General features: G+C 41.5%; 1 protein-coding gene and 1 long non-coding RNA gene across 3 annotated transcripts; one reads left to right on the forward strand and one right to left on the reverse strand.

Moving 5' to 3' along the window:
* The first annotated feature begins 13,181 nt into the window (after positions 1–13,181).
* asic1b (acid-sensing (proton-gated) ion channel 1b) lies at positions 13,182–233,119 on the forward strand. Of its 2 annotated transcripts, XM_086149811.1 has the most exons (11): positions 13,182–14,240; positions 30,849–31,044; positions 198,341–198,491; positions 210,755–210,882; positions 221,760–221,910; positions 222,976–223,032; positions 223,510–223,663; positions 227,782–227,873; positions 228,195–228,274; positions 228,797–228,898; positions 230,425–233,119. In XM_086149811.1, exons 1-11 carry the CDS (start codon positions 13,879–13,881, stop codon positions 230,518–230,520), a joined length of 1,569 nt encoding a protein of 522 aa, XP_086005937.1. In that variant the 5' UTR covers positions 13,182–13,878; the 3' UTR covers positions 230,521–233,119. The 2 variants fall into 2 exon arrangements, with proteins under 2 accessions (XP_086005937.1, XP_086005936.1); XM_086149810.1 differs by lacking the exons at positions 13,182–14,240; positions 30,849–31,044 and adding an exon at positions 184,718–185,510.
* On the reverse strand, positions 112,567–114,459 carry LOC147232760 (uncharacterized). The gene is made up of 3 exons (XR_015106324.1): positions 114,445–114,459; positions 113,863–113,949; positions 112,567–112,623 (listed from the first exon to the last, which is right to left on the reverse strand). It is a non-coding gene; the product is annotated as an uncharacterized LOC147232760 (long non-coding RNA).
* Positions 233,120–234,725: the final 1,606 nt, after the last annotated feature.

Below are 234,725 nucleotides of genomic sequence, written 5' to 3' on the forward strand. Positions count from 1 at the left end.
CATGCACGTGTGTGGGGTGTTGCCCTGGGCATTTTGTATTTTTTAACACTTCTGGGCTACCATAGCTCAGCTTATATCCTGTCACCCACGTCCCAGTCATGTCTTTTTCATAACCTACTATGAAGAAAAAGGTTAGCGATGAGCTCAGACAGTAGAGGCGGGAGACAGAATATTTTTTGTCGCATCCAAGGGCATTTAAAAGTGTCTGATATGCATGGATAAAGTTGTATTGCATAAAGAGTATCAGAACATGAGACGTCATTACTCAACTAAACTTGCTGCGGCGTATTCAAAATTCCAGGGAGATGAACAAGAGGACCAGGTTGCCGATCTTAAAACATGCCTACTGATGTAACAAGATATTTTCAAGAAAGCATGCAAAGAGTGATGAGAGGCGAAATCATCAAACAGTGCTTTTTATAGGCTGCAATATAGTCTGGAAAATAAAGGTCTATTTAGCAGCATCAGCCTTTTAGCTAACACAGTAGCCAACATTTACGATCAACTGCGTGAGAAACATTTTCGTTCATGCTCATTCTTGATGAGAGCGCAGACATAATATATGAATTACTTAAAGCCCTTTTTTGTGGAAGACTTGATGTGGCCCGGCCTCAGCCAGACTGTACCTCGATTTAAGCAATTTCCCCCTCGGGGATCAGTAAAGTATTCTGATCCTGATTCTGATTCATTGCCCCGAATGACTTTGCGAAGCCTGCTCTAGAGGAATGCATGTACGCACAGGAGAAACTGAAATGGGGTGATTTTTTTGTCGAAATCGAAACGGACTGAAGTCCATGTTATCCAATAGGTTTCACTTCTTTGTCTGGCTTTACATTTTCACATTCCAATCCAGGTAATCCCCAAAAGTCACTCCTTTTTCCCAGATGAATAACACCGCCATTAGCATAAAAAACCCCTTCAATCTAGTTTCTGCCGATTGACTCTTCCATTTACACAACAAGCCACCATAACCTAGACCCACCCACAACCCTGGCAGTTATATTTAGAAACTCCCCACTGGTCATTGAAACTGAAGAAGCCTCTCAGATGAGGGGTGAAACGTCTTCAAGTGAAGAAATTCGAGTCCAGTTGCCACGACAAGATTTCAAGAAGACTCACTATGACCTGGATGACTGAGAACCTCAACAAATGTGAGATTAGGCAGCATTTCTCCGTCCATCGCCTTCTGCTATCCTTCAGCTATCAACTGGTTCAAGGTGATGTCACGATAGGCTGAATCCTGATGCTACAAGAGGAGTGCACATTGAGAATGATAAGCATTTCCCGTGTATCTATTACATTAATCATGGGATCTAAAAGGACATAAAGAAATACAGAAAAAACCCTCTGCTACTACTCTTTCATACTGTCAAATATCAGTTCAGTGACGTGCAGTCAGTAGAGGCAGGGGAGGCCGGGCCTCACCTGCTTTACGGAAAGAAAAAAATGCAAAATGAAAAAAAAAATTAAATGGTTATATTTATTCAGTGATTGGTACTATGAAGTTATTTTCCACGTAGCTTCACCATTTGTAGTTATTTTTTTTTCAAAATAGTAGTTATAGTAGTTAAAATAGTAGTTAAAATAGTAGTTAATAGTATACGATCTCTCGTTAATAGTAGTTAAAAGAACACTTTTAATATATGAACTAAATTTCTATAGTTTAGCTGATGTGTCTAATGTTTTTCGTCAATAACTAACGTTTTTCTCCTAATCATAAAACGACTGCGAAGAGACATCAAATGAGGCACGCAGTGACGGTGCCTCATGGTCGGGGGCACCGCTGATCCCAGGGATCCTTCTTACTACTCGGCTACAGAATACTAGAATTAGCAATAGCAAGCTACAGTAAACAGTTAGTAAGTCAAGAACAGCCATCCAGCTATTTTTTGCAAATCTCATGGGGCTGTATAGCTCACAAACGGTGAGGGATGAATGTAAACTTCCTTGGCAGCTTCTCAACCTTTTGGCCCAGAAGGAGCGCATTCAAACTGCAAGTTGCTCCGGCCGGTGGTCACCGTTCCGGCTACGACAGCATCGGTGGAGAGATCATTCTCGGCACTGAAAAGACTCGAAACATACAGTCGGAACAGGACCGATCAAGGACGACTATTTTCACTGTAAGGGATTTCCACTGAGACAGAGAGACTTTTAAAACTTAAGAAAGAAACAGAAGACTTCTACAAGCAAGTTATTGATGCTTCAGAAGGAGCAGCGCATGGACTTCATTTATAAGTAAAGGTAAGATAAAATAATGATTTTTTTACATGTGCTTTTTCTATGCTACGGTTTGTATCTGTAAAGAATGCTGATATGATATTTTAAATAAAAACGTCCATTAATGCCAATAAAATGGTGAATAAGCTACTCTGTAGCACAGCTCGTACCTCATAGTTTAATGTTTACCGTTTAATGGAACAGTGCACTTTACTGCAAATTTGCACTCTGTTATTATTATTTTGTTAATTTCTTGTCATTGTGGGATTGTGAGAAAGGTCCTCTCGATACCTCTGTATGTCCAGTACATGCGGAAAAATTGACAATAAAGCTGACAGTGATTTTGAGGGGAGAACATGTGTAGATGCGGCCTGTGAAGCTCTCCCATCTCACAAACCCCAATGTGATTCACTGGAGGGAGAATAAGGCTTTGAGAGGCGCTGCTCAAAGATCTGTAGGGACTTTCCATTGATGGATCCCCCCCCCCCCCACTACCACACACACACGCACTGTCAATAGCTGGATTCTTGAGCGATAATGATCATTTTTCCCGCGTGGCTCGTCTGCACTTTTTTCTGAGCTCGATTAAGCAGATACTGGCCATTAGATCTGTTAGACCATCTGTCTTGCCGAGGCCTTTTCTGTCACTTTCTGATGACAGATGATGTCATTCGATGGATATCGGCCAAAGCCTCGAGTTGCAATCTGCCTGTGGGCGCCGGTATAGTGACGCACATCATCAGGGTCAAGGGGTCTTCCGCACTTCCTGTTTCCTCGATTGCCCTGTGATTACTAAAAAGAGTTGCTGAAAGGACCCCTGTGTATGTCCGTGGTTGCTGCCAGCTCCCTCCGAGCTGGCTTGCATGCCCTGAGGGATCGGACGAAAAAATGGCCAATCGGGCGGAGATGGAACCGGGAAGAAAGGGCGATAAAGGAAAGGATAAGGGAGGAGGGGAGAGGAGACTCTTATGTGCCTTCGCTAGTGTTACCCAAATGAGCAATTAAGGGAAACATTACCATAGAAAGTGATTGGTGGCAGACCTCTCTGTTTTCCATCAATGCCGCTGCACTAACCTGAACTAAAACCCCGAAAGCGATGTGAAACAATTGGGTAAAAAAAAAAATGAAACAAACCTATTCAACTGCAGGAACGAGCTGCATCCCTTTAACGTATGGTGTAATTTCCGCCACTACTTTTTTCCTACAGTTTGAACATTGAGGGTTAAACAACAATGCCGCTAATTTATGGATTTTTTTGAGCTAACAAGCTTCATGCCGCAAAAACATTTAGCCTCGTCACATCAGACTAATGAAATTATTGTGAAATTCTGAGGCCGCTCAATTCTGACACTGTAAAAGACGACTTTAATGGTTTTAGTGCGCAGGAGGAAGCTGAAGCTTGCGATCTGCTGGAGTCGGACAAAGCGGGGATAGAAAATGGATAGACTTTTCGTTGTGTTATTTATTATTAATCCTTTTCATCAGCCTTGTTACAGGCACTTTTTGAAGTGCAAAGCATTTCCAGTTTATATTGATGGATGTTACCGGTATATATTAAATCACAAGGTAAAAATTTTCTGTGTAAATATCTCATGCTACAACGTGGACACCTGTGGCTTATAGACAAGTGCGCCTCATATATGTAGACATATATTTTCTTATTTATTTTCAGTAAGTGCAATCAATAGTCCAGAAATGATGGTAATATTTATTATTTTCTACTTACTCTGAGGTTCCCCAAATGTTATAGGCAAAGTAATCAGCCCGAAGAATGATGGTTATGAAGTGCTAAGCTTCTGCTGTGAATGAGTTCATGTTGATTTAGAATGGAGTTGTGTGTTCAAAAAGCTTTGCAGCTTCATATCCATTTATCTGAATAATAGGCCATGTGTCCGATACACAACGTATACAAGCTTTTAAATCCCATTTCTTCTATTGTCTCGGACAGTTTCCGATCACTGTTGATCGATTAATGAACTTTTGTAACTTGCCTGTTGCTCGTTTGAAATGATTCCTATAGGACTTTTATTTTAAGGGGATGTACTGTTGTGTCATAAAGGATGCTAAATCCAAATTATTCAGATTTTTTAAAAATATTTGGACACCAACTGGCATGAAACCAAATGGCTTTTTGTGAAAATAAAGAATAATTTCCCACCTGAGTGATGATTTATTTTGAAAAATAGAGATGACAATAATGTACTGTTTTATAAAATAAAAAGTTGACATCTAGACATCATGATAATGATAATATGGTGTTTGACTTGCATTAGGTGCAAAGTTTCTATGATAATTTAGATTTTTTTTTTCTTGTGTTTGTCTCTTTGTCTCACTTATAGTTGAATTATATTTTGATGAAACTGACACATTTTTAGAGGATGTGGATGCTTCCATCCGAATGGGTTATTATGGATTATTATGGCATCAGAATGAAATGAGCGCCTTGGCTGTGGCTTCCTATTCACCACATCTCCACCATAGTGAACACCTGTGGGTAAACTTTGAAACCGCCTTCCAAACACCCGCTGAGGGATTTTCTGTTGAGATGGCTGGGCTGCTCGAATCCCCAGAAAAGAACCACCGTGTCTCTGCCAAGGCACAGAACGGTAAGTTTTCTGGGTACGGTGGTGCTGTTAATGTGAAACACTGGGCTCGGGGACTGTTTTTGCAATTTCTCTCCATTCAGCTTTGACCTGCAGAACAAGACCACTGCATTCCAATGATGATACTCTGTTTTTGTGCTTGTAACTGAAAGTTGTAGTCATATATTTGAGAGGAAAATGCTGCTGATGACTGAGAATAGTTGATTATGCAGTCTGTGGCTGCATTTGCAAAACATTAAAAAAATGGCTCACCTCCTACGGCAACAGGTTGTAATGTGTTGATTTCAATTATGTTATTTCAATTATTGTATTATATGTGTTATGTAATTAATTTGACTGCATGTAAAGTGTTTTCATTTACAGCAATTTACAGATGTGCAAGCCAGATTTATTTCAGAATAATCAAAGTGCGCTGTTAGTGTTACTGCATAAATAAAATGTATAATTACTGTTATTATAAATATTATCCTTATTATTATTATTATGAACCAATGTTATTCCAGTTGCTTGATCTTTTATGTCATGCATTATCAAATACATTTTCACGCAGTACAAGTGCTGCCATAGATTACATTTATTTTCAACTTCTTTTTTTTTTTCAATGTTATTTGTACAATAAGGGGAAGGGGGTGCCATCTGGAGGGAAATCATGTATACAAATAAGCCAAACTGAGGGGTTCTGTTCAGACTAGCGCTGAACAGCAGGCTGTAAAAACAGAGAGCCGTGCTGAAAAACAACTTTGTTGGAAGAGACCTATTCATCTGGGTTGCTCCGAGGAGCAACGTGCTACATCATTTTCTCTCGAATAATACAAAGGCATTAAGCTATCCTCCGTAAGCTACTCCAGCAGAACTGTGACATTAACAAACAAACGTGTAATATGTGTAAATGTGGCGTGTATCCCTGCGTGTGCTTTCAAATGTAATTTAATATCTACTGTAACATCAAACCTGTGTGTGCGTGTGTCTCGGCCCCACTGTGTCTACCTCGAGTCCGCGTCACCGTGCCGGAATAGAGCGTTGCTCATTTTCCTGGCACGGGTGATCAATATAAGATACAGGCCTTATAGATGACTGCCACATTGTCACCGTCAATTCTATGGCAAATGGCAATTATGGACGCATTATGAACAATTTCATGGGTGAACTCCCGTCGCCTCTTGGCAATACGGGCTCCATGACAGATTTGGCAGCGGCGTTCTTGCGACACATCTGCCTTATTGCCTGCGTTTGGCTTGCGTCCTCTCACTGGTGTATCTGGGGTTTGTTTTCCATTCAGCCGGCGACGGAGAACCGGTTGGGGTTGCGAAAAAGAGATCGCTCCCAGGATTTAGTGTAGGCTTGTTTGTGCATTCATGTGCGCTACTAAGGCAACAATGTCAATTCAGGTTACATTTATTATAGCTTGCAATGCATTTTTGCTGAGCTGTGCAGTTATTGCCCAAAAATGAATTCAAAGAAAGTACAAATCTGGACAAATCTGTAAGTGTATTATTTTCATGGTGACTAAAAACTCAAAGCTGGAAGGAAATTTTAGGAGTTTTACTGGAGTCATGGAGCACAATCATCTCAAGTGGTAAGGATAAGGTGGTGATCTTTGTTGTTTTAGATCTGTCTTTTTCTACTCTTGGGTTTACTCCAATATCACAAAAAACTAGGTTCAAATAAGAGGTAGGCTTCACAAGACCAGAACGAGTTGAATAAAGTACAAAATAAGAGAAGAACTTGTGAAAGGAAAAAAAAAATAATAAAGAGTTTTAAAATAAATTGTAAAACTCTTGGAAAATAATTCAGTCCTATGCCAATGTATACTTGCACAGGTTTCGGGATGCGATCAGTACTTCCGAATGCTCCGCTCGGGTCCGCATCCTCTGATTACTGTACTGGCCAGAGAACTACTTGACTAACCGATGGGAAGTGTTTGGGTCTGATGTCCCCTCATGAAAGAGTTTTTCTCACCATCTTGCACGTGGACTCACAAGGTCTGTTCTCTTTTGTGGTCAAAGGAGAAAAAACAATCAGGGTTTACGATATTAAACAACTTCAGTTGACACTGGTTGCCTAGTTGGAAAACTATCTAATTAGTACAATTAAATGCAAATTATGACAATGTTTTCCAAAGCTTATGTTGCTTTATACCGAATCCTGGGGCTTTCCTTCGATGTGCGTTTTCGGGGTCGTGGAGGGAAAATGAAGGGTATTCTGTTTGTTTTTTGGGGGGGGTTAATAGTCCCAAATTCATGAGGGCTACACAAACAATCACCAGAGCGGTACTGGCAGCAGAGACGTATTCGTTGGCGGCACAGATTAACAGCCACCGCGGAGGACATCGATCAATACGGACTGCCCAGAAAGAGGAGCGGCTGGTGGAGCTGTGAGCAAAGCGGCCCGTCTTGTACGATGTCAATTCTCAAACGTATCACCTCCGAATGGAGAAGGAAAAGCCATGGACTGAAATAGCAGAGACTCTGAAAATACCCGGTGAAAACATTGAAAAACTGCTGAAAAGAAGGAGACCCTGTAAGATTCAGTCTTTGAAAAATCTCAGTTTGAGACAAGGCTGACACTAAAAACTTGTCTTTAAATGTGAGATGATAGTTTTCCTCAAGTCTTTTCCAAATCTTTGTACAGGTAGCTTAAATCAGCACTGGACTGAGTTTATTCATTAGGGCTGTCTTCAGCCTGTTCAGCGCGTCACGCCCCCTGTTGTCACCGCACCTTTTTACAATGTCATGGAATTATTGTCAGCAGCGGCAGTCCGGCTTCCCTGCCACACAGCATAATTGTGTCAGTAATTGCACGCCACTTTGTAACACAGTAATCCGATGGGATGTGACTTGTTGATATGATGGCTTCGGCCAGCCGGCAAGCTAATGGAATTTTCCTTTTTTAATTTTTAGGATGATTATCTAAACAACAGGCTTTCATTATGCAAGCAGCTTTATTTTAGTGGACGTATCAAAAGCCACCAAAAAGAAAGTAGCTCTTTTGCAGCAGCCGCAAGATATACTTGGAGAGCACGTCAGTTGTTGTTATTTACTTTTATAATAACAATTTATCCTTTATTAATCCCCATGGGGAACTCGTTCTCTGCAATAACCCATCTTGGATGAACCGTGATCAGTAGGCTGCTATCCAGCAGTTAAAAATGTTCGGTTCCAAAGATGACTACTCTATCTCCTATATCATACCATAATAAAAAAAGAAAAATAAAATCTCACGATAGACCCAAATATTGTGATGTCAAATTGAATTGAAGACATTTTTTAAATGAGGAGTTACGTAAAATTACAATAAAGAAAAACAGAACAAATCTTGTTGGAGTTCTTTTTGATTAAAAAGGCAATGGGAAGCATTTGATTTGGAGGAGCCCACCAAGGAAAATGCAACTTTACTAAATTTCAATAGCAAGGGTTTAAAGTGATGTTACATAAAATTAGACAAAAAAAAAAAGAGAATGCACATTGTGGAAGTTCTTCTTAATTAGAAAAAACGTGGGGTTTGCTAATAGAAAGTAAAAATTTTATTTGGAGGTGACCACTGGGACACAGATGTAAACCAAGGTAAACACAGCTTTACCAAAGGTTAGGAGTAAAATTTCAGGATTTGGAGTGACAATCCATGAGACACCGTCGTTCCTTTTCACTTGTGTCATATAATGATCACAATGTCTTTATTTTTAGGACTTTACTTATTTCTTCTGTCATTTTCCAAGTGTTGACCAGATAAGGATGAGGCATGCCTTCTAGCTGTTCAGTATTTGTAGACGACGTGAACTTTTGATTAAATTAAAATTAAAATTAATTAACTAATTAATTTAATTTAACAAAATTGTGTGTAAATGTCATCAAATTCCAATTCTTCTCACATCTTGGTGGTTTAGATAAATGCTGGTAATTCCCTAGGAGCTGCTGTTTTATCCTTTTTTACCCTGCATCTACAGACCTGGATGGGGTTTTAATTTTAGGGTGGGACTTAAACTCTCTGGCTCCTCTTCGGTCCTGTAGAGGCAGTGAATGTGTAAATTATTATTTTTACATGCACCTAAATATCCACCTGCATGAGCTACGGTGTTGTATTGAGGCAAATATAGTGGCAGTTCTTCACACCTTGGTTTTTCTCAAGCTCACAGATTCCTGTCAATGCCTGGGTTTTTAGCAAAGACATTATTAGTCCAAATACCATGTATCCTGTCAGGCTCTGGATCATGTTGCCGGGTCACAACAGCAGCCTAAATTTGACCTGACCCATTCTGTTTATACATGATGGGTCAACGCCAGTGTAATACTGCTCCGACGTGTCTATCCGTTTTCCAACAGACTTAATGGAAACGGCGAGCCGCTGCGGTGTACCAACCTCCAACAGGCCACTTAATGGGAGCTCAAAGTTTAACCTGATTTGTGTGGATTTTCAGACAATTCATTGTTGTGGCTGCCCTCTGGAGGGTAAACTGAGCCAGCATGCTCGCTTTAATGGTTGTCTTTTTTTGAGTATTTTCCTCCAGGACATTAAATTGTGCTCCTCATGCATGTTTCAATAGCATGCTAACACCCATATATTGAACCATGTCAGGAGTTATTGTATGAAATTGTATTAAATGTATGAAAATTGAGACCGGTCAGATCAGTTGTTAGCTATTAACCTATATAGGTGAGGCACGGTGGTTAGCAATAGGAATATTCTGTTCTATTCTGTTCTAAAATCTATCTATTTTTATCCTTGCTTTTGTCATTCTGTTTTCTGTTCCTATCCTTGTTATTGTCTTTGTCCTTTTAATTGTCTCTTCTATTTATATTTATACTCATATTTATTGATATTGTTATTGTTGCACTGCTGTGATAAATGTATTTCCCCTATGGGGATTAATAAAGTATTATCTTATCTTAGCTTATCTTAGCTTAGCTTATCTTAGCTTAGTTTAGCTTAGCTTAGCTTAAGAAGGCCCCTGGTTTGATTCCGACAATGGGGGAGGCTCTGTGTGTGCAAAAACACAAAACATGCAGTAGATAAATTGGAAAACCCTTGCCCAGGCCCATGAATGAGAGAGTGAATCTTCTGTCTATATGATTTGATATGAATAAATGGCAAAAAGTGAAGCAATAAACGTCATCCAATTATTCTTAATCACATACTTTAGACGCTGAGCAAGTTAATTGTGTCAAGTGTTTAAGAAAATGTGTTTAAAGTGTTTGCTCAAGTGTAAAACATGTGACACTTCGGTTTCCTGTACTTAATTCCTGCCTGTGCTGATTATTTGCCATATTTTGTCTTCTAATCTGTTTGCGAAACTTAATGCCGTCCTGCGGTGACCGGCGCTTCCAGGTAGAGGGGGCGTTACCACCCGCTGGAGTTGTCAACAAAATTTAATTGCTCAAATATCAAGATTAGTGTCAAAATTTTTATAGAAACAACCTTTCAGCAAATTTGTGAAACTAACTAGAACATTAATTTATTCATTTTTTTTAGGAGGAAATAATGACAGAGGTGTGATATTCTGTTCTGTGCCCGATAATTGTGATTCAAAATTGACTAATGATTTTTGCGTTTTAGGGACATTTCCTACTTTTCTAATGTATTTGACTTTCACTATATGGATGTTTTGACTTTATAATTAATACAAATATAACATTCTCTGAATTACATTCCCTACATTCAAGATTGCAAATTACATGCAACGACACCTGGGATCATCCCACAATCATGGCTTTATGCTATTTTGCCCCTTGTGTGTGTTTACATAGACATTTTTAAAGATTTCAGAATTTCTGTATTGCATGTTCTCCATGTCAGCGAGGGTTTCCTCCGGGTCCTCTGGTTTAGTCCCACAGATTTAAAGCATGCAGAATTTCATAAGGGGTTCAATTGAAAACCTAAATTGCCCGGATGCGGGACCCCTGCCTCTTGCCCAAAGACACCCCACTTTCACATTCAGAAGGCTGGAATTGCTCTAAGACCCACGGCGCAGTGGGAAATCCCACTTAAAACCGGAATCCCCTTTATTGGCCAAGTGTGTGCACACACACACACGCACTCACATGGAATTTGGCTCAGGTTTGTAGTCGCACAGTTGATAGGCTCCACTCATACGGCGCGCCACATTCATCCATTCACACACCTGCCATTGAAGTCGCTAACCAGGCCATCAGTAGCAACAGGGGGTGTGGATGAGGTGGCTTTCCTGGGGCAATTTAAACACCGACCCTATAGTACTGATGTGAAGGTAAACATGGTCCACAATCCAGTGTGCAGCGTATAATGAGGTTAAGTGATCAACTAATATTCCACATGAGCAAAGTTGTCAGTGGGGTAGCGCAGCGACATAAATGAATATGGATAAAAATATGTGTGTAATAATTGTAATGATAATAATGCTTCTACTACTACTACTAATGATAATGATAATAATCATAATAATGAAAGTAAAAATAACTATGACAACAAAGCAAAAACAACAACACTAATGATAATAATGATAACACTAATGATAATAGTATAACAATAATTGTAATGATACTACAACTACTACTACTACTAATAATGATAATAATGATAAGTCTGCAGTAGCAGTAGCGGAGAAGTGTGTAAGACTGGTTCAGGACATGTATGCTCGCTGTGAGACAGTGGTGAGGTGTGCTGTAGGCGTAACAGAGAAGTTCAAGGTGGAGGTGGGACTTCAGTGGGGATCAGTTCTGAGCCCTTTCTTGTTTGCAGTGGTGATGGACAGGCTGACGGATGAGGTTAGACAGGAATCTCTATAGACCATGGTGTTTGCAGATGAAATTGTGATCTGTTGTGAGAGCACAGAACAGGTTGACGAAAAGGGATGGAGGTATGCTCTGGAAAGGAGAGGAATGAAGATTAGTCGCAGCAAGACAGAGTATATGTGTGTGAATGAAAGGAACCCGAGTGGAATGGTGGGGCTACAGGGAGCGGAGGTCAAGAAGTTGGAGGATTTCAGGTACTTGTGGTCAACAGTCCAGAGTAGCGGAGAGTGTGGAAAAGAGGTGAAGCGACAGGTTCAAGCACACTGGAATGGTTGGAAAAAAGTGTCAGGGGTACTATGAGATAGAAGACTATCAGCCAAAATGAAAGGAAAGGTTTACAAGACAGTGGTGAGACCAGCGATGCTGTTTGGTCTAGAAACGGTTACAATGACGAAAAGACAGGAGGCAGAGCTAGAGGTCGCAGAGATGAAGATGTTGAGGTTCTCTTTGGGAGTGACCAGGATGGATCGGATCAGGAATGGGTCTATCAGAGGAAGAGCTCATGTTAGATTGTTAGGCCAGACTGAGATGGTTGGGTTGTGTACAGAGGAGGGATAATGAATATATTGGTAAATAGATACTGGAATTGGAACTGCCGGGCAGGAGGTCTCCAGGAAGACTAAGGAGAAGATTTATGGATGTAGTGAGAGAGGATATGAAGGTAGTTGGTGTGAAATTAAAGGATACAGCGAACAGGGTTAGATGGAGAAGGTTGATTCGCTGTGGCGAACCCTCAAGGGAAAAGCCGAAAGGAGAAGTAGAAGATGACAATGATGATAGTTTGATAATAATGAAAAAAACAACGACAATAATAACTACAACAACAACAACAACAACAACAATAATAATACAACAACAATTAGTACTACTACTACTAATAATGTAGTGCATCACAAATGTTAATGTTTACGTTAATGCTTATTTTCTGTGTCATTTTGGGGTTGCTGGGGGATAATGCGGGTATGGTTTGTGGTGCAATGAATTCTGGTTGTTTTACCTTGAATTGAGCTTGGAAAAATAGTTGTATTGTAGATTCGTGTGGCGTGACTGCGGTCAACAACAGCTATTGTGCATTAAACACTAGTGTTTTCCCTGACTACCAACGCTACAATAGTCATAATGTTAATAATAATTATAAAACTCGAGGACACTTTACAAAATAGAACAGTGGATTAAAACTAAAATAACGGATAAATTAAATTAAATAGCAACGTGTATCATTGCAGGAGCACCCGGTGGTGAACAGGCAAGTTTGCATAAGTGTAAAAAAAATTAACACTAGTGGTTTGTCTGTCGGTGTGCGATTCGTCTCGCCTTGAAATAAATTGATGAAGACGAACCATGACAGCATATTCAGGGGCACTTGGTTTTCTTCATTTATTTATTTTTTATGTTTTATTTTTTTTTCAATTTAAACCACATTCCAGAGCCTCTCATCCTCGGATGCAATTCCGAGTCAGGGCGGAGTAATTGGCTCCATTGTTGTGGAGGCAGCAGCTCGGAGGAGAAGAAGGAGGAGGAAGAGGAGGAGACGCACCGAGGCGGTGGGTCTGACGGAGCGGCTCCTCCGTGATGCAGCTGTTTACCCGGGCGGCGGGGAACGCAGGACGCTCGTAGGAGGGAAAAGGAGGAGGAAGAAGAGGAGGGTCGTTTGTGGTTCCTCATCAGAATCCATCAGCTCCTGGGAGTCCAGCAGGAGGAGCATGCAGGAGTCAATCCCTAATCCGAGGAGAATGTACGCCTAATTTCTAAAAGGGAGCGTTCGTTTTCGACACCGTGACCCCCCTTTTATTTTTTTCTTTCCCCCCCCGAGCGGAGCTCATTTTCTCTTATCTATTTTTGTTATTTTTTTTCGGGTTCGGGTGCCGCGCAGCAACTTGCAGAGTACGAGGAAGGCAGCGCGGATCCCGCGTCCGTCCGTGCGCGCTCCACGCCGGGCTGCCGATGGACCTGTGACCCCCCCACCCCCCCCTCCACCATCCCCCTCCAGCTGAGGTACAGCACCCACCCACCCCTTTCCTCTACACCGCGTGGGGATCTATTTTGTTGTAAAAAATGCTGTGACCGTGGGAGTATTCATTTTATTATATATTTAATTTTTTTTTTATATATATATTTTAAAACACCTGCTCTCTGACGCAACACTGCGTGAGAAATCCATGCGTGGAAGGGCGTGAACTTGCAGACACCCTTTGCGTTCGGGTGTGTGGAGACACCGGGGGTGGGTGGGGGGGATTAAAAAATATATATATAAAGCAAGCGCTGGTTTTTGAACCCTCAACTCCGTGGGAAAGATGGATCTGAAAGCGGACTCGGAGGACATGGACTACAAGCAGCCGGCTCCCATCGAAGTTTTCGCCAGCAGATCCACGCTGCACGGCATCTCGCACATGTTCACCTACGAACGCATGTGCGTCAAGCGCAGCCTGTGGATCCTGTTCTTTCTGGGCTCCGTGGGCGTGCTGGTGCTGGTGTGCGTGGATCGGGTGCAGTTCTACTTCCAGTACCCGCACGTCACCAAGCTGGACGAGGTGGCGGCGCCGCAGATGATCTTCCCCGCCGTCACCTTCTGCAACCTCAACTCCTTCCGCTTCAGCCGGGTGACGCGCAACGACTTGTACCACGCCGGGGAGCTGCTCGCCCTGCTCAACGGAAGGTGCGCACAGCCGTCGACCTGCTTCTTGGGTTGATCACTTGCTAACAGACCTTTCACCCCTTCAGAAACTCATCTGTAGGGGGATTTGCGTGATTTTTTTTAATTTCTTCTGTAAACCGCGCAAGATGAGACACCGACTCAACACGTGCTTGGAATATAGGCGGTTTCTTAGGTAACTGTTGATGATGTAAAACTAGGTTGGACTAAAAACACGTTTGATTGTTTAACAAGCAGGATAGATATTTAAAAAAAAAACATTTGTTTGTCCCGGGGTGAGTTTATCTTGATGCTGAGTTGTAGGTAAATACACTGAAACCGGATGTTCTGTTAAGGCCACAGTGGTTCCAACTTGTCAACTCGACCCATCCATTCAGGTTGCAAGTTTGATTTTTATTTTGTGATTCAGAGCACAAAAGTTCGGGGGAACAGCGTCTAGAGAGGATGTCTAAGCCCGAGGCTTTAACCAGGATGATTGTTTCTTTTGTAAACTAACAGTGAAGCAGTGAAGCCGTTTGTTAACATGTCGCATCCAGGATTTCCTGTTTGCATTATCATTTAAGATAAGATAAGATTGGACTTTATTGATCCCACGTTGGGGAAATTCAATAGTCACAGCAGCATTACAGGGTAGAAAAGAGTCCAAATTGGAATAATAGAAAGAATATGCACACCAAAGGTAATAGATACAAATAAACAACGCTATGTTCAGTATATACAATAACATACAAAATATGTAAAGAAACAAAAGAAATGCCTTGTGCAGAGAATGGTTACAGAAATTTCAGGTGTACAGTGGGAGATGAGTAGTAGAAATGAAAAAATACTGACGAAGGTGTCCTGGAGAATGTAAATATCTGATCTAAATATTAAAAATGCACAGATAGGAGTGGTCAATGCTCACTGATTGGCCGGCTGCTTCTATTGGAGGCTGGGCCTCCTGCTTGTGACCTCACAGAGGATCGAAAAACCTGCGTCACAGTTAATTTTACACCCCAGAAGGCTGACTTTTTTTAAAATTACTATAATAAAATATATTTATAGAGCTCCTTGTACTAAAGTGCGAGAAGGGCGACAAGTACATGAATGAACTTACGTTCACTTTATTTATCCCGGCTGTCCTGCAGCGAGGTACTGGTTCAATGCTTCCAATTAACCTTTTGCAGGTTCTTTGACTCTTTAAAAAATGTTTTTTTTTTAATTACCGCCTTTTTAAAAAGAAAGCTTCGGTTTGAGAGGTTTTCAAATATCAAGCTGGAGCTGATGTGAGAAACAAGCTTAGTATAAAAAAAAAAAAAGACCTACGTTTCAAAGTACAAGTCACACTGAAGTGCAGAGCGACATTTTAACACCTATCTCACGAGTCGTTGCTTTCGGGCCACTTAGAGAAGTGCAAAAGAACATAGCATGCAAAAGTCTCTTAAGTCTCTCAGCAAAACAAACTTGGTCTGACCTCAGCTGGGGTAAATTAGGGAAAAGGGCTTATATCTATATATATTAAAATGTATCATTTGAAGGGAAGGAATGAATTTTCACAGGGAATTTCCAGGGAAGGCTCATTTAATCTGGTTAAAGTCGCGGATCCTGTCGGCTCAGATTTACACCATGGCCCTTGAGGGACGCGGCGCGAGGGAAAGCCCGGCGCAACAACGTGAAACGCTACCTTAGCGTCAATTTGTTGGCGGTGTCTGATAAGAGCCGCGCTAAATCACCGCTCATGTGAATCTCCCCAGGTGACATCTCGGATGGGACACTTCTGCACGGGATAAGCAAAGTGATTAAGGAGAAAATGCGGCAGGTGTGACCCCCCCCCCCCCCCCCCCTTTCGTCCCCCTCATCCTGTTTTGTTAAGGATCTCATAATTGGAGAAGTGGGTTTTTAAATCTCCTGCTGATGAAATGCAGTAACAAAAGTGTGTACGACTCACATCGGCATCTAGTTTGATCCCCACTTGGACTTATGGACTTATCCAGTCATTTTGGCCAAGGCCTCCTCTAACTGTTTCAAACTTCTCATATACAGTATACGTATATATATTCTCAGTCAGTCACGGTTTGCCCCCACGTCAGAATATACGTCTGCATCGTCAGAAACAAACATCTAAATGCCATCATGAAAACATTACTTGGTGTATTTATAGCGTATTGATTGACGCAGCAGTGCAGCCTGAGGTGCAGTCGGCTGGTACCTCTGTGGTCCACACTCCCGCATGACATGAATCCAATTTTCTATTTCCATACTGAATATTGTTGTGCTGCGATCCTGACGCGCAGTGCTCGCGGCGCCGGGCCGTAACCTTACAGGGGAGGCGCCGCTTAACATCCCTCCCGGGTGGAATTCTTGCTCTCCACCTAGATTTTCACCTTTGTTCCGTCATCCTGTGGGGAATTTATCTCTGTGTGTTTGTCGCAACGGCCGTAATGGCGAGCCATTAAGATATCAATGCCGGCCGAGAATTTATTAAGGCAGGTGTCCTTGAAGCATTTGAAAGTGAGATGCACCCAGCAGGGCAAATAACGCTGAATAAACAGAGGAGGAAGAGGAGAGCAACGGTTTGCTGCTCCGAAAGTCCTCAATTCTGGAATATATAGTGGAGGGCGGGATCTAAGCGGAGGCAATTAACTGGTGTCTCATAAGCTGTGTGATGAGCAAGTCTTTATCCCCATGTAATTAGAGATGTTTGTCGAGTTACAGAGTTGCATCACTCATTAACATTTTCATCCCTCCCTGTGTTTCTTGCCCTGCCTTCCATTTTGGCCTGGGGGGAGAATGGCTTTCTCGCTGAACAGTACTGTTCAGCGAACCGTAAAAGCCTAAATTTTGATTCGTGCAACACCACTCCAGCACATTTTCTGCAGGTGTTAACTTGTCTGGGTACGGGTGGGAAAATTCCCTGTTACAGGACAAGGCTGTTTATAGCACATTAGCTTAATGCAGGTGTGTAACACCCAGGACCCAGACTTCATGCTGTGGCTGTGAGTGCATGTAATCTGCCTGACTGCAGTCAGGCACATGGTATTTACTGAAACATTGTGCTGGACCTTCATCAAGTTATGGTTTTAGAAGTTCTACTAAACCCGAAGGAATGAAAACTCACATTCAGGGAGATGTTCATGCGTTAATTATCAGCATCGATACTGCTTATCCTGCACCCAAGGTTGTAGGGCTGCTGTCCTAGTTGTCATTGGGCGAGAGGCATGGTTAACCCCAGACACGCACACACATATATATATATATATATATCAAGTAATTTTAAATGCAATTTGTTTTAAGGAATTAAAAAAGCACGTTCACATTCGTTCTTTTTTTGTGTGTCCACAGTAGACGGGCGGCTCTGCAGCGTATGTGTACAGGAACGCAGTCCCAAGCATCGTTCCATCCATCATTCCCACAATTAATGTACTCATTATCCTAATATAGACCAGAAAAATCGATGGATCTTCATCAGCTGCAAAGCCAAGTCTTGTAATGCTGTTATTTGCGTTTGCAAATGGTAGAACCCCACCGTGTGCTCTTTTTTTTTTACTACACAAATGGAGGCCACTGGTAAATGCTGACCCTAACAGGTTGTTCAGAATAAGAAACCCTGATGAGGATTAAGGTACATCATAGCTGAGGTCAGTGTTTGTGCTCCTTGTACTGTTGTTGCTTTTTTTTGCCATGGTTACGGTGAGAATAATCTCCCCCTCCTTTGCAAAATTTCAAATTGGAGATCACAAATGTGACTCTTATAACCAGTGTCCTCGCATTACCTCCACTGGCTCAACGGCACCCTTGTCGGACCTTCTCGCTGTCCCCCTTTTGCACAGGTCACAGATGGAGGCTGCATAACAACTGAAAGTGCATTGTAAATGCTACTAGTATAGGTATAGTTCAGTCTTCTCCTCCTTTTGGCTTTTCCCTTTAGGGGTCGCCACAGCAAATCAACCTTCTCCATCGAACCCTATTCACTGTATCCTCCTCTCTCACACCAACTACCTTCATATCCTCTCTCACTACATCCATAAATCTTCTCTTTGGTCTTCCTCTAGACCTCCTTTCTGGCAGCTCCAATTCCAGCATCCGTCTACCAATATATTCACTATCCCTCCACTGTACATGACCCAGCCATCTCAGTGTGACTTCTTTGACTTTCTCTCCAAAACATCCACCATGTGCTGTTCCTCTGATGGACTCATTCCTGATCCTATCTTTCCCAGTCACTCCTAAAGAGAACTTAGCATCTTCATCCCTGCAACCTCTAACCCTGCCTCCTGTCTTTTCGTCATTGTTACTGTTTCTAGGCCATACAGCATCACTGGTCTCACCACTGTCTTGTACACCTTACCTTTCATTCTGGCTGATCGTCTTCTGTCACATACTATCTCTCACACTTTTCTTCAACCATTCCAACGTGCTTGAGCCCGTCTCTTCACCTCTTTTCCAACCTCTCCGCAACTCTGGACTGTTAATCCCAAGTGCCTGAAATCCTCCAACTTCTTGATGTCCACTCCCTGTAGCCACACCATTCCACCCGGGTTTCTGTCATTCACACACATATACTTTGTTTTGCTGCGACTAACTTTCATTCCTCTTCTTTCCAGAGCATACCTCCACCTCTCTAGTTTTTCCACAACCTGTTCCCTACTCTCACCACAGGTTGCAATGTCATCTGTAAACATTATGGTCCATGGACATTCCTGTCTGACCTCATCCGTCAGCCTGTCCATCACCACTGCAAACAAGAAGGAGCTCAGAGCTGATCCCTGATGAAGTCCCACCTCCACCTTGAACTTCTCTGTTACCCCTACAGCACACCTCACCAGTTTCTCACAGCTAGTGTACATGTCCTGCACCAGTCTAACATACTTCTCTGTTACTCCAGACTTCCTTATACAATACCAGAGTTTCTCTCTTGGCACCCTGTCATATGCTTTTCTCGGTCCACAAAAACACAGTGCAGCTCCTTTTTGCCTTTTCTGTCCTTCTCTATTAGCATTCACAAAGCAGATACTGCATCTGTAGTACTCTTTCGAGGCATGAAGCCACACTGCTGTTCACAAATGCAGACTTTTGCTCTCAGTCTAGTTTCCACTACTGTCAAAGTTGTCAAATGTACGGCCCACGGGCCAGTCCCGGTCTGACAAGGGGGTTCAATCCAGCTCATGGAATAAATCTAAAATTTGTGACAAATACAATAAAATCATGAGCTACTTTTTTTTAAAATAAAAATGCAGTTCCTATATTGTCTGCTAGGGGAACACTGTTTTAGTCATTGTTTGCAACATGGCACAACACTAAGTGACTCAGAACTTTCAGCAGATGGCAGCAAGGTGGCTTCTGGGTCTGCAAATAGCATTTTGTCTTATTGTTAGAAATGTACTTGCTTTTCTGTTGCCCCAACACCCTGATCAGCAAGATGTCATTGTAAAAAAAGAGAAAAGTGGGCATTGACCGTAGGGTTTTCCAAAAAAGAACAAAATAATGTTTTCCTAACAAACTCCTCCTTCAAGATAACTCCTACTCCATTTCTCTTCCTATCAGAACCATGATAGTACAACTTAAAGCCTGCTCCTAAGTTTCTAGCCTAACTACCTTTCTATCTGGTCTCCTGGACAAACAGTATATCCACCTTCCTTCTCTGCATCATGTCAACCAACTCTCTATCTTTTCCTGTCATAATCCCAATATTCAAAGTCCCTACTCTTGGTCCCAGAATCTGGCCCTTCCTCTCCTCTCTCTGCTTCCGAACTCGCCTTCCTCCTCTCCTTCTTCGACCCACAGTCACCCATTTTCTATTGGTTCCCTGTAGGTCATGGGTACCAATGGCTGCCGTTGTTGTCCCGGGCCTCGACCAATTCGGTATGAGATTATTAGGTCTGATTCGCATGTTTGGTTTAGGTGAAAGTTTTATGCCGGATGCCTTTCCCGATGCAACCTTCTGCGTTTATGCGGGCTTTGGACCAGCTCAGGGAGACACTGGCCCGTGACGCCCTAAGACTGCATTAGTACAGGTATATTTCAGTATAAATGAATAATCTTTTTAATAATAAAATAGCAATTATTTGCCACTTTTTCATTGTAGGAGCTTTTTGCAGCACCTTATAGTGTCTCCGGAATCAGGGACCTCAGTTCATTCAGCCCTTTAAGCTCCGATTTTACAGCAGGGTCTTTTTACAGTACTATAGGAACTCATACGGTGATTGATGGAACTCATAAACCACACCCTTTGTCAGATACTTCTTGTTTTTTACTTCTGTTTTCTTGTAAAATGCAAGAAAATGGACAGAACCAGTGAGAATTGGACTGACAAAGAGGTCCGAGCCCTTTTGGCCTGCTACGCCGCAAAAAGGCTTCTGGGGCCTGCAGCACAACATGAACATTTTTGGCAACACAAATATGTTAGTTTGCTAACGGCAGGGTTTTTCACAGAGCAAAGGCATGCAAGGAAAAAATGAAAATTTTGAGGCATCTGATAGTATAGTTATTATTCCTGTCATGTAGATCATGAATGTTGTGGCAAATTTGTCCGTACCATCTGGTTTGATTTGAGTACGGCGTTTAAGGTACATATAAACTATAAAGTAAAAGGTTCCCTTGGAGTAACAAAATTCAAGCTGAGCCGAAAGCAGCTGAAGTGTGTAGGCATTGTCCGTTAGTGATTCCGCACCAAAGGTTTTAGGAGTAATTAGTTTTATTTAACCCATTTAAATGTTCGATTGTATCTGTTCTATCCAGCTTTCTGTAAATGTAATGACATTTAAATACTCAGCTGTTATTTTTTTTCTGTCTTAGTATGTAGTGCCAGCTTGACAGCAGTGAGATCTGGGGGAATATGACTGTTTCGGTGCCTGTCTCACCCCCGTGGTGATGGGAGTCCGTTCCAAACACTTTGGAGATTATGGAAACGCTAACTTCAGCATTCGACCTGCCATTTTTTTTTTCTAGGGGGTGGAGGTAAAAAAGACAAAAATCAATCATCATCTCATTATGTAGATAGAAGTTCAGTCACACTTGGCAGTGCAGAACATTGGGGGTAAATTGCTTTGTTTTATGTGACACAAGCAATCTGGTGATTAGCAGAACAGAGGTGGAATTTGAGCAACTGTTAATATAAAAATGTGGTTGATCAGCTTGTTAAAGTCAGATAAACTAGTTTTTTTTTTTGTTTTGTTTTCTGCTTACTCACTCCTGCAGTCCGAACATGCTCCCTGAGCTTGCAAACATGCTCTAAATCGACCTGAGCTGCTGAATGCGGTGCGTGATTACCTGGAAGTGTGCCGCCTCAGCAGGAGCGCAGATTCTAATCACAACTTTGAAGGATGCTTGGAGGCGGGGGGGGACTTATTCATTTTTTTTCAATGTTTTGTGTACTTTGCTTCCCTGCCTAATACCAGCCGTGATTGGTTCCAGGACCTCTGCGACCCTCCGTGCAGGATTAGTATGGCTAATGAATGAATGTTTGCCTTTATCATTTTGATTATTTACCAGGATTTAACAGGGGGCGGTGCATCTGCCTCACAGCGAGAAGGTCCCTTGTTTCAACTGTGACTGGAGAATTTCTGTGTGGGGTTTGCATGTTTTTCTCGTGTTTGCATGGGTTTCCATCGGGTTCTCTGGTTTCCATCCACAGTCCAAAAACATGAAAAAAAAACTCTGACCGATATGAGATTTAAATACTACTCAAAGTAAAATTCACAATTTTCCTTGAACTGCATACACATTTCCTGCGTTTCCTTTGTTTTGGTATTTCCTGACAATTTAAATGTAATAATTGGGTCATTCTTAACGAAACAGTTTGGAATGGGTGGAGAAAACAGTCAGGAATAGAATGCCAGAATGGAAGAAGGGGTGGACAAGATAGTGGTAAGACCAGTGATGCTGTATGTGCTGTATGGTCAAGAAAAAGTTACTATGACGAAAAGACAGGAGGCAGAATTGGAGGTCGCCGAGATGAAGATGTTGAGGTTCTCTTTGGGAGTGACGGTCAGGAATGAGTCCATCAGAGGGACAGCACATGTTAGATGTTTTGGAGAGAAGGTCAGAGAAGCCAGACTGAGATGGTTGGGTCGTGTACAGAGGAGGGATAGTGAATATGTTGGTAGAGGGATGCTGGAATTGGAGCTGCCAGGCAGGAGGTCTTGAGGAAGACCAAGGGGAAGAGACGATGAGAGACGATGTGAAGTTAGTTGGTGTGAGAGAGGAGAATACAGAGAATAGGGTTCGATGGAGAAGGTTGATTCGATGTGGCGACCACTGAAGGGAAAAGCCCAAGAGAAAAGAAGGAAAATTGGGTCATTCTTGAAGAAAAGAGAATACCAGGGTACTTTTGGCATTTTCCACCATAATTTAGAAAGCAGTCTATTGTTGAGACGGACACTATTTTGAGAAGTTGATGGTAAATTATCACAGTTGGATAGTGCTGATTTGCAATATACTGTGCAGCTCTTGACCGCTCCGGTAACCGTTAGACTTTTCATCTGTGCGCTCGCCGCTAGTATTATCTGTTGATTGTCATTTCTTCAGTTGTCTGAGCAGTTCTAAGAATTGTCTAGCTCAAATTTCATTCTGGAACCTATGCTCCCCGACGGGAACCATCTTAGCTTTGCATTCACACAGGCAGTAAAGGATCCGGTGTGACGAAAGCATCTGCGATGTGTCCCTTCAAGGGCACACTCAAAAAAAAAGATGTGTTTTATTTGCAAAGCAAAGAAGAGGGAGGCTACAGTGACGGCGCCTTGGACTCTCAAATGTCTCAGAGTGTTTTTATTCTCTTCTTGCATTGCTTTGCTGTGTGAAAACCCTGGCTTTGGCTATCTCAATACTTGAGGTGTTATGCTGCAAGCTCTGGAAATCCCTCTGTAGCGTAGCAGGACAGACTCGCTTGGACCTCTTCGGCGGTCCATTTCTCACTGGTTCTGTCCATTTTGTTGCAAGAAATTAGCTGACCAGCGATCACAATAGTTTTTAAGGTTTTCAGTCCGCAATCTACAAGAAGTATCTGTTCATGGGCGTTGCTTATGAGTTCTACCAAGCACCTATGGTACATGAGTTGCCATGAAAGTGTACAGAGTCCCTACTTTGGAGCAGTAGCTAAAATGGTTTTGGAGCTGACGTCCATGGTCCCTGGGCCCAATTACCTCTCAGGGACAAATAAAGTTTCTTCTGATTCTGACTCTGGTCCGAATGCACCAAGAAACGGCTTTGTTCCTGAAAAGGTCCTCGGAACAGCAATAGGTTCCTACAGCAGGAAAATAGCTTTTATAAAGCACTCATCAATCATACGCTCCGCATTGCCTCGCGGCTTATTATTATTTGGCTTGGGAACTGGAGTCCTATGTCTTTTTAAACATGTATCAAAATGCGGCAGCGAGAAATCTGCATTCAGGTACTCCGTGCTATCTGATCCTTGTTTAGCGGGAGTTTAATTGGCGCTAATTACCTGAGATTATTTCCAGATCTTTGCGGACTCGTACTGCCCGTGGGGTTAACACCATCTTGCTATAGTCGGAAGAAAACTGGGAAGCAGAGTTTACTGATTCAGCTAATAAGGGCATGAAGTCATGGAGATGTGTGGCTTTGAGACCAGTCCCTGATCTCTGTTTTTAGCCCTCTTTGGTGAATAATTGTTTGTCGTATTCTTTTCTCCTTCCCCGGAGGTTTTGAAGTGACGCAGTAGCTCCCTTATCCCTCTTTGCCCCTGCAAGAAAATTTAAGTGTTTGCGCCTCATAATCCAATTGAGTCTCTCCCGCCTCGAGGAAGTCAGTTTGGTGTGATTGCTTTAGGGGAGCGGTGGAAGGGCAATATTAAGGATGTTCCAGAATTATTGTGACGCCACGTGCGAGAACTAAGGTCTTCTCTGACTCTCAGTTCCCAGTAAAGCATCTTAAGTGGCCTTCTGTTAGCTTTGTTTTGCCTATGAGGCAGGAGTTCAGGATATAATTGCATTACACTCAGAAATATCTCATTTCAGGCTGTATCTTCTTAGAATAATCCATGGCGATGCTGGGTCCAAGTCTCCGTGATGGACCATAATACTTAGCCGGTTTTCAAAAATGTGCTTTTATGAACCCTCGGTGATGAAACATTTGTGAAGCGGAATGTAACATTGGATAGCGAAAATACAAGAAATGGACACAATGTTAGTGTGAGTAAAAACGGATTTGTGTCTAAACTTGTTTCACAGTCACTGCCAGAAATGACAGGCTCTGATATCTTAAATCTCAGTGTGTCTCCTTGGAGATTTTATTGCGGTTTCGGGATAGAATATTCATTGTGATGCAGGAGATGGGAAGTGATTTTATCAATACTTTAGAGTTACTGAATGTTTCCAGCTATTCTGTGAGCTGATTGTATCCATACCGTTACTTTAGCGCAGACCATTAAGTCCCCTTAAGAGAGACCCTCTTGAAATGGTAGTTCATAATCTTTTTGTAATAATTTTTATATATTTTTGTGAATTTAGATGTGGGAAATATAAACTTAAAATCGGAAGTGTGTATTAATCAATATTTCCAGTTGCTTCAAGAGGTCACAATTCTCTGGCAAACTTATTTTGGTCGATCGAACTTTAGTTTAAGATCCCTGGATCCAAATAACTTCTTTGTTTTAAAGCTTATTTTTCTCAAGTGTTAGCTGCCAGGTTGGCTTTGCATCTTTTATATGTACCATAAGTCATGGAACAAAGAAGGGGGGAGTTAAATTTTATTAAAGTGGAAAATACCTTCGTGATGGTAGTGGATAATCTTAGTTTATCTAGAGATGGAGTGATCAAATATCCTAAATCCCCTGTAAATGTTATGCTGTTTTGATAAACCGCCAAATTTAGAGGCTGTTTTTGGAAGATGATGGGAAGAGGTGTTCGATGTGCTCAGCATCTATGCAACCGGAGCCCCTAACGAGATCGCAGGTGTCATGTCATTAAATACAAATCGCCATCAAAGCGCATCATGAATATGCAAAGTTTAGTTGCATGTAATAAATGTGCTTGGTCTCTGGCTCATCAACAGACTCCCATATCCTCTGGTAATGGAGTGCCCCATGAGTGACAGGCAAACAGCCAAATACTTAACAGGTGGGTTGTTTGATTGCACCATTGACACAACAGAAACAGCCTGGTTGGAGAAAATGAGCACAGATGGTGAGAGGATTGCCCAGGACAGGTCATCCCACCAGTGTGTCGTTGGAGCTGGGCAATGTACTGAATATCGACTAACTCATTTAGAATTTTTAAAGTGTATCGATTTTTTTTTTTTCAAATTCAGTGATTAATTTTATCCCAACATTATACTGATTGAATTTATAATTTCAGGTGACATGGTGGCGCAAGCAGTTCCTGCTTCCGCATCTTTCGTATCTGAATGGAATCTGTGGAGTTTCCATGTACTCCTCCAAGTTCTCTGGTTTCCTACCACAATCCAAAAATATGTTGTGAGTTCACTGAAAAGCCCTAAACTGCACAGTGTGAATGTTTTTACATTTCTATCTGTGGCTCTGTGATGGCCTAATGAAAGCCGGGATGGACTGGAGCATCCCTGCGACCCGAAGATAAGCGGCACAAATAATAAATGCATGAAGATTTAGTTAATCGCTTCTTCCTCTCTGATTTAACTTTTTTAAATCAATGGAAAATGCCATCACCCAAAGGGTATAATGATTCTTTATCTTTTTGGAAAATCGAAAAAAAAAATCCAGTAAAAGCTATGAGCTATTTGATTTGTAAGAAGCTGCATTTAAAAAAAAAAAAAAAAGATGAGTCAAACATCTCAAGATTGCGGTGGCAGGAATATAATTAGTGTAAATGCCAATGAGATGAGCAGACATTATCGTTGAAGCAATCAATTAATTATCATTATTAAAAGTATTAAATAACTAAATCAAAGTGCTGTGATACGACACATTGCCACGGTATTGTAGATATTAATTCTAGTATCAAAGGTGATTGCAGAGAGCCAGTGGAAACACTCTCAGGGTTGAGATTTGAAGGTTGTGCATTTCTGCTGCCTGAACAATATTCTCCCTTTTCTGTGTCTCATCATAATTTTTATTAACTATTCGAAATATAAAGCACCTCAGGCTCCCATCACTCATTGGTTTCTTCAGAATTGTTGGCAGCGAACATTTCAAATTAAAGCACTCGCTGCAGAGGAGTTTGCTTTTCTCTCTGTGTAGCATGTAAAAAAGCTTTTGTCTTGAGCTTCTCACATGTCTTGAAATTCGTTTGGGACCATGGTTGGGAACATATTACCCGTTGAATATTAAGATGGTGCTCATAGAGGAAAAGCAATAGTTCCTTTTTTCTAATCACGCGGCATCTCACATTATTCTATTCTCACTATTGCAAAGAGACAATCCTATTGCAAATCTCATTCGCAAGCTGTAACAAAGCTTGACCTTGTGGATTTGCAAAAAAAAAAAAAAAAAAAGTTGCATTTAAGATTTACGACCAATTATGGATTGAAATATTGGCCATATACATGAGAAACAACTCTGCTGTCAGCATCCACAAAGTCATTCGCAGATTTATTGTCAGAGGGAAAGGATACTGATCAGCCTCTGTGGGTCTTAAATGTAGTTTCTACCTTCAGGACACATTTGCATTTAGCGACGTAAATGGAGCTCAACAAGATGATAACAAATGTGAGCCTTGTTTTAGCACAGCACCTACTGACTCAGAACCAGTTGAGTTGAACTATAGCAGTCTTTAACTTACCCAAAGGGTTTTTGTCCTTGCAAAACATTCAAAATTTCCCCCACGCCTGCACAGTGATGTTCGTGCCTTGGATGGCCAATCACTCAGCAGGGGTCGTCGTCGGTTGTGTGTTCTCTGAAGAGGGCCACCGCACATAATTGAGGTTAATCTCCCGGTGAATAACCGGGAGCAGATGCAAAGTCGACGGTGGCTGTGGGGAAAAGGCTTTTTCATATAGGGCTGCGTTTTGATATTTCAACTGTTTGTATGCATTTAATTTGTGCTCATAATCATGGAGATTTTTTTGTTTTGTGCATGAAGGGAAAAAACAGGGTTCCTCACCTCCAGTACACTTTTTACGATTGGCTTTGACGCATAGCTTTACAGTCGTGCCCAAAAGTTTTGAGGGTGACACAACCATAGAAACATCTGGCAAACACCTAAAAACCCTGAAGGAATTGACTTTGTGAAAGTGAAATTCTCAAAACTTTTGGCCATGACTGTACTCATCTCTGTAAAAGCTGACTTCCCTTTTAATCAACTATTTCTTAATTTTCTCACAGTTGGTCAGTCAAATATTGAGAAGTGCAAATATTAGGGAGCAGTACTTTGTGGAAACCCTGCCTGTTAAGTTGTTTTTGTCCAATATCAGACCTTAACCACTGCGATATGTTTGGTTTTTAAATGGTAGCGGAATTCCTCATGTCGCTGTTTGTGTCGCCCTGCACACGGTTCATGTTTGAGACTGAGATTGTGCGGGATTTTGAGTTTGTTCATGCAAATGTATCTTGCACCCTCATGTGCTGTCAGTGTTTTTAAATATCAAACATGCTTTGGTTCAAGTGATCTAATTCAAGCATAAGTTTTGTTTCATTTCTAGGACATGTATGCTAGCTGTGAAACAGTGGTGAGGTGTGCTGTAGGGGTAACAGAGAAGTTCAAGGTGGCGGTGGGACTTCGTCAGGGACCTTGATATTTGCAGATGATATTGTGATCTGTAGTGAGAGTAGGGAACAGGTTATGGAAAATCTAGAGAGGTGGGGGGATGCTCTGGAAAGGAGAGGAATGAAGGTGTGTCGCAGCAAGACAGAGTATATGTGTGTGGATGAGAGGTACCCGGGTGGAACGGTGAGGCTACAGGGAGTGGCGATCAAGAAGTTGGAGGATTTCGGGTACTTTAGGTCAACAGTCCAGACCAGCGGAGAGTGTGGAGAAGAGATGAAGAGAGGGGTTTAAGCAGTTTTGAATGGTTGGAGAAAACTGTCAGAGGTACTATGAGATAGAAGACAATCAGCCAGAATGAAAGGAAAGGTGTATTAGACAGCGGTGAGACCAGTGATGCTGTATGGTCTAGAAATAGTGAAAATGACCAAAAGACAGTAGGCAGAGCTGGAGGTCGTAGAGATGAAGATGCTATGGTTCTCTTTGGGACCGGGATGGATAGGATCAGGAATGAGTCCATCAGAGGAACAGCACATGTTAGATTGTTAGGCCAGACTGAGATGGTTGGGTCATGTACAGAGGAGGGATAGTGAATATATTGGTAGACGGATGCTGGAATTGGAGCTGCCAGGCAGGAGGTCTTGAGGAAGACCAGAGGGAAGATTTATGGACGTAGTGAGAGAGGATATGAAGTTAGTTGGTGTGAGAGAGGAGGATACAGAGAATAGGGTTAGATGGAGAAGGTTGATTCGCTGTGGCGACACCTGACGGGAAAAGCCCAAAGGAAAAGATGAAGGAGTTTCGTATGCTTTCTATTCATGCGTTTACTATATGGTAGTGGTAGATGCTATTTTGTTTCCAGGGCTGTCTGACCCATTGGTTTGGATGCGTCACTGCATCAAGTATATCATCACCTGCACCTGCCCCCTCCCAACACACACACACACACTGTATGCAGGATAAGAGGTTGGGCTATTGAATGTATGAATGTTTTTACATGCATTTACTGGTTGTGAAGTGCCTTCATTCTATATTATAGCACTATAAATGTTGTTATCCACTCAAAGCAAAAGCAGTTTGCCACCATAGTAAATTCGAGCTATTAGGCTGAGCCATTAACATGCCTATATAAAGATAAACATGCCCCCGCTTAAGTAATGACCCCCCCACTTGTTACCACACTTGGTGGTGGGTATGTCAGCACTTAGCTGCTAGTTTTGGATGTACATGAACAGAATGTTAAAGCATTCCAATTGCACATTTGTGAAAATTGCAGGTGGATTTATGTACATACCCTGATCTCTTCAGAGGCCAATTTTAGTTGTCTCAGACTTTGTCAATCGGTTCTACAAGAAATGATGTGCAAGGCAAACATTTTCAATGCACATTTTAATTTTGAAGGTCGCACTTCACTCTTATGTGCCAATGCCTGATTTGAATCATGAAATTTTATTAAACTAAACCAGACACATAATAGAAATAAGCAGCCTTAATATTCACTATAAACGCAATCTGTCCATCTAACTATCATCTGCTGCTTATCCTGCACTCAGGGCGATTGGGTCAGAAGTGGGGTCCACCTGGACTCATCGCAATTGACAATTGAGGGCCACATATACAGACAAACAACCAGTCACTCACTCACCCACTGATTCAAGGCAATTTTCCCAATCAACTTGCATGTTTTTGGAATGCGGGAGGAAAATGGAGAACCCGGAGGAAACCCACACAGAAAGGTCCCCTTGTTAGAATCGAACCAGGGTCCTGCGCTAACCACTGTGCCACCGTGCGGTATTATTACTTCGCTAGAATGGAAATGCAATGATGAATACCCAGTTGCTGCATTATAAATGGTTTACTCATCAGTAGTTTTCTTTGGAAGAAATGTCTTTTGAAACTTGAGGAACTCAAGTTTCAATCTTGCTTAACTTTGCCGCTCAGACATTTTGTTGCAGTTTTCAGTCGGATTGCTGGTCAAGTGACATTTCACTTTAACCCCGAATTTTCTATAATCTCGATCATTATAATCCCCTGTTCCCCCTTCTCAATGTAAATCACTATCATTCATTGGGTTTTAGTCTTTTCCCAAAGGTATTTCCATTGATAAAATTCAATATAGTTACACTTGTCCAACTGTGTGCATGTGGAAAGCAAAATAAAACTATCCGTCAGGCCATTCACGTAATGTATGATATCACTGTCTTAGTCATCAGAAGTTATAATGACTGTTGACCGAAATAATTCTAGTGACCTCACTCGTGTAATGACGCAGTTTCTTTTTCTTAGACGTTCCTTTTCGTTTGTTCACTGATGGCAGAAGCAGATATTGCTTCTTTTGTTCCCATTGAAATCCCATACAGCTGTGAAATAGGTCTGACGTGAGGGTCAGATGTGTCCACATCCTGATCGCCTTGACCAGAAAATATTGACTGTAATCGAAGTACAGTCAACAATTAACAATGACAACATAATGTTAGCATGACCCACATTTAGCACAAAAATAACCTTCAAGGATTTTCAGGTCTCTTCAGAAAAGAAGTTTTAAACACTGCCTTCTGAATGGAGTTGGGTTGAAGCATGGCTTCCTCGTTCACAGTTGTCATGACAATGACCTCTTTCCTCTTCGCTTTGTTCGTCTGCATTCCCGATGCATCCTCAAATTCTGATGTGACGTTGGTTGCTGTGGTCACCGCCATGATTGGCCGGTCGGCTTCTGCGATCAAAAGAACAGTTCAAAAACGGAGACAGTAACTGGGACTCATTAAACAATAAAAAAGGTTTTGAAGAGGTGTTTTAATGGGTCTGCCGAGAGGGGTCCTCATGCACACTTAAACATGCACACTTAATCACAGTGCTGTTAAGCTAATTTTACACCATTATTTGAAAGGAGTGTAAGCTAACGATGTTATTGGGCAAATGAATAGTAAAAGGTTTGGCTCTCGCATTTCACCAATCTTACTCAATCAAAAGTGATTAATTTGCACTTTCCTTCACCCAGGTATGAGATACGGGACCCGCACCTGGTGGAGGAAAACGTCCTGCAAGTCCTGAAGGAGAGGGCCGACTTTGACAACTACAAGCCTCGTCCGTTCAACATGCGTGAATTCTACGACCGCACCGGTCACGACATTAAGGACATGCTGCTCTCCTGTTTCTACCGGGGCATGGAGTGCAGCGCCGAAGACTTCAAAGTGGTGAGTGGAGAGTTTTCGACGGTTCCTCGTTCTCCGTGTGGCCCACGGAGGTTTGCCGCAAAGACCCCGCTGAGAGCAGTCAATATCGGTATGGCTTACTGTTACGCCTCTGTTGGGCCACTGCAATGAAAGGCAGGATACATGAGGGGTCCTCTTGCTTTCAACACCTCATGAATTAAATTACCCATAATTTTCTTTCCCAGTTGTTCTGTCCACTTCCTCTTGCGCTCCCTTCAAAACCCCTGGGGGCCTAAGCATTACTAAGTCAACACCTCCGTATAGTGATACACGCCAAGTATCTAAAAACAAATCTGCCGTTGTGCCTGCAGGCTACCTTCTTTGTGATAGCATAGCATCTTTGAAAGGTTAAGCAATGCTCTTCTGAACCATGGTTCAGTGCCATAACACATTTATGAGCTGTAGGAAGTGGGGGGAAAAATTGACAAATCTTCTGGGAGGGTTTGTTTTTCTCATCTATTGGACAGCTACGGACATTCAGTTATTACTTGGAGCCTGTGTGACCTTTATATCAGCTGTACATTGTGAAGATTCATCGGATGGAGCAGCAGTAAACAAACACTAAGTTGTCTAGAACGCATGGGGTTTCTTTTGTGCTGCAAAATGTTGGAAGAAAAAAGAATAAACAAATCTTTTGATGCACAACATGAGTGACCTTCCTCTACATCCAGACACTAACTGTGTGGTGCGGGATACGCCAAATGGTGGGCAAGGTTTTTATTCAAGCTTGCTTGCTGAATAATGCTGATTACTGTAGCTGGAAATGGGTTTGAGATTGTAAGTGTGGTGTTTTGCTGTACGGGGACTTTGCGGGTCTGTAATAATGTTTTGGCAACAGAACCGATATACCCTTTTGAGTTTGTTGCAATGGGCACCCACATTTTTTTAATCAGAGAGAGCCATTTTATTCATTCTATCATTCTTTACTGCTTATCCTGCACTGGCTGGCGGGAGGCTGGAGCCAATTCCAGCTGACATTGGACTGGGGTATGCTCAGTCACAGGGCTGACACAGAGACATACAACTATTACAGCAATCTCCAATTAAGATAACTCAAATGTTTTTTTTTTTGTCTGCGGGTGGAAAATGGAGTGCGGCAAGATAACCCGTGCAGGCACGAAGACAACATCCAAGCTGCCCCTTCAAAAATTCTTGCACAGTTGACTAATTTTGTAGCCACAATATGAGTAAAAATATACAATATCCCGCGCAAGCTTAAAGGATTCAAGTAATCACGCCTACTATACTGTCAAAGACAAAAGATATTATCATTTTATGCTCCAATGAAAACATGTATATGATCAATGAATAGGATGGTATCAAACGCTTTGATAAAGCCATAACCAATTCATTAATTAAAAAAAAAGAAGAAATTTATTGTAGCTCCACAAGGTGAATGATGATAGCAAAGCAACTTTATCAACAGATTCTCATGTTAGGGTTGAAACTCGGTTAATACTCGTACAGTATTGAGGTTCTCGCAAGGATCCAGATTCCATTCAAGTGCACCTTTTTCCCATAAATTCGCAACGATATGCTTTTACTTACCATCAGTCTACCCGCCGCCCCTTTCAGTGGATAAGCCCAATAGGGGAGGTCCTGTTAGAAGATCATTGAACAGAAACTGCACATCTGGACCAGTTCGCCCCATCCCTCTTACGGTTTTATGCTCGTGTCCCTCGGTGGTCTTTGGAGGTTTCCCCACCAATATGCTGTCTAACCACCATTGGGACACCACCATAACCTATATGTGCTGTCCTGTCCTAATGTGCTGATGTGCTCACATTTCCTATAGTTATTTGTGCTTATGGCAGATGGTGTTTGCAAGACCCTGTTGTGTCAGTATAGTTGTGAAGTGGAACGGCTCAGGAGAGGGCCCTAATGGTGTGGAAATAATCTTCAGCGCAGACAAAATGAATACAAAGGAAGTTGAGCACTAGCACCCAACGCTTGCTTATAAACTGCGCGCCGTAAGACTAGAAAGAATAAAAACCGTGATTAACACAGTCGGCAGCTTGTACTTCTTTACCCCCTGCAATCAGTAGTGTGAGTTTTTATCTGCTCCTCGGCTGTGGCCTGTGCTCCGAGGGAATCCACCTGCATTGATCCCGTTAGCTGTGCTCTGATATATTAGGAAAATAAACAGATGTCATTGTGAATCCTGTTTTTCTCAGATCTATTAAAGATCCCAGCACCCCGACGCTGCAGTCAGGAACTGAAAGAGGACCGGGAATCTCTTATAGGCAGATGAACAGACTTTAGCCGTCAAAATGGTGGTTCGTCAGGCTGCACTTTTGTTTTCTCATCCCTGATGCCGTGCATCAGATGATTAAACTCTTATTCACTTCATTTATGCAGCAGAAGTTCAGGACACTTTGTTCAATTGTTGGTGTAATAGAAGTAACGTAATGTTATTTAATGTTGAGGTTCATTGACTTTGAAATTGCATTAGTTCTGTGTTCCTTTTGTTTTGTTAACCAGTGATTATCAAACAGCTTTAAGGCATATCCACGCCCCCTCCTTGGCCTGTGTCATTTTTAAATGGCAACGCATTCATTTTTCACCAAATTTCGATATGAATGTGCCTGAAGGGCCAGGGGCCGCTGCAGCTTCTGCAAAGTAACTGTAACTGCACTGCTCGGGGAGATTTCTCCAATCACATGTACTTCAAGACCATTTAGTGTGCAGAACGCCAATAGAAAATCATATAAAACCTCATGTAATTTCCACTTACAGTTAAGTGAGGGTTTTCTTTGTTGCATTGACCGCTATTCTTCCTTTCCTACCGATTCTGAAAATACACCTGATATATGTGGATGAAAATACATGATGATTTCTGATGAGTACTGTCAAAGCCGTGCTGCAGGCCGAAGATAAATCGGTGTGCCTTTTGAACTGTTTTTACCACACATTGATTTAATTTTTTCATGGTCACTCAACCATGGGCGTCTGACCATGTTCCAGATTTGCTACTCCTATGATCCACAGTGCCGCTGATGGTCTCCTCCATTTTTTTCTCCATGGAAACAAGTGCTCTACTACACATACCTCAGGCCTCTTCATCGACCATCCCTCATATCGTTTACATTTTTTTGTATTTTCTCCAAATCCTCAACTATGCGTAGCTGTGCACAGTGCCTGCACATCATTTCTGTAGGTGATGATGTGGATACACTTCATTTAAAGTAAAACTGGCAGATTGAATGTCCTTGCGTTCAATCCAAAAAGCAATATACCATCATGCGTAAAGGATTTCTCGGTGTGTGCACTGGATTTTCCCAAAACCATCCCGTACAAAAAAAACTCTTTCTGGATTTCGGAGTGATCATGTGGCGGATATGTTATTCCATTTTGAACATTTCAAGACACACACATCTGGCTCAATCATGGGGGAATACTGACAGATGTAGAACTTTGCACGTCTCAGAAGTGAAGCTCAGGGGGATTGCAGGGGGAGAAAGAAAGATGACATATGAGGGGATGGGGAGTGAGAGCGGCAGACTGCGGGCCTGGCATCAACAAACTGAGGGATGAAAGAAAAGCAGCATTTGTCTATCACAATTTCTCCATAATTGGGAAGAAAAAAACAGATATGCAGTAGCAGGCCAAATCCAACCTGTATTTGATTGCATTAATAACCATAATATTCAAACCTTTTGTCTAGCAGGTAAATTATCATCTGGGCGTGGATGGAGTGAGCTGCACTTTCAAATTCATTTTCGTACCGCCTAAGACAACGGCAATTGAATCAGTTAAATATCAGACAGTATTTCCCATTTCTGTGCCTTTTTCATTAGCCCATCAGACCATTTTGTCTCTCTGTTCAGTCTGAAACTCCCCTCTCCCCCCCAGCTTTGTGCAGCCCGGGCACTTGTGTAATTACCATGATTATTCTATTGAACTATTGGCTCCCTTTCAGCTGTTCGTTGACTCTCAGAAGTGGGAATGAGGCGTAATGAATAATGACAAAAAAAAACAACCTTTAACTTGTCAAAATCTTAAGACGGCATTTGGAGGGTTTCCTATAAACACATCAAAATTCGCTGAGCTGAAAGATGTTATTTTCTTGACACATGCGGTTTTTTCCCTTGCCAGCACACTGACGTTGGACGGTAGGTGTCCATCTGTGTGGAACCATCCTGTTTGCCTACCAGGCCAATGTGTTACAGCTGAGCTGCTGTAACACATCGACGCTGGCTTGTCATGTGTATCCTCTGAGTTGCCTTGAGTGTTTTTATTTTTATGCTTAATACTTAGTGCTGTAATATTATATTGCTTTTTTAAGGGTTTCGGTTATAGCCTGGTGTCACATAATGTACATATTGATGAATCATAATTACGCCGTTTACTGAACGACCGGGAAAAACATGCAGCCTGGCGTAGATTCTCTCCCTTTTGACGGTTCTTTTCAAATGTGTGCCTTTTCAGTGATACATCTTTAAAATAGTAGCATTTGAGACCCAATGACAGCTGGGATTTGCTTTATCACTCCCGTGAACCCAGTTCAGGATAAGCAGTATAATAAATGAATTGATGAATGAGTGAACATAATTGAATAACCATTTCAAATATGGTAGGGATATCCCTAAAAATATGATGTAACCTTATATTCTGGCATGCAGTGATATTCTATTTTAAGAAATTATTTAAAATCAACATATTGCAATACCCAATTATTAATTGGGTATTGCCTTTTTTTTAATCATTATTGCTTGATATACTTTCACCGGCCACTTATCTTCAATTATAAATCTCCTTTTTTCTTTCCTCACTTTCAATAATTTCTAATTCTGTCTCACTTGCGGGGTTTTAAAACCGATGATTGCGTTGTTCTGTTCAACTGTTCAATTCCCACCGCTTTCCGCCTCCCAAAAGACAGATCCTTCGATCTGCTGTAAATGCGGAAGTCAAAGACGTGGATCAATTACGCTGCTGCTGCTGAGTAATGGATGCATACCTAATGAAAAACAATCAGCCTCATCTCACATTTTATTTATCTAATGAGGTTAGTGGCTTCTCTTCAAATGAGGATTTGAATAAAATGTGAACGGGCAATTTGTATCTTTTGGAAATATTTCCCACTGTGTATGTGGCAGTGAATTTACCCTCTTAGATAAAGTAATCTCAATCCTGATATTGTTTAGTTTGAGGCTGAATTGCTTTTATTATGCTGTAATCTTTAATGCCCTTCCATAAAATATCACTATATTGCCATACACCTATTGTACGTACGTTCAGCGTTACGACACGACTGAGTAAATCTTCACTAAGCGGAAGAACCATAGAAAAGAAATGTATTGCTTGAAGTAACTAAAAACACAACAATATTGTTGTTGTTGTACTGCAATTTTTTTTTCTTTTCTTATCCTTGCTGTTGTCACTCTATTCTCATCCTGTATCCTTGTTGTCAATCTGTTATCTGTTCCTATCCTTATTATTGTCTTTGTCCTATTAATTGTCCTTTCCATTTATATTTATGTTTATTAATAGATATCGTTATTGTTGAAATGCCGTGACAAATGAAGCGCCCCTTTGGGGATCAATAAAGTATTGTCTTATCTTATCTTATCTTGATAAAGAAAATCAAGATTCTGTGATCAGTAGGACATCGTAAGCCTCACGTCCTTGATAATGAATGCAAGTGTGTGTGTGTTTTGTGCCTTTTTCTCAACATCTGCCTGTCCACTTGCGTGGGCAGTCGGATTGCTGAGGCCCCAAGAAATGAAATTAAAGGCTCGAAATAATTTGGATGAGTGGTTAGTGAGAAGGATGTGGCAAAGGAGGGGGGGGATTAAAAAAACAAAACAAAACAAAACACTGGAAACCGCCAAAGCAGCCTCATCTCCACCAAAAGAATGTAAGTCTAAAATATTTAAACAACAAGAAGTGGAAGTAGAATGGCAGGGGATGCAAGAACTCCCCAACTTAGGGATTATATTTCCTGTCTCAATGATTTGTTTTTGTTTTTTTTTGACCGAACATCTGGTATGATTTTTCAGTCACCCTACAGATCACTCATCCATTTCAGGAAATCTGCCTGGCTTTTGTTAAAGAGTAAAAACATTTTAGTTCTGACGAAAATCACCAAATGTTCTCCTGGGTGAAGGTTGAAAACTGCAATATTTCATAAGACCCCTGTCACTGAGCCAACCATAACAAAAGTTATTAATGGTAGTTTGCATGGGAGGGTGGGTGTTGGGGAGTTGGAAAGGAAACTGAAGATAACTTATCCCTTAAAGAATCAATTATAAACACTTTGAGATCAGAGGCAAGGGATTGCTGTGCAGGGATTTGGAGATGGAGGAAGGGGGGATGGGAGGACAAAGTGGAGGGGCAGCGGAGAAATAAGAACCTTAATGTTTGCCAGCGATGGATTCTCTGTTTGGCTGGGGGTTAGTGGTTGCCAGGCCACCATTGGGAGCAGGGGGGGTGGGAGGGTTGATGAAAGAGGTGGGGACCGGTAGACACTGGCGGGGCGGGGGGGGGGGGGGGGGGGGGGGGGGGGGATGAACGGCACGCTCAGCGAATGCGAAGCAGCATGAGGTCGTCCCCTGTGTGCAAACATTTCGGGTTTAGGACGTGCAGAGAAAGTTGTCATTCAAATGGCGCTGACAAGCACTGCACGAGGGAAATCATTAAAACCAGAGTGAAATTACCGGATCTAATTCTTTTTTTCTTTTTTTCCTCCCAGTCTTTCCGTTTTCCCATCATTTGCGTAACTGTTACTGGAAACCTTTTGCTCAGTTCATTTTAGAGCATTACGCTTTGTATCTTCTTTGCAACTGTTAATTAACACCTTATGAATTCATTAAGGGGAAAAAGAAACAAGTGTATAAATTTGATGAATGGCACTGACATTTACAGCTGGTTGTGATAATTACAGCAAGTGATTGATGGCTGCAGATGACTCCATGTTGCTATTTTGTTCTTTGTATCGTAATAAATGATAAATGTTGCACCGGGGGTAGGTAGACCGGTCAAGACGGTTTCTTTTTACCGCATATTAGGCACTGTGCTGTGATCCTCTGCACCTAAGGATGAACAGTGGAATAACAATTGAAACACCATTATGGTCTGGGTGAGCCTCAGCTATTTTTCTTTTTGTGTTTCCTTTTTTTTTTTTTTTCGGCAAGCTGCCGCTTTTAAAAATACGCCGTCATTTCCTTTTTTGACTTAAGCACGTTCGATTAATTTCAAACGGGGGCGAATTAATGAAAAACTAGTTGTGTTCTTGTTGCAGATCATGAAAACAAATCCTACAATAAAGAAGAATTTTCTGCAGAGACACGACGGCTTGTTAGCTCAGACTCGCGTGGATCAAATGGCTGCGCTGCATTAGGATGCCGCTCTTAGTGACTGTGAGGTCATCTTATAATTAGATCTTCAAGAGGTTGCTATGGCGCCTGGGATGAATTCACATATTGAAAATTAGTTTTCTGCAATAAGTGGCTTGATGAGTTTTTTAGTAGGAGAGTCTTGGCTCAAAAATCAGAAGGGCCAAGGGTAATGTCTGGAAACATTTTTAATAAACATTAGAAAGGTGGGAGGAAGGGGGGCAGTTGGATTGCAGGTACCTCAAATAACTTGTGTAAACAGAGCGTATTTGCAGCATGCTTTAATAGCTGTTTGCATTTAATTCATTAACCGTGACACAAACGGCATATCGCTCACCTGGTTACACACCGGGGAGACTCAGACAAAGTTAAACAAATAACTCCTTTGTCTAGAAAGAAAGCTTTAAAACAGAAAGTCTGCATAAAAATGGAGACAATGAGAGGGACGTCAATGTGATTATATATGAATAACATGGCAAACAAAGCGCTCCCTATGATAAATCTTTTTTTTTTTTTTTTTTTTTTTTTGCATGGGCTTCTGGCTTTTCCTCAGATGTTCATAAACCCAATGCGATCTGCCTTTTGATTTGTTTGCAGCACCTGCATTCTACGTTGCGTTGCTGCCCCAGTTACTCATAGACAGTCAGTCAGTCAACAGTTGCGGGAAGAATAAATTAAAGATGCTTTGGTGCCTTTTCTTGCAGAAAAGGAAAAAAAAGTTCTGTGTCACACCAAAGCTCAAACAACCTCTGCACGTCCTTGTTATCATCAGCTCCACCGCCAAAGCAAGAGCTCATCCATTCTTTATAGTATTTACTTGAAAATTTTGACACAGAGTTCCAGCATTACAAGCTGGTGGAAAACTGGCACCTCACTAATTTTTCTACCGAAATAAAAGCAAAGACAAGTTAAAGATGCAAAAAGGGGACCTGCCTTCCGAAATTGTCAAAAATTGAACAGAAGGACTTTTCCAGCGAGAATCACTTTATATAATGTAGCAATTGGCCTGCGTACTTAATTGACATTTAATTGAAATTGCATAACTGACCAACTACAATTTGCATCACACAAAGATGCAACATTTGTCAAAGGTGAAATTGCTTTTCAATTTCAAATAATATAATTCACTCACAACATTGACGATTTGATGTCGTATAAACTGATTCATTCTTCTCCAATTTCTAATGAAAAATAATTTATCCTTATTTATCGTGGAGATATCTGTTATGCAATAACCCAACATGGATGTACCATGAACGGTAAGGCTGTCGTCCACCAGCACCAGGGCAGCAGTTAGGGTTTCAGTGTCTTGTTAGACAACACTTTGACACACTAGGAGGAGCCGGGAATCAAACCAGGAATTTTCGGTTCACAAGACGATTGCTCTACCTGCTGCGTCACGCTGCCCCCAAAATTTCTCCAAAATGCTTAATGTTGAAATGCATTTATATGCCTTGCCGTGAATTAAAGTTTGTAATTTATCATGTTTTACCTCAAAGCACAGAGATGTTTGAATATTTTCTTTCAATTTAGTGACACTGCTTTTATGATATCAAAATTAAGATTGACAAATAATTATCAATGCCTAAATGTACAGGTGTTATTAAATATTTTTGTCCTATAAAAGTTCACCACCAAAAAAAGATTGTCTTCTGAAATTTCACAATGAGAAATTGACCAGCAGTTAAATGAATAATTGTACGTCTCTGTATGTGACCCTGTGATTGGCTGCCCCCCTCGCCCAATGACAGCTAATTTCAGCTCCAGCACCCCTCCTCCCCGACCCCCAAAAGCAGGATAAGTGGTATAGAGAATGAAAGAATGAATGTGTGAACATAATTGAATAGCTACCGTATTTTCTGGACTATAGGGCACATTGGGATATAAGCAGCACCCACTAGATTTTAAAAGAAAAACATAATTTTACATGTATTAGCCGTACCGGATTATTAGCCACAGATATCCATGTTGTGAAATGAGATATTTACACAGAAAGATTTTATAAATGTTTATTAACATACCTTAATTTTTTCCAACGTGGCTGATCAAACACTGAACCACTTCTTCTTCAGTGTCAGAGTTAAAGAGCCTCAGAAAATGTCCCTCATGCACCTTTTAAGTCTCTCTCTCGGTGTCGCTCGCAATGTCACTTTCGTCCCGAGGCAAAGTTCCCTCTGAAGTTGTGTTGGTCTCCTCAAGCAGCGGTCCATCTTTTGGAAACCCGTTGGTGAAACTAGATTCTTTCACACTGCTCCATCCTGTTAGCATCCGCTTGCAGACCTAGGAAAAGGATGCTCTTCGTACACGGCCAGTTTTTGTGAATGATTTCTCACCGCTGGTCATCCAAGCCCAAGGAGTGACGCTTTAAATACACGATTCACGCTGATTACGAGTGGCAGCAAAAACATTAGTTGTAGAAAAATATTTTGCGTGTCGTGCTGCAGTTTGTGCTGCGTTAAGTGCGCCCAAAACACGCATCTTCTTCTTCTTTGCTTCAAGCTCTTGCGTCTGTCTCATTTTTGCACTTTTGCAGCCAAAGCCATAGATTAGCCGCATCACTACATAAACCTCAGGGTTCAAAGTGTGGGAAAAAGTAGCTGCTTATAGTACGGAAAATACAGTATTTCAAATATGGTAGTGATATCCCCCAAAAAATTTACGCTACCTAATGTTCTGTTATGTACTATTCCAAGAAATTTTGGATCATATAACAGTGAGACCCTATTTGGATATTTTTTCAAATCATTATTTACTGATGTCCTTTCTTCATTTTTTTTTTTTGTAGATTACACTTTATAATTTTTCACTCCAGAATTTATTAATTCTATTTATTTTTTTTTTACTTGTCAGCTTTTCAACGTCTTGTCCTTGTATGTCTTGCCACTGCTGCTCAACAATTTCCCAAGCATGGGATCATTAAAATTCATCTCATCTCATCTCAATTATGAATCTCCCCCTTTTGGTCATTTGAAATAATGTCTCACATGTGGCTTTAAAACCAATGATTGCGTTCTATTCTCCCCACTTTCTGAATGAATGAGTGAAAAAAGAAAGAAAATGCTCTGACAAGGAACTGAGGAGGTGGCAATTCAGTGCAGAATCCCAACTGGGAGGTTTGTAGACTTACTATCCCTGAGCCGTCGGTTGGTCTTGCACCATGTGACTGTGGTTTAAGAAGGAACCATGTTTTCACAGCCAAACATTTATTACTGCAAAATCCGCTGTGGCAGAACATCCATGGAAAGAACAAACATCCATCAGAACAAACACGGGTAAAAGTCATCCAGCTGAACATCCCCAGCATTGGCGAGAGAGCAGAGCCTTTTCCACCGGTAAAAATACCCCACTTGCTCCAAAGTGACATTTTCCTAACCTGTTGGTTTTACAACCTTGAGGAAAAACAACAATAGGTGCATTTCTGGGGAGAAACAGGGGAAGACTGTGTGTTCATTGTCTAATATTCAAGCTCAAGAACAAACGGAAGGAGATCAAAAGGGGCTCTAAAAAATATAGCAATATATCTTATACATACTTTTTATTGGACTTAATCAGCGTGTGTGTGTGTTGGGGGTGGATCCAATAAATGTAACTTGGTTGGCTGAAATTAACTGTGCAGAATGCAGATGAAGCACAAAAAGAAGAAATGTGTTACATTAATATTTAGAAAGTCTCCATGGTTGCAAAAAGAGAAAAAACAAATACAAAGGTGACCGTCCATGGAGTAAAAATAACATCCCCAGTACTGAGAAAGACTGTTGCTAGCGGGGATGTGGAGCCTCCCTCCCCCATGCTGATGAAAAATAAAACCCTTGAGAACTGGGATGCACACATGCATTTTTTTCTTTTTTTTTTGGAAGAAATGTTATATTTCCTAGTTTACTGTGTCTTTAGAATGAAAGAGAAAATGTTTGTTTTGTGTGGAGCAACATCTTGCAATGAGGAAACATCCATTCACTTCCTCACTACACATCACAACTCAAAGCACATGTTTAAATATTCCATTGACGCCAATTACTCTGTCTCATCACTATATAAATGTATATATATATATATATATATATATATGTAACAATTCTGTATATGTATATGCATGTCTGTATGAACACTTTTATTGGTTTTTATTTACCTTGTTTCTTTTGAATCTGCATTTTTTTTGTCTGTCTGTATGATGTCCTTGAGTGCTGAGTGTGGCGTCTTAAATATAGTTTATTATTATCCATCCATCCATTTTCTTCCACTTATCTGGATGTTGGAGCCTATCCCAGCTGTCATAGGGGGAGAGGCGGGGTACACCCTGGAATGGTCACCAGTCAATTGCAAGGCCACATGTATAGACTAACAACAATTCATTCACTCATTCATTCAGGGCAATTTTCCCAATTTTTTTTTTTCCAGTTAATCTGCAAGTTTTTGGATTGTGGGAGGAAACCCGAGAACCTGGAGGAAACTCAGATTTGGAGAGAACATGCAAACTCCACACAGAAACATCCCCTGGTCGGAATTGAACCAGGGTCCTGCGCCACCGGGCCGCCTTAATAAATAGCCTTAACTTGTATAGTGCCGGTAGTTTCAAAGCGCTTTACCCTGCATTGCATTCAACCATTCATGCACCAAGTTGTACGTCGAAGGCGGCATAACTGCCACGTAATGACCAACTTGGGGCTTGTGTTTCGCTCAAGGAAAGCAGCAGCTGGGAAATTGGTTGGAGGGCCACCCAATCTGCCAACTGCATCAGCGCCACCCCACGGGCTCAAGTGAACTACTGTGACTATTATCACTACTGCTGGATTACGTATATGGATGATCTCAAATGTCGGGGGAAAAAAGAATAGTTGCGTGGGATGCCCATGTTTTTCTAAAATAGAACGTATACGGCACGATTTTAAGGTCTAGCAGTGCGAGGCGACTGGTCATCCGCCAATTTGGTCAGTGCTGGTAAAATCAAATTTCCGCGTAACAAACCTTATGTTTTGCTGCATGCAATCTAGGCACAGAGATAAACGAGTGAGTCCGACCTCTTCGATCTCATTTCAGGTTTAGATTTAAAACTCTTTTCACACCTTATTCCCAAAGTCGGACGCCGTTGCTCCTGAATCCTTGTTAAAAAAATTGCAGCATTCACAGAACAATGCGCTGACAATATCTGATGAAGTGTTTTACTTGCGGTTAATTAGTTGTCCCGGAAATTGCACAGGTTTCATCAACGCAGATTTGTCTGTTTGCAGCAATTATGATTTTAAAAAGCGAGGACACTTGCTTGAAGTCAGTGACCCTGGCAGCTCTCTGGTTGCTGCAGTTGGTTGCTATGGATTTATCTTCTTTGTTTTGTGGTGTTTTTTTAATCGCAGACTAATTTGAAATTCATTTTACTTTTCAATAATTCAGGTGGATAGGCTAAAGATATAGTCCCAACTTAACAGCGTTCAGTTAATTTATGTACTGCTGTACTGGACATTATCTGTTGTTGAATTTGACACAACCTCAAGCAAGCAACCTTTTTTTTGTTCTAGTCCTAAAACAACCTGTACGGATATTTTTTAAGGACCAATCGAATCAAGTTATTTGAATCACCCTTGAACAAAATGAAAAATTAATGTTCGCCCATTCCATTCTCGAGTTCGACCGGGAAATTTATTTTTCATCCATTTTATGAAACCGCTCTCCGACCATGAAATAGAAGCAGCAATTTTTAGTTTTCAGACAAAAAACAATATAAAGTGCATACTCAGTAGGATTCTAAAAAGAAATGTTAACCCGGCCTGCAAAACGATTAATAAAACTCTAAAACTGGTTGAGGGTTTGTTGGCTGCAGAGCTTAAGGTCCAGGAGGGTGTGTGGCGGCAGCTGTCCCCACTGTAACCCCAGAAGAGCAGCAGTGATTCTTCATCCCAAATGTACCTGGAAGCGGAGCAGGGGAATGGAACACAAGCAGCCAATTTGACAGCACAGGGCGCTCACAGAGGGCTACTCGCTCTCACAGGCTCGTTAAATTTACCATTCATCTTTCCCTTTTCTGAAGATCCATCACACTCAATGCATTTCAAACTATTTATGTCAAACCCACAATGCTCACTAAAAGATGCGGTTAAACTATGATAAAGAATGGTGGGGTGACGTCACATTTGATTAAATGTTTGGGGATGGCACAGACTTCTTGTTATGACCTTTGCGGCTGTGGGGGAGATGCTATTCATTCATTCATTATTTATACTGCTTATCCCAGGTAGTCAGGGTCAGTGACGTGCGTTGAGGTTCATGGCTGGTGAGGCACTGATTTCATCACAATTAAATTTACAAAAATATGAACCCTACAGAGTAGCTTATTCACCATTTGATTGGCAGCGGTTATCTGGCACAGGCGCCCCCTAACTTGAGGCAGGAGAACTGTGTGCCTCACTTAGGAGCTCTGCAGCCGTTTTATGATGGCTCAGCATAAGAAAACTAGTAACACAAATACAGTTATTGAGAAAAAAAAAAATCACTGTACATTGGAAATGTAAGTCATATAACAAGCGGTTAAAGCTTTTAATAATGACATACAGAGAGACAGCAATACGGCCTTAGTGCAGAGTCTGCCGTCATTGTGTAATCTATGTTGAGGCTCCACAGTCTCACCGCATGTCTTTTCTCAGTATTTGAATCCCAGACGCACCTTCACATTCTTTACTTTTTTGATTGACGCCTAATAATGTGGCTGTTCACTTGTACTGACACTGGTACCGTTTAGAGCTCATTAAAATTGTCACATCATCTGTAATTTACAACTGTATTAGAAGACGTGTTTGACTGTCAGTCCACAGTCAACCGGGTTTTTTTTTCATTTCCTGATTCTGACCAAAACATGGCAGGTGATTGAGCATTGATCAGCCACAGTATTTTGGCCAGTGACAGGTGATGTGAACGGAAGCTGCTTGAAAATCCGACACAGCAAGTGAAAACCTTTCCTCTAGGTTGTGCTTTTAAAATTGGAAAGGGACTCTGACTGGGGTAGAACTGTGACAGAAAGATGACTTGGTTACAGGTGCCTGGACCTGCAGAGCATTCCAGATGGTGGTCACAGTGGACTACCAGTCAGGGTGCCCAGAAGAAGACTACTTGGACTGAATATTTTCATCTACCGGGCGGTTGCTCTCAATTGGTTGCCTCCGGTCATATGGTTGGCGGTGTGATTCCCAACTCTTTCCATTTGTATGCGAAAAGTGTCCTTCATTTACCAATGGCGGTCTGGTTAGTGCCTCGCAGGGCGCCTGTAAAGCACTATATAAGTGGAGACCATAACATGCTGTTAATGCAGAGGTGAATTTGCTTTTTGTCTGAAGTAGACTCAGCACTGGGACGCAGTATTGGACACTGCTGGGACACTCTAGGTCCTGACCTTCTGCCGATGTCAAGTGTACAACACTCCCCAAAACATTGTTGCAGACAAAGACCATCTACATGCAAACAGTGTTCACTTATGGCTGACCTTTCGAGTTCCTCTTTCCACACTGGTGAAGGGGCTCCAGAATTGTTTGAGCTGAAGATATTGACTTTGCCTCCAAAGTCCCCAGATCGTAATCCAAACAAGCATCTGTGGGATATTCTGGGCAAACAAGTCTGATTTGTGGAGGCCTAGACCCGTGACTTCCAGGATTTAAAGGATCCGCTGCTAAAATCTGGGTGCTGGATACGAGACCACAGCTTCTGAGGCCCAGGGAAGTCCAAACATCAGTGCGTCTGGGCTGTTTTTTTATGGTGGAAGGGGCGTCCTGTACAATATCAAACTGGTGGGCAAAATGTTTTAGCGACTGATTTATAGTCCTGTCATGTTTAGTTGCTATCTGGTTAGGAGGGTATGTTTGACATGTCCATTGTGGCCGTTTTGGAAAAACACCAGTGTGTTACATCATAAAACATCATCTGTCCACACTAATATTTCATCAGGGACATACAACAATGATGCACCTCAGCCTTGACTATTGCTTTCAGTCAAGTTCGTCTGCAAATGAAGCACTAAGAATATGCAAATATGTGCATTTTCTTTTAAAACGTGGAGAAACAAAAAAATGTCTGAGTTATTAACCGCTGGAGCCGTTTATAGACAAATTCCAAATACTTTTGCAATAATGACTTGGATTCAATCCCTTGCTGAATGACTGCTGAACCGTAGAGAGAGGCTACAGGATCAGAAATCCACCAAAACAAACTTGACTGCCTTCCTTGCAGTGTTTTCAGCTTTTGTGCACGTTCTCTACTTCTTACCTTGCCTTGACTATTCAGTATTCTTGTCTCTTTTTTTGTTTTAAAAATCTATGTGCTCCAAAAAAAAAGCTCCAAATGAAATGTCCTTATTTGTATGTCCTTGCACAATGTGAATTTCACCTGCATCATTACTGGCGCAATATTTAATATCAAAATCATCAACTAACTTTGATATTGAAACCGATCAATATCTATATTATCTGCTATAACAGGTGGTTTTATTTGTCATTCGCAAAAGTAATAAGGGAAACAATAAACACACAAAAATAAGATTTTAATATAATTATATAATTATGCAGACGAGGTCACTGCAGCAATTCTCCTTTTAATATAGGGAAGTAACTTTTGTCCTAATGCCAGATTGGCAGTTAAAGTGGATGTGCTTGGGCGCAGGTTACAAATCAGATGGTGAGAGGTGACAGCAGGATGGAACCAGCAGAAATACAGCCACTGCATTCTCATTTTATATTGGCTATATTGGCTATATATATATTTATATATGTTAATGTGTCATGTGTACAGTCTGGAAACATGCTTCCCTGTACAGTTAAAATCTTACTTTGCCGTCTGCACTGCATCCAGATAAGTTTTGATAAATAAATGCTAATAAACATAGAGTTGCTTCCTGTAAATATTATCAGCAATGTAAGCAGTTTTCACATGGTGTATGAGTTCAAGTTGAGTGCAGCTTTCAGTATACAGGTTTGGGTTGTGTATATATATATATATATATATATATATATATATATTGTAATTTCCGGACAATTAGCTGCTAATTTATTAACATTTTGGCTTAAATAATGATTTGCCTAATTCATGGATTTTTGGGGCTAACGCGCTTCATGCGGCCAAAATATTTCACCTCGTCACTTCAGAACGATGAAATTACCTTGAATTTCTGAGATTGTTCAGTTCCGACATTGAAGAAGGCAACTTTAATGATTTTAGTGTGCATGAGGAAAATGAAGATAGTGATCAGCTGAGGTAGTACAAAGCGAGGATAGAAAATGGATGGATGGATGGATGGACTTTTCCTAGTGTTATTCATTATTAATATTTTCATCAGCATGTGTGTGTGTGTGTGTGTGTGTGTGTGTGTGTGTGTGTATTTGTGAATATATACGCCCATGCTTTTCCAAGGAGCAGCTGGGCCGGTAAATACTGAGTTTTGGTTATTGAGGAGGGGTGTCATTGCAGAGTTACGACAGTCAGGTGAATTGCCTGAACACAGAGATGTGATCCGACAAGTGGCTCCCTTCGCTCCTAACAGCCTTGAGGTCTGATTCTTCAGGCTTAGAAATAGTAGTCACTGACTGACCTTGTGTCTAGGATTTAAAAAAGAAAAGAAAACAGAAGAGAGAAAGCTGCTCTGGATATTGCCCTTTCCCCTGAGGCATTTTACGGTATTATTTCGATTTCAATGCGACCTTGTCATGCACTTAAAGTCATCTGTATTTTATTGACAAGCCATTTGGTATCAATCTTCTGCTTTGATCCCAGAGCATTTCCCACTGCAGAGATTCAAAAAAAAAAACAGAAAGAACTTCACCTTATAAAGCACATACACATAATCGTTTTTGGGGACTTAAAAAAAATAGGAAAAACTGGTTCCACTCTGCAGAATGCTTCATCTACCACAAAAGGCCCTGAGATGAACATTCAGGGGAAAAAGGATAACAGTAATGCTGAAAGGCCTGAAAACTCAAACCAGTAAGGATAAGTATTTGAGGTTACGGGGGAAATATGGTAAGGGCTACAAAAGTACAAAATTCTGCTGCTTTCAAAGCTACACCTGTTGAAAAAAGTAATGGCTCAGTCATTCCTGGCCAATCCTGTTGGTCTAATTTCATACCATAATTTCTTGAAATGAACCGTTCCTTTCCCCGTCGACAATATTTTCATATATGTCTTTTCACTGTCTGATCCACAGTGGGCAATTGCTATAAGAATAACCAATTTTAAAAGTAGCCACTTTAGTGCACAGTGCTGAGAATAACATTGGTGACTGTAGAAGTTGTGAGATGACTCAGAATCAGCTTTTATAGCAGTGATCACTGATAACAGACCCTATTTGGTATTCAGGTGCACCTGACAGGATCAGCCTTGAACAAAAGCTGTAAATGATCATAGAAACCAAATTCTGCAAAGTGAAAGATCTCATTTATAGGGCTGGATTGTGTAGGAACATGATGAGATGTGTGTTGGACAAATGCAAATCTCCTCCTATGTCAGGCTGTCAATATGTATATGGATACGTTTTGAATCTTTGTTGCATTAAACACTCCAGGCAACTAGCCAGATATGCATGTCCTGCCTACACATTTAGTCCCAACCGCAATCCTTCATATTTAAAGGAAATCTGCGGATGCACCAACTAACATATTGGGCTTCTCGGAAATCTAACAACCGCTTTGGTTTACCAGTGCACAGAATAATGCATTGATTAGATACATGCATAAAAAAAAACATATGGACATGCATGTGAGAATAAACAAATATAAGGCTTGTCTTTTAAAAAAATATCAGATGTTGTAGCAGGATCCTTAAGTCGCAGAAGTCGATCTTGGTCGGCCTGAGCGTAAAGCACAAGACGCCTGCATTCATTTGTATGATTACATGTATGCATGGCTCAGGAGCTCTCACTAAAAGACCACAGTTCCCTGTTTCTAACCTAAACGGGTGTAGAAAAAAAAAAAAAACTCGCCCTCACATGTTTATTAGCAAAGAAGACTAGTTATTATCATGTGCCATTACAGCGCGGACACGTGTAATGATTACTTGCCCTCAAAACTGCTTATTACTGTCTTGGTTGAAGTCGATCTTGGTGCCCATTAGTGTCACATATTAAAATGTGGAATACCAATTTTATTTTTTTGCAATTGAACACTTCATAATGAACCCTTTTGATAATGAGGCATTGAGGAACAATGCAGACCGGCAGATCTTTGCGAAGTCCGCTTTATCATTGACCTGCCCTTGTCTTTTGAGTGGGAATTGACTCCATTGGTATTTTTCCTCTACATATTTTGCTCCTTCAGTTCTCCCGCATCAATATTGCAAAGGGTCACCACAAGCATGATACATGTATATTATGTTTCCCTTGCTAAAATGAAAGACAGGCATAATCTTGCAAGATAGGCCCTCCAGTCAGTATTCTCAGCACTTTTGCACTATTGTAAATGAGAGTGTCTGAGCTTAAACAGATTCGTATATAAAACCTACGAGGAGCTCTATTTGCTTGTGGCGAAACTAGCTTTCGGCCAATGGGAAACACGAGAGACGGTGACTGGCTGAATCCCAGACTATAATAAGATACATGGAGACGTTAGGCTCATAGATCATTCAAGGGTAATAGTATGATTGCTAGTGCTGCCGAAGAGAAGATTTATGGATGTGGTGAAAGAGGACATGACGTTAGTTAGTGTGAGAGAAGAGGACACAAAGAATAGGGTTTAGATGAAGGAAGATGATTTGCTCTAGTGATCCCTGAAGGGAGCAGCTGAAAGGAAAAGAAAAAGAAGTTTGATTACGAGCGCTCCTGATGGGCTGATTTTGTTCATATTTAACTATGGACGTGATAAGCGAATTCTCGCATGTTAGATTTTGTTACAGCTGCATCTTGAGCTGAAGGATCAGTTAACATCAGAATGGATCCAATTAATCTGCAGAGTCCAAAATGAAAAACTAAAAATCCAAAAACAAAGATGCATTTACAAAATTTGTAGAGATTCTTTTAAGACATCATCATCTGTGGACTGCATGCTCTCACTCCTAAGCCTCACCCCCCCATTCTTGTCATTTGTTGACGCACTTGGAGAGTTGTTTTTTCAACAAACCTGGAAAAGAGTCTGTTTTCAGCTGTAAAGTCAGTGGAGGGATACGATTTCTCATTCCGATCCCAAAAAAGTGGAAAATACAACCTCTGCTTTTATTTAGGTTAGGTTTAGATATAGGTACTTATGTATACGTAGAAATGACGCTCCACGGTTTGTCGAAAAATTATGAGAAAGAGGTTTCTGATGTGTCCTTATGGGACACTTACGAATCGTGTAATGAATAAAAGTTCTCTGTTCGTTACACGATTGAGTCATTGGGGTGAGAACAATGTCCTCTCTAATTTTTCATATGTCTGGGCATACAGACAACCTCCCAGAGCACACTGATGACCACTGTGAGAAACATTAGATGTGCACGCCGTGGCCACACATCAGTATCACGTCTGGGATCATAGCTTCCATTTGGTCCATATTTTTCCATTAGAAAACTCACTTACTACTTTAGCCTCGCTGCATGTTTTTCAGAGCAGACCTTTCTTCTTCAAAAAAGAAAAAATCTCAAGTTACCGCCTGTTCTTCTATTTGCACATACTCTGACAGCCATTCCAACTTAAAAGAACTGCAATTCTTATTTTACTTTGGTCAGGTCAGTGCAAGTATCACATTCAGTGCCTGCTCGTTTCACCATGATAAGGGGTCAGCATGTTAGCATTAGCGTCACTTAATTTCGCCACACTGTTATTATTGTTATATAGCGTTTATGGGCAGAGCACGTGCGCAAATACTGTCACTGCTGTGATTGGCTGCGTAGCGTAATTGCATTGTATCGTATGATTGGCTGGACACCTGTCACTCACAGAATTACACAGCAAAATTATACGGAAAAAAATTTTACGTATCTAATTCATTTCCAGAGCGCTCACTGCACTGGATCGGTTTTCTTGCGCGCAGAGAGTGTGCGAACTGTGCGCAATTGCACAGTTGCGCAGCTTAGAGGGAACATTGAGTGAGAATATGTTCCTGTGGACATTAACATTTGGACTCGTGGAAGATGTTGCATATTGGTCGGCATGCAAAATAATGCAGAAACAAGTGTTGTGGTTGCAAATTCATGACTTGACCTGAACATCCAAGCCGTCTTTGAGCAATGTCAATGTCTAAGGTTGGTATCCAGAGCTAGTCTCTCTGCTGGGAATGTAGACCTGATATTTATCAGGTATTTTGAGAACCTCTTAATGTGTTCATCTTCATTGGCTAACCACATCTTGCATTGGAATATACCCAGCGTGCTACTTGCTTCCTGCTGGATCCCGTGTCTTCGTCGGGCACCGACTCGGAGGGAGTGGAACGAAGTTTTGGAAAGTGGGCCACTGAGGAGAAGACGGACTCTCAGGTCCAGCAAGAAAGAAAAAAACTGGGTGGATTAATTGAATGTGAAACAAGCTCCACTTCCTTAAAATCTGCCATTGGATCACCCTTGAGCAAGACACTGAATCCAAACCCGCTTTGTGTTCAACAGTGAAAAACCGGTTAGCCGGTGCGGTGACGAGAAATAGCTGGAAGACACGAGATGGTGAATCGGATGATGTAAATGTTTTATCATGTTAAAATGCCATCAGGGATTACATGATGTCATCACCCCCAGACCATTTAATCATGTTTTCTTTTTTTATTTTGATTCAAGTTTCAAATGGAAATTATAATTTATTCTATCACAGGCTTTTGAAGTGGATCAGTCACAGCTTGTGAATCAAAGGTTACGAATGCCTCTGTGAATGCGGACAGCCGCAGCTTCTGAAACACGCACTCAGGCAACTGTCCTGATTAGGGTGTTGATAATCTGCAGGAATGGCCTTAGGCCATGACACAGAGAAAGTCGGGGATGGTTTATACTGATCGGCTTCTCAAGCTTAAAGGAAGTCCCTTTTATTTGCTGACACGCCAGTGGTCTTCAATTTTTTTTTTTTTTTTTTAAAACAGTCAAATTAGATATTCTTGGCTAGTTAAAAGCTGTGTTACCAACCAAACAGAGTCACAGACACACTATGAAAATAATTGTCCAAAAAAAACCAAAAACTGATTTGCCAATTATATAAAACTCCGGGTATGTGGAGTGAGGTCGGTCATAATGCATTAATCTCACTGCACTTTACACCAGGATGATTTTGCTATAATCATCCCAGCGTTGGGAAGAAAATACTAAAGTCCCCTAAATTAATCCTTTGTGTTTGGAGCTCAAAAGAACTATATCCACGTCCAGAGTCCCTTCACACCTCACCAAGCTTTTCTGCTCTGCAGCTTCAATTACAACATTGTAATCTTGATGTCAAATATGTGTTAAGCTGGGTAGAGCAAGAGCTGGAGATTTTACATTCAAAACTGAACAGACTGTTACACTGCGCTGTGAAATAACCTCGCCAGTCATCTTATTGTTTTTTGTAGGAGCTTGAGAGTTGAGAATGATTTCAACTTTTTTTCTGAAAAAGAAAGGATAAAAAGTTTCAAAACTGAAGGGTAAGATTAAATGAAGTTTTGCTTTTTGTTGTTTTTCCAGATTTGTCAAATGTGGACTTGGTCTTTAAATTAATGTAAAAAAAAAACCACACACACAGAATTGCTTTTTAAAGATGGGTAAAATGCTTCATATGACTCCTCTGTGGCACAGTTTTTTTTTGGCCTTTTGCCCGGATCTTTGGCGTGAAAGAGTTTCCTTCAAATGCTTTGTGATATTTCAACGGCAAAAACTAGTCTTACTGAACCACTCAAAACTAAGTAGGTAAAATGAATTGATTTCTCAGCCGGCTGCAGGAAGAGTGATTGAGTAGCGCCTCTTTGGCTGCTGATTAAACGCAAGCTGTAATCATTTGCACTCCCTTGTTTGTGCTTCATCTCTTAATTACAAAAAAAAAGTAGCGCTCAAGCCTGCATTTTAGTTCCTGGAACTCATAAGACTCCATCACTCCCAAACAACACCGTCCATAGAGAGAGGCGCAGAGACGGCGGACCTCTCAGCAAAGATGGCCACCCTCGATTTGTTTCAGAAGTGTTGGATATCATCGCACGCACAGGTGTCATTGTTATCCCAGTGTATGCAGTGTTGCTATTAAGTGTCAAGTAGTGAAAATGTGATCCGGCACTCTCACACCAGATGTAGCCGTCAATAGCACTTCACTCTACACTTGGGGGGGGGAAACATGAGTCCCTCCTCTCCTGCAAAGGCACCATAATCGGCAATTAACAGCTCATCCTGCACAGAGCAAACAAGGTTGTTGAAAAGGGCTGGAGCATTTAGAGGTTGACTAATTAACAATAGATCTGGAAGGAAGCCAGTATCATGTGTCCCTTTTCTCTTCTTATTGAAACGAAATAAGCGAGAATAAATGGAAAATTGTATTATGTTACACTTTGTTGTTCTACCATCTCTCATGTTGTTGAACATGATGTGTTTGTGGTGGTTATATTTTTCCGCTAAGAGCCCGCTCCTCCATCCTAATAACTCTTCCTGTGTACTTTTGTCATGTACGGTGTGTCATCGAACCGAGGGGGATGGTTTTCCACAGTCAGCCACCACAAAACCCATTGATGGCAAAGCCTATTAATAGTTAAAGTGACACACAATTATCGCACCAATAATTCATTTGGTCTTGCATATTGAGATATTAAGCCACAGTGTTCTTTAATGCGAGCGACTGAGTGACCTGTCAAAAAGAATTTCACGTCGAGGCACTCACAGCCGACCTGCCAGTTTCACATGCAACAGCCAAACTGGCTAAATCCCGTGCCCTGTAATTCTTTATTAGAATACACTCTCCAGCTGATATATTCACTGGTGAATTTTAAGGCAATATTTGTGACATGATTCATTAAGCCATTCTATTAACCTGACATGTGTGTGTGTGTGTGTGTGTGTGTGTGTGTGTCCTGAAGGCTGGTTACAAGCACACACATTTCCATAAATGTACATAGAGCTCAACAACCCCCCAGTTGCAGACTACGACGACAGGTAGCACAATGGCCGTCTTCTGGCTACAGCAGCCCTCAATGGTTTTTGGAACACAATATAATAGTGTCAATAGTGTCATATGTTGTGATTTGTGTATTTTGGCTGCCTGGACAGCAGAGTCCTCATTATTTGAGATAAGTAATGCAGGTCAGGCTGCGTATCCTGTCAGGCAAACAGAACATCGACTTGGAAAATGTGAACCACGCAGAGCTGCAAATCATAAGATATTCACCCCTCCGCTCTTCCCTTTCACACCGGCCACAGATATAAGGTGAGCTAATCTTACCCAGATCAGATTTTGAAAGACCCAAACGTGTGTTGCGTGTTTTATTTAACATTTTTGTTCCGAGACAAAACAAGTGCCATAGATAAGTGAAATTCCTATTTATACAGATTACGAATGTCGATAAAATATGTATTTGCTGCGATATACATGTCTGCCTTATTTCCATCACTTGAAAAAAAAATATATAGGAAATCTAACAGGGGAAACATAAATCATAATCCTTTCTTTATTTGGTGGGATTATGATTTCTGCTTCAGACGAAATAATTTAAACAAATCGCTATTCTTCTGTGTTGCTCATTACAGCTAATACACTGTGTTGCAAATTAACATATAATGAACTCAAGCTGAACAATAAACCCATTGTGAGGAACTGTTAAATTGCTAGAATGTTCCAAGGCCAGATTTGTGTCTGCCCGACTCCCATGTTTTCAGAATTTGTCCACCGCCAACACTGGAGCCTATGTATTCTAACTAGGTGATTATATCAGTATGGCCACCGTGCACTGTGTGTGGATTAGAGCGCTGGAAACAGATAATTTCCGCGTGTGTTTGCATAGCACGGACCCGTTCTGTATGTACGCCGAGGGCTGACAAGGTTGGGAAAAACATGCCGAAACTGTATTGACCCCCGACCGTTGCAAAATATACATTGTTTTATGGTAATTCCTTGGCTTGCCTGTGGCCCCGGCAGGACGGGGGTGGCGACGACAATGATGATGATGATGAGGTGCAAATCTAAAAGTCATTACACCTCCCTATGAGTTCTATTATCACCATTGACTGATAATTGCATCGGACTGCAGTGCTGCAAGTAGAACAGCCTGGCACGCCGAGGGGGGGGTTTTAGCTTTCTTTATGGCGCGTCTCGATATGCTCTTCAGACGCGCTGGTGCGGACACTTTCGGACTTTTATGGTACCCCTTTTGTGCAGCACAGCCAGACAGGAAACTGAAGAAAAGGGACAAGAAGTTAATGTTAATTAGCGGCGGGGAATGAAAGAGGGGAGAGTAAAATCACATATCATTTATTAGAAAATACTGACCCTGCTGAGCTCCTTCTTTATTCAACCTTCCGAAAAAGAGAGCGATGGGGCCTGTTTCACCATTAAAGGGATGATGGGGCGTGCAAGGACGGCACCGGAAAAGGATGAACTGAAATGACATCTTTCTTACACATCACTTATTTAATGTGGCGGCTGCAGGTGTAAGTGGATTCTTGTCCCCTCATGCATTCCGACATTCGTACGCTAATATTTTTTTAAACATACTCGTCGACGCAGGTGCCGTGATTGTTTTAACCGAATTAATAAGGCAGCAGCAGTCGAAGGGAAAATACTGTAAGACCTGTGGTCGCAAATGAGATCCTCACTCGGTCTGAGCGTGGAGGCGAGGAAAGCGGACTCCATTAGGTCAACTACCGCAGCGATGCCTTAAAGCAAGTCGGCGACCTTAATTAATGCAATGCATTTTCGCACCAGGAAAGAACAGTTGTTCTGTTAGGAAACTAATGTGGTAATGGCGTGGAGGGCTTTATAGACAAAAAAAAAAAAAAGGGAAAGCATATGCTCTGTCTGTTTTTAGCGGAGGGGCCTGAAAAATGGAGCCAGAGACACATTGCGGGTTGTTGGCGTTGTACGGACGGAGCATTTAATCACTTACTGCAACAGAGCGCACCATAACTGGAGCATGCAATGCTTCAACAGGCCACTCAGTAGCTTCATCATTCACATTTACATTGCTCTGCAGAAGCAGGCAGTGGGGCAGCTCATCTCCCACTCCCTTGATCTTGTGAAAAAGGTGCATTTGCAGTTTTCTTACTCCTTTGCCTGATCATTACCCCGGAGATCTCCCCCTATATTTCATTCCTGTTTAGCCCTGATTGTCCATCAAGAGCTCCGCTTTGATATTCATGTGGCGGAGTGATTGAGATGCAAAACCGATAGTTGCGAGGTTCGGGGTCGCGTTCTCCTTCCTCTTTTTTTTTTTTGTTCTTTTTTTTTTTTTTAAAGCCTCATGCACTTTGAAGAGAATCCCGTCCGCCTGCATCACAACATAAATTTTATGCGATCCGCATGACCTCAGTGAAGGAAAGATGTCGGGGATGGTGTTCAAGAGTTTTGCTTTCACTCTAAGGACACTCTAACTACTTCCTCGGTTGTTCGTCAGCCATTTTTATTCTGAGGGCGTGAAACCTCTTGCAAGCGTGAGGCCGAAGGTCCGCTGTTTGATGAGATTTTATGGAGTTGTTCTCTTTCTTTATCACACTGAACCTTTATATGATCTGTTTCTAGAGCGACAAAGCAAAGCGTCTGTTTATCATACATCGCGCTTTGAGGGGGAGCTCTTTTTCCTCTTGTAAGCAGGTAAATAGTGAGCCATGTTACGTGAATCTTCACATCCAATAACATGTATTCTTATTTGGACAGTGGTCTGTCCCGGAGCAGATATTTTCAGCATTGTAGTTCAGCATTGGTTGTCGTCCTTCCAAATGCCATAAAGAGGAAGTATTTTTGGTAGTTATGAAATTAAAAAGTTCCGTCTGCGGTCTTGCTTGTTGACATCTGTCGCATTAATTACAAACCAATCACCATAAAGTGTCCCATGACGATAGGACAGCTGAAATTTGTGCAAAGATTTTTGGCCCGCTGTCAAAATATCAAGTTTACGGTAGAGGTCTTTAAAAGACTTTGAGTTTGGGGGAAAAACTTAATTTTCTACACCATCTCATCAAGACCCTCTCCGACTGGTCGCTTTTGCTCCAATTCCGCTTGAAATGAGATGTCAGTTCTACGCGCTAAACCTGCTCCTAATTCTTCATTTGGCGGTGGCATTGGACGACGGTTTGACCCGCTGAGAAAAGAATATTTTTCCGAAGAAACTTGGGTGAAGCTGTTTGATCCGGCTTTGCTGTGGATTTGGAATTTTCGTAAGTGAACTGTCCCGTCCTGCCAGCACTCTCTAGCTGTCTCTAGGGGAGCGCTGTAATACTCCTTGTTATATAGTTCTGCATCTCATCATGACAAAGTATAATGGGAGTTGAGCTGTCCCTCGGCCCAAACATTCACGCTGTACTTTAAGTTGTTACATACACACACACACACACACACACACACACACACCCTCATAGTGCTGGTAGACTGTGATGCAACTGGAGCCTTTCAACTGTCGTCCTTCAGAGTTGCAGGGAGACAAGTTGCGCGGATCTCTGATACATGTTAGCTCCCCGGGTCAAAGCATTTGCACCGCTGACCTTTTCAGACAGGCGCGCTCATGCCTGCGCTGGTGCTCGCACTCGGCCATAGATACGTCTGCCAAGCCAAAACCAATACCCAGTGATTTATTTCATTTGGCTGCTCGGCTGTGTCCTCTCGGCTCAACAATTCTGCTTCAGGCAAAGCTAAAACTGCAGCCTGAGACCCCGGCAGGAGATGTGGATGCTGCCGCCCCAGCACATCTCAGTCTCCGTCGCATCTCGGCACAGCGAAACAAAACTGACAGAAGTGCACAGGGCGGGGCAAGACTCGACATCGAGAGGTTACTTGTGGCTAGTGTTTTGTTTCCTGAGAGGATTTTAGGGCAACTTTAGGAGGTAAAATAAACAAAACTGCAATCGTTGCCAAGACCACGCTGTTTGACAACCAAGCTTTATCGCAGGCGCCTCGGCCTTGCTGCCTTTGTGTTACACTGAGCGGCAGTGGCAGCGGAAGGAAGCAAAAGCTGGAGACGCCTGGAAGTGGATTTAGAGTTTCCCGGCTGCAGCAAGAGCATTTTGGTATTCACGCTCCGGGGAGGGGTTGTGTCAGCAGCCACTCAGTGATTGGTGTTGTAAAATATCATCCCTCCCAAAGTCTTGCCCACTAAAAATTAGCAAGTATTTTTTTTTGCAAAGGGTTTTGTGCCCAATCTGCCAAATTCTTGTGTCATCACAAATTTGAGTCAAATTTGACTTGTTGCTTTTGACATTTTCAGACGGTTGTTTGTCTGTTCTGATTTGTGCAAAAACCTCCAGGGGTGTTTACGTGAGTCTTGGGGAATGATGAGCGAGGCTGGACTCGAGCTCACGAGATTCACACACTATTAGATAACCAGTTAAACCGAAGACCGATTGATAGAAACACCAGTTCAGTGTTCACCAGGGAAAAGAACCGGAACAGCAGATGAGTTGAAGAAAAATGGTTCAATTGCAGTTGCCATGGTGAAGTAAATTACGGTTTATTAAACTACCCTGGTGTTTTTTTTTTTTTTTTGGCATTACTCTGCAAGCTGACACACCACCTGTGTGCTTCCTAGTGTCTCTCAGCTAACCGCTCGCACAAAAACAGTTCTGTACCTAGAGAGAATGCATTTGTTGGAATTTATTTAAGTGACCTATTACTGGGGGGAGGAAAAAAAGAAACCGCTCTGTCTGTTTGAGTGCAACAGACATATCTCTCCTTGCTTTTAAAGCCCAGGGGCACCAAACAGCATGCTTGTAAATGCCAAGGAGCTGCTGCTTCCTGTGCTGCTGTTAACCCCATCACACAGGGCTCCTCCTCACCACTCCAGTGCTCTCCCACCTTGGGCACCCTTTTACACCTTTTCTCCAAACCTGCCATCACATCTCATCTTCTATATTCTCCTCATGATTCCCCCTCGTTTCCTTTCTTTCTTTTTTTTTCCCCCGGCAGAGATAATGCCAGGGCATTTGATGAAATTGCGGATGCGTCCGTGTCTTTTTTAATGCATTATTGGGGGGAGAGTGAATAGGGTGCGGAGGGGGTGACTAATGTATTGGCGTATTGTATTAGCTGGGGTTGAAGGAGTGCAAAACACTTTATATGAAGAAAGGCCTTAGTGGCAGGAACATCCTTGTGAAATGAGCACAGGATAACCTGAGGGATTTATTTAAAAAAGAACAATGTACATAGAAAAATAGAGAACTAAATAGAAGAAAATGGATTACATCTAAATAATCCTCTAAAAATATCCCTACCTTGATACAAATGGGCGAAGGCCTCTGTGGGATTCCCCAGATTGTGTGTGTGATGTGCATTCTACCCATTCAACCCCTTTTTTTTTTTTTAGCTTCACCAGACGTCCCATAGAGAGCACTAAGTGATCATTACTCATTCTGAAGGCACTCATTCTAATCGTTTTGCACACAAAGATGTCGCCGCTCCAGCGCAAATATACCTGTGTGCATTCATGCTAATGTACTCATGCTTAATTTAAAACCTATCAAGGGAAAGCCAATATTGACTGTCCTTCTTGGACAAATACCAAATATTGACACCTCCAGGTCTGTTGTTTTTATTTTTAAAGTGGACAGGAGGATGGACATGTAATCTCAAATATCGTGCAAAAGCACTCAAAGTACTAGATTGTTCATCCCATTGTAAGAATCAGGTCAGTTCGTTTTTATTATTTTGCAGAGCCCTAATTGCATGTGTGTTGCTTAAGAGAAGCTATTAGATGAAGGGCGACGTGGTTCTCTTCATGTTTATGGCATTAGTTGTCACCTTCTCTCACGATAATGACACATCACATAAATACCATAAATAGCATCTCATGGAAGTGAAAAGCTGCCAAGTGGAGTTCTTGGAGTTGATGAATCTGGATAATGGAGGAGCAATTACAAACACCCCCCCCCCTTCGCACTGCAACTTTTTGCAGTTCCAGTGACCTTTTCAGGAAGGAGGCAGATTTCTTTTTTTTAGTTCAGACAGCAATGGAAGCTGGAACTCCGACCTCAGTCTCCAGCAACATTTTAGATCAGTTGCGGTCACGAGTCAGCAGTTTTCTTTTGACTTACAACAAGACATGTTGAACCAGTGAGAAATGGACTGACAAAGAGGACCGATCTTTCCTGGCTTGCTACGCCACAGAGGGGTCACCAGCGGTTACAGTGGAATGCAAACTTTTCAACCAAAATAAGTTGTTTACACCTTGAAGCATTACCGGTGAAAATAAAAACACATTTCAACCCATGCCAAAGTCCGTGGTTCTTATTCCAGCCGTGCAGGACATGAATACTGTGAATTCTGCCTGTGCAAATGCAAAAACTAAAAAGCTCCCCAGGAGGAGGTGAGTTCATGGACCCAAATTCAAGTCGGACTGTTCTTAGAACTGTCTACCGAGAACTGTTCTGTCCAAAAGCGGCCGATGGCTGTAAAGCTCCGACCTTCTAGAGGTGGTGTGGCTCATTGGTCTACGGCAGGGGTCGGCCACCTTTACCACTCAAAGAGCCATTTGGAACAGTTTCCCCGCAGAAAAGAAAACACTGGAAGCCACACAAACCTTTTGAAATATAAAATGAATTAATTAAATTAAATTATTTTTGCCTTTGTGCTATGCATAAACAAAATATGTGTTGCATTTTTTAAATCAATGAACAGTGCAAAGCAAATTACATTACATTACTGCAAGCAACAAAACATTTTGAGTTTTTGAATAAGAGGTTGGGTTGAAGGTTACTTTTAAACAAAATACTCAATGTCTACTTGAGTCCCTCTTGTATTTATGAAAATAAGCTGAACTTAAATTATTCACCGACAGCAAACCAAATATGCCGTCCTCTCTCTCTGTGCTGTCATCCTTTTATTGCCACGTGCAGAAAGAGCGACAAAAATATTTTAACACATTTTATTTAGATGTAACAAGGTCGCCGTAATCTCCAAATGTAAAATTACATTTAAAAATGAATGAACTAAAAAAAATCCACTTAATTAATTTCGATTTTAATTAATTACTGACCCCTGGTCTTGGGCATTCATCCTTGTAACTGAATTTTCCTGATTCAATTCCCAGCTCTTCCTAGCCTCCCAAGTGTTAATGAGCAAGATACAGAGAGGAATGTCCCACAAGGGATTAATAATGTATATAAAAAAAAAAAAAAATACATTGAGGAAACATCATTGTCATTTTTATTTTATTTTATTTTTTTCTATGAATGGTAGAGAGCAGGGGATGGTTTGTTCATAAGGCCGATCTAGTTGACGCACCATCATGTGTTGAGAAGGATGAAAGTTTTAAAAAAGTCATTTCATTGGTGTTTCAGCAGTTCTGACCGTTGTAGCTGCCTTTGAATGTGATGTCCAATAATCGTGCAGTGCCGCTCCGGGGGAAACTGCCCCTTTCTTGCGCAATTTTCAAAGTCAGCTTTCTTGTCAATTTTTTGCGGATGCACTGGACATACAGAGGTATCGAGAGGACCTGTTGTGCCTCAAGTACAGACTTTAACAGAACCTTTTTTCTATTAACTCAACCTATTGCTGTCTTCAAGCACCATGTGTTGACCAAAAAGGGGTTTGTTCTAAAAATCGACCCCCACACGTCACCTTCCTGTTAACTCCGGTACACTCTCCGGAGGATAAGGATGAGAGGGGAGGTCGCCTACTACAGGGGGGTCCATCCCAGCGGCCTCAAACCATCCGACCACAACTTAGCATATGCTGTGACGTCATCAACCTGTTATAATCGAGTGTTTCAAACTGAAACCCTGCTCTAACAGCTGTGCTCTAACTGCGCTCGACTTGCTGCTCTTCTAACTCTCTCTACTTTCTTTTCTGAACACAAACGCACCTAAATGTAATATTTACCCTGGACATTATCTATTGGTGTTCCATTCATTCCTTTTTGCCCTCCGGACCCGGTAACGTATTTGCACCAGGTGACTTTTGGACTACAACCGCCGCCATTTTGGTAGTTCTGCATTCAGGCCGCCATTTTTCTAAGGCTGATGCTATTTTGTAGTCCTGTAAAACACACACACACACCGACATCGTCACACACAGGGGAGTTTCTTGGTATCATGTGTGTTAATACTGTGACAAGACTGAGTGACAGGGTCAGTGCTCAAACTTACGCCTTATTAATCTAAAATATCATTATTGTTAAATATTGACGTTTTAGATAAACACCTATTTCTTGGGACTGTGTTCCACTCATTTGTTATTATTTTCCAGCTTTGCAGGTGGTGCCCCAAACAAATGTTGGCATCATTATTGAGTTAATGGTAGATCATTCAAAGATCTTTGAATGATAAATAATCACTATTGATAATAGTTAGTTACTAATAATAACTAATTCTGGCTCCACTCACTGCACCAGAAATGGCTAGTGTAGAGCAGACATTTCTCACAATCACAGTGACATGAAATTAACAAAATAATCATAACAGTGTGCAAATCGTTACATTAAACAGTAAACATTATACTGAGGTATGGAGTATAAAGTGCACGCAGATACAAACTGATATTTGACGGCATGAGAGAGTCGCAGAAGAGTTTTTTTTTTGTGTACAGTTTAGGTCAATTAAAGTCAGCTGAAATCGCTGACTAAGTTCTATTATAGACTCTCCTGTGAGAGGCACTCATAAACAGGCCCTTCAATACATTCCCTATGGGATCTAGGAGAGGTTTCGTCATTACGTAACCTGCTCAGGCTTGCCCATACGTGCTTTTATTATATGGGCAATGGTCAAACAGGCTTCTTTTCATATTATATCTGAAGCTAAACTGACAACCCTTCTATGAACGAATGGACAATCCACTCTGGTCAATGTAGATAATTTCACTCTTGAACAAATATCCTCTTTGTACATATGGGAATAGCTAGAGGGAACATCTTTGTGTTTATCAAGCCTATTTGTTAAGTTGTATTGCAAAAAAATTTTGACAGGATAAACATACTGTATATTATGACAATTGCCTAGGCTCTGGTTAATTTACCTTTTTAATGACACCATAGTTATCATTGGAAAAGTTGCCCCTGGCCACTGATCATTTTTCTGGAGCCACCACTGCTAGAAACTCCGCCAACCAACTGGAATGCCACTGAATGTGCAGGGAGTGTAGATGTCATTGAACCATCGCAGGAGCAGCTGACCTTTTCAGGTTGCTGTTTGCGCCAGGTTATACCTCCAGTTTAAAGACAGCTCAGCTGCCGAGTGCCCGTCGGTCTGTTGCGGCGGAGTGGCAATTTCATGGGCAGGAGAATCTCAATGCTGATCGGGTATCACAGGACCGCGTGACACAAAACAGCTTGCAAGTGTTAACTATTTTTCCACACATGACTTGTTTGATTCTCCTCGCACAAATCACTTGAGCAAAGCTCTCACCTTGAATGCACTAGAATCATAAGAACATCGTGTTTGGTTTGAATATGACTACATGGTCTGAGTGGGAGTGGAGGGTCATTTTTCCCTAGCTTCTGCTCTTTTTTTTTTTTCTTTGTTCTGTTCACCTCGCATCAAATGATGGGAAACTGTCCTGTGTAATTTCTTTAAATTGCTGTAGGCTTTGACGGAAACTCAGGAATGAAAAGAGCGCAACAGAATGAGCGGCTATTGGCGGCCTCTCTCATGCTTTTGCAAGAAAAAAAAGGTACAATAGAATGTTGTAGCCGGCGTGTGTGAGGGATTTAGAGGATTCAAAGTATTCTGACTTTTAAGAAGTTGTTTGAACAGTATTATTGAAGTACAAACACTGTCAGGATCAGCAAGGCGAAGGGATTTGGAATTTGAATGTAGAGCAAAAATGTACTATTAATTACTGGAACTGAAAATGTTCCTGCAAAATAAGCACTCATTTAACCTTTAAACTCAGGGCTTGTCATTTTACTTTTAACATTTCTTATTTTTTGGTTCATGATTTATGCATTTCTGTGAAGAAATACAAACTCCAGCTGCGAGGGAATTCGAGTGTGTGTGCGTATGACAGCTGCCTCAGGGTGTTTGTGCAGCTGCATGTCCATTATCATGTTATACACTATAACGTGGCCTGACTGCAGGCTATAAACTGATAGCTTTACCTGCCTTGATCCACAGCAATTCTGAGCCCATAAAATGAAAATAGATAAATAAATCAATGCAAAGATACGCAACATAAAATAATCAAATCATGCAACTGGTTTGATATAAAATGATCATTTGCGAATAGTTGCGTCTGTGAGATTGACAGAAGAATTCCAACTTTTAATGGACAACATGAATTTTGTCTCCGCAATGATGTACATTCGTAACATTCCTTGCCGTTGACGGTTCCCTTCAGTGGCAAAAAGGTGTCAAGGAGAAGGAGAGCATTTGTTGTGTTCTGTCCTTATTCGGGGCAGTTCGACATGTTGCTGCCCCATTCAGTCTCTTTATATATCATTGAAATGTGTTAAATTTTAATATCCTTGGTGGTAGCCTGCTGTTTAAGTATTATTGAAATGTCAATTTTTATATATCATGGCTGTTTGTGTTTGTCCATTCTGTGTTCCCTCGCTCATGTGGTGATGGTGCTGACCACCTCCAATAGATACGCCCATTTTATTTGTATGTCTAGGTGTCTGCTTTCATTTGAAACTTAGAAAGTAGTTTTTGAGTCTGGCATCTGATTTTGTCCGGTGCATGTTTCCTTGCTGCCTCGTTATTCTCTGTTTATATCAGAGATTTAGCAAGTTTTGTTTGTAGGATATGGTGACAGCTTGACTTGGGATTTCTGGTAATAAAACATTTTACTGAAATCTCTCCTCTGCCTCTGCATTTTCGGCCTGATCCACCATTGCCTAGCGGTGTCCGCTTGCCCATATCGTCACCTGCAGATTATTGATTGAATTGATTTATAGTAAATTTTTGGTGATGGACTATCGAGAACGGATGTTGCAGTGGTTCGCGCTTCTGCCTCACAGCAAGAGAGTCCCTGGTTCAATTCCAACAGTGGGGCTTGCATGTTCTCCCCACGTCCTTGTGGGTTTCCACCGGGTTCTTTACGCAATCCAAAAGCATGCATGAGTTTCATCTGAGACCCTAAAATGTGAGTCAGTGGTGGTTTGTGAATGTATATGGCCCTGTGATTGATCCAGGTTGAACCCCGCCTCTCACTTAATGACAAGTGGCATTTGCTTTAGCCGCCCCAGCGACCCTGACTGCAAGGTATAGAAAATGAATAAATGAGTAATATGTTGTACATCTAGAAATGTATTCACCAATTATTCTGCTGATTGATGCCCTGGTCACGTTGGATTGAAAAAAAAAAATCATGAAAGTAGCGTTTTTTTCCCCCCCCAAAGGAATGCCTGATTGGTCTGTGATCGAAGTCTCTAAAAGCCCCTGCAAATGACTTTGTGGTGAAAATTATGCATTTCAAATTAATTCAAATGCCTTGCTCCTTGCTGCACGCTTGAATGCAGGGTGTCTCCGCTGAGTGAATAAAGAGCTGAACATAGGCATCCTTGGTTGAAGGTTCAGAACCTGATGGGTGTTTACATGATGGTGATGAATATTTAATGTCAATAGATGTGATTTGGCCTGTTCAGCAGCTTTGAGTTGGTTATAATGCAATTAATTTTTATTTGGTTTTCATTCATGACCTGGAACACTTTTTTTCAGAAAGTGACAACCCAGAACTAGTTTCATTAAAAAGGGAATGAACACAAGCGACCGAGAAGACTAAAATGAATTTATACCACCAATTTAGCAACACTTGTTAGGAAAAAATATAATTGGTTGCATTTGGGACAATCTCTCATCCGACAAACGGCATATAATATAAATTATTGAACAGGGATTGGCTTGGTTGGAGGACCAAAAACTAGTGGTGATTCTAGTTCGTTCTGACAAGCAGTTGCAAGCGGACAGGGCTCCTGTGAGAGCGCCATGCAAACAGAGTTGGAATACACCCCTGAATACTGATAAGCCAAAAAAAATCAGTTGTGCTTTGTTTCTGGCCAGCCTTCACTGCATGAGGGTGTCAGCCGGACTCCAGCGATGCCTTCAGATGTAGCTCAAGAATTTGTGCTCTCTCCAGCTGTATTTCTTTACCTTTTTTATTTTTTTTCTATTTTTTGCCGGCTAAATAGAAATCCCAAGATTATAGGGATAACATCTTCTCCTGTGTTCAACTCCTGGAGCCTTTTTTCACCTTTTAACGATGGAGGGCATTTGATCGCACAAAAGAATATTAAATAGGTCGACTCTTTCAAGTCTGCACGGGTGGAATATTTCAAAGGCGTCAAGATTTTCGCGGGTCCGTCCACCAATGGAGCCATTTGCATATCCCACGTTGCTCCGTGTCGCATGCAGGCGGTGGTCGCCTTAAGGTCTTTCTGCGACGACAGTGAGTTCACAGATTGGACTTCAATAAAGCGCAGATGACGACACCGGACAGGATCACTAATGCTGCTACACACACACACACACACTGTCATTTGACAGACTGAAAGTTAAAAAGCTGAAAGGTTCCATATTAAAACTTTGAAAGAAGAACCAAAAAAAAAAAAAGCCCAGCAGCCGTGGTATCAGCCGTTTGAGGGGATCTGAGAGGTTGAAAAGGAGTGAAACTGAGGGTTAGAATCCCATTAAAGGAACCAGAACCACCTAATCAAATATGCCTAAAAAATCTGGTCTTAACCGGCCATCCAATCAGATAACAATTCATCTCGATTGACATATAAAGTCCTTATTTTAAACTATTATTCCAGTGAACGCACAGACACAGTAACAGCTCAATTGCCTGGGGAAATGGCTTTTGTGATAAGTAATGTTTTTAACTGAACAATGTTTACATTTTTTACTTCCAAGTAACCAGTGTTTAATCTGCACACAAAAAAAAATCATGATCAATGACTAAACTTTTGCTATGAAAAAGCCCTTTTGATTCTAAATGTCTGAATCAGTCTTCTATACTTACCCTAATTTAAAAAAAAAAGAATATTTTATAGAAGGCTAAAGGACACAAAGGGCTGTTTGCAGCATGAGAAATGTGAAACACTTTTTTTTAACTTATATCACTTGGTCACTTTTATTGCTTTTATTGCTTTTATTTTTATTGCTTCTCTTCAAAACTGTATTTGTGTATATGGCTGAATGTCAAGAAAAGCACCTTAAATAAAGTGTTTTCTTATGAATGGTTATTAATAAAGTGTTATTATTAATATTCATATTATTAAAAACAGAAAAGACATAATCTGACAAACAAAATATACAAGACTGGTTTTCCACTGTCCTTTTTTCTCTTTCTTCTCTTTCTTTTTATCTATGCTTGTGTGTGTGTGTGTGTGTGTGTATGTGTGTATGTGTGTGTGTGTACTGGACTGACAGAACAGACACAAAGCCCGATATTACAGCGGAGCAATAGAACTGTCCGTCTTTGTTTTCAGCCTCTGTATTATTGCTTGCATATTGGTCGGTTGAAGCTGTGTGTGTGTGTGTGTGTGTGTGTGTGTGTGTGTGTGTGTGTGTGTGTGTGTGTATGTGTGTGAGCAACCCTGTCCAGAAGTCACAGAAAAAAACATTAATTCATTTTCCCTCCCCATCGGGTCTGTCCATCAAGGTTGGCCCAGGAATAGAATGGGCCTTGATCCCTTTCGGAGCTGTCTGGAGAATAATTAGAAAACTTGAGCACCGGCTTCAGAGTCTCACGTCAGACTTTTCTGCAGAAACGTCTCCAGCTTCTTCAGCGAATGTACTTCCGATAGGAAAAAAAAAGAAAAAAGAATTAATCTGTGATAAAGCAAACATGGGCTCAGAGATTTCCTTGATCCTATTGAAAGCCTAAGTTCAACTGTGCTTAATACTCAGGGCAGCTTCTGCTTGTCATTGTTGAAAAGATTCAGATCCCATAAGTCCAAACAAATGCTTTCATTTCAAAAGTTCATTTTTCTGTTCCTGAAAGAAAAAGCGTGTACGTGGAGTAAAATCGATTGTTGTCCTTGTGGATGTGGGTTCAGACGCTTTACTGTATAAGTTCCTTCTTTGAAATATTCTGAGTTGGCAGGCAGGTTAATTGTGTATAATAATTAATAATGTGCCATAAAATGGCTAGAAATGAGAAAAGCTTAGTAATCATTCCAGAAAATCCTTGTCTTTTGAAATCCAATTACATTATTATATACAACAAAAACATGTTTTCTCATTGGCTCAGAGCAGAAATTAAATTAACAGATTTTTGAAATGTCAGAACAAAATCCGATTATTGTATTGTCCATTTACCTTGTGGGAGCAGAATGACCATCAATTGCAGCAATCGAATATGTGACTTTTAAGACCATCTATCCTTTTTAACTGTTTGACAAAACAAAAAAAAGAGCCACATTATCCACATTGTGCTGGGTTTTGATCTTGCTGTTTCAAAATGCCTTTTGGAGTTTTACCCCAGTTGTTCCAAAATATCAACATAGAGGTAAATATACCTTCGGGTCGTGTCTAATCTATTCAGCCGAGTTAATCTGTCCACAATGTGGTGCAAAGAATGACACTGGTGCTTCTTCCACTTTATTTTTAACTTGATTTCGAATGATCTAAATATTCCTCTGGTCTAATTTTAGATAGTGGCCAGTAGAGAATCTCGTAGTATTGGCTCCACACTTTGCAGTAGCACTTGAAAATAGATTAAAGTCGTGCACCCACTCAGCGATGGTGGCAGAACTGCCATGCAAGGCAAGTCAATGTTGACCGGAGGGATCAAACCACCAATCTTCCCATTGGAAGAACAACCAACCCCAATATCATCTACCCATCGTTTATAAAGGACAGAATCCTTTATCTCTTGTCATTTTGAGGTTGGTGACCAAAAAATAATTGTCGCTACTACTGAATTTTTCCCCCATTTGATAGGCAACTGACAAAATCTCGGCTTTCTCTGTGTTCTTAGAAGAGGCAACACCTGCCGTCAGTGCGTCAAAGCGTACGCCTCATGCAGTCGTCACACTTCACAACTGTTTATATTTTGAGTTTCCAGTTGAGTCGACACACTTTGTTGTCCCTCGACTAACATCGGCTCAACGCTGTTGAAGGCATGCACGATACATGACAGCCCGTATTCTGCCCGAGTGTCTCCGCTGAAAATAACCGTGAGTTTTGCATCCTCCGACACCAGCTCGCTGTCTGAATCGGGAGCCGCGCTTGCAGCCGCAGGGCCTGCGAAATGATCTTTTCTCTTGAGATATGAATTGATTTCAAAGTCACACAAGCCAAAAGGAGGCATCTCAATGTGGGTAAATCTAATCCGCCCACTCCTTATGTTACATACTGCAATGACTTTAACAAATCAAGTCAGGTTGTTTTTATACAGGGACACATTCCATGTGAGCAGGTCTGGCTCTTCAAAATGACTTACAGAAACCCAACATTCTCCCCCCGTGAGCAAGCTGCCTTTTACTGGCGCAGAAACTTTGGACGGATCTCAGCTCAACACGGAGAGGCCCTCTGTCTCAACCGCTCAGGTTCAAAAGCAAAAGAAAAGGGTTGTGATATGTAAGGTTACTACCATGCATTGATAGCATAAACAGGGGTTAGCCTTGCGATAACTATAAGCTTTCTCAAAAAGAAAGGTTGCACAAGTTGTGTTAGTCTGATCATAAAACTGGGCGAGCGTTGAAACTTTTTTGTAGAGATTCTATTTTGAGCCGTGACTTACTTTTGCTTGTTACTTTCAACCTCCTAGTTAATGCACTTTTGAACAGCCCGGTGCTTTGCAGAGTTAGTTACTATGGTAACTGAGAAACAATTCGAGTAAATGATCTGGAAATTTTCTGGTTTAAATGAACCCATTAACTGAGGTAACCCCCTGTGCTTATGTGCTCATATGGTTCTTGTAGCTGTTGTTAATTTCCATCCGGCACGTTATTGGCCGGTAGTAATAGATGGAGAATTTAAAAAAAGAAATGAAAATGAGGCTAGGGGGGGATTTTTAAAATGAGAAATCACATCATAGGGAACAAAATCCAAACTGGCATAAAAGACCTTTGAAGAAAAAGGCATAGACGTCGTTTTACAGAATTGAATTTGCCTTAATGTGTGGCTGCTTGAGAATTATTGATAGGGCAGACCAACTGACTTTGATTGAAACGTCTTTCTCAAAAAAAAAAAAAAAAAAAGAAATTGATTTTCGGTGCCTTTTTCCAAAAGTGAACAGAGGGTCCCATATTTATGTTTGATAGTTTGAATCAGTCAGAAACCACTGTTCCAGAATGTTTTTACTACAGGGAGCTTAAATTCAATTTGTTCTTTATGTGAACATCTGCCAGCTCTGAATAAAGAGATTTTTTTCTCTTTTTTTTCCCCCTCCTTCTACTACAGCATATATAATGTATCGGTTATTTGATATCCTAAACACCCCAGTTACATTTATGTCAGTTTAACTCATGTTTAATTTCCACCTTTGCCATTTCCCTTTCGCTGTTTTTCCCCTCACTCTCATTAGTGAACCTCCATTATTGGTTTTTGTCCGTCTGTGCGCATTGAAGAGAATTCATCCTTTTTCCATCGCAGATGTCTGTTTTATCCTGTAACTGTTTTCACCAAGCTCCATTTAGGCTATCTTTAAGCTATAAATACATTTCGGCCCGCTTTGTACAATACCGGCCTGCTATTTCAGGGTTTATATGACGCCCACAGTACAGTAGGAGCTGGTATTACAGCGTGGGTTGGACTTTCCCATTTGCAGGCTTCGGCCTCCTCTAGTGCGCAAACTTAATGCTGTCAGTAAAAGATAACTTCCTGGATTTTGTGGCCTAGATCCTGCCTGAGAGGTTACTCTGGAGTTTAACTAGAGCCTGGGTGATGAGACAAAAATCATCACCACATTTAGAACGTCCTTTTTCCATCTGTGGAAAATACCACATCAGATACACAAAATAAATGAAATCAATTATAAATGTGATGTTTAGATTCACTTTGATTTCAGTGGCTCACTGAATGTGTTATTCAGCCTTCTGGAAGCATTTTTAAAAATAAAATGGATCTGACATAATCATTGATCACACCTTTTAACCCTTGTGTTTCTCGCGGGTCAGAAGTGACCAACTTCCATGTTTAGCTGTAGAAAAATCACTTTAACCTATTTTTTCCAACTTGAAATTTTATGACTTTTCCTAAAGAGACCCCATGATTAGAAAAAGTGATACTTCTTTTTTGTTTATGTTTCCATGTGGGCTGTATACCACTAGGGTACAAAGATTGTCTTATGGGTCATTTTTGACCCGTAGCACAAGGGGAGTAAACACAATTTTAAGATCGCACGAGGGTTAAGGAATACAATTTAAAGCTATATTAAGACGGTGGAGGTGTTCAAGAGGGGTGGTGATGCCATCGATGTCCAATGTAGAGACAGTGGCGTTGAGGAAAAGACAGGAAGCAGAGCTGGAGATGTTGAGATGTTGTTCTCTTTGGGAGTGATCACAAATGAGTCCGTCAGAGGGACAGCACATGTTAGATGGAATCTTCTTGCTGTGGCAACTGGACTTGATTTTGTTCTTGAGTTTGTTTTAGCCCTCATCAAAGAGGCTTCTTCAGTTCTAATGGCCGGTGTGGAGTGTCCGACTTTCACTGCCACGGTTGTGCATGGGTCTAGGTTATGGTGGCTTGTTATGTAAGCCGAAGAGTTGATAGGTAGAAACTAGGGTGAAGGGTGTTGTTATGCTAACGGGGGTGCTGTTAGGTGAAGACAAATGAGCAACTTTTCGTAAAGCCAAACTTCTCGGAATGTCAGTTTCACATTCTGAGAAGTTTGGCTTCACCTTTTCACATTTCAACCCGGGTAATCCCCAAAAGTTGCTCCTTTGACCTGGAGAAAATGACATCGATTGGCACAACAACCCCCTTTGACCTAGTTTCAACCGATTGACTCTTCCAGTTGCATTAGGAACCACCATAACCTAGACCCTCCCACTACCCTGGCACTTTTATTCGGAAACTCTGCATATTAGAACTGAAGGATCCCCCTGGATCAGGGGTGAAATGTCCTCAAGTGAAGAACTTCAAGTCCAGTTGCCACGACAAGAAGATTTCAACAAGATTTCACCATGACCTGGGTGACTGAGAACCCCCACACTCAGACTGCAATGGTTTGGACAAGTACAGAGGAGGGATGGTGACCATCTGAGTAGAAGGTGAAGCTGGAAATGCCAGGACTGGATTCTAGTCCTTCTCTTGCCTGGCAGGGGTGTCAAACTCAGGATGGGTTAAAAATCATGACATAGTAATGACTGTTATTGTCCCTATTGTTTAATTCACTCCTTAAACCTGGTATCTTTTAGTTTTGTGAGCCAGATTAAACCCGTTTTTCGGCACCCCTGGACAAGAGGAAGACCAAAGTGGAGATCTATGGATGGGGTGAAAGAGGGCATGAAGTCAGATGGTGTGAGAGAAGAGGATGTGGAGGGGAGGGTCAGATGGAGGAAAATGATTCGCCGTGGCAACTCCTGAAGGGAGCAGCCCAAAGTTGAAATATTAAAGTAATGAAGGGAAATTGAAATTACTTTAATACACTCACTTTTTAATATGAATTTAAGGGTTATTTCCACTCATTTGAAGGTCATTTCATTGTAGTTTTCATGAAATTTCTCAAGAGCTGATTATTCTTCCTCAGCCTTTTGGAAAAACACCATCCATCACCAAGTTAGACCGTGTCACCCTCCCATGTTTTTGAAAATGATCCAAGTGAAGTTGCAGTGGGGATAACTTGATGAGTCGACAGGACCCCAAATTGGCAAAATTACACAAGCGTCAATCCAAACAAAACAGACACAGATAGTCAAATCAAAATCGTGATTTTAAAATAAAAGGTTTCAACACATATCTGACTTGTCTTTGGATTTATTGCGGCGTAAGTTTACTCAGCTTTTCAGCCATGACCCCCTGGACCCCCACCCTATATTCCTTCACCTTCTCCTCCAATCTCCATCGCCTTTTACCCCCTTCTTTCATTACTTGCACTCCCGGGACACAAAGCCCGGACACAACTTTGCTGTACTCAACGGTGATTCAGCTATTTAGGGGGCGCCAACTGGGGAAATTGCAGGCACACAGCACCCCTTTTGTAGATTGATGATGGAAAAAATTCCATTACAACACGCCGCACGGAGACGTCCGGAAGGGAGGGAACGCGAAATGGCAGGGGGATGCGGGAATGTTTTCAAGAGAGCTGGCCAACAAGGGAGTGTTTTTGATCAAGAATGTCCAGCTGGGGGATGGAGAAGATAAAAAAAAAAGGTAATAGCTAGAAAGTATCACCATTTTAATGAATCACTGTCAGGACCACTGTCAGGGCGACGGCAGGACCATTTGAACCTGTTAAGCTGTACCCATCCCAAAAGCTCTGACACTGGGATTATTAGCCACATGTGGCGACAGAGCTAATCTATTTTTAGGGGAAATCGTTTCTGTAAACATTGTCACGAAAGCCTCGATTCGGGTTCCTTTCCTCGCCGGCTTGTTGTCAAGCTCAGGGCTTTCAGGCCTCCAGAGAAATCCCGTCAGATGATTTAAGTAGCATGTAGGCTAATTAGGCGGATGTTTGCGACCGCTTGATAAAAGTTTCTCAGAGCCACGCAAAAAAAAAATGCGAAAAATAAGCTCAGCCAAAACATGGCACATAAGTGCGTTCACACCTGGTGTGACGGAATCAGAAGTCGGAATCCTCCCAGCCCCCTGCAGAAAATCCATTATCAGTCATGTTCGAACGTGCGTAGAGATTTCATACTCCGACTACTTTATCAACCGGCAGACAGCATCGCGGTACAGAAATAGCAGACTGTCTCTGATAGCTTTAAAAAAAAAAAAAAAAAAAAAAAACAGAAAATGTCTTAAAGTGACTGTGTGACGGGATCAACTTCAGAGGTCCCAGAAATTGGTTTTTGAAAGCTGCCAAAAGGAAAAACTGACAATTTGTGCAGAAAAAAATAGCTCATGGGTATGAAACCCTGTACCACTACTGATGTCTGGAACAAAGATTAACACTGAGAGGAAATGTAATGTTACCCCAAAAACATATTTTTGTATGTTTAAGACAACATTTTTGAAGGTAGTTAATGAGGAAGAGGACAGGAGACACTGATTTTTTGCAAGTTAGGGATGAATGATTTGCAAAGACACTTTGTGCAATCTCAACTGAGGTTTAGTGTTGTGATTACAAACAATAGCACACAAACATGCCACAAACACTAATTAAAACCCGATCAGCCAACAATCAGTGACAAAGTGACGAACAAAAACAAGCCATTGTTGGAAAATACTAATCGGATGCTGATTTGGAAATGGCTTTTTCTGACTGTCAGCTAGGCGAGAGCTGTGTGTTGGTAAACTGTCCGTTCACTGCAGAACTTTATACATCTTTCTGATTCTTTACAAATTCGTGGTACGACAGGAAACTTTTCCGAACCTACCTGCACCCGGACATTCAAAGATGAACACTCCTGTGGGTTGGAATTGCGAGAGTGTTCTCAAGACGCTGGCAGGACGACTTCAAGTTGGCAAGAAGGCTGTCTGCAGTAGCTTGCAGGGCAGCTTGTCCGAAGGCAAAGAAAATTCGTTCTGAAAGTGAATGGCCCGCAGAGAATTTCACAATTAAAAGTTATTTAAATGTCTCGTCGACAGAGATAATGTGGATTAGCTGGCATGCATTTACATCCTGTCTCATAAGTACTTCAGTCTGATGGTTGCAGTGACAATGGCACTTTTGCAGGCCCCACATAAGTTCACTACTTGTTTTTTTAAATCATTTTCCTCCATCTAACCTTCTCATCATCCTCTAGACTTACACCAACTACCTTCATGTCCTATTTCACTCTATCCATAAATCTCACTGGTCTTTCTGTAGACCTCCTGCCTGGCTGTTCCAACTTCAACATCCTTCTAGCCAAATATTCACTATCTCTCCTCTGTACATGTCCAAATCATCTCAGTCTGACTTTATCTCCAGAACATCTATCGTCTGCTGATGGACTCGTTCCTGATCCTCTCCATCCTGATCACCTCCAAAGAGAATTTCATCATCCTCATCTCTGCTCCCACAAGCTCTGCTTCCTATAGTGGGGGGAAAAAGTATTAAGTCAGCCACCAATTGTACAAGTTCTTGCACTTAAAAAGGTGAGAGAGGCCTGTAACTTTCATCATAGGTACACTTCAACTGTGAGAGACAGAATGAGAAAAACAAAATCCTGAAAATCACATTGTTTGATTTTTATAGAATTTATTTGCAAATTATAGTGGCAAATAAATATTAGTTCACCTACAAACAAGCAAGATTTCTGGCTCTCACAGACTCCTAAGTTCTTCTTTAAGAGGCTCCTCTGTCGTCCACACGTTACCTGTATTAATGGCACCTCTTTGAACTGGTTATCAGTATAAAAGACAACCTGTCCACAATCTGAAACAGTCACATTCCAAACTCCACTATGGCCAAGACCAAAAGGCTGTCAAAGGACACCAGAAACAAAATTGTACACCTGCACCAGGTTGGGAGGGCGTTATTTTCTGGATTTTTTTTTTCTCATTCTGTCTTTCATAGTTGAAGTGTACCTATGATGAAAATTACAAGCCTCTCTCATCTTTTTAAGTGGGAGAACTTGCACAGTGGGTGGCTGACTAAATACTTTTTTCCTACTGTATCTTCTCCCCAATGCCACGATCTCTAAACCAGATGATAAAGCTGGTCTCACCGGCATCTTCTACACTTTTCCTTTCATTCTGGCTCCTGGATACTCTTAACACACCAGAATGGAAACATGTATCTATAATATCTTGATAAATTCATTTTTTTCACAAGAATCCAGAGTTGAAGGTGATCCACCCAAAAAGGATATGATGTGAGGAGTGCCTCGTTTGGGGAAAATAAAAAATAAAAACAATACCTCAATACTAGACAACATTTCTTACAGGTACTATCATTTTTGGTTGGCAGTTTTTAATAGTATTTGTAAAAATGACAAGCAGTCCCTAATGTTCCACATTTCCAGTGAAATTTCCCAAAGGCTTGTCATTTAGTTGAGATTATTAAATCGATTTAGGTTGGGGACCGGGAACAAAATAAATTTACCTAAAACAAGGGAGAAACACGCTTTGTGTCAGATTTAGCTACGAGCAAATTTCCATCTGTAGTCCCAAGGTGGGTTTGGAAAGACAACTTTGATCTACTGCAGCAGCAAGGCTGTTCTCCCCCACTAGGAAACTCAGAACCCTTCTCAGTATCCGGTCCAATTTGGTTATCCTTCAACAGAGCCGTATCGGCTGCTCTTCACTGGAAGTAAGTGGTCAAGCCCAGCTTCTGAAACACAACCCTACACCATAATCCCCCCTCCAGCAAACTTCACACTTGGCACAATGCGGTCAGACAAGTACCGTTCTCCTGGCATGCGTCAAACCCAGACTCGTCCATTAGATTGTCAGATGGAGAAGTGCAATTCGTCACTCCACCGAATGTGTCTCCATTGCTCTAGAGTCCAGTGGCGGCGTGCTTTACACCACAATATCCGATGTTTTGCATTGCACTTGATGTGTGGCTTGGATGCAGTTGCTCAGCCATGGAAACCCATTCTATGAAGCTCTCTGCGCACTCTTCTTGAGCCAATCTGAAGGCCACATGAAGTTTGAAGGTCTGTAGCGATTGACTCTGAAGAAAGTTGCCGACCTCTTCGCACTATTCACCTCAGCATCTGCTGACCCCGCTCTTTGTGGCTGAGTTGCTGGTGTTCCCAAACACTTCCATGTTCTTATAAAACAGTTGACTGTGGAATATTTAGGTGCGAGAAAATTTTATGACTGGATTTATTGCACAGGCGGCATCCTATCACAATTCCACACCAGAAAATTTGTGCTACAATGGCCCAGCACACCTACACATTGTAGAATTCACTGAGCGCCTAAGAGCGACTCATTCTTTCACAAATGTTGGTAAAAACAGCCTGCATGCCGAGGTGCTTGATTTTATACACCTTTGGCCATGGAAGTGATTGGAACACCTGATGCCGATTATTTGGATGGGTGAGCGAATACTTTTGGACATATAGTGTACGTGGTATTGTTAACACTTGCATACAATCCCCTGTGCTGCTGCCTGAACCACATAGTTATTGATTGATACTGAAAACAAAGCACTGCAAGGCCAGGTCAAAACTGGACAGTGTTCCTTTCTATTTAAATATCACATTAATTACGGAGGGTAAAAATTAAAAAACAAATGCTCACTTGATCTTTATTTTTGCTACTATCTTTTTGGCAACCTGATGTTTACAGGAAGTAGAGTGAGCCTGTTGGTAAAACGTTCCCCAAATGAAAAGAGGCTTCATCTGCGAATTCAGGCTGGTCTGTTTATTTGAAAAGAAAAACAACAAAAAAACTGCTCCTGTTTAATTTTTTCTGGGAAAAAAAATCTGTGAAATAACACAATATGAATAGCAAAGGATGCATTTTTTTTTCTTCTGACAGATGGACTTCTTGAAACCAAAAGAAATTTTACCTTCAAAATAAGTAACTAAATTGTAGGAATCAGGAAGGTGGCTTACTGTGAATGGCATTTTTTCATTCTCCTCCCTGAAGAATCTATACAGTTTTTTTTTTATTATTTTTAAATTGACAGTGATTTTCTTTTTTTTTTGGTCAGCATTACCAGCAAAGCAAACAACTGTCAAAGTAATTTTCAGAGGAAGATTGGTGATCTTAGAATTTTCTCACAGAAGCAACTGGACTCCCATTTAAACTCGTCCCAGAGCCACGCCACCCAGATGTCGGTTTCCAAAACTGCAGAAAACCGATAAGATGTGACTGGCACTGGCATCACAACGCTGACCCCCCCGGTCCCTCAACTTACCGCCGCAGAAAAAAACCCGAGGTGGGAGACGGATACCGAGAGAAGGGAGAGAAAACCGATGAGATAAGATAGACGCACGGGAGGAGGTGGCGACGAAGGACTGAAGAAAAGATCAAGACGCTGTGGGAAGTAAGAACGTGGCTAGTAAGGGAAAGGCAACATCAGGGTGAAGTTGATAGGTGGGGAGGGGGTTATCAAGATTCAAGATAGCTCCCTTTGCTTGTAACTTGAATTTAAATATGAAAACGATAACATTTTTACTTTTTCAGCTTGTAAACAAACTCAGCAAAGGTGATTTCAGGAAAAAGAAAACTTTTTAATAAGACGCCTGTAGGGACATGTAGTCAGGTCAAAGTCGTTATTAAAGTGGATTCAAGTAAGATGATCGCAGACTGCTACGGCATCAAAAAGGCATCAATAACCTCCAAGTAATACGCAATTACTCCTTTAAAACACGTAATACTAGGTAAACTCACCATACTGATGCTGTATATACGGAGTATAATTCAATTGCACTACGGTACTGTGGATTTTTTTTTTTTATTTGCCTCACACAGTTTATCCAAACGTTGTTTTTTGGACGCTCTTTGCTCTTCAAACAAAGCCATTTCTACAGAATTCGGAGTAAACAAGACTGACAAAAGGTTCACCCGACACAATAGCCGTGACAGTGATTTAAGTTCAGATGGCATGAGAACCATCCTGGACATTCACGCATGTGAATCTGATAAACGGTTTATCTCCATCAGACCTGCCTTTTGAACATTGTAATCGTATTTTCAGTATCGCCAAGCTGTATCTATTTATATTTATGTGGCGGAATTGCAGACTGGAGAGCTTGGCTAGGTGGTACCTGATGGTGTTTTTGTTCATCACATCACATCTGTCTGAGATTCATGGGTGTTGAGTATGTCTGAAACCCCAGATGATGAAGCGATAATGTCTAATGGGTGCTCTTCATATTAAATTTCAAAGCTTATATCTCCTAAAATCTACAATCTTTTTTTTTCTCCTCCCTCTCCTCCGCAGTGAAATATCTACTTTTCGAAATTACCTATTGTGGCTCTCTAAACTCAGTTTGTGCCAAGGCATGATTAAGGCGGGATAATTCACCCCTGACTGTGGAAAAGACAAATTTGTTGGCATGTCAGGAGTGCAAAGAAACAGTGTATTTATCTGATATATTGAGCGCCTGATTATTTTGCGATCGGCCATAAGAAACACTGAGCACTTTTGAAGACCGTAATCTCACTGGGAACCAGAGCCATTGTTATTGCCAGTGTTGGCCAGGAATAACGCCATACCTGCCAACTCTCTCATTTGTCTGACGCCTAGGCGTTGTATTTCCCCAATTCCTTTCCTGATTGGCTGAAACACAAGCCACGCACACACTGTACGCTTTCAGCATTTGTCTTTAAATTCCAATTTTCTCCATACTTCTTACAAGATGGAGCAAATAAATACTGAGATGGAGGCTCTAAGAGAACAATTGGATTCTGATTATTCCCGCAACTAGCATCTTATTTGTCACATCTTGCGAATTCTATGGCGACAGGAATTATGAAGACCTCGTTGACTATAAACAGGAAGTAAATGGAATTTGTAACAAAGTAGATATTGGAGACCTCTGTTTGTTTGTAATGGGCTTCGTAATTTTCCGATTTTCTGTCAATATAACGGATAATCCAGGTTAGCTAGAAAATCCCGCTTCTAAAGCATCATATATCGTTGGTTACAATTATGCCAATGTATTATCAAGTGCCCAATGTTGAGAGTGTCCTTGGTCCAGCAAGCCAGTATTCATATTCTTAAACATATGCAAGAATACTCTTTGCATTCTGCATCGATCGGCTTGGGAAAAAAAATGGAAATACTGTGAAATCCAGTGTGTCCTACTTGTAGTCCAGAAAGCCCATGATTACCCAGGTAAACTGAAATAAAGATGAACCAGCCACCAGAAATAGACGTACACATCAGCGGTTCTCTACTTGCGCTTTTGAAAGTTTCGGTATCATTTGTTTACCACACTGCAGCCTGGCGGAGCTCCAGAACACGCACACACACACACAGACACACCCACACACACACACATATACACACACACGCAGATGCTGCAAGGCCAGTGAGCAGCATGGCATCTCTCTCAAGTGCCAACGTTAGTGACAGACCCTGCAGTTAATGACATATTTGGATCAGCTTCAGCTTTAAAGAAAAAAAAAAACTGGTCTTCATGATTTTATTTTTTATTTATGTAAGTTTGCAAATAATTCTTCTCCCTCAAGGAGTAGACGCTTCTGTCTGTGCATAAATGTTGCACTTCAGGTTATTGTCTCGCTTGTTTTTTTTTTTATATTTTTATATTTGATATCAGATGAAAGCAACAACACAACATCAGCGGTATAAGCCGCGGGCATCGCTGCACCAGCATCTACAGCAAAAAACCCATATCCGCTACGCCGCTTGTCAAAGTCCGTCTTTGACCGCAGATATGTTTTGATTTTATGTTTCTTTAAATCTTTATATATATATACAAAGAAAAGTGGTTCATGTGGAAAGTCCAGATGTTTGGAGTGAGGCCTTCTGTTTGGTCTGGAGAGGCTCCACACTTGTAATTTCTGCTTGGATCAAACCGAATCTGGAAAAGAGAACAAATGAGGCAGGAGCGAGCGGAACCCGGATTCTGATGAGACAGATTACTTTGGAACAACACAACCTGTCTGATAAATAATGGCCTGTGGAACAGCTGGGGCTCATCTGTGCCCAATGCTGAGAGCACTGACAGCTAGTTGGGCAGAGGAGACCGAGAAATGAGAGCGAAGGTAATTTATCATCCTAAGGAGAGTCAATGAGAGGCAACTGGGGAAACTTTGGAGTGATAAGGGCTTAATAAATGCAAAGGACTGACCGGAGTGTTGTGTGATCCTTTCACATATTCCTGTACGTCAGCCCGCAATTTGGAAATATCCCCTGGCTTGAGGAGATATGCTATCGGCCGTCCAATAGGAACTGAAGACGGCGGGTGGGCAGCAGCACAAGCAGATTGAGATCCAGACAGAAAAGAGGGGAGGTGACTGAACGAAAAGATACAGACGGGTTAAAATTGATGAGACAGTGAGCAGTGACGGATAAAGGAAATCAGATGGGCTTCGGACCACCAGAGCACTCCTGTAGGATGGCTCTGCACAGGGGGGTGTTCTTCCACCTGCTGTGGTCCTACATGAAGGACCTCTGAAGTGTGTGTGTGTGCATGTGTGTGTGTGTATGTGCGTGCGTGTGTGTGTGTGTATGTGCGTGCGTGTGTGTGTGTATGTGTGTATCGATGTACTGTATCTTGTCTGGATGTGTCCCCTGACATGTTTGCGTTCTGATGATTGTTTATCTGTGCTGATGCGCATCTCTGTGGGCAAAGTGTGTGAGTGTGAGTAGGTGCTTGTTTAAGTGTGTGTGTGTAGCAGGTTATCTCTTTAGCACTTAATATGTGTGTGTGTATGCGCGTGGGCGCTAGATGCTAAATTCCCCTATTTCGAGATTAAATAATAAATATAAGTGTCTTGTGTTACTGTTTATCTGATAAGATTAGATTCAACTTTATTGTCATCACACATGTACAGGTATATGTCAGCGAAATGCACTTTAGCATCTCGCCAGAAGTGCAAAAAAAGCAAGTGCAGATATAATAAATAAATTAACAGTATGTACATGGTAGGTCAATAATTTACAAGATATTTCCGATTTGGGTACTATGAACATATTATATCGATGGATATGTGCATCAAATGTAGACAATTGAGATCATATAAGAGAAAATGTAAAGATGATAAGTAATGCTATTTAAAAGTACAGTTGCAATGGACATTGAATAGAGCGTCACTTATGTCATGAACCTATGACAGAAATATGCATGTTCTGCTTCATATGTTTTGTCACTGTATCTGTGTGGTGGTGGTGTTCTTCTACTTTCCAGTAGAGTTTTGTTGCATTAATGGGTCCCAGTCAGTCCTTGGCAATCGATAGGAAGCGGTCAGATCTGTGTGCATGGATTCATTGATTTGTTTCCTATCAAACATTCCCTCTCCACTCTTGCGCCAAACGATCGTCTCCTGTGTAATAAGTTAACAACTGTGAAATAATCATTGACGATAATAAGCTGAACCACAGAGTACAGGATTAACATGCAGCACAGAGTTTATCACTTGGGCAAATGTTCGATTCTTCATCTGTTGGATTTTTGCATGAGCAGTTTTAATACCAAAGTCCCTCATATTTTATATAACACACCATAGGTGTAAAAAAAAAAAACACACACACACATATATGTGCACCAAGCAAAATGTTAAACGCTATTAAAGTTGTATAAGGACTGTTTGTTGAGCCATTTTCTTCATAATTGTTGCAGTGATTCATGTACCTTCAAAGTATATGTTCTTATCAACATGGAGATGCTAGGCTGGATAGCTTAGCATCGCCACATCATCATTTCCAATATAATGGTTATCAAACAAAAGTACAGCTTGTATCTACTTCTTATTTGTCCATAATAAATATACTTCATGCAGGCGACAAAGCTTTCTGTGCTGGCCAGACAGGAAGAAAAAAAAGATGCAACGATTATTTAAATATTAAATATTGCAGAGACAAAACTTTAATGAGTTAATTTAGTTTCCAAAGTGTTTTTTCTTTACTGTGCAATTGTTGCCTGCAGGACTATTCATGAACAAATTAGCACATTTCCCTTTTTTTTTTTACACCATCTTTGGAAATAATAATTGAACACACACGTTCCCCGTTTGAACAAATTCCTGTTTATACACAGTGTTCATACAAAATTTTTCAAATTTTAAATGCAAGTCTTATGGGAGTTTTGTGGTCTAGGTACAGCCAGGTGTCCTTGGCACTGCTATTTCATTCCATCCATGTGTGATCTGAGAGCAGCGGTGAAAGAGCTTTACGTTTGCAAATCAAGGCTACAGAAATGTGTTTGCCTGTGTGTGTGTGTGTGTGTGTGTGTGTGTGGGGGGGGGGGGGGGGGGGGCGAAAACATTGTTCTGTAGATTTCACCTTGACTTTTAGACATCCACTCTCGAGACTGATTTTTTTTTCCTTTCTGTGAGGTTCAATTCCTCCTCTGGCTCCATGGCGAAACAGAAAAAATAATACAACAGCACATCGACAATCCACCGCTGGGTAACAACAGAACACCTATCTTGTCCTATAGTGAGAGGTGGAGAAATATGTCAGCATGCCAGGGGCTCTGCTTCTGCAAGCCTCCACTGAGGGTTTATATTGACTCACCACAAAGACCAGAAAATTTGTGCTATAATGGCCCAGCACACCTACACATTGTGTTTGTTTTTTTTTTTGCATAAGACTGCAAGTTGAAGATTGGCGACTATAATGCTGGTGTTTCCCCCAAGCCACCCACATACGATGGCAATGAAAGAGTTCAGTGGGTTTTCGCTTTTATAGGCTTGACATAATAAGCAGACTGGATAAAAGGGATCCTTTTGTGGTGTTTTAGTGGCTTAATGATTTAGGGCCATGATGGCCGGTTGGCAACAATCTTATTCAAGGTACCACCTCCGCCTACCTCTGGGGACTGAATTTGATCAAAGCGCCTTCCTATTTTTCCTATGCATTTTTTTTCCAAGGTTGTAAGCATTGAAATATCAATCAAACAGCAAAAAATTAAAAGTCATCTCGTGACAAATAGTACCATTTGGCCAGTGCACAGAACAGGCTATTGAAAAATATCAAATTTAGTTTCTTGCCTTTTTAAAGAAGCAGCATTTTGTATCCATTTGAAGGCAGGTTACTTTTTTTTCTTCTCTGAAATCAGAATTGATAATTTTATAATTCATTCATTCATTATCAATACCCATGATCCTGCATGGAGGGTGGCAGGGGCAATAGGTTGGGTTCACCTTAGACCAGTTAATCACATTCAGTCTCCCTTCCACATCATTTAAGGCATCCCTGGTTACCTAGACATTCATTGTCATATTTGATCAGTATTTGTACCAGCTCCATAACAACGATGTTTGTATAAGACAGTGAAAAAACTTTTCACTCCTAGGCCATTGCAGTTGTTTACGTCGCAAAGCTGTTCGGGTAGTGACGTCACGAGGTTGACCCAGGCTTGGTCCTATTTATTTTACAATTCGATGCAAAACCATGTCATCTGTGCGACCTTTCAGGTTTGAACCCGAGAGAGACGTGAGTGAGGAGGATAATGCTGAAGACAATAGTCCAAATCTGCTTCAAAATGAACATGAGGAGGCAAGAGTAAGTGATGTGTGTGCGGCAACTTTGTTGCTAAGCTAATAGAAGGAAAGTGTCCGTAAATAGCTCCACTTTTTGTCATCGGCTGTTCATTGTAGACTTACAGATCGCGGAGTTGAACTACCATGTGACTCATCAGCTTTCGGCGCCTGGTCTTTCATCATCAGATGCTACTTCCGCTGTAGCGGGTTGTTGACATCCACGCAGGAGAACATCCAGCATCTGCTGCCTGTGGCATTACTTCGATTGGGTTTCACATGTTTCCCAAGGGCCTTTGTATGCTTGTGAAAGAAAACTGTAAGCACAACATTTAGGTTTATTATCTGTTTAAAAGTAGCAGCACCCCTGAGCTCTTTCAGCAGCTTAGCTCGGCCAAATGCGTCCAGAGAGTTGCGACAAAACGCAGCCGCCTATCCATAGGAAGTTGTGTATGTCCACGAGCAATTTCCAACTCTTTTCTTCTCCTCTTGTCCTTTGGAAAGCTGTGCAGCCTAGCATCAGTCCCTTTGTTTCACTTGGACTAGAAACTGCTGCAAGAAGTGGCATAATTACTGGACATATGGCACTATACCGAGCGAAAGTTAACACAAGCAACCTTTATACGTCATCAACCCAGCATGTATTGCCCTAATAAAACAATGGCGGTGCTCCTGGGTTAAATTATGTGTCGTAATTTGCGATTTTTGAAGAAATAATTCTTTTTTAATAACACATTCTAGTATGAGACAACCAGTAACGCATAAAGTATGTGTGCCTATCAGTCTTCCCAGGCAAGGTTCCCTTTAAGAGATCTATCACCCTTCCCTCTTATTCATGCATCTGTTACTGTAGGGTCTCCAGTCAGCCTACTGTTTTACCTACAGAATAGGATCAGTCATTTCCACAATGGGTTTCCTCTAGTTTAAGGTATGTCATCATAGAGCAGATATAGTATGATATAGTAATGAGAGATAAAAATAAATAGCAACACTGCCTTGAAAATTCAAACACAAAAAAACAAAAACTGAGATAACAGCAAAAGAAAATATATGCTCATTTTTTTTTTCTATACCACAAATTCTGCACTAAAGGTATTTTAGTAATTTAGTAATTTAGGGTCTCCCATCCATCTACTGCATGTTTTTAGACTGTGGAAGGGAACTGGAGAACCCAGAAGAAACCCATGCAGACAAAGGGGAAACATGTAAACATCTCAAAGAAAGACCAGGGACCTTCTTGTTGTGAGACAGAAGCCCTAATTCCTGCACCACTATAACTATATCAGTGTGTGATTATTTACTCCAATGAATCTGGCATGGTAATTAAGTGATGGTACGCTATCGTTATCTGACATCCTTCTCTGCAAAAAGCAGAGTGTTACTTGCAGATGATACCAGATGAGTGAATGCGGGTTGTGCTGATAAACCTTTTAATTTAAAAGACTGGCTCTTTGTCTGATACCCTGTGTGAGTCAGTCAAATAGTTGCTTAAATCTATTCAAATCTATATTTGAATATAGATTCAAATATAGATTCAAATATAACGTTTCTGTGCGTGATTGTGATGTCCTTTGGAGATGGTATTTACCCTGTCAAATTCAAGACGTTCTGTTCAAGAGCTATAAATGTAAGGCGCGATTCATCGAAGACAAAACGAAGCACAGAGTGAGTGTTCCAGTCGCGCAAGTTGTTTTTTTTACCCATAACCTCATTGTAACAATGTTCTTTTCAACTTTTTTCTTTTTTTCCATGTTGAAGGTAAGCTGCCGTACACCAGAATATAATCAACAATATATATGTATATTTTATTCAGCAAAGCAGGCAAACCAATCACGATGTATGGGTGCGTGACACATTGTGCAAATATCCATCCGCGGCTTCTGGCTGACTGGATTATTTACTGTAGGGCATTCCCCTTTTCTCTTTCCATACATTTGCCATCCTAACAAACAAAAACAAGGAAATAAAATAAACAAAAAAAAAAAAAAAGGTTTTCCAAAGTACGGTCAAACTACCCCTTTCGATTAAACATGCTCTTTCCTTAAGCCTGGAGCAAGGACATTTTAGACAACGCTAAAACGCTCCCAAACGAGCATCCATAAAAAATGCTAGAAAACAGTAAAAGTTGTTATTATCTATTTTAACAGGCTTTAAATCTTGTCCCTGCTGTTGTCTGGCACATGGATTCCAATGGCTTCTTTCATGGCGATGGCTTGCCAGCCTGCCTCCAGCCGCAGTGTACTGGCTGCGCGGCGACTGATCGGTGGGTATAATCTCCATCACTGCCATATGTCAGAGAACCCGGGCCATCACCGTGCTGTTTGAGTGCCTCTTGCCTGACTCGGCAACCCCGAGAATCCCTTCCCACCTTTCCCTTCGTCTTCCCCTCTTCGTTCTGTCTCGCACTTGCAGACAATGCCAAGTGTCAACGCACTCTGTTAACTGTCGCCCCGCTGTCTGTCTGTCTGGTTCAATGGGAGGAGGGCGAAAAGATAGCAGAACACTTGGAGAAGGTACAAAAGAAGACCAGCAAGTGAGGAAGATAAATATATTTTCTAAAGTTCACAATGAGACGAGAATAAAAGCGTGCTGCAGGTATGAGAAACAACAAATTCTGAAAACAAGCCAGAATTCATTTGTGAGGGATAAACCACTTGGAACTTTTGACACGAGTTGTCAAATAAGAATGACTTACGAAGGATATGTGAACCAGAAGCTATAGATGTTTTGCAGGTCACGTGGCCACCGTTTATGCCATAACTGAAAGTGAGAAAACCAGTGTGGGACAGAGCAGCATTATGCTGGCTTTGCACTTTTCGTTGCATTTGTTGCCAATGTTTTTTTTTTTTTTCATTCAACAGTTAGGAGAAGATTTGTTCCAATATCCTGCCAGCGTTCTTGGCGACGCTGCCAAGGTAAGCTATAAAGAACGCGTGGTGTCGACACAAACATATTTACTTGCTAGTAGTGGACTTTTCCACTGTATGGTTTTGGCATCCCATAAATGTACACACTCGCTCGTAAGCTGAAAAATGAATCCCTCAACATGACTGTCAAATGTATCCCTGTGAGCCGGACAGAGTTTGCATTACCGGTGTATTTTGTTGATCCTCTTAATACCATTGTGAGCTGCGGATGACAGTTAGACAGGCAGTCTCTCACTGCCAGGGCAGGTTGACTGTGAAACGGCTGCTGTGTTCCCCTCTCATAAAACCTGTTGGGAGGCAAATTTGGCTGATATACAACGCGTCAACCGCCCTTCCTGTGCAAAGGCCTGTGTGTATGTGTGTGTGTGTGTTAGCGTATGTGCATTTTGTCAGTGTGACCATGCCACAGACAGCACTGATTGATGTGGTACCTGGCGAGTCTGATTAATTACTCTCCAGGGTCGATGTCATGAGGCGTACACCAGCAGAATACATATATTCTCTCTGATGACAACTTTCAGGCCCTGCGACTTGTAGCAAGCGAATACGGTTACGTGCACGGTATTTACACACTCACACTCTGTGCCACGGAGCTCTTCTGGACTGTCTCCTCATTTGCCGCTCCTTCATTTTTGCATCACTAAAGCACATTATTAAAAGACTTAACAATGGACATCTGGAATTTCCTGGTTTACCTTACATGATATTGTAGCACAGAAATCATCACAATGGAAAGTCATTATGGTGGTGCTTCATTAAGTGTTACCTTTCATTGGTGGTTGTTATTTCCGCCTTTCCAGCTTTTCTTTCCATATCTCGTAAGGACAACGTAGCCATCCTAAGTGATAAATAGGATTCAATTAAAGCCCCGCTTTGTCGACCGCAATGTGTCATGTGTACCTGGGTTGTCTTAGCATTTATTCAATAAGGATTCAGCGGTGAGCAATAGAGAGGGAGGAAAGACAAATGGTCATGTTTGCATGCTATCTGGGAAGAAGCCGCCGGATGATTATTGCATCGGCGTCGCCATGGTAGTTTAGCCGAGGCGTTGCATTCATCAAAACAGCCTTGAAGGGTTCCTCGATGGTATTAGGTTATTTCTTGGCCGGCTAATGACTCTTATTCTTTGTGACAGGTGATCACTTTGTGTCTTGGTTGATGGAGAAGGCGACCTCAGGCTCTTTCCTGTATGAGACTGTTGTGATTTAGAGTGAAGTCACAGCATGTTTTTTTGATGTTATTTTGATGTTTTTTTGTTACCCTATGTGTTAAGCCAAGACTAGTATTTGGCAAAGCTCACATTTGGTTTTTATGGAAACCTCCTGTCTTTTTTGGACTGATTTTTTTCACAGAAGAATGAGACTTACTTGTGTCTGCATGGCTCTAAAATGCTCATTACTCTGGTGGAAGGCAACATGGGTCACCTTGGAAACAATTGCTTTTCTGTTACGTTTGATTAGGGACTTACTATGTCTTCTGCCTTCCTTCGTGAATACTGTGGGAACTAAGTAGCCAGGCCCATACTGACATTTCACACATCGACCGTGTTTGCTTTTCCCCGAGGGGATCAATAAAGTTTATCTTTTTCTGAAAGACTTCGATTAAGGGACGGTCACAATTTGAATAACTAATATTGTCTGGTGTTTGTATCACAAGAGCTTTAGTTTATAAACCAGATCGGAAACTTTGGTTAAACATGATTTTTTTGTTGTTTTGATAGGGTAGTTATGTTATGTTTGTGCGTGGGCGCCCTGCTGTTTCCATTTGATAAACGCCCTTGGTAAACCATTTCTTCCTGATGTGACGATCGATCAGAGGAGAGAATGTCTGCACTGGATGCAGAGCAGACATCCTTGTAAACGCTTATTTTCTGTGCATGTTTGTTGACTGAAGAACCCCTTGAAATATTGTACCGCTGTAGTTACTCTCTTCCACCATTGTGCCTATGTTCCATTTGCATCGAAGCTTGGCCTGTTTTTGAAATCGCGTTCTCCTGTAGGCAGTCATTGAAAGACATGCATCTGCGCTTCTCTGGCTCACCTCTGCTGGAGCTGCTAAGGGTGGTTCAGCTCTAAGTGAATTGACCTACAAGCCCCCTCTGTGTGGGCGGATTTCCCAGAATTCTAGGCTTGGAGGCAGTGTTCACAGGGTACCTCATTATGTTGGAAGAGGGGACTCAAGGGAGGAAGACAGGTTTTTTGGGAGTTACATCCCTTTTGGCTGTGCTTCATAGAATTTTCTTGGCAGATGTTCTTCGATGTTTGTTTTTTCCCTCTCCTTTCCCTTCCTTCAATTATAATAAATGAGACCAGTGTGCCGCATACAAAGGCAGCATTTGAATCAAGGTTTTTACCTCAGAGCTAGCGCTCGGTTCCGGTCGACGAGGCGACCCGAAGGCCCGCGCTCGTTGTTAATTTTCAGACGCTTAACGAACAATTAATGCTTGCACATCTGATCTTCCACGTGAAGAGGAGGCCGGAGTAAGCGCACAGCTTTAGGGTAGGGATACCATTCAGAGCAGCATTTGTATGTAAATTCCAAAGTAGTCTTGTTTTCGGGTGTGACTCCATCAGAGCAAATCGTTGATCTTTGAATAATGAAAAAGCAATGCTGGATAGCCTCCTGGTGTTTATACATGATACTCCATATTCAAGCTAATGGAGTCAATATGCTGCTAGTTCTGGTTGCTGAGTGTGTGTGTGTGTGTGTGTGTGTGAGAGTGTGTGGGTGATTACAAAAATTGCATAAATGACTCAATTGTGACAATATTGGCTTCAGACACATTTGAATTTAAGGGAAATGAAACTTGTTGAACCGCGTAAAGCCCACATGAGCATGCTGACAACACGCATGTGTTCAGGGGCGCTGGCTACAAAGAGAAATTATATTTTATAAACTGCAATTTTCCATTTAATTAGATTAAAGCAATGCAGCCTGTTTGGCTGTGTTCCCGCTGATGCAGAACCTCCAAATTGTTTGGAGTTCTGCGGAGAGAGCCTCTGAGTAAGCATACTCTTTAATCTGATTCGTCATAGATCTTACACTCCAAGAAATTAAACATCCAGAAACCTAGCCACTTTGCATTGAGTGGCAATGTTGACTTTTGACCGTGGCCTAATTTACCGTTTTTTTTTTTCTTTTTTCTTTTTACTGCATTTAATCTTTACCAACCAGAATTGGATCCGTTATTTCCGCAGTGTGTTTCCTCTGGTTTTAAGGGATATCATCATAGAGTAGTTGTTGCAATCTTTTTTTTTTTTTACCACCAGAGATATGGTAACATGGGATTAAAATAAAAAGCAACACTGCCTTGAAAATACAAACACAAAAACTGAGATAATAGCAAAAGAAAATATATGATTACAGTGATGATTTTGGAGATTTCTGAAGGTATCTGGGTAATTTATGGTCTCCAATTAATCTACTCCATATTTTTGGACTGTGGGAGGAAACCAGAGAAATCAAATGAAACCCACGCAGACACGGGGGAGAACATGCAAACTCACAAACACAGAAAGGCCCCGAGTTGGAATCAGACCAGGAACTTGTTAGCAGAAGTGCTAACCACCGTGCCTATGCGCTGCCTTTTAATGTGTTATCATTATTATTATTTTCTTCAACAACCATCAAGTTGTGCACTTTGAGCAATGCAAAAGGCCACGGACTACCATTACAATGCAATCGGGGGCACACTCAAAACTCTTTGCTTGGAAGTTGATGATGACTCATAAGAGCAGTTTGATTTATTTAACACCGGATCACATTCAATGAAGCAAAATAAGAAAATGCCAGCCCATGATTTGTAAACAACCCAGATTCTGTCCATTACACCTCGAATTGAACTTATCTCAACCGAAGGAAAGGCTCTTACACTGCAGTGTGAGAAATAACTGCGCTGTTGACAAGACCAAGCCTGGAATTCAGTGACAGAGTCAAGGAAGGGAGGGGATATCCAAGGTGACTTGCAGACTGGTGGACCACATCCCAGCATGGGCAGGAAGGTATTTGCACTCTTTTACATGAAGCGATAGGAAGTTTTTATCAGTACGTGTGCACACACACACTTGACTATGGAGTCCCAGTCTGGCAGAGTTTATTGACTGCAGGCCAGACTGAAAGGCCACACACAGAAGCCGGCTCGCACATCATATTTGGGAAGAGATTCTCAGGGTACACCAGGCTCTGTGCACTCTTGGATTGTGCACTCTTGCGGAGAGAAGCATCCATCTGTGTCTCGGCTATGCCAGGAAATTGCTAAAGACCAACTTATGTGACTCTCTACCACCCTGTTGGGGGAAGGTCTCAGGTTGTCGGACAAGGAGTCCAAACAATGCGATCATCCCCAGAGGATGTTAAGTGTTTTTTAATAGGACTTCTTGGCTTGGGGACAGCGCTTTGTAATAATGTGTTAAAATGAGTCTATATTTCAATCCGTTATCTTTACAAATCTGTAACTATTCTCTCGGTAAACTTCCAAGCTATTATGTAAACTTGTTGACAACCCTCAGCCCATCTGTTCTCTCGTCTGTCAAGTTTTTCAGGAATGGGAGCACAATGTATGGGAACACCCACTTAAACTTCTCCAATTGTCAAAGTCAAAGGTCAAACTTGCAATGATTCAACAACACATCATCCACATATAAAAAAAGATTTGAAGAGGATGATGGATGCTTCACTCTGACTTTTTAGTGAGGATACACCTGCTTATTTTTCATTTGGTTTATTAAGATGGTTTGATCTGTAAACTCCAGGCAGAAATTTGGATTTTATTTCCAACATATCTACCTCCGGAGCCTGCAGTCCTCCGCTGAAAACCATGTGGCGTTAAATGAGAAAGTAATTAATATTTAAGCGCTGTGTTCTTTGTATTTACCTCAAATGGCTTGCATTTCTTTTTATCTGCTAAGCATCACCTAGCAGCAGTTCAACCCTTTACTTCAGACTTGAGTCATAGATGTGTGAGAGTTCGATGTTTCTCTGAGTGCGTCGTGTGCTTGTATGCTCTATTTAGAGTGGCAATATCTCTGTTACACACACACACACACACAAGCACACAAATACTCTGTGCTCTTTCTTTCCGACTGTGTTTGACCTTTTCTGCGTGCAAACATTGCTGCAGTAGTCTGTCGTGACTGAAACACCATGATAGACCTATCAGCACACCTACAGAGTTGCCGGTGGCTTTTGAGTAAACACCACCTGTCTCTACCTGCGGAATAGCCTTCAATAATGTCAATTATTCCTTGCATGTTGGACTCAAATGGTTTCCAACCATTGACCTTTTTGACATCTGGAGATGGATCCTCAGGGACCCCAGACAAATCACTGTATCCTAGTCTTATGTTTTTGTGACTGCACGAAGCAAATCACTTTTACAGATGAATAGATAAATGGTAAGCAGTATGAAAATTCCTCAAAGTAATAGTCTGGATGTGGAGTCTTTTCACATTGGCTGCATCCATACAACCATCCATTATATGTTTATGGATTTTTATTTTTTTTCAAAGACCCTAAGGCTACTATGGAGCTCCTTAGGATTTGAAAGGTAAGAAAAAAAGATTTTGAGATCTCGCAAAATTGTTCAAGTCAGGGGCAGCATTTTGCTGGGTTGTCCATGGTCAAAGTGGAAACCCAACAGACACAAAGATGGAGTGGGAGACATTTATTGAGTTTTATTTTACTGGTAATGATTAGTTGTGTTCACTGCTTGTAAAAAGGGAGTCATGGTGGAAGATTCAGAGCGGTTCCTGCATTTAAGAGATTTCCCAAATGAGGACATTATGCGGATGAAGAGGTGGGCATAACATTCATTGAAAACAGTAATGCAGCAACTCAGAATCTAAGTTAAGCTAAACTCACAAGGTTCTAACCATAAAGCCTTTTATGTTAACTTATGCTCGTCCTGCGACTCTAACGTGGCGTCATGAGGGAAAACAGTTTTGGAAGATCCCGCAAAAGTTCCTATTTTTTTTCCCACCCCATTTTCCGGGATCTTGCAAAAGCTTTGTGAGATCTTCCAAACATTAATTCGTTTTTAATTTTAATTGTTTATTTTTTACCCTTCAATTTTTTTTGTATTTGTAAACATACAAAGTCACTGAAAATCACAATTTTGCAGATCTGAAGAGGAAAAGGACTCAGCATTACAGTGCTGTTAAATGAAACACTGAAAATCTATGATTGACACATTTGTTCAGGAGTAATCATGACCAGGTTGGTCATGAATTAAGGAGTAGAATCTCCATTTAGTTCATAATGAGAAAATATTCGACAGACTCTTGACTCCTGTGAACTTGTTTTTAATGAAACTCTTCAATGTCCAAGGAAGGAAATGCTTCTTAAATGCTTTTCACGGCTCAATTTTGTCAATTGTTGGGAAAAATCTGAGCTTTTATCAAAAAAATGCTGGTGTTTGGTGTTTACAAAGTCCCACTGAGGCAAGAGACTAAATACTGAGCCGCTCCTTTAAGGAGGGAACCTCTCATTGCCTCACACACCTTCACTATCACATGTTTTTAATTGAACTGCCATCATGACGAATGGCAAAGGGCTTCTGGAGCGCTGTGTTTGGCTCACCTCCTGTATGAATGCTGGAAAAATGAGCGAGTGGCAGATGTGAAGATCAGGTGTGTTTTCTCATTGATGACATTGGCGAGTACATCACATGGGCCGGCGGGTTTTGGACGAGGTGCCGAGGTGTATTCAGAGTGGCGATGGTTGTTTATGTGATGGAAGAGGCCAGTGTTGTGGGGAGGCTACCACTTCAAATTGGCTCTTCAGCCCATTTCATTTAAGTCCGATACAGTTCGCAGAGACTCTAAGAGACCACGTCGAGGCCCAGTATACCTTCCCTTTAGCTTTGGGCCCAGCTATTGATCCAGAATTTATTTGCAGGCGCCTTTAACAGAGAGTATATGTCACGCTGCTTCATTCGAACAAGCATGCCCATTTTTATCATCCAGAAACATGTACTCTTATCACACTTTGGCACTTGGTTTCAGATCAGCCCAGTGTAGCAGGGATTTTTTTTTTTTTCTTTTTTTTTTTTGATATCATCTCCAAAGCCATGCAGTGTAGCGGAATGGTCATCCGCGAGAAAAGACAATTTCTGCAAACAAGTTGCCCCCCAGTAGCTCATGTACAAAGACTTTCAACCGGACAGGATTAACAGCTGTGATGTGACCGAATGACTGGTGTGACTGTCAGAGATGGAAGAGGCTTTCTTTTTCTGAGTGGATGTGAAAGTATCAAATACAACCTACTCAACAAATACATGCATTTTTTTAACTCTTGTTTTTTTTTTTTTCCAAAAATACAATTGTGTATTAACTTGCTGTTGTATGCAAAAAAATAAATAATGCGTACTAATCATAAACCTCCTGATTCAGAATAAGTGACTGGTGTATGCAAACCATTTTGTGAAGTTTGAGTGTGAAAAGATGTATTTGCAGGCCACTGTAGTTTCCCCTACATCCGTATGTGCAGCTCTTTTAGTTTTATATCACTCCGTCTTTTCATAGCTGAAGGCTACTGAACCTTATCTCCTTGGACTCAGGTGATTATATATTATCTGCAGCTACTGGTTAATTAAGCAGTGGTTGCTGAAGTAGCCTGACACACTGGCACACAATAATTGGAGAGTTGGACTCCAAACTTAAGCACGATATAGTGTTCAGCATAAGATTTTGCATATGTTGAATTTACCATGACATCAGAGGCACAGGGGTGATGAGGAAGCCTCTTGGAAGAGAGGGGAAAATGTCCATGAGAAATTGATCAAGTGCAGTTGCCTGTGTGAGATCAATGAGAACTTTGACCTACAGACTTTTATCTGGAGATTCTCAGTCACCAAAGTGATGTCAGTGGTGTTACATGGACAGAGGAAAGACAAAAATTTTTTTTTTATAAATGTGAACACTTTTGCATATGTTGCAGTTTGCGCTGCACTGCAATTCACACTTGGGTAAAAAAATATAGACTTATAGCCGGTTGGCCTGTGTGTCACAGATGTTAAGGGAACATCAGATTCTCTCATTACCCTGGTTGTGCTCAGTGGAAAGAACCGGATAAATGAGTAGGTTTTCTTAGAAGAAGAGGATCAGTTTGAGGTTAAATGGATGAACAAAAATGGAATGATTGCAAACAAGAAAATCAAACCTTCTGAATTGCCCTGTGATCAGATCTACATGAGCTTAAATGAAAAGTCTACATACTGTAAAACATGCACCAAAGAGGAAGTACCTCTGTTGTAGCAATAAACAGAATAGTAAATTTTGCAGTCTTCAAATCGTAGCGTTGAAGCTTTTTCAGCCATCTTCTAAAGGTTTGTTTGGCTATTTTTACTCACTGGTGTTTTACTATCTATATTAATCAACCAGAAACATTCAGGACATGATCTTACTATTTAGGACAGTCACGCTGAATAGTAAACAATTCACGGGTGATTTGATGATAAGGGCGATCTGGGGGACACTCCATCAAAACACAGAGATGGAGGGAATTTTTAAAATCACATTCTACAGCTGTTACAGCAGTTCTGACCATTGTAGCTGCTTCTGAATGCAATGTCCAATCAGCCTGCAGTGCCTATCTGGTGGGAACTGCCCCTGTTTTGGGTATTTTCACATAGAATCTCATGTGAATTTTTTTTTCTTCCAAAAAAACAGCCATTTCAATGCATTCCCCATGGGTTTCGGGAGGGCTTTCACATACACGCTTACGTCATTCTTGTCCGCCAAGGAAGGGCATCACTTCTATCTAGTCACATTCACTGTCAAGATGGCAGAAGAATTCTATTGCATCTATCACAGAAGTTCCTATCAGTTGACACAGTAGTGAGGAATTTTCACTCAGTTTTACCAATAAAAAATGTATTTTATTACAATAATGCCAATGGTCAAACTGGCTACTGTCTTCATAATCAGAGATATATGACCACTGGTCAATGTCGATAATTTCACTGGAACAATCTGAGCTGTACCTTATATGTTCTAGATGGCGGTGCTCGGGTGCAGCGGTTGTGTGTTCTCCAGTTTGCTGCTTTTTCTTTACCGTTCTTCTCCTTCTTGAATGTTTATTTTTGGAAACATGTCCGGTTAACTTTAGCTACAGCCATCAGGATCTTATCAACCTTGGCCAAGGGTCCGAAATCACCGTGTCGAGCGACTTTTATAATCCTCAGAACATCCCGAAAGGCGAGACCACCAGATTACCGTGTTTCATAGGCCTTTCTAATCTCACTGTGTCCTGCAATGACAATAAGGCTATTTTGATTCCCATTATGTAGCTAGAGGGAACATCTTTGTGTTTATTGGTTGCAAGTTGTATTGCTATGTAATTTTAATAAGACTAAATTGTGACAATTGTCTAGTAGCCTATTAATTTACCTACATAACCGGTCACCTTTTTAGTCGTCATTGCAAAAGTTGCCTTCCTTAATCATTTAAATTATTAACTGCTACCGGAAAGAATCCCTGATGGACGTCAAAGGACAATTGCATTGCAAAATTTTCATCACAAGTTTCAATACATATATGACTGTAGTATAAGTTGAGTTGAAGGGAAAAAAGCCTTCTTCCTGGTGCAGGAGGATAGAATGGGAAAATAGAGAGAAAAGCAGGACTTTTATGCAAAGGAGATGCTCAAAGACCGTCTGTTCTTGTGGTAGACTTTATCATGATTAGAGGAAACAACATAAGCAAGGGGTTATTGGCCCTGACAACAATCCCCAGAATCACAGGAACGTGAAAACCCCCGTACCACATTAAGGTCATGATTCCTAGAGAGGAGATGGGTCAGCTGAGGCCATGAAAAAGGATTTTTGGCTGGCTTGAAAAGAAACAAACTGGCGACTTGGGTAGTAGCTCGAAAGAAGAGGAGAAATGGACCTTAGGAGTCAAATGAAGTTTCCAAAGGGCTTTCCTCTGATTGTTGTTTGGAATTTGAACAAAAATAAAAATGAATAAGAAATAGATAGATGATACAGAGGCACATTCTGGTGCACATTGTTTTCCGGCTCAGCATATTTGTTGTCAGTAATGCAAAAATTCTGAAATCACTAGACAGCACCAAAGCCGGTAATTCATGTTTGAATTGCAAGCGCATCAACGCGAAGAGACGAACTCTTCAAACAGACCAAGGATGACCTTATGAAACGGGGCTGTCAAAAGGGGTAGGGGGGGGCAAATTATCTTTATTTTGTTTTTGAAAAGGCCATCAGGAGAGCAATAATGATAGCTCACTTGTTGCGGCGATAATGACATTACAACACATCGGTAAAGGTCAGCCTGGTGTGATCCTTTCTGCCTCTTCCAAGTAAAGAGGTTTCAAGCTACACAAAACCCCGGCTATTTATCCTACGGAAAAATAAATAAAGAAAGAAATTTATCAAGCGCATTCACACCTTGTGCACTGGATTGCATTTATCCATTCATCGCTGCACAGACACGTGGCGGTGGGGCCGCCACACAAGGGGCTAACCAGGCCATCGGGAGCACTTCGGGTTTCAGTGTCTAGCCCGAGGTGTAGCCGGGAATTGAACCGTCAACCTTCCCGACGGAGGGAGGCATGTTTCCACCAAATGAGCCACAGCTGCAATTGAATCTGAAGATGTTAAAAACACCTTCTGTCTAATACCTGGATCCATCTAAGTGTGTAAGTGTGCCAGTCGTCAGACTAATTCCCTTAGACATTTTAAAAATCCACACCGTGAGCGGTCCTCTACCCTGCCTGGGGAAAATCTGATCTGAAGTACAAGCTTAGTGATTTAAGAAATGAGAGGCGGCTGGAAAAAAAATAACCCAAAATATTTATCCAAGAATTTTCCACTTAAATAAGAAAATACACTTATCAGACAAAAGGCTGAAAAAAATCCAACCATTTTCTTGCAGAGTATTAACTTCAAGTGTTTGTTTTGTCTCCCTCCCCAACTTTATTACTGCGTTATCCAGCTTAATGATCGTGATCCATTTCCCGACTGCAGGGGATTTCTGTCAAGTGGTCTTTAAATATTTAAATTACCCAAGGTCTTCCTGTTTCCCACTCTGAATGACAAGTGCAGGCTGCTGCCATCTGCTCGTCTGAGCAGATATATCCTCTCATCTCGGCACAGGACGTACCTGCTAGTTGGCTATCAGCTGTCTGCGCGCTCCACTGCTCTATTTTTACGGGCGTCTTGCGGCAGCGAGTTGTTAATTAGTCTTTGCCTTGAAGCAATGCAACCTTGCACGAGCTGAGGCCTTTCCCAAAACCCTTACATCAATAAAATCTACATCAAACCTCGGTAGAGGAAAGAGAACTCTGACATGCTAAGCTATGCCACTGTCACTCTTGGAGAAAAAAAAACAGCAATGTTTTTTAACCATTGCCAAAGAGTATTGACGGTGTCCTTGCAGTATGTGTAAATCAGCAGCTGTGAAGGGAATATAGACCAGAGATGCTGTTTCTTTTATGCATTGCAATTCATTTGCAAAAGGTTATTTTCTAAATACTGAAAAAGGCATACATTTCAAACAGTTATTGACATTATGGTGGCCTGCAGGAGCTGTATTTACCCATGCATGACTTGGTGTGTGTGTGTGTGTGTGCGAGTGTGTGTGTGTGCGCGCGCAGGGCTTTGCTTCAACTCGCTCCTGATGCAGCTTTCATGAGCGAACCGTTTGCTGAGTGGACGTGACACGTCAATGAAACTTATGTAGAAAAAGAAAAAAAATACGGCATTATTTTTGCATTCTGGCCTAATGAACAGGAAGGACTCCGCAAAAAAACATGTCCGCCAGCCATGCTGACCTATTCAGATCTTTAAAATAAATGAACAGCGAATTATTTTGTGCAAAAATTCTCGACTCATGGGCGGCACAGCGTTTTTTTTCTGCTGACATCTGCATGGGTTTCCCATGGGTTCTCCGGTTTCCTCCCGCTGTCCAAAACCGTGCAGTCAGTTCACAGGTGACCCTGAATTCAATCTAAACCTAAATCTTACAAGACAATAGATCATCCTGAGCGATACTGTTAATTCCTGCATTTCTCATCCTAACCAGATGTTTTACAGCCATCTTTCAAGAACATAAAAAATTATTGAAATGAGTCGCAGCCAGAGCTGAACGAAATCATTTATGGGCTTCCTTTCAGCCAATTTGCCATAAAAGTAACCCGCATCACATGTAAGTGTTCTCCTCTTTGTACCTCAAATAGCCTACCTACATTTCAGGCAGTGGAGCCGCGGTTTGGAAGCCACCTCTCTGGCACGTTCGGTAATTCTCCTGCTTGTCACTAATCCTCCCACCAGGCGCAATCATTTTCACATCGCACAGCAAATACCAGGCCGCGATTTAAAGACAACGCTTTTGGGAAATCGACGTGGCTGGTTATTGGCTTTGAGGGCACGGGGATGTGACATTTCCCTATGACTGTAAACCGAATGTCCCCGGGCGGTCTGTTTGTACACAGTGAGAGATCTCTGCGTGTTGGGCCCAGCACTTTTGAAAGCTGATGTGTATTTTCAACATCCTGATACTGTATAAGATAAAGAAGCCTTGCAGTGGACAAGGGGAGAAGAAGCACTCTCAGGCTAATTGTCATCACCAGTAAAAATTGTCAGCTTTATTTATATTGCAGTCCGAGCTCTTGCGATCAATAACTGCTTTCACACAGAAAAGTTTGAAGAAAACAGCCTGTAGAGCTGTCCAGCTTGAATTTGTGCTAAGGAATACTCCCCTCCAGGGGAACCTCTTAATTTTTCAGTGGCACATGTACTAAATGACCTGGGTAGGGACTGGTGCGACACAAACATTTTCAATATAAACCTTAAGGGGAGAACAACCATGGACAATCAAATAGATTTTTTTTGACATTTTATTGTACCTTATTAATGTCTTGCGGGAAATTCCACTGCATTTAACTATTATGGATGAACCATGAGCAGTTGGCTCATATGTATATATATATATATATATATATATATATATATATATATATATATACACACACACATATATCTAGATATATATATATATACACTGTATACATATACTGTATATATAATATATACTGTATATATAACATTATATATATAGTGATCTTGTAAGATTTAAATAAAACTTGTTAAAATATTTTTGTTGCTCTTTCTGCATGCGGCTGTAAAAGGATGGCAGCGCAAAGAGAGAGGACAGGATTTTTGTTTTGCTGCTATTTAAGTTTTTCTTAAATACAAGAAGGACTCAAGCAATCATTGAGTATTTTGCTTAAAAGTCGCTTTCAACTCAACGTCTCTTTTTTCAGAGTCCAAAATATTTCGCTGCATGCAGAAATGTAATTTAGTTTGCTCTGCAGCTGTTCATTGATTTAAAAAAATGCAATGCATATTTTGTTTATACATGGCATAAAGGCAAAAAAAAAGCTTTATGCCATGTTTATTCATTTTAAATTTCAAAAGGTAGCCGACCCATGCCCTAGACCAATGAGCCACACCAACCCTAGACGATTTGATTGTTATAGCTGTTAGCCACTTTTGGACAGAATAAAGGGAGTTTGGCCTCCCTCCGAACTTGAATTTAGTTCCATGAACTAACCTCCTCCTGGGGAACTTTTCAGTTTTTGCATTTGCACAGGCAGTATTCACAGTATTCATGTTCTGCACGGCTGGACTAAGAACCACGGACTTTGGAATGGGTTGAAATGTGTTTTTAATGTTCGGTTCCAAGGACAATCGCCCTACCCCCTGTGCCACGCCGCCCTTGGTTTTTAGTATTTTTATTCTTTGCTGTGTAAAATCCCCGCCGTTAGCTAACTCAACCGTACTCATATTGGCCGAATTGTATATGTTGCACTGTGAGCCTTGGAAACCCATTCATGGTGTAGCAGGCTGGAAGAGGTCAGATCTCTTTGTCGGTCTGTTTCTCACTGGTTCTTTCCATTTTGTCACAGAAAGTCGTGCAAAAACATCTGACAGGTGACTGCAATCATTTTGACAATGGCGCTCCACGGTCCACAAGATGTAGTTGTACCAATGACCAAGCACCTATATGAGTTCCTACAGAACCTCAAAAAGTCCCTGCCTTGGAGTAAGAGCTAATTAAGTTCCAGGAACTGAGATCCCTGGTTCCTATGCTGTCTAAAAGCACAGAAAAACAGTGTTCCTCCAGTGTGAAAAGGTCTAATACCGCAGCTGCTAATATTTTACAGAAGGGGTAAATTGTGACGACGCTCGAAGGCAGAGTTTCAGCCGCCCCGCTGTGACAATTGTGTTCTCCTTCTGCACCATCCAATCTGGCCGTCTGAGGTTCGGTCCTCGTATATCACTGATGGTGCACTAATGCTCCTGGAGACTCTGCAGTAGATCACGACTGGTTTAGACACTGTGCTGACAGGGTCTGAGTGGATGGCTTAAAGGAATGGCCCAGTTCCATCTTTGTATACCTCGGCTGAAGGTTTATCGTAGCACATCCTCAAGCTAAGCTACAAGGTGAACCAGCTGGCTGTCATACACTTTGGCATCTACATGTTATTTTTTTTATATTTTATATATCTATATAAAATTCTTTTTCTTTTAAATTTGATTCCACCGACTAATGTCGCAATAAGTCACCGGGAATCACCTGTGATTTTACGCTTGATATGGAAATCCCCCACCAAACGTGTTTTCGCCCATGAAAGAAGCCTGCTACTGATCGTGTGATCAAAGCGAAACCGATTTGTTCACGTGATCGGGTTCCATCACAAGCCTGACAAGTGACTGCATTCGTGCCTCACATTTTTAAATTTATCTATTTGTGAGGGAGAAAAAAAAAGTCCAGCGTTCCAAGTGAACAGACTGGGGAAACAGAGTGGGGAAACCACTTAAACTATTAGGAAGACAAACAGAAATGATCTTTTGGCTTCAGGGAGATAAAATTGGAAAGAGAAGAAATTGCTCTTGTAGCCTCATATTTTATACTTAAAGGTAGAAGGAGAGAATTTCTCTGCTCTCTCTTGCTTTTAAATCAAGTATATTGCAGGTCATTCTCCCTGCTACTTGTTTCTTTTCCACATTAACCCATATCCAACCAGGTATACTATTACTCTGCAACTCACTTAGTTACAAAATAGCGGTAGTCAAAAAGCAGCTATAAACTTTGACTTCGCAATTCATCCTTTGCCCACTCCCGTCTCTTTGTTTACCCTTTCCAAATTCCTCGACCGGCATGCAAGTCTGTCACTTCTGGAAAAAAGGGCCCCCCTGCCTCACGTCAACACTATTTGACTAGAAGTGAAAATTATCAAGATTTTTCATGTGCGGGTCGAGCAAGTTACGTCAACCGAAACTGTCAAATAAGATGCGAATCAGTTAATCACAATACAGTGATTACCCATTTCACGAGAATCTGATGATGCAGTGTGCAGTATTTTACAAAACTGGAATGGGACCAGGAGGCTTCTTACTGTGAGGGGGACACCGCTGAGGGAAATCTGTTCATAACAATAGTTGTTTTGAATCATAATACCAATCTGGCATAGAAGCTCAGCAACATACGGTGACAGGAATTATCCAAAATAGTTTGTTTTTCCAGTCCGTGCTAATCATTCCAACCCCATTTCTCTTCTTCGTCTTGTAAAGTTTTTTTAAATACAAGAAAGAAAGTTGGAGGGTTTAGCAGGTAACCATGTCCCGTGGCACTGGCTTTTGCTTTTGCTTAAGGGCTATCATTTAGCACGACAGAATGAAATAAGGGTGGAAAAAAAGGGTGTTGCATTGTGTGAGGGAGCCTTATTCATATCGCTTTTAATTGAAGTTTTCAACAGCAGTTGTAACATAACACCACCCCAGTGTGCAGCCACCATAAAATTATAGATTCTCAGATCAGATCTCAGAGGGGAGGTGATGTAAAAGTTGAAACAGTTGGACAAACAATTGTGTATTTTTTTTTTTTTTATTCGGTATAAAGGGTGGTGGAAATGGCCTTGAGGAAAAAGTCTAAGCTGCTATGTTGATGTAAAACAAGTGCTTGTACCTTTTTAGTGGCTGCTATTTTGCTCTTTAAGTAAAGTTTTGCCTAAAGTTTTAGCAGCTTACATCCTGCGAGCTGTATGTTCAAACAAAAAAAAAAAACCATCAACTGTCGTGATTAACAGGAGAATGAATGCCCTCTGGAAAGAAGCCTGGAACTCCCACTCAGCATGGTAGACTGCTGTGTTTTATTATGTAATGTCTTGGAAGATCCGAAAGCTGTGTAATCCCTGTTTCTGTAAATGTCTCTTCATTTCTTATTCATGTTCGGCGTAGGTACACGCAAAAGTAGACCGCTCGGCCTCTTCGGAGATTGTGCTGCAGGTGGGAATGACAGCGCTGTCGAGACGGTGATGTACTCACAACTTTGCACCGACTCGCGATCAGTTCCAACACGGAATGGAAGAATTGAGAGGCCAGACAAACTGCCTCCCCTTCTGCCCCGACCCGACCTTTTTAGCCCAAACTATTCAAAATAATTGGAAATGTGCTTAAGTGCTGTGTAATGGGTATTTAGAGTTGTCTCTGTGCATTTTGCTTGCACTAAGTTTGTATGCAGATGCAGTGCAGGAACTGATTTTATTTTTATTTTTTAAATGTATTCATTTGACATTTCCTCTGGCCAGCAGGAATGTATAAATGTAGAGTATATATTTATATATAGTTATATTATCAATTGCAATGGATTGGAAATGTCACAGTGCTACACATCGATTTATTTGGAAATCTGCTGCAACTTGGAAGAAGTCACTCATTTATATGAGTCAGATTTGTATCATCCAAATTTTGTTGATAGAAATGTAGCAGATGTTTGAGTATATTGAATAACTGACGTTTGTGACTTCAAGGAAGTGACATCTTATGTCTGAAACTGACCAATGAGAAACCAGCTTTGATCCTCACAGAGATGCTATGTTAGGAATTGGTCTTTTTTAACCTAAGAGAAAATGCATCACAGAGAACAAATGTTTTACTTTACAGCAAAAACCTGCTTGTACCGCCATGCGCCCCCATCCTTCACTTTGAACACTGCACTCTTAACTCTTTTGGACATCTATTTTCTTTTCTTGGCATTGTCCCGCAGCTGAAGCCAAGGACAAAGAATTGATAGCTTCAGTCACATTCTGTCACTGTATGTATTTCATTTTGTTTGTCCGCTTGTAGACACCAGATCTGTCTGACTCGACTTCCCCGACCGCCTTTTTATTTTGTCGTGTATTTCAGGGCTAGATTTTGATCTAATTTAACAGAAAACATCAAATCTTTGATGTAATTGATGGACAGTCACAAGGGGAAGAGGGCTCTTAGGTGATGTGCAAAACATTTAGCGTCCCTTCTAATTTCCGAAGATGAAAATCCCAACAGAAATGAATGCCTCGGTGCTCTCAGGAATCTTTCAATAATTATTAATTATAGGGTGACACTTTGCACCCATAAATGGAATATAAGTAATTCAAATGGAAATCCCAGGTCAATGGGGGCTCATCAACTGGCGTAAATAGCAGCTGGTGTGATCGCACGCTCAATGATCTGGAATTATGAAATTCAATCATACCAGTGCAAAGCTTTTAAAGCTGATGAAATGATGAAATGTATATGTTTTTTTTTTTTTAAGCTGCAAAAACCTGGCATTATTCTACATCCAGCCCATGGTTGTCGATTCTTGTCAGCCTGCCGTCTTGCCCTCTTGCGCTGATGTACTTGCAACACGTCTGCTTCTCCTTATCAAATGTCTCAGAGCTCAGACCTAATGTGAGCAGAAGTGCGGGGTCGTATTGCAAAAGTATTACAGCTAATGCTCCAATGTGGGAAATGATAGATGTACTTTTAAAGGTAAACTGCATTTTGCGGTATGATCAGCAAAACTCAGCAAGCACTATTTATCTAGAGTAACTTGAATTGGACTTCTGTGAACCGCCGTCTGCCCAAGATATGTGTGATCACGTGTGAATACATGGAAAACCTCCTCTGTGTCATTACCGATGGTCTATTCAATTAGTCGAGTCCCTTAACGTGAATTAGGTTCCCTCTATCTGACTGGCTCTCAGCTAAAAAGCTTTTCATAAGTGATAAAGTAAATGCATAGCACAGAAATAATGGCCTGTGCAGGGCTCTATAGGATATATTTGTGTGTGTGTGTAGAGAAAGAGATAAACCATGTAGAGAAAAACACCAAATATATATATGCTGTAGCAAGTCAGGAATATTGGGGTTTATGTCGATGCTTAATTTCTGTGTGATTTTGGGGTTGCTGGGAATTTTGTTGGTGTGGTTTTGGGTGCAATGAATTCTGTTTTTTTTTTTTTTACCTGAAATTTAATGGGAACAGTTAGTTGTATTGCAGGCTTCTGTGGCGTGGCAAACAACAGCTATTGCTCATAAAATAGACATTTTACATTTTACCATGACTAAAACGCGACACAATATATATATATATATATATATATATATACACACACAGTCCTGTATATACATGCGTATATATATTTGTATATAATTGCGTATATATATAAATATATATATACGCATGTATAAACAAACGACTTCTCAGGAAATTAGAATATTGTGATAAAGTTCTTTATCTTCTGTAATGCAATTAAAAAAACAAAAAAATACTTTTTCATGATATTCTAATAGAGATTCTAATTCTAATTGAGATAGGATTTTTGAGTTTTCTTAAGATGTAAGCCATAATCAGCATAGTTGTTTTTGTAATTGCATTACAGAAGATAAAGAACTTTATCACAATAGTCTAATGTTCTGAGACAGTCCTGGATATATAGATTTATATATGTATTACTTGCAGTCTGCATCTGTCACTTAAAGCCAAGTTAATTCAACTCAACATGGAAAGTCGCCATGGAACAAAGTTTGATCGGCATATCGCGGCACCTTAAACTGCTAGCGGTTGACACGCCGCTCGGGAGACCAGCACATCGCAAGATAATTAACCGGGCTGAGCGCTGCTGCTTGTCACCGAAAGATAACCGTGGAGAAGACAAACATCGCGAGCAGACTTCGCTGAAAAAACAAGCCATCTAAGTCGTTTGTGCAACGACTCCAGCGAATCGCAGAAAAACAAGAGAGACACAGATCAAAGAGTGGATACGAAAGCTGCTGTTCGCGGGAGCTTGACGTCCATGATGTTTACTTACTGTTTCAGAAGGCCCCCCTCACAGGTTTTCCTTTCAACAATTTTTTTTAATTTTTCTTTTCTCTTTCTAGCCTCTTCGCCCCAGCGATCGAGAAATTCAGCTTTGTTTGGAACGCATTAGCGACCTTTACGCCTTGCATCATTAGACAATTTACACTCAGCATCTTCTCACTGACTTACAAGGGAGGGTTTTTTTCCCCAAGATTTCTCTTGTATATCCATCTAAAGTGGGGACGGGTCACACTTGTGCACGCTCAGCTCAAACGGTGGATTTGCAGCGCAAATCCACGAGGTTCACCCGGCATGACGGTGAAAAAAAAACCCAGAGAATATTAGAAAGTAAGTTCATTATCAAGTACCATATGATGGGAGGAAAGCTGCGAGGCAGGAAGGATGGCAAAGCAAAAATGATAAGGAGAGCGAGGACAGAAGGTGTTTACAGAGTAGTGGCGTGGAGAATCGATCAGAGAAAAGGAAAGAAAGTTCTGGATCTGAAGTCTAAAGAGAGAGACGTAAAGACAGAGCGAGGATGAAAGAGTTGAGTGAAAATAAAGTAAAGTTGTGGAGATAGCAGGTGAGGAGGAGAAGGAGGCGGCCCGGGATGAAAATGTGTCGAGAAGAAAAGGAGCGAAGAAAGCGGGAGAAGAAAGAAGAGGTGCCAGGATTAGATGTGAGAGAATAAGATATTATCCATTCAATCTTCTGTGAATCTTAGATTTATGATCTAAGGTCTTAAATCTCTCCTTTTTTTCTTATTTTTCCGTTTTTATTTGAGGATATTTTAAGAAGGGGGATCTTGGGCTCGTAAAAAGTTTCAGTAAGCGCAGAAAAGCAATAGGTGGCAGCCACGAGCCTGCATTCATCAGGCCGTGCAATATTTAATGCAATTCAAAAAAATGATCTTCTGTTGCTACAATATTATTACAACGAGTTTAGTATTTTTGTCACTTTGAAATCTCCAAAGATTTTTTTTTTTTTTTGTGATTTAATTTTTCCCTGTTGCTACAATATTATTACAATTAGTTTTGTATTTTTGTCACTTTGAAATCTCCAAAGATTTTATTTTTTTTTTTCCCTTCAGACAACCGCTCCCAACCCAAATGACAATCACACACACTGGAATTTGCACTAAATCCGCCCTTTATCCACAATATCTAACTATTATCTACTTTAATGCTGCTATCATCTATTTTTGTCTATCCTTATTTTCCCATGTACCTACTTTGTTTATTAAAAATTTTTGTGCTTGCTTCTTATGTGTGCCTCTAGCCAGGAGTCCTTAAAAAGATTTTGCGATCATGAGAATGGGAAGCACGGTCACACACACACACACACCCAAACACACACACACTTTAAATCTATTTGTTTATTGATTGATTTTTAATAATAATTAATAATAATAATAACAATGTAATTTTTTTATAACAATTCATTTATTTAATATTTGGATTGGAAAAAGTTCCAGGAAGCACCAAAGAATTATGCTCCCCTCCCGTCTCCGTCACCTGACCATATAGGCCTTTGAAAAAAATGAATTCCTGTGTTCAGGAAAGCGTGAAAGTGGGAGCGGGACAAGAGGTTTCATTAAGCCCGACTTTAGAGCCCATTGTACTTCTGAACCCCCCCCAATCTGGTTTGAACTGCGGCTGAACCCCCCCCAAGCCGATTCAAGACGGAGGACAGAGCACTCGGCTGATGTTCGGGAAGATTATCGGGTACTTGAATGACGTTTGTCATTCCCCGGCAACTTCTACGTAGCGAGTCAGCAATTTTTCATGACTTTACTTTCAAAGGTATTACTCCGCCTGAGCACCAATCCACTTGAAGTGCTCCGATCATGTCCATCCGTCATTTTTCAGATTGAAAGAAATGACTCTTGCACCGCCTTGCCTTTTCGTGATGATCATATATGCACTTATTATTACTATTTAAGTGTGTCCTATGCATTATTTGACACAAATTTGAAGTACTTGTCTCTAAGTGACCAGAAGAACTTTTGACTCACATATGGAAGAACCCACTATTTAAGCACTGAAGCACATCAGTTAATGTCTTTTATTTCCATCAGATTTATAAAGCCACATACTGTAATTTTCGGACTATAAGCTGCTACTTTCTTCACACACTTTGCACACTGCGGCTTAAACAATAATGCAGCTAATTTATGGATATTTTTTTAATTCATGCCGCCTAAACATTTCCTCGTCACATTGGACCAGTGAAATTACCGTTTAAATTCTGAGGCTATTGAATTCCAACACTGAAGAAGACAACTTTAATGGTTTTAGTGCACAGAAGGACGACAAAGGTAGCGATCAGCTGGAGCAGGACAAAGCCGAATAGAAAATTGATGGACTTTTCCTCGTGTTATTTATTATTAACCTTTTTCGTCGGCAACGGTACAGGCACTGTTCGAAAAAAAAAACATTTCCAATAGGTATTTGTGGATGTATTTAATTAAAAGTAAACAAAAAAGTGTTTCTGCGTAAGATCTTTCTGTGTAAATATCTCTTCTAGACAAGTGTGGCCTATATATGTTCACATATATGTATTTATTTATTTTTAGCTGGTGCTGCTTATATTCAGACACGCTTAATAGTCCACAAATTGAATTATATTTTTCCATTATTTTTACATAAAAACACAGATTTGACACAAGTGATGGGTCACACATGAAGATGACAGTGTGAGACCGGCTGACATCACAGTGTGCATGACTCGTATGTCTCCATACGACGTATGAATCAGAGAAATAATGATTCTATGTCTCCATATGACTAATGGATGAGAGGTTGGGGGTTGCATTCCTCTATATGACGTGTTTGTTTCTCTTCAAATGAATGGGTGAGTGAAATGGTTGTACAGTAGAACATACAAACATAATCGATTTTCTGGCTCCGTTCAGATACCAAAATTTCACAAACAAAATCAATTTTTCCCCATTACAATCATTAGAAATCCCATCTATCTGTTCTCCAGCCCCAACAAACATACTGTTAACTTTTGAGACTTTTTAATGATTTTATTTGTGGCAAAAATACAGAAAGGAATTGAAGATAATCTCAATTATTTCTGTGTTGAAAGCTTCTTTGAAGAGAGTCAATGTTTTAGACGTCAGGTGGTTGGGGGGCAGTGAGATGATTATCAATATCCAGAGGGACAAGGTAATGGATGGCCTTAAATGTATGTAGTAGCGTCAGTAAATCACAAGTTGTCAATCTAGGTCAGGAGTTGGCAGCCTTTACCACTCAAAGAGCCATTTGGACCCATTTCCCCACAGTAAAGAAAACACCGGGAGCCACACAGCTTTTTTGAGATTTAAAATGAATTAACACTGCAAATAGCGGCAAATATGCTATGTATCAACAAAATATGCGTTGTATTTTTTTTAAAATCAATGAACAACGAAATTACATTTCTGCTTGCAGCAAAAACATTTTGAAAATTTTATCATATTTTGAAGCCAAGTACTCAATGTCTTCTTGAGTCCCTCATGTATTCATGAAAAAAAAAAAAAAAAAAAGCCAAATTTTAATTATCCACTAGCAGCAAATCAACAATGCCATCCTGGCACATCCAGTCAATTATTAAGAGCGACAAAAATATTTTAACATGTTTTATTTAGATGTTAGAAGATAGCAATGATCTTTAAACCTAAAATTACATTTTAGAAATGAATGCATTTTAATTCAATACTTATTAATTATTTTCAAAAGTCACAGGGAGCTGCATCAGAGGCATCCAAGAGCCACATGAGCGGCGGGTTGCCGACCCCTGGGCCAGGATGACGTTGCCACACCTCAGGGTGCGACGTGGAGAAGAACTCAGTAATTCGTAATTTCCTCCGTTGTCATAATTCCATAACCGCAGTTGAGCCACAGAAACCATAACTATGATGGACATCTTGGAACAACTCAGACAACCATCATGCATGATGAATCACAGTGCCGTTGTTTGGTATATATTGAAAAATTTGATGCGTAATATAAGATAGAAAAGGGATTGGTATGACTGTTTGAGAACCAAAATGTTCCCAAACCATTTTTTCTCTTGCCTTGAATTATTTCTGTTCTTGCCTTAAATTTGACAACAGCAGCATTTATACTTGTTGTTTACTTCACTACATCAGCCTGCAAAAGTAAAGCCTTCTTGCTTATGAGACTCTTCTTAACGTTAACTCCAGCAAGCTGTCTTTCATCAATCAAAATTAACAATAACCTTTTTTCTCGTAGAAAAGCTTTGCTTTGTTAACGTAGACACCCATTTAGCCACCTAAGCCATCTTTGGCACATCTTGTTTTTGAGGATTGTACAAATGGTTGATTTAGCCCTGTCATAGTTCTCGGTGAGATCTGTAACACCTATTATTTCCTTCTTCGGATTGACTGTAATTCTTAACTTTTTCTTGACATCACCAGTGTTTTAAACTTTTTTTTGGAGCTAACCTCCTGAAAAAAGCGGAAAAACAGCCTGAGAGTTTTTGTATTTATGTGTTGAGGCTTTTTCGCAAGTCCATTTAAAATTTTATCAAAAATTATGTTTGTAGGCTTTTTTAAACTGAGGTTTGATTCTATATTTTTACATTTATGGTCCATAAGCTGCAATCCAAACTCCTTCTGATATCAGAAAAGAGACAAAAAAAAGGAGGGAAAACAGGGCTTGTCTTAAGGAATTAAGAAAATCGAGGACAATCATTCCTCAGGGAGTCTCACTGCAGAAAGGACAGCTGGTTCTGACGGCTCCATCAGCTGTGACCCGGTCCAGAGCTTGTCTGGTTTGGGCAGGTTGAGCTCAAGCATCACTGACATTTCACATTTTTTGCATCTTTTTTTTTTTATGTGAACCTCCATCACTCATGATCTCGTAATATCATATCATATCATATCATATTATTGGCGCAAGGACTGGTGAGGTCAATAGGCTCAACAAGCTGGTGAGGAAAGTCCGCTTGATGGTGGGACTGAACTTGGACAATCTTGAATCGGTGGCAGTAGGGGGGGGTGACCTCGACAATCCTTCCCACCCCCTGCATGACAAGCTGTGGCTGATGGGCAGCTCATTCAGGTTATCCCACCCCGGTGCAGAACTGAACGCTTCAGACGCTCCTTTGTGCCCACGGCCATCAGACTGTACAACAACATTCAGGACAGCACACAACTCTGATGGGCCGGAGGTGCATCTGGGCTACCACTATCTCAAAATCTCACTCATTCACACTTCTGTTGTTTTTTTTTTTTCCTTGTTGTTGTCACTCCATTCTCACCCTGCTTATCCTATTATTTCCTTGTTGTTGTTGTTTCTTGTTGTTTTTTTTTTTTAATCTATTTTCATCCTTGCTGCTGTTGTTGTCAATTGTTTCTTCTATTAAGATGTCTCTTCTATTTTATATTTACATTCATATTTATTGATATGGTTATTGTTGCGCTGCTGTGACAACAATTTTCCCCTATGGGGATCAACGAAGTACTATCTTATCTTATCTTATCTTATCTTATCTTATCTTATCTTATCTTATCTTATCTTATCTTGCGTCATGCATATCTGGACTCCATCCTATCCTTCAAATTAATTAGGCCTGATGCTTACCTTCGTGTAAAGACCTTCCATTATTAATACTGAGAAATTTCCCCAAGCTGCCCACTATCACATGAATGCAACATTCCCTCTGGCCCCTTCTAGGAGCAGTGCAGCTTCCTCATGTGACAGTGAGAGCAATAACACTGCTATTTCATCTTTTATATTCAAGTCCTTTGCAACACACGAGCATCATGGGAAAACCAAAGAGGCCCCTGAGATGTGTTTGTTTTGATTTATTTTGTTTCTAGACACTAATCCATTCCCATGTGTAACCGAGCAACACGGTCTCATTTTAACAATTGTGACTCAAAGGGAGCTGCAGTCAATAGAGGCGGACGACCAAAGGGCAGCGAGTCGTCTCCCCGCTCTAATCAGCATCTTAACCTTCAGCGTATCTGCAGGCCTGACAAGCTCACCTGGATGCCTGACAGGATGTTAACTCCAACTCGCCCTGCAGATATCCTCCGGTGTGACCGCCCTGCAGATAACACACAGGAGGGTGGGATGAAGATCAATATTTAAATTGTACTCCTGTCTCCATATTCCAAAATTCATTTCAAAATTCCTTTATCGTTTATTATTTTTTTCATGTCACATCTATAATCTTATCTATCTGACTTGATGGAGCCATACATGCCTGGATGTGCACTGCTACTCCCAGGGTTCTAGCCTTTTGTATGTCCACAAGGACCATAAATAGACTGTAGACTCGGTCTGCCTCCTGACTGAAGGACGTCACGTAACTGTTGCGTTTTAACGGTGTATTGCAAAGTGGTCATACATGTCTGTAAAGTGGTCATACATGTCTGTAAACCCTAGTGTGGCTTTTTGGAATTATTTTAATTTTTTTATTTTATTTTATTTCATTTTATTTTTGTTGTGCACTAATGATACAAATTGAAATAGCCCAACCTGTACAAAAAATGTATCTTTATTAAATGAAAGCAGATATTATTAGCCAAATCATATCATTTTTTGTCCCTGGGAATGTAAATGCAGCGCCCCTGAGCTAAGATGGGTGACCCCATAGTGGATATCAGAAAGCGATACAAATGGAGGAGTACCTTCGGAGTTAAACATTTCAGGGGAAAACTTGTGTCATGGGTAAAGTAATCTGATAATCTCCTTTTGAGTTCACATTTTCCAATGCACTGATAAGAATCATACCCTGTAATAGTTTTTATGACACCTCTATCTGTTGTTATATATAAACTGCTGATTTTATCATTTGCTGCTCTTAAATACACAGGCCAGCTCGCCCAGCAGGGCCTCTGATCACTCATTTCGGTTTTTAACTTATTACACGAGATGCTTTTAAACGGAAGGCGTCTTTTTCCAGGTGACAATGTTTGTATTGGCCGTGCTTGTCAAAAGCACCTCCTGTAGACTTTTCCTCATCCTTAGATTCCCACCGGTGTCTTTTCCAGCTCATTTTGTTTACTTGGCTTCCAATCCAACGGCAAATATGAGCCGTAACCGGCGGCCCCTGTCGATCTGTCTCCTCTTCTACGCATCCGAATCGCAACCCACAGCGGGAGCACGCCAATTCGCACTTCAAACGACTTTTAATATTCTCTGTTTGCATGATTATCATCTTATTCGCCCGGCCATGTTTTTCAGTATAATGAAATCCCACTTCCCTGGGTCCAGCAGTGTGTGTGCCCTTGGGGTTCTCCTTTTGTTAACCGCTGAGAACAGAACCACGACAAAGACTCACACACTCGAGGTCCCGCCGTTTTCTCCTTGAAGAAAAACGCGATATTCCTCCCTGGCTTTTAGTCGTCCTCTCTTTCTTCCCACCAACCTCCAATGGTCGACCGGAAAAAAAAAAAAAAAAAAAAAAAGGAATTAAATTCATCCCAACTCACTTCGCCTTCATGTTTCTGCTCGACTTCCCTCACAATCCCCCCCCCCTCTGCACGGAATGGACGAGTGCCATTGGATTTCTCTGGGTCATATTGTCCTCGCGTTCACGGAAGACGGTATTTAATGAGCTCCGCGTCCATGGCTTCCAGCCCGAGGCTGTCCACCACTGACCCGCTGGCATTTACTTCTCTGCCTTTCCCCGTCTCACTCCTCCATCCTCTGAAGTCTGTATCCCTCTCGCCAAAAAAAAAAAAAAAGGCAATTTTTCTGTTTTCCGTTACGAATGGCGTGAATTTTTTAAAAGTCCAGCGGGCACATAAAGGGAGAGGCATTTACTTTTCTTTTGGAAAAAGAAAGTTCTTTCCCGGAATGTACAGCAATCAAGTTATTGTTTCACCAAACAGCGGGAAGCAACTAAAAGCTAACAAAGTACCTTGCAGGTTTTGTAGCACTCAGATGATCCGCAGGGTCGGGACGGCCGGCCGGACGCCCAGACATTTGATCTTTAGACTCCACCACATCAGACCGGGAGACAGTGGTGGGTTGATGAGAACACTGACCTTTCCCAGCATTGTCTTTCACAACAAGCTTCAATCACGGCCGAGCGGGAGACACAGCTCGGTCATCGGCCGCGGTGGAGGCTGATGACCGTTTCACCCATCGCTGTGCAGCGCAATTGCAATTTTTATCTGCGCTTTGTGTTTTTTTTGTAATCCTGGTGAAACTAATATTCGCACGTCCCCAAGGTCAAGCTGTATTGTTTGGCCCAAAAAAAAAAACAGCACATCATTTATCGGGCTTTCTTTTTATCCCACTGTTGATTACTTTTACTGAAATACTACCACTCATGGTCCTTCAGGTTTCCTCCTTCCAAGTAACAATTTCACCTCTGCTTTGCTGGTAAAATTTAGCCCTATCATTTTATGTTTTTTTTTTTTTTCTAATGTGCCTATTTGTTTGGCTTTCCTATTTCTTGGTCCTGCACCGGCGAGGAAAAGTCAGAGTGGCATGCAGTATTACCTTTTTTTTTTATTACCATCATATTCTGTCAGTGTGATCAAGCGCCATATGCCGGAGATGCCTCCGTCTCAGTCTGTCACTCCCTCAGTATCTCTTGTGCAAAACGCGAGACGCCCACAGAAGAAAACCGCCAAACCCTGTTTCTCCTCCTCCTCTTCGCATATGGCAGATCTTTTTTTATTCAGCGTTGCAGTGGCTCCCACTCGCTGGCTGGTCGCTCTGCATGCTTTGAAGGTTGCGAGGCCGTCGCCCCGGTAAACAAAAAGTGCAAATGCACCAGGTGGCCGAGTTGCGCGCACGGATCGAAGGTAGACTCTCTCGTATCCGCCAGAGTTGTCAAAATGATCAAATGTGGGTCACACTGGCATCATATATTTTTTAGTATTTTGCAGATATTTCAAAAAGAAGTTTCTAGCGCCACTTTTTGAAGCGAATGTGTGGATTGAAAATCGATGAACAATAACCATAGTAGATTACATTTACCACTTATGTATCAAAATTTACTTTTACATTTTTGTTCCTAGTAAACATCTCTGTTTTTCAACTTATATTCCCTCTGATGGCTTGTTTCTGTGACATTTCCATCAGACTGTGATAGATAAGCATTACTTTTCTGCAGTGGAAGGGTGTTCTGATTGGACCAGCTCCGGCCCACCAGCCCCCAGGGTGTGTTTTGAGTTTCTCCTCTTCCTCTCGTAGAACGCACAGCATGCGAGTTGGGTTAATTAAAAAACCTGACAGGCGTCAGTTTGAGCGGGAAAAGGTCGTCTATCTCTATCTGCCAACCCCTGCGATTCACAGGGGATCCGTACAAAGACTTATCCCGCTGCAGAGCGGTCGATTTTCCTTTATAGCATGAATATGAATCAGCATATGCATATTTTATACATTACGGTACTGGGCTAGTGTCATTTGCGTAGTATTTTTAAGGTGATCATAGTTTTACTCTAGCATCTGCAATGTATATTCTAATGTTACTAGTCTTACATATATATTCTGGATATGTAAAAGTGACTTTTTTTTCTTTTATCATTATTATTATTTTTATTTCATATTGAATAGTTGAACATTTATCTATTGTTAGTCTTTAGTGGTCAATTGTTGAGATTACATAGAATTAGCAGCGTTAATCTCATTTAATCTCTGCATTTTAACTCCAATGACAACTCTAAATGCACGTTTTAGATTTGCACTGCTTTGCATTTTTAACAAACATAACCTGTTGTAGCAGAACATTGCTCCAAAACATTGCTCGAAAAAAAACAAAACCTCTGCTGCAACCCTCTATATTCAAACTACATATATATAATTTTAGATTTCAGTCTTCATGCCGTCAAATGTCTGTCATCTTTTCACTTTACCAGCAGTTTGTATCTGCTTGCACTTTATACCTTATAGTTCAATGTTTACTGTTCAATGTAATAGTGCACTTTACTATTTAATGAGTACCCTAATATTGTTATTTTGTTAATTTTATATCACCATGGGATTGTGAGATTCATTCCTCTGTATGTCCAGTGCATGCGGAGAAATTGACAATAAAGCTGATTTTGACTTTCTAACACAAAACTGGCAATCTTGACATTGTCACGTTCTCCTGGTGGACACCCAAAGAAGAACACGGTGATTTGGATGCGATTTCTGGCTAATTTTCTACATTTTTTACTTTGTCTAAAAGCTTGCATGTCAAAAAAGCTGCCTGCAAAGTAAACTGTGCAAGTGAACCCGTGAGCTGACCACCGTGGCCCGGTCAAAATACTTTTCCAGCAGTATCCTCCGCAAATATGCATGAATTATCCATGATTTCTGAGACACAAGCGTTATTAATAGTGACATGCTTTTTTTTCCTTATACACGGTTAAATTGAAAGTGCATTAGCTGGATGTTTTATGCTAATGAGCATTCCAGAGACGGTCGAATTGGTCTTGGCTATATTGAAAAGATGTTTTCTACATTAACAGCTCATACAAAACGAAGATACATGTTATTTTGTATTAGTACGTACAAGGTTATCAGAAAGTAAATTTTAAGTGGCAGTCACTCTTGCCTTTGAGCACTGCAGTGGGAAATAAAAGTGTTTATTTCCGTCAAGCTGGATTTCTTATACAAATTACAACATACCATATCTTCACCATTAATGTATGTTTTTTTTTTTTTTTTCAAGAATGAAGCTGTGACTTTGCCGCAAAAAGCCATAACATGCCGCGTTAATGGCTGCCTGTTGTTTGGAGAGATAAATCTATTACACAGCACAGGAGCGCTGACAGGACCATTGAGCCATTTTCACACATAGCATGCAGTAGCTCGAATGAAAGGAATAAAAAAAATTTTTAAAAAAGAATTCAGATTGTGCTCCAAGGGGCGAAAAAATGTATGTATGATACTCTAAATTAATTTAGTATGTTGCAAATGAGCTACATAAGCCTGCAGTCTTCTTATTATTATTCTTTTTTGCATTTAATAGTGTCAGTGGCTTGATAAGGACATGCAAGATGAAGCTCTCCATTAGAAGTGGTGTGACGAGGAAGGTGGTGTGAAAGGGGATCTCCTTTCTTTGTTTAATTGGTTTAGCTGAACAGTAAACCTTTTTTATTTTTTAATTGTGCTGTTACCGCAGACAACTGTCAACAGACGCCGTGGCTGTGACTGCAGGAAAAAAAAATCTTCAAGAGTTAAGAAAAAAAAAAAAAAAGAAGGGAGTTAATTCAGTCCGCCACCTCATGTTCTGGTCGTGAAGAATGTTGAGGCTAATTAATTTTATACGTTGTTCAATGGTTCTTATTTTCACCATAAAGGGTGCGATTTTAATGCCCACGGAACATCGGAGCAAAATACTTGCGTGATGAATTATGTTCCTCGTACTCCCCCGAGTGAGCAAGGCAGAAACAGGTAAATGCGTGATTCTCATCGGGTCATTGTGCTCCAAAAAAAATAAATAAATAAAATTGAAGTTAAAAATCATATCACAGTTTTGGGTTTTTTTTGGCCTAGCTGTAATAATAAAACAAAACCAGAGCAGACCTGCTTTATTTGGGGCTATTATCAGTCAGTTAAGTAGCACAGAGGCTCATACTCCTTCCATACTTTTTCTATAGCAGTTTTCTTTCTGTGAAAGTAACACCTCACATGACGGAAACGCGGCAACAGACACCTGACACCTTCTTGGCATTTCCCTTCATTGCGTTGCTATGGTCTATTTTCATTTCATCAACTTGATGCAAAGGTGCAATTTGCAGGTTATCAGAAAGGACTTTAAATTTCACTCTCATAGTAACACGGTGCCAGTTACCGGCTGAGCCTTAGCGTCTGTCCTCAGTTAATGAAACAAAGTTACCGCGGAGGATGTGAACGTTCTCGGTCGAGGATCCGCTGCCGGGATGAAACTCGCAACGAGATCCGTGGGAGGACCGGCAGTCACAGTTCCGCGAGAAGGCTGTGAAAATCCGGAGCTGTTCGCACCTCTGGATTACGTCGCTGACCCAGATACGGCGGCGTCTGGTCAAATCCGAGAGCAGCAATGTGATTATTTCGGCTGTATTTGATGACTGAAACAATACGGGGAAGCTATCCCTGGCTACTGCCTCCTGGAAAGCCTCAGCAAATTTTGTGTGACTAAGGCAAAGTTTGCTCTCTCGGAAATCAAACTGGAATTTTTTTCTTTTTTGTTTTTTTTTTTCAAGCCAGCTTCTCATTGCAACCAGATGGCTTATCGTATTTTAAAGAAGGGTAGCACTGGTTACACCTCAGAAAGGTGATAATATATTGCTCCCATTTTTAATTCACAAGAGAGGCGTTTAAGTATGTCGGAACGGATGGAGAAAAGAGTCCGGGGTAATGTGCGATAAAAGAATCTGCCAGAATGAAAGGAAACCTATATTTTTCTCCATTTTGGAGTGATAAAAGAGCATCCAGTAGCCAGAATGAAAAGACAGATTCTAAAGAGGTGGTGAGACCAGCTGTGTTGTCTGGTTTACAGACAGTGGAACTATGGAAAAGACAGGAAGCAGAGCCAGCGGCAGCAGAGGAAGATATTGAGGTTCTCTTTGGGAGTGACCAGAATGGACAGGATCAGGAATGGGTCCATCAGAAGGACGGCGCATGTTAGGTGTTCTGCATGTTAGCCGGCAGGCATTGTGGAAGACCAAAGAGAAGATGATAGAGAGAATGCAGAGAACAGGGTTAGATTGAGGAGGTTGATTTGCTGTGTGGAAAGAAGAAGATTGGTTAGGGTTACAGCAAGTTGTGTAAGTGTGTAAATTGTTAAAAAAAATGATTTAAGGCCCAATGAGAGCTACTTTGCATCGTGTTGTAGCAAAGCTGGTCTATCAGCTGTCACAGTCGTAATTTTCACACACTTTAATCATTAGCCACAGGACTGACTTACCACTTTGCACATTGCTTTTATATCCCGCTGTGAGGTAAATGTGTATAGACATTTTTAGATAATACGTTATACTTTTGAAACTTTCCGATTTAATTTAATTTTATTTTATTTTACTTTATTTTATTTTATCTTGTTTTATTTTATTTTATTTTATTTTATCTTATTTTATTTTATTTTACTTTATTTTATTTTATTTTATCTTGTTTTATTTTATTTTATTTTATTTTATTTTATCTTATTTTATTTTATCTTATTTTATTTTATTTTATTTTTATTTTTGTCTCGTCACTGTCTGTTCTCTTTATGTTTTTCTGCTCCTGCCAATAATTTCCAAGTCCTTGGATTAATAAAGTACATCTATTCTATTCTATTCTATTCTATTCTATTCTATTCTATCACACGTTTTTAGAGATGCTTTTATACTTTTGAAACTTTCAGATTGAATTTAATTTAATTTTTTTGTTTGTTTGCTTGTTTTATTTTTAGCTTGTCACTGTCTGTTCTCTCTATGTTATGGCGCTGCTGCCCAATCATTTTCCAATCCTGGGATCAATAAAGTACTTCTATTCTATTTATTCTGTCACACTCCAAGGGCTGTAAATATACTGGCTGATGCTGTTTCCTCCTTTGATTTAGCAAAGAGCTGTTGATGTGGAAATGCAGTGTAAAAGAAAAAAAAGTGCAAATAATTCGAAACAAACTTGAGAAATACATCCCAAAGCTAAACCGAGATGATGAAATAGACAGCAAAGTCGTGATGAAGCTGAAAAATAAAACAAGTCCGGGGCAGAGGTTCGGGGTTCTGCCAGTTGTTCGCAGGGATTCACTTTGTGAAAAAAATACGACTTTGGCGGTTTTGCAGGCGGATGTCGGAACCACTATGTGGTCCACGAATGTAGATGTGCGGCTGCACCCTTGTTCTTAGTGAGAAGACGGGGAGATGTGAGACTCGGGAGAGCTAAATGGAGATGAATCTGCGGAGGTATAGATCTGCTGCACTGCTCCCTGGGACGGCTAATGAGGAATCCTAGCCACGGGGGTCACAATGCTGAAAACAATAACCCCGAGAGGCGGCCATGGAAAATAAAAAAAAAGAAAAAATTTAAAAAAAAGAAAGATTTCTCAGTCTTGCAGACAGAAAGAAAATATATATATATTGTCGAATGGCCAGTTCTCAATCTGGTCGGACAGCTACGTCCCTGAGGTGTGTTTCAAAAAAGAAATATAAGTGTGTGGGGGGGGGTGACATAGTACATTGGTGGGTGGTGGGGAGGGAAAAGGAAATGAAAAAAGAAGCAAGTTGTAAAGTTGTGTGGCAGAGAGGAGATGGATAGAACCTGCAGAGAGAAGAAAAACAGCAGGCGAATGCAATTGTCTGAGGGGGGAAAGAGCGAGAATACGCTTAAAGCTCAATCTTGATTTGCTGTCAAGTACAATATGTCATGGCTGTCAGTGTTAAAAACAGAGTATTTAGTTTCATTATCCCGCGTAGGGTGCCGTACCCCACCTGCCCTCTTCCAGGTAGCGATTGTACGTCCTGTTTATCAACACAGCTTACCTATGACACGCGATTGAAGCCTAATGCTGTTTTTTTTTTTTTTATTTGAATTTTTTATTCTATGCGTCTGTTTCATGCGATCAACGGTTGAACTTTGTGTATAAAAAAGCAAAAGTGCTTTGCCAAAAGTTGTGAAATTTTTTGTCTTCTCAGATTTAAGATCGATAAGATGATAAAACTTTATTGATCCCCATTGGAGAAAGTCAAATGCCACAGCAGCACAGGGCAAGAGCACAGGAATCAAAAGACCTTAAAAGGACCAAGACAATCAATAAATAATAGATAAAGACATTAAAAAGGACAGAGACAACAACAAATAAAAAGATAGAATAAATAAAAACATATTCTTTCAAATAACATCCACCGATATGTTTACATATATTTTAAGTATGTTCACACCTTAAAACTAAATGCTATTAAAATGTCAGTTTTTTTTTTATTGAAAAGGGATTTTTTTTTTTTTTTTTTTGTGGGTGAGTTTTCTCATTTTGGTAATTGCCGGGCTCATTTAGAATTCAAGCGTGTGAATAATTAAGCTGGCAGCCAGCTGAAGAGCAGAGCCCGACTCTGTGAGCCTCCCTGGGATGCGTTTGGAAGGGACGGTGGCCGTATCTCGTCGCCGTTGCTCAGACGGAGGGGATCCCTGCTGCCTGCTCCGTTCGTCCCTCTGATAAAATCTCACATTTCCCATCTCCGCTTCAGATTTCTCGCATAAAAAACAGCGGATGAGTAAACCGAGGCGGGACCGCTGGAGCGTCACTCACCTCGGAGCAAGCGAACAGCTCCGGGAGACACAGCGGGACGGCGGCTCGGTCCCTCACCATCTGTGGACACTTACTATATCAGCTCTAAATCCCGCTTTAAATTATTTATCTCTTCTCGAATATCTTTAACTTCCTTAAGCTGCTCTGTCTTCTTCTATCTAGCCTTCATCTGGTTGTTTTTGGCAGCTCAAGCAGCAAAATGTTGCATGAATGAAGTTGCCAATTGATTAATTGGTTTTAAATGGATTCCCGACTGACTGAACAGGGCTGAGCCCTTTAAAGCGTTACATGGGAAGTGGTTTTATAACAAGTGCCTTGCTCAGGGACTTGATATCTGCAGACAGCAGAAGCTGGTGAATGAACCAACAACCTTCCTTACAACCAAGTTTTAAACTTTAAGAAGAGTTAACCCCCAAATTGAACTTCAGAATACTACGCACCTTTTTCCAACAGGTTTAAAGCAATGGTCCCCAACCTTTTTATCACTGCGGATTGGTCAACGCTTGACAATTTTACCACAGACTGCGGGGGGTACACGTAGATTGTTATAGATTGTTATATTGCGACTATAATAATAAACGTGAATCTACTCTGTACTCGTATGCAACTTTATTAGCAGCTTCCTCGTAACATTACGCCAACAACATAACATGAGTATAATGAAGGCTTCATTGCCTCATTGCTGCATATTATGCAGAGCGGCTTGGTCTGTGGGAATCACCTGTTACGATAAATCCACATTTCAAGTAGAACTCCTGGTATTGTCTGTTGAAATCTTTCTTTTTCTTGGAAGTTGTTCGCTCTTCTTTTGTCTCTTATCAAGACCTTTTCCCCTTTGAAAAGAAACTTTCCGTCTGACGTCTGTTTTTTTACTAATTTTGCTGGCTTGTGGGTTACATTTTTGGCACTCAAATGACCGAGATGTAACCGAGAGATTCCGGTTATTTTTCAAAATGAAAGATTTTTCAAAAATTGTTCAGACTCAGATAATAAATCCATCGGAAATCATTGATTGTATCTTGGGCGGCCCGGTACCACTTTATCCACGGACCGGGACCGGTCCGCAACCCGGGGGTTGGGGACCACTGGTTTAAAGTATAGTCCAGAACCACATCAGCTATTCATCCATTCATTCAGACATTATCTACCCCTTATCCTCACGCCACAGGTAGTTTTTTTTCCTGTTTATTATTATTATTTGTTTATTACTGGAGAAATTGGGGGTACAAAGTAAACATTCTGCTGTTATCTAATATTCTGTTGGGTTAGACTAATGAGTAGAGAGGCAAAGCAACAAATGAGCAGTGCAGAAGTAGCGAAGGGATGACGTTATTATCCGAGGTCTCAAAAGAGCAGCTCATTCTGCTGCAGGGAAAACGTGACCGTGATATTTAAAGAGCCTCTGAGCTTTTTTACCACTCCATTCATTCTTACCTGACTCGCTGGTTCTAAATAACGACAACAGCGGAGACTGTTTATTTCCTGTTCAGCAGAGGACTTGAACCTGACATTATGCAAATGAGGTCAGACCAGCTCGCGAGCCATTGCCTGGCAAAACGGCTCCAAATGGTTAAATAGCCAACTGCTTTTGAAACCTAATCAGCAATGTTTTGTCAACATTTGCCTCAAATAAGAGATGTGCTGTTAGACAACTTTTCGGTTTCAATTGCCGCTTTCGGACAGAAAAGCGTTTTAAGAACTGTCCGGCTCGAGTTTGGTTTTAGGAACTGCCTTTTTTTCCAGGGGAACCACAGGAGTGGCCGGTGCCATGCAAGCGTCTGAGACGTGCACCATAAGTTCCATGTTTACATACAAACCACTGCAAAGGAATACAGGAGGGACAACATGGAGATTGAAGCTGCTAAAGTGTTCATTTTCTGCATGGAGGGAATAATAATGGGTTGAAGTGTTTTTATGTTCTTCCTGTGCTAAATTGCTGTTAGCTAACTCTGGCCTAATTTTGGTAAAAATGTTTACGTTCCACCTCGAGCCTCGGAAAAACCCTTCACGGTGCAGCGGGCCAGAAGAGCTTGGACCTCTTCGACGGCCCATTTCTCTGGTTTCGCTGGTTCTGTCCAATTTTGTTACAAGTCACAAAGAAAACAGTGGCCGGGCAACAACAATAGTTTATGTATCTATCAAGGAGTGTCAGCGGGTAATGGACACAGCTTATGAGTTCTATCTGATTTAGTTCCTAGGGCTTCATGAAAACGTCCTGCCTCGGGGAAAAGGCTAAAATACTTTTAGGAACTGAGGTCCCAGTTCTTTGGACACCTGGGTCTGGAAAATGTTCTCGGAGATGTGAAAAGTTCTTACAGTCAAAAAGCATAACCAGCCTCCAGTCCCATCGAGAGACTGGTAATTTCCTTTTTTACTTCAAAAATAACACACACAAGGAAAACTGGCACAGAAATTACTTTTCCCCGGACCATTTCTTAATTTTTGACCATGTTTTTACTTTCACTGATTCAGCCAAAATGCAGCACGTAGTATGCAGTATGCAGTATGCCATTAAATGCAGCATCTGCACTATGCAAAAATGTTGCACTAATTTAGGAAAAAAATCCCCAGTATGATGCGATCGATGTACCCTACCTGTGTCGTGTGTTTAATTTTTAAAAAGGCACCAATGTGGCGTGCCGGCTTCTCAAATGGAAGGTTTGCAGTTTTTTGTTTTTTTTTTTTGTCCCCCCCAAATGGTAGTAGTCAAAATAATTGGGATATAGCATGCAGCCTTTTTCTTTGTTTCAGGGAAAATAGTCAAGTATGAGAAATAAAACGACCCAGGTAAAACGTTGCAGTATCAAATGTGTACGGAGAGCCTGGAAGCGCTTTGTAATATCGGCGCTCATCTCGCACGTGTCCTTGTTTTCTCATGTTGATCTTGTCAAAGTCACACTGGTCATTAACTCCATCGATCAGGCGGGTAAGCCGGGTAATCATGACCGATTTGCCGCCGGTCAGCCGATAGGCCCGGCTGGGGGAAAAAAAAAAACAAAAAAAAACGCAGGGGTCGAACTGTCCGGCAGCTTGTCCTTATTTGGATGCAGACAGACGACGGGTCACTCGAGCTGCTATGCTGTGAGCGCAAGGTTTTTAGTGTCACACTTTTTACAAGGCACTGACAAGATAAGGAGATATTACGCATTAAATATTGATTACAAAACAGAAGAAAAAACACACACACACCGCTTCAGTTTTTTTCCACCCTTGAATTGTAGCGGTGAGGTGACATAACACTAGCAGAGACTCCCTGCAGTGCGGTTTTAGACTTAATGTTTCGCCTCCTTTCCTCCTTCTGTTCCTCATGCCCTCAGCTGGCTGTGCGTTTTTCACCCCCTCCATTCCCTGTGATTTATATGTTTATGGTCATTACTGACATTGACTAATACCCCTCCCCCCCCCCGTCTGCATCGTGCTCCATCTCTCTTTTGTCCGCGAGGTCACATCGGGAATATCAATTACTTATTTCCTGTTTAATCACAACCTCGCTCTCCCGGGGGCCACTTTTAGGTTGGCAGGACAAACTTTTGCTGCTTTCTCTGCGAGGTTTTATTCGATCTCGATCAAAATCTCCATCCGAGGCGAGGGGAAATACTTGCAGATAGACGCGGGGCGGGAGATAAAATGCCGTATTTGTGCTTTTCTTTCAAATTCTGGTGTTTCTTTTCTCACTCTGCACTGAGACCCCCAAAAAACACATCGCTTCGTCTCTTCTTGCTCACCGCCAGAGGTGACTCATTCAGTCTGGCATGGCTGCCAAAATTAAACATGCACACATAACGCAGGGTCAAGGCAAAGCTTATAAACATTTTTTTTTAACATTGAGCGTGTATTCCCGACGGAGTATGCATGAAGACGAAACGGCTAAAGCTCCGTGGAGCTTAATCAGCGAGTCATCATTCACGGCATTCTGAAGGCCCGCTTAAAACGGGTGTTTAACCGTTACCGCATGTGAACGAAGTCAAAAAAGGCCGCAGTAGACTGTAAATAAATCCTTGCTTTTGGGGTGCGATAAGCAAAGTTGATTCATCATTTAAAACAACTAAACACGTCATTTCGGAAACACCGGGGGAAAAGCATGTGTAGCCAGGGGTTTTCCATACACTTAGAAAAATATCATAAATGAACAGAAGAAAATCCTTTAAACTCTAAAATCCATTGTAATGGTTTGGTAGCAAAAATTTTGCACAATGTTCAAACTGATCTCTATTTCTTTCATCGGAATGTCTGGAACACAAACACGGTGGTTTAACTCTACGAAACTTGTAGCGCGAAAATAATTTTAGGGAATACGACATAATACGACATAATACCCTGTAAAATAGTATTATGGATAGCAATTTTTAGATTTTTCAAGATCACAACATGCCATCGGAAGAATATATTGTTTTCCCTGTCCTCGCTGTGTGGAGTTCTCTTAATCTGTTGCCACATCAGCCTCCAACCCCCATAGCAGATGCCATGTTGCCACTAAGTGTATGCTATTTCAGCAAAGAGGCAAGGTCACCGTTGGCCGTTCTCCTCCTTGATCTCTCCCCACGTGTGTGGAGGCTGCTACCCTGCCGCCTCGTGTCTATGGTAACGATACATCCGCAGTTCCAATGCAACAACACGACCTTTCCGGAGAAGTGCAAAGGTGCTTCCACATCTACAAATGCCTGGATGTCGTGAAACTTCCCGGTGATTTCTATTACGACTGAAGTTGTGTCTTTTTAAATGCGGTGTAACGTATGAGTACAAGTGGAGTGTTTTTTACAGGTAATGGACCATTATGACCCATTAATTCCACTTTATTTAAGTCTCATTCTCCTTGCACATCATCTGCCAGCACTTGAAGTGGATCATGATCATGTAGCAAATAATCAACTAATTGAAGAGGGATATTGGGGAGTTTCATGCTCCAGGTACCAAAAAAATATAGTTCCGGTGTAATGATTCGGTGCAGCTGGTACGTGTCGCTTCGAAAGCTCCGCTGGCTCGATCCTGCCCGACAGAAGACAGGCTTAAATTTTCGTTTGGGTGGAATTTATATTTCAACCGCATTCGGCCTCATTCTGTAATAGCCAGCTTTTTCTCTGCACCAAACCCTAATGAAGCGCAACTCCCTCTACAGCGAAGCCTTTATTCTCTTTGAATTCAAATCATCTTGCCAGGTAGCTGCCTGCAGCCTTTATCAAAGAGCGTTGAAGCCCCATAGGCTGCATGTTTTAATTCCCCTGAGCAGAGATCTCAAAGTTATTTCGAAAGCAATAATGCAATCTCTTCATTTCCTCACATACATTGGCGTACATAGACGCCAAAGGTTAATGTGGACCTCGCCGGAGCTAATGCGAAGTTACATTTAGCTGTGATATCATACATGTGAACAACTTTAGGCCATCACATTCATTAGTCATCGGCAGGGAAAGAAGAAGAAAAAAAAAAAAAAGCTGTATAAGTAGCTTATCGGAGAAGCGAAGAAAAACTAGTGGGGAAAAAAACAACTTGTGCTGGTTGTGCGTCTTGCTATTATCAGAGAGATAACAGAAGATGCCCCTCTTCCATAAGCTGTGTTTTCACTGAGGAATTGCTTGCCTCTGATGCAAATATCATCTGGCTTGTAAATTGGCCATGGTGGTATTATACCAAACTACTTGAAGCTGTCACTGCACCTCCTCAGGACATGGTTTAATGACTGCCTCTTGTTGCTGCAGATGCCATGTGGGTTTTACTCAGCAAGCACTGCTATTTCTAATCCACAAATTTGATTCCCTCCCTCTTGTGTAAATCCCAGTCTCATCTTTTTTTATTTTTTCTTACGTGTGCACCCTAAGAAGTTACATGTTTACAGACTGCAAATAGAAAGATAGATGTTTTGTCATTTGAAACTATTTATCCATTACTAATAAAAGCCAGACATGGGCAATTTTGAACAAAAGGTACACTTACAAACATTTATAAAGAATGAGGAGATTGCTGAGATAACTACCATCATTTCTCGACTATTGAGTGCACCTGAATAGAAGCCGGAGGGGCTATAAATAAGTAAATAAATATATGTGTACATACATAGGCTGCACTTGTCTATAAGCCGCAGGTGTCCACAATGGAAGATGAGATATTTACACAGAACGATGTTACACAGAAACTTTTTTTTTAACTTTTAATTAAATGCATACTGGTAGCATTCACAAAAACATATTGGATTTTTTTTTTTTTGGAACAGTGCCTGTAACACAGCTAATTAAAAAGATTAATAATAAAAAAATACAAGAAAAGGCCCACCCATCCATCCATCCATCCATCCATTTTCTGTACTCGCTTTGTCTTATTCCAGTTGATTGCTATCTTCGTCTTCCTCCTCTGCACAAAAACCATTAAAATCCTCAACTTCAGTGTCAGAACTGAACGGCCTCAGAATTTCATGGTAATTTCATTGGTCAGATGTGATGCAGCTAAATGTGTTGGTGTCATGAAGCTTATTAGGCCAAAAAAAATCCATAAATTAAAGTTATTAAATCTATTTAATACAATACAATTAAGATAAATTAAATTACATTCATCTAATTATTTACATCTACAATTAGCCACATCATCGTTTAAGCCAGTGTTCAAAGCGTGTGAAAAAAGTAGCGGCTTATAGTCTGGAAACTACAGTGAAAGAGAAGAAACTGGGAGTGAGATACTACAACAGTTAAATAGAAGTTGACCTTCCCTCGCCGTGTTAGCCATCTTATCAGGCTGAATTAAATTTCCCCGTCATTCTCGTCTCTTTGATGCGAACGGCACGAGTACAACACCAGATCCCCCCCTCCGCACACTCATGTTTATTAATTTCCCTGAGCTGAGATGCCCTAAATCATTGACCCTCTTTTAGTGTCTTGCGCTCCATCTAAGCCTGCGAACGAGGCGGCCGTATTGATTTTGCCCCGGTTCATTAGAAGCCCGGCCCTTATTTGGGATGGGAAAATAGTAAATCTCATATAGAGAGGGCCTATCAGCGCCTGTCCTCTCTTCGTAAAACCCCACCAGTTGATGGCTCTGTAGTCTTTTGACCATCTATAACTTATTAGAGGCTCGGAAGGTTGGGATTGTTAAGCATCTTTTAAAAGCCCTGAAATGTTCAAGGTAAATTTACCAGCGGCTCGATGTGTCGTCGTAACGCAAACACCTTTTTAAAACTGCATGATTTTGCCCACAGCTCCGTCACAAGCTGCGATGAATCTCAATCCGATGACTTTGCATCGACTGTCTCTGGTGGCACGACGGGTTGAGGTCACTGAAGGGATGGGGTTTGTTTGAACCTAACTGGTTGAGGTCAAGTGAGAAGCACGGTATCCAAGGTGAGTGGGTAACATAAAGGGGGGGGGTGTTCCAGCTGAGCAGATTCCAGAGGTTTTAATCTTGGCCGAGGCAGGCTGGCCGAAAAACACGAGGCGGGAGACAGGGGTTGAAGTCGGGCTGGCTGTTTGCACAAAGAATGAAAACAAGGTTAGCAAAGGCTAATTACTGACAGAGCAGCATAAAAAAGGCTGGATTGGTGCTGGGTGTCAGACCGCGCGCACAGAATTCTAAGTGATGAGGGCTGAGCTGGTCTTCTAAAGTGGACTGGATCTTGATTTATGATAGCTGGCAGCATGACTCTTCCCCACCTGTCTCCAATCTTTCTTTCTCACTCTCATCCACACAAACACACACACACAAACAAACCAGGAAGCGAATGTAGTAGCAGCAATTAGATGGACGCAAAAGTGGAGGTGTGATATCAACCACCCTCCCTTCTGGCAGTGCCACCTGGCAGACCCTTCATCATTTAGATCACCACAGACATTAAATGATGGACTGGTCCGGTATTCTGTGACGGAGAACCCCAAAGGTGTTATCTGCCATGTCAGTGAAACATGGACGGCGGAATGTTCAGTGGCGCCCTTGCAGAAGCTGCGTGGAATGGAAGGGTTAAGCAATTCAGATCTTTCAGTGACTAATATACTCAGAGGGACGCTTATCAGAGGGCAGCAATTGTCCTGGCTTATAGTTCTTGGAGAGTCCAGTCCAGAACTTTTGGGTGGAAAACAATGGGAAAAAATGGTCCGGACCGTAAAAGTTTTTTTTTTTTTTCTATGGATCTGTCAGGTGTGTCCGATAATGATCATTTTTGTGTCGCGTTTCATCACGTGATGGTATGAAACTTGATAGACAGAAACCTGTCAGTTTATACGTCTGCACCTTCAAAGGTGCATCAACTATCTGTACTTCCTGTATAAACCATGACATTGTTTGTGGCTAATCAGCTATTAAAAATGATGATAGGCTCTTTGCTCCATAACCGTCCACCTGCAATTTTCCATTCACGTACCTGTTGCCATGGTGAATCATTGTGCCCAATCTCCGATGTTAGCATTTTTCCATTCACTGTGCACAAGCAAACGCAGTCATGATTAACAAACACAAATTAGCTGCAATCCCCCACCCCCATAAATTAAAATTTAATTTCTCGTCCGTTTGCTTAGGACACAGGCAGGATGCTAAAACACAGCCACGCAAACACACACTCACGTATAACTAGATATGGCTAAAAAGCAGGCACATCCAAACACATCAGATGATATCAGGCTGCACAGAGCTTAGATCCCGGCAAACTTTTTATGAGTTTGAAAAACGCTGATCCAGTGGCTGCTCCTCATCATTCAGCAGGTTGTTCCACTGATTTATGACTCAGAAACCTGATGGGCCAATGCGATGCAGAAAAATGGTACGACGCAAACTCATATAGATGATAATACGGAGCGTCTAATAGAATTCACTCAGCAAGTGTACACAAAATCACATCGTGGAGACAGGGGGCTAAACTGTTTAGAACTTTATGAACCAGACACAGAATTGAAAATAATGGGAAATTTTCAAAGCTTGGTAAATTGTGGGCGAGTGTGTGTCGCTTCCCAGAAACGTTAAATCCATTGGCTTTTTGTCCTGAGGTCTTAGAGGTTGTTTGTGAAAATAATCCTGAGCTTGTACAACTGTTTCTGCAGCTTGCCAAGAATTCTGTGAGTCACGCATTTGGAAAAGACACTATCCCAAAAACATTGTATCACAATGCTTGTCAAAGTATTACATTTGAATTTAACTTTTTGACTGTTTATGCAATTTTTGAGAGATGTTATATCAGATTTGAATCATTTTTCTCATCACCTATCCTGCACACAGTGTTGCAGGTTTGCTACTCTGCAGTGATGTGCAGTGAGGTTCGTGGCTGGGGAGGCACTGACTCTTTCAAAGTCAGATTTACAAATCCTGTATATGAATTCAACAGAATAGCATAAATTCACCATTCAGGTGTAACAGAGAAGTTCAAGGTGGAGGTGGGACTTCATCAGGGATCAGCTCTAAGCCCTTTCTAGTTTGCTGTGGTAATGGACAATCCAACAGATGAGGTTAGACAGGAATCTCCAAGGACCATGATGTTTGCAGATGACATTGTGATCTGTAGTGAGAGCAGAGAACAGGTTGACGAAAATCTAGAGGGGTGGAGGGATGCTCTGGAAAGGAGAGGAATGAAGGTCAGTCGCAGCAAGACATAATACATGCGTGCAAATGAGAGGAACACGCGTGGAAAGGTGAGGCTACAAGAAGTTGGAGGATTTCAGGTAGTTGGGGTCAGCAGTCCAGAGCAATAGAGAGTGTGGAAATGAGGTAAAGTAATGGGTTCAAGCAGGTTGGAAGAGGTGAGATCAGCGAGAATGAAACGTGTACAAGACAGTGGTGAGACCAGCGATATTGTATGGTCTATGGAGACAACAGACTTAACAAAAAGACAGGAAGCAGAGTTGGAGGTCACAGAGATGAAGATGTTGTGGTTCTCTTTGGTAGTGATAAGGATGGATAGGATTAGAAATGAGTCTATCAGAGGAACGGCACATGTTAGATGTTTTGGAGAGAAGGTCAGAGAAGCCAGACTAAGATGGTTGAGTCATGTACAGAGGAGGGATAGCGGATATAATGGTAGACGGATGCTGGAATTGGAACTGTCAGGCAGGAGGTCTCGATGAAGACCAAAGAGAAGATTTATGGGCGTAGTGAGAGAGAATATGAAGGTAGTTGGTGTGAGAGAGGAGGATACAGAGAATAGGGTTAGATGGAGAAGGCTGATTCGCTGTGGCGACCAGTGAAGGGAAAAGCCCAAAGGAAATGAAGAAGAAGAATCATAAATTTACCAATCACCAACTGGCAGCTTGCACATTGTCTACTGGTCATGTTTTATATCCCTTACCAGCATTCTTTACTCATACATAGGTAAGGTACATATTTGGCCAAAGAAGATCGTTTAATTTTGAATTTTTTTGTGGACTATACAGCAGTGTGTGCGTGGTCTTACCTCTATTTGTAAATGACATCCATTTGCCTATCCTTCTGGACAAACATCTCCAAGACTTTGGTGTAAAATTCCTCTTATCTTCTTTACGTTTTAAAAGTCTCTGTCTCACAGAGGTTATTACTAGGGAGGAAAGCCGCCCTGAGTCAGTCTGATTCCGGCTATATGCTGTATATGTATCACTGTTTGAAAAGAGCATGTTATTTTCTGTCCCGTCATTTTAAGCAAATCATTCAGCTCAGGCATAAGTCTTCCATTATTTATCACTTCCAGTTTTGACTGACAGTCCAGTTTTGAGAAGTTTTTTTTTTTTTTTTTTAAATAGAAGCAAACAGACTGATGTGGCACACTTGACTTTCTCTACTAGGACTGTGTTTTTCACTATCATATCACCCACAATACTGTTTTTGTGTAATATGTGAAGGAGAATAGTAGTAAAAAAAAATCTGTGTACTCACACAGAGGTACTGGCTGCCTCCCCTCTTGCTTTATCAAAGCGGCGTTTTGTGAAATGAGCAAGAATAATGTGTTACACAGGTGAAATACATGATGTAGACTATGGAATGTGAGGACATATATTAAAAGTGTATACAAACATTACATCGGGGATATACATAGAGATCTATTGCATGTGCTCAATGTGAGTAAAAAAAAAAGAACTGCTCAATTCGATTTGTGCACAATCTGCACGAGCTGAGTCAGCTGGCCGCTGCCTCACTTCGAACATACAGATTGAGGAGTATTCAAAGAGGGCGCTGATGTCGAGGAATACATATCGGCTCTCCGGTCCGATGTTAATTTCTGCACTGATGCTGTCGTACCCACAAAGACAATTACTGTCTTTCCCAGCTTAAAGCTGTGGATGGACAGCACAGCGAGGCCCCTGCTCAAAGCCTGGAATGCCGCCTATAGGACAGGCGACAGGCTGGCCTACAGCAGGGCCCGAAGGAATCTGAGAAAGGGCATACAGCTGGCCAAAAACAGGCACAGACAACCCATTGAGGACCACTTCAACAACGACGACCCACACCACATGTGGAGAAGCATCAGGGCCATCACTGATTACAGAGGAAGTGCCCAGCAGATCAACCGCGACCCACTCTGCCTGACTCCCTGAACAGCTTCTTTGCTCGCTTCAACCCATCAAGCTCCAGAGGCTCCACATCTTCCTCAGCCAGAAGTGCAGAACCAGCCTCTTGTCCTGAAGCTGCATCAAGTGAGTTCTACCCTTAGGAAGATCAACACCAACAGAACCACAGGACCAGACGAGGTGTCAGGCTGGACCCTGAGGTCATGCGCAGAGCACCTGGCAGGGGATTTTCTGGATATCTTTCATTTGTCCTTGCAACTGAGCTGCACAAGCTCAATAACTGAGCTTGTGCCGTAGAGATCAACCTGAGATCACCTGCCTCAGTGATCACCGTCCTGTTGCCCTAACGCTGGTAATCATGAAGTGCATCGAGAGGATCCTTCTTACACACAACAAGGATGCTATCCCTGCTGGGCTGTACAACCTACAGTTTGCCTACAGGGAGAACCGCTCCAGGAAAGATGCTGTTTCGCTCTGCACTTCACACGGCCCTGTCCCACCTACAACACCCCAACACCAACATCAGGATGCTGTTCGTGGACTTCGGCTCTACCTTCAACACTGCCTTCCCAGACAAGTTGGCCCTGAAGCTCCGTAACCTAGGTCTGCCTCCCTCCCTGTGTTTGTGGATCTACGACTTCCTCACCACCTGAGGCCAGTTGGTGAGGTTTGGGAGCTCCACATCTTCCTCTCGGATCCTGAGCATCCCACCGGGCTGCGTATTCGACCGGTCCTCTTCACCCTCTTCACACACGATTGTCTTGCCATTCTCCCCACAAACAACACCATCATCAAGTTTGCAGATGATACCACTGTGGTAGGTCAAATACCAGACAACAATGAAATCCTCTACAGAGACGCGATCCAGCACCTAACTCAATGGTGCTCAAACAACAATCTCAGTCTAAACACAAGCAAGACCAGAGAGATGGTTGTGGATTATCAGAGGTCCAGGAGAACGGCACACACTCCTCTCTATATAAATGGGGATACAGTGGGGCATGTTGACAGTTTCAAGTTCCTCGGCACCCACTATCTCATCCGACCTGACCTGGGCTACCAACACCTCACACCTGGTAAAGAAAGCCAAGCCAAGCCTCCTCTTTCTCAGGAAGCTAAAGCGAGCTAAGCTCTCCTCTCAACTTCTCATCAACTTCTACGGATCAACAATAGAAAGCATCCTCTGCGTCAACGCTTCAGTGTGGTATTGCGAGACAGAAAAGAGCTGGCCTTGGTGGTGAGAAAAGCACAGGGAACTGTGGTCTGTCCTCTTCTGTATTTGAGCTCTATCTACGATACCCGGATGCAGACGAAGGCTAAGAACATTGCAATGGATCCCACCCACCCGGGCAACAGCCTGTTTGTACTGCTCCCATCAGGAAAGTGGTACAGGACAATCAATACCCACACATCTCAGCTGAAAAACAGCTTCTTCCTGAGAGTTGTAAAAGCAATCTCTCTGCAAGCTACCACACCTCACCCCCCTGGTAGAGCACTCACACTCACACCTGGACCCACACACACCCAACCACACACACCCAGCCACACACACCCAGCCACACACTCATACAATGCCCCCTTGCTGACAACTACTCCATCCCCCACAGAGACAATTCCTTGCGCTAAGTTTCTGCACTTTAAACTCATTCAATAATATCACCCTTCATAGCATCTGCATCATCTATATAACTTCCCACTGTGTAAATAACTTTGCTGTCTATATATTTTTATAAAAACCTACATGCAAGAGAGCTGGGAGCTCCCATCGCAAAATTTCACTGTGCATGCACAATGACATTAAAAATCTTGATACTTGATTCTTAGCATCTTTCCACCGTATTTGAACAGGAAAATACACAAACTCAGCAATATTGGCAATGAAAATCATTGGAATGATTGGAACAATACAATAATAACACTTCTATCATAGATCAGTGGACAGCTATTTACGTTTTATGACGACCGCACATCATTGCCAATCCGAGCTCCCCTGAGCATCTCATCTGTCATCATGTCACAGGGTCAGGTATCTCATGGACAGGCTACAATTTAGAGCCTCGAATTAACCCACCTACTGTTTGACTTTGGACTGTTGAAGGAAACATGGAGAGAAAAAAAAAACCCATGCAGTCACTAGGAGAACACCAAAGAGAAAGGTGTCATGTAGAATTTAACCAGGGACTTGGTTGCATCACGGTGGGAGTGCTAACTACATCGCTACATATTTTATGAATAGTTGTCTGTGGAGGTTCTCAGTCATCCAGGTCATGGTGAATTCTTGTCAAAATTTTCTTGTTGTGGCAACTGGACTTGAATTTCTTCACTTGAGGACATTTCACCCCTCATCCAAGAGGGTCCATCCAAGAGCCTCTTGGATGAAGGCTGAAATGTCTTCAAGTGAAGAAGTTTAAGTCCAGTTGCCACAACAAGAGGATTCCGACATTATGAATAGTTTTTTGAGATTTCTGTTCTGGTTTTTGGAGGCACCAGATCTAGTCATTACATTACATTATATTACATTACAGTAATTTGGCAGACGCGACTTACAAGAAGTGCAATTCAGTCACCGAATGACCGAAGTACCAGTAGTGAAAATTCAGAAGTGCCCATTCAACTAAATAGCCATCTCAGGACCATATACATACATACGCTCTTTTGCCAGCGACCCTGCTGTTCTGACCTTTTTTGGTCACCTTTCGGTTACCATTTTTGGAACCTCCGCCACTGAGGTACCAAGACCGAGGAGAGCCAAGACCAGTTCGATTGGCAGCCAGGGGCTCTGAGTGATGGGGTGGACAATTGCCCAGAGGTGGCAGATCGAAAGGGGACGGGTTGGGACATTTGGCTCGACCATAGCCGATCAATGGCATCCCTTTTCCCGGGAACGTTGTGGGTTGACTCTGGGGCAGCACTGGATGTGTCTTAGCATTGTTTGCTAAAGGTTCCTCAGCTCATTCCTTCCCATGCGTCTGGCTTACATGGTGCTCTGCAGATACCAGAGCCCATCACCCTATGCCGAGGGGCGATATCTGCTCGGCTCTTTCACTTCCCTGGTGCAAGTGGCCACAGGTCAGGGATGGAACATAAAAATAAATCCAAAGTTTTGCTCGCCCGCTCAACACCATCTTTGCCACAACGAGCCCATGCAGTGCTTATACCACTGTTTAAACCCGTGACCCACCTATCCACCTCCACACTCCACCTTAACATTGCTCATTAACAAGACCAGTGGATTGTTGAACCGCCTCACCCCGGGCGGCAACTCTCCTAGACCTCACATGCAGCAATTCACCGTTTCCTGGCAGAGATCCTCGGCCTCTGACTTGAAGGCGATGACTCTCATTCCGACCGCTTCAGACTCTGCAGAAGTCAGCCCCAGGGGCCCCCGCGGGCCAATATATGACAAGAAAATTGTATTTCATCAGGTAGGAAATGAAAACCTGAAAAGAGAGATTGAGCAAAAACAGTCCCATTGATATACAAATACTATTATTATTGAGGAAATGTAGGGTAAGATTGAATGCATGCCTGTTTGGCATTTAAAGCTTAATCATTGCAACATCAGTTGCACTGATGCTGGCCATCCGGAAATACGACAGTATATTTTCAAATTGCTTTTGAGGCCTGAATGGAAGTGGAAACGGGGCTTGTCATCCTCTAAACTGGCATGTCCAAAAAATGACTCATATGTAAATATGAATACTGCTCATTTATTGCTAACTGTAGGTCACTCCGTCATGCAAAATCCCTAGATGCTCTATTGCAATGGCAAAAGAACATAACAGATATGCTGTATTGTTTATGTATCAGCATACATTACGTTATGCACTTGGGAATTAAAATATTTAATCAGAAAGAGTGAATTTGCATATATTTACGTAAAAGTACATTTAAGTCAATGCAGTTGAATGAGGCTTGCAGTGCAACTCATCACTGGTATATTTAACTGAGAATAATTACAAAAGTCAATTTTGTACTCCTTGCCATTTTCCCAGATTTTTGTCTTTGTTTGCAAACTCTCCCAAAACTGCAAGAATAACGGTTGCAGGAACGGTTCATCACAGTGTGTGAGTAGATGTGTGTGTTTGGGGGGATGTGAGGGGGCTCTTGACAGAAATGCAATTTATCCTTTTATATCATTTGAGTTGCTGAATTGGGAAACTGTCTCTCTGAGTTTTCAGTGCTCGCAAATATTGGAGCTGAACAGTTGAACTTTCAGAGCTCGGAGGAAATTCGGTAGTTCTTCATGAAACATCTCAGAACAGCCTTTGTTGATTGTGTGATAGGGCCTTGATTTTTTTTTGGGTGATTTTTATTCAATTTTATTTCCACACGACTTGACTGCTCAAGAACTTGAATGCCTGGACATCTTTTTTAATCACTCAAAGTTAAGATGCATTTTTCAGGTTGATGATACAAAAACGATTTATGAGAAATTGTTTCCACGGTTACAATCATTCTTAATAAATGGGAGATTATTGGTAGGTAAATGGATATAGGGATATTGTTGCAGTTGAATCAGCTGGGAGTTAGTTGATGACTTTGTGTTTACATATTAAACCAATTTAGGAATTTGTTCATTGTTAACTTTTTGGGAGACAAGAGGTTTTGCTGAGTGTACGACTTCCTCTCTCCTCCAGCTCTGCTCCGCTGTGCGGACATCAATTTGCCTCAGGCAGAAGTTTACTTGGCAGCATGTAAATGAGGGTTTTCAAACTCACGCAGGAAACATTATCTCACAGGATGGCCCATGCAATGTTTTCATTGGGTATTTTCACCGTGAATGAAAAGAGGTTTATTAGTTGGGGAAAATGAATTGCATATTTTTTTTGGTTGCGCAGTCCAACTCAAGGATTAACACAAATAACTGATTTAAAATGAACTATTTTGGGGTTGCATTAGTCCCTAGATTAATCGTAAGGGTTATCCACAAAGTAGCGGACATATTTTTATTTTAATATTTATAGCTACATTTTAAAGATTTATGGCCCTCCCTACACTTCTTCAACCTTTCTCATACTCTTGTAAAATCATCCGATATAATTCTCACAAACACAACACTGCAGAGTAGCACTACACGCAGTGATCAGACGTTAATGTGAAATTGATAAGCCAAGATGCTGAATGCAGAGGAGATGCAGAGAATGACGCAACGGTCACTAAGTGAATCAGAGCCCGGGATACAGAAAACATGCTCTGGTTGGTCCCCGCCCTAGAAAATGGTTGATTTGCCATAAAAATAATTGAAATCCTAAATATATAAAAAATACATTCATACCCCAAAAACCCATGGTATAGCAAAAATCCACAATAGAAAAATATATAAGTAAGAGTTATCAGTCAGTGGGACCAGAAAAGGTGAACCACTGTATGGCAAGAGCCTACTGTGTTTTAAAATTTAGATGTATAAATAGCCATCTTATTTATAGGACATAAACAATAAAACAAAACTCTGTGTGGAGTTTGAATGTTTCAAAAAAGTGCAGCAGGTTGACTGGAGTCTCGAAACCCTAAATTGGTATGTCTCTGTATGTGACCCTGCGATCGACTGGCGACCGGTCCGGGGTGAACTCCGCCTCTCTCCTCGCCCACTGACAGCTTGGACAGGCTCCAGCAACCCCAAAGCCCCAGTGCAAGATAAGCGGTATCAATAAAGAATTAATGAATAAAAACAACCTCTTGAAATCGGTGTCCGTGCAAAGTAATACTGCACTGAATGCGAGACAAGGGAGACATGGCAGCGAGACCACAGTGCTCCAACTTATGTCACGGCTGCTGAAATATCTTTTTTCCGTGGTATGTTCTCTTCATGAGGTATAAACTCAGCAACCTCTCTGCCTCGGCCATCAGTTTCCCAACGCTGAAAATCACCCATGAAGAACGTCTGGTTTTGTTTCCGGCCCCAGAAAGCGCAGTGAAACCCCCAGCTTTATGAAGCAACTGATCAAAAACTGTCACTTGATAACTCCTAAACATGCCGCGGCTCTGTGTTTACACTTTGCACAAACAATGTTCTGGAAAGACATATTCTTTTCCTGACATGCCTTGACATCCCCTCAGAAACCCACCTTTCAGTGAGTGGATTTTCTGGTTTGGATAATTCACCCATTCATTATGTAACTGACTCAACCTATCGCTTTGCAGTGTTCAACCTGGGCCAATGCTAAAAAAAAAAACCTCTGCAGCTGAGGCCGAGTATATTTATTTTATTTTCCCTGGAAGAAATCAATTATTCAATTTTTACAAAATATTTATTTCAGCTGGACAAGAGGCCATTTTTAAAATTTAGATTAGAAACACATTAGTATGAAAATTCTGTCCTCCAAAGCAGCCGTTTAAAAATCTTACTGATGAATGAATGGATGGACGCTGGCGTTCACAGAGAAGATCCCAGAGGAATCCCATTCCGCAAAACATTTAAAATTGTAATCCAGTTACCAAATAATCTGAACTTAATCTCGTTTTTAAGAAAGCGATGGGCACGTTAGCCATCTATGCCTTGGCTCTCTTAGCCCCACTAAATAAATTGAAGCACTCTCAATAATGTAGTTACCCCCCTCCTCCCGCAACACACAAACACACACACACACACACACACACACACACGGCCCCAGCACCTGTCATACTACTTGACATGACATATAGATCCGAGCATGGGCATCTGTCTCCCACCCTCCCCCTCCTCCTCCTCTTCCTCCTCCTCCGCAAGCTTTTCTGTTCCCTTAGGTCCCACCTTCCCTTCATCACTCCCCCTGCTACTCTTTCTCTCCCCCTGTTCTCCACAGGATTTTTTTTTCCGGAGCTTTGCTAGATGCAGGTGAGGCAGCGATTCACAAGATACTGTGTTTCTCCATTGGTATACCAACGCCCACGGCGGTGACGCGAGCATATCCAAGCCTCTGGCATTAGTCCAGCACATGTCAAGGAACAGTAATGGGTCCGGGGAAGGTGTTTGTCACTCAAAACACCCCTGGATACTTTGTGACAGTGATGGAGGAGTTGTCAAGCACTGCTGGATGAATGCTTTGCTGGGTTTTAACATGCACGCCAGTTTACTTTCTCCATAGCAAGTGTGTGTGTGATTCTTTGTTCTGAACTGTCCTGCAGCATCACTGTCCCGCCTTATTAGCCACCGCGGCCCCTGGGTGCGTTTGTGTTCCAGCTCATAACTGATTAAACTAAGTGCTGTTACGAATCAGTGCCTGGCACGCTTAGACTCATCAGGGCTCTGTCTTTTTTAACTGCTGACATAATAATCATAGTGTTTGCATTTTAATAACATGCAGAGTGGGTTGGGTTGGAACGCTCCATGATGCAGAAATGTTGTGCTACGGGGCGGCTGGTAGAGCAGGGTGTACCGATCCCTCCGATCGGAAGGTGTTTGATCCACGGCTCCTTCCGTCTGCATGCTGACATACCCTCGAGAAACACGTCGAACCCCCGAGTTGCACCCGATAGCCTGGTTAGCGCCTTGCGTGGTAGCTCCGCAGCCATAGATGTGTGGGAATCGGTGAATGTGACGTGATGGAAGCGCAATCGAGGAGTTTGTTTATATGCCAATTTGTGCTTGATAATAAAATCCCCAATCCAATAAGGAGACCTTTAGTTTTGTCAACAACTATGTTTTTTCCCTGTGTTTTGTTTTGTAGTTTAAAAAAAGCCTGAACAAAAAGAAAAAAACAACACATCAACCCTGGCAACCCTTTTCTGCTTTTTTTTCTACGCTGTATTCAATACCACCTCCTTTAAGTCAGTGGAAAAGCCAGATGCCCCGCCTCCCTCCCTCACTGTCCCCCGCTGTGTGACTAGAAAGAAAATTGACTCACAATTCACGCTGACTTTTTTTTTGAGAAACTTCAGTCCTGTTCCAGAGTCATGCAAAATTAATGCAGTTGCATAATGAAAATGATCCACCAAAACCGACATTTTCCAGCGGAATAAGCGAGATCACAAAACCGTTGCCTTCGCCTTCCGGCGGGCAACTGTAAAAGAATTTGTCGAGATATCAAGCCCCTAATGAGAATATGTAGTCTTAACGATTACGCTGGACTGCAGATTAACACTTGATATCTCTCTCCGCCACCAGGGAGCAGCTGAAGTGAACATCCTGGCTCTTGACTTCGGGCCCGGTTATACTGGGAGTTCAAGGCACCTTTTTTTAGATAGCAAGGCTCATCAAGCGGGACAGAGTTTGCACCCGGAATAAGGGAGTTGGTGGGCGCCGATTCGGCATGTTGTGTTTAAAGCTTAGAAGAATGGTTGCTTGCTTTCCCTTGTCTGTGGAGGTTTGCGGTTCTTAGTTATCCATGTCGAGGTGAAATCTTGTCAAAATCTTCTTGATGTGGAAACTGAATTTCCAGTTTCAGGCCCCATCTGAGAGGCTTCCTCAGTTCTATTGACCTGTTGGGAGTTTCCAAATATAACCGCCAGGGTTGTGGGTGGGTCTAGGTTATTGGGGCTTGTTATTGAAACGGAAGAGTTGATTAGCAGACACTAGGTTTAAGAGCTGTTATGCTAATTGGGTGTTGTTCATGGGCACAAAGGAGAAACTTTTGGGGGTTACGGGAGTTTGAAAAGATAGACCAAGACAAAGGAGTGAAGTCTGACAAGGACTGAGGCTTGTGTGGAAGTTACCAGGGGCTGGTTCTGGTAGTGAATCTTTCCATGTTGTTTGGAGGGCTCAGATGGGCCCGGTCCGTGTTTGCAAATCTGTCTGGGTATTGATCACAGTATGGTGTTGTCCGTTTATGAAAGGTTGCGTCTGAGCCCCCCCCTCCGTTCAGGGATGTCTTTTTAATGTTTTTTAGGTCTGACCAGAATACGGAAATTGCTGTCTTCAAAAGAATGGCCCTCGTCCTTTAGGTGTGGTTGGACCAAGGAGTCCTGTCCTGAAGCGGTGGCTCTCCTGTGTTGGGCCATCCTTTTGTGCGGTGGTTGATTGGTCTCTCCAATGTAAACGTCATCACATCACAATCCTCAGTGCAAGTGACAGTTTACACCACATTCTCGATCTTATGCCAGGGTGTTTTGTCCTTGGGGTGCACCAGTTTTTGTGTCAGGATCTTGTGGGGTTTGAAGTATGCTAAAGCCCCACAACACAAAGACAAAAACTCCCCCATAGGTCATTAGAACTCAAGAAGCCTCTGAAGGGTGAAACGTCTTCAAGTGTAGAAATTCAAGTCCAGTTACCATGAGAAGGAGATTTGGACAAGAGTTTTCTTTCCCTTCTTTTTTGGCGGTCGCCGCAGAAAATCAACTTCCTCGATCTAACCCTATTCTTTCCATCCTCTTCTCCATCCATAAACCTCTTTGGACTAGTTCTCCTTCCTGGCAGTTCCAGGCATCCTTCTACCCACATCCTCACTATCCCTCTTCTGCAAATCGCCAAATCATCTGACATGGATTCACTCCTGATCTGTTGTGGTCACCTAAACCTAAATATCTTCCTCTCTCCAGTTCTGCTTCCCACCCTCAGTGTCTCTAAACCATGCAACATGGCAGGCCTTGTTTACCTTTCCTCTCATTCTGGCTGATGCTCTTTTGTCTCCACCCATTCCAACCTGCTTGAATGCTGTTCCCCACCTCTTCTCCACACTCTCTGTTGCTTTGGTTGACACTAGGTACTTGAAATTCTTCACCGTCTTAATCTCCACACCCTGGAGCATAATCATTCCACTCGGGTCCCTCTCATTCACACACATGTATTCTCTCTTGCTGCCTCCATCCCTGTCCTTCCCAGGTCACACTTCCAACTCTCTGGGTTTTCCTTCCGACTTCTCCTCGCTCTCACTACACATCACAATGTCATCTGCAAACAGCATCATCCATGAACTAGTTCAGAGTCAATGATATCTGGGAGCTCATAGCACAATGTTAACTCAAAGCTCTTTGAATTTGTAATAAACCACAATCGGCTGCAGTAACTGTTGTCTTTTTAATTTTTTTCATTAAAAATTTTCCAGCTTACTTGCATTTTTAACCTGCATTTAATCTTCTGACATCTGTATTGGGTAAAATAGCACAACTAAGTCTTAGAGGAAAATTCCCCTGAGACATAGGTAAGGTGACTTTCAAAAGTTTCATTGTGCCTTTCAAGGCTTTAGAATGAGTAAGTGTGGTGGTCTTTTGTGGGGGGGTCTCGAGCATTTATTGCAAGCAGATGTAGGTCGCCGATATTAGCCTTGAGATCCCCAAAGTACATGATCAAATGTCAAAAGTGACATTTCTAAGCCACACAGCAAGATAGCAGTTATCCCCCCGTGACTTAAGTTAAAAGCATCCATTGCTGTGTGAAACAGGGGGAACGGTTCAGAGAAAAGAGGGAAAAGATTGTTACTGTCATGGGTCGGGAGGCGGACTCGAGCAGGGAACCACACCAAGGCTAGAGTATGTTCGGATGCTTTATTTTTAAAGGGTCTTTGCAGGGTCGGGGTCCAATGTTACACCGGCCGGCTGGGTCTGGTCGTAACGGGGCTCTCACAGGGTCGGAGTCCGGTGGTCCACCAGGGGGTCCCGATCTACACTCGGGGTCCGGCGGTCCACCAGGGGGTCTCACAAGGTCAGGGTCCGAAGGTCCGGGGGGGGCCTAGTCCACAAGGGGGTCTCGCAGGGTCAGAGTCCGGTGGTCCCGGTCTACACTCGGGGTCCGGTGGTCCACCAGGGGGTCTCACGAGGTCAGGGACCAATGTTACACCAGCCGGCTGGGTCCGGTCGTAACGGGGTTCTCACAGGGTCGGGGTCCGGTGGTCCACCAGGGGGTCCCGGTCTACACTCGGGGTCCGGTGGTCCACCAGGGGGCCTCACAGGGTCAGGGTTGTTGGGCAAAGGGGAAGTCCGGACACCACGGCTAGGTCCGGTTGTGACAGGGGTTGTGGGGATCCACGGGGTTGTTGGGCAACCACGATCCCCCGGCACCAGGCAGAGCGTGCCGCTGCCCTTTATAGGGATCTTGATTAGCGGCAGCCGGCCGCTGCTGCGGCTGGCACCGATTCTTAATTTGACCCAGCCGTGTCTCCTCTCGGCTGCCGAGAGGAGATCGTGACAGTTACAGTGGATCCGACAAAGAGAGAACAAGTGAATGCATATTTGGAAACGGTGTAATAGAAAAAAAGGGGGGTGGGGGGTTCGCCCAGGAGGTAATGGGTTGGACAGAGTGATAATTACATTCAGAGGTGAGCCGATGCAGCTGCATGATGCGGGAAGACAGGGTGAGCCAATCAGAGCAGCTGCCATCGCCCTTTTTAATCCCTTCTCTTGTTCATCTGACGTGTCAGTCGGAGATGGAGTAAAGCGCTCCTCCAGCTGATGTTTCAATGGGCCACATTGATTTCAAAAGCAGACATGATATCTCCATTGATCGCCGAGGCTATAGGCTCCCCCCATCAATCCCCAACTTGAATGCACCATTTATTGCACTGACCTCGGCAGATTCCCACCCACAATTTCTTTCAGTCTTGTTTATTTCACCCTAAAAGCGTCCACGCAGTTACTAGATACATTTTTCTCTATACATGTATGAGAAAATAACAACATCTATTTCAGGTGCCGCGTTGCAGCTCTGCATGCCAAGATGCAAGAGGAATGCAAAAGAAAATAATAAACTTTGCAGCTATGGGGCTAATCTTTCTTTGAAGATTTTCTTCAACACCATGTCGAATGTACGGGGCAGCGTCAAACAGGGTACGACACCAACCGACTGCTCCTGGGAGTAGTCTGTACCCTTTTGGCTTTTTTAAATTAACCAGCCACATTCTGTTTGACACCCTGCTCCCACCCAATGTTCCTCGGTCAAGTAATGAGTTGTCCTGAGTCATAATTACTCTTTGTGTTCCTTTTTTTTTTCTTTTGGCCTTTATAGATCAAGGGTTGGTGAGAAAAGAGCAACAGACTGGTCAATTGGAAAATAAAATATGCAGTTAGCTGGTGCTTATGAAAAAAAAAAACATGGATATGGTTGTTTAATGCTTCGCATTTAATCCGAGGAGCTGAAGTAAACACTGTGCCGACATAAATGTGAAGTCATCGATCACAAGAAATCCTTGACGCTGACCCAATAGAAAGCCTTTCTACTCAGGATAAATTGTGACAGATGAAAGTTAATATTATCTACTGTGAGACATTGGCAGATATTTTCCCCATGACTTATGACAGTTGTAAGTCTGTTTTTTTTTTTTCCTGAATTAATTAATTAGAACATTTCATTGGCAGACTCTGCACTTTTTGGTTGTTGTTTTTTTTTTTTTTTGTATTTACCACAAACTGTTCCACTTTTGTTTTCTCTACTAAATAAAGAAGATGCTGGTAAAATAAATCCAACTCCATGAGTCAGAACAGGATTCTGAAAACCAATGGCTGACATCCAATGCCAGGCCTGTCAGGCTTTTTTAGCCTGAAGACCTAAAAAAAAAAGGACAAAGTAAAACTGCATGAATGTTTTAAAAAGCCTGTTTCATGCAAATGAGTTATTGGCAGTTCAGGTGTTTTTTTTTTTCCCACAGATTTCACCTTTGACCTAAATTACTTTTCCTTTCTCAGCCATGACAGCATGGCAAGAGTAGAGCCTCAACAGTGGCGGTTTTATTTGCAGCTTCATCTACGCAGCAATCTGCCTGCTACCAGTGTGTGTGTGTGTGTTTTCGTGTGTGTGTGTGTGTGTGTGAGAGAGAATGACCGCCCAGTTTAAAACCTGGGCACCTTGCAAAGAGTTAGCGGGTCCGAATCCACAATTCATGTCATTTTGATCATCAGAGAATTAACTGTTATGTTCTTTTATGTTATTCATCTCCATGTGGTCTGCTCAGCCACAGCCCTGACCATATTCAACAGGGGGAGAGGGCATTATATATTTACACATTACACAATTGCAGGTCAGATGGGTTTCACTCTGCTGTATGTCTACCGCCGACCTCCTGCCCCAACCTCCGTGAGCCAAAGGACTATTGCAGATCTTGATGTATTTTTTCCCTCAACTGAACTACCTGAAGAGATCAGGGCAGCTTACAATGTATCCTCTTTCAAGGCGGTTTGATTTTACCGTTTTGTTTTAATTGACCGAGCTGAACTCTTTGCAGTCATCCATAAAGCTGCTTCCTTCCCTGTTGTGAAGAGCGTGCTGTAAAATGTATTGCTACTGCACTTTTATAAAAGTGATTTTATAGAATTACATCCATAGACTGCCATCCGATGCCACTTTTTTTTGCTCCGATTACCCGTAACGCATCCCTCCTCCCCTCGATCGCAGCCATCTTGAAGCTATTTGTTTTGCGAGGTGGAGATTGAAATGGGTAGGTAGGATCCCAAAGCAATTGTGTAGGGTAACTCGATGGTTTCAGAGCAAAACACCTGGTAGAATAATTAAGTCGACCCCAGTGGCTTCCTTCACTATGACCTGCTGGCACATTGAGTCCAATTTCATACCTTTTTTTTTCCTCTTCCTGTCTGTCAAACAAATAAAAACGCATTGAACGCAATCTCGCACCGGCGAATATGTCGCTGGGACTCAAAGCACTCGATGGCCACAAAAGGCTTTTTATGAATGGAGGTGATCGATTGTGATGCTGTGAATTTCCAACTGATTTACCACAAGACTCATCAGAATAAAACAAATCCTGCATTATTACCATTATTTTGCTGCAAGGCTTGAGATTAATGATCAATCAAGGTAAGGGACGGTTGATAATGTTCGTCACATTAATGGAGTTTGACACCGTTTACCGAAGAGGGCAGCAGTGTTGCCTCTCCGTCATAAAGTCACACACCTCGCATATTAATCATAGAACTAAGACGTTTTTCATTGTTATTTTTTATTTGTTTTTTTGCTACTTGTTGTTTGAATGTGGTGCAGCCGCTCGGTCTCCGAATATTTCTGATAACCAACATTGAAGCGCAGTCCGAAAAACATGACCCGACTGTTCCGTCGTCCATTAGCAGCTTTGCGTTATCACTCGGTTGTTCTCCCAACCGTCATGAGCCGTTCCCCAGGATGTGTGCCCTGCCGGCGCTCCTTTAAATGAGAAGTATGGTTTCACATCAACTTACTCAGACAGAAAGATCGAGAGAAATAACTCTGTAAATAGTTTAAATTGCATTGTTTCTGCTCTGCAGAGGAGCTTTACGAAAAGCTCCTTTAACACCGGGGACTATTTAAAGGTGATAACGGAATATTTTGCCTTGGTATCTGTGTCACAGGGTCTTTTTGCGGAAAATATCAACTTCCTTGCTCACGGATTCCGTTATATTACATTATCCATCCATACATTGTCTGACGCTTATCCTGCACTCAGTATCGCAGGGGATGCTAGAGCCTATCCCAAACGGCATCGGGCGAGAGGCGGGGTACAGTCAATCGCAGGGCCACAACAGACATCCATTAACTAATTCAGGGTAATTTCCCCATTTTTGTCCTCAATTAACCTGCTGCATGTGTTTGGACTGTGGGAGAGACTCACGCAGACACGGGGAGAACATGCAAACTCCGCACAGAAAGGTCCCTTCGTCGGAATCGAACTAGGGTCCGTCATGCTGTGAGTCCGAAACGCCAACCACTGCAATGTGCCACCCGATAATATAAGACATATGATATATAATATAATAATTTATTTTAACACATATTCGGTCATACTCATTGTGTCACAGAGAATAATATGACTGCCTCTCCTTTTTTTTTTTTTCCCTCACGGTACTTTAAGTCCAAACACAAAACCTGATTTAGTTTGTGCATGAGAAGTTTTTTGTGTGCGCACAATGCGTCTCTGTTTGCCGTATGAGGTATGTATCTGTTTGTGCGTGTGTGACCATATGCATGTACTGAGTAATGGGCTTTGTGCATCCTCTCTTGCTGATGGCCGGGATGTATCCATGGCAACGCCAGGTCGATCCTCGCTGTAAGCAGAGCTGGTGAGAGGGACTTGAAAGGGAGCATTAAACCTCTTCTCTCATCTGTCCTGTACTCCTCTCTCTTTGACCACAGTGAAATGCAGGGGCCTGGTTGCAATTCCCCGCCGTGGGGTTCGCGGAGCTGTGGGTGCAGCATTGCAACACTGCCACCTTTTGGCGTGGCGTGAACACACGCATCCAAATCGACATCTTCGCCCTATTTTCATCCTCGAGTACCAATCAACGATCTTCCATTAATACTGCCTTTTTTCTTGATTCAGAAGGAAATTCCAAGTGAGAAATATGATTGTCTGACCTCTTAGCTTGTAGTTCAGTCATTAGATTTTTTTTTTTTAATATTCTATCTATTTAACCATAACAAGATGCTTCAGCTGTCACACTCGCTGATGGTCATTTCAGGGTTTCTTTCACATTCTTGGCTCAGAGTAAATAAGTTGTTTCTTTCTTATTTACTGTTAGTCACTTTAATTGTTGCTAGAACTTTGCCAAGGTCAAAATGATGCAGCAAAGTGTTTGCTTCCACAGTGACAAATAGTTTTAACTGTTGCCAAGGGTGAATACATTTGCCAGCAAAGCACTACATTCAAAAATCTAAGAATATAGGTTTATTGGTGGCAGAAAAGTAGCAGGTGCAGGTGTCCACCAACCCCTAAGAGTCCATTAATCAATATACAGCCTGATCATATCAATAATCTAACGTATAAAATCAGTGCAGCATATCTGTGCATGTAGCTGCCACCAGATGTTCCCTGTCAAGCCCCTTAGTTGCTTTGTCACGGCTGTTTCGGCTCAGGAGGGGGTTGTTAACAGGATTGTACGTGCTCATGCTGCCTCCTGCTGGACGCCAAATAACGGTATTTTCGCGGGACCAAGTACTGACGGTAATCACGCGTGTGGCCGTTTAGAGATTTTTGGAAAAGATCTTGCTGTTTACACTGTGCAAAAAAGCCAAACAAGCAAGTTAGTTGCAACACCTCTCCCACAGGGCCTTTGAGGAGATATATATCCGCACAAATCAAATAATAATAATAATAACAGGTCTTTACCCGGGCAGTCGTTGTCGTTTCCTCGACAGAAGTTTCGCAACTTGCCATGTTTGTTGTGTTAAGCGTGTACAAATACTGTTTGTAGTGTCAAGTGTGTACAACACAAACTCGTCCGCCAGCGACGGGGGGACGTCACGGGGGAACTCTGTGACCTTCATGTTAGGCCGGCGTGGATGCCGGAGGCTATGTTGCAATCGCTCATGAATATTCAGGCTGCGGAGTTTTTCAGGCCCCCTGATTTTTGAGCAGGCTCTCAGTGCTGTCGGATCAAGGCTGCGCCAAACAACCAGTGTTTGCTCTCGTATCATGTCCGACAACATTAGGAACAGCAGCTTAACACTCACACACACACACACACACATAGGCAAACACACACTTTGTCACCTTCTCCCTTGATTTCCAGGATTGGTGATTCACAGATGAAGACACCTTTGGTTTGCTATGGTTTCAAATCACAAAGGGTTACTTTGGGTAATGCGTTTTTCCTCAGGTTTAATGTGTCTGTTTCCTCAGAGGAATCTTGCGGGATAATTTGCTCCAGGTTTAAGAAGCATGTAATCCCCCCCTCTCGGAAGTGTGCGTAACGTTTAATCTCCCGGCACCATCGCGTCTCTGAAAATAATCCCAGCAGTCTAATGGATGCAGATCAATACAGACGGATGGGTCTATTACATTTCCTTTTTATATCACAACCAACACCACCTCGGGGAATATGCATTTATCTCCCGATTCAATAATGGAGGGATCTGTTTGAGGTGTTCCTTTCCTTTCCGTCGCCATTCTTACATGTTTGCATTGGCCTAATCCGATTTCCGAGAACCGCCCGCGGCTACACGAGCTCGTAATTTGACTGAGGTCTGCCTGGCAAACCGAGGTGTCGGATTGTAATTAACAATTGAGTTTTCCCGCTCTCTGCTGTCCATTCCTTTTATTGCGGATAAACCCGTTGCAGGTGAACTTAATACCAGCTCCGTGGCCTTCTTTTAAAATTCCCCGATATGCCAGACAGCCGCACGTGACTTATGTTTCCGTTCTCATTTTCAGTCATCGCAGCCCGCTTCGATTTGCATTGGATTACACAGTTGATATCACTTGTGTTTCTGAGGCGCGGTGAGGTCATCTCGAATTCTCAGATTGTCAGAAATAGTGCTTTGGTTGCCGTTCCCTGACTTCTCTTGCTCTCACATCATCACCCTTCGTTTTTTTGTTGTTTTTTTTTCCTGTAAATGGTGAAATTCTGCCCCGTGGCTGTGACCTGTGGCACGGGCCCAGCGGGAGTATACCATATCCTTTCCTCATAATGGCATCGCCTCCTGATCCCCCTCCTCTTCCTTCTCCTTCTCGGTCTTTGTCTGTATTTTAAAGTTGCTGGAAGGGATGGATCTTCCCCCCGCCAGCCAGACTCACAAGGGCAAATCACACATCATCTCCTCGTGGAGGTGAGTGCCACGAGGGGCAGAGATCGCACTCCTCGATTCCGGTCATATTTTGACTTTGCTTCAGCTCTTGCTCAACACCGTCTCACCTTTAACGGTGTAATCGCGCCATCTGGAATTTCCCCTTCTTGTGCTTTTTTGTGAACGACAGGATCGATTCAGCCTCACTTGCCGTTCTTCGCCTTCGGATTGTTTTAAATCTGGATTTTGGACTCGTTCTTCAATTAGCAGTCGCTCGTCCGGCCATCCGGCCACCATGCCCGTCCGGATCATGTGCACCATCTCCTTTTCTGCTGATGATGAGCCTGGCGGTGGATACGGCAAGAGCAGTTTTGATGATCACTATAGGCGAGTGCCGAGAGGCTACGGAGACTCGCAGGAGTTCCTGGATGGGTGCAGTCATGTGGACGATTGCGAAGACGGGGAAGAAGAAGTCGACCAGGTGGACGACCTGGCCACGTTCTTCGGCGGCTGCTCGCTCCACGGCGCCAACCACGTGTTTGTGGAAGACAAAAAGTTTGGCATTCGCCAGGGCTTGTGGGCGACGGTCTTCACCGTTGCCTTGTCAGCGTTCCTTTTCCAGGTCGTGGACAGGGTGATGTACTATCTCCAGTACGACCACATCACCATGCTCGACGAAAAAGTGGCAACGAACATGACATTCCCGGCTGTCACCGTTTGTAACTACAACTTCATCCGGAAGTCTCAGATGAGCTACAACGACCTGATTTTCATGGGTGCATTGCTGGGCTTTGAAGAAGGCATGGTGCCGGGGTTCCCGCTCGCCCCAGAGCCGTACCGCCCGCTGGGCTCTCGCTTCAGCCTGGACGAGTTCTACAACCGCACCCGGCACCGCATCGAAGACATGCTGCTGGAGTGCAACTTCAGAGGCTTAGAGTGTGGTCCGGAGAACTTCAGAGAGGTAAAGCTATCTCAAGACCTCCTGCTCCCGACAGGCTCTCAGGTCGTTTGATCTTCGGTTCTTTCGGCCTTAGCTCAGGCAACAGTCGAGCAAAGTCCAAATAGTAATCATAATCTTCCACGTGAGGCTGTTAGTTCAAGTAAAAGCTATATATATATATATATATATATATATATATATTATAGTACTCCAAATAGATAAGGTGTGTGTGTTTGATTTGACGTTTCTCTGGAGGATGATCATATTTGAAGTTAAATGAGTGTTCTATTTTTCAAGTCCTGATAAAAAATAGGAATAGGACCTAATAAGACCTCATTAAAATATTGCGGGTTGCTAAGGGTTACAAATATTTTTTTTGTTTGTTTTTTAACGTATATATATAATGAAAAATAATCACTTTTGAGTATCTTCATGAATTTTATTTATTGTGATTGCAAACATCCTCAATAAGGCTTGTTGAGCCTGAAATACTTGAATTTATTGCTAATGTATTGCCTCATAATGATTGATATGCTTTATTGTTAATTAACTACATATTAAGATCAATTTATAGTACAATCAATAGTAAATATCAAGTAATCATTCATGCCATATGATGCACTCAATTGTGCTATTCTGCAAGAAAAGGCTCGGAAATGTCAGCAAAGCCAATCAAAATCATAATCAGAAAAACTTTATTTGTACCCAAGTTGGTATTGGGGGGGGCACATGGGGTAGCAGCATCAGAGTCATGAACATGTGAACATCAAGAATAACATTTGAAAAAAATGAAAATGAAAGAGAAGATAATTATAATATATATATATATAAATAAAAAATTGAAAATTGTCGGTACAAAATCGCTCTTCATTTTTATATTAATTATACATTATCAGCATTAATTACACTCGGCGGGGGGGCTGCCGTGGAGATGAGGCGTTTACAGGGTTGCTAGGAACTGAGGAGTTGGACAGCTCTGGGGACGAAGGTTGCCCTTCTCCTCTGGGTTTTACAGGCGGGGGCAAGGGGATCTGCGACCAGAGGGGAGCCACTCGAAAGGCGTATGTAAGACGTGGGACTGATCTGCGTTGATCGGCTGTTTTTAATATTTGATTGTCGTTAAAGCAGGTGAAAGGTCTGAGGGGTTGGCCAATTATTTTGGAGCAGACCAAGGCGGTGCGCTCCAGGCGATTCCTGTTGTGTTGGGTAATGGAGTGTAACCAGCAGGTGAAGGAGAAGGTCATTATGTTCTCAATGAAAGCGTAATAGAAGATAGTTCGGATTGTGCTGCTAAGCCCAAATTACCTCAGTTTCCTGAGCAGGTACTGCCATTGGTGACATTTCTTGATGATCTCCTCAGTGTTAAAGAACCTCAGAAGGTTGTCGAAGACAGTGCCCGGGTACCTGCACTCCTTCACCATCTCAACTGGCTTCCCCATATGGTGGTGGTGATTGCTTCTGCCAGTTGCCTCTGCCTACTGGAGAATGTGATGACCATGTCCTTTGTCTTGCTTACATTCAGCTTCAGGCAGGAGGCTTCGCACCAGAGCGTGAAGTCCTGAAGGGCTGAGTCGTGGTGGAGTGTGGGACCAGACAGTAGGGACAGGAGGGCAAAAAAGAGCCAATGTGTCGTGGAGCCAATTGTAGTTTATTAAAAGATAATGCGTTACCTTGCATCACTCCCAAGATAAGAAGAAACTGCCCAAACAAATTAGCAGGGCCAATGCCAATGTGCAGTAAAAGCCAGTGCGTGTACGTTGATAAAAATTTGAAAAAGAGCAAATCCAAAGGAGTTCCTGACTACGACTCCCGCTGCTGATTTAAGAGAGCAGCGTTGTCTGTTGGGACGGGCTCTTGTCTCCCCGAATGTTTTTTGAGCTGCCGAATTGTGTTCCTGCGAGCATGCATATCATACAAAACACAAGTGGAATGCTGAAACCACCGTGCAGCGTGTTGACAATATCCACCTATTGGTATATTGATTTGCTTGACCTTTTGCGAAAGTATGGACAGACTGCTAATGGATGTACAGCGGCAACATGAGCCGTAGTTACGCATTTGTACAAATAAAGGCATGACACAATGCTGCCATTTATTCTAACAAGGTAACATAATGCCTCTGTTTCTTTTTTCAATTAAATTCTGAATAGTTAGAATCTAGAACATTGTCATTTTCATGCGATTCATTGTGTTATGATTGGGAAAAATGTACTATTTCTTCAAATACTTAATTAACAATTGAAGTCCTTCACCTTTACCTTTTTGCATCAGCTAAGGTGTTTGCTTGTGTGTGTTTGTGTGTGTGTGTGTGTTTGTGTGCGAGAGAGAAGACACAGCTATTTATTATTGTACTCATATGCATAGACTCTCAGTAAATTTGCATAATCATTGACTTGTGAGTAAGCAGGCAAAAGCCGCAGGCTAATTATTGCTCGTCCTATGCAACCATATCCCCGACCGATGCTAAATAAGGTAGAAATATAAGATGTGAATAATGTAGTTTGTGTCTCAAATTGCTGCCATTAATCATTTTAAATTTTCAAGGGTTTCTTTTCAACACCCGTCAGAAGGCCACAGACTCATCTCTGCGGCCGCCCCACTGTTTGACTCCCGAAGCTGAAACAATTACAGTGTATATTTTTTAATGTTCTCACTTTCAATGTTGAAGAAAAAAATCACACATTATGATTTTTTCCCTTGATATAAAGGCAGTCTTTAAATGCACGAAAACCTGGAAAAGTTTTCAGTATTTAACAATGTCTTAAAAATTTAATATGGGGGATCTTATGAATAATGGGCACGCAGATTAATGATAGTAAGCTTTAATCATTTTTATTCCAACAGTTCAATTTTAATTTAACCCTGCACTGCAACTTTCATGAAGACACACTCCAATGCGGTTACAATCAGAGAGGCAGGATATTTAACTTATTTCCATCTATTTTGTTTTTGGTTTGGTATCCTAAACTCCAGAATGCAGTGTTTGTGTGTGTGTGTGTGTGTGTGTGTGTGTGTGTGTGTGTGTGTCTGTGTGTGTGTGTGTGTGTGTGTGTTTCTTGCATGACTGACAGTCTACAACATGGGCGGGCAAAGCATGAGTATGCTCATTGTTTTCCAAAATGCATTGATTTCAGGACGATTTCAGAATTGCATTGATTTTTCTAACACAGTAGAGAAACTTGCAGTCTAGTTGATCTTGCTTTTTTGTAACAATTCTCAGGATGGATCCCAGGTGTTGGTCAGTTAACTTGGCAGCATCTTATGTGCCATCATCTGAATGTTTGGAATCATGGCTAATCGCTAATTTGAATGCGAGCATACAACTTGGTACTTGAAACTTTTTTCTGAGTCTGTAAATTAGCCAACAACCTCTGATCTGCAGCTGCCCGTTCTTGCTTCGACTGCTCATGAGCATAGTTAGCATGCTTTGTGGCAAAGCGATTGCTGCTATTGTATTCTTTGAAAACCGCAACAGTTGCTTGGCATATCAGGCATTCAACGGTTGATCGGACTTCAGTGAAAAAATGTTTTGTTATCTACTCCCTATTAAACTCCCTAGCAAACAGCAGTATGGTTTCATGCCTGGAAACAGCATGGGAGATGCAGTATTTGCTTTAGGAATGCTGTAGAGAAGCGCAGAGGTCAGAGAGAGCTGTGTTGTGCCTAGAAAACCATACAGCAGGGTGCCAAGAGATGAATTGTAGTATTGTGTGAGGCAGTCTGACGTGGCAGAGAAGTATGTTAAACTCGTTTAGGACATGTATGCTCGCTGTGAGATAGTGGTGAGATGTGCTGCATGTGTGACAGAGAAGTTCAAGGTGGAGGTTGGACTATCAGGGATCAGCTCTGAGCCCCTTCTTGTTTGCTGTGGTGATGGACTGACTGATGGATGAGGTTAAACAGAGCTATGGACCATGTTTGCAGATGACATTGTGATCAGGGAACAGGTGAGGGAAAATCTAGAGAGGTGGAGGTATGCTCTGGAAAGGAAAAGAATGAAGAACTAAATAAATAAATTAGAACTGAATCAGAACTGAAGAAGCATCTCGGATGAGGGGTGAATAATCTTCAAGTCATGAAGTTCAAACCCAGCTGCCACAACAGGAAGATTTCAACTACAATAAATTAAGTTTAATTAAAATAAAATTTGATGTTCAGCAGGCCAGATTTAAAAGCACAATGGGCCGCATATGGCCCACGGGCCGTAGGTTGCCTGTGCCTGGTCTCAAGACGCACACAGCAAACGTACCTGGAGTGGCCTGGAGTCAGAACCCACTATGCAAGGCCTCTCCTTGCCACAATAATACACACCCATATACTCAAGGTGGGGTAGCCATGTGATTTTACGGCATAAAAAAAAGGGTACATGGGCAAAGTCATTAAGGTGAAATACGGCACGCTGACGCAGCGTGTTCATCCTCCCCTCTTAAGACAGAGAGCCACGAGTGCTGTGCAATCAGCCATTTTATTTTCGTGAGATGAAGGCAGTGACCAGGTCTAATACAATAACAGATGTTTCTGCCATGCCACCATTCAAAACTCATTCTTGCTTTCATAATGTCGTACACTGATTTAGATCCAGCACTCCAGGGCTCGCGTGTTGTCTTCCAGTGCACGTTCCAGTGCCGCATTTGGATAAGCTCTTTTCTGCGGACCCCAATTACGACCGTTACTGCCGCCGGACCGAACTTTAAATCTTTTATTATTTGACGACGTGCTATTGAACAAGCGGTTGCTGTTATTCTGACACATGAGATAATTATTTTCAGAGGGGTTGTCACAAAAGGCCCATTGTAGCATCTAAATTGAAAAAAACAGAGATGGGCATACCACCCCCTTCAAATTAATACAGCAATATAAAGCTGATGCTTTTACTTGACTACCAACGATTGCTGCGTTTCTGTCAGTTTGAACCCAGAACCTCCTGCACTGATGACTTGCCTCTACCTCCTGTCTCACCAATTTTTAAGAGCAGGGAGGTTTGATTACAAGCTATTGAAAACAGTATAATCTGTTATGCAAAAAATATATATACCTGTTGGACTTTGGTAAGACTTTGCATCACTGAATAATTAGGACTATGATACATTTTTATTTACTTTTTCGATTTTATCTCTCTCTCTCTCCACACACACACACACATATATATAACCTTTATTTAACCAGGAAAAGCACACATGTATTTTTTTGTCCAGTGTGCCCTGTCCAAGACAGGCAGCAGCAGCACAGTTAACAAAGTTACGACAACAACTGACAATCAGCGGCAACGTGGTTATGATAAAAAGACTAAAATAATCAAATAACCAGATTTCTTGATCACAACCATAAAAAAAAAAAAAAAACACCATAAATCCAGGTGAAACAGATGTGTCCACTTCCAAGTCTTCAAGCATCCTCTTAAAAAACATCCACGATAGTAGTTTTTGAAGATAATGTCAGGCCTTATATTATTTTAGGCTTAACTTGATTATTGGATTATCAAATGATGTAATGTATGATATTAGCATATTAACAAATGCAGATAATTTCAATATACCGGTATGTGCTGTATATAAAAAGAACTTAGAAGTTAGCATGTTGGTTGTTGAGTTTCAGGTTAGTCAGACAATGCTGAGAAACAATGGTTACTTATAACAGTCCTCTGATGGCTCACACAATCATTGTGTCATTTTAATTCTTAGGTAATTATGCCCAATCATATGTTATGATTGATTAATTATATTATTATTGTATTTTATTTCTCAATTATCTCTATAGCTTAATAAATAAGATTATTCATATCAATGTATTGCATCCTGATTATTAAAATACAAGTAGGATAATGTTAGATTCACTGGCAAACTCTAAAGACTTTAATATTAATAAAATACAATGAATTAAGATAAAATAAAATGATAAAATAAAATAAAAAAAGACACAACCAAATTGTAAAAGAGAAAAAGATTAAGGCGTGAAGACTCCCCACGTGCTTAATTCTCACTCCTGATGCTCCATCTTTTCTAATCACCTCTACATCTGAACAGCCAATCAATAAAATGTACCTGTAAATCTCCGGTAGGCCGCATGGGGGACCACGCCGAAGAAGAGAAGAGCGTCTATTTATTGCATCCCCCTAAAAGCCCCGAGGGCCCCATGGGCTCTATTATTTAGACGTGACGCAAAATTGAGGCGATGAGATTGACCGGGGTATTTTTTTTTCCCTCCCTGTCTGTTTTATTTGCCTCCCTCTCCTTCCTGTATGTGCGTGGTGTCTGCTGTCCAGCTGGGATTCATCTACAGTCTGTGGGATTTAAAAAGAAAAAAAAAAAAACAATAACAAAGAACAGCTCACTGCATTTTCTGCTTGTATATGGAAAATCCTATTTCGGATACACAAAGCAATTCAATTAAAAGCGTGTGCCTGAGGTATGATGAAAAATACATTGATGCTACTTTTATTAAAGCGCATCTTTAATCGTCACTTTTTTAATTGTAATTTCAGGTAAGGTAATTTGTTTTTACTGATATTTCATCGTGCGTGCTACGTGTGCGACTTTTTTTAATGAAATGTTCTGCATTTCTCAAGTGCTTACTTTCCTTTTTTCAAGCTGACTTTTATTTGATATATTTCAATTAATTTCTTGGGAATATTTTCACAATTGTCAGTTTTACACTTTTGCAGATTTGTGTGCAATTAATTGGTGTACCGTGTTCTGCGGCTGCTGTAGCGGAGACCATCCTGCAGATGCAAAATCGTCTTTCTTCATTGTGTTCCACTGGGTCTCGTTCCCAGCGAGAGTTCATAGCTTCTCCAAAATTCTTTGCAGTTCTCAAAATTCCAAGTCCGCTGTCTCCCGAGGTCGGCCCTGAGTGAACTGACTAGGTTTCTGCAACTTTGCCTTTTGTGCTCAGAAGACCCTTTAATGGAAAAGTCTTGGGGGGGAGTTTGCATCCTTAGTCAACATCCAAACACAGACCATCTGGAATCAGCCTTGACTGCGGGTTGGAATTGCTTATCTTATAGAAAGTAAGAGCTTTATTTTTGTCACATCCAGTTATACATACAGCACAACATCAGCGAAATTCAACCACTGCATTTTTAATTCATCATAGATGAACCATGAGCAGCAGGCAGCTGCTGAGCAGCACCGGGGGAGCAGTTAGGGGTTCAGCATCTCGCTCAACAACACTTCAGCGGTCGAGAAGACACTTGGGAATCACTTATATAGCATATTGTTTGATACCACGCTGCTGCAGATGTCTTGTGCACTGAGATGCAAGTTCTATTTTTTTCTACGTGAGATTTTGGTTCTACGAATCCACATGACACAGTGCCTTAATTCCTGTAGGAGTTATTAAAGATAAGATAAACTTTATTGGTCCCCATTGGGGAAATCCTTATGTGACAGCAGGGTAACAGTTATAATATCAATAAATATGACAATTAGAAGACAAGTAGAAGATAGCAAAAGACATCTACAAGTAAATAGACAGTCGAGAGAACAACATCAATGATAAGAATGAACGTCAGAATGAAAAAAAAATCAAAACAGCAATGCTGAAAATAGACAACCAAAACAACAACAACAAGGATAGGAATATAAACAGACTAACAATGGCAATGATAAAAAAAAAAAAAAAAAAAATTAATATATTTTTTTTCTGGTATTCTTGTTTGCTCGGCCAGACAAATTTTTTTATTTGTGGATGTGGTGAAAGAGAACATGAGAGAGGAGGATGGGTAGAAATTGAGTGAGATTGGGGAAGGTGATTGGCTGTGGCAAAGGGACGCTTTATCAAAGGTAAGATATTGGCAATTTTCCTCAAGTTTCTAGAGATTTAACACAAGAAAAAAAGGCAAAGAATTGCCCAAAACCAGACTGTAACTGACTGTGATTCCTCATTGTGTTAAATGTATGTTTTTGCTTAATATGAGGCAATTCCCTGATACGCCGTTGCAGTTAGACGGAAGCAGACACGTCTAGTTTGTCTGATAGGGTGTGGCTCAAACCAGCGTCGAGCGCTGGTCGATAACGTCGACTGCAGATGGGCGTCTCAGGTTGCCCCCGTTCTGTCCCGGGGCAGAATGTGAGCCCCCCTCAGAGCGCTGATCTGGATTCCCGCTTCCTGATCCTTCCTGCTCGCCTTTCTCCCGAGATCGGCATTGTCACCGGAGTTGGCTCGAGGCTCCGGTTACGCCCTTCCTTTCTCGTCCCGTCGAGATTCTTCCAAAGAAAGAGACTTAAAAAGGGCCTCACAATCTGGCTTTCAAGCTGCAGATACTTTTCAGGGTTGCAGTGTCTTTGTGCAACGACTTAGAGATGGTTGCATTAGAGAAAATGTGTAAGACTTGCACAGGCTGTGAAAACAATGGATGTTCAGACATTATCCTTGCATAAATTAGCTTTCTGCACAACAATGTTCATTTCAGCCGCTCGCATTTAAGGTCAATTTGTTTTAGTCGCTCCACCTTGCACAATTAGAATAATTAAACCGTCACTTTGTCAAATGGAAATTGATTTTCGAGTTGTTCCCCTCTGTTTTAGGGTGCGGTTAGTTGGTTGGATTTATTTCATTTACCAAGGGACAATTCCATCCCTTTTTTTTTTCCAGCTTTGTTTCCTGTTTCATTACCCGGTCTGAAGACATGATCCATCAGATAATGAAAACGCGGCGTCTCGGTTATTGGTTGTCTGCGGTGGTTATAACCTTCGCAGGGAAGACAGATTCGGATCAAAGGCTATGGGGGTGGAGAAGAAAATTGTCAAGTGTCACAAAGGGGCCAGACTATGTACTGGACACAACTTGTCAATGTGATGTCACAATGTCTGCCTCTGTAACAGTGCATCCACTGAAAATAGACAACTTAATTTGAACACCCGGTAGGAGATGTGGAAGCTCCACTTTTTATTAGAGAATTCACTGGGAATAAATGTTGTCAGGGAATAGCCCGACTTTTTGAGGTGTATTATTTACATACATTTTATTGTCAGTTCATTTAATGTACATGTCTTTATGTCTCGGGAAAGACTATTTTTTTCCCCCCTTTAGACCGGGGACTACCAAACCAGGGCTCAAACTGAGACTGTGTTCGAGAAGGAACCGATAAATGTTTTAGCATGAAGGCCGGGCATAGTTTGAGCTTAATACCTCAGAAGAAAGGATACCGTTTCCCACGCCCTCATCCACCCAAAAAAATAAAAATCATGAGTGCTACCCAGAACATTAAGGTGGGGAATATGCTGACACAGGAAACTTAAGAAGAAAAAGCTTCTCAAAAAGGAGCGGAAAAAAAAATTAAATCTGCCGACATCTGCTATTTTTTTTTCCCACATTCCTCAGATGAATCTAAATATTTAACAAACTAATGTCATGTGTTCAAAGTTTGCCGGTGAACCTAAAAGAAGCTGCATCATAAATGCGGTGTCCCAGAAGAGTGTTACATTTTAATGACTGTAATAATGGAAAGTTATATCTACAGTACACATATATACATATACATATATGTGTGTGTGTGTGTGTTCCCGAACAGAGCTGACCTTCAGTTCAAACTCTGTTGGAGATTGTGAGTATTTTGGGGTCATCGCATTTAAGAATCACTGTTAACACCAAGGACGCCATTAAACTACTGTTCTGTATCAGGAGCCAATCATATTAACACGGCACCATTAATCTTGACACTGCAGCTCTGAAGAATACTTTAAGAAATCAACACAAGGGCTGAGGGGATGAGCATGGTGGTGGAGTGGACACACACACACACACACACACACACATAGAACCACTCCATCCAGAGCGACCGACGCAAACTCCAGAAATGGATCTCAAATTGACAGCTCTGGTAATGAATTTAACGTAAGCTGTCAGAAAGTGCTCAGCATTACTGATGAGTTTGAAGAAAAAAAGCGTGTGCAAGCGAAACGCTTCATCACCTCCGAGAAGTAACGGACTTGAAATATTAATTGTGACACCGAAGATTGCCGTTTGCAACTTTCTGCTATCTTAGTTTTTATTAGCGGTTTGTTTTTTATTTTTATTAAGTGTTTAGAGTGAGTCACAGCCTTGCCTCATAGACGTGCACTGTAAAGATAGAACCTTAAATCCCACTTTTATGTGATTTTCCACACGCATACATTCAATAAAAACAATGTTAAATGCACAGCAGAGGAGAGCCTGATTGCAGTCTAATTCAGTTTGCTGGTGTTTTCAATATTAAAGTATTTAATATTCAAGTTATTTTCCCGGAGTCCAGTTCTAGTTTCCTGACGTGGACCAGTGTAAAGCTGCCATCACAGGGGGGCAGTGTTTTACAATTATTTCTCGAGCCAAGCCTATTGTTCCTGGAACTCTGGAAAGTAAAATTCTGCACCCCACCCACCCTATATTTCATTTTCCCATCTGAAAGAAGTCACTTAGATACATTGTACATGACATTGTGTCTCTTAGCTCCGTCATCAGGTAAATTCTTCATGGGGTTGCATTTCGAATGCTTCCTGAGGAACCGAACCTGTTGTCTGTGTTGCAGGAGCTTAGAAAAAAAAAAAAACACAAAAAAAAAAAACCCAACAAAAAAATGCAAATCAAACACCATCTGAGATTCTACAGGATGCCAGAAACCCGGACAACTCGACAACTCCCTCTCTCTCTCTTCGTCTCCGCATCTGTATTCCCTCTCGACCAATCCCCGCGTCTCTGAACGTACGTCCAATGTCTTTGTTTGCCGGCGCTGTCAAATAGACCACTTCTAATTAAATCTCTCATGACTCTCCTGAGTCAAAGGCTGGCATCGCGTACTGCGGCGTTGGCTCCCAAGTCCAATGGGAGGATCACGGCTGAGTAATTTATATCGGATGGATGAATTACTCTCGCTCTCCAATAACAGCCAACGCGCACAAATGCTAATTTATCATTAAAGTGGCATAAATTAAAAGGATAAGACATGCACTCCACTCCCCGATAAGATAAATGACACCTAATTACTTGAAAATGAGGGTTCCTGCTGTCCTGTTGGAGCAATTGTATATGAAAAAGAAATATGACAAGTGTCTTTTAAGGGGCCAATAGCCACTTACCAGGAGCTAATTGGGCTGAAGTGAGAGCCTTAATGGCTTCTTACAGGATTGCAATTCATACCGGAGCCGGAATAGACCGTTTCGCTGTGAAAGAGTAAATGTCACGGCCGGAAGGAGACAGGTGCCATCCTTTAAGGAGAGTCAGCCGCCACTTTCGCCCTCGCATATTCTTATCGCGTTCATAAATATTGTCACACTCCTATAAGTCCCTTTTTATTATAATAATGATGTATGGTTGAGTATCTGCGTTTGGAGGGGTCAGTCTAGTTCCAGTACGAGGAACCGTGCTGAAAAGAGATATTTTATTTTAGCCGCGGAGGAGGATGCCCGGCGTCTAAGAGGCTAGTGTCTACGGCCGAATTGGTATTTACTGCGCTTCCTCTCAGGAGTTTCATAGATGACTGCATCCATCGCGGTCAGCAAGACTCCATTAGGTACCCGGCAGCAGTTCCGAGGGGAGTGTGGAATCAGCAGGACCCCGTTGCTCACCCGAGACAGCGTGTTTGGGTAATGTTACTTCTATGCATTTAAGAGACTGTTTGAGGTTCAAAGGCAGACAAAGGCCTCATCCTTTATCTCTGTTCTGTCCTGCTGGAGGGCCTGGAAGTGGAAATATTTGGAAGCCCTCTTGGTGGTTTTAAAAGGGAAGTTTTCATCATAGCATGATGAAAACTTGTTTATAAGGTTAAATTATGCAGGTGGATTTTTATCTGTAGCTGTAACAGAATGTCGATGAAGGGACTACTCTGTGTCTTATTCTTAAAGTACTTGGAACTTGAAACACCCCAAAACCAACAAGCAGTTTTACCTCAGCCCGTGTTGTACAGTCAGCTCAGAAATTCAGATGATAAGCTGAATTTAGACAAAAAAAACTGTGCAGGCAGAATTTCATCCTAGGAACTACCCCCATCTAAAAGGAACCTTTCAGTTAGCGGGCCAGAGGAGCTCGGACCACTTTGTCGGTCCATTTCTTTCCATTTTGTTGCAAGAAAACAGCTGAACAATGGCCACAATAATTTTGGAAAATGGGTGCTCTGCAGTCAACAAAAAGTATTTGGTGAAGGTCTTTTGAGGTCCACCAAGCACCAAAGTCAAACAAGTTCCTACAGAACCATAAAAAGACCCTGCCTCAGAGAAGGCGCTAGATTGGTTCTAGGAACTGAGGTCCATGGTCCCTGGCTCCTATGCTATACTCATGCATTAGGGGACAACATAGTTCAGGGGTCAAACTCAATGCCCATGGGCCAGATCAGGCCAACAAACGGATTTAATCCAACTTACAAAGCTAAAAGATACCAGTTTTCAGGGTTGAATTGAACAATAGGTACATTAACAGTGGTAAATATGTCATGATTTACCCATCCAACCCACTTGAGAATAGATTTTCCTCCATGTGGCCCCTGCGCTAAAATGAGCTTGACACCCTTGGCCAAGTTCCTGAAAAAGTTATAAGAACTAAAAGAGTTCATACAGTGCTAAAGTGACTAAAGAAGAGTAAAGATCTTAAATGATCCACCAATGAATCTAAGTTTATTCATGTGATGGGAAGATCTGCTGAGCATACATATAGAGGATGAACTCCAACCCCCCGGTGGAATTTCAGAGAGTGATGACTGGCGGCGTGAGGGGCGGACGTTCTTCGGGCCTCTGTTGCGCCTGTTGTGACAGGAACGTGAGAAACTGCTGCCGGACAAAGACGAGGTCGAGAGAGGCTGTCGAGCAGAAGTCCGTCGCACTCGGCTGGTCGAAAGCGCTTCTGGAACTACAGAGGCACTGAACCAAAAACAAAAACTCCAGCATGAGATGGACTTTCGGGAGGACGGGGTTGACTTTCAGGCTCTTTTACCAAGGTTAAAGCAAAGATTTCTTTAACTATATTAGAGGTAATAATATTACTATCCCAGCTGTCATTGGGCAATAGGCAAGCACTCTAGGGACCGGTTGCCTGTACAACCAAAGAGACGTACAACCAAATTAGAGTCTCCAATGAACCTCCTTCATCGTTTTGGACTGTGGCTGGAAACCAGAGAACCGAAAGGAAACCCTCGCAGACACTGGGAGAACGTGCAAACTCCACAGAGAAAATCCCAAACCAGGGACTTTCTCACTGTGAGGCTGAAGCACCAACCTGTGCGCCACCATGCCACCCAGCGGACCACTTATTGTTTTTCCTTACACAGTTAAAAACACACAGGAACCGCGCCATTTTCGAAGAAACACATGCGGTCTTGGATTATTTGTGATTGTAATTGTAGAACAAAATGTATGTTGACCTTCAATTACTTTTTGAAACATTTCTGTTTGAGATTTGGAACATGAACCCCCCTCTACCCACAGGCACTCCGGATTAGATTGATGGTAAAATGTCTTCTATGTAAATAAGCGGCAAACTGTCTTTAATGGAAATTAGCTCAAACTTGTAAACACGTCTGCCCCGAGCTAATGTTAGTCAGAGGTCTAATGATGGGAGTTTGTTTCATCCTGTCATCTGCATAATCTTTCGGAGTCTGTCACCGTTCCCCTTTTTTAGCAGAAGCGGAGAGGCTGACTCTGCGGAGGACATGTAAATATTTCCGACAAATCGTCCGTCTCTAAGAGGAGAATACGGAGCAGAAATGCCAGATCCGCGACGTGTTGTGCTCTCTTGATCCCTTGATGGTTCAGAGGATTTGGAACATGATTGTTCAGGCTCTAAGAGATATTGCAGAAGCAAATAAACCTAGAAACTCGACACACAAACTTTCAAGCTCTCGCTTACACACACACACACAAACACACGCATATATACACACGGAAGACATCAGCCCTCATATTGCTCTCAGTAAGTGAATATCCAGAGGGACCACTTTACCGCAGACAAAATGAAATCAAAGTGAAAGGTCCATTTAGGCGCGACTTGCCGTGGTGCTGGCTTTTCCGGCAGGTTGATCTTCTTTGTAAATGCTTGCGTGGTTGTTCGGTGTGTGTCTGGAGCACAGGATGAACCCGAGCGAGCTAATGGCCTTGGGGTCCGTGCTCCCCTCAGAGGAAATGTTTGAAAAGCAAGCCATTAAATGGTTGCTTTTTGGTGAGTGTGTGTGTGTATGTGTGTGTGTATACATATGTGTTGGGGGGGGGGGGGGGGGTAGATTGAGAAATTGATACAAAAAACAAATGAGAATAACCTTCAACAAAATCCAAAGATGATTTTTCTGCACTCGAGCGTTATGTAGTTTTTTCTTCCGCTAATAATCACCAGATTGCAAATGGTGGAATTTGTCATCACAACATAAGTAACAGCATTTTGAATTGAATTAGTTCATTTTGTTTATTTTTTTTTCAAATCGCATCTTGTTTCCCCGCTTGAATGCTAAATATCATCCAGTCGTGGGCACACATGTTAGCGGCACCATGTTTCACATCCCCCTACACATTAAGTCCATGTTTTTTATTCATGCGGCCCCATTCAGGAGCAGGCGATGCAAACTACTTTGCAATGGGAAGCAGGTGAGTGGAAAGAAGTGATGCAGGAATGCGAAACAAAATACCTTTTTTTTTAATTTTTAAGCCAGGGATCTCGTTCATTATCCACAAATCGTAAAAGATGCACGGGATGAGAATTTACAAGTTTGGCACACACAAACTTTGCACGTTCCGCACCTGCGTCCGGGATTCAGCACAAGGCGAAGGGGGGGAAACAGCCTCTGGATACTCACAGAATTATGGCGGATTGTACGCATAAAAAAATAAAATCACAGTCCAGAATTCAGTTTGGTTTTATTGTTTCCCTTCTGTCTCGTCTGATAACCGCAGTTGTAAAAAAAAATAAAAAACTAGGACCAAGCTGGAAAGGGAGAGACATTAACAGGACGTGACAAGATATCTACTGAGGATTGCGCTTGTTGACACGCTTTTGATCTTAGCCATGCTAAGCCTAACATTAAAAGGCGAAGCAATTATAATGTTTTGAAAAGGTGAACCCAAGTGATAGAGCTTGGCTCTCAGAGGATGTGTGTGGGGGAGGGAGGTGAGCTATAATTCAATTTAGAGGATATTTATCTGCAAAAGGAGCGGAAAATGTTTACACTGTCGCCAATTCAGTTTAATGTCTTTTTGCAAGTGTGTATATCAAATATGTCACAGCACAGGCTGGATTTCTCAGTCGTGCCAGCTCACTTTGAGCTTCTCGCCGAAATAAAAAAACTCCTAATAATTTTCAAAGCTGTCAAAGTTGTGGGTTCTAAAAGCACCGAGTCTGAGAAGCGAGAGGTTTTAAGAGAAGCCGGCGGGGTTTTAACCGCAAAGTTAGCAATATGGCGCACTGGCATACGGGGTGACATTTATTAAGGTAATTTCTGCTTACACTTCGCATTCTGACACGTACAAGCCCAGATTGTCAGTATCACCATCCATCACCGAAATGGTCATACAGAGAGATATGCGTGATTCGAGTTTTATTCTCAGATTATTTTTTCTGCGTCCCCATCATGTGCCCGACGATGCAGACTCATACACAAGCTTGATTCAGTAATATTTCTGTTTTAGTCACATGGACTGTAAATAAGGCCATTCTACAGCAGAGCATCGACGCATTGTCTCGTCACGGCAGTCTCTGCTTCTAAATAATTTTTTTTTCCTCTTGGAAGGAAAAAAAGAAACGAAAAGCTTTGCTCTCTTCTGATTCTGCTACCAGTCGTCATCTCTGAGCGCGTACCCGTCCCCCCCTGAAGGGAGCCTGTAAAAGCCTCCCTAAGTGTTGCGTGTCGTTTTGTTAAAACATCATGGAAATGTGCAAATATGAATCATTGTTTTCCTTTTTTTGTTTTTTTTTCAAGTCCCACAAGCTCTTACTTTTTCCTTCTCCAGCTCACATCCGATGAGATATTCAGAACAAGGCTTGAGTCCCTATCAATCATTCTGACCTAAATTCCAGGAGAAACGGGCCTCAGGTGGAAAGAAATACCAGAATTAACCTCTAAGCGCACCGGGCTGTGTATGTTTTGGTCAGATTTCTTGGAGTTAAAAAAAAAATTCAGAGCGCTTCAGAAGGTTTCCATGTCTTATAAAATTACTATCAAGAGATGCAAACCATTTCTATCAGATATCAGTATTCCTCAGAGCCTCATTGCTAGTGTCATTGCATTTCGGATTTTCCTCTCAAGCCTCCTGGCCCGCTGCTTATTTTAAGGTGTCTGTCGAGGTGTATAGGAGCACATGCTACACGTGCACCTAAATAAAAAACTTACCACTGTATAACAAATAGATTTACTTTTGCAGAAAGGATTCTCTTATAAACCGCAAACAGAAAGGGACCATTTATTTCACAAAGGCTCATTCATTCATTTCTCCCTGGAGCGGGAAAAAAAAAAAAGGTGGCATTCGGCCCGCGGGGACCGGGAGGGGGGACTGTTTGCTCTCACTGGCGGCCGCACTCTGAAAGTCATTCATCAGAACCATTTCCCCTTTCCTAAACTCTCCCCAGCCCAGCTGTCACGATACTGCCGAGATGAATTAGCTATGTCATCCTGTGTTTCCCTGCGCTGGCGGGGATACTCTGACTGCCCCCCTGGGTTGTAAATATGAATCTCCCACATCTAATACTCATACAGTACGGTTTCTGGATTCATTTTGAGATTAGTGAATTGATGTTACAGGGGCATGGGGGGTAAAGAGGGAGCGCCATGAAGCTAAAGTAAAAGATCAGGCCTTTGACATTATCTGACTTTGTTACAGAAAGCTTATTTTTCTTCGAATTCCTCGATTTGGAATGCCGAGCGGGCGTTCAACTGTTTTCAGGTGAACTTGCAAAAAAAAAAAAACTGAGTTCAGAGGTTTTACATGTTGGCTCGAATTGTTTTAAAGCTCCTATTATGAGCAAATATTCAAATTTTAGTTTGGCCCATTGAAATCTCATTGATCTGTTCTCCAGCCCCAAAGAACATACTGTACTGTACTGAAATGTTTTTATGGGTTTATTTTAGGCCAAAATACAGAAAGGAATTAAAGATTATCTGAATTATTGCTGTGTCTCTGGTGTTTGTTCTCTTCTTGCCTTGAAGAGGAAAACTAACAATTCTCCTATGAATCCGTTGTCAATCCATTCTGGTCAATGTAGAATTTTACACTTTAACAATCTTAAACGTACCCTCTTTGTAGCTTATGTTGCCAGAAGGAGCATCTTTGCGTTTATCTCGCCACCATTTGGTTACAAGTTGTACTGCTATGTAATTTTGACAAGACAAATTGTGACAATCTACTAGTCCCCTGTTAATTTACCTACTTAATGGGTCTCCTCGGTCATCATTGCAAACGTTGCCCAACTGATAATTTAGTCAGGAGCCACTGACACAGCTAAGGAGACATGTCGTACAGAGAATTACAACCATTCACTTTCATTTACACTTCATATAGAGACATTTACTCATACTCCTATATGACACCTGTCATATAGAAACATAGAACATCTGGGCAATTTCAGGTCTCCAATGAACCTCCTGGATATTTTTTGCATCATTGGAGGAACTCAACCAGACATGATGAGATCAAGCAAACCCCCGCGCTACCCATACATTTTATATGTTGGATGTTTATACTGAAATAGAAGATGCAAAGCACAAAAAAAAATTGAAAGGATTTTACGTGATTGCTTCAGCGTCTCGTTAAATTGGTGGTAAATCATGTTACTCAATTCTTGCTATATTTTACCGTTTTGGAAAACAAAATTTTTCAAAGAAACTACTGAATTATGCTAAAAGAGCCAGTGAAAGAGTGATCTATTTCTGCATTAAACATCCATTTATACCTTACAACAAACCAAAATGCCTCACTGTGACGATCTGTTGTTTGCAGTTTTCGATAAGGCTGGAAAGTCCCGAATAAATGAACCAAGGACGTGTCCATGGCCTCTGAGAAGTTGTCAATACTGTTGAGCCACTCTTTCACCGATCATTAAAAATGAATTGTTTCTTAAATGTTATTGAATAATTTCCGCTAAGAAAATGGGTCTGTTTACAGAAGACCTGACTCAACGCTTCAAACTGGTCAAGGAAAACTCCCAGTGCCTGTCGTGAGAGACACCAAGCTCCATTGCAAAGCGTAAATTTATCACCTGAGCAACATCTTTATATTCTCAAATGTTGGCAATGCAGACGCGGAGCCACCTGCATATTGTCTCCCCTCGCCCCTATTTACGCCACCGCCTTCGTCCGCATCCAAATCTTAAAGGCCGCGCCGACTTCCAATTTGTTTTCGGTATTGATTTCAAGATGGAACCGATTACATTTTAGACCTTTAAATCCAATCTGGACCTCTACATTCCCCGAGATCCTCTGGGCAGAGGGTCTTTGTCTGTTCAAGAATGGGGATGCAGAAGTCCACCGTTATTGTTGAATACAATAGTTTTAATTTTTAAATTTTACCGTTTTTTTTTTTACCCTTGTCTAATATTGTTTGTTACTTTAACACAGTTGAGTTTTCCATTCATTGTATTACAATTTAGTCATGTTTTTAAAGGTGCTAATTTATTGAAGATGCATGTGTTCGCAGCAATGTTCATCATTCATTGATCAGTCTCAAAAATAATAAGCCGTAAATCATGAATCATGAGGAATATTGATGTCGGAATTTTTTTCAAGATCTATCGTCTTCCGCTTTCTAGGATGGAAAACATGCAGAAAATGACATCCTTAGAATAGATTTTTTTAAAAATGTAAATAAAAATTGAATGTCAAATTAACAACACCGGACTCAATGGGAGTCAAATCTCGCCAATTCAAATTCCGACATCTTCTCAAGTCGATAAGCGACTGGAGAATTTCCATTTCAAGTCTCGCATTTGCAATCTTCTGCTCATCGTACTGCAACGCGCGGCATTAATTTGTAGTTCCTCAGGCGAGTTAATGTTTAGACCCTAATTAGTGTACAGCTTTGAAGAGTAGCATTTATATTCCGATAAACATGACCAATTATTTGAGCTTCTCTGGGCAGTTTAGTTATTATAACGTTGCAATAATTTGAAAATCCTGCATTCCGGCAAATCGCATTAGATGATCATCGCATAAATATCCCAGGTCATTTATTTCAAACATTTACACCCGCGTTTTTGTTTGTTTAAACTGCAACCAACGTCGCAAGACTCTTTCCGTGCTCGCAAGTGAGGCCGATTCCTGAATTTCAGCTATAAAGGTGGCGCTCATTCCCCGTAGTATTTAATTCAACCTGTGAGCCCAGGAGATTGAGTGGCCATTTTGAAAAGTGTCTTCAATGGCACTTGTCCCTTACAGCAGATCATGTACACAATTATCCTCAAAATTGTCCCTCTAAATCACCACCTGCTCCTCTGTCGGAGCCCCGTCGCAAAAGTCTGCAGCTACAACGCGTGCCCCAGCCCAATTTCTCAACCCCTTTCTCCACTCAATCTATCACCGCCTCCCTCCTTGTCGTCAGCCCCTCCCGTCTTTGCCCGTTCACTCCCGGATGCCAACACTCCCAGTGGGAGACAGATAAGAGTCGGCAGCGGGAAAGAGGTGCAGGGAGAATATGGAGATCACGGGGGTTCAGAAGCCTGCACTCTGGCAACAACAAGAGGAGGAAGCGAGGAGGGAATGAGCTGTCAGTGCAGTCAAGTCGCGGCTCGGTTCGATCCACTCAGACATTCGTTTCTTCTTCTTACAGAAGGATTAAAAACATATCTTTAATTTTAAGTTTTTTTAAATTCTAATTTAAATATCTTTTTTCTAAAATTTTTGTATTATTTTTGGTATATACTTTGCCAATGGAAACAGATTTATTTTCTCCGATTTTATTTTTAAGTAAAATGCACACTGTTGTCGTCTTTCCTCAGGATGTTGTCGCCTCATACATTTAGACATTTGCCACATACGGACTCAGAAGACTTAAAGGTATTTTAATAAGACCCGTTGCTCTACGGCATATTTTTATTTTCAATTTTGGTTAAATTCCAATGTAGATATCTTTTTTCAAATGTTTTGTTAAATTTTTAGTATATATTTTGTCAAAGGAAACAGATTTATTTTCTCCTTTTTTTTTTTTTTTTTTACCGGTGGTCAAATAGAGCTTTGAAACAGATTCCTAGACCTGGTTAAATCTATATTGCCTCGTTCCATTTTTCAGCTCCAGAATAAACAGTGTCTTATTTCCACAGAACATTGTCACATCGTACAGTCTGACATTCCCCTAATTATAGAATCAGAAGAATTAAATGAGTATTTTAATAAAGCCCACTGTTCCATGGCCTAAATTTAATATAAAATTTTGGTTAAATTCTAACTTAGATATCCACTTTCAAATATTTGTGTTTAATTTTCATTAAATACTTCGCCGACAGGGACAGATTTATTTTCTAGTATCATTTTATTTTCTTTGGTAAAAAGCAGCTTTTATGCAGTTTCATGAGCCAGGTTTAATCTTCAGTCTGCTTCATATTGCCTCGTTTCTTTGTTCAGCTCCAGAATATTTTCCCCCATGCCACATTATATTATCAGAAGAATTAAAAGCATATATTAAATTTGAAATTCTGGTTTAATTATAATTTATTTACAGATATCGATGTTTGATTTTGATTATATAGCTCGCCAAGAGAAACTCTTATTTTCTCCTTTTTTATTTCCACCAACTTCATTAAATATTTGTTGCCTCATTACATTTTTCAGCCACTGAATACATACCATTGTCATCTTTTCACAGTGTCACAGATATTCGTCATGTTATAGAATCAGAAGAATAAAAAGAATATATTTAATTTTGAATTTTGGTTAAAATTTTGGTAATATATCTCGCTGACAGAAACAGATTTATTGTCCCCCCCTTTTTTTTTCTTAGGTCAAATGCAACTTTCACACAGGTTCCTAAACCTGGTGAAATCTTTATTGCCTCGCCTTATTGTCGTCATCTTTTCATAGTATTTCATCGCTCGGTACACTGGAACAGTAACAGCAGAAGCGAAGTTTGTCTACAGACGGGAAGCTGGGCCTGGAATGTAATTGAGCTTCGGCTCCGTCTCAGTGTGCAGCCAAAATGACAATCCCATCTACCGACGAGTGAATCAATACCCAGAGAACTCTGTCTGAGTAACTGGTGCGCGTCAAACACGAGGCTGACACCGTTTTCCTCCTCCTTTTGTTATTTTCAAATCATATTTGACAAAAGTGTGCCCTTTGTTTTGAAAGGTTTTTCTCTTTCTATTAGCCACTCCCCCAAAGGTGCAGTCCTCTCCGGCTCGTTGTGATGACTGATCACGTATGATGTGGAATTGCAGGCTTCCATGTTTTTTTTTCTTTTTTTTTTTTTTGTTTGTTTGTTTTTTTTGCACCTTCATTCATCTTCAGGTGGCTTTTTAAGACTTCGCTTCTTGAATGGTGTCAAAATGAAAGAATTTTTCTCATTTTCCCCTCGCAGGGAAAAAAAAGAAATCCTGCCGAAAACATCAGTCTCTTGATTACTTTCATTCGCATTAGCTCTTAGCCATCGATCCATTAATATCCCCCGGTAATAGCCTGCAATAGCTCGAGGTGAAGGCAGACTGAGGATGTCGAGTGAGAGCGTTTCCGTAATTCTATCCCTTTTGTTTCATCTGTAGCCTTGCAGAGAGATCTGAAGTCAAAAATGCTTCTCCAAATTGGAGCTCTCCATGCTGTCAGTCTGTTACTAAAACCCGTCAGATTACTGTCGAACGGCTCTCGGGCTTATCTCCGTCACATCCCTGATGTCTTTTAAAGGGTTGGTTTTTCTGCACTTGCGTGTCATGGAACTCCTCTCCATTATAATTTTAGTTGCTTTAAAAGTCACTTTTTTGGAATTAAAATAAGTGGATTGATTTTCATCAAAAGCATTGTAAAGTAGGGTTTTATATATGTATGCTTAAATATATGTTTAGAATTTTAAAAAGGCAAAAAGGGCACATATAAGAAATAGAACTAGATTTAATGTCAGACTGAGATGGTCAGGTGTCGGACTGAGATGGTTGGGTCGTGTGCAGAGGAGGGATAGTGAATATATTGGAAGACAGATGCTGGAATCGGAGCTGCCAGGCAGGAGGTCTAGAGGAAGACAAAAAGAAGATTTTTGGACATAATGAGAGGGGATATGAAGGTAGTTGGTGTGAGAAAGGACGATACAGAGAACAGGATTGGAGAAGGTCGATTCGCTGTGGCGACCCCTGAAGGGAAAAGCCAAAAGGAAAAGAAGAAGAAGAGCTAGATTTCATCTGTTTTTGTCAGCTGACCTTCTGCTCGAGGAATCAGAACTCCCCTAGCAGTTTTGAATACTTTGTTTGTGTTCTTGTGCACACAAATACAAACAGAGACAACAAATAGCAGCCTTCACCAGACTCTTGGACCATCTGATGTCTCACACCTTTCTATCAAAATATCCCTTGCCCTCCGAACGCGCCGCCCCTCCTAGCTGACATACAAGAAGACCCGCATCGACCCTGACGAGCATCATTCGTGTCCATGGCAACCCCAGAAGGGCCTCTCATGACCATCAAGCTGTGCAGAATGTTCTCCAAATATTCATACGGGATTCTTGCAAACAATTTAAAAACCTTGGTAACAGTTCACATTCACATTTTCCAGCTAAGGAAAAAAAAAATGAAAGGAGAAAAAGCAAATTTTAATTTATAATTTTTAAATTAATTAATTAATTTTTGCAGTTGTTACATTAAAAAGTTCCTGGAAAAGTTCTTGAAAGCCCTGGTTTGGTGAAATCGGTCTCAGTTGTGCCTTTTTACTGATTCTTTCATACATGGGCTCGGACTTATCCACGGTGCTGAAATGTCTCACCCAGGGCTCCGGTACTGTCCGTGGTGCTGAATGGCACCGGCGATTGCAACCTCAAAACTTTGAAGTACTTTCAAACTCATTCAGTTACAATGTAAATTAAGCACATTTTCATTAAATGGGACATTTCATCTGTTGCTAATCACCAAAAAGGACGTATTCAAGCCTTTTGATCGAGTTATATAACACCCATACTGAGTTCTTTCCTCCATAGAAAGTGAACATGTGTCCATTTTCTGATACTGAATCATTTCATTTTGCAATGGAGAGTTACCAAGAGCGTTTATTCTAACAGTGTATTAATCACCATTTAAGTATATAATTCACTTCCATTTATACCACGCACCACTATTTCTATTGATCTACCAAAATTATTTAAGATGGCTTGATGTTGTTAAGAAACTCACATGAAAATGCGTCTTTTTGTGATAAAAATACACAATATATTATGATAAAATGCACTCACCACAAATAATTAGTTTGATTGACTTTTACATCATATATTCAATCCATGACTTCTAAATGTTATTGAGAATTTTTACAGTGCAGAGGCATTCGCCCACGGCTGTCAGGAAGATTCCCAGTGTTTCCTGTTTTTTTACAGCCTTTTTTCCAGGGTTGTTGCAGTCAGGCTCCTACCTACTTTGAAGATAAGATAAGATAAGATAAGATAAGATAAGATAAGATAAGATAAGATAAGATAAGATAAGATAAGATAGACTTGATGATCCCAAGATGGGGAAATTCAATTATCACAGCAGCATTCCAGTGGGAAAAAGTGGGAATAATAATAATAGAATAAAATATTCAAACAAGGAAATAGATACAAATGAACAAGACCGTGTACAATATACCCAATAAAATACAAAATATAAAAATATTAAAAGAAACAAAAGAAATGCCCTGTGCAGAGAATGGTCATGGAAATAAGAGGTGTACAGTGGGAGATGTGGGTAGTAAAAATGAAATTATAATGAATACCGTGTCCTGGAGAATGTACAAAAATCATAAAGATATAAATATTGCATGGGTAAGTACAGATGGAAGTGGTAAGGTAGTGCCAAAATATTGGTGAGGTCTGCAAAGAGCATCAACACTGTGTTGGGTTTAAAGAAATGTTGGAAAAGGGTTAGCGCCTTGGTGTTACCATCCACAGCTACCTAGTAGCTAGTTATTTTGTGTGTTGAAAAGACCACAATTTTTTAACACCCTTGCAAAAGTCCATCGCGGACAGAATGGTTGACAGGGGTCGTCTAACAGGGGTCGTTGGGGAACTAACTTCATGTGCCTTTTGCACATGAACTTAGCTTTGCATGACTTCTTTTACAAGATTAAGGATTGGATTGAGGGAGTTTGACCAATCAGTAGGTTGGCTGGGGTTTTTTAGACTCACCCACTTCCAGTGTTTTCCCTCCTTTCATTCTCTATTTTCAACAAGGTACTAATAAAGGAAATTTAAAAGACATTTTATAATGGGATTCTTCTTCAGTTCCTCCCTGCCTGCCCGCCCAATTAAATTTGGGTTTTTAAAGTCCAATCAATTAGACAGGATTGCATTGAGTAAGGATATATGTGTGTGGTCCCTTTTATCCCTGTTCGAACTCATAATGGTTTCATTAGCAAAACACTAAAATCACAGTTTCAGAGCAGCAGGCATTTGTTATTCCATTGTTACACCTGAATTGGCATTGTGATCTTCTGTCAGGCAAGCGCATCATTATCCCTTCACCCTGATGGATTGGCTTGTTTTGCAGACACTCTCATGATGAGCTAACCCATGGGAAGCAGGTTTAACAATTACTTTGTGTCAAAACTGTCGGGATCAACCTCAGGTGAATTGAGGCGCAGAGCACCTTTTTCTATATATATGAATGACACATAATCTGAAGTCATAGCAAAGGTTTATTTTTAAAGTCACTGTCAAAAAACTGTTGGTTTTTTTTTCCCCCCTCCTTGAGTTGGAGTTCCACTGTGTAGCATGATATATGCGCTGAGCCTGACAGCTATTTTTCCACCTTCATTGAAGAAAGTAAAAGTTGTTAGTGCTCGCTGATTCCTTGTGTCGCAAAAGTTTGGAAGACAGTGCTGATGTTGTATTTCTTAGACACCAGTGGGATGTGGAAACGTGACGCCTCCGATGCATTAACACCGACAGTGGTCGAGGTACAATGGGAAACTTTTTTTTGTGTGTGCAACAGTTACATTTGTGTGTGCGATGAAAATAAAATATATAGTGCTTTTTCCTTTAATTCTGGAATTTTCAATGGTGGAAAAAGTATCAGGCAGTCTTTTAAGAATTTTGTTGCTTTTCTACTTTTCTGCATGAATCATGCCAGGCATACTCAATTTGTACTGTATGCGCTTAAAATCCTTACACTTCTCTCTTGTCTATCCCTTCTCGCTCCCCATTGTCCTATCTACGGGACGCAGTGTTCACCACAGGACGCATAATTCGTCAATAACGCTGCACAAGAACTCATGAATATGTGATGGCGCTATATCACGTAGAAGCCATCACGGGACCACAGCTGAGAAATCTTCCCCAAAGACACCCTCACTCAACTCGACATGAGCAGCCACCGAAGCATGGGCTCCGTCCTTAAGGCGCATTACATCACAAAATGCGGCATGATAGTATGAAGCCGGCTATCGGGTGGAAACTGGAAAAGGATCTAGGTCTTGACAAAATCTGGTGCCAAGCCCAGAGAACCGCGGAGAAGTGTAAAGGTAAATCCAGTCTCCTGGCGTGGGAGCTTTCCATGCGTGTTTTAATTTGTACTTCAAAACATGGAGAGATTTAACTGAATGCTTGATTCTGTCCATGATATCCTGCAGGGCTCTGATCTATGGGCAGGTTTTTCACATTTGAATACAACCACATAGCGAGTGATACATCCTCCAACCCAGCAGTTCTGATGATTTTGTGATTCCTTTTTTTCGCTAAACAGAGCCAATGTTGTTACTCAAGTGGATTTTTTTTTTATTTCACTGAAATATTATTTACTCTCATACATTCTTTTGCAAAGAGATTCGGGTTTAATTAACGCAGTGGTTGTTGGAGTGATGAGGTTTGGGACCTTCCAACCGGGAATTACTGGGCACAGATGGTGGGATCGCGAGATTATTTTTCCGAAAGCAAAGTTTTAAAGTAACTAAAAATAAAGAATACAGGACTGTCTCAGAAAATTTTAATATTGTGAAAGAGTTCTTTATCTTCTGTAATGCAATTAAAAAAAACACTTTTTCATGATATTCTAATATTTTGAGATAGGATTTTTGAGTTTTCTTAAGATGTAAGCCATGATCAGCAATATTAAAATGATAAAAGGCTTGCAATATTTCAGTTGATTTGTAATGAATCAGAATGTATGACGTTTTTGTTTTTGTAATTGCATTACAGAAGATAAAAAACTTTATCACAATATTCTAATTTTCTGACACAGTCCTGTAATCTAAACTTGGTGAGAATGTTACAGAGTCCCTTTGGGGATATAGAGGGAAAAAGGATGAAGGTTAAAAACAAAATATTATTTTTTTGTAAGATATTGTAAAACTGTTTACGTGAAGAACAATTTATCTTCCAGGTCATCCATGGTCAGAGCGGAAACACGACAGACAAAACAATGGAGTGGGAGAAGTTTTTTGCACTTTATTTAACCGGTGATGAATTAGTTGTGGTAGCTGTTTGTAAAAAGAGGTGGGCATAACATTAATTCAGTAACTTAATATAACAACACAGAGTTTAAGCTCAGCTAATCTCATTATGTTCTAACCAGAGCATCAAACATTAAATTACGCTAGTCCTGCAACTCTAACTTAATGGTGTTAGGGTAAACATTTTTTTACCCCTCAAACTTGTTCCCCCAATGTCCTCTATGGGGCTTTAAAGAACATGTCTAGATGAGAGAAATTGCTAACATTTTGTATAAAAAAAACAAAAAATAATAATATTCTGAATTATTATTAGATATTATTATTATAATTACGTATAATACATGTAAATACAATTAATTATAATCAAAAATTGTTCTTAATAATCAAACAAGATAATAATAATAATAATAATAATAGTCGTAATAATAATAATAATGTGTTACTTGAAAATCAGCTGATTAGTGGAGGAACAGAAATTTTTTTTCAACGATTTGTTTTTCAGGACCTTGAGTTTTAATAACTCTTCCAGTATTGAAATCCATGAGTCATGAATCAGTCCTATGTGGGTGGGTGATTTAACAAGCAACAGCCTGCTTTGGAATTAGTAGCGCAGAGAGGCTTCTGTTCTGCAGAGCCAGACCCGCAAAGGAAAGGGGTGATTAGAGCGGCGGATGCATGGCCGGACAGCAGGTTACATGTTCTGTCCAAGACATAACTCAACCGCAGCAGTTCCGTAAGATCAACCTCACGTTGACTCACTCGAGAATGCTGTGGAGCAGCTACAAGAAGCACAGATTGAATTTTGTTTTACAGGATATTTCTAGTATATGTCCTCGGTTAAATAAATCTAAAAAGACATATAGTGCAATCACAAATTCATAAAGAAGAGACGGTGATGCCTCTGATAACATGTCGGGCGGTTGCTGTACCTTAGTTGAAATACGGTTGATATTCTTTGAATGGTCTCTCCGACATGGAACGCATTAAAATTTCATAATGTTTGGATGAACACAAAAATTATGGAAGCTTTTGGGGTTGCTTTACGCAAATCTAATTTGACGCTTGTTGACGTTATGTGGCAAAAACTAACGGATGACCTCGGAATAAACCCCCCCGCTTCCCCAGACCCTTTTACATCATTTACTTTGATATACAATCCAACCCGAGCATCTTCGGCTAAAATAAAGCAAATTACACACTTTGTATTCAACTAACGCAGATGTTTGCTTTCCATGATGTCAGTATGCATGGGCAGTTTTCATTGTGCACTTAAGGACTTCTAAATTTGCTCATACAGCGCTGTCGGTGCAGATCATCGACTCGGACGCGTCTCCAGCATCTCTTGACTTTTTCGTGTTTATCGCGTCGTTTGATCGTGCTGTCAATAACGTAGCCAAAGTCTCCAGACTCCATCAGTTACACCACCACGGCACACGAAACCTGAATTATCCTTGAAGGGAGCAAAAGACCAGACGTGAAAAATTGATTCACTAAGTACACCTCGCTCCTGCTCCTCCTCTGCTCTCATTCACACCATTTCCTTCACACCTCCTCGAGTCATGCAACAGTCTGTACACACACACACACACACAAGCGACTGCATACACGCTGTGGCCAAAAATCAAGAGGTTGAGAAATCCCGGTGTTCTGCTTTTACTTGGAATTTTTTACACAGTGTGGATGTCAACCAAGCATGAACGGCCACTTAACCTGCACACACCCAACCAGAGCATGGGGGTCTCTCCGATGTGCATTCATTGGTTGCCCCCCCAACCTTCAGTTTTGTTTTTCCTCTTTCTTTTTCCCCACTAGACGATACAACCTATCACCCGAGTGCTTCTCCCGCTGTGTCGACCCCCACCCCTTCCCCCTTCCATCTTCTTGTCTTCACATGGACTGCTAATATGCCCGGTTCCCTTCCTGCTGCTGCCGCTGCAATGGACTTCCCCTCCGCTCAAAGTGTTTGTTTGGACTTTCTCTGTAAGGATTTTACGCATCTCGGCTGAGTATAATGCAGAGCGGCGGCAGATGTGAGGTTCAAAAAGAAAATGAGGGGGAAGCAAGGTGGGGGGAGGGGGAGCAGATTATTTAAAACCCATAAGCCCCTCAATCATGACATTTGGTGAATTCGGAGCAAACAATGGAAGACTTTGAATTTTTTCTGTCAGGCCACCCAAAGATTCAGTGTGTCATATTTATTGTATCATTTAAAGCTATTATTTGTTTTCACCCACAGCCTTTTAATATAATTTAAACCATCTGTTGGGCGTATGGCCTGTGTTTTGTTATTTTATTGGTTTTATCTGATTGATTTTTTTTTTTTTTTTTTTTTGGTTATTATCTCCTTTGCCTGTCTTTCATATTTTATTTTATTGTATTTTGTTTTCAGCAGCTCCCATGCAATGCAAGGACACGCTGATCACCGTCATCCACATTGGTATTTTCTGAAAGCGTTTTTCAAAGCTCCTTAATTTGTTTTCAAACTGGGGCACAGACTGGCAGGCCAAAGAGAGATATTTTGGACTTCGAACAAGAAATGTCTGGTGTAAAAAGCCCAAAAAGTGGATTTATGCAGCCGCACCTTTGTAATACAAGCAACCACCTATTTCCAATCATTACAACCGGGGGTAAATTATTTTCAACATTTATTTTGAGGAATAAGTGACATACAAGATGTTGGTATCGAGGGCAGTGATGAAGATGTGGCATTTGCAAGGGGATCGGAGAAAGAGAGTCATTTGAATGCAAAGAACATTCACTTTATCTGCTGAAGCACCGACTGCTCTCCTCGTTCGTTCCTCCGCGTGCGATTAAATATTCACCTCCAAGGGGCTGGAGGTGACCTGTTAAGTACAAACGCCGGGATGTATCAAATGCACGTTAAACGGCTCGTTCAACTTGAATATTCGATTTGCATGTTATTTACACTTATTTACACGCCCACTCGCTCGGACAGGTTTTGTTGTTTTCTTTTTTTAGCGACAAATCTCACGGAGCCGAACAGGAAAAGGATAAAATATTCTAGCATGCTTACATTTGAAGCTGACTAAATAAGAAGACTTTGAAAAACTGGTGGAAAATTATCATCTCACACCTGTTCACATCTAAAGACAAGTTTTTCATCGCAGCCTAGTCCCAGAATGAGATTTTACAATGACCATGAATCTTGCAGGGTCAATATTTACAAGACAACAACTCGATTCTTAAAGCTAATTTTTTTTCCAACCGTGCAGTATTTTCACCAGGTATTTGCAGAGCCTCCGCTATTTTGCTCCATGGCTTTTCCATCTCCAACTCTCCGTTGATACATTGGAGAGCTGACATCGTACAAGCCGAGCTGTTCTGCCCACAGCTCCGCCATCCTCTCCTCTTTCTTGACAGTCCGTATTGATCGGGACGTACTTCGACGTTCCCGATCATCCGCACCGCTGACAAATACCGCTCTGGTGACTGTTTGTCTACCACGTTTCCTGTTTTGTCCAAGCTCATCTATTGATTGTTGTGAGTTGTGTTACATCATCATAAATAAAGACTGAAAGACTTGCGATAATATCATGTTTGATATTGTTATAAACCCAAGACTAGAAAAAGACTGATCTGAAACAGCTCCGTTTACCACCTTATCAATCAAGATGACAGGAGCATGCCGCAACCCCAATACAACTCCTAAAATATACCTCAGTTTTTAGTCTGCGACCATGAAAATCTTTTGTAAGTCCAGCATTAAAATTGACTAAATGTGACAAGGACTCACGCACAGTCGATGTGGAATGTCAAGCGTTGCTCAAAAAAAAAGTAATACTGGGGAAAGAGGTCAATTGGTCAATACCAAATACAAATGACGACTGAATTCTCCCTGACCGTGACATCTTGTCAGATCCTGCAGGTGCTGAGGTGTTCACTGAGTCTGGAGACGCACAGCGAAGGGGGAATAATAAATCTGTGTATCTGGCGTTGGTTTTTTTAATCCACGTCTGTCAATTTTCATTTCTGAGAGCGCTTTAAGTGCCGCTTCGTCACCAGCCGCCCCGGCTCCGGAGGAAGCCCCGGCATGTTTTCCTTTGTTTTTGATAAATCGTTGAACTGTTGCCCGCCTGCTTTTTGCAGTTTGCTTTTGGGTCCTTTTTTTCCCCTCATCCTTCCCAGCCTCTGACAGATGGCGTTTGCCGCTTGCTTTGTTGTCGCTCGTCCCAAAAGCGTGTTTCCACATGTTGTTTTTTTTTTTTTTTTTTCATAAAGCTTAGAGGGTTTTTTTCTTTTTGTTTTTAGAATTTCAGTACACGGTTTACAGTAATCCATCCTCAGCACCTTGACCACTGTTTTCCTCTTTTGTGCAACTTTCACTAAACACATCAGAACACATTTAGATCATAAACCTACTGGTTTTACAAATCCGAGTGTCACCTAAATGTCAAGCGCTTGCATCTGCAATGTTTTTCAAATTCATCCGGTGAAAAGGGGAATAAAAGGCCCGGCATTACCTTTCATGATATTCTTTCTTTCCTCTTGGCTGCTCCCTTCAGGGGAGCCAATCATCTTCCTCCATCTGAACCTTTTCTCTCCCCCTTCTTTCACTCTATCCATGAGGGGACCAAATTTAAAAAAAAATTGTACAAGTCGAGGGTCAGACTTGATGGCAGTGTTTATTGAAAACTCATAGAAATTATCTTATTGCACATATTGCACCTGGAAATAACAAAACCTATTGCTGGTAAAACAACATGAACCATCACATAAATAAAATCAGTCAAATTTATTTCTTATGGCTCCATCTGCACCTTCCCAAGAGTAAATCCAAGCAAAAATATTTTTCCTTATAATTTCCTTAAAAAGAAAATTCAAATAAGCAGAAAAATTAGTAAAATGTAAAATTAGTAAAAAACTGAAAATGTGACAAAGCTCAATTTGCTGTTCTGTGATGCTCACTAGCCCAAACTAGCCATCATCCTTTCGTTATAGCCACACTGTCTCAGCACAGACGACACACCCCGCCCTTTACACCCACAGACAAACCCTTTTGCAGGCGAGATGTAATTGAAAGTCGCCATAGTTGAGAAGTTTCACAAGGCTGCTGATTTGCAAGTGTATTTGCAGTCCCTATGTCCTCTTGTAAGTCGCTTTGGATAAAAGCGTCTGCCAAATGCAATGTAATGTAATGTAATGCTGATGAACGATTGGTGCGCCAATGCACTTGCAATGCATTGTGGGACTTGTAGTATTACGGTGACAGGCCGGCTCTAATACTCTAAAATCTTCTTGTCTGGCAACTGGACTTGAATTTCTTCACTTTCACCCCTCATCAGAGAGGCTTATTCAACTCTGAAGAATGAAGGGTGGAACGTCTTCAAGTGAAGAAGTTCAGTTGCTTCGACGAGAAGATTTTGACAAGAATTCACCATGACCTGGATGGCTGATAAGAAATAATTTACCATGGGCTTTGAGTCTGTTTTTTTTTGCTCTCATACCTCAACGTCCTTCCGCCTGGATCTCCGCCATCCCCTCTTTTGTTCAAACCCCCTCAGTGTGACTTTATCGCCAGAACATCTAACATGTGCCGTCCCCTCTGATGGACCTGTTCCCGATCCTGTCCGTCCCCTTCAGTTCCAAAAAGAACCTCAACGTCCCGGTCTCCTCCGCCTGCAGCTCTGCTTCCTTGTCTTTTCCTCAATGGCACGGAACAAATGCAAGTTCTGAGGATAGTTTGTGGTGCACGTGCACGCGCATGTACTTATGAGTGTGCGTACGTGTGTGTGACAGACTTGAAAAGAGAGACAAATGTTCTGCACCAAATGAGGGCAATGGTTTTCATCCAGCAAATCAGAAGCGTGTGTCAAAGTGTGTGTGTGTGTGTGTGTGTGTGTGTGTGTGTGTGTGTGTGTGTGAGAGAGAGCTTGGGACAAGGGTGTTCTAAGGTTAAAAAAGTGTGTGTGTGTGTGTGTGTGTGCGTGTGTGTGTGTGTGTAGGACCAAGACTAAACATTTCTCACTCCCCATACCGACTCATTGGAGGATCGGCATGTGACGGTATGCGCCCACACAGAAAGAAATTGAAAATAAAAAATCTGCTTTTACTTTTATTTATATTTAGATACGGATGTGCACGCTCTGAGGGAAAATTCTCTATTCGTCACACGCTTCATGCACTTGGGATGACAACGTGTTCGAGAAGACTAATAATTACGACCAGTGTGATTTTTAACGAAGTCCACGCAAGCTCAATATGTTTATCACCATGTTTTTAGTCTGGAAACGTGTTTTCCCCTCATGATGATATTCTCACGTTGCCGTCCTCAGTTTATCCAGAGAAGTATTGATAATTAAATAAAAACAAACCTACTGTCCTAACCCGATGCAACCAGTGCGGGAAAATGTAAACATCCACAGAAATGTATTCGAATTGTAAACAATGCGTGCAAGATGTGCAAGTGAAAGTGCGTGTATTTTGAGCGTGCAACTCACAAAGTGCGTGTGCAGAGAGATCAAATACACATTTCAGTAGCACGGACAGTTGCGTGCAGCGGATGCGTAAAGCGCAGAATTGCAGAATGTCATGAGTTAATACGTGTTTGTTGACTGACAGTCCTGTCAGTCGTTCGAGAGTCTAATGTTGTTTTTATTTTGTTTTGGTTTTTTTTTTTTGCTTTTGCGCACAACTTCTCCCCGCGGGCACGCTCACGATGTTTCGGGTGGGTGCGCAGGGTGGTTGGGTGGGTGGGGACAACCGCTCCGCATCACCGCCACAAGCTGCTGCTCGACGCCCGGAGCTGGCGAGCACTGAGCGCTCTGTCTCTCTCTCCCTCTCTCACACACGCACACGCACGCTTCCGTCTCTCCATCCCTCAGCCGTCCGAGCGCGCACAGGCGACTCGGGCGTCGGTTCGGCGCGGAGCGGAAACAAGACGCGCTCCGCGCCGCTTCCCTCCTTCCCCACCCGGTCGAGATGTGCCAGTGCGACTCATCCGGGTCCAAACCGGGACCGGCACCGGGACCGGGCTCTCTCTCCGACGCCGGCAAGCTCTTCCTCAAGCACACCACCTTGCACGGGTTGAGGCACGTCTTCCTCAGCGGCTCGTACCCGCGGCGACTCGCCTGGCTGCTGGCGTTCCTGGCCGCCGTGGCACTGCTCTTCACCTGGTCCTCCAACCGGGTCCGGTACCTGCTGTCGTCGCCGGTTTACACCAAGGCGCACATGGTGTACGCCAAGAGGCTGGTCTTCCCCGCCGTGACTATCTGCAACCAGAACCTTCTGCTGCCGCGGCGCATGAAGAAGACGGACATCTTCAGCGCCGGGAGGTGGCTGGGGCTCCTGGGAAGGAACTGGCAGGTGTCCGCCGCGGCGCGGGAGGCGCTGGCCCCGGTGCGCGGCGGCGGCGGCGGCGGTGGTGGTGGTGAAGGCGAGCCGCCCTGGCCGCTGTTGTCGCGCATCCTGGACTTCAACCACTTCTTGCCGCCGCCGCGGGAGTCCCAGCCGTCCATGAGGCAGCTGCTGGACCGCCTGGGACACCAGTTGGAGGAGATGCTCCTCTACTGCCGATACCAGGGGGAGCTCTGCGGCCCGCGCAATTTCAGCACCGTGAGTGTGTCCGGAAAGTTTTGATTTTTCCTGAGTCAGATGTGGAATCGAATGCCACCCACACATCTTCTTCTTTTCCTCTCGGCTTTTCCCTTCAGGGGTCACCGCAGCGAATCGACCTTCTCCATCTAACCCTGTCCTCTGTATCTTCCTCTCACACCAACTAACTTCACATCCTCTCTCAATACGTCCATAAATCTTCTCTCTGGTCTTCCTCTGGACCTCACAGCTCCAATCTAAACATCCTTCTACGTCAATCCCTCCTCCGTACATGACCGAACCGTCCCAGTCTGGCCAGCCCAGACTTTCCCCCCAAAACATCTAACATGTGCTGTCCCCTCTGATAGACTCATTCCTCATCCTGTCCATCCTGGTCACTCCCAAAGAGAACCTCAACATCTTCATCTCTGCGACATCCAGCTCTGCTTCCTGTCTCTCCCTCAATGCCGCTGTCAATGCCACCCATGCATCTAAAAGACTTGGGAAAGACTCAACTGTAAAACTACCATCTCATATCTTAACACTATTTTTTAGAGTTTTAAGGCTGTAAGTTTTGCAGGGTCACTATTCACACGACTACAACTAGATTCTCTCAGCATTTTTTTTCCCACCGTGCAATGTTGTCACCCGGTCTTTGCAGTACTTCTGCTATTTCAGTCCATTGCTTCTCCTTCTCCGTTCGGTCCAAGCTGTTCTGGACAATCGATACCGAACAGAATGTTGTTCGTCATTCCCGTTCGTTCGCACCTCCCGTCAAATAACGCCTCTGCCGCCAATCCCTCTCCGGTGACTGTTTGTTTACCACGTTTCCTGTTTCTGGTTTTGTTTGCTATTGGTTGTTGATTGTGTTACGTCATGGTTGATGTTGTCTTAAGCCCAAGACTGGGGTAAAAAAACTCCTTGTACTTACCAACCGAGATGACAGGAGTGCACCGTGACTCCAGGAAAACTCAGATTTCCTTCCAGGACAGTGAAAATCATTATGGGTACGCCCGGCATAAGTCATTTCCCTTCGGTATCATTTATGCGTGGATAAAAGCTGCTTTGTACCATAATTAATTGAATTTCGAGCCTGCGTATGATCACCAAATCGTACGAGATGCTGCTCATCCACACAGCAACCCTGGTAGCGCACAGCAGTCGTTATTTATTTTTTGTTTTTTGTTCATGCACGCTTATTCAACCTCAGAGTCTCAGATTCAAGGCTGAAGCGCTTAATCCATCCCTGTCGGTCCGCATCTGGTTTTCAAAACATCCATCCATCCGTTATCGAGACAGCTTAGAGTCGTGAGGATGCTGGAGGCTATCCCAGCTGTGATTGGACGAGAGGCTGGGATTCACGGCCTGTCCCGGTTGCCAGTCGATCTCATTCGCATGTCGTAGAGACATAAATAGTCATTCACGCATCATATATAGTAGAGACAAACAATCATTTGTTCTCTCATTCACACATATGGGCGAATTTTTTATTCAATTTAAACCAGTCCATCGCCGGGCCACAATATAATAACATACAACTATTCACCCTCTCATTCATGTGTCACATTGATAGAATAGAAGAGAATAGCCTTGTTATCGTCATTTCATTTCAGAAACACAAGGCAATGGGAAATGGAAAAATGCAGCAATATGCTACACAATATAATGCTAAATAATGAATAAAAAGCGATATGATAAAGTGAGATGTGCGACTGAAGCAATCAGTAGTGCTCTCGTAAACAGAGTGCTGAGATGAGGTATGTTGCTCTTGTCGTACATTGCACATAAGTAGGTATAGATGGAGATATAAATAAATATAAATATAAATATAATTATAGCCACTGCTCCCTCTAAGCCGCGCGTTTGCGCACTGCTCCAGCATTCTCCGCGCAGAGCAAATCTATGCCTCGCACAAAATAAAATCCAAGCTGAACTGTAAATAAAATGAATGTGTTTAATTTATTTAAAGTTCGGCTTTGTTGTGCGCGGAGAACGCTGGAGCAGTGCGCGATTGCGCAAACCAGCGGCTTAGAGGGAACAGTAACTATAACTAATAATGTATCTTCTTCTCATTTCGGCTTTTCCCTTCAGCGGTTGCCACAGTGAATCAACCTTCTCCATCTAACCCTATTCTCTGTATCCTCCTCTCCCATACTCACTACCTTCATATCCTCTCTCACTACGTCCATAAATCTTCTCCTTGGTCTTCCACGAGACCTCCTGCCTGGCAGCTCCAATTCCAGCACCCATCTATCAATATATTCACTATCCCTTCCTGCACATGACTGAAGCATCTCAGTCTGGCTTCTGTAACGTGCTGTTCCTCTGATAGACTCTAATCCTAACCATCCTGGTCACTCCCAAAGAGAACCTTAGCATCTTTAAATAAAAATATATAAATGTCCATTATATAGAGACATGCAACCGTTCAGTCTTTCATTCACACATCAGTGAACCCCCTGCATGTAATTGGACTGCGGGAGGAAACCGGAGAAGCAGGAGCAAACCCGCGCAGACACGAGGAGAAAGAAAAGACCCCCCTGTGGGAATCACACCTTTGACTCCTTCGTGCTGGAAGGCCCTCACTATGTAGTCCCAGTCCCGGCGGCTCCCACTGTCCCCCTATCCGTCTCCAAAGATCTATATGCACGCACAGTATTGTTCTCACGAGGGGTCAATCTGGCCACTAATGAAGACCTTTGATTCATTATGCACTGCTCCACAACCCTCACGCCCACTGACGGAGTGCAGTTAGCCTCGACGACGCCAGCGAACGGCAACTCCATCGATCGCATCCCATCATGGGGAGGCAGCCCTTCTTTTCTCCCACTTCATTAACCAAATTTGTTTTCAGTTTTGCAGCGTCGGGAGGAGTTTGCTGTTGGAGGGAGAGGGAAGAAGAAAAAAAAAAAAATCCGCAAGTCATTTAGAGCAGACATGTCCAAAGGTTATTACATGTCCAGGGATGCAGACATATCATTTGAAGCCGCTTCTCTCAGCCTCATTGAACCTTATCGAACGCTTCATGTATTACTCCAAATTAAAAATGACAGTGAATCCGAAGCCGCGTAGCAAGTTATCACAATCAAACACATTTCTTCCCCGCTTTTAAGAATTTTTAAAAGAGCTAGCCATACAGCGGCGATCTGTTTCTAATAAAATGAATAAATACCGAGGAGAACTAACTTTTCTGGAGGGGAGGGGGGGGTATACGCACCGGCGCATAGATAATCGATGATTCCCCGCTCGGCCCCGGGGCAGGCGAGACAAGCTGTCGGCATGAGTCAGACCAATAGAGTCAGTCACACTTGAGAAGTAGGGTTTGCAGGGTGGGGGGGCAGATTGTCTGTACACAATGGGATGTATTGACTTTCTTGCACGAACCCCCCCTCCGTCTCCTCTCCCCCCAACATGCTGCCGGGTTTCCTTTTTTCCAAACTATAAATTCGCTCGGTTGCTCGGTCCATCCGTCTGCGTGGCGGCTTCAGCCATCTTTATCTGCTCTCGGGCAACGCGCATGTATAATTCCCATCTGGCCCGCCCCCCCCCCCCCCCCCCCCCCCCCCCCCCTCCGGCTCGCTTGGTTCCCAGGCGCAGATTCCATCTCCGTCCGAGAGCAGGCGTTCGGCCTCCACCCGTCCCCCGTGCACGCCGCCTCTCCCGGGTCTCTGAGATATGGCCGGATTTCAATAAGCTGTGTTTTTGCTTCGGTTTTTCTGTTTCCCATCTGACGGATGGTTTTCTTTCTGGATTAATTATGCAGCGTTAGTAGACATTTAACCTAATGCAGTCTCAGGGCGGCACGGGCCAGCGTCTCCCTGAGGCAGCCTCAGGGGGGCAAGGCCCAGTGTCTCTGCATAAAACTTTTGCAAAAAGCGAACATGCGAATCAAACCTAATAATCTCATACCGGATTGGTCGAGGCCTGGGTTAACAACAACCGCCACTGGTACAGATGACCTGCAGGGTACCAGTGGAAATTGGTCTACTGGCGGTCAAAGAAGGAGAGGAGGAGGGCGAAAAGAGAATGGAAATTGGTAAAGACTTAGATGGACATGCTGGTGCAGGCAAAAGAGGGGATGAAGAAGCGATGGACAGATTTGGTAAACAGGATGGATACACAAAGGGACAGATGGTGGTAGACTTTGCAAAAATGCTGGAAATGGCTGTCGTGAACACTTTTTCTAGAAAAGACAGGAACATCGGGTAACTTATAAGAGCAGAGGAAGGAGCACGCAGGTAGACTACATCTCGTATAGATGAGGTAACCTGAAAGAGATCAGTGACTGCAAATTAGTTGTAGGTGAGAGTGTAGCCAGATAGCATAGGATGGGGATTTGTAGGATGACTCAGGTGACAAGGAAGCTTATGAGGACAAAGACAGAGCAGAGGACAAAGTGGTGGAAGCTGAAAAGGGGGAGGGTTGTATGGTTTTCAGGGAGGAGTTGAGAAAGGATCTGGGATCTGGGTGGTCAGGGAGAGATTCCAGATGTTTGGACAACAACAGCTAGAGTTATCAGGGAGACAGGTAGGAGCGTACTTGGTGTATCATCTGGAAGGAAAGTAGATAAGGAGATTTGGTGGTGTAATGAGAAAGTGCAGGAGTATATACAGAGAAAGCGGTTAGCAAGGAAGAAGTGGGACACTGAGGGAACTGAAGAGAACAGACAGCAGTACGGGGAGATACAGCGTAAGGTAAAGAGGGTGGTATTGACGGTGGCATTGAGGGAGAGACAGGAAGCAGAGCTGGATGTCGCAGAGATGAAGATGTTGAGGTTCTCTTTGGGAGTGACAGGGATGGATAGGATCAGGGATGAGTATATCAGAGGAACAGCACATGTTAGTTGTTTTGGAGAGAAGGTCAGAGAAGCCAGACTGAGATGGTTCGGTCATGTACAGAGGAGGGATATTGAATATATTGGTGGACAGATACTGGAATTGGAGCTGCATGACAGGAAGTCTAGAGGGAGACGTAGTGAGAGAGGATATGAAGGTAGTTGGTGTGAGAGAGGAGGATAGGAAAGGAGAACAGGGTTCGATGGAGAAGGTTGATTCGCTGTGGGGACCCCTGAAGGGAAAAGCGGAAAGAAGAAGAAGAAGTAGACACTTAACTAGGCATAACTTGATTTTTTTGCCCATCGTCTGATATGCCAATATAGTTCACATGGTATTGATACTCCTACAATGCATTAGGACAAATAAAAAAGGCTGCATCTGGGCTTGTCATCTTCTTGTCTTATTTTTTATACTGAGATTTCATTAATCAGTATGAATTATTCCATTCGGCTCATATCACAACCTTCCAGCGAGCACGGAAGTGTAATTTATTTTTGGACAGACACAAAATACGCGTTGGGCAGCTCAGCGGCACAATGATAGGAAGGTCTGTGGTTCGATTCCGTGTGGAGTTTGCGTGTTCTCCTTGTTTCTGCATGGGTTTCCTCCAGATTCTTAGGTTTCCTCCCACAGTCCAAAAACATGCTCTTGGTTCATTTAGGGACCTTAAATTGCCCAGACGTGTGAATAAGTGAATTAATGAATAAATTCATGAAAACAGGGGGTCAGAGCCCAGTAACCACTCAGTTGTTACATCCTACTGGAAGTTGCGTTTTCTGCTGACGTGCAAAAAGCAGACAAACGACTCATTTTAAACGATGGGCTGATATTCAGTGAAGCTGATATCAGTTGATTAAAAGCAACGCGCTCAGCCCTGATCCCAACCTTGGCAGAAGGATGCACACATCCTTTTTACTTTTAAAAGAAAAAAATACACAGGCACCAGCACTTGCTCGATTTTGGTTTGTACAAATATACAAAGCTTTCAATTAAACCAGAAATTTGTTTATAAAATAGTAAAAGATCTACTGTCTGCCATCCATTTTGTAGAGCAGACAATGGCACTCGCTGTATACCTGATTCTTTTTATTCTTTTGTTTAATTTTTGGTCGTTTTGCATCAGAAAATATAACAATTCTGATGAAGACCTTATAACCTCTGCTTTCTGCCCCTCATTGAATTTCCCGCGACTTTTGTTGCCGTGAAATACCAGGCCGCAATTAGTTTTCCTGAATGCGTAAATGCACGCTACAAATTGCGCCGGTGCACTCCTGCCTCTTCACATCGGGTTTCTGTGAAAATCCACCCAGCTCTCCCCACTCCTCTCCCCCTGGTATCGAAACCGTAAATGTATTATTACGCACACTAGAAGTCTTAAAAATGCAACCGTGTAGGAACGAAAAGAAAGATGTATCTTTGACTGGAGGGGAGTGACGGCTGCCTCAAGACTTGCATATTTGGAACATCACTTAAACTTGTATTTGAGGGGATGTGCTCTATTTTTTTAATTCTGTTTTTCCCCCAATCTAAACCAACGGTGTGATATGTTCCCATTAAATCGGAATAATCAGGAGGGAAAACTACATTTCACTATATCCTAACCACCTGGAACATTGACAATCGAGAACTGCTTTGCTTGACCTGGTTCAGATCGCCAATATGTGTGCGCGTTTAAAGGATTGTACCTAATGTCGGTATACCCTATTGGCTTGGAGTTTATTTTTATTTTTTTTCATCTGAGGTCTATACGGCCTACTTTTAGATCTCCCTCAATCTGGAGTTTTCAATTCCCATTGACTTTCCAAGGTAGATAAAGGTTGTGAAAAAAATAATCAAGCCAGCCTGATATTTCAAATCATGAGCTAAATGAGTGTGCAGAGAGCCGAGGCTTTTCGCTGCTACTGTTGCATTTGGAAAAATTGAATCCTTGTTGTCTCCACTCTCAAGTACCGCACATAGCATGCATACACTTGTACACACACTGGGCTCCGAAGCCACGGGATTAACTCTGTAGTTTTGGGTTGAATAAATCCTTTGATTTTTTTCCATCGAACTTCCAACAGAGGTGTTATGGCTCTTTGCTGATTTTCTGTCTCGCGTTGGATGCAGAAGCAGATCTGTGTGCCGTGGCTTATCCTGACCGATCGCGCAGATTTATGAAATCGATACCAGTGAAAGTCACTGGTTACCTTATTAGTTAATAGGTGAAAGAACTGCTGGAAATTGAACCGGAAGGAACCGTGGGGTTGGATGTTACGGTGGTTTGCGGCCTAATGGCTAGATGGTCCGTGGCGGCTTTTCTCCGTGGAGTTTGCACGATCTCCCCGTGTCTGCGTGGGTTTCTTCCAAGTTCACCTGAAGTCCAAAAACATGCGGCTCTACCATGAATGAGGAAATGAATGGTTGGATGTCTCCATATAATGTTTGAATTAAAGGATAAATGGTATTATCTTCAACCTTTCTAAAATTATTGTCTATGTAATTTTGTGGACTTTTTTGCCCAAATCAACACCGTATTCAACATGTGGTTAATTTTTTTTGTGTTTTCTAAGAAACTTGAAATGACGTAGGCGATTATTATAAAAAGGCGACAATGCATCTCTATACGTGACCTGTGATTGACAGACGACCAATACTGTCTCACCCAATGACAGCTGGGATTGGCTCCAGTCAGCTGAATTGAAATTAAGACCAAATTTAGAATGCAGGAAAGCAAAAAACATTCAAACATATAAATATTTATATCCATATAAAATCCCGCTCCATAATATTACTGCTCCCTGAAACATTATTAGCATTTTATTTTACAAGTCGCTATGATGCACCTGCTGGCATTTAGAGGTGAAGAAAAACACAACCAGCAAATAAACCATCGCTCTGTATGAAATCTGTTGATAAATAATTTAGTAAATTAAGACAGCTGCCCCCTAACACCCCTATAAAGGGAGCTTTCGGGGATTACAGCGGCATCACAAGGCCCTTGGACATTGTTCAGCCGCTAACGAGGAACAAGCGGCGTGATGGAATCTTGTCAAAAGAACCCCTCGGTTAAAATTGTTTTTGGTTTACTTTTCCGTGTCAAGTCATCAATTAGCCCTTCAATCCTCGGCATGTGTGAGGAATTCCTGTTTACGAGAGGCCAGAGGATAAAATCGACTTGGATCCGGCATAACACAGATTCGTTACGCGATTTTCAGTATCCGTAAACTAAGTCTCTGTAATGTGACATTTAAGGCCATCTTTACATAAAAAACATTTACATATTTTACATTAGTTTTATTAAGTGTTCCATATATGCTCGAGCATTTTGTACACTGCTTTTGTGCGGGTATATTTACGTATTTTTTTCATATATATTTTTTTCCTTTTCAGTGTTCGAGAGATGTTTTCAGAACACGCATTTTTCCACATGTTCTAAATCGGTGAAAAGTTCATGGACATCGATTCATATCCTGGATGCACGCGTTGATATGATGCATCTGATTATCCTTCCCCCAAAAAACCACATGATAACACATCAATAAATCTCATAGCCTCAACTTAATCCCACGCTCAAGTTTCTGCGCTGAAGTATATCTGCTTTTTTTTTCTTCCTCTCCCCCTCAATCCATGTATCGTACGAGTGTTGACAGAAACCAGAAACTACATGGTGTCGCTCCATCATCTACAGAGTTAGATTGAAACCATCTCCGAAAGGTGTGGCTGCCTTAACTGTCATAACATTCAAACACCTTCCCACTCGGTGTCGACCTTGAAATCAATGGAGAGGAGAGGAAGCGGTTCTCCGGTAACGTCGGGGAACAGCGTATGCATCCTTGTCACATTGTCGTCTGAATGATAGCTGAGGGCCATCTCGACACTCTCAGGCTGTCTGTCAGTGAATAATTTATTTGAACACTGTGACATTTCTGCGCCCTGCCAGAACTAAAGTGGGTGATGAATCTTGATTTCCATTTGAATATTCCATTTCTGTGTTCTAACCAGGGGGGCAGGGGCCATCCCGTGCGCCCTGGGAAAACTTGGGAAGCGGCTCACCAATTTCTTCCAGTAATGCAAGAAACATTGGATGCATTGAAAAATATAGAATTTTCCTGGAAAGTTATTCATACGCGTCACGGTCGCGGTCGCCATTGGAGGGTAGAGCTTATCAACAGTCCTCGTTGGGGGAAAAAAAAAAGCAAAAAGGAATAAAAGTTATTTTTAAAATGAAGTTCATTCGCTGTGACGGATCCTGTTTGTCTACCGAAACATCTGTACAATTCGGAATAATGAAAAATAGGACAAAAATGGTCAGCCCGCAAGGCGCAAAGGTTCAATTGTCATAGGGGAGGCCCTTCTGTGTGGAGGTTATATTTTCTCATTTCTGTGTCTGTATGGGTTTTTATACGGGTTTTTTCAGTTTCCTCCCACATTCCAAAAACATGCAGGAGATTCATTGGAAAGCCAATGTGTGAAGGAGAGAGTGAATTGTTGTGCATCTCTATAGAAGGTGTGGAGGAGATCGAATTGTTATATGTCGTCATGTGACGTGTGAATTAGCGAGTGAATGATTATCCCTCTATATGATGAGTAAATGAATGAGTGAATTGTTGTAGGTCTCCATTTGACATGTGAATGAGCGAGTGAATGGTTATTTCTCTGTGATGCATGAATGAGTGAATGAATTATCATGTCTCTATATGATGTGGAAATGACAGAGTGAATTGTTTAAATCTTTATGATGTGGGAATGAGAGTCAATCATATTGACGCATGAGTGAGAGGTTGAACATCTTTATGTTTCTCTATGATGCATGAATGAGTGAGTAAATGTTGTACATCTCTGTATAATCTGCGGATGAGATGATGAATGGTTAGATATCTATATTACATTACATTACATTTGGCAGACGCTTTTATCCAAAGCGACTTACAATAGAGGACATAAGCACTGCAAATAACACTTGCAAATACAAGATGCACAGGAAATATACAGAACAATAAGCTGGGGTTAGTTGTTTTTTTTGTTTTTTTTTAAGACAAAAACGTACACATACGTACACACACACACACACACACACACACACACTGCATAGCCTAACTGGTGCCTAACCTGAACTGAGGCAGCTCAAGCATCAGCGCAGTAAATAGTCCTGCAAGTGCAGTAAATAGTCCTGCAAGCACAGTAAATAGTCCTGAATAGTCTATATCTTACCGGGTCAATGGTTATATGTCTGTATGGGGCCCTGAGATCAACTGGTGACTACTCCAGGGTGAACCTCACCTCTCACTCAATAATAGCTGGGAAACACTCCAGATACGCTGAGTGTAAGATAAGCGTTATAGATTTATGAATGAATGAATGAATATCGGCCTCCGAGACTGGCCTTTTCTTCCGCGCAGGGAAAATATTTTCCCGCGTCCGGCCAAGGTTGAAAATGTCCCAAATCAAAAACATATGGAAGCTGCAGGTTCAATAGTTGAACTGTGCCCAAAATGAATGTGATACCAAGCTGAAGTCCTTTAAAAAGCTGCTTAGGCAGGATAAATATTGACTCAACCCTAATGCTAAATTGACTGGAGCTCCACACTGAACATTTTGCATGATTATCAGTCTGCGGAGCCAAACGCAGGTGGCTCGGCTCAATGTAAAACTAATTACTTTTGAGAAGTACTTTGAATGCTGAGCTCTAGTGGTTGAAATGATACACTTTCAGTCTCTGCGAGTTTTGCTTTTTTTTCCCCCAAACTAATCCAATTAGTGTGGGGGAAACTCGCTTTTTGGATTTGGCTCAAACTAAACGGGAGCTGCCATGACATAGATGATAGACAGACAGGAGGAAGCATGCTGAGAAAAGAAAAAAGAACTAAAAGCTACTGAGCTTAATGAAGATCCTGATTCCCCAAGGTCACCGGCAGCATCCGGCGCTGTTTCTCTTCACTCAATACAACCCGAACAATCTCCTGGTTACCAGAGCAACTCTGCCTACAGGCGCCCTGTAGTCAATCACCAGATGCAGAAAAGCAGGAGTGGCTTACGCTTACACTCAATAGTATACACACACACAAACACACACCTGTAGTCATTCTCGCATATTCTCAAAACATCGTGCGCGTGTGTGTGCGTGTGTGCTCAACTACCTCCGGTGCATGCATGAAACAGATTTTCACGCAACCACAATCTGATTGCTTTACTCTCGATCACCATCTGGAAGCCACTTTTCTTTCTCCTTCCATGAATGTCCACAGGTGGCGGCGGACAAATTTGCTACTCTGGCATTCATTTTTTTTTTTTTTTTTCACAGGGGAGTTTTATTTGCTTAACATTTACACCTAAAAACATCTGCGCCTACAAGAGACTTATACATGGCTTCCTGCGGTTTCTGTATATTGGTAATATTATTTTGTGGAATAGTTTCTGGGTTTGATAGAGGGTTGAGGGGAGGGCTATGCCATGCATTTCCTAGCCCTTATATTCCAAAGAGTTATAGTTGAGAGTGATCAGATTATAGTGCGAGGGCCCCCCAAGACGTAAGTGGATTCCAGCGGCATTTTATTTGATGTTGGTAGAACTCCTGCACATATAGGGCCATCAGATTTTGACTCAGTTTTGCCGCTTATGCACTCGAAAGGTCGTATCTCATATTGTGGCTGTTTCAGACAGCTTTTTTTCCTTTTATTGCATTTCACCACTCTTTGTTTCCAAAGCGCACGTATATCGGGACTCCGCGCTGCAACACGGCGTCAGACACGTACCATCCTTCCCCAGCCAGTTCGCTGAGCAGACGGACTGACTTTCCTTCCAGAGATATCTCTAATATTGCCTGGGTCATGGATGTGGTGCAATTTGACAGATGGTTACAAAGAACTTGTGTCTCACTCGTAAGTCACCTTTATAAAAGTGCCTCTTTCGAAGGTTGTTGTGATGCAGTCACTGGGAATAAAGCATCTCTCAGCAAGGGGAAAAAAACAAACCTTTTCCACAAACTGGCTTGGGATTAATTCCCTCTCTGCAATTTCTTGCTTATTTTTAGCCAATTCCTTGCTGTTCTATTATTTTTTCAAGGTTATGTCTTTGTAACTCGCTTGTGGTATTGTATTTTTTCTTTTTCTGAAAGACAGCCAGCTGCAATTTAGCCAAATAACATAACCATTTAAACCAAAGCCGTCCAAAACAAGACAGAAAAATGCACCAGGTGATTCTACGCGTTCGGTTAAAAAGTTTTTAGGAGAGCATTTCAATACAAGGAATATCTATGGCAAAGAGAGCAGCACCGTGGAGATTGGTGACAATTCCGAATTCTGTGAAGTCAATTTAATTGCAGGCTACCAACTTTCCAATAAGAGGTTAATTGTGAATGAGTTTGCCGACACAACGGGTTTGATTTTGATTCCCGTCCATGCAGGTGCATTTCGTCATTTTCGTTATTTAATTAAACCTCCTTTCGTTCACTGGCAATCATGTTTTTGTCAACAGGTCACAGCTTCCCACTGAGCTTTTCTCCTGCAGCTGGGACCCATGTGCAATTCCCATCAGCCAGCGAAGCAGCACCCTTTTGGCATGCAGTTGAAATGCAGACATATCTGGGTTGCACTGTTTTAATTTAGATAATATTTGCATTTCAGTGCAGTTGTGCGTGTTTGTGCGTGGGGGTGGGTGGGTTTGTGTCGTTTGTTTCTTTTCAATGCGCTTTGAATGTAAAGAAGATGATTAAGCGTGATGATCCGACCAAAATGACTAAAATGTACCCATGTACTGATTGTGCGACTTGTAATAGCGGGCAATATTTTAATGTCCATATTTAACAGTCCATTTATTTCATCCTTAAAGTAAATGAGCTTTGAGTTCAGACAAATATGCTTTTGTCACATGTCACAACCGATTTATCAGAAATCTAGTCAGCCGCTTGGAGGTTTTAACAGTTTTATTTTTAACCTTAAAAGAATCCAACAATGCGTTGCTTTTATTTAATCTTGCACAGTTCCTTTTTTTTATCCAAATTCTCATGGTTTTTTTTTTTTGTTTGTTTTTTCACAGATATTTACACGCTATGGAAAATGCTACACATTCAATTCTGGCAAGGACGGGCGACCCCTGCTGGTGACGATGAAGGGCGGGATGGGCAATGGGCTGGAGCTGATGCTGGACATCCAGCAGGATGAATACCTGCCTGTGTGGGGGGAAACTGGTAAGTGGCTGCACAATATATAGACATACAGTAATACACTACTCGTTGGTGCTGGAGGAAGTATCCGTATTTTCTGTTGTTTTTTTTTTTTTTTTCGTCTGCTTGTCAATCGGTAGTGTCGGCTGATCACAATTCCTGGGCCTCGCAATGTGACGGGCAGAAGAGGTGGTTTCTACTGCCAAAATGCAATGTTTTCCTTTTTTTTCCATCACAGCAGCCATTTTTGTAGTTTTTAACTAATAAGGTGCAAATTAGCTATTACAGCTAAAAATCATTCTGCACTTCTGCAAACAGGACTGTAAGTGCCAACAGATGCAAGGATACTAATCCTCATCAGTGAGGCTTTTTGTTTCATGATGGGTATTTAATATATTTGTGCCCATGCTAAATAATCCACAATTTTAGACATAGCACGGCTATCTGGCTGCCGTATTAAAATCTTTTGGCTAGTTTTCGGCACCTGTTGGGCCTTGTCACTTAGCATAGGGAGAAATATGCTTATACTATCTGCATAACAGTTCCACGACCAAATTGCAAAGAATGGCGCCAGTCCCCAAACAGAGGTAGGTGGCGCTATTTGCAGCGGGAACAGATGAGAGCTCGGTATTAATACTGCCAGTTAAAGTTTCAAAGCACGATCCTTATATATTCTTGCACTTTTTCACACTCCTACAGCAGAAAGATTCCTTCTGAGGCAATTGTCACATTTTCAGCGACATGCTACGTTTGATGAAAGAGAATACCTGATCTTTTCGCTAAAAGGAAGGCATATTAATAATAATGTGATTCATATTTGATTTTTTTTCCCCCACCTCTGAAGAAGCCCTCATATAAATCCGAGAATATTTGATTTAATGAGAGTTTTCCTTTTCCCCCTTCTGACACCTTCCTAAGACATTGAAACTGTGACACACCGGAGAAAAAAATCCAAATCGGATTATCTGACCCCTGTAGTGTAAAAGTCGTGACAGGAGCAATATATTGCTCTTTATCCAATAGACTTGTTGAGCACGCGAGTGCCAACAAACATCATTGGAATTAAATGATAATCCGCTTTCAATAAGGCAGCAGACAATATGGCAGCATTTATTGGGCCTACTTTTATGTTATTCAACAAAGTCCCGTAAAACTGTGTAGGATTGCAAGTCCCCGCCGTTTTACCGAATCAAACGTCAGCCCACGGTGTCTCACAGGAAAACCTACACAGGGATTACCTTCTAATCCCTGTTTTGGAATACCGGCGAGGCTGCGTAACACTTGGTGCAGGCCCCTGTGGTGTCACTGTATCAGCCAAGATTCTATGTATGGTCCAATAATGTAGCATTAGCACTAAGCTTTCTGGAAATCTTTTGTCTATTTTCGTTAATTAGCAGCGACATTGATCCTGCAAATACAAAGCAATCACCAGAAATGCTTTTTTGTGACATGAATATTTCATCGCCTAATCTCTAAAGATGTAAACGAACACTGTTGTCACGTAACTGCATCACTTGTCAGCGCAGCAGCTTTTTCTGTGTACATCAAAAAACGAGCAGAGCCGCCTTCCGGATCCGGTCGCCGTGGAGGCTACAGGCTCCTCCATTCACGGCTGAGACCTTATCATAGCAGCCCAGCTTCACAGATGACACTCCCGGAAACCCTGCAACTTTGTTTTTAATGCAGCTACATATGGCGCAGAGTGTCAGTTTCAATATTGCATATGCTTGAGGAAATGCGTGGCGTGCCGCTCGGCATCATCACAGAAACACCGAGATCATGATCATCATGAAACATGAAGTTGGAAGCGGGGAGTTGTGATCCAACTGTAATCGTTGATTCCATCCTGCATCCACTCCATGCCTCAATGTTTCAGTCATATAAATATGCAATGTTGTTATGTAAGACTTTTTCAATTATTGAGTTGTTCAACAACTGGAGATATGGTAGGAATTATTTCTTTTTCACTTCATTACCTTTAATATTCCACTCTTCAGCAATTTAAGACAGTTAAGACAGTTAAGAGCTAGGTGTCGACTGTGACGTTCCTCAAATAAATACCAAATCTGTTCGCTGCGAAATGACATCTGAATGTCAACCTCATATTAAACACATTTAACTATGAAAAATGAGTTGACTTTTATTGGGGTGATGTCACGGAAGAAGTGGCGTGTCTGTCACCGACATCGGCCATTCATCAGAAACGCTCCTCCAAAAAAAAAAAGAAAACAGGACAACAGTCAGCATTTTTTCCGGTGTTTTTTGACAGCCGATTGGCTTTGAAATATTGCCGAGAATAACGGAACGGCAAGATGAGGAGCCGCAAGCGGGTGACGGAGTGAAACCTCTGAGTCAAGCAACCAATTCCTCTGGTCGTGGCCTGCTTTCTAAGGCACTCATGCAAAAAAACACCGCCAAAAACGTGATCGCTGTTGTCAATTCCGCCAGAAGCCTGTGTAAAATTGGTAGCTTTTTTTTTTAAATTGTCTTTGTACAATTACAAAAAATCTGTAACAACGCTGGACGGTTTTTGAATCCATTGAGGTTTTCTGCAATTTACTGCCCCCTGCACTGCTGTGGGTTCTAATTGGAAAATGTTGAGGGCTATCAGTGGAAATTTGGTGAAATAAACTGTGCCAGCCACCAAAAGCAATTACAGCCCTCGCCTTTTTTTTTTCCTCGAACAACATAGTTGTCTGTCGTTGATTAACTTGCTAATTAAAGCAGCAGGTATCTTTTCTGATGAAACGCACCATGGGTCGAAACGACCCTGAACACATCACCCCTGTTTGTTCTACGTCCTTTTTCCATCTCATGTATATGATATCAAAAAAAAAAAAAAAAAAAACAGCTCAAAAATGACTTGAATTGCAAATTGATGAACTTACATCCTCAATGTCAGTTTTTGTTTTTTTTTTCCCCTTGAAGTTTAGAGAAGAGGTTAAGATGTACTTTCGCAATCTACCTTGCCAAGCAGGTGGCCAATTTCATAACCATCCCACCTTCGAATGACCAATTACACCTTAGTTGATAATCGGGTGAAGACTTTTGAATAAAACATGCTTTCCATTATGTATTATCCATGCTGATGATAATGGTAATTATGATGATGATCTGCTTATGTTATTAATAGGCATGCTGATGTCCAGTGTGGCGTCTTGGGCTCCTACACAAACACTCAGATAATAAGGTCTTATTGCAATAAAACACACATACACACCCCGCTGAAGAGATAAGTAGAATAAGACGGGAACATGAGGGAGCTCTTAGGGTGAACTCATGCCAGCTTTGTCTTTTTTCTTTCCCCCACGACGCAACTCCTCAGGTGTTGGCGAATAGCAGAACTGAGCTCCAAAACACAAAGCCTTTTGCGGTGGGCCTGCAAAGCCGATGAGGGTGCAGCAGAGCGGAACACGTCGGCCGTCATTACCGAAATGCAAACAAAGGAGGCACCGCGCCGCAAATATGTATATTTTACAATCCACCAGGTCGGGTGCAGCACGTAGCCAGACTACAGGAAAGCCAGAACCACTATACAGGCAGCAAACCTAGTCTTGCACAATAACACAAAGCAGCATCTACAAGTGATCACCAGAGATGGTTCTCAAAAGTGTCTCCAATGCACGAAAACACTTGCACCGTGAAAATTAATATCCAGAAAGGGAAACAATTAGTTTATCGGAAATCAGAGCATCTGTGCCGAAAGGCTTATGCCTAGTCCGTCAACGAAATGGTTCACTAAAGTTCAAAACATGATGTCAATAACTCATTTGCTTCAAGTAATGGACAAAAGAAAACACAAAGAAAAAGAGAGAGGGAAAACTTTGTTAGTATTCAGTAGGGTACCGGGCTCGAGGCAATTTCAAATGCTAAAGTCATGAAAAGTCAGCAGACTAAGGGTACTGTTCACTGCCAAACTCAAAAGCATCCCTAAACCACGGGAAAAAAAACAAACAAGCACTCTGAAGTAACCCCATCAGGATGCTGGGGCGCGTATACATATACATACATATAATACATATACATATGCATATACCTACATTAGAGCCTGGGCTTATGAACGCCTCAAATTACAAACAAATCGGCCGATGAAATTAGCTTTCCGTTGAATTTTTAGCCGTGAACAAGCCTCGATGCACGAACACAAACAAACAAACTTGCTGGCTTTCCGCCGTGTTGCAGCGTAGCTGCAATCATGCGGACCTCTCCGTATTATTCACATCATTCATCGTTGCGCTTTCCTGTCTTGCTTTTTTTGTGCTTTTTTTCCGTAAATTAGCCTTCAGTGTGGCTCCCAAAATACTTGAAAGTTCTAGCGATTCTAGTGTTCAGAAGAAGCTTATAATTACAGTCGATCTGAAGAAGGAAATAATAGCTAAACGTGATAGCGGTGTTCGTGTTACGGATCTTGCGAAGCTCTACAACATGGCTAAGTCAACAATCTGTACAGTCAAGAAGAAACAAAGATGCGCAAAAAACGGCTGATGTGGATAAAGGGAGGCCTGTGTTAGCAAAGCAAAGTTATAGTTACTTTGAATTAATAATGGACAGCTTGCTGGAGATAGCGTTCACGAGGGTCTTGTATGCCAGAAGGCTTTACTTTTACTTGTGCTGGCAAGAAGAGAAAAAACACCAGAAATGCAGTCATGATTAAGGTTACCTTTTTGCCCTAAATAAACCCATAAAAAAGTTTCAAAAGAGCAGGAGTTAACCGATCATTTGTATTTCATTTCATTTATTGAAACATGTATTTCGTTCAGAAACATTGCAGCGCAGAGCCAAAGAGTGAAGCCAAAGTTCAACTGCACACTAAATACAGATTAAAAGAAACAATAAATGGCAAAATCTTAAATAATAATAAAATGCATTTTATTATTTTCTTCATGATAATAAGTGATAATATCACCCATCATGAATGAGTCGTACTTGGGCTTACCGTGCAAGATCCAAACATTTATATGGGTGATTTTCGATTGTCCCGCTGACTCCTGAAACTAACATGTACATTTCAATAATACAGAAAAAATCTTGATAGATAGATAAACATTATTGGTTGTAGAGAACAATCGAGAGTGCAGAAAAGAAGTGAAGAAACGCGTTCAAGCAGGCTGGAACAGATGGAGAGAGGTGTCCGGTGGGATAACAGATATCAGTCGGAATGAAAGGAATCAGCCATGTTGTCCATTTCAGAGACAGAAGCATTGAGGAAAAGACAGGAAGCAGTTGCAGGTAGCAGAGATGAAGATGTTTAGGTTCTGTTAGGGAGAGAGCAAGATGGACAGGATCAGGAAAGAGTCTGTCAGTGGTTCTGGAGAAAGAAGTCCGACATAGTTTGGACATATGCAGAGATAGTGAAGATCTGGCCAGATCTTCAAGACTAGAAGAAGCCCGAATAGCTATATAGAAGGAGAACAGGAGGTTAGTTGGGGTGAGAGAAGAGGATGCAGAGAATAGGGTTAGATAGAGGAAGATGATACGCTGTGGCGAACCCCTGAAGGGAGCGGCGTCCGAAAGGAAAAGAAGAATTTATTGTTTCAAAGAAAAAAAAAAAAAAAGAATTTATGAAACCAAATGTGGATTCTGGTGTATTTCCATGTGGAAGCACATGTTATATATTAGGGTATCGCATTGTGTTCTAGTGAGTCTTTTCAGGCCAACTAAACAAAAACAAATCAATAATGGCGGAAACAGTTTGGTTATGAGTTTGGATTTTTTTTTTTATATGCACATAAGCTCAACTAAAGTGACTGGATCACCCTGCTCTTGAGAGGATTAGTTCACTTCCTGTATTGGATCGCCGCATGAAAAGAAACAATTGGTACTGCCCCTCGGGGAGTTGTCAAGGGCTAGTGTATCAGGCCTTGTCCAAAAAACAAACAACTGATGCGCTCCTAAAAGTATTGAACCAGCTCTGCAAGGCCAGAGAAGATCCAGAGGAGCGTAACATCCCTCCCGTCAAAATCTGGACTCTGTCAATCACTCGGCTATTGGTTACCAGCGCCAACGATCACCCAACTGGTACCGACCAGAGCAGTTAAATCTGTGTCAGGCAAGATCAACATTTTTACAAATAAATTCATAGAAGGTCTCCTTTCGAACCCCAACCACCACCTTTTTATTGTCGCTGACATTCTGCTTTAATACCCGTTTCCAGAGCCGGCTCACGCTATCTTTGCCCACTATGCACACACTCTAATCTTCATTCAAGTCCGCAACCAGCAACTGTCTGATCGTCTGCATCTCCCTCTCTCGCTCCTCCGTGCGCTGCAGGCAATGGGGAGATTGTAAACAATAAAGTTGAAGTGTGCGCTGCCTGGCGAAAGCACACAGTGACGCTATTTATATGTCAACCGGGGCATCCCTTTTATGCATTATATGATCCATAAAAAATTTTTTTTTTATCACAGCATATACCGGCAAGCTGCCCCAACACCGGTGTTCTTTATATGCTTCGCATTTTATATCTCTGCTATTTGATTACGACATTTCTATGTATGGTGCCTCTGAAATCGACAGCAGTTTGCGGCACATAAAAACTATACTTAAACATTTGTTATTACAACACTCACTACATCACACTTTTTCATGCTTGATTATTCCTAAGTCTGCACATTGGTGTAATATGATTGCCATCTCAGTGGGGACACAGTTAGAATTATTTCTAAATATGAGAGGATGTAAATGAACATTTTTACATAACAGTTTAGAAGCACAAATGCCTTTTTTTGTTTTATTCAGTTATACACAGACCACATTAGCAAAATTTGACCATTGTATTTAACCCATCATGGATTAACCATGAGCAGAAGGCAGCTAAGGGACAGCGCCAGGGGAGCAGTTGGTCAACAACACTTAAACAGGCTTGGAGAAACCGGGAATCAAACCAGGAATGTTCAGTTCCACAGACGGTCGCTCTAACCCCCTGAAAATACCTTTGAAATACCAAAGGTATTTTTAAAAAAAATCAAAAAAATAATATTAATAGTAATTATTCTTTGGCTTTCACATTGGTCTAATGTGATCTCCATCTCAGTGGGACATGCAGACATAATTAAAATCATTTTTGAAAATAAAAGGATGAGAACATTTTTATTGTAACGGTTTCAAGGGTATTTTCATAAAAAAATAATTTTAGTAATAATAAAAATTCCCTTTCATTCCCTCTTCGCACATGTTCCAGCAATGTGGTGCGTCAGGTGATTTTTTTTTGTATGAGACCTTGCTTGTACTGCTGCATCACTGAATCAGACGTTTGCTTGCAAAAGAACAAAAGACAAAGGGAAGACAGCGACGCAAAACTGTTTGTTGCTAAGAGACTTGGGTCATCACCGATCAACAGAACACAGACACACACAGTGTTGTCACATGTCAGTATATTCACCGAAGTGTCACCCCATGTGAAGAAATACAAATACATTGTAATGTGTCATTTTTTTAAACGAATAGCATAAAGCATCAGCCCTTACTGTCTATGGGGTGTGGAAAAATGTTTAAATGCATAAATGGTAACTTCAGACCTTTAATATCCTTTTATCTTTTATAATATTGATATAAAAAGAAAATGTGCGTATGAAACAGTTCTGTTGAGACATTTCATTGGAATCCTCTATTAAAAGTGGGAGCCATATGAATGAAGCTATTTTCACCATTAATCTGTAAACCTTTTGCATTGATTTGTTCAAGGTATATTTTGTGAGGATGAATACACAAGGCAGGAGCGGAACTGTGTCTGGATCAGTGCTCAGTGAGAACAACGCCGGATTCTTCAAGCAATTTTTACACTTGTCATTGTAAAACGAACACTAGAAGGAAAGCATTGAACCCCCTCGTGTTCTCATGATCACCGCCTGGGTTCTAAACAAGGGCAGCGAAAAGTCACATAATTTCATTGTGGGTCAGAAACAGCAGTAAACATGGCATTTACAAAGTCGCTTACAAAGTCTTTTTCATGATGTTTTTCTGATTGATTTTAACTAACATTAACATGCAACTTTAACCTTACCTGATGCTCAGGCTTTGCTCTTGTGGTCCGATTTCGAGTCACGAAAAATTTGTACAAGACTCTTACATATTTTACGTGTGTTGACTTGCATATTTTCTAAATCACATCAAACTCAATACCCACAGGCCAAATATGACCCGCCACATCACTTTATGTCACCCGCGAGAACATCTTAAAAGCTCTGATTGTCTTAAAATAAGTCAAATGGGTGTATTGACCATAAACTTAATTTCCCACAATTCATGCCGATCATGTTCCCTCCAAAATAATGGCACCCTGCCATTAGATTGCAGTGTATCCACATCAATGCAATTTTTAACAAGTGGAATTGAGAAATATAAATGATCCCTAAATGTCCAGGAAGAGAAAAGTTGATGGTTTTGAATGAAGTAAATGAAGTTATAACTATGTCATAACTTGGATAGTTTGATCATTCATCAATGGAGTAATGTGAGTTTCTTAATCTGACAATATTTGTGTTGAAACAGAGCAACATAAACATAGCGTAACGTCAACATAATTTTTTTTTGAATGAGTAATTTATCATGAAGGAGTAGTTACATTTATTTGACATTACATTTGGTTGCATTTAGTTACATCTATACTGTTACCATTACATGTGGCCCTTTTAGGTCAACCGTCATGCTGATGTGGTCCTCGCTAAAAATGAGTTTGACACCCCTGTTCTAAATGACGGTTATTATCTTTCTTTGAGATAAAAATAATGCAGCTTCTTAATTCAAACTTATTATTTTTAGCTGAATGGTAAATGCGGGAAACCATCTGCATTTCACAGTGGTAGGAATGTACCAAATCGCCACGCCACGCCTGACCACGCCTCATTTATAGAAGTGATGTACCTTTGAACACACAGATGGGCGACCTGCTGGGCGGGGAAATGGCAAACTGGAAAACCCCAACAGCAACTGCTCTACCCTCAAAATGACCCGGCACTGTATGTGATACAATAACAATAATTTGTATTTTTCATGGCGTTTTTTTTTCCTTTATTGGTTTTCTATGAAGATGTAAAGCATACACTAATAGCAGGTGGAGAATACTTAATGTGTGAACCCCGGTCCGAATGCAATTAGGTTAAAAAGTGAATCCCCAAGAGACCGAATCGGCAGATGGCTACTCCCGAGTTCAGCCTCCTGGAGAATTCCTTCAAGGGCGGAGAGAGAGCGTTATACTCCGGCTGGGGACGACCGGAGCGACCTAACGAGGTGTAATTTACTAGATTAAAATAACCATCAAGCAGAACAGGATCCGCTATAAACCTTGATAAAGGAACCGTAAAATTTTATAAGATCCTACTATTACCCCGAGTGTGTTGCATCAGCCATCAGGAGTGTAATTTTCTGTGTTGTCAAAGTGCGGGGGGGAAAAAAAAAGCCATTGGGCTCCGTGAGCTAATCGCACAGAAATGATACCTTTCCGTAATGATACAGGAGGAGGCGGAGCCGTCACTGTTTTAAACGTTAGGCAAAGTCTGACGAGACCGTTTTTTTAATTTTATTTTTATTTCACTTTTTTAGCCTTCTTAATAAAACGTCAGGCGCTATCCTGCTCAGCCTGCTATTTGTTTTCTTTACAATTTCCGTCTTCCTTCAATCTGATTGATTTATTGCAGCGGGTGTTCTTCATCCTCAGAGACAATCCGTTCGATACTTTTTTTTTGTTTCACTGAACAAGTAAATACATATACTTTTGATCCAATACAGCATGTGTCAAGGATGTTTTCTTTTTTTTTCATTACATTGATATTTGTTGGTTTAATCTTTAACTTGTTTTCGTACAGATTAGAGGGTGTGTACTTATTTACAGCATGTGTTAATTTTCCTCCTGAGCAAGTCCGTCGCTCAGCCCGGGACCTTTTCCCTACTCCCGTCTTTAATGAAAACATGGCTTGAAAATTCAGTTCCATTAAATGTTTAGAATTTAGTGCCCCGTTTTACCCGTTACCGCCTAAGATGAGATGGCAGCTCATTTACAATGAGGTATAGTAAAAATCTCTTTTCCTTGGATCGCTGAGTGGAGTGTAGGTGGAGAAGGACAAAGCGCTCCAACTGCAATATTCGTGAACGAAGGAAGCTGTGTCCTTCGACAAAGTTGAAAAATGCATTCCATTTAGGTTTGTTTTAGCACGGTCATAAGAGCATCCTTGGTTCTGTTGACATCCTTTAGTAAAACTCTGTCACTTCTAAGTAGTTTGACGTTTTTTGGTGAATGCTGGATTTCTTAAGACTCTCTTCATTAACAGGGTTAATCGTATTGTTTCAGTGCTTCACACTCTCTCCATCTGTGCCTATTTATTTCGTTCCACACGGATTTTCCACTTTGATGCTGTAGACATTATCAACCATATTTATGTCTGGCACGCAGAGCGGGGCAGGTGTTCAGTTGAGGCCGGTTTCCAGCTGGCACCATTGCCACGTTCTTGCCCGAGTTGTCGAGATTGCGAGTTTGCTTGAGGCCATCTGTGCACCCCTGGATGTGTTAGTCCCGTTGGCTCATCTCCGGTGTATTCAAGTTGGGTTTTTTTTGAGGAGTCTGAAGTTGGAAATTCATAACCTCTGTGGGCAGAATTTCGAGGCACAGCTAGTGTGTCGAGAGGATCTGGTTTGGTGACCTCAGGATGGGGCCCGAGCCTTTTGCAGATGATATGATCTCCAGCGGCTGGAAATCGGAGGCCACGGTCCTCAGACAGAAAAAGGTGGAGTGCCCTCTCTGAGTCGGGGATGAGAGCCTACCCCAAGGAGTTCAAGGATCTTGGGGCCTTGTGCAGAAGGAATGGAAGATCAGCAGGCGTAATGTTGCAGTGTCAGATATTGTGCTGACAGATTGAAGAAGGTGCCGAGCCAAAAGGCGAAACTCGCGATTTATTACCCGATCCACCCTTACCTATGGTCATGAGCTGTGGGTAGTGACAGGAAGAATGTAATCACAGATACAAGCTGTTTTATGAGTTTCCTCCGCAGTGTGTCCGAGCTGTCCTATAGAGATAGGGTGAGAAGTTCAAACCAGGGGCTCAGAAAAGAGAAGATCCATATCCAGAGAAGCTAGATGTGGTGGCTCTTGCATCTAGTCAGGGTTCCTCCTGGACGCCTCTGGTGAGGTGTTCCAGGTAAGTCCCACCGGTAGGAGGCCCCAGGGAAGACCAATGACTTGCTAAAGATACTTTGTCTCTCAGCTGGCCTGGAGCTAGGATTCCCCCCCCCAACAAAGTGGCAATGAAGGGGGAAATTTGGATGGCTCTGCTTTGGCTACTACCCCAATGACCCGATCCCAGGTAAGCAGCAGAAGACCCAAAAACCAAAGGTTTTGCACTGTGACTGACTTCGACATTAACACTAATCAGTTAGACCTCAGCCTCATTTCTGAAAGACTTGATGCCCTTCCCAATATGTGCCATCAAAAAGTTCAGTTCCTGAAAAAGGGCGCTCTTCTCAGTCACACCGACAGCAAACCTCACCACTGTCTCACAGCTTGCTACCTTTCCTGCACCACCCTAACATACTTCACTTCCTACGTCCTCCTACAGTACCAAGACCCCAAAAAAGGGAACAGCTATGAAGACCTTGGTACAGTACCCTAAGGATTCTGCATTTGTGTTACGTGTACCAAAAAGACATTCCAACAATTTCAGATTCATGACTTGGTCAACTTGTCTCGTTTGATTTAGGATTCGATGGGTAATCCTACTTGAAGGTACAGGGCCGTAAAATAGTAAAGTACCCTAAGAATTCTGCAGTGGTGCTACATGTGTAACCAAAACAAATTTCAATTCAAAGACTACAATTCAAGACTCACGACTTGATGGACTTGTTTTTTTCTGGATGTAGGATTCAGTGGATGATCCTACTTGAAGTCCGAGGACCATAAAAACTTCACAGGAGTTGCAGAAGCGCCACAATCTTACTTGAGTGTGTGTGTGTTGTGGGGTGGGTGAATGGGTGAATGCAATCCAGTATAAAGCGCTTCGAAACGGCAAGGAGTGAAAACGGACTACAAATGGAGATCATTTATTTGTTGCATTCCAAGAGTCATGCAAACAGGCAAAATAATCATATTATCATCTAATAACAGGATGAACTGGCTCGCAATGCATATTTGTTGAATGATGATGACATTTTGTGTGCGTGTGTGTGTCACAGATGTGTTTCATCATTCATTAGAAGGCTCTGCTACATTTGATTCATGAGAACTGCTGGCGTATGTCTGGTGAGGTGATCACGCACATTATCCCTCTTGACATTAATGCCTTCATCCGTCTCATCAACAGACGAGACTTCATTTGAAGCTGGGATCAAAGTTCAGATCCATACCCAGGAAGAGCCGCCGTTCATAGACCAGCTGGGTTTCGGAGTGGCGCCGGGGTTCCAGACCTTCGTCTCCTGTCAAGAACAGCGGGTGAGTCCAGGGAATGACAAAAAAAGAAAAAATGAAACGGCTGATGGATATCTCAGCACATGCCGTCAGGGGGGATATGCGAGTTAGCATTTGTCTTCTAATCAAATTCCATAGGCGTTATTTTTGGAAATCAAATTATCTCCAGTGCTGTCAAATGCATGATCGTACAATACAAATAACTCTGTGTTTCTCACTTGCTTTGGTTTATGCAACAAGATACACTGAATGCTATCAACAGATCAGTTTTGTAAGTCGGCATTGTTTCAAGCTGCACACTTTAATTCACGTGACATCGCCGGGCTTGATCAGACTCCACTCCATGTCACCTGCTGATTCACATCCGTTTCTAGAATATTTTTGCTGCCTGTCAGGCTTTTCTGATTATTTCACTGCCCTCCTCATTTTCAAGTGGATTAAGAGAGCTTTACAGCTCGCGGTCACTATTGCGAGCATTTGATATTGAGATTTGGGGGGTAAGAAGGATAGCGATGCGCAGATACCCTTGGACAAAATGACCAATTTCATTTAACAATGAATCTGTTGATTAAGCATGATGTCGTCGTTCACGTTATTATAACAAATACAACAAAAGTATGAGTCAACATTTTATTTATATCCATTTCCAAGAATTAATAAGATCACCAAGCTGGTCATGAAAAGCCTGTAGAAAGTGTTAGAAAAACTGAAATACAGCAACCCGAAGGCTAAGTGAGAGCTCTGCCTCTGCAGCACTACGCTGTTTGGGTCCTTCCTCTCCTCCTCTCTTTTGAAGGATGTTATCACAAAAGAGGTTGAAAAACATCATTTCAGGTTGGGAGTCGGTTGTGTTTCACATGAGAGGCGAAAAAGTCAGCGGCAGTTCTAAGGACGGTTACATTCGTCCACCCTTTAATATGATTAAGCTTAAAAGAAAAATAATGTTCTCTCGGCTGGAACTCGAACACTGAGCCACTTGTATTCTTTACACGCGGCTCCAAGGACTTAGATCCCATGTGCGGCCCAGATAGTTACACACTTGGAAGCCTTAACTTTATCCTGAAACTCACATTCCCATCAGTTTGCATACGGGAGCTTATGTGGGTTAGTCCTCCGCCCTGTGAATAATTCGGTGGATGCAACCCAGCACCCGCAGATAAATCAGTTACTCTGACCCTAATATCCTACAGAACTATGCATAATGAATGGGTGAGAGAAAGGGATGGGTTTGGGAGGGATGTGGGTCTCTCTGTGTATGCACATCTGGTGAGTCTGCTCCAGTGTGAGCGGGTCGCCGTTGTACTTGCTCAAGGCGGTTTAAGACCGCTCCTCTTTGTGTTACTCCACTTCTTAGTCAATTATTCATGAACTTTCTGTCCGGCAACTATTCCCCCTGCTGGAGTTCTTCTGCTCTTCATCTTACTTTTCCAGCGTTTCTGTGAATTAAGATTCAAATCTTACAAGTGTGTATGTTTGCCCCAGCTAAGTCATGTGTAACAACCTATTTGGTTCTACGGTAAATAATTGCAGTTCCACTCCAAAATGCGTGTTATGGCATATAAATACAGTAATTAGAGTCCCTGCCAACTGCTTTCTCTCCATCATAATGAATTCAACAGTATATGTGACTAGTATTCATGTCTTATGTCAAAAGACGGATGTCTCAATATTTGCTTACAAGACATTTGCAATATCTATATCCTGGTAGCTTCTTGTGTATTTGTTCGTGTGTGTGTGGACTAGGGCTAGTTCCCAAAATGCATTTGGAGTCTCGTTCATGGGCTCGCCTTTAAAAATCGGGATATTCAGTAAATTCACAGAAAATGTACTCTCTGAATGCAGAAACAGCCTCCTGGTGACAAATTCCAGGCATACATTATTCTGTAAAGTGAAGCTCAGAAATTCAACTGTAGCAACAAAAGGAAAACACAGCATTGACTGGAGGGGGACTTTGAATTAATAATACAACTGAAATTTCCATATCAATAAGATTTCAGATTTCTATACAGTAGAGGTTGGCAAAATCCACTTTTGTGCATCATTAAATAGACTTGCGTCTATAATCAAATGCATTTATTTACATGATATTAACTGTAAAAACAAAAACACACACACACACTCACACAATATGCAGCTACCGTTCCTCCAAAGGGGTAGAAAATGAGCATGCAAGGGAACATCTGCAAGTTGTTGTTTTTTTATATCCGCCTCATGTACACGCAGGTGCAGCATCAACACGTATGTTCAAAAAAAAAGACGAGAGGGTGAGGTGGAGATGTAAGAGACCGGCGAATTTGCATGTAAAGACAGTGTCTGTTTCGAAGCATTAATAGCATGAGGCGCCTGACTATGAATAGATCCCATCAATTTAGCTCGGTGAGCACAGTGTGTACATTTGCATCAGCCACGCGTGTCGTTCGTGCCACGGTCATTATCTTTGCCCAGGACAGGATTAGCGGCGAAATGTTCCAATATTTGTTTAAAGGCTTTTAAGTTTTAAATAACATTTTTTTTTTTCCCTAAAGTTAGGAATTTGCACATTGATTACCTTTTAACGACACAATCATCTCATCTTAATAGGTCCCGGTTAAAGTCCAACAGGGGGGCTTTCAGTGTGGGGTTTGTATATTCTCTCCGATCTCCGGCTTCCTCTCACAGTCCGAAAAAAACATGAAGCAAATTCAGTGGAGACTATAAACTGGCCAGACGTATGAACAAAAGGGTGAATGGTTGTGCGTCTCTATACTGTATGTGGCCCTGTGAACCCCACCTCACCCCCAATGACAGTATAGATAATGAATGCATGAATTAATGAATTTAAATCTGTTTTTTGATTTTTTTCGTTTGAATTCACAAGAATTTTTCTTGATTTGTCATCCTGGCAAGTGACACTAAGGAAGGTTTAATTCCAATGGTGAAAACAGCCTTTGCCATTCTTTTCAGTATTAACTGTTTGTTGCAGGTTCCATCATCATACTAATAAATTATAAAAGGGCTTCAGCGGGAGACAGAGCTCCTTCTGGTAGCTACAGGCAGGTTTTTATTGACAGCTCGAGGTTGTTGGCCTCGGGTCTATGCTAAGATTACCGCCATTGTTTTTGAGCTCATCAGCAGAGTTAAGAAGACAAGAGGACAGGTTAGAGTTGCAAAAAGCAATTGGTTAGGGACATGATCACATGTGAGGATATTATGAGTAGAGCCCTGTATTTGACGGTTGAATAAATACAGAATACCGGTGTAATATACACACCACACATAGGTACATATAAGTGTGTGTGTGTGTGTGTGTGTGTGTGTGTGTGTGTGTGTGTGTGTGTGTGTGTGTGTGTGTGTGTGTGCGCGCACATACGTATACCCGTGTTTATGTGCATACACTTCCATATTTATATATGGGTGTATATATGTGCGTTTAATTGTATGAATGTATAAACATGTGTATATATTTGTACATGTAAATATATACATACGTGTGTATACATATATACATCTATACACTAAATGTGTTAATATAAATATATATATATGTGTGTGTGTGTGTGTGTACAGTGTATTTAGATATTATATATGTATGTATGTATGTGTGTATATACACAAATATATGCATACATACATTAATACGTATTTACCATATGGCCAAAATTATTCGCTCACATGCCTTCACTCGCATATGAAATTAAGTGACGTCTCCGTCCTAATCCATAGTGTTCAATATGATGTTGGTCCACCCTTTGCAGCTATATCAGCTTCATCTCCACAAGGTTCAGTAGTGTGTTTATGGGAATTTATGGGAATTTTTGACCATTATTCCAGAAGTGCATTTGTGAGGTCACACACTGATGTTTGATGAGAAAGCCTGGTTCTTAGTCTCCTCTCAAATTCATCCCAAAGGTGTTCTCTCGGGTTCGGTTCAGGACTCTGTGCAGGCCAGTCAAGGTCATCCACACCAGACTCTGTCATCCATGTCTTTATGGACCTTGTTTTGTGCACTGGTGCACAATCATTTAGGAAAAGGGAGGGGCCAGCTCCAAACTGTTCTCACAAAGTTGGGAGCATGGACTTGTCCAAAATATCTTGGTACGCTGACACTTTCAAAGTTCCTTTCACTGGAACTAAGGGGCCAAGCCCAGCTCCTGAAAAATGACCCAACACCATAATCCCTCCTCCACCAAACTTCACACGTGGCACAATGCGGTCAGACATGTATCATTCTCCTGGCAAGCAGCAAATATAGACTCATGAATCAGATTACTAGATGGAGAAGTGTGATTCGTCACACCTGAGAACACATCTCCAGCGTGCTTTACACCATCCAACACTTTGTATTGCACTTGGTGATGTGTGGTTTGGATGCAGCTGCTCGGCCATGGAAACCTATGAAGTTTTTACCGTGGACTGTTCTTGAGCTATTCCGGCCACATGAACTTTGGAGCTCTGTAGCGATTGAGTCTGCAGAAAGTTGGCGGCCTCTTCACATTATGCGCCTCAGCATCCACTGGTAGGTCATATAACTGACTGCTCCGTCAGTTATGTGACCTACCACTTCTTGGCTGAGTTGCTGTCATTCACAAAACCGTCCATTTCTTATACTACAGCTGACAGGTGACTGTGGAATATTTTGGAGCGAGGAAATTTCACAACTAGATTTGTTTTACAGGTGACATCCTATCACAGTTCCACTCTGGAATTCACTAAGCTAAAGGCAACCCATTCTTTCACAAATGTTTGTAAATAACAGTGCAGGCCTAGGTGCTTGACTTTATTCACCTGTGGCCATGGAAGTGATTGGAACAACAGATTCTGATTATTTGGATGGGTGAGTGAATACTTTTGGACATATGGTGTGTATATATATATATATATATACATATACATACATGACAGATTCAATCCCAGCAGAGGACATTATATTTCAACAAATTAACCAAAACAGTATATGTATTTATTTACTTCAGTTTTAACATTTTTTGCTGGGTAGGGATCCGTCATCTGTCAGAATGAGCAAACGACATGAAATTCAACCCAAACACCGGGATATTATCAAAAAATTAAACAAACAGACAAATAATATGAATGCATTTGGTCAAGATCCAGCACTGCTTTTATCATTCCATAAAAACATTCAAAACATGACAACACCCTGGTTTATTCTAAAATTTGAGATACATCTCCAACTTGGCATGCAGGCCAAATGAGCCGATTGGATGGAAAAGGTCTCCCGTATAGGTCGTCGTCTTACATGTACATACTGAAAGAATAATAATGGTTGTGTTTTTTTAATTTTTTTTTCAATTTTGCCTGCGTGAGCAATAATTATAGTGTACAGGCTAGGGGGAATGAGTTGCATGCATAAATACTAACGGTCAAAATGGCAGCCACCTTTTAAAAAAGGGGGTGGGGGACTCCATTAATCAAGCTGTCCCAGAGTAATCCCAATTAAACTCATTGGTAAGGTCTTACATCACATATTGAAAGTCCGTGCCAAGTTTCACTCACACCAGATTAAGAGCGAGGCTTATTAGCTGCGCCATCACCTCTTTTTATAGGCTTGTCATTAACTGCAGTCGATGTATTTACTTTTGCCAAATATGATTAAATTTGACTTTTATTTCGTAATGGAGCTCTATGATGTTTTTGATACACTTTGGCCAAATTTAGATTATTATAGAGTTTTTAATGGGGCTTTATGAGGTAAAAAGGAAGGATTTTATATTGTTTATTTTAAAATATGGCAAATGTTATTCATCTCCTGTCAGTGAAAACAGGTCAGCATTCTGGGTTACTTGGAGATGCTTTTTGAGATTTTACTATTTTAGCCTTTTTAAGAGCCCTGATTTAATAGAGGCGGACGATGAAGTAATCCAGCCCGGACAAGGAGTCATCCCATTTTTTTCACAACGTTACATCTGTCAAAGTTGGTTGGCGGCCAAGCCAATACAATTTAAAAATGCTGTTATCCGATGATGTTCGGGTGAAGATGCGTCAGAAGTTTGAGGAGATCGAAGGCTTCATCGGTGCAGTAAATGTTACTGGAGGGGTGTTGGCTGCGTGAAAGTGAGAGTCTGAATCACCGCCTACAGATATTGACTGAATACAACATATGTAGAAGGGGAATAACATTAGTCTGTGGATTAAATCTCATTGAGCTGAATGATACTTGCAAGCTTGGAGCCTCTCGTTCGCAAAAGTCAAACTGATCTTGTGAATCTGTCTTAAAGCAGTGACATGATGAGGGGATCCGTGGTGTCAGAATTTGCATCGAAAACAGAACAAGATGAGTTCTGGGACAACTCCAGCACAGTCATTCGTCAGATGTCATCTTTTTTTTTTTCTGCCAGCTTTTCACTCCAGGACCCAGACTGAAAACTGTTGCTTAAAATGTCACAGAAGATAGCAGGGTAAGAGTCCACCATCAACTTAAACACCTGGATAAAGATGGGTTTTGTTTGGATTTTTTTTTTTTTCGATTCTAAGGAGAGGTATAACTTCAGTAACCTTAAAAGACTCCAGTACATGGCTTCTAAATAAAAGCCGATGCATTAGATCTAGTAAAAAAGTGCAAACTAATGGTAAATCATGCTCAAGCAGCTGACTTACAGCGCGGTTTAAGAGACAAGTTGATGGTTCGGATGTAGAAATCGATTAGGTTAGCTCTGAAAGGTCGATGGGGAGTAAGAACACTCGAGTATAAATTAGGCTTTAGTGCCTCCAGGGTTTGGTTGTTTGAATATAAATCTCTTCCTGCTGAGGGGCGGAGACGATTTGTTTTGTCCCTAATTGTACGAATTTTATCATTAAGGAAGCTCATACGGCCATTACTCGCAAGAGCTGTAGAAATACATGGATCAATAAGGTTATGCGTCTGTCGGCCGCCCCGCTGATGAAAGGATATGTGGGTTGTACCGGTTATCCTTTTTAGATTAAGCCTGGTTCATCCGCACAGAGTAAAATGTCACATCATTTCATACCTTTGCGCCGTGCGTCGCTCTGTGATGGTTCGGGAGTCATACCGCTGCGCTTACCTCTTATTTTATTGTTCTATCACCGGAGGCTGGGTTCGAATCTGGTGTCAATCACCGTCTGCCTGAAGCACTGTCATCAAGTAAGATCAATGCCTGGGGGGACTCTTGTTAGCGCCGAACTCATCAATCAAAATAGACTTCGATAATGATGAAATGGTGTCCTTAAATTTAGCTATGGCCCAAAATTAAACAAAAAGCACCGATGCGTCGTCCAGACTCAAAGGTGATGGAAGGTCTGACAGAAGAGGGTGCTGAGGAAATGTCAGATACCAAAATAAGGGGGGGAGAGTGATTAAATAATGAATTTACATTTATGTACGCCTAATACAGTATGAGTATAATGCCCTCAAGAAATGTCATAGTTCAAGAGAAAGAGGCTGCCTTTTAATTGAATGCAAATGACAAAAGAGGTGCTATCTTGCACAATGAAATGCCAAATGTCTGCGCAACTGTGTGAGAATCACCTGAAAAAGGAAAATATTTTACTTTAATGCCTTTATCATGGATTTCCACATGAAAATTCAAGTCAACTGCGAGGTGTGGGGAGCGTCTGTATATGAACTGCTAAAGGCACAGCGTGGAAGACAAAGTGCTAACAGACACCGGGTACTGAGTTGATTTTTATCAGGCTGAACAAAAAAATAATGTCTGCGAGGAATGTATATATTAATATGGCCGTGGGCCGTTGATACATTTAGACTAAAGTATCGGTCGGGGAACTGGCCAAGTTTCACCAAGTCGACATAAATCACAATAATGTGATAGTAGTTTATTAATCCTGCTTTAGATAGCAAGGGTCAGATGCTGGAGATTTATCTGTCCGGGTTCTTTTGCACTGTAATATGAAAGAATTAAACTCTCGCAAGTTGCTGTTATTAACCGCTCTTCTGTTTGTACTTGATTTAATTTATTTTCGCTGGTTAGAAGGGCGAAAACCCTCCCGGTGTACATACATCTTAAAGAAAGACCTCCAAGTCTGGTTCCCACGTTTTCGTTCCGCTAATAAACCCAAAAACATGAAACAAGATGAGAACCTCAGCATGACGGCATCATCTCGGTAAGATGATTTTGTAGTTGTTTTTTATTTTAAATCTTTTAATAATGTGACAGTTTGTCACACACTTTGAAGCCATATTGCTAGTAGATTACTACTAGAATCTTATGTTTTCTCCCTCTGCAAACGCGACAGCAAGACATTTCCCTTGATGCTTCATGAAAAATTAAAAAAAAAAAGTGCCTCAAGTTCATACCACCAACTGGGGAGCATCCTCACGAGACGCGCCGCCACCCTGGAAGTTTAACACGGTGTGAAAGCGCCAGCTTTCCACCCTGCATGGTGTCATCCAGATCTGCTTCGTCACTGTCTCGGGAATACGCATCGATAACGTTATTATTTCTGAGTGATGAATCTTTGCATCTCATTCCACTGAATAGATTCAAAGTCTTTGACAACCTAGTGATTTTTTTTTTTTTTTCTTTTTTTTTTTACTTTCCAACTAGCTCTTTTCTGCCTGCGCTTTATTTATTTATCAAATCTGGCAAACTCATTTTTCATTAATCTAATGCTGTTTGCTCACATTTATTCAACTCGCTGCTTCGTCAGTCCCGCGTAAAACTGTCAGGGGCGCTTTCATCCGCCAACCAAAGCGTTACTCTCACTTAAGAAAATAAATAAATAAACGAATAGAAGAAAGAGTGAAGAAAAAAAAAAGAAATTATGCAATTTCTGTTCCACCTAACAGACAAAAAAAATCAAAATTCTTGCAGCAGTCACTGTTATCCACGCTTGCAGAATTAATCCTTTGCATAACAGTGATGATATTCCCACAAGGTGGCCATATGGTTCCTCTAGTTAGCGTGAACTATATTGTGATGTGGTGAATATATGCACGTTTCATTTCAGCCGTCGTTTTCTCTTCATGAAGGTTGTATTTTTGACAAGGGCCAGACAAACCATCACTCTTCTGTGAAAAGAAGATTATTCTTTGTCTGGTTTTCTTTAATTGTGTCCTGTGCGAGTGTACCTACCGTTGCTGCATTTTCATTGCATTGGATTATTAATAGTACCCAAATTCACTACACGTCATAGATGGCTGCCTCTAGTGCTTCGGTACAAAATTGTAAAAATGCCAGTCCCTAAATCACACGAGTGGCCATTAATTCATCGCTCTGAGCATTCAGTGATTCAAGGTTTAAACTGATGAGACAGAACTACAGAGGCTGGTTTATAACCTCCTATTCCTTTTTTAGACAGCTGAGCTGTAATTGATTTCTTACATTTAATATTTGCAGTTTTAAAAACTGCTTTCCCCTGGCTTGCTTTTTTTTCTAAGCTTTCTCCTATATATGGGTGAATTATGCTATGCATGCCTCCCGTTTGGCCTTTTTTTTATTCAATTTGTTTTCCTTCCCTCTCCATTTGAGGCATAAATGATGTCAGACCAATTGTGATCTTTTGGCCATAATAATTTTATTATCTTTATCCGCATTTGTATTTCACAGGTGCGCGTACATCAGCTACGTTTTTCAAATATTGGTGGTCTTAGACCAGGGTTGGGCAATTATTTTGACTGGCGGAACACATTTCTTATTTCATTTTTATGCACTGGCCAACTAGGTATCATGTAAATTGAACAAAATGAATATTAAAATATTTTAGTTTTTGGCATTTTATTTCAACTTTAAAATCATTCATTATCATACAACTGTACCGACATTATTTTTTATGTAATCACCCATACAAAATTAAACAAAAAGAAAAAATAAGGAGCTTCTAAATTTAATATTGATTGAAAATACTTTATTAAAATATTCAAAGAAAATAGTTGGGGGACCGGATAAAAAAGCATAACGGGCCAGATGTGGCCCAGGTCTGTCTGAGCCCAAAGTAGTACTATCACATGAAAACAAACAGCAAAACGTCTTATTAAGAATAAACATGACATCACATATTGATTTGTCTTTGGGGGCAAATTGCTGATCCAAAATTATGACAAGCAATGGCATACCATGTACATCTCTTGTTGGGTATATATATATGTATGTGTGTGTCTGTGTGTGTGTGTATGTGTGTGTATATATGTATGTGTGTTCATATATATATATATATATATGTATATATATATACATATATATATATATAAGCGTCCTTCTGCACACTAAACCATCAAAGTTGTCTTCTTCAGTGTCGAAGTTGAACGGACTCAGAATTTCCAGGTCATTTCATTGGTCCAATGTGACGAGGATAATTACTTTAGCGGCGTGAGGCTCGTTAGCCGCCCCCCCAAAAACAAAATCCATATATTATCCGCATCGTTGTTTAAGTAAAAAAATAGTCGCGGTTTATCGTCTGGAAATTACGGTATACATTATACACATATACATATATACACACGAATATACACACACACACAGATATATATATATATATATATATATATATATATATGTATATATATATATTATGTATGTAGGGTGCACGGTTCACCATCCTGACTGGATGATGGTGTTTTAGTCCTCGGATTAGAAGGAGGAAACATTGGGCCAAGCTGCAAAGCCGTTTGGAGTGTTTTACAGAACAGTATCACATCTCTGCTGTGTGGCAGGTGCTGTGCCGTCCCTGCATGAGGACCAGGTAGTAGAATGACGGCATGGAAGAAGGACTAGCTACAAGGGAAAGCGTAGGAAAGACTCTCTCACAATAACTATTCAAGTCAGAGATTAAACTTCTCTTTCAAATACCATACAGTAAATGCATTACACACTCTTTTGTAGACGGAGAGAAAAGGTCAAAACATGGTATTAGGAGGACAGACACACAAAAGACAGTCAGCTTACATGGTTATGCTCTGTTGTGTCTCTCCCTCTCTCTGTCTTGCTCAGCTGACGTACCTGCCGCCGCCGTGGGGAGACTGCAAGGCCACAGCCTTGGATTCCGACTTCTTCAGCACCTACAGCATCACCGCCTGCCGGATCGACTGTGAGACACGGTACCTGGTAGAGAACTGCAACTGCAGGATGGTCCACATGCCTGGTACGTGCCCAGACGCTTTATTTACAGTTACGGTGACAAGGACGTGAAGATTAAGTCAACTAGAGATGCGGCAGTCTCTCAAGAACGGCAATTTAATTTACTCGTCCAGCGCCGCTTCCACGTTCCTCGTCGGGTCTTTACAAACCGGCTTGCCACGTCGAGCATGAAATGTAATTCATCCCATTACAATGCCGACCGTAACATCTCGGGAGCGACCACAGTCAACACGCCTTAATTGCATTTGTTTTTGCTCCACCTCGCCCCCCTCGATCCCTCCCCGCCCCATCCGTCTCTCTCGTCAGCCCGGTCTGAGACAGATTTGAGTGAGAACCGCTGCATAGAAAGCTTGGCGATATCTAGGAAACGGCTGATATTCTCCTCACCAGGAGAGCGGAACAACTTCACAGTTTTTCGCTTTGTGCTTCAGACCGATTGCATTTGACATGTTCTCTCTGCCTCATTTGTCCAAAATCTGTTTGGCATCTCGGTAAGAAGTAAATTTGCCACATGGGAAAGCTTGTGATTTTGCCTTTGTTAACCCCTACTTTCAACTGCCTTTAAGTCTCTCTTCACTCCTGTGTTTGCGATAGCCCGCCTGTGTGCTAACAGGCGATTAGTGTTTGATCAATGTTGCGTGTCTGCGGGTAAAAAAAACCTAGGCCACCTCAATCACTCCCTGCCCCATATTTGTCTTTCTTATCTTGTGGCTCCGAGACAGAGTTGAATGAGAAAGTAAATGACAGAAGCTCAGAAATCTTGTCGTCTATATATTTTCTTCATCTTTATGTATGGCAGATAGAGGTGTGGCTGCGGGAGAAAGCAAAACTGACAGACGCAAAGATGACAGAATTAAAGTGGTCACATCAAGCAGCAAATGTCAAATTAATGCTGACAGTTATGAGGTTTGATCCGATCGGAGTTGGTCTTAAGCAGAGGGATGACAGTCTGAGACAAAATAATTGATTTGATAAACGGAAGATGGATATTCCTATTATTCCAGCGCATCGGAAACTCCTTAGTTTTTTGTTCCCTACTAAGGAGATCTTGTCTTTCCTGTGTCCTTAGGAGATGCCCCATATTGCACCCCAGAGCAGTACAAGGAGTGTGCAGATCCCGCCTTGGGTAAGAGATAGCCAGCGCATCGTGCATGTGTCCGTGCACGCCTGTGTGTATTATATACGCTGACGTCTGCGCCTGACCCGCCGCACAGAGCCCCTGATCAGAGCTGATAACAGATAATAGCGTTCCCTTGGTCTGATGGGAGCCATTCTCGAATTCCGAACCTAAGGCCCAGCAGTGAGCCGCTCCCTTTTCACACTCCACTGTCTCTACATCAAAAGATTGTTTTTTTTTTCCCAGTCCTTTTGTATTTTTGCTTGTTTCCTTATTGCCTTGCAATCCCTTCACTCTTTCATGACACTTTCTTGGGTGTCTTTTATCTTCGGCATTTCTTTTCGAGTTCTGTGTTCTCTGCCCCCCAGTTTTTATTTCATAAGATTCACAAAATGTTCCCTGACATTTTGTTCACCGCCAACACCATACTTGTCATCCCGGCTCTTCTATCTATCAATCTTTCCTACCGACTTCTCACTTCCTTAGACTTTCTTGTCGAGAGAGACAACGACTACTGTGTTTGCGAGACGCCCTGCAACTTAACACGTTACGGAAAAGAGATGTCCTTTGTCAAGATCCCCAGCAAGGCGTCGGCAAAGTACCTGGCCAAGAAATTCAACAAGACGGAGCAGTACATTGCGTGAGTTGTCCTCTTTCTCTGTCCCGTGATGAGCTTGGATTGTAACCCAGTTTCGGTGGATCTATTTCTACTTGCGAAGCAGCCCACAATGAGCCTCTTGAAAAGTCAACCTCCCAAATATTGTGGAAATCAAGTTTGGGAGTATTTAGATATTCTATGATGGTGTTCGAATACAGGACTGTCTCAGAAAATGAGAATATTGTGATAAAGTTCTTTATCTTCTGTAATGCAATTACAAAAACAAAAATGTCATACATTCTGGATTCATTACCAATCAACTGAAATATTGCAAGCCTTTTATTATTATAAAATTGCTGATTATGGCTTACATCTTAAGAAAACTCGAAAATCCTGTCTCAAAATATTAGAATATAATGAAAAAGTCATTTTTGTTTTTTTAATTGCATTACAGAAGATAAAGAACTTTATCACAATATTCTAATTTTCTGAGACAGTCCTGTATATACCTTTCGTATTCCTTTTTTTGTTCTTGAATCTTTCTTGATCTTTCTTAGAGCCCGGCAATTTGGGGGGGTTTTCATGTAAGGCTAAAAAGAACTGAAGGCTTTGGGCACAGCTAAGTTTGATTTGATATCCAGGTGTTGAGAGTTTCTCTTTCAAAAGCACCCAAAAAGATCCAACATAGTTCAGGGGAACAAAGAGGAAGCGCTAACACTCGAATCTTTTATCTTTCTTTCCCGGAGGAGCTGTTGAGAAAATAATTACACCAGATGTAGTCAGGGCTCTTCAAAACCTTTCGCTATATTACGCAGAACCTTTTTTTTCTTGAAACCCCTCTAGATTTGAGTCTGGCCATTCCATTTTATGCATTTTTGAATGATTTTAATTTGATGAATGTCCATACATATAGAATTCGGTTGCACGGAAGCATCGCAGCAAGAAAGTCCCAGGTTTCGATTCAGAGAGGTCTTTCTGTGTTTTGTGTTCTCCCTATGTATGCATGGGTTTCGTCTGGTTTCCTCCCACAGTCCAAAAACATGCAATAAACATGGAAACCCTAAACTGCCCAGATTTGTGAATGAGAGAGTGAATGGTTGTATGTCTTTATTTGTGACCCGGTTACGGACTGATGCGTCTTGCTCAATGAGAGCTGAGTTAGACTGAGCTGAGAGCTGAGTTAGACTTAAGACCAGATTAAGTGTATACTTCATATCAAGAACGATACGAGATTTGTCACCAAGCAATAACGTCGTAAACAAAATTATCCTGCCCAAGGTTTTTTTTTTTGTTTTTTTTTTTAAAGGTGCAAATGTATACCTTTGTTATAAGCTTGGCATAAACCTGCCACTTAAACTTGATTTATACTTCTGCTTTAGATAGATACAGACACTGTGCTGTTAAGTTAAAATTTGGTAATGAAAGATTCTTAATGATAGAATCTGTTATATAAAATGGATGAATGTTGAGTTGGTGTTTAGGGTTAAAAAAAACTTTTCTTTGATTATTGTGTTTGTAGGGTATATACCTAAAAAAACAAAAAAAAAGTTTTCTGGAGAACGTCTTGTGTAAGTCAGACATATTTGCAATTTTAAATTGAAAATGTAAAGTATGTTGACGTTCTGACACACATTTCACCTGTAACAAATATTGCACCTTCCCGCGATCTGAAAATTACCGTAGGCCAGATTGCAGGGTTGATTAAATTTTGATTAATTGAACAGCCTAAGTGGCAGGGCAGTTAGATCTCCCCTGGGTGTCCCGTTATGTCGGCTGAACACTGTAAAATTAATGCCTTCTACAGGATTCAACCTGCCTTATAGTTGAGAACCAGATGAACAGAGCGAGGATAAAAAGTCGTCAGTACACGGCTTCATTGATTGTGTGCCAACGGTACCGACCAGTTGTATTACTGGTTAACTCGCTGAAGAATGAGAGTACCAGACAGTGAGAAAACGTCATCGCAGTTGCCCGTTGGTGTTCCACAACGCAAGCCCCAAATTAGGAGATTGCCCTCGGGAGTCAAAAAAAAAAACACGCAGATCAGAATTCCCGAACCTTAAGAACATAGTTTTCAGCTTCCACCGTGTACGTCGAAATACCTCGGAGAACCTTTGACTGAAACGGCTTACGCTGTGACTTTATAACTACAACTCCCCTTGCCTCTAGTGGTTTTCTCTTGGCTCTCAAGTTTCATGTCATTGTTCAAAAACATGCTGTATTTTAATTGAAGACTTTAAAATTTCCCAAGGTGTGAAAAGCAGTATGAATTATTAATGTTATATATAATAGGTTTTTTAAGGGGTTCCTCAGGGATCCATTCTTGGACCACTTCTCTTCTACATTCCCTGCCACCACTAGGTCTGTAAATTCCTTAATATCAATACCCACACAAGATACTACTGCTCGCCTTTTAAAAATAGTTTAAGACCAATAAAATAATCTATAGAGTAGTGTTTCTTATCATGCGTTTAGCAATAGTCAAACTTGTCTCCAATCATACGTTACAGAAGTAGTCGAAAAAAAAACGCGGATGTATGAAAGGCACATTCAAAAGCTGTGCTTCAGCATGGTTTGCCCATTAACCAGATGATAAAATCCTCTGGTTTCCCTCGTGTTCAATCACATAAATGGTCCCAACATCAGCGCAAACATGATTTTCTATGGCTCTTCAGAGCTTACCAGCAGTCTGTGCAGGAGGCCGGGCCCGCTCTCATCCCCATGTGGAACCATATGCAAAGGACCTTGGAATGCTGTCAGAGCAGAATGCTGCTGTGAGCAGTTTAACTGGTTCCCTGAAGCGAATACATATTTCCCTCATCCTGGCCCGACTCCACTGGCTCCCTGTCAGTTTTAAGAGTTCCTTTTAAAATTTTATTACGCTTTTTTTCAGCTCACCTCCTTACTTATCTGACATTCAAATTCCTTTTTTCCCCACTCGACCATCACTCAGGTCCTCAAACAACGACACAGCCCCTTTTAGAGCCCACCTGAGGGCCCGCCTCTGTTTTCTGTGAACACAAATGTTCTGCGGCTTAAATTGCATTTTTTTAAACTTGCTTTTTATCCTTAATACATACTTCTTTTGTTTCATACCCCTGAATTTTCTCATGTTTATTTTTTTCTTAGGCTGTCTGCAGTTTTGTGATCGATTATTATTGTATCAATCATTTATTTATGTTGTTTTCTTGGTTTTTGTTTTTTTTTTTTTTTGCTTTTTTTTCTGAAGCCCATCTTGTTGTGATGGACCTTGCACATACTCAGTGTAGAGAAATGAATGAATGGTCGAAATGTCAGCATTATTCACATTTAAAAAATGTTATAAAAAATGTTAAATTGGTGGACTTGTTCACTATCATGTCTGTAGTTACAAGCAAAGTATGAATGGATATCATTTCTTTTGAGACTAAAAATGGCACATCATCAATACACACCTCGTCAAAGCAAAACAAACCATGTAAATATTCAGAGAAGTACATTTTTAATACGCTCTATGGCATCTATATTGATCGTTATATTTAAACAGTTGTAGTCATTGATCTACATTACTCTGCCTGAAAAGCAATAAGATGTATGATGTATTTTCTGTGGTGTTTTTTTTCTGCAGATTTAATACAGTCTGTGCATTCAAAACGCAACCTGGAAGATTATCTGTCACAGTTAGCGCGGAATGAGCAGATGTTGTGTGTTCATTTTGCAGAACTCCGACTCCCTGATATCATTTGTCATCTGTGTGGCTTCTTTTTTTTCTTTCTGCGAGGACTGACAGATCACTGTGTCTCAACTGCAGTTTTTGGCATTTAAAAAATAACTGCCCAGGGTGCTAAAAAGGCAAAGTTTCCATTTCGATCTTGTTTTCCACTAGAGTTGTGATGTCTTACATCACTGAGGATAATCAGGAATAATAATAAAAGCCTTGATTGCTTCTAGCTTTTATTCGTGTCTTTTCAGCACATGGACATTAACACAGAATTGACTCATAACAACGCTTTTATTCATCTTGGTACGCCTCAACTGGCGGGGATTATTTCAGGACAGGAAGTTATTCTCTCAGCTTGCAGCATCTGCTCTGTTATCTGAAAGAAGCTGCAGACTCACCAGTCGTCCTCTCAGGACGCTGAGGACGCTGGTGCTTTATTTGAACTTCTTGTCTTTTGCAGTGACAACATTCTGGTTCTGGATATCTTCTTTGAGGCTCTGAACTACGAAACCATTGAACAGAAGAAAGCCTATGAACTGGCGGGCCTCCTGGGTAAGGAGATGGCTGTCGAGGATTTTTCCCAGCACGAGATAATATGCATTATGTAACGTGACAAGATGCTTTTTATCCGGAGTGACAGTCGCAAAAGTGCCCGCGATGTTATAGTAGGTGTTCGGTTCCCAGAAGATACAGTACTGTCTTTTCAATCTCCTTTTGCCTTTTGACTCCACATTTCACGATGTACATTTCTAGCTTTGTTACAGTTACCACTTCTCAGGCTTAAATAAAGATTAACAGTTGGTTAGAACTGCATTTCTCAAGAGGAATTGACTTTTTTGGGCCCACCTTGATCATTTAACCCTTTCTTTCCAGGTGACATTGGGGGTCAGATGGGTCTGTTCATTGGTGCAAGCATCCTTACAATTCTTGAGCTCTTTGACTATCTTTATGAGGTAAGTCACCTTTTTTGTGCTAAATATTTAATGTTTACTTATCATATTTCTCGTGCATCATTTTATACACAGATCAGATGTATATGCTAAAAAAAGAGAAGGTTCTCTGCAGTAGGACATGTTTTACCTAGCAAGATTTAAACCATTTCCATCACGACACATACATCTTAGCTCGACAAATGCTTAATACTTTAACATTTCATGTATTCTGCATTAGTCGGAATAACTTTGTCCCTCCTCATGCTAATAGCTCAATTAGAAATGGCCTTTTACGTCTCTGACGTGCAGATGACACATGCAGGATCGATATTGTATCATTAATAGATACATAAAATTGATCACATTTGAATTTCTGCCTCACAGATGCTTTCAAACTCCAAAGTGCATTGGTTAGTCCCGGGCCCCAAATTTTTTTTCTTTTTTGTAGCTCTTTATAATGTTAAAAAAAAAACAGAGCAATTGTGTTTTTACCACGTGGGGTCAGTAATGTGTGTCCTGGCCTTTTTTTTTCCCTCTTTTCAGGTAATCAAGTACAAGCTGTGCCGGTGTGTGAAAAAGAAACACAAAGGCCGCAAGAATAACGACCGCGGAGCTGTGCTGAGCCTGGATGATGTGAAACGCCATGTCAGTTCACCGCCGCTGAGTATCCTCACAATGCCGCATCGCTTTGACAGGGACACTCTCTCTCTTTCTCCCCTGCCTCTGCTGGTCTTCGCTACAGCCAGATTGAGAGCGAGGGGAGATGAAACAGTTGTCGTGGGTGGAAGAGCAAAGGAGAGACCGGAGAAAGAGAGATAAAGGAAGCAAGGGAGGGAAAGACCCTAAGAGATGCGAAGGAGTGAGCGTTACAAAAAAAAAAAAAAAAATGGGGGGGCGAGCAGAGCGGTAAGGCAGAAAGTGGTTTAGATTTAATTAAAGCTGTGGGACAGAGCCAGCAGGGACGGGTTTGCCGTTAGAGCCCGGAGAAGGTGTGACAGCTCACTTATTTCCTGGTGCCAATGAAGTCACTTCACTTTAATTTTAAATCTGAGCAAAGACCGGATGCTTCCCGCCCCGTGTGATCGTCAGCCTGACTTTCTTTTCCATATATTTTCATTACTTTCATCATCCCTTTTTTTCAACTCCTGAGTATCAAGAATGTATTCCCTCTCTCCCCCTGCCCAGGTTTGTTGCTTACAGTCATTTTTCCTTTCTGACTGTGTTTAATTTTTGCATTTTTTAAGCACCTTTTAAAAAAAAAACATTTTCTGTATTCATATTCATGACCTCGATATTGATAGGAGCTGTACGGGGATCCAAAACAAGTTATTGACCATAAGTGAAGGGCAAAGGATATAAATTTGGAATTAGTATGAATCGCTGGTAATAATCTTCCATCATCCACTGCTGCTGCTTTTAAGTCATTAAATCATAAACTTAACACAGGAGGATCTGTTGATTTCCGGCCAGTGTCAGGCTCGGGGCTCTCGTTGGGATATTGTAATGGTCATGGAGCAAAATTCCAAATAGTCAGTTAGTATTAGGGTTCTAAGTTCTAAGCGATCCCTCATCCACCATATAAGATAAAACAAACTTTTTATTTCGTCACAGCAGCATAACAGTTATAGTGTCAATAAATATGTATATGAATATAAATAGAAAGACCATTAGACGATAGAAAAAGACATCCACAAATTAACAGACAGCAGAGAGAAAAGCACCAACAACAACATCAAGGATAAGAATGGACAACAGAATGGGGAGAAAAAAAACAGCAAGGGGGAAAATAGACAGCCAAAACAACAACAAGGATAGGAACATAAATGGAGTGACAATAGCGGTGACAAAAAAATAAACCAAAGTAAGCAAGAATCGAATGGGCTGAGACCAACAAGGATAAAAATAAACAACAGAGTTAGGGCATGACACGTATACATATATATATATCTGAACATTTGAACAGGATCAGAGCAAGTCATTATGGATCCCCATCATCTCACCTCATCCCAGAGTCCTCATTTACCAGAGAGACCCAATGCAGAATTCATTATGTATTTTTCTATTGTAAGTCTGTTGACTCTTTTCGTCCCTGCCTATAGTTGCTTTCCCCCCCCCCCCCCCCCCCCCCCCCACCCTTCTTTCATCTTATCACACAACGTTTTCTTTCACAGGCTCCCTGTGAGAACCTGCATACACCATCAACATATTCTGGCAATATGCTACCTCATCACCCAGGCCAGGGGAACTTTGAAGACTTCACTTGCTGAGCGGAGCCTGGGTGAAGAATCGATGTGCGTGTTATGCAACCAAAGTCAACCATCCAGCAAGACTATCCACAGCAGTGCGAGAAACTGATACAGTCTGGCGGAGGCACTTTTTCCACACAGAAAACAAAAAAAGAGAAAAAAAGGACAAATTATAAAAGGCAAAAAAACTCACCGCAGTTCACATGGAGAGTACATTCCTAACATTGACATATCTGTAAATTTTTCCAGAGAGCATTCCATGCAGGACTCCCTGTCTATGTGTTTCACTCTGGAAATACTGCCGTAAGGAAGCTCGTGGAGGAGCCTTGCCAACGCAGACCGGGAAAAATGTACAGTTAGGCCATCATATATAGTAGAAAAAAAAAGAACCCCTATGCCTTTATATAAAACAGCATCACGCCATGGTGTCAAAGAGGGACAAATGTTTATACCGCTTTCTCCACTGTACATGTAGCAACATCTGTATCTGTTGCAGCGCTCCGTTTAAAAAACAACCGCCAGGCTCGGTGTAGTTTGTACCAGAATGTATCTATGTTCGCAGTGAGTGTTGTCAGGATCGCAGGGGGGGTGACAGCTCAGGTTTACAGTGACAGTTTCAGGTTCTCATCATATAAGTGCATGCACGTGTTTGTCCAATGCATGTTTTTTTTTTTCGTCATTATCTTTTCCGATTCATTAATCATTTATATATACTTTTGGAATATGTATCTCTATGAATATAACTACAAAGTTTGCCTCAATTACATTGAGCAAGAAAAAAATCATTGTGCGCGAGAATATGCGCTTGCTCGCAATATCAACAACAGACATGAACTATCGTTTTTACTGTAATATCGGGTCGTTCATTTCTTTAATGTTAAAACTTTATCTGACCATTATTTTTGAGTACTTACTTTTACTTACTCTTGAATTATTATCTTTTTATGAATCACTTAACAATATGGTTTTCAAAATATATTTCAATCAGTAGTACACAAAGACATTTTGCAAAAAAAAGCAAGAAAAACTTAAAAAATTGAAGTATGACTGAAAATTACATATCTATATATATGTGTGTTTATATATATATATACACATATATATATATACATATATACATACATATATTAAAAAATCTAATTTTGGAAATATTTCATCTAGAAGGTCAAATCAGTTTTACCATTTAACATTTGTCTATGAATGCTTGTGAACGGTATCTGAGTGAGATTTAAATAGAGAAAATTCTTGATTGATTTGACTTCTGTGTCAAGCACGTCGATTTTTCCGTATTAAATCTGATATCAGGATATATCAAGATATTAAGGGGGGGGTTGTAATTTAAAAATGATTCAATTCCCCCCCACAATTCTGCTTTGGCCAAGTTAAACAAGGACAAGGGATTGCGTAACAGGGCGTACGTAGCCGGGCCCTGTGTGTTTGTTGATAGCTGAAGTAAATGAGCTGCACCCTGATGTAATTTCTCATGTTTGTTTTTCATTTTCACATATTCATTCAGCATTCACGCAGCTCCATTTCATCTTACCTTGACTGCGGGATGAGGTGAGAATTGGTTCTCAGAGAGACTCCTGCTGAACCCCTTTGGATTTTAGTGGGGCTATTAAATCTTTTCTGTATCTGTAGATTGTGTTCTTGTTGCAAAAGTCTTTTTCAAAGCACAATAACGCCAGTATGTAGAGGTGATGTGAACGAAATTGTACTATTATTCTTGATATATTGTCATATTATTAATATCGTGTTGATCTGAATGTTTTTGGTTGCTTGTTTTTTTTTCTTTCATAAACATATTTGATATTGCCTGATAATCCTGTCTCCATCTCATAGGTATTAGGCTGTTCTATTTAGTTATCAAAGCATAAATAAAATGTAAATATCATTTTTGAAATTGTTATTCAAAGGAAATTTTGTTCTCGTCACTGATTATTCTGCTCCGGGGACTTTTTTTTTCAGTTTTGGTTGAATTCATGAATACGAGCAGCGCTACGACTCCTAATACGCTCCACATTTTCAGTCATGAATGGCTCCCAGTAAATCCAATAACCATTCTTTTAAATCTTTTCAAATAAATATATGCTATCTTGTATTTTTCCCCAATAAAACATTCCCTTGGAATAAAATAGATATTAAGGAAGGGATTTGGGTGATGGAGCTTGCTATCAAAGTAAATACCTTATCTACTTCAAGCATTTATTTGTGCTGCAGTTTGGAGCAGTCAGATACAGCAGTGGTATCTTGCAGCTCCGTGTAATTGCAGTTTCGGCTGATGTATGACAATAGGATGGACGAGAAATATCCTGCTCGGCCAAATCAAGTTTTATCAAGCTTGCCAGTCCGCGCTACCATTCTACTGTAAGTTTGTCGACTGATGTTTTATTGGAAAAGCAACATGGTGATTTATGTGCCACCGAAAGGAACACATCTCCAGAATATTCAAATGAACTCATTGTCTACTCAGAACTGATGATGAGAGGCGATGGAGTGAGTTTCTCAGTTCGACAAAACACCATCACAGGAATATTGAGTTTTAGCTTCTTTGTCAAACCGCCGCAGTAAACTGTGAGCTATCTGAGACTAATATAATACAATAAAAACAAAGACATGGTGTGTTTTTGTCTGGAAATTGGTAGGCCTTTACTGTAATAACTGCCTAATTTAATGCATTTTAATATATCAATATTTCATTTTCCAGTATATATTGTTAGACCACTTGTTTGCAAATGTGTCGCCATCCCTGCCAGTTATAAGTGGCAGAAGGATGCAGTTTTCTCTCAAGCTCTAGGAGAGTTCTGCAAGAACCCAGTGCACTCTTGTCGCAAGGTCGATTAGATAATGATTGACTTCTGTTTTTTAAATTGTTATTTTTGGACCAACTGTTCCTCACAACAATCTGCAATCTCATATGACCGGACAGCTAGTTGACACAAGAGTAATTCGAGGACTGGAGGTTTTACGTTTGTGCTGTATAATTTTTTCATAAGTACATTTCTTTTAGCGGGAAATCAACATAGGCGAACATCAAATGTGCGTGTTGATTCATTATTTATTATTCAAGAGAGAAACCACAGCTGGTCGCCGCGCTTATCACATGGAGGACTGACGCCTCCCGGGGATGCAACTACATCTGATGAAGGTGTTCCTAATTTGAATGTCTGACACATGAGACACCCCCATCGTCGTCACCCCCCGTGGTTTTGTTGTTTACTGTTGTACCTGCCAAGAAGACAAATTAATCAGGAAATAAAAGATTATCTTGTTCATTTCCTCTTGGCATTAGTGTCTTTTGAGGGAGGCCAGAAAGGTTGAGAAGGTATGAAAGCTGCTGACCAGAGACAGCTGAAAAAAAATAAATCTGACAGTTGGTGGAAACCGGAAATACCAAGAGGGATTTCGAAGGGAAACCTGAGACGGTTCCCAGGTATTTTGGATTTGGCAGGAGCTATCTAATTTATGTTGTCAACGCCGTCTTCCCCCCCGACTGAAGGTAAATCGCTCCCCTCCTGATAAATATCATCATAAATGCTCACACCTTTTTCTTTCCTGGCCAATCCAGCATTAACGTTCCTGTAATGGAGTCTTTCCTAAACTCCTCGCTTTTCCTTAAATGACTGTAATACCCTGAGCTAATCATGCCGGACAGCTGAGTCGGTTTCTAGTCAGAGAACAGATGGAGAATGTTTCCGTGTGCAAGTAACTTGTAATGAATGATGAATTTAGTATGTATTTTTAGATGAAAATCTTTCAGCACCACTGACCTTTTGTTTTGAAGATTTAAAAATGTGGTCAAACATGTGCAGAAGTTTTTTCCCTGATATGGACTATTACCGATTTGTCCACGTATACTGAGAAAACGTGGGTTTCTTTGTCTAATGCACTGGTTACAAAGACGATGTGCTTAAAAGCCTCATTTTAGATTTTTACCCAACTAATGGAAAATGTTTTTTGACGGCCATGTCTACGACTTTATTTTGGAAATAAATGACAACGAGATGGCATTATAATCAAGTTATCACCAAGCCCTACATCATGTTGTGGCGAACTGTAATTCATATTTAGAAGCGCCATCAAACAGTCTGATGAGAATTCTAAAATAACATCCTAAAGAGAGTACCTGTTTTAAAGGTTATTTTCAATCAATCTGCCACAAAAACAGGGAACTTTTGTTTATTTTAATCAAATTCCAATTAAATTAACTTAATTTAATTTTTTGC

Source organism: Fistularia commersonii, chromosome 7, assembly GCF_037954325.1.
Source record: "Fistularia commersonii isolate RoL2024-O1a breed Wild chromosome 7, RoL_Fcom_v1.0, whole genome shotgun sequence".
Lineage (NCBI taxonomy): Eukaryota > Metazoa > Chordata > Actinopteri > Syngnathiformes > Fistulariidae > Fistularia > Fistularia commersonii.

Bases quoted from the DNA above. Each gene is read 5' to 3' on its own strand.
- asic1b (XM_086149810.1), top strand. From the start codon at position 184,878: ATGTGCCAGTGCGACTCATCCGGGTCCAAACCGGGACCGGCACCGGGA. The intron at 185,511-198,340 runs GTGAGTGTGTCC...GTTTTTTCACAG, and splicing joins GCCCGCGCAATTTCAGCACC to ATATTTACACGCTATGGAAA. The intron at 223,033-223,509 runs GTAAGAGATAGC...TCACTTCCTTAG, and splicing joins GTGTGCAGATCCCGCCTTGG to ACTTTCTTGTCGAGAGAGAC.